General features: G+C 41.0%; 10 protein-coding genes and 1 long non-coding RNA gene across 16 annotated transcripts; 7 read left to right on the top strand and 4 right to left on the bottom strand.

Annotated features, from left to right (window-relative positions):
• Positions 1-5,490: 5,490 nt before the first annotated feature.
• Positions 5,491-9,071, bottom strand: LOC138203340 (uncharacterized). Its single transcript, XM_069158102.1, has 8 exons — positions 8,998-9,071; positions 8,067-8,098; positions 7,889-7,922; positions 7,637-7,666; positions 7,318-7,477; positions 6,401-6,519; positions 6,075-6,249; positions 5,491-5,802 (listed from the first exon to the last, which is right to left on the bottom strand). Exons 2-8 carry the CDS (start codon positions 8,076-8,078, stop codon positions 5,703-5,705), a joined length of 630 nt encoding a protein of 209 aa, XP_069014203.1. The 5' UTR covers positions 8,079-8,098; positions 8,998-9,071; the 3' UTR covers positions 5,491-5,702.
• A 39,453-nt stretch (positions 9,072-48,524) lies between these two features.
• On the top strand, positions 48,525-58,497 carry LOC138203693 (single-minded homolog 1-like). The gene is made up of 11 exons (XM_069158709.1): positions 48,525-48,764; positions 50,628-50,710; positions 50,804-50,893; positions 51,066-51,174; positions 51,609-51,694; positions 52,076-52,275; positions 52,532-52,638; positions 52,813-52,960; positions 55,436-55,592; positions 55,713-56,100; positions 56,471-58,497. Exons 1-11 carry the CDS (start codon positions 48,590-48,592, stop codon positions 57,211-57,213), a joined length of 2,286 nt encoding a protein of 761 aa, XP_069014810.1. The 5' UTR covers positions 48,525-48,589; the 3' UTR covers positions 57,214-58,497.
• A 22,732-nt stretch (positions 58,498-81,229) lies between these two features.
• Positions 81,230-81,897, bottom strand: LOC138203319 (protein ripply2-like). The gene is given in 5 exon segments (XM_069158068.1): positions 81,230-81,395; positions 81,512-81,576; positions 81,654-81,778; positions 81,781-81,855; positions 81,858-81,897. Coding segments are annotated over 5 exon segments (471 nt in total).
• Positions 81,898-91,257: 9,360 nt separating this feature from the next.
• Positions 91,258-93,670, top strand: LOC138203692 (tudor domain-containing protein 1-like). The gene is made up of 6 exons (XM_069158708.1): positions 91,258-91,352; positions 92,160-92,226; positions 92,336-92,416; positions 92,519-92,698; positions 92,804-92,947; positions 93,027-93,670. The coding sequence occupies exons 4-6, from the start codon at positions 92,642-92,644 to the stop codon at positions 93,360-93,362; spliced, it is 537 nt and encodes a 178-aa protein (XP_069014809.1). The 5' UTR covers positions 91,258-91,352; positions 92,160-92,226; positions 92,336-92,416; positions 92,519-92,641; the 3' UTR covers positions 93,363-93,670.
• A 1,067-nt stretch (positions 93,671-94,737) lies between these two features.
• Positions 94,738-101,356, top strand: LOC138203691 (melanocortin-2 receptor accessory protein 2A-like). The gene is made up of 6 exons (XM_069158706.1): positions 94,738-94,790; positions 94,917-94,979; positions 98,455-98,741; positions 98,825-98,962; positions 99,367-99,466; positions 100,116-101,356. The coding sequence occupies exons 4-6, from the start codon at positions 98,845-98,847 to the stop codon at positions 100,591-100,593; spliced, it is 696 nt and encodes a 231-aa protein (XP_069014807.1). The 5' UTR covers positions 94,738-94,790; positions 94,917-94,979; positions 98,455-98,741; positions 98,825-98,844; the 3' UTR covers positions 100,594-101,356.
• Positions 101,357-107,413: 6,057 nt separating this feature from the next.
• Positions 107,414-134,114, top strand: LOC138203338 (beta/gamma crystallin domain-containing protein 1-like). 2 transcript variants are annotated; one of them, XM_069158100.1, is made up of 22 exons: positions 107,414-107,482; positions 110,358-111,775; positions 112,284-115,764; positions 116,038-116,217; positions 117,182-117,220; positions 118,070-118,188; positions 120,029-120,167; positions 120,393-120,532; positions 122,188-122,314; positions 123,258-123,293; positions 124,101-124,261; positions 124,452-124,572; positions 125,458-125,603; positions 126,835-126,961; positions 127,695-127,724; positions 127,862-127,974; positions 128,521-128,653; positions 130,211-130,350; positions 131,785-131,908; positions 132,152-132,310; positions 132,658-132,820; positions 133,972-134,114. In XM_069158100.1, the coding sequence occupies exons 1-22, from the start codon at positions 107,480-107,482 to the stop codon at positions 134,058-134,060; spliced, it is 7,188 nt and encodes a 2,395-aa protein (XP_069014201.1). In that variant the 5' UTR covers positions 107,414-107,479; the 3' UTR covers positions 134,061-134,114. The 2 variants fall into 2 exon arrangements, with proteins under 2 accessions (XP_069014201.1, XP_069014200.1); XM_069158099.1 differs by lacking the exon at positions 107,414-107,482 and adding an exon at positions 110,018-110,065.
• Positions 134,115-134,447: 333 nt separating this feature from the next.
• On the bottom strand, positions 134,448-145,214 carry LOC138203339 (reticulon-4-interacting protein 1 homolog, mitochondrial-like). The gene is made up of 9 exons (XM_069158101.1): positions 144,032-145,214; positions 143,772-143,923; positions 140,523-140,591; positions 139,921-140,045; positions 139,349-139,397; positions 139,103-139,239; positions 138,363-138,546; positions 136,536-136,631; positions 134,448-135,394 (listed from the first exon to the last, which is right to left on the bottom strand). Exons 1-9 carry the CDS (start codon positions 144,981-144,983, stop codon positions 135,191-135,193), a joined length of 1,968 nt encoding a protein of 655 aa, XP_069014202.1. The 5' UTR covers positions 144,984-145,214; the 3' UTR covers positions 134,448-135,190.
• A 15,323-nt stretch (positions 145,215-160,537) lies between these two features.
• LOC138203337 (uncharacterized) lies at positions 160,538-162,427 on the bottom strand. Its single transcript, XR_011178710.1, has 2 exons — positions 162,303-162,427; positions 160,538-161,585 (listed from the first exon to the last, which is right to left on the bottom strand). It is a non-coding gene; the product is annotated as an uncharacterized lncRNA (long non-coding RNA).
• A 6,997-nt stretch (positions 162,428-169,424) lies between these two features.
• On the top strand, positions 169,425-182,186 carry LOC138203336 (sine oculis-binding protein homolog). 2 transcript variants are annotated; one of them, XM_069158098.1, is made up of 7 exons: positions 169,425-169,786; positions 172,439-172,568; positions 172,825-173,019; positions 173,875-174,026; positions 175,314-175,409; positions 175,617-177,554; positions 179,748-182,186. In XM_069158098.1, exons 1-6 carry the CDS (start codon positions 169,694-169,696, stop codon positions 177,543-177,545), a joined length of 2,595 nt encoding a protein of 864 aa, XP_069014199.1. In that variant the 5' UTR covers positions 169,425-169,693; the 3' UTR covers positions 177,546-177,554; positions 179,748-182,186. The 2 variants fall into 2 exon arrangements, with proteins under 2 accessions (XP_069014199.1, XP_069014197.1); XM_069158096.1 differs by having other exon boundaries at positions 175,596-177,554.
• A 1,271-nt stretch (positions 182,187-183,457) lies between these two features.
• Positions 183,458-216,307, top strand: LOC138203334 (rho-associated protein kinase 2-like). Of its 4 annotated transcripts, none has more exons than XR_011178709.1 (34): positions 183,458-183,887; positions 189,470-189,551; positions 189,950-190,050; positions 190,750-190,887; positions 191,547-191,807; positions 192,598-192,742; positions 193,015-193,153; positions 195,027-195,118; positions 197,904-198,063; positions 199,306-199,402; positions 199,516-199,595; positions 200,214-200,262; positions 200,365-200,500; positions 200,866-200,957; positions 201,149-201,395; positions 202,444-202,550; positions 202,632-202,791; positions 203,272-203,432; positions 203,711-203,895; positions 204,128-204,197; positions 204,452-204,555; positions 206,828-207,014; positions 208,063-208,156; positions 208,454-208,548; positions 208,835-209,023; positions 209,430-209,598; positions 209,797-210,021; positions 210,655-210,722; positions 210,822-210,910; positions 211,492-211,570; positions 211,704-211,971; positions 213,057-213,342; positions 214,220-214,304; positions 215,805-216,307. XR_011178709.1 is itself a non-coding variant. In XM_069158093.1 (34 exons), the coding sequence occupies exons 1-33, from the start codon at positions 183,792-183,794 to the stop codon at positions 214,616-214,618; spliced, it is 4,551 nt and encodes a 1,516-aa protein (XP_069014194.1). In that variant the 5' UTR covers positions 183,458-183,791; the 3' UTR covers positions 214,619-214,644; positions 215,805-216,307. The 4 variants fall into 4 exon arrangements, 3 of the variants coding, with proteins under 3 accessions (XP_069014194.1, XP_069014196.1, XP_069014195.1); XM_069158093.1 differs by lacking the exon at positions 214,220-214,304 and adding an exon at positions 214,519-214,644; XM_069158095.1 differs by lacking the exons at positions 209,797-210,021; positions 214,220-214,304 and adding an exon at positions 214,519-214,644.
• A 2,486-nt stretch (positions 216,308-218,793) lies between these two features.
• On the top strand, positions 218,794-222,145 carry LOC138203751 (carboxypeptidase N subunit 2-like). The gene is made up of 3 exons (XM_069158761.1): positions 218,794-218,897; positions 219,051-220,048; positions 221,040-222,145. The coding sequence occupies exons 1-3, from the start codon at positions 218,873-218,875 to the stop codon at positions 222,054-222,056; spliced, it is 2,040 nt and encodes a 679-aa protein (XP_069014862.1). The 5' UTR covers positions 218,794-218,872; the 3' UTR covers positions 222,057-222,145.
• Positions 222,146-230,842: the final 8,697 nt, after the last annotated feature.

The raw sequence follows: 230,842 nt of genomic DNA, 5'->3' as shown, positions 1-230,842 counted from the left end.
GATCAGTTCATTTGTACAGGTAAAAAGGCATCACAACAAGCAACAACAAGTAAACAAACATTTACCAGGGAAGCAGATCATTTAAGCTGTTTCTGCAAAACTGTAACATTGGTAAACAAAAGTTTCCTGCACTTTGGAGATAATCATTCCACATGGCTATTTGTATTGGCACAATGTTGATTTAGGTTTTAAAAGTAGTGCAGCAAATGCAAGACAACGTTTTTAGCACAATTCTGTCATCGATGTAAATATGGTGACGTCGTCAATCCATGCTGAAGTAAAACAAACGATCCAACCGGAAAGTCGTCACCGTTGTTGAGCGAGCGTTTACTTACCGACGGCATAGTACACGAGCAGGAAACACGAGCAGGAAACACGAGCAGGAAACACGAGCGTCTGATTTCCGCAGAAAAGTTTGAATGAACTAAACCGGAAGTAGCCTGTCCAATCAGGTTAGTCGGAGGCGGGCCCGTTTTACACAACGTGAAGGGTGACGTCAGCGCCATCTCACCGGTGCGTGGATAACAGGGAGGTGTTGCTGTGTTTTTTAAAGGATGAAAAAGGCCAAGTATGTTTCTCTATTGAAATTGAAACACGATAATCTAATACCAGTGATTCCCGTTACTTTAGCCTTGTTTTGTAAAGATGCCAATGGGCCCTGTTCACAGCAGGTGTTTTGACATGTCACAGAAGGAATGCAGGTGTAATCAGCATCATATGTTAAGATCAGCAGTTCAATGGTCCTGCTATTGTGTATGCTGACTGACTGCCATGGCCTGCAAAACACATAATAGAAATGAATCATCATTATATATGTTTTGGTTCCATCTGTGGTTTTAAGACAAGTCAAAGATTTTGGACATATTTAAAAAGCTGGTGCACAGCCACTATCTTTACAACAGTTTTACTTAGTTTTAGTCAGAAAGCATTGTAGCTGAGAACAAGAATGGGCAAGGCTACCAATACAGCATCGGGAGTCATCGTGCTGGAGGATCCATATCTATTGGAACAAACATTCAAAATAAAAGCCAACAACAGAGTCTGTATCCGATGTACAGTTGTCCCTTAGTGTTATCATTTTATCTGTAAAGTGCTGTAAACCTCACTGCAAAGAAATACCACATCCAATATCTAAATTTAGTACATTAAAGACAGGTTTGACCTGCAGGTCTAAAAAGTTTGGAGTAGTTGTAGTCAGCTCAGATTCACAACAGTTGACCCAGTTTTCAAGTCTAAAAAAGTTAAACTGTCCATAGAAACTTCTCAAACTTCTCCTGGAGCATAATCCACCTCTGTCCATCTGTGAGCTCCTTTTATATATATATTTAGTCATGGTTCTCAGCATAGTTATTTTAACATCAACAGAATTATTTATTGTAGAATCATAAGATGCAGAGATTTTCTAATAATATGCCCTAATATATCTGGACACAAACAAATAAATAATTATGTTCTTTTTCAAATTTGTTGTGCATGAGCTGTTTATGTCTTTGTTTTTGTCAGGAAAATAAATGCTCTCTGTGCTTTGTGGTTTCAGATCTTAGGAAAAAAAAAAAAATCATACACACATACGCATACATACACAGCAGAGAGCCGGCTGATTGGATGGTGGACTGCTGGAGTTGTTATTACAGAGCATCCAGCAGAGTCTGGTTTGCAGGATAAGGACGTCCTTACAGGGCATTTCTCAGTGTGAACGATGAGGAAACAGCCCCCCGCGTGTGTGTGTGTGTGTGTGTGTGTGTGTGTGTGTGTGTGTGTGTGTGTGTGTGTGTGTGTGTGTGTGTGTGTGTGTGTGTGTGTGTGTGTGTGTGTGTGTGAAAGAGATAGTGAGAGTCAGAGAGAAAGTTTGAAAGAGAGAAATAGACAAAATGTGGACAGATGCATCTGTCTAGCCACACATTCTGGCTTTCAAATAGTAATCTTGGCAATGCTTGCAAAAAGTGCCTTTCCCCATTGGAGCGGTTGGTGCCAAGGGTTTGCCTGCAGAGTAAAATAATGGAGAAGAAGAGAGGAGCTCACAAGGTTTTACATTCTGTTACAGGAAAGCCTCCAGTAAACTTGTCTTTCAGCAAGGACATCTCCATCTTTGGTGTCCATGAATAGGAGTAAGAGGAGGGTTTTTCATAGACATGGAGGTGTTTACTAAGAATGGACACACATGGGTGGTTTGTGTACAGCTGGGGCTTCGTTAATGGGCTCTCTTGGTGCTTGCTAGGAACTCACTTTGCAAACCATTGACAAAAGGGACATGGAAACCAGATGTAAATGTGAATGCCGTGAACAAATGCCATGCCACCATGGAACAAAAAACTACACCTGCGTCAACACATAGGATGTGATGCAGGAAAACACACGGTGTCTAATGAGGCATTCCAAACCTCAACAAAGACTGTTCGGTTCACAGTCGCAAAGATAATATATTTGGAAAGATTTCTTCATTATAAATCTGATTTGGATACAATTATGCTCCTGAAAATGTTCTTTTCGGTGAAGGGTTATGGCAGGCAAACACCCCTGACATGTTGAGGCTTCAATCTCTGTAATGCAATCCACTGTTTCCACAAAGATCCGGGGATCAACAGTTGCAGCTGGGGATGAGAAGGCCCAGCAGTCGCCTCAGACACCCAGGATCAGAGACACCAAATAGGGCTAACACCCTCTCAGCATTCAATGTTTTCAATCAAGGGATCAGCTACTGTGACTGGAAACAAAATGTCCCAGACAGCTATCACGCAGGAGTTTCCGACAGGCAAAAGCTGGCACGACTAATATGGCTTGTCAGAGTGAAAATAGCCTGGTATTGTTCGCACCTTCCGCAAAGGTGCAGGCATAACACTTTTGTCTTGTTCATCTCTCAGGAGTCATGCTCTAATAGCTTTTCAGGCTCATATTGCCTTGGTGAGAGGGATTTAAAGTTGGTGTTTCACTACCCAAAGAGCCTAGTGATGGAAGCACAGCTATTCATTTGCACATAATTCAGCATGAATCAAATTTATACCATCATAAATGTGATAAATTTGTGTCTTTAGACTAAATGGTATTTGACGCATGGATTTTAGAATTATCAAATTGCCTGGTTGGGGATTTATTAAAAATAACTCAAGGTACATGGGCTGTGCCTGCTATGTCTGAAGGGTTTTCATGGGCTGCCAAGACTGCAGCTGTACCTAAAATATATTGGACAGATAAACAGAAATCTTAAATAGTGAAACAAATCCCTGGTTGTAAAAGAACTGTGAGAGATTTAAGGACATATGAGATGTCTTCTGTTGTAGTAAATTTAGCTATTTCCAATCCTAAAATCTTGCAGGTACTGAAAGAAAGACACATTTCTGTTGGGCTCAAATGTAATCTCTTTTTCTCATTGAAATTTTCATTTCTATTACATAAGAGATGAATAGCTGCACTTTTTACAGTTAATTTCAAGCCTCCTACTCCATAGTTTGCACTTTTCTTCATTTTCTAACTGACAAAACAGTCATTTCAACATATTCACATCTCAAGCCGAGTGTTTTTCCGTCCTTGTATAAATCCTTGGAGTGATTTTAATAGACAAATACTTGCCATCTAAAGCCTCTGTAAAACCCAGGGAAAAATCTGGATGTGGACCAGCAGATAAAGTGTCAGGGTGGAAACATAAAGAAGGGTTTGATCTCATTTATGCCCTCGGTGTTCTGGAAGTGATGAAATGAGGCCGGTCTTGAGCTGGGCGAGGTCATTCCTCTCCTCTCCTCTCCTCTCCTCTCCTCTCCTCTCCTCTCCTCTCCTCTCCTCTCCTCTCCTCCCTTCTCCTCTCCTCTCCTCTCCTCTCCTCTCCTCTCCTCTCCTCTCCTCTCCTCTCCTCTCCTCTCCTCTCCTCTCCTCTCCTCCCTTCTCCTCTCCTCTCCTCTCCCCTCCTCTCCTCTCCTCTCCTCTCCTCCATTAATCATGTCTGTACACATGAAAATGAGCTTAACCCATCATCCTGTGCAGTGCTCTACTTCCACTCAAGGACACCTTGCAAGCAGTTATAAGTAGGATCCCTCTGTGCATATTCCCCTCCTATATTTCAACTCATTGACACCTTTCAGTCTTGATTCAGCTTGACTTAGGGTTGAAAGAGATGCTGCATGGGGCTTCGTCCTCCCTTGGTAAGGCTGTCACTCTTTGCTGTGTAGCCTCATAACAATTAACACTTCTATAAATCCCTTTGTTGAACACTTAATGGAAGAAAATCGAATTCATGGACTTATCCCTGCCCCTTGAGGATAACATAGTTTCAGTGATAACTAAACTGTGAAGGAAGGTTGGGTATATAATGTAATATATATGCTTATGAAAAAGAGGAGGATGGAGAGTAAGAGTGAGTAGAGAGTGAGAGAGAAAGGGAAATAGAAAGAGAAGGATAGGTAGGGAATAAGTAAGAAGGAAGCAAAATGAAAATGAGCTTGGTTCCCTTTGTGGCACAGTGCTTCACCACTTAATCATCCCCTGGTCTATAAATAGGCCTTCACAGCCATGGAATATTCGGAGATTAATGGAAGAGAATGGAACGCCATAATGCTCCAAAGCTTCAACACTTCTGTTGCACTTCAGCAGTGCAGATTTCATTTTATTTCACCACCAATGGCAGAATTTTCCCTTTTCCGTTTTATCATAAAAAGTAGAGAGAAGAAATTTTGCTGATTGCACCCATCCCTCCACCCTCCTCTCTATCTCTTCATATTTTGCCTACTTCAACACAGTGTTTTGGAAGACAGGCAGACATACTCAAAGCTAAATGGCAGCAAAACATGCAGAACTGTTGATTCATTGCAAGCATGCCATCATTAGCAAAACACCCAAAGAACACATGCTTTTATAAGAGCAGATGGTGGAAAAGTTCTCTCTCCTCGTTTTAAATTCTGCACGATGCGCTGCATTTTCTTTTCAGCACCTATCACAAGTACTCATCTCCTGAGGAAATGTTGACGGTGTTGAGGTAGCAGGAATCACCTTGTATCTCCCTGCTCTCCTCACTGTGTGTATGTACCGCATGTACCAGCATGCTTATGTGTGTACAGGCTGGCTTTGCAGGCGCTTGTGTGGGTGTAAGCTCACTTCAGGAGCATTTGATTTTGAGGGAAACGTGGCAGAGGTGTTAGTGTATTTCAGGTCAGAGAGAAGGAAGTGAGGTTGGAGGGACACTAAACCTGCGCTGAAAACACAAATGATTTTTGCTATAAATAGAAAGAAAGTTGGTTGAGACAGAGGAGAAAACCCAAAACTAATTGTACCTGTTATACTTCTTTGTGTTGTTGAGATAGCATTCAGATTTACTGATATATGTTTTTCCTCATCCCCACATTCCTGTCAAACAGCATTGTTGCGCAGCACTTCCTCCTTTCATATCAGTTCCCACCATCTGTTGAAAACACACGTGCCGACATTCCTCACAACAAATTGTAACTTTATGTAAACCTACGAGCTCATGAATGCAGCCTTAATGAGTTGATTAGAAACTTGGGGTTTGTTGTTCATCAGCAGTTTTATTATTGTTGATTGTTTACTTGTCCTCCACAGTAGTCAAACAAGATAATGATTTCATAATCAATTTAAAGAAAAGATAGTCAGAAGAAGCACTTTATTCACCTTCTGTTACAAAAGCACTCTTTGATTAAAGTGATATATTGAAGAACTTCTTTCCTCCCCCGTCATTCTCAGTGTTGTCGAGTCATTGCTCAATTTTCACACGGGCAGCCAAACCGAACTTTGTAGTCCCTGCAGTAGCCAGACTTCTGGTCCTTTTTGCGGCAAGCAAATCCATAACTTGGATTGTAGCTGAAATATTATTCCAAGCGGATTGTAAATTAGTTTGCTATTTCAAAGTAATTTAAAACAACAACTTCTGTTTAAGGGGGTGCATTGCTAAAACCATAAATCAATGTTTAAAAATGATTAAAAAAAATATGACATAGTTTACAACTTTAATGAAAATGAAGTTTCTATTCACTGGCAGTACATCTCAACCATGTGGAAACTTTGGGATTGAGACGTTCATGTTGAGAAGGACTGCATAACTGTTTAAATTATTTTCTTGTAAAGCAACTTACGCATGGAAGATCTCCCCTGTGCTGATGGCTGGGGTGAGCGTGTCATTGGTAACAGCCTCGATATACAGGGCGTCGTCACAGATGTCTCCAGGGTTTTCTGCCCTCAGGTGTTCCAAAACCTCCCAGTCCCCTGTTCCAGTGGGACGGTCTCGATTGAACCACTTGGTCCAGCACACTGCAGTAAGCAAAGAGAAAGATATAGGAGGGAAACTGCAGAGCCAGAGCACCATTCTGAATGAGTACTTATGCACACAAACAATGAAAGAGGAGGGGAAATCCACTTTGCATTAGCAGCTAAACATTGCACATGTAGAATTATATAGTACCTCCTCCACCACAGAAAGGGGGATGGCAACTGAAGCGAACACGATAATCATTGCACGTCTTCTTCGTCTTGTTCACTTGGTCCTGGTTTCTGCAGATGAATCCTGATTCTGCGTCCTTTCTGAAAAAAGAAACCAACAAGAAACACTTACAAAACGCAGCCTGATGAATGCAGCCACTATGTTTTTGGCATGGCTCAGGTGATAGCAAGGCCGTCTGCCTGTCTGTCGGTCAGTCCACACTGTGATCCAAGCTGAAATAGCTCCAAAAACACTGACCAGGCTGGCATCAAAGTTTGTACAGACTTCATGGAGCATAGAGAATAAATGCTCCTGACTTTGATAATAAAAAAAAAAAAAAAACGGATTCTTCCTCTAATACCACCAGCACACTCATATTTTGTACTTTTAGTGAAATGTCTTGACAACTATTTGATGGATTGTCATTAAATTTGGTACTGACATTCATGTCACACTTTGATGATCCCCCCAATTTGTAATCTAGTGCCATCTCTGTGCCTAAGTACAAAGAATACCTCAAACAACCCAATAATCATATCAAAACATATGTAGTTTCATGCACACGCTATCGTAACTTCCAGATGACTGGACACACATAGACAAAAAATATGTCCAGAATATGTCAAGTTAACATGCTAACACAACACCTAACTTCACATAAATAAATTGTTTCACTTTTCTTGATGCTCATTGGTTACCAACAACAGTATGACCGATAGATGGAGAAGAATAGAATGTGAGAAGTTTAAATGGGTAAAATTGTTTGGTCAGACCTGACAAACAAGCACATTCAGTAACATCAATGCAAAACAGTAAAAAAAATACAATATAAATCACTGCATAAAACATAAATTAAAATTAATTAAAACATAAAATTACTCATGCCGTACAGTACTTACTGATGAATCACATCCTTTTCAACCCCAGGTTGAGTTCTGGCCTGAATGTCCACTGGTTTGAGGCAGATCTTTCCAGGGTTCTCTATGATAATACGTGGGAGACTTTCATAGTCTCCAGCTCCAGAGGGGTCATCACTGTTAAACCAGTCTGTCCAGCATCCTGGAACAAGAAATTTAAATTAGTATCAGTTAGCAACAGGGCAGTGGAAATCTTTCCATAACTCTGCATGTTATTGTGATTTGACCTAGATAATATGCTTTGCAAATATGGTTTAAATTCAAACCAGGCAAATTCAAAAAGAAAGGGTGATCTACTCACGAATGTGGGTGGGATAGGTGCAGTTCTCTCCTGATTAAAGAAAAAAATAGATGCAGTCAGACTTTATACAACACAAAGTGAACCACTAAATGGTATAGTGTGTATTTTAAATATTAAAATTGCCACTGAAATAAATCTCTAACTTTGGCTTTTTGAAAAAGCTGGATGAAAGAGCAATAATATATACAGTGATGATGGAACTTGAAGTTTTCAAAATGAAAGTCATTGCTGAATTTTCAGAAATGAACCTACCAAAAACCAATCCGCAAAGAATGGCAAAACTGAGCTATAAGAAACAAATTAAAAAAAAATTAAAAGGTTCCAACAAGTAAATATGCCATACTGAATATATATTGCATCATGGGTAATGTTAACATTCACATATTTATGCTGAAAAACTGAAAATATATTATCAAAAGTCATACATTACCAATTTGATCATGATTGCAGATCAAGAGGAACCTTTAGAATAAACCAAAATAAAGTTTATGATGAAATCATGGAGATGAGGTGAAGAAGGCAGAGGAGACCGTTCTGGGTGTCAACGCAGTGATGTTTATTGGCAGCAGCTCGATCGAGGAGAAAGGCCACAACGTGTGGCCGTGCCCGGTTGCTAAACCTCTCTGCCTGTACTCTCATAAGGGCTCAACTATAGGTAACACATTGGTTCTGAGAGTCAGACATGTTGTGTCCTGTGTGACCACAATCAACACTTATCATGAACAGTTAGTTCCTGAGGTCAGGGTGTCCTTCATGGGACCTTGACCCCACATTCAGGGAATCAGAGGAGTCTTCAAGTATGTCAGGCCTAAACAATAGAGTTTCCTCGACAAAGTTCAAATTAAATTAAATGAAAATAAACAAGTACAATATTTCAACTTTTTTGTGTTTTTTTTCATATTTAACACATCCTTAAGATAATTTTTGATTAAAGTCATAAAATTCGGTTTCATAAACTGCCAATTCATTTATATATAAATCCCCAAAGTATGTTGGACTCCTGAAAGGGTTTTTTCAGTTTTTCTCAATCTCCTTTCTCAGATCAGAATTTAAATAGTCGGAATTGTACAACCTCCATTTCATTGAGTAAACTGTGCACACCATAGAAGACGTTTCTTATCTTCTTAAAGAAATGTTTTGGCACATGAATGCAAATAATGTCCAATTGTGTGCCGTTTCCTACATTATTTGTTGTTCATGTCATGTTGGTCAAAATGTTATATTGTCCCACCGAACATCTCGGCATTAGTTCATTGCATACGACTTCACATTCAAAACTGTCTTCTATGATTATTTAAACAAGAAGAAGCAACAAATAACAAAATATTAAAAATAAAGTGGCAAAACAAAAAGAGACTCACCTACAGGACCTCTTCGTATACGATGTGGCTGTGTGAACCTCCACCTGTCTCTCCACCTAAATACAGTCATCTGTCACAAATTGGACCACATTTATTTCCTGGCGAGCAAACAGTCACACCCACTGGAAACATGTGTTATCCAACACAACCAAAGAAAACAATAACACGTTTAAAAAAAAAAAAAAGCAATTTGAGAATGACCATTCCTCAACAGACAGAGGTCAGTAGTCACTGTTCAATTCTAGTGGGTTGAATGAGATAAGAATGACCATCAGACCCATTTACAGATGAAGCTCTAAGAAAACAGTTTTTAGGTGGCGTCTCAAGCATGCACAAACATCTACACTTGTTTGTTTTTACCTTGTGAGACATTTCCCCCTCACAAAGACTATGTTCATTTTATGTCATCTAAGACACATATATAGATTACTTAATGTCCACCACTATAAACTCTGAGGTATCATACTACATTAATCTATGATGCTACGTACCAATTAATTCAGGGAGTAGTGTGATGATATGACACACTGATCAGTAAATATGTTTGAGGATGGATCATGGATGAGTGTATAGTTGTTGACACTGATTTGTACAATAAGTAAGTAAGATTTCATTTTATTTTACTACCAATTGCAGGATATTTTTCTTCTTCTTGTTCCTCTTATCATAAAAAGTGGTGAGGAAAAGTGTAGCTGTTTGCATCCATCCCTCCCCCTTTTTATCTCTTTGTCTCTTCCTTACTTCAACACAGATTTACTGGAAGACAGGCGGACATACTTAAAGCTAAATGGCACAAAAATGAGGAACTTTTGTTCCGTTGCAAGCAAGCCATCATTAGTAAAACGCCCAAAGAACACAAGCAGACCGTTCTTCCTCATCTTACGTTCTGTACGATGCGTATTCTTAGGTGTTAATGTATTCGGGTCAGAGAGAAGGGAGTGAAGTTGTAAAGGACACGAAACCTGCACTGAAAAAGAAAGTTGCGTGAGACAGAAGAGAAAACCCAAAAGTAATGATACCTGTTATACTTCTTGTGTTATTAAAAATAGCATTCAGATTTACTGACATGTGTTTTTCCTCATCCCCACATTCCTGTCAAACAGCATTGTTGCGCAGCACTTCCTCCTTTCATATCAGTTCCCACCATCTGTTGAAAACACACGTGCCGACATTCCTCACAACAAATTGTAACTTTATGTAAACCTACGAGCTCATGAATGCAGCCTTAATGAGCTGAATAGAAACTTAAAGACAGAAAGGGCTTTGCTGTTCATCAGTAGTTTTATTACTCGTGATTGTTGACTTGTTTTCCACAGTAGACAAACAAGATAGTTAAAGAAAAGGTAGTCAGAATAAGCACTTAATACACGTTTTTTTCACAGAGTACATTTTGTTTGTAAGGCATCGGTGTAAATAATAACATTTTTGAAAATGGCTTGATTCAATTTAGTTGCTTTAGAATCACGGGCATCCAAACTGAACTTTATAGTCCCTGCAGGAGCCAAATTTCTGGTCCGTTTCGCGGCAAACTAATTCCTCAGTTGGACTGTAGCTGAAAAACGATTCCAAGCAGATTGTGAATTAGTTTGCCATTTCCAAATAATTTCAAACAAAAACTTCTGTTTAAAGGGGTGCATTGCTAAAACCATAAATCAATGTTTAAAAATGATTAAAAAAAATATGATATATTGATATATAATATTACCTATTTTTTTACCATGTTAATCATCTGATATCACATGAAACTAAGAGGAAATAATCAGGAAAAAATTTCAGAGCACAGGCTTAATTCTTTCAGTCAATTCTGGTATCACCCGAATGAATTTCACACGTACAATTTACGCAGTTTGCGCATGGAACATTATTTACCTACTTTAATGTAAATTAAGTTTCCATTCACTGTTTAAGCAGTAGCTCCAGGCAGTACATCTTGACAACGTAAAATCACCATGTAAACCCTTAACAAGTCGTATTTGATTGAATTCTTCTTAATATTATATTTTTTCTTTTACTTTGTAATAAACTAACATTGAGACAGACAGACAGACAGACAGACAGACACATTAACTAAAACTCTGACGATAATGAACATTTTCATTTACCCTCTTGTGCAGAACAGTGGGTGGCAGCTGCACAGCTGCACCGAATCCTGTAATCCAGACAGAAATTTGGCCCACTCTTGCAGTTAAAGGCAGCTGTCATGCTATCTCTGCAATTATAAAAGGATGATTCAGGTGCAAGTGGCTGATAGGAATTGATGCACAGCACCTGTACTCAAAGTTAGAGCCAGGAATAGTGTTATTTTAGAAACTGTTTAGGTGTTGTGGTTATATAAGGTGGATAATTTGTCTCTGGAAGCCTGTGTTGGTACATCGAGTCTTTTTCTGTTTGTGAGGTTAAACTAAATCAGTTTTGTAAAGGTCTTCCAGGGCTCTACTTTCAAACCTTGGCAATGACCTTGTCCCAGATTCAGCTCTTTGAGAAAGGACACTGAACAAATCATCCCGGTGAGAAGGAAAGAAGGAAGTTATCTTGATTTTTTTTTTTTTTAAACGTGCATTAATAACATGTTGTCAGAGACCAAACTGATGATCAGCCGTGGCATGACAATGCTAAGTTATGGATATAAAACCAAAACAATGAATTACAAGATGCTAAAAGGCTCCATACAGCTGAGGGGCAGCTTGCACACATTACAATATGATTCTGTTGTTTAGACAAAATGTTGAATGTTTAACTCTCTCAAACATAAAAACATTAACAAATGATTCACAAATTAGGATCTATAGCAAAAGTTATAAACTTGTAATAATAATATAAACATTTTTTTTTAATAAAAAAGTAAAAGAAAAAAAATGAAGGTGGAGTAAAATGTAGCTCTCTAGATATTAGAAACAAACATTTCCTCAAGAAATCTGTGCATCATTTAAACTGTTCTAACAGCTCGGAGACAGGAAATGTCAGAAATCGCCATATTTAGACACCCTCTAAATTAAACAGTGTCAGAAATATATGATGCATCATCCATAAGTGTTTTCAAATACACCGAGACTCTTTGGGATCCCACCTCCTCGTGTTTTTTCTAATCATCTACCATCACTGATCACTACATTGACCTGTCTGCATTTTGCTGTTGCACGTTCACGACCAGAGTATGACTGGCCTTTTTCAGTGTCCACCACTACAGTGGTTGTGTGTACACTAATTAATTGCCCTTTGAGAAGAATACCTACCTCCCACTGTTCAATAGCAGCTGAGGATGCTCTCTGTCTATTCATACATCAGCATTAAACTTTGTCATCTCAAGGGGCCGGTGTAATATTTTACACTAAATTGTGCTTTGGACTGGATGCCAAAGTACAAATGACAGCATGGTGTACACTCATTTATCATCCCCCCCAACATACACACACCTCCCTCTATCCCCCCCCCCCCCCACACACACACACCTCGAGTCTCTTTCCTTTTCCCTTGTCTCCATGGAAATCAGTGGTGTCTCCACACTCCTTTGCTAAAGGAGCTGACTGCAGACTTTCTGTTGACCATCCACCCCGTTTACAGATGGTGCTCTGAGAAAACAGTTTTTAGGTGTCATCTCAAATATGCACACACGTCTTTTCATCTATTTGAGACATTTCCCCTCATTTTATAACATCGAAAATAAAAAATAAAAAAAAAAAAAAAAAGGCTGTTTAATGCCCACCATGACTATGTAACTCTAAAGCATGATACTATGTTAGTCTGTGATGCTATGTACTAACAAATGCAGGAAGGAATGTGATTGCTGGGAAATTATCGAAAAATCTCACTTTGCTAACTTTATTGATACTGAAGCAGCCAGGCAGTGTCATCAAGCAGCAGCTGAAACATCACCTGTCACGATAAGTTAAATGTTTTAAAAAGGAAAATACGTTTACAAGACCTAAATTATACACCCTGCATAGTCCCCACAGAAAGCACTGTGACTCCAGTAAAATGTCACAAAGGGGTGGTTGGATTAACCAAAGTAAAGGAGTAATGAGTAGTTGGCTGTTGAATTCAATATCTAATGATTTAAATCTGTCAGTCTTTATGTTTTTTGACATCCCCATTTAGGCTGGTGGTAAACTGATGAATGGACATTAAACATTCACTCTTCACTAACTCCTGAGGGAAATATCCGGCTCTTTAGTCACTAAACGCTCCACTTTGCTCACTATTGCTGCTGCAGCAAATGACCCTGATGAGAGAAGTAAGAGTGAAACCAAACAGAAAAGTTGCGGTCCGTAAAACCAAAACAATGAGCTGAAAGGAACTGCAGCGTGAGACGATGACTCTGGGAGAACGACAAGAAGCCACCGGCGAAAGCTCGCTTGGAGGCCATGAGGGGAGCGTCGGCCAAGGCGGGACCCCTCTTGACGCAGAGCAGGAGGCGTGGTGTCGACCCAGCAGGAGGCAGGGGCAGGAGGCAGGGGCAGGAGGCAGGAGGCAGGGGCAGGAGGCAGGGGCAGGAGGCAGGAGGCAGGGGCAGGAGGCAGGAGGCAGGAGGCAGGAGGCAGGGGCAGGAGGCAGGAGGCAGGAGGCAGGGGCAGGGGCAGGAGGCAGGAGGCAGGGGCAGGAGGCAGGAGGCAGGAGGCAGGAGGCAGGGGCAGGAGGCAGGAGGCAGGAGGCAGGAGGCAGGGGCAGGAGGCAGGAGGCAGGAGGCAGGGGCAGGAGGCAGGAGGCAGGAGGCAGGAGGCAGGGGCAGGAGGCAGGAGGCAGGAGGCAGGAGGCAGGAGGCAGGGGCAGGAGGCAGGAGGCAGGAGGCAGGAGGCAGGGGCAGGAGGCAGGGGCAGGAGGCAGGAGGCAGGGGCAGGAGGCAGGGGCAGGAGGCAGGAGGCAGGGGCAGGAGGCAGGGGCAGGAGGCAGGAGGCAGGAGGCAGGAGGCAGGGGCAGGAGGCAGGAGGCAGGGGCAGGAGGCAGGAGGCAGGGGCAGGAGGCGTTGCGTCGACCCAGCAGGAAACTGGTAGCCCGGCGTCGGCAGCCCGCCCGGAGACAGGATCGGGAGGAGACTCTGTTGCGGCTGTAGCTGACAATATGTGGAGTATGGAGGGTATCATACAGTAAAATCAAATAGGTTATGACCAATATTCAGCTTGATCCTTTTTTATGTAATCTGCCTGTTCTTTATTGTCATGTAAATCTTTGACCTGACTTGTAACCCTGTACCAGGTGCTCAGAAAAGTACAAACCCTGACCACACAAATTCATTCAATGCAGAGATCTGAATCTCAAGCAGGTTCCTATTAGAATAAATGTGGAAGGACACACAGAACAGACTCACACCTTTATATATGTTTACTACTGATCATCTCAACTCCTTCAGTGCTAAGGGAAGCAGGAAGGTCTTTTGTAGTCTCTCACAGCCGAGAGGTTGTTCACACACTCACTATGCTTAAAGTAACTGCTGTATGAAACACTGCTATGACCTTCCAATGCTCCGTGCTCACCTCTAATGAAACAGGCTGTTAAAGGGGACATAAACTTAACCGTAACATTAAGCGAGCTACTCATGCGGTCGACAGACGCTATTACCGCTCCCAGTCACTCACTGATCTTACAAATGGTATATGGGGACAATAATGGCTGTTGATTTGAACGGTTTTGCTTGACAATTAGTGCTTTTGTTTGTAATGTTCAGAGACAGTGTTCCTGGATGCTAGCCAGAGTCATCATGACCTAATAACAGCTAATTGCTCATTTTAAACACAGAGAACAGCATGTTGTATTCACATTATGTTCGCTTGAAAGCTTAAATGCTGCTGTAAAAATTTGTGGAGGACTGGAGAGTTTTTATTTTGTACTATGTTACATTTCTATACCATTATATTTCAGAAAGTACACCTTTAATAAACATATATCTGAGAAAGTTACTAGTTACTTTACAAAGTAAAATTTTACATACAAAACATATGATGAGCTCAAAAACCCAATACAGTTTTATACATAACTATCCAACATATTTTTACAATTATGTATGACTGCTTTTACTTCATTTAAGAATCAACATACTTCCTCTTCACTCTACACACGTGCCGACATTCCTCACAACAAATTGTAACTTTATGTAAACCTACGAGCTCATGAATGCAGCCTTAATGAGCTGAATAGAAACTTAAAGACAGAAAGGGCTTTGCTGTTCATCAGTAGTTTTATTACTCGTGATTGTTGACTTGTTTTCCACAGTAGACAAACAAGATAGTTAAAGAAAAGGTAGTCAGAATAAGCACTTAATACACGTTTTTTTCACAGAGTACATTTTGTTTGTAAGGCATCGGTGTAAATAATAACATTTTTGAAAATGGCTTGATTCAATTTAGTTGCTTTAGAATATTTGCACGGGCATCCAAACTGAACTTTATAGTCCCTGCAGGAGCCAAATTTCTGGTCCGTTTCGCGGCAAACTAATTCCTCAGTTGGACTGTAGCTGAAAAACGATTCCAAGCAGATTGTGAATTAGTTTGCCATTTCCAAATAATTTCAAACAAAAACTTCTGTTTAAAGGGGTGCATTGCTAAAACCATAAATCAATGTTTAAAAATGATTAAAAAAAATATGATATATTGATATATAATATTACCTATTTTTTACCATGTTAATCATCTGATATCACATGAAACTAAGAGAAAATAATCAGGAAAAAATTTCAGAGCACAGGCTTAATTCTTTCAGTCAATTCTGGTATCACCCGAATGAATTTCACACGTACAATTTACGCAGTTTGCGCATGGAACATTATTTACCTACTTTAATGTAAATTAAGTTTCCATTCACTGTTTAAGCAGTAGCTCCAGGCAGTACATCTTGACAACGTAAAATCACCATGTAAACCCTTAACAAGTCGTATTTGATTGAATTCTTCTTAATATTATATTTTTTCTTTTACTTTGTAATAAACTGTAACATTGAGACAGACAGACAGACAGACACATTAACTAAAACTCTGACGATAATGAACATTTTCATTTACCCTCTTGTGCAGAACAGTGGGTGGCAGCTGCACAGCTGCACCGAATCCTGTAATCCAGACAGAAATTTGGCCCACTCTTGCAGTTAAAGGCAGCTGTCATGCTATCTCTGCAATTATAAAAGGATGATTCAGGTGCAAATGGCTGATAGGAATTGATGCACAGCACCTGTACTCAAAGTTAGTGTTATTAATAGTGTTATTTTAGAAACTGTTTAGGTGTTGTGGTTATATAAGTTGGTAACTGGTTCTGACCAACTAAATAAATTGAAAGCACCATAATGAATGACAACGAACACATATAGTCAGATGTTCCAGTGATGATAGCCATGAACTGAAAACTCTATTTTCTCTATGTTCACATTATATCTTTTGAGAGTATCTTTTTATTCGGTATCCAGCTGTTACAAATCTCTTGTAAGAGAAAGTGGCCAAAGGATAATTATGTAAACTAGATGTAAGAAGATGAAAATGTGCTAAAGGTTTAATTATCATTTGAAATGAACTTCATAAAAAAACTTCATCGCATAAAGGTAAGGAGGACACAGCACTTATGAGACACAGAGTTTGATAATGTTCCTTTTAAAATGCCTCGCCCAGCGTCTGCCAGCTCACACAAAATGTTCATCTACGGATACGTCCTTGCTTATTTATTGGTATTGCTTATTAGTGTGTACAAGAAAAGAAGTTGGCATGAAACGAGAGAATGACTCAGAATGTTCTCAGAAATTACAGCAATCTATTTCCAGTGGGGAAGAATGGTGTTTTGTGAACCTTTGCACAATTTTGTTTGAAGGTATTACTGCGTCTGTTGCACATGGAAACTGTGACTGCAGTAAATATCGAATACATGTACATACTGTGGTGGGCTATTTTACTGATGCATACATTAATTTCTTGAGCATTCGTCCCATAAAATATGCATGTGTGTATTTAGAGGATGAGCAGCGGGTGAGAGAGAGAGAGAGAGAGAGAGGACTCATGGATATGTTTCTCAGGCCAGCAAAAATCCTTCTAGACGCCCCGGTGACCCGCTCTTTAATACACGCCACATACACGCACACACACACGCAGACCTTCATCGCTCTTAACTGTGCCTCGTGTGAAGTGTGTCTGTCAGCGGGGCTCCTATACGTCATCGTTCGTCTTGCATCCTGACAACCATTTAATCAAAACACTGGCCTCCGGGATTGAGCCGGAACGCTTCTCCACAGGGACGGCTGTTACCATGGTAACTGTGGAGGTGTGCGACCCACCAACAAGCCGGAGAATGCAGTATTGTGTTGTTGTTGTTTTTTTCCTTTCCCTGAGAAAACACCAACTTTGTGTGAGTTATCTGTCTCTCCCTGTTTTCTTCCTCTACTCGTTTTTTCGCGCCCCGTGTGAAGGCCAGCGTGCTCCTCTCGCACTCACTTACAATTCTCGGCCTTGCGGGTAATTGCGATGTGCCACAGGTGTGTCTCTCCTGTCAGTTGTCAGCCTGTATAAAATTTCACACCAGTTTTTCAGCACAGGCAAGACACACGGGTGCAGCATCAGATCCACATGCAGCTATGCAACATGGTGATGACATTTGATTGCTGTTAAATTAATGCCCCTCAAAAAAATACCGTAGCAGAACTGTAACTAAAGAAAAATGAGAAAAAAGGAAAGTGCTTTTGAAAAATGTCATTTGAAGGTAGATTAAGGCTGAAGCCATGGCTGAGTTTATAGCTGATTTAAAAGAAAATAGTCTGCAGTCATGCTGCTGGCTTTGACAGGCTGTACCAGTTTCTGTATCTTCTATTCATCTAGTAGTCGAGTATTTCAATCATTACGACTCATCCTCTGAGGACAAAGATTGTCTGAACTAGATTCAGTTCATCAGCAGTCGATCTGCACTGACTGACCGGCATTTCTATCACCAGAAATTAGAATACATGAATTTAAATAACATTAAGAACATATCATATATCAAATCTGCAATTTAGAAAACACTTCCTGTTTTTTATGCTGCTATTATAATCATTTTTTCAGTGGTATTTAGCTCTTTGTGATGGATTGCATGTCTGAAGCATTCTTCCCAAAGCTGTAGTCAGAATCTCTGCTGCCCCACAGCAGAAATCATCCGGCTTGTCTGACATGCATGGAGCCTACTTGCTATTTTCACTTGACGTCCTCTTTTCTCTGCGAGTAATTAAAGAGAGGGGTTTGGGTACCAGCAGTGACAGGAGGTCCGCTGAGATAGCCAGTGGTCTAATTAGAACCACATATCTCCATTCTCCTCTACAAAAACACTAGTCACCTCTGCTTTTGCACCAGCTGTGATTTGAGCATCCTGCTGCAGAACGGGCATTTAATGAAGTCCTTCTGGCTGCATAAGTTTTACAGGCGCAAACAACATAGCACTCGGGAGAATTAAGGTGTTTTTTTTCACTTTAATGTTATGTCTGAAATTATGATTAATCACCTTGGAAGAGGGAACTTGTATAACACAAGTTGTGCCTCCCACTGAACTCACAAACGATGAACAACAAATCTGGAGCAGCATATGGTCACTGCTCGGATGGATGCTGGTTCATCACATTGTGGTGTTTCATGTAAATTCAGGGTGGGTGTAACTGATAAAATATTAACCAGGGAGAATATTTATGCATGTTTTTTCCTTTATACCCGACAGGCTTCTGTTGTCAAGGAAGTGCTACGAACTGATTCATGCTGGAGGATCATGTTTACTCAGCTTGGCTCTGTATTATTTCTCATTCGCGGCCCCTGTGGTGTCTATGCTTGTTCATGTTGAACACTGTTACAGTCAACTGCCAATCTGTACTCTGTTGTGTGGGGCTTGCCTGCTAACAAATGGCCTGGAGGAGAGGTCCAAGGAGAGGCCTGTCAGAGCCAGTCAGCACTGTGCTGCAGCATCAGTCTGAGGAGAGGTGGGAGGGGGTTAAGGAGGGGGGTGGAGGGGGGTGGAGGGGGCCACCGGAGGGCACTGTTACAACAAAACGTTACTATGGTTTGCAGTAAACAGCTTGCACAAACAACCTGTCGGGTAATTTTTCTCTCGTGGGACCACAGCCTCCTGACCCTTCAGGTGTGTCCCAGGTGGATCTGCCTATAAAAGTATGATCCATCACCTGATCAAATATTGAAATAGTGGATGCAGCAGCCATGCACCAAGATACCATGTGTGCAGGGACACTGACATCTCCTGATGTTCAATACTCCAACTTCAGTGTAATCTATCTGTAAGGTAAATGGATCTGCGTGGGGGGTTATACCAGAGTGCAATTGAAAATCCATCCACACAGACTTGATTTACAGTTTTACTGGCTAATTATTCAAATCAAAACTGCTGAGTCGGGTTGTGATCCAAAGTGAGAGAGGGAGAGAAAGCAAAGGCTGAAATGGAGACTTGATGCTTGACATGAGGCACCTGAAGTCTCTAATAAACCCATAACATGAATGTGAGCTGTATTATTCGATGGTTGGTTTCAATCTGGGGAGCATTACAAGAAGAGCAAATAGGATGTGAGGTTGGGTTCAGATGCAGCAAGATCTACTGCGAAGATGAAGCACAGCTTTCAGAGGCAACTGCTGTTGTTGTGACCACCAATCAGTGCTTAATTTATTGACCTGTTAGACCGAAGTCAAATGATAGCTCCTTTCATACACAAAATGCAACTTGCAGTGCTATGGAAAATAAAAGAAATAAGAGAGCAGGCTGTTAAAAGGTCAGTGCCTATTTCAAAATACCTATATTTTTCTCAGGAGTTGGTAGAGACCAAAAACAAAGCCAAATAAGGGTCAGTATTGGACTTATAGGTGGCCAGAAACACACAGTTATTTCTCTCCATAATTGTTGGATGTGTTAATAAGCAACTGAAGAGCTGTAAATATATTTATGTAAACCTCAGGGAGAGTACGGTATTCCTACAATGCAGCAGCTAATGGGAAAAGTAAACTGTTTTCTACCGTGTTTGCCGCATCAACGTAAAGGTTCCCCCCAAGTGGCCAACAAAAAGGAACAAAAACAATTATTGTGGAGGTAATTAACTGACATACACTTTACAATCGGTGTAATGTTTGGATTATTATCTTCCACTGAGTAATAGGGTGACACACCAAAACAGTTGCTCATCTGGTTCAAGTTTCTGCTGCTGACGTGTCCTTGAGCAACACACAGAATCCCTGTGAGGCGGAGGCAGAAAGTCACACACGTGTCCTCTGGACATCAAGAGGCTGTCCGTGAGAAAAACAAATTTACAAATTCATTTTGGGGACATTTCTGCGTCATCACATGCAGCTCGGTAAAGAGAAGGGGGGGACGGAGGGTGGAGACGTCCTACAGCAAGGACTCACATTTAAATCCATGATGTGCTGAGTGCAGTCTTTTCACCTTAATATTGCTGCTCCACCCTGATATTGCGCATCATGAATCACTTTAGTATAAACATACTGGAGTAGTGCTTCAAATTCCACATTTGGTTCAACAGCCCGAAGTGGCTCGTGTGTTGAAAGCGCTGCCTTTGTGCGGAATACAACTGAAGCTATTCTGATGGGAAAAAGCATTTACACTTCCAGCAATATCACAGTCCGTGTTTTATAATTGGAACAAGGCGGAAGGTGGTACTACATCCATAACCCTCCCTCCTCTCCTTCAAATAAAATTACACAGGGACACACGCACATGAACACACACACACACACATGCATGCACACACACACACACACACACACACGCACGCACGCACGCACACACACGCACGCACACACACACACACACGCACACACACAAACACAAACACGATTGAGTATCCCTCTTGGCTTGCGTTGCAACTCGGTGATAGAAAGATGTCTCACTCCAGGGGTGCAGTATTGCATTGTCAGAGGTGTGTGACAGATATTAATGTCATGGAGGAACATGATGGATGGAATTCCTTTATGATGTTGCTTTCTATCTCCGGCTCTGTCTCCCAGAGCCTGGCATGCCTCAGACAGCCCTTTAATGAGCCCCGGAAGCATCCATATCCGCTGCCAGCCCTTCCTTAGCAGCCTCTTTGCCTAAAAAACGGTCAGATGGACACTGACTCCCAAAAATATGGAGGAGGTCTACGACAGAACACCCAGACATCTTGTACTCAACAACGGGAAATAAGAAAATAAGGGAGATTTTCCTTTAATTATGAATGAAAATGTGGCTTGGACCGTTTAGCATATGATAAACTGTAAGTAGGAGTTGAATAAGTATTCACATTTTTCTTACTTTACTTAAGCTAAAGTATTAATACCGCACTATAAAAATACTCCATTACAAGTCAAGTACAAGTCCTGCATTCAAAAGTATGAGTTTTATTAGCAGACTGTACTTAAAGCATGAGAGGAAATGTCCTAATTGTGGAGTAAAAATGGTCCCCGTCACTGTTTTACTATTGTATATGGTGTTTTCAGAATACTATTGCTGCATTAATGTGCATTTTACTGCTGTAGATTAACAAAGTTGAGATCATTTTTACTGCTTTATATACTCTTGGGTACATTAATCTACAGTAATGCATCATGTTCTTAAAGATCATCATGAGTTCGTAGTGCCGCTGTCCTTTGAGAGCCACACATCTCTATAAAATCAGCTCTTCATGAGCTCAGAAAAACAGCCTGTGTTCAGTTTTGCAAAGATGCTTTTTCCAGTTAATCCATTTTATTTGCCTTAAAAAGTAGGAGCATTTTATCTGCACATAAAGGAGCATTTAATCCATAATAAACTATCAAAAATCAGCATATTTGGAGGTACATGATTTTCAATGGAACAGAAAGAATTTTTTTTTTTATTCCAAAAGTAACTAGAAACTAAAGTCAGAAAAATGTTATGGAGTACAAAGTCAAATATTTGCCTCTGAGATATTATAATATAATGTCGCATTGAATACAAATATTCAAGAAAAGTAAAAGTAAAAAGCTTTTACTCACAGTACATGATAAAATGTATTTATTTACTTTCAACTGATAGGGTAGCAAAACAAAAGTATGCTGTTTGTTTTATGAATAAATCATAAACCAGAAAAAGAATGCACTTAAACTACATGTAATTTCTCACTCAGGAACATATAACAGAGTTGTATAAGGAAACCACATGTCCATATATTACAGCATACAAAATGAGAGGAGGATAATCATGTTTTTCCTAATTTCAATCATTCTATCCTGCGCTTGTCATCCTCCCATAATATTGATTGTGCAAAATGTTTACAACAGTATTTGTCCCTATTGTTCATGTGAGAGAGTGAGAAACGGCTGGTTGATACACATTGTTAATCAGTTGTTGTCAATCAAGTGTTGCCTGCACTAATAACTTCTCTGTCAAATAAAAAATGGTTACTGATTAGAAGAAACACACTTTTTTTTTTAGCTATTGTTTGCTACAAAGTTTAAGCCACATCACCGCATTCACGGTTAAAATGATTAAATATAATTCTGTTTCTGGGTTTTTCCTTCAGAGAAAAATGTTAATAGACTGTACATGGCTTTTGTGTTGGTGCCATTCAAGCTGATTATGACACTGGCTTTAATCAAAAATAGTCACATTAGTGAAGAAATGTATAATTTTAAAAGCTCTTTATAAAGGTAACATATTGCGCAGTCATGTTTCATAGAAATAAACGCTTTTAGATGACATAACATGTAACTGGAGACAAAGAGGAGCAAAGAGTTATTGATTAAAAAGGACAAAAAAGGTGAGAATTCATAATAAGTGAATGAGTGTTATTGTATCTAAAGAACCAACTTATGCCAGTACATTATTACACTGCAGCATCTTTCCTCTGTCTGTGTGCAGTGAAGCAGTGGTTTTAGTGACTATTGTTTGTGCCTCTGCAGTTTTACAGTAAAACTGAGCTGACACCTAGTGGTGGAAGCAGCTCCCAGCTACTGTACACTGTCATCTTCTTTAACTCACGCTACTTTATTGATCCCAGTAGGGCAGTTCTCCTCTTGTTTGCCATCCTCCAGGGTGATCAGTGGATTAATTACAGAGCAGCATCCCTGCAGCTAATGAGATTCAGCGTCTTGTTGAAGGACAAATCAGCAGGGTTGATGACGTAAAGATTGAGACAGTGAAACTCTGGCTCGGTAGTTCAAGGATGAAAACCCCAACCTGCATCCAATGCTCGATGGTGCTCTATAAATACTTAAAATAATAAGACTTACAATGGCCAATTCTGAAAATGTATATGAATGATCATTTAAATTGGATGATTTTTTTTTTTCATTAAAAAGTGGAATTAACTGGTAAGAAATTCTTAAAATCACACCTTCATCTCAGTAGAAAACTCCAGTATCCCTAAATATGCAAATATATTTAATTTCATTTAACTCCTGGAAAAAAGCAGTTTCTTACAATAGAGGACTACAAGTTGTACCCACTGCTACTAACGTTTTGTAATTTCTTTTAACAATTGTTTCTATTAAATTTCTGCTTCATTAGAACATTTAATTGATATAATGGTAAACAGCAGCCAGTTTTACGAACCTTGAAATCAGAAATTATCAATGTTCTTGATTAGACTATCCATGCAAAGAACAGTTTCCACAGCATCTCCATCAGCTTTATCGATGTAGCACATTTCCAAAGCTACAGAGTGTATTACAAAGACATTAAACTAAGAAATACCAGATCAAAGTCAACTAAAAATACTATTAAAAGTAATGTAACAAACGAGATGAAAACACAATTAGACTAAACACACACACACACACACACACACACACACACACACACACACACACACACACACATATACAAACAAACAATTAAAGAGAAAGCAGAGCTGGCTTGCATTATCTCCTGTGGCAGGCCTTTAATGGAAGTTTTTATTGGACTTTAATAGTCACAACCCACAGAAGGAAATCCACAAATGTTTAGCATGACCCACAAATATTTTCACTATCCACAGGAGGGAAGTCACTAATGTCCTGTTACCCATAAACTGACAGGGAACTATATCAAAACGTGCTCATCTTCTTTCATGTACAAACGGATCCATGAAGGCATTAATGTCTGCAGAGTAAGTTAAGTGTGTTTGCAGATCACTGCATCTTCACTTCCAGCTGGCAACCTTTGTATGTCAGCCGTCTTTCTTCTTGTGTTTCCTGTCTCAGTGCTGACATCCAATCAAAGAAAGGCATAACTAAAAGAAAAGGATCTTTAAAGCAATAGTTTGATATTTGGGGAAATACAAAACTGTACTTCTTTGTTGAGAAGTACATCATAAGCTTGATACCACTATTTTCTGTGTTTACCGTAAATAGAAAGAAAGCTAAGCCTGTTAGCTTAGCTTAGCATTATGACTGGAAACAGTCTCGGTGCACGGGAACAACCGGCAGCTCCTTTAAAAAGTAATAAAACCTGCCTACCAACACATTTCAAGTTTACTAATGAACTATTGTTTTGTTTTTTGTTTGTGAAACAACATGTTGCTTTAAGAAGAGATTGACTATTTGTTTGGGCTATCCACAGGAGGGAAGTCACTAATGTCCTGTTACCCATAAACTGACAGGGAACTATCAAAACGTGCTCATCTTCTTTCATGTACAAATGGATCCATGAAGGCATTAATGTCTGCAGAGTAAGTTAAGTGTGTTTGCAGATCACTGTGTTTTTGTGAATATAACTTTACACAACACAAATGAAAAAAACACATGTTTGTGGATGAAGGTACACATCTGTGTGTTGTGTTCTGTGGGTTACTGCTGTTTAAGTCCGTATCTGTACCAAACAATCTGACTGCAAAGACCCAGTCTGCTGTGGTTTTCAGCCTTTACCTGGAAACAAACAGATCCAGCTGCAGTCAGGCACATATGGGTTAGGATGTCTGAGGTCGTCAGGACGAACCAAGGGATGTGTCTTAAAAAGTTTGAAGGATTTTTTTTTTTTTTTTTTTACCATTTTCTATTTAAATAAAAGATGAGCATTAAAATTTGGAGAGACAGTGATAGCAGGAATTAAGACAGCAGTGTTTCAATTCTGGCTTTCTAACCTCAAACCACCGAGTCATGAGGTCTCCACAGCATGTTGGCACGCTGTCTCCACATTTGTTTGGATGAACTGGAAACAATAGATTGCCTCTGGACGTCATGTGACAGTGGACGGGTCCCGAAGCTTGCTGGGACAGGCTTGAGCTACCGATGACCTGCAAAGAAAGAAGCATATGAATAGATAGAAATACTGAATAAAACACATGCTATGATCTTTTATTATCAGCTCTTACAATAACAACATCTTGGTCCAAGCTTTGTTGTGCAGTGAAATGTAGAATTGCTTCAAACAGCAGGTTCTTGCTTTACGAAGACTTGTCAGTGAAAATCATACAAAAGTCACGAGGCCAAGCCTCGTCTGACAGTCCGAATCCTTCGAACCCTCAGTGGTGGTGGAAGTAACTTCCTACATTAACTTAAGCTCTATACTTACAATTTTGAGGCACTTTTTAGTTTACTTGAGTATTTCTATTAGATGCCGCTTTATACTTTCGATCCACCACATTTCAGAGTGAGATATTGTACTCTCTACTACATTACATGCATTCAACAGCTTAAGCTTTTCTTTATGTAGACAATCTAATAATGTCATAATAATATAACACTCAGAGGGTCCTAACCAATTTGTTTAGTTTGACTTTAATATACTTTACCTTTTATACTTTAACTATATTTTGCTGCTAGTACCTACTGAAGTAGGATTTTTACATTGCAGTACTTGTCCTTTTACAACAGTAAAGAATCTGAATACTTCGACTGCTGCCGCAAAATATCTGTCTGTGTTCTTATAGGCTGTTTACTAGGTTTCCTTCAGGGGCTGAAAACAAAGATGAGTCACGTCAAACACAAGAGGGCACTATAGTCCTACTGGTGATCTTGAGGCTCTCCATGTTGTTGAACAGGAACAAAGGAGTGTTTCAGCACATTTACTGTTTGAGGAATTCTGTAAATCATTTTTCACATTTATATTTTTGTCTGGTCTCACCATGTAGTTGGATTGAAGGAGACATTAAGAATTCTGTGGCCAGTCTGAAGACAGTCCCCATGCTCAGTGGAGGTCAGTAAAGCGTACAACTATTTCATCTCTGCAGGATATTAACACCTGCATATCTGTCCAACATGGGCTTCTCTCCTCAACAAGTGAAATCAGCCACTTCCTGTAAGCACCCTCACCTTTCCCGTTTTATTGTTCATCTCTGATGTGTGACGGCGTGCATCAGAGAATGTCTCTGCTGACGCATGATTGGTAGAGGACCCCCTCCCCTGCTGTGCTGTCTTCTGCAGGAAGTAGGCATTTCTGCCCAGTTCTCGTCCGCTCCCCTGACCCCACAGTCAAACATGTACATATTTACAGGCAGGAGAGTGACGAGAGAGACGCTTTTAAATTCAGATAGAGGCTGAGCTTAATGGCTACATTGGAGGGACAGTGATATCTGTTGATTTGTGTTTGATCGTAGCAGGAAGGCACAGAGAGAGTGGAGATTAAATGAGAATAAGAGCATGGCAGGACTAACAAAGAGGGTAGACCCTGATCAAAAGTAATTCTTCCCTTTTTTTCTGTCTTTCAGAACCTAACGATTTAAAGATTCGTGTATGTAATAGCTTGTCTGCATGGTTGTACAGTTATTATATGTTGAGTTGAGCATTAACTGTCAATTATTAATCCAGAAGACCAATGACAGCCCATAAATTAAGAGTCAAGTCTCTCTTTGTCTCCTGACCACATCTCTTTTTTTCTTCAGAACCAAAAGTGGGTCCATCCTCTTGTTTGTCAGTCGAGGAAGAGAGGAAAGGGCCCAGGCGCTGGCGGTAGGAGGGTAAATATTTGTTTTGTGGTCTCTCCGTTCAGCTCCAGACCTCTGTGTGCCTCTTAAGAAAACTTTCATCCGCACGGGAGCAACCAAAGCAAACAATCCCACATCCACGCCGTCTGGCTCGCCATGGACCCTCGTGTGTTTGTTTGTTCAGACATTTGCCATGACAGACGGAGGAACACTGGGAAGGAAGAAAACCGAAGAAGGCCAGAGCGAAAAGGAAAACGACAGTAGGAGGAGGAGGTCAGGCTGTTTCATGAAATGCAGGACTGATGGAGGTCTACATCACAGATGGTGAGCTTGTCCTATTCCCCAAAGCTTTTTCTCACTGTGGGTCAAACAGTCTTTAAAAATAATTCTTAGCATATGTTGTAACCTGCCTGCTGTCTGTAAAAGATGAAATGAAGCACACAACACAACAGGAAAGTGTTGGAGAGACCGTTAGGGACACTTCACTATCACTGACAACTTTATAACAGTATTTTAACGGTCCTTATTAAGGGGCCCTCACCCTCATTATGCTTGAAGTGGGCTTAAACAAAATATTCTTTTAGAAAGTAACATCTTGCATCTTGTCTGCACTAAATTTCATAGATTTTGTGCCTTTAATTAATTGACATAAAACATTCTGAAGTGTTTTAAGTGAATATGTTGGTTAAAAATGAACTTAAGGCAACTACCCATCTGTTTCTAGGTATGTGTTTGAATTTTACAAAATGTGTGTGTGTGTGCGCCTCCCCTCCTCCCCTCCTCCCCTCAGCTCAAGCCCATTTTGTTGTGTGCATATGTGCGTGTGCGTGTGTGTGTGTGTGTGTGTGTGTGTGTGTGTGTGTGTGTGTGTGTGTGTGTGTGTGTGTGTGTGTGTGTGTGTGTGTGTAGCGGGAGCAGAGGGGTTTGAAGGAGCAGATCAGAGCTGTAGAGGCTCACTGAGCACTGGGGTGAGATTAGCTCTCTCACAGAGGAATCAAACTGACCTGGGAGGCATGCCATCAGAAGGACAGATGGATAAGAACTATTGACCTGCTGACCTGCATCAGATTCTCACTAACTCATGCTAATTCGCATGCAAATGGGTACAAATTCCCACTCTAACATTTTCGCTCAGTCTCTGTGTGAATTTCTTTCCCCCTCTTTTCTCTTTTTACTACTTAACTACACTCGTACTCCACAGCTCATATGACGCATGCACGCAGACAAACGTACAAGCAGTAACACATAACACACACACACACACACACACACACACACACACACACACACACACACACACACCAACAAACACTCTCCCTTGTGGCGTGCCCTCATGGTGGTCGGTTGCACTTCTAAAGGCTTAATCTGTTGGTCCCACCTCCCTGGTTAAGAGAACAAAGGCCCTTCTCCCCTGACACAAAGGGAGCTCACACACCCCTACACATACGTCCGATTTCAGCCCCAGACGGACCACCCATCCTTGAAGACCATTGCCTCACATAGAGAGGGGACACAGCGGCAGAGGTCGTGTAGCAATGACAAGAGTGTCGAGCGACTCTACTCACGTCGTTCCAGACATTAAAGTCTCTTTCCCATTTTTCCCAGAGTGGGTAGTTCACTCACTCTTTGTTGGGATTTTGTTTTTGTGGTGGAAAAGGCGATCAAGGAACAGCATGTTGAGGAGTCCCTGGCAGGCTTTGATCTGAAAGTTTGCTGGGATACGTGGTCTCAGAGATTAGAGTGTCTCACCACTGAACCGAATTATTGCCATTCTTAAAAAGAAAAGGATCAGATAACCAGTTCTTCTTTAAAGAGCAAGTACTTACAACAGCCACTTTAAAGGTCAATAGATTCTGTATTGGAAGGTGTCAGTCATGCTTAAAATGACAGTTTGAATTAAGCAGCACATCAAGGCCTGTGATATCCTTTAAAAAAATAAAAATAAAGTTGTGTTTTTAATGTACTTTTTTGTGCAGGCTGATGTCATAGGGAATTTATAATCCATGTTCCAGACTTTGCTAAACAGCCAGCTATGACCTGTTCATAATAAGCGCCAAAAAACACTGCTGTGACACGAAAACACTTCACCGACATGTTTAGAAAAACCTTATTCGAACACAATTCTTCCAGTGTCCCGCAAAGTTAATTCACCACAAAGTTTCATTTTCCATATTCAGTTGCTAAAATAGCAAAGTGGGGGTGACGTTGCATCTTCACTTCCAGCTGGCAACCTTTGTATGTCAGCCGTCTTTCTTCTTGTGTTTCCTGTCTCAGTGCTGACATCCAATCAAATAAAGGCACAGCTAAAAGAAAAAGATCTTTAAAGCAATAGTTTGATATTTGGGGAAATACAAAACTGTACTTATTTGTTGAGAAGTACATCATAAGCTTGATACCACTATTTTCTGTGTTTACCGTAAATATAAAGAAAGCTACCACCAGCAGCCTGTTAGCTTAGCTTAGCATTATGACTGGAAACAGTCTCGGTGCACGGGAACAACCGGCAGCTCCTTTAAAAAGTAATAAAACCTGCCTACCAACACATTTCAAGTTTACTAATGAACTATTGTTTTGTTTTTTGTTTGTGAAACAACATGTTGCTTTAAGAAGAGATTGATTATTGGTTGCGAAGCAGCAGGTCGAGAAATAGTTAGACTGCGGTTCACATGGAACCGCTCTCCCCTTCGGCCTTCAAAGTTCTTCATATTTTAATATTTGCTTCAACCACCAAGATCTCTGGTCAACGGAGTCATTGAACACAGATCCAGAAAGCCAGGCTTGCAGTGCCTACATGTACTAAGACACATTGTAAACCAGCTTTGATGCCGAACCCCTGAATTCTTCCAAAACCTGGTTCCCTTTGCCAAGTCTCTCCCCTTGTAGAACTCACTCAACAAAAAACATTAGGCAGCCAGATGATATTGTTAGCAGAGAGCAAAAGACCGGAGAGAAGATAATATCATCATGAAGCCAGTAGGAGGCTACTGAGACACATACAGTTAGCAGGGATTGTTGATGTCCTGTTACTGTCGGTAGCATGTTGGGTAAAACATAACGGTAAATGACAAAACGTATACTTACTCAACCGTCATCTTCCTTCTCAGTCCTGATAGTTTTGGTTGTCTCTTCCTTTTTATCGTCAGTATCCTGAAGAAGGTCTCCAGCATCTCTCTGTCAAAGTGAGAAGAAAACTTGAATGTATAGAAAAGAATACGAGGCTCTCCTGATGGGTGTCAGTGAGTTGGACCTGCCCACCTGAAACTCACTTACTCAAACTGCCTTTCGTTGACAACAGAAGGGCAGTTTAAGTGAAAACATCAACAGTCACTCATTGCTTTCAGCAGTTCTTTTTCTGAATGGTTCCCACCGGCCATATCTTCCTGCACAGCTGATGCAGCTGCAGCTGCAGCCCCCCTCTGCTGCATTTCTTCGGCCTTATATTTTCAAATGAAATACAGCTGAATATGTGAGTCAGCCAAAACACTAATGTATCATCATCCATAACATCCACTGCAATCACATGTTGGGATGCCATTTTTCCTCCTGGAAATGTAACTACGTGCAGAACAAGTGAAGAGAACAAGGTTTTGTTTGTTATTGAGTGGGATCTAGAGCGCCCCCTGGCTGCCGAGACGGCTGAGTTATCCTGTAATTCTTCAGGCCAACGACTACATCACGTCAAAAGACATAACTGGCCCTGTAAGAACAACAGACTTTGCAGCTGCTTCCAAGAAAGCATGGACAACTGCTGTTGTTTTTCACAGTATGTGGTTAAAAATCAGAATATTGTTCATTTAAGATTCTAAAATCACACGAGTCAGACACATGACTAATCTACACTGTGTGCTAAACATATCAAAGAGGGGGAACTTCAGGGACTCATTTCCCACAAATATCTGTTGTTTACTTGTTCATTCTAGATAAAAGTGAAATGTTTACACATCAACTACATTTCATCACACCACAACCCTCCAACATCAATCTTTACGGTCAGTATTAATAAAAAAAACAACAACAACGCACAACAGGTATAATGTATGTGCTTTTACCATGTTTTAAGATTGTTTTTTTATTTCTAAAGGTCCAAGCAGAATCGTGTTATTTCGAGATGTTCTTGTGTGTTTTCATGATTGATCCAACCTTCCCAGCAGAGATCCTCCTGGGCCCACAGGCTGGATATTCCCTTGCGGATCATGCTCGACTGGCTGAGTAACTGCATTTGTTTGAGCTGAGCTTTCATCCCGTTTACTCACAGCCTCTGCCGAGTTGCCAGCCAGATCTCCATAATCCGCAAACAATTATCATATTTGCCTCAGCAGACGACTCAGGTTTTTGTTTACTGATTCAAAATTAACAATTTACACAGCTGGGTTTGTAGCGAACACCTTTCTTGTCTGGCAGTGCTCCATCTGCAATCAGAACAGGAGGGCTGATGTTTGAGGAGGTACAAAAATGAAGTAGACATACACCATAAATCGTTGACAAAATGAAATAAAATTGTGATTTTTCATTATCACAAAAATTACAATAAGAATTTTATGGATGGAATAGAAAACTGAATTCAACAATTTTACTTTAGCGACCAAGTATAGCCAAATCTACCAGTAACATCAAAATTTATGAGCAATAAAACAGTAGGCTGTGTGAATTATTTCTGAAATCTGAGCATAAATGTCTTTAAGAAGAATCAAATTACACACGTTCATCTCAAAATACTAAAATGACCCTTAAACAATAAAACATTGAAACATTCCCCAAAAACACAAAGGTATGTTTGGAGCGGTTGGAAAAGTTTTGCAACTGGGCTGAGTTTTACCTTATTTATATTCATGGGCTGACCTTTTCTGTGTCAGCTAGTGAGCAATAATCACTTCCTTGTGTAAACGACGTTAAATGAGCCATGGTCCAAAAGGCCATAAACTGCCAAGGCACAGAGAGAAAGAACAAAATGACTTCTTAAGCTCACGCAACAACGAACCTGTTTTTTAATTCAATCTCGCAGAAATGGAATAGGAAATACAGATTTAAGTTGTTAGTTGCGTATTACCTTCCACAATGACTACACATTTATCATTTATAAGTTGTCCAATTTACATCAGCGGATCTGAGCTACCGACTTGAACTTGATCATAACTGCGCCAATGCTGAGATTGTACACTGCACTTTAAACATTGCATCCATGGAAGATTTTTGGAACATTTTAACTTTTACTTCACACTTTACTCCAAAGGTGATTGTACTTTTACTTACTTCCTTTTATGTTATTTTTGTCATTCGGTGGAGCTCTCAATACTCTCTGCTATATGCAACCTAGAGGCCAAAGCAAACTGTAAACATATTTGCCAATGTTGTTTGGCCAACTGTGAAAGGGAAAAGGAAGGATTTGGATGCTGGATGCGTTGGGCAACAGGTACTGGATTGCAGTGGTGACTGTGCCAAGTTACAAATCTGGGTGGAACGGTTTGGCATGCAGCTCTCCGTATCAACCAGTAGATCTGTTGCTTAGACTCAGAGATTATGTAAAAACATGCACTCACTCTGGTCGCCTGAGCTGCCTCTATCTGAAGTTTGGGAAAAAAGAGAGAAAGAAAAAGGAGCGAAGAGCAGGGGTGACAACACAGACACAAAAAACGAGCTTGAGAGCGTATGAGAAAAACACGCAGTGGAGTTCGAACCGTCTTCTTCCTCACCCATCTATTGCTTTTATGAAAATGAAACACACTCACTTTTTTTTTTTTTTTTTTACACATGAGCACTTGTGTTTCTCTCATGTTGCCCATTACCACACCAGAAAATCTAATCTGTGGTGAGTCACACCGAGATCTGCTTGCCGATTGCACCAGAGAACCTATTCACCCTCAAGTGTCCATGACTGGTCATTTTAAATGACCACTAGCTCCTCTGATTCTCTTGTTCCCTCCATCCTTTAATCCCTCTTTTTCTCTCAGGTCCCTGCTTGTTGTCAGTGAAGAGCTGGGTTTCTGAGTGAATTTGGACGATGCTGTATTTCTTGCTGTAGATGTACAGCTTTTGCTTCTTTCACCTGTGTAAAAGGGGCTTTGCCCACTGAAGCACCCTCTAAAAAGGACCAAATGTGCAGACCAACTGCAACATCTCTTAAAAGCCATTAAAGAAGAATAAAGTAACCGATGAAGACTCATTTCATCCATTTCTATTGTCTCGTAAGTATGACCCGCAGCTTTCAGGGGGTTGACATTGTAGGTAAAGAAAGGCAGGCTTCTCCACATACTTGCTCTTCCACCGAGTGTGCCATGTTGCACCGCTAGGTTTCTACAGAAGCTCAGAAGGGACAAACTATACACTGGCTCTCGAGAGGGCCTTTCACATTTTTCCATCCACCGTATTTTCTCTTACATGCATGGAAGGGTAGAGTGATAGGAGGAGTGTTTAGTTGGTTGCAATTAGCAACCTCACCACTAGATGCCACTAAATCCTTCACACTGCTCCTTTAAGTTGTCTCCAGAATAAATCTTCTTGGAAGTATTATTATTATCCTCTTTGCAGGTTGGTAATTTTCTTCGGATGGAATTTGTATTCTTCTGCTTGCAATCTAGCTCAGGGCAACACGCATCCCAACTTTACCTCTGTGGACACTGAGATGAAATGGAAATATTGCCTTATAACTATGAGTGAGAAGGCAAACATATTTCCCTACTGCCAGCATGTGCATTACATTTATGTTTAGTATGACACTGCAGGAAAAGATTCGCAGTTCTGTGGATAAACAAAGATGTTAAATAGACAGCTGGCAAAGAGTCATGCTGTTTCCCAAGACTTCCATCCCACACACTGAGCCTTCGCTGAGTTTGCACCCGGAGAGATCGCAAGATTGATTATGCCGGCCTGTGTGGGTGTCTCATGTAAATACATGCTTGTCCTCGTCCTCATCACAGCCATTTTAAAATCCAAACCAATGATCCGCTCCGGGAGCGCAGTCTATTATTTTCTGGCCCAATTGCAGGGTTTTCATGCTTTTCCTTGTTGCATTCCAGGATAAAACGAGGTGACACTGACATCCCAATGTCTTCTAAGTCCGTCTATGAAATGGGGCATGTGAACTTGGAACCACACAGCTCTGGTTCCCACCAAGAAAGACTTGTCAAGTATTTTTGAGTTGAAGTGACTTAGTTATATACTTTATAACTGTGATACTGTGTGATACACCTTCTAAACACGCTGAACCTGCAAAACACATTTAAACAGATGATAGAATAGGCATATCAAATGTACGTTTTCTCTGGAAATGATCACAAACACTGCAGAGGGTCAACCACAACTTAAACTCTATAGACAAACAGGAGCATTGTGTCTGTGGTATCACTCATTGGTTTCTGAAGGATTGCTTTGATTTGGCTCACCGCCATGATAGCATCATGATGGGAGTATTTACTAAAAAAAAACACCTTCCTGAAAATTCAGGTACATTTGAATTAGCTCTGACCCTGCCTATACAATAACTCTGGTGGACGTATGTGACGTTTGCAGGACAGTTCATTTTTTATGGGCTGGAACAAAGCTGTTTCACAGGTTAATGATCAAAATAAAATGCTCTTCGCGTCCTTTGACAAAACACATAAATATTGTGTTTGCCACCATTTTTACGATCACAAAGAGACGATTTCTTATCACGATACACACCCTCAAATGCTCAAGGAATTTTATACTGATGACCGATATCATCTACCTCTGCAACAATGCAGTCCTAAACTATACTGTGAAATCTTTAATTATCTCAACAATTTAAAGTTTAATCATCAATGTGAGGTTTTGTGAAATGGTGCTCGTGGTTAAACCAGCATCATGATGTTTGCTGTGGAAATTTAAAAGAAAGACAATTAGTGTACAAATTTGTTCTGGGTTTAACATCCTCATTTTTTTCATTGAAAATGATCTACTCTCTTTTTCTTATTTAAGGTGATCAATCACCACATTTTATATGCTTTTCTGTTTGTTCACCGTTATGTTAAAACCAGTGAAATAAACGGCGCTACTTGGACTGACGGAATAACGCTGACACTATTGCCGTACAAACAAAGTATAGGAGCGACTATAGAGGCCAGTGTTAGCTTTGTCAGGAAAACTGTAAGCTGGACTGTGTGTGTTCCAGTGATTTATTCAGCTCCCCTGCTGAATGCCATGTAGTGGCTGAACACCCTGCTGACTGCAATGACAGGCTCCATAGCAATCTGCCAGACACACAGCAGGACAAGACAAGCTCCCAGCTTCTGTTCTGTCTCTGGAGCTGCACATCCATCCTACTGCTTTTCTTTCAAACATCATCATCATCTTTCTCCCTTTCTTTCTCTCTCTATGACACACCATTTGCATCTTTTTAGCTGACAGTAAGTGAACTGCAGTGTTTTGACTTTTTGGCACTTTTGAAGCCTGACTAAAAGTCATGAAGGCGTTGACTATCCTGTTTATCATCATTTTCAGCCATTTGAAATGTAATGAATCTAAAACACACAACAAGATCGACAGCGTAGTTTATATTCTGCATTTTCAGGTCATATTTGAAGATAATTCAGCTGTTTTTATATAACCCTATCTATCTCGTGTATTAATTACTTTCACTTTTATGTGTAATGGCTACACATACCTTGCAAAATGCATGTTTGGTATTAGCTTTCTTTCGGTCTCACATAAAGTTATGAATCTTTTGGGAGAAAAAACCCATCATAATACTATGAGAAATGCTAATGCACAATGAAACCTTGACAGCATTTCAAGGGAGTGGAACATAAAAAAGGATAAACTAAAATATGGGGGGGGGGAATCTGAATTGAAGGCCAACCATGTTGGTCTTTCTTTCTCTCTTCACACAACACACGCACACACGCATAGGCAATCAATTTTGAAACAGTCTGGCCATTGACACATTCATCCTTTCGACAGTATGAGTTTAGCCATGGAAAACATTACTGCAGCACTTTGCCGCTGCTCTGTGCATATCCCTTCCCCATTCCCTCCGCTCAGCCTGCCATCACTCTCTAACGACAGATCAATCACTGCAACCATATGTGGTGATGTCATCCTCTTTGAGAGTGAAAGGGAAGGGCTTGTCGTGTCCATCTGCTCTGGTTTGTGAAACATTCCTGCGCTTTAACATTTGCATGCCTGTCAGATGGACAATAAAACCAAATTTCTCTCTGCTGAATAGACAATTAAAAGCTTGGTGTTAGATAAATGTATGCTCTTAACAAATCTATTCTCTTAAATTTAGGACATGGACAACATGTCTTGATCTTCTGGTTCTTTTAGCAAATTTGCCAATAACCATAAAGAATTTTGCTCTTTAGCAATGAGCTATGAGGTTAGAGGTTCATTATGGAATATGAAGATAATTTAAGGGTCTCAAGTGCAGATGGTCTTTCAAAACTATCAAAAACCCACTGCTTACGTAACCTACAAATCAAACTTAATGAAAACAGTACTTAACACACTGTAGATCACACTTATCGCCATCCAACACAAATGTAAGGCAGTAAAATAAATCATCATTGGTGGAGAGAAACACACACTTTGATATAAGTGCAAAGTGTTGACACTGAAAATTATGTTATTGCCTCAAATCAGAGCACGGTGCTTTTTTTTTTTAAACTTTGAATCTATGAAATGTACTACACACACACACACACACACACACACACACACACACACACACACACACACACACACACACGTATCCCCTGGGATGCATCACCGCAGGAGTGGGACAGCCCCAAGCAACACACAAGTCTTACACCTCCTCTCCTTCTACACGTGCCGTGGAGCAGTTACCACCATTAAACTACTCGCCACCTGTTAACGGCCATGTAAATATTCATCTGCAGCGGGGAGAGCATTTCAGCCAACCGGGCCTGCTTGGAACTGACTGGTCCAGTAAATCAGCCGAGTGACAAGTCAATGCTCGGGGATGAACAAAAGGTTAGTGAGCTTATGAAATGTAAATGCTCTGTCGCCACAGAAAAATAAAGCACGAAGGGGGTGTTACGCCAAAGATTTGCATTGACTATAGAAGAGGCTGTATGAGTTGTTGTTGTTTCTATTGCTGCGTTAGGTGCTTATAAATAAAGACGGGAAAATACCATATTTGCATGTACATATGCTGTACAAGTCTTTGAACAAATAGTAATAGCAAAATAGCAAATAATGAACAGCATTACTTTCCTCCAAGAGTAAAGTCTCATGTGGAAGCATTTACCAAAAGGTGAATTAAAATGTAAATGGGAGCCATATTTGCTGTAGCACAGGCTGTGTTTGATCTGCCTGGTGAGAGGTATAAAGCACAGGGAAAGGGTAGTTTTGGGGATTTTTTTTTTTTATAATTTGACTCAAGATTAATATTTTTTTTCTTATGTTGCAGATAAGTTTTAATTAACTATGAAAACACTATTGGAATTGTTATTCCCAAGGCTGTAGCCTGGAATATTTAGGCCCTTCGAAACAGCCTATCCACACTCCCAAACACACTTTTTTGGACGTATTTACTCTATTTCGTCAGTTGACTTATGAGCTACACATATTTTCTGTCCTTTTTATTTCCATACATAAAAGTGTAATTGCTGATTCAAATTTAAACTCTGTTGGAGAAATGCTGAATCATGACCTAAAAGAAACCTTATACTACTGAAACCATCCAAATACAAAGCACATTAAAAAGTAATTAAATAAATAAACATGAATATGCTAATTATTATAAAAAGCTGCTCAAACCCCATAAAATACTTTGTAATTTATTCATTATTTGTAATGATTGGGATCTAATTAAATACTACAACATTGTTTAAATTACTGCATTTAAAAATAGAGTGAGACACTTTTACAAATAAATGAACGTTACATTCAAGCCATCCCCCAATGACTCCACACAATGCTAATTAAACCTATCACCACATGACGAATCTCTCTGTATGTCACAGAGTTTTTAAATCTGGTGTCTGGTGAGACATTCCAGTGCCGGCCAGATGAATGCACACTGGGCTCAAAGTACAGAGCGTTTTAAAGTGAAAAAAATCTCCAGTGGTCGTATAGGAACTGACAATCACATCATCAAATGAGCTTTGACCTCACGTATAATGCCCACAACCTCTTAGCATCGCGTTATGTGATGGTGGCCTGTGACGTGTTAAAATTACATATCGATACCAAACAACGCCAGTGGAAAGACCATAAGGATCATTTGTCACGGTAGCCACACAAATCAAGAGAAGTGAAGCAGTTCAGATGACGTCTATGTAATGTGAGTTTTTCCTTGTATGGAGGAGGCGGGTAAGGTGGATGGTTAAATAATTCACCGGGCAATCGGGACAGTTTTTTAAAACTGTGTTTACTGTTAACGCACAATGCATTTCAAGTGATCATTTTAACCCAAACCTTTATCTTTCCCAAACCAAGTTGTTTTTTGTGCCAAACATAACCAAGTGCGCTCATGTAAGAAACACTCCTGTGAGGTGTGTTTGAAGAACAAATGACACATATGGTCATACAGGTTGGAACACTTTTTGGTAAACATAATCAAAACTAAAAGACAGAATACCAGTTCTCATATCTCAGTAGTGCTGTTTCTCACAACATTGTGTTTAATTCTGACATTAACACCACCAAAACATGAACTGACTGAAACAAGTTAATTATTGTAATTCCTCACTGCTGGATTCCCGGTTGTCACAACACAGACTATAATTTTGCCTAATTGTTGCCTAATTGTGCTAATCGATATGATCGTGTAAAAGTGCCTGGATGGCAATATATTTAGTTTTTCATTGAAAATCAGTAACTATCTCTTTTTATTGTTGAAGGTGATTAACAATCACAGAAGCAATATTTACAGCTAATCCGATGCTCTTCCCACTGCCTGTGATTCTATTCAAATGTGAAGTAAGAATGATACTGTTGAAATGAAATGAAATATCACTTTAATTATAATTTTGTGTGGTTTTACATTTTAACAGTTTGACTGTAAGGTTAACACCTCTTCTACACAAATTACTCCGAGGCTATTTTTGCTTTACTTCACTGCTTTAAATGTCTGTATAATGTCTTTCTTTAGCCTCCAGTCCATGCTCTCATGGTGTAACCGTCTAGACACGAGGACACCTAAAACCTGTGCATGTGACTCTAAAAACGTCCAGTGTCTCATATCCGCTGGCTCTACTTCAGCACCCAGCTCAATTCGTTAGGGGTTGGAAGTAATGACCCATGACTGGGAGGTGTTTTAACTTGTGGTTTGTAAATCAATATAACATTAAAAGGAACTGCTTTTTATGTCTCTCACAACTCTCCAGCTCATGTTTTATAGTCTTTGCGGTGTTTAGAGCTACAGCTAACCTCTTCGGTAAAGCTTTAAGCTGCACAGATGAAAAAGATTGGTTGAACTTTTCGCAGATTTGATTTCACTTTGTGCAACTGATATTATCAGCCAGCATCAAAGAGAGAAAAAAAGGATTCTGTATGTTTGTTTTTGAGTAAACGTGCCACTTACATGCTTTCTCTCTTTTTCCCGTACAACATGCTGGAAGTATGGTATCTTGAGAAATGCCCTGCTCTGCCCTGATCCTGAGGTCTTGCCCCAATACTTTTTTATCCACCGCCTTTCAGGGATGAGACCACATCTGTCTCCGGTCACTATTTACACGCTCTTTCACCATAAAGTACTCTGAGTCACACATGTACCCCCAGATAAACACACACACATCCTCCTTCTATCTCATGCCTAATTCAAACCTGCCTTATGAGTCCCCTGACAGATCCACACAAAGTCAGCTCAACACATGCACACAGACATTCAATCACTGAAAAGCAGCGCAGGCCACATATAAATCCATCTAGTAAAGCATCTTCCAGACCGTTCGCAATGCGAATGAGATGTCCCAAAGCCTTATGGTGTTATCTGGCCTCTGCAAAGGCAAGAATGTGATCTATGCCCCCTAATTGTTGCAGGGGGAGGTTTAATAAGCACATTGTGGATAAGCTAAAAGGACAAATAAATCCTACAGCTTGTAGTTTGCTTATAAATCCTGACATTCTGTCTTGTTTCCTGGATTGCAATTGTGGTGTCTTCTGGCTGCAGGATAATGGCAAATACACTTTGAAAATTATTCTTACCAGCTTCTTTACTGTGCAACAAAACCTGCATTTATATCATATGAATGAATGCTCAATGACCATCAAGTCGCATGTTTTACAAAATACAATCAAAACCTTAAAAATAAAATAATTGTGCTACTCGGCCTCTGGCTGAATGGCTGCCGGTCTCTCTCTTTCCTTCTTCCTTAATGTCAGTATAGAATATGTAGCTCACTACCAGGTCTGACCAGTCTTGGCAGGTCTGGTGTCCGTGCCTGCTCTCTACAATAGCTGGTTAGCCGTGTCTGACATCTGTGGCTCCCCACAGTCAGGGTGAATGCCAGGCTGAATAATGCACCCAGGCGACTGTGTTGCAGGAGGCACCCGCCACTCTGCTCTGCCTCTTCTGGTTTCTCGGCCTGTGACGTGCTGCGAACAATTCATGAAAACACCTGAAGATTTGCTCAAAGCTCAGTTATGAACACAACTGGGTTTGGCTGCTTGAAGCTGCAATAATCATTATATAATATTAACAATGAAGCAGTTGCATTTACAGTAATGAACTACGAGAGAATTATGACCAAAATCTGTCATTTCCCTCATTTATTTGAAGCATTTTAGCATCTTTTAGCTCATTATTTTGGTATTACGATGACAGCTTTACTGGTTTGGTTCGTTATTCTAATGTCAGCATTATTTTTGAGTGCTTTAAGTGGATGTTTTGAGAAAAAAACACTCAGAAAAGCTGAATGTAAACCATCACCTGACAGCAAACAAACAGAGTTAGTGACTGAACTTAAAATATTTGGCAGCTAAAGAGCTAAAAAAAAAAAAAAAAAAAAAAGAATTCAGGAGTTAGTGAAAGTCAACTTAAAAGGAAATTATAAATAAGTGTTGGAAGTTTATAGGATTTCAGTTTGTGTTTCCTAAAATACCTAAAATACCTAAATTTCCCCTCGGGGATTAATAAAGTATATACCTACCTACCTACCTACCTAGTCACCAAATTCCAATTATTTGATTGTTAATTTATTTGACAATTTTTTGTTCTGACCTAAAACAGTCTGTATAGTAGCACTAATCCCTCAGTCAGAATCTACATGACACCAGAGGTGTGAGCCCCTTAAATTGTAAAGCACATGATGCCATGTTGGCTCACTGTCAGTGTGGAAGAATAATTTCCATCCTTCCTTCCACCACAGGCTTCTGACCCCGGGCTGACCTCTGAGCCAGCGGCTGGGGTGTTAATGTTCACCCTCACCAGGGTCGCACCCAGCATGTTTATTTTATGGCACAGGAGAAGGGACCTCAGAAGGGAGTGTGGCCTCAACACATTGACCCCCAAACCCATTAGAAAGGAGGCTACTGAGCTGTAAAGACCCTTTTTTTGTGTCCAAGTCATGTAGTTTAACTGGTCTGAGCTGAAACTGCAGAGGGCTGCTGCCCACCACAGTAGCAAAGAAATATAAGTGCCAACTATATTTTACTGGCCTTGATTCAGTCTTAGTAGTAATAATAATCGTTAAGGAATTTAAAGATTGCTGTTCAAAAATTCCTACTTACTGACCATTGTTAAATATTTTCCACAGATTTCACAGAATTAAAGTCAGTCACCTACAATTTATGTGGTAGATTCAGCTCAGTCAATTTTATTCCAATTCAAATCTTTATTTTTCCAATCAAGGGTATTTGGTTTTCTAGCAAGGTTTTAAAAAAAAAAACAACACAATAAACCACCACATTTTGTACTATGCAAACATGCATCAAAGACCGCACAGGCCGCTGTGGTATGTTCCAGTGCTGTTTTGCATTTGTCGTTATACTGTGTGAAGAAATCAAAAGAAAAGACAGACGAGACATTTCATTATTGATGTTTAAAGTTGACTGTATACTTTTCTTTTATGCAAGCGTCAACATCAGAGTTCCAGCTGTGGTAAAATGTTTGCGTAAATGCACATTTGCATTTGTTTGAACAGGACTGTAAGGGTGCGTGTCTGCATGTGCGCCAGCACTGTGCACGCATCACTCTGGAGAGAATCCGTTGGCCATATTTCCAATTCCGCTCAATTTCAGCAAGAATCTCAATAATCCCACTGAAGAGCCGCAGTTCTCCCACAGTGACATCCCATAATGGCACTAACACCAGAGTGGTGGGCACCCAGTTACGACTCCCAGGCTCCATTCGGTGCACGTTCCCAATCCCCCAACCTGTCTGTATGCAAACAGAGCCCCCTCAGAGGAGAACACTGATCTGGCAGCCTTTCACTGAGCCCAGTGTAGACATATTTAATGCCTCAATAACCACTGCTTAAGACAGAGTGATGAACGCCAGGGGCTTTCATTACCATGAGGGGTTTTTCTGTGTGGGACTGTGTGAATGTGTGAGACAGAGAGAGAGAGAGAGAGACTACATTTGTACCTAAATAAGCATTCTGCTGTCATTCACTGATTACGAATGTCAAGCTATTGTTGTTTTAGAAAAAATACAAATGTCACTGCCTCCGTTGCACCGGGAGGCTTGCTGGTTTTATCTCATGAATTAGCACAGCTAACCTGTTAAGACGCACTAATCTGTATTTCAGCATTAAAAAAATTACTTTGTGCTTCACATTTTACAGCTCGTAGACGGCAAAGACATGAGCATGTATAAAACTTTAAGTGATTGAGAACATGAATTCAACATAATCAGGACTTCTACGAATCAAAAGTGTTCTGAGAAAAAATAAATGCTATTATTTTGATTGGGATCTTTTTTAGCCTCTCAAGGCCTCGTTTCCATGGGCCATCAGGATGTGCAGAGGCAGCAGGGTAAATACAGTCACAACTGTGTCACAGCATCGCTTCTGAAGCTTATTGGTTCCCTCACACTGTGAGACAATGCAGAAACAGACCCGTAGGTACAGTACATGCACAAAAACAAATATGGATTGATATGCATGTAAACTATTGAAAGGTAGAGGGAAAACATAATGGGAAATCATATCTCTTAAGGGATCAAATTGAATGCTTTGTTTATTTATCTTGTAAAGAAAGCTGTTAGCATTTAGACACATATCTCACTCAAACACCATTAGCTTCAACTGCGGGATGTTTCTGTTTTTCTTCCACTTTGGCAACGTGGACAAGAACACCCAAGAGGAAAGTCTCTCTTTCTCCAGACACTCATCACCCAGAAAGAGGGAGAGAGAGAGAGAGAGAGCCCGTGGAAGGATCAATGTGTCTGCACAGAAACTGTGTAATGTTAATCACAACTTTAATTTGGGCTGAATTAGCATTTTGATGAACTTGTGGGGCTGACTCATGTACTCTAAGCACCTTCGAACGCAGCTCGCACAGAGGAAATGGCAGTGTGGTTAATTAACACTCGCACACAGCAGATGGGCTCAGTGAAGGGCCTGGCAGAAAGAGACACAGAGAGCGAGAAATGATGGGAAAAGTCATTGTTAATGGGAGAACTAGAAGACAATACAAAATTCGCAAACATTTCTCGCCGCATAAAATGGCTGGTTCAAAACCAACAGCTAAAGAAGGCGGGAAGTACTAAATAACATTTCAGTCTCTTAAGGAAAACAGAACACAAAGAGTCAGTAATAGCTTACAGAAAACACAACCGGCAAGTCTTGGTCAAACATGCAGCCTGTTTACATATGCCCAGCCGTTCCAATCTCTGAGCACAGTGAACTCTACATGGTGCCTGAGTCTCAATGCCTTTCACTCATTCTCTGAAATCTTTGACTAACACATTTAGAATCGACTTTATTTTTTCCATCTCTCCTTCTTTTTAACATCTTGTTACCATCATTTCTTTTTAACATCTAGTTATCCTACTTCCATTTTCTTTTCCTTCTGAGTTTTCCATAGATTTTCTATGTCTGTTCCACAAATAGATACTATACCTCAATCCCAATATATAATGTACAATTAGATTACATCTAATCAGGTTATCTATATCTGTGGTGTGATGTGTCGGTCCATGATGAAGATGAGATTTGAGAAAGAGGAGGCGGAGGACAGGTTATGAACCTATAAACCTAAAGACAGGTGGATCTCTGTGTCAGTGTGGGTCCACACGCCATTTAAACTACTGCACATAGTAGATATGGGTAAGTAGTGTTGGTGGTAAGCACAACGCTCTGAAGATACATATTCAAATCAAACTAAATTGTTCTGGTTTTGAATGTCTAATGACTTTACATTATTGCAGATTATTTTTTAAAGCTTATGTTTTGGATTTGTTTAAAGTTTTTAGATGTTTTCAATGTATATACATACATACCAGCAATTTACAAAGACTTGAAGCTCTGCGATCGATGTATGGCGATGCAGTTTGGAGCAGCGACTGAAACTACAGCTTTTAAAACTTTACTGTCAGCAGTAATTTGACCAAATTTAAATATCAGTGTTCTTGTTTACTCATTGTGTATTTTATTTGGATTGTTATTTTTCAAAGGTTAGATCTGAAAATCCATTGGGAAGCAGTTCCAATGCAAAAGTCTATTATCCTGAGTAGCTAAATGTTTTTCGAGAAAGATATGTTGGTGTTTAATTTTGAAATTCTAAAAGGAGGAAGCCAAAGTCTTGTTAACCGGGAAAACAAGTTGCATAAAACCATTTGTGGCTCCAGAGGGTGCAAAGCTAAGTCTGATAAGTTGCCTCCAATGATGCCACTTGAGTCAGAATTGGTTTTATGAAAGCAAATAAAACACAGCTACACAGAAAGTACAATTATTGAATAAAATATAAAATGCACTTGCTTTGCTACAACTATATCAAGAGGTAAGTGAGAAAATATGTTTAATTTGAAGGCTTTTAAGGACCTCGCTCAAGGTCACCTTGACAATAGTTAGCGCTAACCTGCTTAATCAATGACCCACATCTTGAAGCCCAAACTCTTCCTCTGTGGTTATAAGAGCTGATTTGAGGAAATTAAGCATCATGTTCCTCACTGAGCACAACTAACTTTCGTCCTCTCACCTCCTTCCCACCTTTTCCTCCAATCCTTTCCCTAAATAACCTTCACCAACCTGCTACCTCCCTTTGCTTTTTTTTTCATCCTGGGGAGAGTTTCAGGCCTGTCTTCCAACAGAGAAGCATGATTCGTAATGACGATAAAAATGGAAAGATGGGTGAGACTTGGGTAGCGGCGGAGGAGGGGGTTGGAAGGACGGCCAGGCAAGCTCCCCTGTTGTGACAGCCTGTGGTGGGGCATTAACGGGATGTCCAGGCAGGGTAAATCTTCTACCAGCCGCTCCGAGCTCATACCCTCAGAGAACTTCTCAGACGCTGCAGAAGGAAGCAGCCTTGTGCTTGAGGAATCTTTTTTACACATCACTTTTATTGGTATGTTTGTATATGTGGGAAAAAAAATGTTGAACCCAAAATGTTGAGACAATGAATTGTTTGTAAAGGAAAATAATCAAATTTAAATATTTTGCATGGAGAAGGATCTTTAAAGTAAACATGCCTGACCTGTGGGTGAGAAAAATAGGAAAGAACTAAGAGCCCGTGAAGATTTGATTCCTCATTTAGAAACATCAGATGTGAAGGATGCAGTAAGGCTTTGTTTGGTTTAAAGGAGAACCTGACACCAGTCAGCATCTGGGGCTGTCCTCTAATTGCCAATTTGTTGTTTTTATCTGTCATAAATGAGAAAGTAATAGAAAGGTATGGCCTTGTAGGGCTGGTTACGAGTCTGGTAGAGGCCGTTTAGATGGACACACACACTATCTCTGTCACAACCCCCCCCCCCCCCCCCCACCCCCCCAATCCTCCTCCACACACACACACACACACACACACACACACACACACACACACACACACACACACACACACACACACAAAAGGAAGGAGACAGAGATTTATCTGTTCCCAGGCAGCAGCAGAGTCTCTAATTATGGCAGGATGCAGCATCAATTTAAGAGCTAATTATGTGCGTAATGAGCTCACCGTAATGCGTCCGCGCCCCCGACACCGGGCCCGCAGCTCTAACCACCAACACCACCACCATCCCACCCCCCATCCTCCACGCACCTCTCCCCTCCACCCCTCCATCTCAACGCCCGGTAACTAATTAAAAAACTACATGCGCCGCGGCGCTTTCATCTGATTCACACCATGGAAATTAATCCTCAGATAAACGTGTTTGACGGACACCAAGCCATCGCATGAGCTCTGAAAAGCGTCGCACTGCTCTCTCAGCCGAGGGAAAACTGTTTTGCATTTGCATTAAAAATAAAAAAAAATAAAAAAAATCCAGCTCCAAAATAACTCCGGACAGAACGGGTTAACTTTGTGGGTCTAAATCTGATGAGAGGACTTGAAACATCATCTATTCCACTGGTTTCCATGTGCAAGAAAATCATGCAAATTCAACCTCAGGATTTCAATTTCAAATTTAAAGAACAAGAATAAAATACAAAACCTACACTTAGAAGCATGTGGACCTACTGTTATAAAGACGGGAGAAATTCAGCATCCTCTGCTTGTCTCAGTGTCAATCAAACCTCTAAATACTGAATGAAAACGTTCTGGATCCAGAGGGAGACAAAGGCAGAGGACAGGTGACTAATTTAGTGGAACCACTAAAACAGGGGAGCAGGTCCATGTTTGAGTCCGGTGTGTGCGTTTAGACCACGATGCATCGTTGTGATCCTAAAAAGTCGAGGGCGAAGATTTAAGGCCTCTTTATTAGACATCTAACAGGAGCAGCATGAGGAACAGCACCAGCTGATTTCCCCAAACAGTGGCAGCCTTTTATATATTTATGTTTCTGTTGTTTTTATTGCTATTTTGTTTTTTGAATAGGTTATATGCTCTCCTGTTATTAGTCCACTAGCTTTTTTCTTTTTTTTTTCTTTTTTACAAATACTCTTATCTGTATGATACATTTCTGGATTTATTCATTATTCTTTAGGAAATACGAGCCCTCAGTTCCGCCCAGTAACCCAACACTCACTACTTTTCTTTTTTCTAAAATGATTTAAGATAGAAAATCAAGATTTTCCAAGACACTACACCTAGCTGTAAAAAATAGCTCATGATTGTCTAATCTAATTGTGAAAATAAACGCATGCTCTCTACTGTGATTTTTTTCCTCGATGTTTTCCACATAACAATCACAATAACAAGCGGAGCTCTTTAAATTTAGCCTCTCACCTGCCGAACATTCCCCTGCTATGCTATTTTATGCGGATTCATTTATTTATTTCAGCTTGATCCATGATCTGCACGCTAATGACAAAAACACAACAAGATCACATTTAAGCTCACTTCGGGCACGGCCAAGTGCTTCGCATACCTTGCTCTACCAAATCGACGCCCACGGCAAGTGACCAATAGCGTAATGACTTTCAAAGCTTTCAACCAATCAGAGCGCGGTAGGCACCCTGTGGGTGGGTCCCGAGCTGCTCCGGAGAGGGACACTGAGATAGTTGACGAGAGGAGGTTTGTTGGGCACGAATGCCACTCGTTGCGCGTCCTTATAATTTGGAGAGGTGTATGCAGTGCACGGCCCGTTCGCCTTTCCAGGTGGAAATCCAGGAGGAGCTGAGACCAATTTTAACTGGGACGACTGGTGAACCCGGTTCAGGACAGGTGAAAATCCCAGCAGGCTGCCTTTAAGGCCACAGGATCGATTCAGCTGTAGGGAAATCCAGCGTTTCTCCGCTCGGGTAGGAATGCCACAAATATATCTGTCTAAATGACCGAATCAGTCAACTAGAGCTGGATGTTGATGTTGTGGATTTACTTTAAAAAGCGAGGTGAGATTATGTCACAGTTGTGCCTCCAAACGCAGTTGCACACGGTTCAGGAATAGTGATGGGTCAAATGTCATTTCCTCGATACTACTGCAGTGAGCAGCAACATCATGATTTCTTGTATCATTCCTAAAATAACAGAACATGCAGTGTTCAGACCTATTTCATCTCACTGGCTGATGTTTTCTCTCGTCTGAGAATAAATATTCAGGCTGGTTTGGTGGATAAAATGGTTTGAGATGGAGCCTTTTATATTTTTTAAAGGGTGTAAAATCATCATAGATCCATGCATGTTTAATACAGATGTACCAATCGGGCACTAATCGATGCCTTTATATTGCCAGATAAAAAAAAAACCGACATATATTGCATGCAGGGAATTGTAAGGGCCATTGCTTCGGATTGCATTTTTGTTGCTGCTTCTTACCTTGATTATGTTGTATTTATTCTGTTATTATTTTTATTTTTTTTAATGTTTTTGCTATTGTTTGTGATGCTTTTAAAAGTCGGGGTTATCCTGGATGTATAGCTCAATCTCTTTTAATAAATCAGACTTATTTTGACTGATGATTGACGTGTAAATGCAGCTGTGCAGGCCTGCATTAGACATCCATTAAAATAGCACACGGGACAGTAGGTCCAAATCATGTTAGGTAGAACTAAATGATCATTCTCCTTCTGCATACCACAACATTTGTTTTCTTTCCTGTTGTGCAGCACATGGATGAAGGCCAGCGGCTGCACCGCGGAGTTCTGACTACAGCCGGCTGAACCATCACTGATCCAAGTCCGCCAGGAGGTCCACGGATCTTCCCACATTTTTGGATGCAGCTGTTTCTATTAAAACTCCAGCTTTTTATTTGATCAAAATAAGCACAATGAACGCGGAGATGAGTCAGTGCGCCTGCTGATTTGAATGACCACCGCCTCAGACAAGTGGAAGGATACCGTGAACAGGCACCGAGATGAAGGAGAAATCCAAAACGGCCGCAAGGACTAGACGGGAAAAGGAGAACAGTGAATTTTATGAACTGGCCAAAATGTTGCCTTTACCGTCGGCCATCACCTCACAGCTCGACAAAGCCTCCATCATAAGACTGACAACAAGTTACCTAAAGATGAGAATAGTTTTCCCTCAGGGTGAGCGGTTATGTCGCGACACAACGTTGTCATCCTGCAATGTCTTTTTTTTTCTGCAGCTAAGAAATTACTTCCAAAATGATTATGGCCGCATTTGATCAACGTATTTGCAGAAGCCTGTACGTCAAGAAGAAACAAGTCATATTATAGTCGAATATATTTTTTAACTATAGTAAATAAACCTGAAATTATTTTTTGAACTAGCATAGGCTATTCAAGAGGTAAAGGTTATATTAATGTATTAACTAAAACACGACTTAATAAAACTGAATAATAAAAAGTAGTAGGCTACTATGTCAAAAAAAAGAGAGAGAAGTTAGGGTCTTGTCACACTGTTGATTAAACTATAGCCTTCAAATAAGAACACGAATAATACCCCAAATCCCTTTAGTCCTGAACAATATTGTTTTAGTCCTGAACAATATTGTTTTAGTCCTGAACAATATTGTTTTAGTCCTGAACAATATTGTTTTAGTCCTGAACAATATTGTTTTAGTCCTGAACAATATTGTATTGACGTTGTCCGAGATGAGAAAATCAAATCAAATCAAATTGAAGTAGCTAGTAGCCTATCATTAGGACTCAAAACGCTGTCTTTAAGCTATACAGAAACATTACAGGAATATTAGCGATTTTTCATTTATCTACAGGGAGTCTTTACAAATGGATTATGGTTATTTTTAATTCAGTGTGTCCAAACGAGACGGTCTGCCACCATCTTTTCTCCAGGTCTCTACAGGCTGCTTTGACTGCGTGACTGAGAACAAGACTCACCAATTAGAAAAAGGCCCTGCAAGGTTTCTAATCACCTGAAGCCATGGAAGCAGGAGGCGCCAATCTTCCACTGCCTCTCTTTGGAAAAGAAAAATGCTGCAAATGATCTGCCATGAAATCCAACCTTAAACCCACGTTTTTTGTTTCAATGTACCAGACGGGTCTGTTCAGATTTGTGGTGTCCATTGAACAGTAAGAAAGGGTAACAAAAAAAATATATATATATATATTTATATATATATATATATATATATATATATATATATATATATATATATATATATATATATATTTGTGGTAGCCATTTTAAATATTTTGCATCCTTCAGTCTCAAAACAGAGGAAGATTTTTTTGTTGTTGTCGGTTCGACTTTAATAGGCTACAACCTCTCGATCTTGTGGGGTGATGTTAGTCTACATGTCCCACCGACAGCGGAGACCTATTTTCATTTCCAGCAGGGGAGACGGACACTCAATTTCCCGATGATACCCGAGCTGCAGGAGATTTCTGATGAAGCTGAATGAATTTTAATGAGCAGCACAGGCTTTGTTCCACTCAGCGCTGGGATTTATTGGACCAAGAATCTAAGGACGGACACACATTTTAACAATAGCCTATATAATAACAACGATAGCAGTCCAGATTGCAGTGGTTTTAAGAAGCACATTGTCTTTCCACTGGCGGTGCATGCCTCCACTAAGACCGAACAACATGTGGGACAAATACAGGAAGAGACAATTGTATGATGAAGGGAGAAAATAAGTGCTTTAACTGTAACCAGCTTTTTAAACAGTAGCTTCTGGCCTTTGGATTTGAGTGGGTGTGCGTACATGTGTGTGTGTGTGTGTGTGTGTGTGTGTGTGTGTGTGTGTGTGTGTGTGTGTGTGTGTGTCTGTGTCCTGGATTTTTCAGCAGGCTAAGTCTAATAATAATAGACTAATAATAATAATAATAATAACAAAAAAAAATGTATATACCATGTAATCAATGACAAAATATGGTTAAATTATTACTATTAAATATGTGATATTTCCTGTTTCATTATAAAGTCACGCAGCAGCTAAACAGCATTATTTCCCTTCTCTGCAGGTCTCGGTGAAGCTTGGGGTCACCCAAGTCGAACAAGATCTTTGGACAAAATTGGACGGGAGCTGGGATCTCATTTACTGCAGGTATATTACTACTATCTATATGCAACCTGAAGAACGTGGTCGATGCGGTGGTGTCAAATAACCTGGAGACATAACGTGTCATTTATTTTGCAGACGTTGGACGGCTTCATCTTTGTTGTGGCTCCAGATGGGAAGATAATGTACATTTCAGAGACAGCGTCTGTCCATTTAGGACTGTCTCAGGTCCGTTTATGTGATTATTAAAAAAAAAAAAAAAATCAGAATGTGTTTTTGTTTTTATAATGTAGGCCTATTTTATTTTGCGCAACACGCCTATAACGTGTTGCCAGTATAAAATAGGCCTACATCCCTCAGACAGTCGTTACCCGTTAATTACCTGAGTTATTCTCAACAGGTAGAGTTGACTGGGAACAGCATTTATGAATATGTCCATCCGGCCGACCACGATGAGATGACAGCTGTCCTCACGCCACATCAGCCCTATCACTCACATTTCGTACAAGGTACAGCAGTGTTTCCTCTCTAAAGCTCCCCGCGCGCATACATTATGTCGCCGATTTGCAATTTAATTACGCTGCACTGTCTAGAAGGAGCATATGCTGAAATAAATGCAGCTCGCGTGTGTCAATATTACACAGATGGGCTACTTTGGCACAATAGTCTGTGCCCACGTGCCCGTTACGCAATAGTTCGTTCCTACAGCACGCACTTTCAAACTGTAAAATCACTTTAAATAATCGGAGTATTTTTTTGTGTGACACAAATGATGCATTTATTTTGTTATCACTGCATATTATTCAAATAAATTCCTAGAAATGAGCCTGTGCGTAATGGCGGGCCGTGAATGTGGAGCCATCGTCTGTATTTTTCTCCTGAGAGCTGCTGATTAAACTATTTATAGGCTATTCGCTCGTTAAAAGTCTGTGTCCTCTTTCAGAATATGAAATGGAGCGCTCTTTCTTTTTGCGAATGAAATGTGTGCTGGCAAAAAGAAACGCAGGACTTACCAGTGGTGGATACAAGGTAAGAGTTTTGTCAGCATAACAGTATTTACTTCTTTTTTTTTTTTTAATTAATTAACAAAATAATGCCATGCAATAAATCGATTGATTTAATATTTTACCGAGGAAAAATGGACACTGATATTTAAATGGATACGCTATCCATGCTTTATATCTATCCTGTAACATGTAATTGTGGAAGAGTAATACATTTAATATCCTTTGCAATTCATAATAATGTACTTTAATAACTATTTTTTTGAAATAGCATTTTGAGTAATGCAATGTGCTTCTGAAATGGAGCATGCAAATCCTAATTACACTCCTCCATAAAGTTACATTTTTGGAATTTACTTAATTTAATTTTCATTTGAGTTATTGTTGTTTACCTGCTTCACACCAGGTGATTCACTGCAGTGGCTACCTGAAGATCCGTCAGTACAGTTTGGACATGTCGCCCTTTGAGGGCTGCTACCAGAATGTGGGATTGGTGGCTGTGGGTCACTCTCTGCCGCCCAGTGCTGTGACCGAGATCAAACTGCACAGTAACATGTTTATGTTCAGAGCCAGTTTGGACATGAAGCTCATCTTCCTGGACTCCAGGTACAGACAAGACTCTGTGTCAGGTGTTATTATTATTATTATTTTTTTCCCCTTCAGGGCATTTTGTTTCTCTCCAATTCATTGTTGTTGTCTAAATGCTTTATGTAAAGTAAATACACTTTATAATTGGTACAGTGAAACAAGTTCTCCAAGAAGCTACTGGGGTTAAAATTGTTGCCTGTACAAACAGAAGCAGTCAAAAGCGAGATATCCCTCAACCCCTCTGCATATTCTTAACTCCTTAATTCCTCTCCAGGGTAGCTGAGCTGACAGGTTATGAGCCCCAGGACCTCATAGAGAAAACGCTGTACCATCACGTCCACGGCTGTGACATCTTCCACCTCCGCTGTGCACACCACCTCTGTGAGTTACAAGTCTGCTCTTTCGACAGGCTGCCTGACCGTCTCTTGTCAGACAGTAACTGCTCAGGCAAAACGCTGCAGCCACCATGTACAGACAATCTCACACACCAAAAACATGCGTGTCGTTAAATATGTTAATCTCTGCTGTCTGTGTGTTTCTTTTATCTCCTTCAAGTGCTGGTAAAAGGCCAAGTCACCACTAAGTATTATCGTTTCCTAGCGAAGCACGGCGGCTGGGTCTGGGTGCAGAGTTATGCCACGATTGTCCACAACAGTCGTTCCTCAAGACCTCACTGTATTGTCAGTGTCAACTACGTCCTTACGTGAGTCTCAGTAAAATTTTTCTCATAAAGACAGAAACTTTTCTTATGAGCCCTACTCTTAAGAACGTGATTTATTTCCAGTTTAAAAAATACTTTGTGAGACATTTGTTCAAGGAAAATTAATGCAGACCAATTAGCTGTTCAATTGGTTCTTTCATTTGTAATTTTAAATCCTACGGTTCAGGTATTACTATTAAATTATCAGTGTAACATGAGGTAATGGGGCTATACTGGTCTAAAAAAAAATGCATTTTAATGGTATTTGCTGGGGTAGAGCACTGAATATTTAATGCCACTAAGTAAAGTCATATCATACACTCTTATGATCCTTGCTTGAAGCTCGATCAGTGATATGATGGGACTTTGTCTCTTGGAGAAATCCTTTTCTTTATCCCTGTGTAGCCTCTGTGCAAATCCACCAAATACTGCAGCTGCAGGGCTGAGGCAGTTATGTGTTATGAGAGCACAAAGCACACTAAGGCCCTTTGAGACAGCAAGACAAACATCAGGGTTCAACCCCATCAAAAAACCTCTACTGTCACCATCGATCTGCAGTCTAAGGAAAGCAAAATCGATCAAACGGTGAACTAGGAATCAATAGCTATCTCATAGCTGTAGCACATGTTGGATTTTCCTCCTCAGGTTTAGTTGATCCACATGTCGCTTTTCTGTGTGTGTGTGTGTGTGTGTGTGTGTGCGTGTGTGTGTGTGTGTGTGTGTGTGTGTGTGTGTGTGTGTGTGTGTGTGTGTGTGTGTGTGTGTGTGTGTGTGTGTGTGTGTGTGTGTGTGTGTGTGTGCGTGCGTGTGTGTGTGTGTGTACGTGCATGTGATAGAGGGTTTGTGTGAGTCTGTGTGTGCATGCATATGTCTGCACTCCAAGTATTGACTTATTCAATGCAGTAAGGAGAAAACAAAGTAACTACATTAAAATGACAGTGAATTTACAAGCGCATAATTAGGTAATACAGACGGATCGGAGAGATCACACGCTGCAAAAGTGCAAAAAAACAGCTACACTAAAAAAGAAATAAACAGCAGTTCAATCACCCTGCCATGACAGCGTTTTAACCCAACAAGGATCCATTAATAAATCATGTTTGGAGGTTGGCCGGTGGCGTATTTCAGACATGAGGTGCTCTGACATTGACCCTGAGGTGGAATTCAGCTAACACAGCTGAGTTTGCACAAAGGCCCGACATTATTGGCTCAGACATAAGTCAGCCAGGGCACAGATAGGATGCAGAACCAGCCACTGCAACTATACCTGCAAGAGCAAATAACACTCATACTGTGCACTGGCTCTCCAAACATAGCCTTTCCCCTACGGTGTTGTACATAAAGAATGGGTCATATTTAGAGTCATATTAAAGAGGCTTGCTGTACAGGGTCAGGGATGGGCCACAAGGTTTAAAATGCCAGGCAGCTGCTATTACATACTGTTGATGTGATAAGTTAAGAATAGTCTCATGTTTGCTGAACACTTGACACAGGAGCCTTTTCGCTCCCTCGACAGTGACACTTGGATTGAGTTCAGCTGCAGGACAGTGGGTTAAAATGTCAAAGAAGGTGCTCAAGCTGACTTGCACACATACAAGCAAAAAGGAGTCTGCAATGTGCAACAACTATTTTTTTTTTGTAAGATGGTTAGAGAAGGAATTCACTGCAGACGGTGGACATGCCCACGTGTGTGTCTGTGTGTGCAGACGCTGAGTTCCAGCAGTAATCTGGTAATGGTTGCTTCACAGAAAAGAATGATTGACTTTCTTCAGGGTATCTGTTATTCTTCTCAGAAGCTGGAGGGCTCAATCTCTTGAATTTATCTTAAATGTTTTCACCTCCCATTGTCCTCATCCATATCTTAAAAATTGGGGCAGCAAAATATGTCTGTCCAGCTATCTGTGTTTAATATTAGCCAAGACGTGCCGCAGACTACTGATTATGTCACTTGGAGCAACACTACCAACAGGATATACGACATACAGGAGGTGCTCAGTTTATTTGAGAAAATACTGTCCTACAGGTTTGAGAAGTTGTGAATTAACTGGGAGAACTAAAGTGACAGGTCATGCTCAACAGCATTCAGTGTCCTTACTTGTGACTTGCCGCAGACAGCGCACAACAGAATTCAGACCGAAGCAAAGTCACAATGACAATGCTAACGTGCTCGTGGAACTTTCGCAGGTATAATGTTTATTGTTTTAATTAACAGTAAAAAGTATGACTACACTTGAGGCTGATGGAGATGTCAGATAATACCTAATATTTTATGAAGGAGAAAAGTTATCACAACTTATACTTTGGTGACCATGTTAGTCTGGACAAAATTTCATAGCAATTCATTGTTATTCATACTTTAGTCTGAACCTCAGTAACAAATCAACCGACTAACCAACACTGCTATCTCTGAAAAATTGCACAGCCTAAGTTTAAACTTGTATTTATTTGATCTCTGATATTTATTTTATGTTTCAACAGGGACACTGAGTATAAGGGAATGCAGCTGTCCTTGGACCAAATGAGTCCCACCAAGCCAGCCTTCCCCTACGCTGACAGTCACAGTGAAGACAGGAAGAGCACCAAGTCACGTCTAACCCAGTCGAAGGCCAAAGCCCGGGTGTCACCCTATCCACAGGTAATAGACCGTCTGTTTTGTATGGCTAAGTCAAGAGAGCAGACTTGGTGCAGGTTTAATTGGTAGAAAAAGGTTCAAATCACAAACTCTAAGAACTGTGATTTTCTTGTTTCTGTCCAGCAATTTTCAGCTTTCAATCCGGAGCGTTCAGAGTCTGACCAAGACAGCCAATGGGGAGGGAGCCCACTGACAGACTCTGCCTCTCCTCAGCTGTTGGATCCCAGTGAGGCAGCGGAGGCATCTTGTGCCTACCGACTGTATCCAGACTCGGGCTCCCTGTGCTACGGCCTGGGCCTATCGGAAGATGATCTTGCCCATGCCCAAACACATCCTCACACCACCACCTGTGACCGTGTTCGATGCCAGAGTGGCCGCTACTTCCTGGGAACCCCCCAATCTGGTAGAGAGATGTGGTGGGACACCACACGCTCTGTGCTGTCACTGCCAAAATTCTCGGTCGAGAACAGCGAGGGCTACGAAATCACATCCTACCATGGCGCCATTCACGGTGAGGTGTTAGGGTTGAGACCACAACCATCTGTCTCTGAAAATAGCTCTGGCCTAGTTTCTCCTGGTAGCTGTTTTCCAAATGTTATTATGGGACATGCTAAGTTGTTTACGCCGTCTCTTGCCAGTGTGCCGATTGCTACCATCTGTTCAAAAATTGCCTACAATTGAAAGCCAAGTTATTTTACATTTCACATCCTCAAACAGTGTAATAACCCCCACTGTGCCTCTGCCAAGGCATCCAGTCAGACCATGATTCTATTTGCATCTATAAGCCCAGTTTTTAACAGTAACCACATGAGCACTTTCTAACAGGGTACAATTCATTTATTTCAATGTCATGAAATGTGGTCCTCGATTGCTCTTTACAGGACGGGGACACTGGGACGAAGACAGCGTGGTCAGTTCACCTGATGGAGGCGGGTCCACCAGTGACTCAGGTGAGCGTTACCACGGTGACCAATTCCAAGCAAGCCCTCGAGAGCCCAGCAAGATGGAGACCCTGATCCGCGCCACGCAGCAAATGATCAAAGAGGAAGAGAGCCGTCTGCAGCAACACAAAGTGCCGCTGGACGTCTCGGGCGTCACTAAAACCCACAGTCCGTGCTTCACCTCCTCCCTATCCCACCACGCTCAACTCACCATGCCCAGCGTGGTGTGCCGCGGCCCTGGAGCCCCCGGCATCGACCTCTCCTCTGAACGCCTCCATCACCGCGACGCTGTCAAAGTGCTCGGCCCCCATGACAACGACGAAAACACAACCAGTCCTGCTTCATTGTCTCGTCTCAGCAGCCCGAGTTCTGATGGAATCTCCAGGTCTGGCCTTTCCCTCACCAAAGACTACATCCAGACAGATCTGTCCCCCCATCCTACACAACCCCAGGGGAGTCCGCTGCTCTATCCAGCCCAGGAGAGGCAGCCACTGGACAGGCAAGCGGCCTATGCCTTGACTGGGTACTCCCTGGAGCACCTGTATGACCCTGAGAACTTGCGGAGTTACTCGGGCCTGGCCTGTGGAGGAGTCCAATACGATGTAGCATCTCATGTGAGAATGCAAACCGAGCAGCTACAGGGACACAAGGCCACCTCAGTCATCATAACCAATGGCAGCTGACGATATCTGGTGCAGATGGGTCCTGTTATCTAAATGAGGATGTTACCATTGGTGGTGATGTGTGCATGTGCAACACTGACCAGGTGCTTGATAGGAAGGCAAGACAATGACTAAAGGATACACGGCGCCTGTGTTGGGTTGACGTGCCCTTGGTGGTTTGTTCAGCACAATTTGTGTTTGTCAGGCCTTTGTATTGTACCACTCTCGTTTGTTTATCAGTGGAGGATTTTCCAAGACTAAGGAACTCGTGTTCAGGAACTGACATTTGATATGCCACCTAACACAGAGAGGAGGAGGTTTGCTCCATTAAATAGGAATAAAGTGTTATTTTAATGGTGATGAACTGAATTCCCCTCCCTCCAAAGGCTAGTTAAACATCAAGCCAGTGTTTCTATCCCAAACCTCTCACGCACCATTGGCCATGTGAGTTAATCTGTCCAGGACAGGATTTCCAAAGGCAGTAAGAAAATGTGTTGTTCCATTGCCCTTTCACCTGAAAACTCCATTGCACAGACCATAATGTTTGACACAAAAAGTGCAACATGGGAAAGGCAAGTATTTCACTATTGTAAGATGTCAATGTTTCCTGGTATTTATTTGTCAATGGGCTGTTTTCTGTATGTGTCCTTATTTTTCTGGTGGCATTAAATTAGTTTTGGTGTTTGGATCACACCATTATTACAATATTAGATGAAAATTTTTTAAATCAAGTAGAAAAACAGAAAGAAAAAAAATGTCTCTGGTATGTAAAGTGTAAAATATGCAGGTCAACTTGGAACTGTTTTCATGCATATGTGAAATGCCTTAATTTAGAGTGCAAAGAGATGTCACCAAACAGACTCATTTGTAATCTCCCCATTCCCTCTAAATACAGGCATTGTATATATCAAGTTACGGTTGTAGCTAAATTGATATTGTTTACATATCAGAGTATAATTTTTCCTGTTTATAACTCACTTAACCCGTATCCAGTTTACTAGCATATGTAGAGTATGCGGTAAAATCCTTCAATTCTGTTCCACATTCAATTGTTGTCAATTAAAACCATTTGTTTTTGTTTTGTTTTGTCATGGCAGCCTAAGGGATTAAAATGGTTGACACGAACATATCTAAAATAAGTTGAATGTATTTAGTTTCTTATTTAATTTATGATGTAAATATCATCACATAATGAATTGTTTGAACAAGAAGTGACAAGATTATTTATTAATTGGTTGAAAAAGTCTCTTAAATCTGAATACAGTTGCAAACAAATTACTTTTGTCTGTGTTGATTTTTGTCATAACTGTCAAAGCTGCTCTGAATGAACACACACACACACACACACACACACACACACACACACACACACACACACACACACACACACACACACACACACACACACACACAATGCTGCTGCCTCAGAAAAACTGATATTTACATGTGAGAAATTTAGATGTATAATAGCCTCCTAAAACGTTAATAGCTGTGTATTTTTGTCTGTTTTATCTTTAATTTCCTATTAAAATATTTTGTGAAACACAGTAGAACAAAAGTGATTATAGCTTGAAAAGTCTGTTGATATTGTGATTTGTTTCTTGTAAACAACAAACCCGATGGGACAAAAAAAACAAAACAAAGTGAAGCTGTAAATCTGGTCACAAACATATAGTTTATTTTGTTTTTTAAGTGATTTTCTCAACCATAGTTTTTAGCTAACTTTACAAAGTATTTATAGTAGTAGGTAGTAACTTCACAGAATCCATATTCTTCGTAATAATGGAACATGTCACCCAGTGCAAAGATATGGCTCACTGGTATGTGTTTTTTTAATTTTTTAATTTTATTTGATAAACAAACAATTTATTTTTGGTTTTACTTTTTTCATGGGATTTATAAAAAATATAGAATATCAAAAGCCTTAGACTGTGAATTAAAACTTCTAGTACAAAAATCTAGAGCCAGCCAATCTATATTATGGAGTAAAACAATTCTGGTAAACATATCAGCTGATATTCTTTATATAAGTGCAGTATTCACTGTATATATTAACAAATATTGGTTTTGTCAATTGTGACAAACATATGTAACTGGGGCAGGATATTTTCCAGTTTATTGTGACACTGACATCAGTGCACCGAAACAATAAACTTTATCTGAAATTCAATAATTACAAATAACTAGCCACATTTTTTTTTTTAATACATCCATCTTTTTCTGCACTATGTTCTGCCAAAAAAGGTTTTCAAATCAGCACATATCCACCAACATATCCACTGATACCGATATATCTGTCACACCATTATCGCCTGATAAAATCATGCAGCTCATATATCAGTCAGGTTCTACAAAACTCCTAAACAAATCATTACAACGAGAAAACACTACCGTGCCTACCGAGCTGTCACATTTAAAAGCACTTGCACCGACACGTTCCTGCTGTTTGAAGTAGTTGAACTTGCACATTTAGCAACTCTGACCTCTGCTCAGAGGCAATTTCTCTGCATGTATTTTAATGTATGTAGGTTATTCACATGTAGCTGGAGAGCTCGCCTGCCTGTCTGCAGAACTCCCATCAGCCACCACCGACACGACTATTTGATGGTCTGCCAGATATCACTGCTGCTGTCATTCCAGGAGACAAAACTACTACTACTACTGCTGCTCTGATATCATCGAGCTTTACGAACGGTGCGTGTGTGAATGTGTGTTGGTGATTGTGTGTTTATTGCTGAGGCGCTACAATAATCAGAGAGCTTTTTGTTTTTTTTCTTTTTAACACTGGGGATTTCGCCTGTTGTGCCCTGAAGGCTTTCACATGTAGTCTTTGTTACTAATGTGGCCAAACACTGGGCCTTTTGCCCAGACTTCGCACACTTGCATACACCTCCCCAACTACCTCATCCCTCCTCACCCACCGCAGTCTACAGGAAGAAACAGGCAATTATAAAGTCAAAGAGTAGGAGGAAAGCTGTGCCAGTAATGAGAAAGGTAAACAGTTTTATAAATTAAACCAGTGGTTTCCAACTTTTTGGTCTTCTGACGTCTTACAATAATCAGTGTGTAGTCGGGATCAAATTTAAGACATTTATGAGTTGTTAATAGCTCTCTTTAAACTTCTCACCTAGTTTCATTTCAATAAATATTCAAATGAGCCAATATCTCACCAAAAATCAAAGATTAGAGAATAAGTCCAAAAACTGAAAACAGATTTGTGAATCAGAACTTTGTTTTTTCTTCTCTCCTCTCCCAGTAATCATCTGACGACCCCTCGCATTGATCTGCTGCCTCTGTACATGAAACTGGTCATAAAGTAGTTAAAGCCAGCTCCACCTGCAGCAGCCACAACAGTAACATGCTGCTTACAAACTCATATTTCACCATTAATAATAAACTAATGATGTCATTTATAATAATATATCTGTCAGAGGGACCAAACCAGTACTTTTACTTTGGTGGTGTTTTACTTAAGTAGTCTTTTGACAGTGCTGTATTGGTACTTTTATTTAAGTAAAGGATCTGAATTATTCTTCTTCCACCAATGTATTAAAGGGCTCCATTACATAAGTATATGTATAGACAGTATTGTATACTCAGTGTTATACGTAAAAGTACTCATTGTGCAGAAAGGTCCCTTTTCAAAGCAGTTGCGTTATTGTATGCATTACATTATTACATTACTATTGAGGAAATAAGGTACAAGTAGATGTCTAATGCGTTATCTGAATTTATAGCATTAGGCTCTATGACAAATCATCATTTACAAGTTAATAATATATTTTGAGGATAATTAGCATAATTCTTTAACAAGTTAATAAAGGCTTTTCTCCATCGTAATTAATTGTTTTATTAACAATTAAGTATTATTTACTAATTGCTCTATGACTTTTAGTTTGCCACGTTGTGACTAATCTCAATTAAGGCTGCTTTGTTTGAAAGCCGTACTGAAAATAATGTTTTGTTACTTTCCACCAGCAGCAAATAGGAAAAACAAGGAGTCTGGGGAGTTACCACATTAACAGAGGAGACCTTTCTTAAACTACAACACAGGAATCTCTGCAGATTTCAGGAGTGATCCAAGGAGATATCGGAGGGTAGTAGATGTTATGCCTCAAATAAAATCAATCAGGAATAAAACAAAAGATTGCATGACGTCATTACGAGAACAGATGTGTTGTGTTAATCACTTCCTTACTCTCAGGAACGCCTCCCAATGAACCACAGCGCTGCAAAATTAAAGCATTTACGGTGAATTTAACTACAAATAAAAAGCATCAGTGAATGAGCTCTGTTTACACCATGAGGCATTACTGGTTAGAGGAGATAAAGACGCTGCCTGTGTCATGTGGTTGACTCTGTGTGGAGGTAAACTATAGAACCACAGGAGCAGGATAACAGGGTTTCACAACTGCAGTGAAGGAGAAATGGATCCAAACTTCACAAACAACCACAGCATACGAGGGTGCAGGTGGCGAGGCTCAGAATAGCCACCGACTGTACTTGATTGATTTCAGGCCCGGGATTGGAGCACAATTGCATATTCATACATCAATTAAACTGTTCCTCCGCTAGTGCCTCCATAATTCAAACAGGCGCTTAGTGAATAGTCGCTCTTACGAAGCAGCTTCAGACCAGCATGAAGGAAAATGTTTCAACATGTTTTCTGTTCGTGTGTACTTTATGACCCCTTTGAGTGTGAACTGACATCTCAGAAATCAGGTTGGAAATTTTACATATCTTGTCTCAAAACACAGCTGCACCACTTGCAAACATTCTACAGTGCATAAAAACACTTTCCATGTCGCAAAAAAAAAGAAAGAAAGAAAATCACACACTTCTGGTAGTGAGTCACCTGCAAATGAGTCAACTAAGGGCAGAATAGCACAGGACCTGGGAAAGTCATTCAACCAGCACCCTTAGTGACACCTCTACCGCGGCCCTCATTGCACCAGAAGACATTTAGATGTTCTGATCGGGTGGACCAGGATATTGAGGTCATCTGGTCGATCTGATTGGCTGAGCCAGGATACCGGGGTCACTCTGCTAAGTGGAGAGGAAATAAGGTTTCTTTTTGGGTTAAGAAAGCTGCTTGGAAAATATTCTGCTAATTACAGTGTACAAATAATGTACTTTGAAACATTAGTGTAATCTTTATTGTTTAGTATTTCAAGAACATTATTTCAAATGTCACCAATCTGAATCAATGTTTTATTTAAAATTTTGAAATGAAATGACGAGACGACAATAATCTGTGCTCGTGTCAAAGTTCAAGAAGTCTAATGAAAAGACAAAACCAGGTAATAAGTCATACCTAGATCTATCCATTCATACAGAAATGTAAAAAACAAATGTAAGGCTTTATTGTAAACAGATGTTCCACTACTGCTGGGCTCTTTAGCTAAAGCTACTCAAACAGGAGTGAAGGATGCATTTGTGGGGACTATTTTCAGTTGCAAATTTGGTGCACAAGTAATTATTTGCAGAGGCTGGAGGGTGTACGTGAAATTCAATCAAAATAAACCACAAGCATTTTTGGACAACAGCGGAGCTCCATGGCACAGGGGAATAAAGAATATCAGGCTTTACCGACAGAAACTATTCTAATTAGGTGGGGAAGTTGTTAATTTTGGTCTTTTCATGAGATTTGTTGACGGTAAGAAAAATATTTGAATGGTGTATAATCAATTGATCATTTAAAAGTCACTGACTATGACAGAGTAAGAAAAAAATAAATGAAAGGAACATATTTTTTTATTTTGCATTTGAACAATAAAGTGGAAACGTAGAGAATAAACTTGAATGTCGTGAAGGAAGTTGAAATGTTGAATGCCTGGAACTAATACTGAATACTAAAAAAAAAAAAAAAAAAAAAAATACTAAAACTTCCACCTCAGTTTTTTCCCTTAATGTGGACCAAATACTCCATCATACACTGACATAGTATCAAGTTACTGGTTTTAATATTATAATTACTGTAATTTACTGTAAATTTACCTTTTTTCACAATAATACAGCTAAACAGAGGGTGAGTCTACATCTGGATCTCTTAACAAATAACGAATGGTTAGCTGTCATGTATGATAATTGACTACTTAATGTTCATGATTAACACAAAAGGGCTGAACCTAATGTTTGGGCAGCATTCAGGGTTCCCAAAATTTGATTGTCCACAATATCATATCATGTAAAAGTGCCTTCACCGTTTTAAAACAACAAAAACACATTTCGGACACAAATTTAGGAACGGAGTTTGTTGTGAGTTACTTTGATTGAATGTTGTGCTTGAAATCAAAATCATAAAAAAAAGCATGATCACTTATACAAAACTGAAACAAGACTCCCCTAATTTCAAACTCACTAATCTCTCAGCAATAAGGCTATTTAAAAGACTACAAGTACAATATCTTGAGCCCCTATGACACATACACACACACACACGCACACACACACACACACACACACACACACACACACACACACACACACACACACACCACCAAGGCTCAGACAGTGTGAATCTAATGCCCTCCAATCCTGTGAATCCCTTTGTTCCCGATTTCACGCTTGATTTGTCCACAGCTTGAGTCTGGCTGGTATCAGCTCTTCTCACTGCTTTCACTCCTGCCAAATCCACAGAGCCACACAGGATCCATGTCTCCTCTCTCCCTGCTCTCTCTCTCTGCCATCGTCCGTTCCAGCATCTCTGCAAAATGCTCAACACATGCCAAGAAGTTGTGTTTGTTTGTTTGCATCCCAGTTCTACTTACTGTAAACACCTTATTAATCTGCCAAAATCAGATCAAAGTAAATTCTGATACTGCCAAATCATTTCACATAATCTACACTGTTATTTGTCCCCTGAACATCCTGTATGTCTTTATTAAATGATTTCCTTTAGTGTTGAAAGGACAAATCCCCAGGTGCTTCGACAACCATACGTGCATGATTCAAATCCTAAGATTGATTCAACACCTCTCACAAGAGGCCTTTCATCCATTCTGTTTAGAAATCTGCTGTTTCTAAAGCAGCACATCAGCCCGGCTCTTCTTCTACGATTTCTCGAACACTCGTATTGAGCAGATATTGTGACAGCTGCGTGAGGAGGTGGGGCGGGGCGGGGGCAAGAGGGAGAAAGCGCAGGAGACAGACAAGGAGAAAGAAGGAGAGAGGAAAGAGCGAGGAGAGAGTCTCTAGAGAGAGGGTGCCGGTGCTCCACAGCTCCAAGTCACCGCCTGCATGCCAATGAGGAGATTCCCCTGCAGCAGCAGCAGCAGCAGCAGCAGCAGCAGCAGCAGCAGCAGCGGTGGAGCAGAGCAGCAGGAGGGGCCGCTGCTTACACTGTACCACTATAGTCCTTGATAGTCACATTACACACTCAACACAAAAAAGCCCAACACCAGATGGGGTTTTTAAGCAAAACACTGAGAGATAATGAAATCAAATTTACTGTTAACATGTTGGTGACACTTATCTGTGTAACAATAGTCAAAATGATCTCATTATTTTAGTATGACTATCACTTTATGATGAAAGCATAAATCGTCTTGTGCTTTTATACGCAGTATTAATAACGAATACATTGGAATATTCAAGGAGAAATGTTGTGTTTATTATGCAGTTTGCTCACGTTTCTGCTTTACTTTGTAATTTCTTCATTTTCTATAATGCCTCTTGATGAGCGCTTTAGCTTCTGAAAATGATGTCAGCAAGAGGAGAAATGGCACACCTATCTATTCCATAATGCTATTTATTTATTTTTTCATTTTCCAGATGTTTCTGCTCCCCTTTCTGCAATCCAATCACACAAAAACATAAGGTCGATGTTCAGTAAAAAAAGAAAAGGCCAGAGTGAGCTGCCCTTAACAGGAATGTTGCTATATTACACTGTGGTAAAGACGTTGGTTATCCATGTCTCCTCAGTGTGTTTTATCTTTAACTGTAAACAACTGACACAAAAACCTGCTGTTCACTGCTGGATTGTTCAGGAATAACCAACAGGTCCCTAATTTGTCTGTCTTGTTTCACTATTATCATATTTGTCGGAAAATGTTATGAATTCGTAGCTGGACTGGAAATATCACACTTTCATGTAACATTGTTGAAGTTTAGCCATTTATCTGCATCAATAAAAGCAATATAAAAAATAAGAAAGTTGACTAATGGCCCCTTTTCATGTTTTAAACAAAATTAGGAAGAGTTGAGAGTATGTTTTTTTTTTTTTATTCTCTATCAGTTCTCTGTAACAGAAGAACATCAGTTCCATCTATAATCCTGGTGCTAACAGCAGCAGTGTGAGTAAGAGCATTAACTGTGTGTAACCACCTCTTTTCCCCCCTTGAGGAGAATTAATAACTAATTATGTCAGGTCACTCGTCCAGATGGTCCTATCAGATGGGCCCAGTGTCTGAACCTCACCTCCAACGAGCACCTCTGACCCAGACGACCACATCACCCCTGGCAACATGGAGTCTGAGGCCTGCGCTGCTGCAGGATGGAATCAGGGGGTGCATGAGCGTTTGAGGTGCATATAAAAAGGCGGTGAGGGGGGTACGAGTTGGGCGTGTCTGATCAGTGTTGGATGGCTGCCTTTAAAGCTCCATGAATACAAGGCACCCTGCCGGGACCCTGATCTCCACGGTCATGATTCTGTTATTACACGCTATGTTCCTGTGATGGGCAGATGGCTCAGAGCACTGGCACATGCATTCACACGCATTCAACACACGCCGAGCCCGTCGCATCAATGGACACAACCTGATACTCCCCTTTCTTGTCTCATTAGGAGGCTATAGAAACATAAGAACATAATAGGGGGGAATTAAGTGCCCGTGTGGATGTCAAAGGGGGATGTGGCGGAAGATTGGGGACGAGGGCTAACAGGCGCATGGTGCGCTCCCTCAGCTTTGTGTGGTGATTAGTGCTTTCGACAGGGCTGACAGGTAAAAGACAAGCCCTCTGGGACAGAGCAGCTTTTAAACGGACACTTAAACAGCCAGGAAAGTGACAGCAGTGAGAAACAGGCATGAGAGCTCCTGGCTGATAGGAAAACATGTAGTGTGCACATCACTGGAAGGAAGAAAAGGGTTTAGCATCTAGATACAGACAACTTATACATGTAGGATATCTCACAGAGCAAGACATTTGTCAGTGTTACAGTGCATCAAAACTCGGCCTACATATGGTGATTTGAGATATTCAAAATAAAAAGATTTTCATATTTACATATAAATAAATAAATAACTGAGTGAGAAAAATAATTCAGCCAATTTTGTAATCATTTTGTAGTTTTACTTCTCTTAAATTATACTTTAACCTCCATCCACTGTTTTTTTTCCTCCCTTCGTTTAAAAGATTTTGCATCTCATTATGTCCATTTGTCACATAAAAGCCTCCTAAACTCTTGAGCAAACAGGAACTTTACCAAAGCCTCTGCAGTGCAAGTCTGCAGGACCAGATCTCTGTCTTGTATTTGAGCAAGAGGCACGCGACAAAGCAGCTAAGAAGAAATCAAACAAAGACACCTTAAATAGGATTTAAGGTGTTTAACCACATCTCATTCATTCTGCCACTTTCTCTTCTGCCCTTAGGTACAAAAAAAATGGTTAGAGAAGTGGGACAAAAGCAGTGCTCCTTACACCATCAGTGAGCGGCAGTGATTCTGTGTGGCTCTCACTGCTGATATCATTGTGGCTTGAGCTTTTAAACGCTTGGCAAATCAAAGAATTTATGAACGGCAGTGACGAGATCGGTGACCATCACTCTCTCAATTACATGAAATGGCCTGACACGTGTTGATAAACACAGATAATTACTTGAGAAAAGGTTCATCATTATCATAACATCATTACTTTCTGCCATTCTGGTGCTAAGTGTCTAACAAGATTAGCCTGCCAGTCACGTTTCTCCTCTCAGCTGAGCAGACAATGGACAACTTGACCAGCTGGCTTCTTTCTGATGTCGGTCCTTTATGAACTATCAAATTTGGCAGAATATTTTGGGATAAGAAAAAAAAAATTGAAATCATTGCCGTCCAATGAAATCCTTGTATCTCCTGAATGGGCGAATGACTTTTTTTTTTTTAAATCCAGAAAACAAAAACCCCTGTTGTTTTATGGAAAATTGTCCTACACTGTTTACCAGTTTATTAGGTACACCTAGCTATAACTAATGCAGTCTAATGCAACAGTCCTGTGATAAATCTTGCCTTCACGAAGGTTATGAGCTTCAGTTTTTGCTGAAACTGTTTCATGTACAAAGGTATGATAATTTTGGAGGCAGCAGTTTATGATGCTATTGAACTGTATTGTGTTATGGAGATGTCATACTGACAGATGTTTCTATTATTTTGTCCACTACATTTATGGCAATGAGGGTAGGCTACATAACAGAAATGCCACTTTGTATATAATCTAATGCGGTTAAATGTATCAGCGACACAAATCGCATCACAGTTGAATCAAGTCTTCTCTACAGTTTTTATCTTAATAAAATTCATAAGAGCCAGAGTGATTGTATTATTCTGTAATTCGTTTTTGCGAGGACTATCTTCTAAAAGTATTTCTTGAGCTCACTGAACCATTAAAAACCCTCTGGATTGGTTGAAAAAAGTGGAAAACATGGATGACTTTGATTTATAAAGGTACTGAAAATGCTGAGGATACAAGGTTTTCACAGGAAAGCAGCAAAATTACGAGAAGTATTTTCTTGTAATTTCTATATCTGCCATTTTGAACATGTGAAATGACTAATGCGGATGTTTTTAATGTGGCTTTTGTTATACGTTTCCTTGCTGTGTGCTATTTTGTGATTGTAAAGTGTTTCGAGGGCATCCTGCACAGTTACTTTATACTCAAATTGAAATGTTATTGAATGAAAAAAATAGCAGAAAATGTGGTCAGTTACGTCTATTTCCCACTTTCTTAGAAATTTAGAGGATGATCATGAACACTGTTATCTGACATTGTCTGAACTGTTGTTGTAAAACATCTGCTGACAATTTGTCTCTACAGATATTGAGAGGAAAGAAAGTTTCGACATTTTTCTCCGACAAAAAAACTGAAAAAAGCTGCATTTTACCCATTTATAATTTGATTTATTTTGACAATGTGACCAAAAACACAAAATCGATTAAGAAATAAGAAGGTTGTGTGAAGCATGTTTTTCGAAGGTTGTGTGAAGCATGTTTTTTACAGCTATCATTATTCTCTCAGTTTCCACATATGTTGCTGCATTGAACCCAGGAGCCCTGTCACTGTGTTACAGCAGGAATCTGATGGTGGCCTCTTCTAAGCAGCTATCACACACCATCTGGTAGTACTATTCTTCAGCTGTTTGAAGATTCAAGAAAATCAACCCATCATCTACCCCCACACAACCCCCTGCACTCATGCACACAGACTCACAGTCACATGTACACTAGTGACATGCACCTGCACACATACACACACACACACACACACACACACACACACACACACACACACACGTGCATAATTTCATCCGTACACACTTCATTTAAGACACACACTTTTCTCCTGACCGCCAGCGGGAGTGTGATGTCATTACAGCTCTCTAAGGCCTCCTATTAGCCAGTGCTCCATAATCACTCTGGTTATATATTAGTACAATGCATTGATTACCCCATAATCCAATCACTCGCCTGGTATTGATCTTTTATAGAGCACCCCCCAGACAATAAAGCTGCAGCCACAGACCGTGGGTCAATAGGCACACAGGGAGAGGAGTCTCCTTGCAGCTAATTGGCTTATGAAATAATACAAACATTTTGCTTTCCCTACACCAGCAGAAATCAATGCAGAGCCAAGCTGGCACATTCAAATCCATTTTTTTTTCCAGTCAGGACTTGATGTCTCCTTCACATGTTGCAAGCTTCATCACTGTCAGCTCTGTGTAGTTTAATCATTTTTCTTTCGCTCTGCTTTTCTATTGTACTGACTTACTCTCATTCTTTTTTTCCTCTCTGCAATCTGTTTTGCCAGTCCATCTTTCTCCCACTTGGTCTTCTCTCCTCTTTACCCCTACTCCCTCTCTGTCCAGCCTTCGACTGATGTTGGGTTGCCAGATAAGTTTCTGCTTACAGAGAGACCACATCTGACACCCAGCTGTGTGGGTCATGGGCTGCAAGAGCAGCTGCTGGTCATAAATCACCCGAGCTAGAGGAGCTCTGGCACTCCTTCTGTCAGCCGTGAAACAAAGACATAGAGGTAGCGGGGGGTCAGAGGTATCCAACCTGGGTAACAACAGGAGACCCGGAACCACCTCTGCAAGGCTGCGCTGAACAGTTCTCCATTATGAAACCGTACTGTACGACTGGGTGAAGCCACTGAGGATTACATGCAACCAGGGTGCTAGAGGACATAAATGCAAAGTCAAGAAGTATGCTGTAATATGGTATGCAAGCAATTATGATTAAAAAGGCAATGCAGCTTGTGAGCTGTGAGGTCAGAGAACAGACAACCCCTTTAACTGTAGCAAAGGAAATGCAAATAAATTCTGTCAACAGCGAGGAAAAGCCTTTGTTGCCAGAAGTGTCTCGATAGAAACAGTTTGGTTTCCATAAAAACCTGCAATAAGTTATTTTAGAAGTAATACATTATTTTACACTAAATGAAGCAGAAAGCAGTAATTCATTGCAAAATTAATTTTAAGGAGTCATTTCATTTAGAAAATAGTCTGAAAAATAGTTCATCTGAAATAAAATGGAAAAAAAATAAATCGTAAAATATACTTTTATATATATATATTATATTTAAATATATTTTTTGACTATATTCTGACAATGCTAGATGCAATGGATGTTTGCCTGTACTTACATGTTTAGCCATAATCTCTTGATAATATTTTTCAAAAGTTAGGAGAGTATAAATACTGCATGGAAACACATTGAGGCATTCTCAAAATACCTTCACATTGCCCATGTCAAGGAGTTCAGTCCAAAAAAAACAACCTGTTTGACTTTGTTAATACACTGAAATAAAAATTATCAGAATACTGTTACCCCATCGAGAGTTATCTATTCAGGTGTTTCCTCACTTGTTTACAAAGAAAACTTAAAGACATCTCTGAAAATATCTTTTGCCTGCCTGAACTCCACAAACAATGACCTCCAAAACTCTGCTGGGGCCAAACACATTACATATGCGTCTGTGTGCATGCAAGCAACCCTGATGTCTGACGCAATCCCTGCACACTGGCATGTAGTAGTGTTGTGTTGTAACTCAAGACCTGCCTTTCCCTCAAAGTGTTTATACTTCAGCCCACACGAGGCTGCATACTTTTACAGAGATCTGTATAATAAATTTGGTGTTACTTTACAAGACACCAAATCTCCTGCAAGATAAAGGAAAATGAAAGAAAGAAGCATGAAGATCTGGAGATACATTGCTACACACAAACTCAGAGCGCAAAACATAACATAAGCTAAAAACACCACAAAAACCAAAGCAGAAAGTGTCAATTTCCAGTGTCTCATCTCCTTTGGGCAGACACATAATTGCCTGAGAGGAAATAGCAGTATGTCGGATGTCGGTGGAGAAGAAAGGGCACAGGGAGAGAGAGCAGATTATAAAAAGGTATAAGAGGGGAAAAGGATGACAAAAGAGAGAAAGAGAGGAGAGGACTTCTTTGCCCTTTGGTGTGCGGCAAGGGCCGATCGATAGCAGTGTAATGAGCGTGGTATTAGCCGGGGTGCAGAGGGACTGAAGCAGGGCAGAGGGAGGGCGGAGAGGGAAGGGGGGAAACCAGGATCTGATTCCCAACAGCAAACAACGCCAGTGCTGTAGACATCAGAACCAACACCTGAGAACACCTATTAAAGCCAGATGACCCTCTGCTCGGCTAATGATGAATCCACCCTCATACAAACTCCTCACAGATACACACAACCACACGCACACACGCTTCTACTCAACCTGCCGGCTGGTTTCGTACCCGTCACAGAGTTGTTCTGTCTCTGCCAAGCTGCTACTAAAGCCAAACACATCACACGAAGAGGGCTAACAGGGAAGACCAGGCCTAATCCTGACTAAGAAAAGGATCGCACTCAACATCACCTCTCCGTTTCGATACAGATTACCCAACAATAGCTTCTGCCACTCTCTTAAATCCACTACACGGAGGCAATTTGTATGAGAAAGATGGAGACACAGGGATTGTCTTCGGTTGGTTGAAAGAGAGGAGAAGGGGGACCAGCGGAGAGAAGTGGGGGATAACCATCAGGTACACTCAAAGCCAATCTGTTGCTTCGTCAATAGGCTCCTTCTGCTGGAGTGCCATGTGCAGGGCGCCCCAGCTCCGCCCGGCCCCAACCTCGCCGTCACACCAGCCATCCAGGCAGGCACAAGCCGGGAGGGAGGGGGGGTGCAAAGAGAGGGCCGTGGCTGGGTCCTCTCAATAGGAGGATCAAAGCAGGGATAGAGGGATGGGCCCCCTTTCTTTGTGCTCGCCTGGTTCCCAAAACAAACGCATCCTCCTGTTTGTTGGAAGCCTCATGGAGCAGGCTGGCCGCTGGAACAGATGGTGCAGCGGACTACCACTGAGAGACACCTTTACTCTGCAAGTGTTGCGTTCAACACATCCGCGTGCCTGGTTTACAGATCACAAGCATTTGCGCTTACTTTTAATACAATATATAATAGAACATAATGATACAGAGTATGCAGCGCAGCGATGGGCTGAAAATGCTGCGGCTTTATTTCAGCTTTTAAATGCAATCGCTCATCTCAGTTATATGTCAAAATAAAATCACTTCATCAAAAGATCAAACCCAGTGATGAGTTGATCGTAAAACATGATATAACGTATTCCTCTGCCACAGACAGACTTGCATTTCTGTCCAAAAACTATTAAAAAGAAGACCAGTGAGTCAGTCCCTCACACAGCACTGTCGTAAGTAGCTCACCAAAGCCATGACTCAAAACAGTCCCCAGCAAATGCAGTAACATTTGTTAAAAATAAACACAGGCTATGTAGCTCGTTAAATACTCATCATGCAGCCATAAATATTCACTAGAGCACCAAATGTGCACTGATCCGCAAGTGAAAAGAGGCCATTACAAATGCATAACTCTTGCTTGAGCAAGACTTGCTAAAAAAAAAAAAAAAAAAAAAAAAAAAAAAAAAAAAACCTACAGTGTCCTGTTGTTGTGGGAAACTACCTGTCTTATTTCAAAAATCTAAATATGTATTTATGACTGATCTTTAAATCTTTATGCCTTCAGAAGGAAGGAATAGGCTCTGGGCTGAGGAGGTAAGTCAGAAAGTATGAAGACACTCTAACAGACTGTTGGTTCTGGTGTCTGTTGGATCTATTTAAAACAAACAAATAAATACATACAAAATAGTGCCAGCTTCATGGTTTAAAGGGTCAAAAAAATTGCATCAACTTTCATTTTGTCTTGCCATGCTGAAAGTTGGGGTTTTATGTGATGAAGATTTCTGAGAATTTTTTAGTGGAACTACTTTCTATGAAATAAGTTAGTTTCCAAAGATTCCAGTTGCTTCCATTGTACGGCTCTAGAGACAGATACATCAAAACAATCATCTTGTTTTTGTTGTTGTTGTTTAAATATAAACTAACTCTTTAATATTGACTATTTCTTTGGTATCCCAGTTGTTTTCCTCATCCAAACTTTCTGAACCCCCTGCTGTATGACAAAAAGGATTTTAGTTGTTATACTCTTTCAAAAACAGTGTTAAAATTACCTCGCTAGTATTTAGATATTTTTGTTTAGAGTAAAACAATAAAAAATTGCCAATTTTGTATGATTAGCATTATTTCCTCATGCCGTGAAGAGTCACAGTCTCATTCCCTGCCAGTGAGTAGAGAGATTTTCACGAGCCCATCAGAAGCAGGGCTTCCAGTAGATATAACCCATGCTATGGTAATCACATGCTAATCACAGTTAACACCAGAGCAGGGTCCTATACTCTAGATTAATGCATCCGTGGCATATTCACGTTCCCATTAGCATAAATCAGGTTCACCCTGCCTTTGTAATTAGTGTTTTCATGTGAATGATAATAAGATATGGTGATTAGGTCAAGGTACTAGAATGGAAATGACTTGTCAGCTAAGTCGGCCCCACACAGTTCCGCACATGATGGACTATCAATATGTGCTTCCTCAAGAAGCAATTAATGATGTTGAAAGATAATTGAAGTTTGATAGTAGGACATGGAAAGCAAAAGTAGACTATTAATCCAATTTCTGCAGGACACTGTTTTAGCAAGACTCTTATTGCAGAGACATGTGTGTAAAATATTTTGTATCCTTTGTATATGTTATGGTGACAATGAATTCTTTAACAGTATGTTATTTATGCTGCATTATCCTTTGTTGATGTTTTGCTGCTTTTTTGTGTTTATTTTCTAATCTGCTCAGGGACTGCAGATAAAATTCACTGTAAGATTTGATTACTAATTTTGGGTATGAAGACAGTAAAGTATATCTGTAAAAAGGGAATGCAGTGCAAGCTGCTTAATGAGTAAAAGATAGCCATAACAACACTGAAATGCTGTGTTGGGAAAGTTACTTTTGAAATGTAATAAGTTACCAGACACCCTGTTAAAAATGTAATAAGTAATGTAAAATGTTCATCGCTTTATCAAAGTATGTAATGTAACTTATTACATTTGATAACTTTTCTCACCAATGTTTTAAACTGCCCAATAATTGCAAAGTCCTAAAAATAAATGCAAACTATAGGCCATGTAAACCTCACAGCAGAACTCAACACTGATTACGGTCCGACTTTAGTTAAAAATTCTTCACGATAACGTCACAGCTGACTGCAGTGAAGGAAAAGTGTTCCCCGAACCTCAAAGCAAATCTACATGCAGGTCAACTCCATGCTGAGTGATGATCGAACTACCAGCTGGGCTGGATACTGTTAATACCTTTTTGACACTGGCTCCTGAATTACTCTTCTGAAACATCTCTGTGTTTTCAGACAACATGGCCAGCCGCCCTGGTGAGGTTCCTGAGAGCAACGCACACTAATGTGATCGGCCGACGAGAGGCAGTGCAAATTTAAACAAGAGAACCACTCGAAAACAAGACTCACAATTTGAGCACATTCTTGCAAATGAAAGGAGCTTAGATGTAATCAGAAGACATTCCTGCACGTTAAAAACATACAGAGCTGCAAAATAAATATTACATTCTTCATATTAACGTTTTACAGAAAAGAATATATTTGTAATTGCCAACATTTTGAATAGTAACTAATTGAATTATTTCTTCTCAGTAACTGTAACTGATTACAGTTACATTTATTTTGTAATTTATTTACATATAACTAGTTACTTCACAACACTGCTGGAATGTGATCTTTTTTTTTCAGGAAAGTTTTCTAAATGTCAACAGAATCGTTAGCTTTTTTGTTTTAAGCATTTTCCTACTTCATTTCACTTTTCGGACACCTGTCGTTATATATAGGCTAACCTCAATGTATACCTTTGGACATTGTTTTCCAGGCTGTGAGAGACTTTCTTTTAACAAACAATTGAAATGTCTTGCGGACCCCCATTCTTCTCCCCACTTAAGAGCATGAAAACATGCATGAGCATACAATATACAAGTGCTTGGTAATGTGTGCACTCAAACACAAGATCAGAGTGCTGTGCACGCACGGGAATATAAGAGCAAGATGGAAATGTGTGTATACAAAGGTGCAGTGCACACTTGTGTACTTCAATGAAACACACAACATAAGCAGGACATGCAGCAAGGACTGGCCAGAGGTGGGGTTCACCCTTTGTGGGTTTTGTGTCTCTTGGGACACCCCTTCCTCTCCTGACATCCCTGACATGGAGCATTCCTCTCAGACTGGTGACCCCACATGACGGACGGGAACCTCCATGCCTATAACCGACTGATAAGACCCGCCAGAGCACCAAGAGACGGAAAGGCAGAGGTTGTGATCAGGAATGCGAAAAAAGAAATCAGAAAAAAACAACTTAAAGAAAATTATGGGTACAAATATAATAAAACACTTTTTTTTTCTTTTTTTTTTTAAAAAAAGGGGAAAATTCCACAGATTTGTCTTGATCTTCCAGAATAATTTCACATTCAATCTGACACCCCTGTTTCCATAGTAATTTATGAGGCTTGGCCTGTGAAGCTGAACACCCAGGTCACGTCTTCTTTATAGGTATCATAACCCCTCTTTGAACTCTTTGGTAGCAATCCCAGCTTTCTCAAAGTCCAAAATGTGAAAACTGATAGTCATGACGAAACTTTTGGTTTCCCTCTCTTTTTTTCTGGCGAGGGTTAAGGTTAGGAGAAAGGTAAAGGTCGGGTTGATTTTAAGCTTTTTGTGGAGAAGTTGTAGTTTGGCCGTAAAGCTACAGCCACAATATAAAAACAAAAACAAAACAAAAAATGATCTCTATCGAAATGTAAACTTGAATTTATATGGAGGACTCTGCATCATATTGTAGCTCTTGTCAAGGCAGAATAGCTGAATGAGAGATTCTCAAACAGGGGCAGTAATTTGCAGAGTGTGTTTCTAAGTTATTCCAGCTCCCGACAGCTCAGCAGTGGCTGACCCCGCTCCCCTTCTGTCTGCTAAGAGGCCTACGGGGAGGAATCAGCCCAAATTACCTTTATTGATCCAGAGAGACAGGTGAATACCAAGCAGGTCTCTTTTCCCTTCACTCGCCTTATCTCTCATCGAGCCTTTTCATCTCTCCATCCCCATCTGCCTGCAAGAAGAGAGAATATAAAAAAAGAAACGGGGGGCTTTTACGTGAAAGGGACTATTGTAACCACATGTTACTGTATCAGCCACCGCAGTGATTTAGTGTTTGCATTCAGGTTGCTGTGATTAAACCTGCCTTCTCGTTGCTCATCTTTCACCAGCGGCTGAGTGAACAGGAATGGCGAGCGGCTGTTTTTCTGCCTCCAATCTGCCGTTGTCCTTTCGCCCCAGCATACAAATCACTGTGGCGATGGAAAAGATACTCCATTAGGTCCAACTCTGAGTTAAATCAATGCGTGACTTATCAAATGAAATAGGGGATTATGAGGTAATCACCTGACAAACGTTGCTGAAATTGTAATTATCTCCACTGCACGCATCTCAGAGAGAGACCAAACTAACTATTTAAGTGGAGGGCGAGATAACAGGGTGTAGAAAAGCACAACAGCTATATCTCTTAAGACGGCACGCTGTGAGCCAGAATGTTTATGCAACTTCTCTCACTCGACACAGCAATACGTATGAAGGGGTTCACTCCACTGACAGATCTACTGCTCAGTCAGTCTCTTTCGACTGCTTAATTACACCTGCGGGTGTTTATGTGTCAGCTTCTTGGGAGAATTGCATAAATGACAGGTGCTTAACATACACAGTGTCATGACAGGATTTGTACACCTTATGCAGTTACAAGGTTGTTTTTAGTTTTTTTCTGGAGCAAAACTAAATCATAACTTTTTCCTAAAATAAGCAATACAATCTTTAAAATAAATCACAGAAAAGTACTAATATCAAATTTAAAACACATTTGTAATATAATAATATATAGTATTAAATAATAACAATATAAATATAAAGTAGTCAAGTGACTAAAATATATTTACAAGTAATACATTTTTAATAAACATTACACATTTTAATTTGATTTTTTTTTCTTTCAAAGAAAACATTAAATAAATCCATATTAAAATTATCCTTTTTTTTGTTTTTATTTTGCTGTATTTCAATTCAAGATATCGTTGACTATAAAGTGATCTAAATTTATATTTAATGTCCACTGAGTTGAAATTGAATATTTACTGAAACCACATATTTCATCTGAACAACATAAAATAAATGTGTAAATCTGAATTAGGCAACAATGAAATTCACCAAAAATGACAATATTAGCCACAGACCATATAATTATTTTCACTTCCAAGCACAATGTACCTATTATTAATAGGTTTAAAATCAAAACATAAATACATTGGGTATTTTTATATTTATTCATGTGTTAATTTACCTATTTTTTTGTTTTGTTTTAAATCACAAGAAGAATCTTCTGAGAAGGTCTTTTAAACATGTGGTGGGGTTTGAATATTCTACATCCTTTGACTGAAAGTATTACTGCTGGAGGACAACACAGCCCCCAGGTGGAAGTAGGGCAGAGTTACACAGCAGCCCCCACAAACGTGAAACACTCACTTTTGGCTATCTCACCCCATCTGTTGGTCAAACAGCCACATTGTACAATGCAGCGTTTAATAAATGTCCATAACTCAAAGGCAAACAGCAAAAGGGAACGTGAGCGCTGTCTGCCATCTCCGGTTCTTATAATGAGAGGAAGAACACATGGTGCACTTTCTTTTCTCAGTGACCAACAAGCATTAGTCCTGTGGATCTTCCTGTGTGTCACTGTGACTTAGACAGTCACTGACATGTCAGTTCCTTCAAATAATATCAATTCCTGTGCACTCACACAGAGTACAAAAAAAAAAAACCTTCCATAGCAAACATGATTAAAGTTAAACATGGAGAGAAGCAGCACTTGTTGTTCCATATCAGTCTATGAAAAATAGCTTTTGGGAGATCGTATTTTCTCAGAGATGCACGGCAGTAAAATACAGCATCAACACCAAACCTGACAAGGAAAGAATAGAAATGGCGTTCTTGTCACATGGTTCCACTCCACACAGCAGCACTTCCAGTCGTCATATCTCTTGAACACAAACTAATTCAGAAGCTGCAGCAGAAGCACAGTACCTCCTTCTGGCTCACAGCGCAATTACCTTTAAACTACAAACAAATTATCCACAAATCAAACTATATGTTTGGTGCAACTCAGGCAGAAAGGCCTCTGTTCCCACTGACAAGCATTGGTGTGACTGTGAGAAGCTGGCTGATGAGCTTCAGGCTCGGTCACACTTCGTCACCTCATTGGGTGTCTGTGATCACACCATGAGCAGAGTCAAAGTTCACTGGGGCATGGGAGCGGTCACACTCTCCAAATGAACTAATACATACAACAATACAATACAAGAATACAAAACTAATGCAGCATTACAAATCACAAAAAGTAACATCTTCAGTGACATGAGTTGCATAATTATGAATACTCAAGTTTGAACAGCACCAAATGTTCATTTAAGACGTGTCTGTGTGGCACAAACAGAGTAACTGGGGTGTAAATTCAGTTTACACTACCATGGTAAAATATCCATCATTTCATATTTATATATAAAACTGGCTATAACTTGTTATTCCTGGCTTGTGCCACCTTTCTGAGAAAAGGTACAGATGCAATGCGTGTGTCCCCTCAGGTCAAACCCGGGGCTGAATCCTGTCCACTCCTTTAGGTGTGCGTTCATCACACCCTCATTCACACCAGTCCCTGGGAAAGAGCAGCATGTGTCTGAAAAGTTAAATCTCTGCAAAGTTCACCAGAGTTCACAAAGTCATGTTGGGACTGGGCAGAGTGCATTGGTCAAAACCTAAATGTATCATAATTTACATTGTATTATCTACATGTTTGAAATATTTGCCTGAAAATACACAGTCACACACATTCACAGCCAGAAACTTCACCTAACTCTGACCACTTTGTGACATGTGACTAATATTCGTTGGCTTTACTTTCCTTTTCAGGTTAAGATTTAAACCAAGATGTCTTTCAGTTACAAGCCTGTATCTGTAACTCACACCACCACACATTAAACAAAATAGTCTGGCAATTTTAACAAATGTAAACCCAGTAAGAGATATCTGCTTCATCTGGCCTACAGCTCAGTGAAGGTTATAAGTTCATCAGAGAGGGCATCAGTCCCTGGTTATATATTTAACTCTGGAGGTGAACAAATTTCACACAGAAGTAAGTGACACTCCTGCAGCTTTGATACCCAGGCTTGGGTATGTCCAGAAAAACCCACGGTTACAGAGGTTATGAGCACTTCAGCACTTTATCAGAACTCCGAGTCTCGGGTAGAATTTGAGGATTTAATTTAATTTTGATGCTCGGGAATCAGACTTGAGATCCCTCGTTCTGAAAAACATTTTGTTTTTGTTGTTTTACGCCTTTACAGTGGTGGCGTGGCCAGATTTGCCCTCTTTATCCCTGTCAGGCCTTTTTATTAATCTGTGTGAGTAATTTATTAAAGTGTGAGACATACAATGTGAGCGGATGTCTGTCAATTTATTCAAACAGTCTTAAAGAGCAATCTGTCTAGTGGAGGTCACTAGTTCAGTGGTTGTGCATTGCCCCCCACCACCACCACCCGGACACAATCAGAGGCCACAGTGTCTCCCATCATGAAGGTGTGCAAACTTTGCACTCAGCAAAACACCTAAAGGTGATCCAAAAAGTTCCCGCAGAAGGGCTCGAGAACCCGGCAGCGGGGTGAGTTCAAGAGTCGAATGGATACACGTTTGAAAGTTTAAGCAATTGTGCACTAAACTACACAGATTGTGACATCGTATTCAAACAACAGGCTTCCTTAACAGTTAACATGAATTTTAGGATGAGGTCATTATGATCTCCTATGATGTGAAAAGTGTCAGTCTAGTCAAAGCTACTTTTTCAAACATATCACAAACACTTTTTTGTGGACTGAAATCCAACCATATGTCAGTACTACACTTACCAGCAAAAAAAACCCCACTCAAATAAAACTATAAAACCACATTTGTTGCCAGTAGAACTTCATATTATGATCTGAATCGAAGTATCTTTTTTTTTTTTTTTTTCCCCAAATGTTGAAATCTGGGAATAATGGGCCCTTGGATCTGGGGCCTCACTTCACAGGCTCTGCAAAGGGGCTTTCTGGGCAATACTGTCATTGGCTTGTACTTTGATATTACATTGCAGTGTTTTTTTAATTATTTTCTATCACCAATAATAATTAGAAAAACATACAATAGGGTTGGTTTACTGGATAAAGTAAATACTGTATTTTGCCATTTAGCCACTTGAGTTGTAATTTGGGGTGATCGTGTTCAAAGAAAAGCGAGCAGGAGGAATAAAGGACCATCCACCTACTGCCAGTTAATCCAGACCAAATCAAATCCTGCTGTCTTGTTTTGTCTGTTTGGACTTGTTTTTGTTCCAAGATGGTAAATTTGGAATCCCAAAAAGTTCAATAAGAATTGTTGTTATTGAACTATTGAACATTTCAAGTTCCATCCTGGATTGGAGGAAATAATAGTTTAAATCCTGTGACTGCAAAATCCGTATCAAACTGATGTATGTAGCCTACCAAAGCGAATAAAGACATTGATTCTTTGAAGTTAAAATCACATGAACAAATGATTTTATATGATAACAAGCACCCTTTTGTCAGAAACACATTTAGTCTAAACCGTTTTTCCTTTGTGTATCTCAGCCTCCATCTTTATGTGCTCTCCTGGCAGGGTTTACACCTTCCACCTGTCACGCAGTTTCCGCACTTCAGGCGCCACTGCGCAGGAAATGGGGCGTTTACCACCTTGGTCTTATCCAGAGGAAAAAGAGCTTTCAGCCGCGAGCAGGCGGATGTTAAAGAAGCAGAGGACAAACGTTACACTGCTGCAACTTACACTTCATCTACCAACTCCCAGTGGGGGTTAGCGTCAAGAAATAAGAAGGAGAAAAAGTAAATTCGTATTATGTGAAATTTACTTTTAGATGTAGCACGTCAGATACAGGTTAACTACACGAGAGAGCCCCAGAGACACGTTGTGCGCTCTTAAAAAAAAAAAAATAATAAAAAAAAACCTCGACTGACTGTTATTTGATCTCGACTGTATCAGTTTGACCAGCGACCGAAAAAAAATAATCTTATTAGGCTTTGGAAACAAATAAACCCCAGACAGCGACATTCAGTTAATACATTTTATTTCAATGCTCAACAAAATACAAAAGAGGTAGAGATGTTAAAGCAATAATTTAAGCATTTACATTCTTGTTTTGTAGAAATCAAGAATATCTATTTACATATATTTACAGAAATAAGTTAAAAGAAGTATGTATATATTATGAAATTATGCAACAATTTGTCTTCAAAAGTTTCAACGGCTGACTTTTAGTTCAGCTCATTTTCCATCTCCTCCTCTTCCTCATCATCGCTGTCTTCGTCGCTGCTGGAGTCTTCATAGGGGCAGATGGTCGCTTGGACCGGATAGTTCCGGAGGAGCATTTCTGCATCCTGGTAAAGATAATCGAAAAATCTGGATTTCGGCCAGTACAACCTTCAAAAAGAAAAGGAAATTGCATGCATATAATGTATTATTTTTTTTTTTTTTATAGAAGAAAAGAGACCAACATAAAAAAAGAAGGATTACTTAGTTGATAAGACCGCACTTACTTCACTGGATGGATGACTTGCTGAGTTTTGGGGTGCTTTGCATCAGAAGGGTCTCCATTGTGAGTCTGAAAGTTTAGTCTATTAAGCAATGCACATTGGAATTCAAAAACTACCAAACAAACTTTATGCCGTCAAAACTCACCTTGTGTGCAGCAGCTCTGCCTTCATTTGCAGTCCATGGTCTCCACAAATTGGACTGCTGGGTCGAATTGTCTCCCGTAAAAACAGAATTTAATCCACTGTTGGCCGTGTAAGTCTGCATGTTTCCTGGTGCTGATCAGTCCTGCGTAAAGTCCGCTGAGGAAGTGAGACTAAAGGCAGGAAACTCGTATTTATCAGGCAGCTCGTGCCAAATTGCGCTTTGACGCGTCTCCAAGTGTTTCCATGCGCCACGGTGTTAAGGTGTGAAGTCACACTTCAGCAAACTAGAACCATATGGCCACTTTCTTTCTTGATATTGAATGTAAAAAACAATTCTTCTGACAGAGTTTGGATCTGTTCAAAACATGACAACACTTTACAATTCAACGCTCAAAATCATGATATTTTCCAGAAATTGCGTCTCTGATTAAATCGAAAACTGTCATCGAGCGAACCTGCAGTCAGCACCTACAGTGTAACCCATATCCGGGGTTTGGGTAATGAAAACGGTATTTTTTTTTTTTAAAGGCCTTAGAAGGACATTTTAAGTTTAAGTTTAAATTTAACAGTTGTTTTAATCTCCTTAAGTTTTATTGAAAAAAAAAAAAAAAGAACTCTTGATCCCATTTACTTTTCTTTATCTGACTCTGAAGCCATTTGGGTGTGAGGTGTGAAGAAACACGTGCCCTATTGCCTAAACCTAGTGGAAGATGCAAACGGTATCGGGTGCGGTGTGCTTTGAAGGGAGTTGACACGCGTTGGTCTCTTGTGTATACGACAGCAGGATGGGGGCGAATAGTTACACGTTATCAGATGCAGAACTTGAACGCATCACACTCCCAGATGTAAAACCTAATGTGCAGCTTTTACAGGAGCTCCACTCATGTGATCTTTATTATAAATCTGCAACACACTGATTTAATCAGTCCCCCCCTCCCCCCCTCGCCGTTTTCTGAATTAAGTGTTTTCCCCACAAAGCACCAGCAGGGGGGAGTGTGGAGCTGCTCTGCTGGCATCATAAAGGGAACACTGTAATATCTGACACATATCTGCACAAAAATGCAGTGCAAGTAGCTGACTGAGAAGCACAGAGGACTGCATACAGGCACAGGTGTGCATTCAGAGATAAAGGATGCCACATATTACTTGTTAAAACGTGGCCAGCTGAAATGGTTTTTGTACTTAAAAGTGAACCACACATGACCAGCATTAACTGTCTTTGACCAAGAGCTCTGTCGACATCACAACACCCCTCTCCAGGGAACGAGCAGTCAGAGTCTGGCACTAATAAGGTCCACACAGACCTCCTCTCTCTCTCTCTTTTCCAGCCCCGAGCTAATTGGACACACTACGCTCTGCTGCTGGCTGCTTTTATATTTTGCTTTCGTTCACTCTTTTGCCATGCTTTGAATGTAAAAGAAAAACTATAGGGATGCATTACATGCTCTTTGCATATGTGTTTGTATAGCAAAACATGGCCTTTGAAATCATGCTCACAAAATGCACCTTAATGCAGTTCTTACAAATAACACAGCAAAAGTAGGTCAGTATATTGCGCCTGTTCAATGGTTTAATGTTTTTTTTAATATATATATCTTTAGTGCTGGTCATCAAAAAGATACCGCTTGTTTGTTGTCGATGTTTTAGTGACAGAGCTTCAGAGCACATGCGGTGCTTTTTGACAGAACAGTGCAAAGCATGTCAAAGGAGTGAAAAACAGAAGAATACAAAAGAAGCTGGAACTGTGAGTTCTCTGCCAGCTCTGAATGAAGCAAAACAGAAATTCACTGCTGAGATCACAGAGAAACACATCCCACCACTATATATACACACACACACACACACACACACACACACACGCACACACACACACACGCACACGCACACGCACACGCACACACGCACACGGACATGGACACGGACATGGACATGGACATGGACAAAATATGAAACACAGTCATCATGGAGAGCGCTGATAATACCAGATAAAGACATTATCCCTTATTGGCTCAACCCATTAAGCGCAAAGCATGACAAAGGCTGAGATGGAGATAATGAGAAGCATAGAGAAAAAGCTGCAACTCAATATGAGGAAAATGTCTGCAATGTTTTTTAGACACTCAGCATTTTCTGTTGCTTAAAGGTTTTCCTCAAATAACCTCATCTATCGTTCCACTTGTATCTCATGCTCACGTTTCCCTCTCCCTGGCTTATTATTCATAGGTAGCCTGTTTTTTTGCCCCAGTTATTTACACTTCTGTCACACAAAGACTCTACAGTGGATAGTCCTCTCCAGAAATGATTGTAAAAAAAAGTAATAATAATTCTCCATGGCAACAGTGAAAATGAAAAAATGTCCAGGAACCCATTCAGGATTATTTTGTCATTCTTGCTCATCATCATCACTGTAAATTAAATGTTTAAATGTCTTCACAAATCAATGTGCTCAGCCTTTAGCCATCAACTGAAGCCAAGCTTTGGTTTCCAGCCTATAGCTGTGAATCATGTAATAATGATATGTCTTCAAGCTTCCCGTGGTTCTGCTACCTGTCTGATTGTGTTGTTTATTGGGCTACTTTTAGTTAAGAAGCAGTCAGTGTTGTACTCTGTAACACTGAAAGGAAAACATGCTTTTTTGTCATAAACCAACAGCAACAGTGCTGTCAAGATTATCCTAAATTCTTTTCATTTTCTTGGAAATGAGAGATAAACAAAGATGACTCTCAAAGAAAACCTTTCAGTTAAGCCTTTAAAGCAGCAATAATCAATAACAATAACAGACATCCCAGTATGTTGTTTGGCACTTATTTGAAGGAACTCAAAGGATGTAGTTTGAGAAGTTGTGCAAATCTGAAAAGAAGCAAGAACTTTTAAAGCTTTAAGAAAATTGAAATATAAGTGTTTTCTCTGCTGTTCTCCAAACTGATGGCGACAGGGCTGTGTAGACCCACTATCCCAAGTGCCTTGAACTTTTAAAGCCGCTGGTGGGTTTTCATTGCAAATGAGCTTGGAGGACACATTTTGTGGTATGCGGCTTTGATTCAAGCCATGCTCTTCTTTCAATACAATTAAAACATTGAATTAAAAAAACATTACGATTTCTATAAGGCTGCAGTTATTTTTAAGTCTGACTTTAAGCTTGAACATTTTAGATCTACATTAGATAGACTTCTTAAAAGTAAGCCCTAATATGTGCCCTACATATAATACAGTGAACAAGAGTTGTTAAATGTATTCAAGGATGAAATGGCAAAGACCTTTTGCTCACTTTACTGTTGTGAGAATGTTTTTCTTGTTAATCTGAGTTTAACAAGGACAACATTCCTCCATGTGACAACAGAAGGGAGTAGAGGTGACTCCTGATTCATTTACTAAACGAGATGCTCACTGACGCCATCATCCTGATTCCAGGTTGCTTTCGGAGCACGTTTTTTATTTTCTTTCTCATGGAACAAGCATCTATTGGTTCAAATTGTGTTTAAGAGGTGCATGTAATCAATGAAAAGGTGGTTGTGTCAAGAGTACCTGCTTCTTATTTGAAAATGCATTTTTCTGATACATTTGCCAAAATGAAAAATCTTAGAGAAGATTTCATGTATTATTCTTACAAAATATGAAATTATCAATTACCATGAAGGCATAGAGCTCAGCGGTGATAAATAGCAGCCAAGTGGGAAAAGAATAATGCATCATTTACCCATCAGGTGTCCAAAGGCAGTCTAATGAAACCTATTTGGTATTCAAATCCTCAACTTCCTGGAGCTGCAATTCAATTATCTGAGTGAACATAATCATTTAAGATTTTCGCTTGATGTCATGATGAACTCAATGAGTGAAGCAGCACATGTTTTCGTGTCTTTATGAGGGCTTCTATGAGCTCGGAGTTATGTTCTGAGAAGAGCTATGCAGAAGGTCAGATTGATCTAGATCTTGGTTTAATTGAAGTCCAGTGTTTCCTTGGAAACCATCTAATGGGGTTAAAAATGTATTGGAGGTAGAACCAGACATGGTTCAAAGAAAAATACGACAATTGCGAGGGGAAAAAAAAAAAAATCCATGAAGTCAATCATAAAAAAATACATCAGTACATTCGACACTAAGAGGATGAAGCATGGTAATAATCAGGGAGGCTATTTCTGTATAGCTATTCTTATGCGACTTTGTTATAGGAACATGGATCTATAGCCCTTACAGCATAATCCAAGTTGTACATGCAATGATAATATCTGTTTATTCACAGCAGTTAAATTAATGACTTTAGAATTATCTTAATTTCTCCTGGTCTCCACTTTCCCTCAATAATTCACATGAACTCTGTTTTGATCACTCAGTACATTTTGTTGGGTCACTCCATTGTTATTTCAGTCACAGACCCACTACCATGGAGAGGAAAGGCAGAAATCACTGAACAAGGGTCAAGATGACAGCGGGCTGCCGCTTCCTCCTGCTCTGCACTGGGATTAACTTGTGCGACTGCTCAATATGTAGAATGGTTTTGGATTTATGCAGCCAAACACAGATTTGGAAGGCTCATCCATCAGATCTGATGGACTGAAAAATACCACTTGTGGGAGTCAATTTGGATGACAAAGAAGGAGGAGACTATCTTCAAGGTTTAGCTTGCAATTGGAAAGAAGGCTGAAATAAATTATGTTTGAAAATGTGGGCTTGAGTGCATGTGTGCCCAGCAAGCCTCAGTATCCCAAGCATAGTAAATTCAACTTGTTTTGCAGAGAATGAAATGCAGAATTAACAGAGTACTAGAGACATGTGGGGAAAACAGTATGATGCAATACATCAGCAAGTAAATGTTTTCCAGTGGCCACGTCTGCCTTTGAGCAGTCAGGACAAGACTTCTCTGCTGGGGAATGAAAGCTGTGAATTTATCTTCGGCAACATCAGCAGAATTATGGGCTGCACGTAGCAGCAATGCCGATGCAGAATCTATGAATATTTTACAATATCTATTTAAGAGTCCTCAATTTTTACATCCTCAATTCACAACTGGACACCTTCAGATCAGTCAGAGTCGAGGGAGTACTACCTTTAAATCTATAGAGCGGATTTGTGATCTGAATGTTATCAGGCAAAATGGGGAATTTTTTCATAAATAAGAAATGGCATTGGGAAATGTGTTGGCTCACAGCCCATTTATATACACTCCATGCTCACATCAGCACTGGACACACGCAGTGTATTAATGAAGGAGTGGATTGTAGTGTTTATAGAAAACAAAAACAAGTCTACATCTTCTCTACAAATTGGAAAATGCACGGTCACTCTTTGTTCCTTGTGTTTTCATGAGTTTACTGTGGTGAATAATTTTTAGGGTTTGACAGTTGTGTTTAATGGTGGTGAATCACAATCAAAAACATGCCTCCTACCTAATGCACCTGCAGTGGTGAGTCAGCGCAGCAGCCAGTGGTCAGGGCCATTTACGTGCATCAGAGGACTGCAGGTTCTTCAGAGAAGGTTTGAGTCTCACCTCACTTCAATTTGGACTCTGTGCTTCAAGAAAGGTCAGAGATAATCAAGGTGAACATCATATGGTTATAATGGCAAGGTTATTACAATTAGTTTCAACAAGTGTTAAAATCATTGACGTAATACTGGCATTGTGAAAGAAAGATCCCTGCAATTGAGAATGTCATTTAAATTATCTCCATGTCTGCAGCAGGCTATTTTAAATTTAATGAATACAGTTACAGAATTTCAAGAATTTTAATGAGATAAACTTGCCCTGGGCTGCAAACAAATAAAGAGAGCTAAAGCTCACTGATTACACACAAAAAAATGAATAGAGCCTAATATGCAGCCAGTTACCAGTAAAAAACAAAAAACAAAAGCAGGACATACTGAAAGTGAAAAGCAATTTGTACATGGCATAAATATTACTGTTAATGCTTAGCTAGAAACATTAATGTCCATAATGTGGGAAGAATTTTTTTAACATTTGTAAACAGGACCGCTCAGTCAAAGCAACGTAAACATAGCATGACAGCAGCAGTACTTTCAGCACAATATTTCACAACAACAAACAATCAAATGAGCCTTTGAAAATGACGTGGGAGGAATTGCTTGTAGTGATGAACCGACAGAGAAGTACCACATGGCTTAATCTGCATGTCCTATTCTGGTATTCTGGTACACTATGCAAGAACATTCATTCACACATTCAAGGTACTTGTGTTTGACTTGAGTATTTCCATTTTATGCCCACTTCATACTTCAACCCAACTAAATTTCTGGGGGAAATATTGCACTTTTTTTCCCTGACAGCTGTAGTTATAAGCTACTTTTGAGGTTACAGTTTTTCATACTCTTTCCATCCAGTGAAAACCATGTATCCGCAAATTTGGTTGATTTTGAATTTGAACTTTTCTGATAAATTGAAGGATTGGATGTTCCTTTATGGGGTGAGAAGATGCTCTTACTTTTTAATTCAAACTAAAAAAAATTTAAATCCACTCAGATTTGCAGGAAAAAGCATTGTTTTGCTGAGCTTCTTGACATTTAAGAGATATATAGTTGTCACAGAACAGAAACGATACAAAAATATGACGATCCTAATATAATGCATGAGTGTAGATTAAATTAACCTACAGTACATAAAGTAGGTAAAATAAGCACAACCTTCTATAACTGCATTAATTCAAAAGTTATATTAATCCAAAAACATAATATATTTTAGGAAAACACTGACAGGGAGCATTTATTTCATCGGGTGAACTTTTACTTTCGATCATACTTAACCTTAAGTCAAGTTTTAAATGCAGGACTTTTAACTTGTAGTGGAGTATTTTCAAAGTGTGCTATTAATACTTCAGTATGGAGGATCTGAGTACTTGTGGCACTGCTGCTCGACTCTTTACTACCTGGACAGAAACCAGGAGGAGGCAGGCACAAAGCTGTTGAACATCCTGGAGCTGTTCCCAGTTAAAAGACCCAAATACACGATTTGATGGAAATCTAAAAGGAAGTGAATGTTGGACTGCAACACGAGTGGGAATGAAATGTGATGAGAAACCGAGTTCACACAACGAAGGCGGACTCGATGTTACGTAACAGGAAGCGTAACTACGTAACAGGAAGCACAAACAAAACGCCAGCTGCACTCACCGGAGGCTCGCGAGCCCCGGGCAGGAGAGTAGCGCATGCGCGACCGGAGAACAAATCACCTGGAAACTGACGAGGAAGAGAGCTGGTCTGTGTGCACAGCATGGAGCGAGGGACAGGTGAGGACACAATTTGGCGGGGAAGTATGGGGACACGCACACCTGCAGCCACGAGAGGATCGCATGAATGAAACTTACTCCAATTATCAGCATCTATCCCATAACTTCTTTTTCGTCTTCTGTGAGTTTTAATAGCGGTTGGCGAACGAGCTTCAAGGTGCATTACCGCCCCCTACTGGACTGGAGTGTGGAGCAGCGGATTGGCATAAAGGAACAACACCTCGAGTCTCCATTATTCCTGTCGCTCTTGAATAATTCACCAGGAGAATGTGCACCTTTCCAAGTGCATTCACAAACGTTACATTGGGTTTTTTTTACCCTTCAGTATCACTGATATTAAGTCCTTTCTTTGTTCATCATACTTGTTGCAATCTATCTGTTCATGCTGACAATCTTTCGTTCATTACAGTGTACGCATTGTCCAGTTCGTGCTTTCCTATTCTATGAAATGTTTGATTTAATCCTGCATGTCCTTTTCTCAGATGGGTAATAACCATCTCTTCTTTTTGACTCCCCTGACATATTCCACCAACACCTACATGCTTTTGAATACTGCAGAGATCTCTGTGTCACTTAAGTCACAAAATGTTTTAATAGTTTTAACCCCTGCTTTGCTTAACTGCACTTGTACATCAATTATCTGCTGTTTAAATGAATGTTCAACCAATATGTTCTCATTTCCTTCGACCCTTACATGAGCTGGACCCCAAAGTAAGGGGATATCCAATCTCTTATAATGCAATCTGAGAAGTACATTAAACATTTCATACACACTAGCCTGCATGGTGACTTTCCAGGCTTAATGCTTTAAACCGCTGATAAGCTACCAGATGCAATTAATGGGTTGGTTATTTCCTCCCACCCAATTTAATGAACAATATTATACTCAGTAATTCAGCTGTTACAGCTCTTCTGATACTCTTTTTCACTGCTACCTCGCGATGAGGGATGTAGAAGGCAGCACCTGTGTGTCCAGTCTCTGCTTCCTTTGAGCCACCTATAAATATGAATATATTGTGTTGGTGTTGGTCAATTAAGTTCTGTATGATCGCCCATTGTAGTGCCTTTTTAGGCCTCTCTTCTTATTCTTGCTGCAGACTTGTATCTATGTATGGCATAACGAATCTCCACAGAGATCAAGCAGATGATGGAACCATAAGAATTACCTTTCGGTTACATATGTCTACATTTAAAGCATCCCTGTCAACCAAAAGTTATAAAACCTGGAGTAAGTGTGTCCCCAGCTCTCCTGTAAAATGTCTTGGTAGGATATGATCCACTGCGTGTTTGCAGATTAACCCAACCCAACCCATTAATTAGATATGAGGCCTCAAACGTCAGTAGGCCTATGATTGGGGGCTGTCTGATTTGATTGATGGAGCCTACCTGGTCTGGCGTGATTGACAGGCCAGCAGTCTGGACAAGGCTAGGACAGGTGTGATACTGATTGCAATTTTATTAACAGCATATAGAAAATATGTATTTATTTATTTTTGCTCAGATGTCGCCCTTAGTATCCGCTTTATAATGTTTAATTAGCGAGCAAACAAGCGTTTGTACTGTTGATTAGACCGCTAAAGTGTGCAGAAAGAGTTCCAACACAAATGCTGCGCACTCGTACTGTCACGTCACGTCTTCAGAAACGATCTGACTGCACGTGTCTTTTCTTTTAAAGGTGACAGCCACCGACATGAACCGTTCATTTTCGCCGGATCGTTTTGGACCAAACCTGTCTTTGAGGAAACGTTTATCGGGCCCTGCGGCTCCTTCCACCACATTGCCTCCACCAGGACAGCCCACCATGCCCGGCGCTCCACCTGTGCCCCCGGCGCTCCACCTGTGCGCCCGGCGCTCCGCTCCACCTGTGCGCCCGGCGCTCCACCTGTGCGCCCGGCGCTCCGCTCCGCCTGTGCGCCCGGCGCTCCACCTGTGCGCCCGGTGCTCCACCTGTGCCCCCGGCGCTCCGCTCCGCCTGTGCGCCCGGCGCTCCGCCTGTGCGCCCGGTGCTCCACCTGTGCGCCCGGCGCTCCGCTCCGCCTGTGCGCCCGGCGTCACTGGAGATGGTAAAACAGACACGCTTGACTGGTGTCCATTACCGGACACGTAACTGCGTGGCATACCTGTTGTTTTTCTAATGTGGTCAATTGTACACTGCGAACGGGAACTAAACGGCAATGCAAACTCGAGCATGGTCATAAGATACAAAATGTTATCTAACCATATTTCAGTATGCCTTACTATCTTTGTTTCTTTCTTTTTTTGTCAGGTCGTCTAATTTCACCAGTCAGCAGGGGTACATCTGGAGTATGGAACAAACGTGCAGTTTTTCTCATTGGCTAAATCAGAGTGTTGTATTGACATGGAAATGCCTCTCACCCTGTGCCAGGTTTTCCTGCCTTCACAGTTGTTAGGATCTTCATCACCAGTAGTGACTGTATACTTCTGCAACTACTGTGGTCAGCCAGGTAATATTACAGTGGAAAGGAGTATTACATTACATTACCTTACATTACCTTACATTTCATTTATCTGACTCTTTTATCCAAAGCGACTTACAATAAGTTCATTTCAACCATGAGGGTTCAAAACCAGAACAACAGGAATCAAGAAAATACAATTTCTTCCAGAAAGCCAAACTACAAAGTTCTATCAGTAAGTTCCATGTTAAGATACTAAAGTTCTACTGTTCAAGGTGAAGTCTGAAGAGGTGTGTTTTTAGTTTGTGGTGGACGATGTTCAGAGTTTCTGCTGTTGTTGGGGAGCTCATTCTACCATTTAGGAGTCAGGACAGCAAACAGTCGTGTGTATGTTCTCCTGCAGCTGTTTGTTCATTTTAGCCAAAGGCTCGTGAGCAGGTGACTTCAACCATCAATAGACAGGTTTCTCGGCTCAATGTTGTCTTCGCTTTGCATGTTAAGTGCTGGTGTCGCTGAGGATGTATGAATATGGTGGTATGCAACTATCTTCAGTTCTGTAGTTTTAAGTGAAGTCTGATTTACTGGTGTTCACTGACGGGGAGTTTTCGGTGCCAAAGCTGTAAGACATGTTACTGCTCTGTGAAGTGTCAGACAGAAGACTGGAAGGCGCAGAAAGGTGTACGAATACTTGTGCAAGTCCGTTGATCCAGAGCCCACAAAGTAAGCTGGGTCAACTCTGAGTGCCACTCACTGTCAGCTGTTACCAATGTTTTAATTCCAACAAAACTCAACCAATTTGTAATTGAGCTGGATTAGGATATAATGTCTCGCCCTTCTTTCTTTTAAATTCTGTAGAGAGAAACCAAAGGAAACTTCAGCTTCTCTAGTTACTGAAGACGAAGCCAGCCTCTTGGAGTTTGAGGTAACTGCAAATGATCTTTTAATGCAAGTAAAGGTTTCAAGTTCTACATATGCATAATTTGAAATAACACTTTTAAGAGAATAGTGATTTTTACCTCTTTTTATTGAAGCATGGTTATTTATCCAGTCCCCAGAGGATCTTTCTGAAGGACTTGCATATTTCTAAAGTCATTAAGGGAACAGATATCCAGGTATAACATACCCAGTTAACCTCAACTGTACACACTGATTTAGTCGGTGTTATTAAATTCCAAAAGGCAGTCTTTGTTTGTTGCTCTTTTATGTGTTTTCAGGCATCTGTTGTGGAGTTGTGCAGCCCTGGCAGGTTTTTCCTCCATCCTCAAAGCCCTGAGCTGCTGGACGCTCTGCTGAGCATCAGCACAGGGCTTCAGAAAACGTACAGCTGCCCCTCCGTGATGATGTATGTACCCTGTGTTGGGGAGGTTTGCGTGATTCAGTTTTCCTGTGATCTGGTGAGCAGAGGCCCATTTAGTCAGTTTCTCAAAAGACACAAGTTTTAGTGTGCACATTAGCTCAGTTCTTGGCTCTTTCACTTGTTTGTCTATTATTTTGGACAGAACTGGTACCGAGGTCTTGTGCAAACGTTGGATGCTGACCACAAGATGCCTAAAGTCCTTAACATTGATTTTGGCAATGAAGAGAGTGTCCCGGTGGACAGGATCAGACCCATGACAACTAATATCCAGCCATTTTGCTCATGTGTGAGTGTATTTTCACACCCGTAGTTTTCCAATGTAAAAGTGATGAATGTTAAGATGTGTTTTTTTTGTCTACCTTTAGGCAATGGAGTGCCGAATCGTTGGGGTGGTGCCAGTGGTTGGCAAATGGTCAGGAGAGTGCTGTATTACAGTGAGACAGCTGCTGGTTGGCAAGACTGTGACTGTTAGGTTGTTGGAAACACTGGAGAACGGCCGCTGGGGTGACTCACAAGACATCCCCCGCTATGCTGCGGAGCAATTCTCAAACATCTGTTTTGGGGCTCCTCTCCAGGGGTGCAGCCTGTGGGGGAGAGGTGGTCTGACGGCTGCCTTTTGGCCCTGCGCCAAAGGGTATCGAACAGAATACTTCACATTCAGATCCAGGGAGTGCATGAAGGCAAGGCCTTGGTGGCCATGATTGATGAGGCCAGTGATCCTCAGGCCAACGTAGCCGAGCTGCTGATCTTTGTCGGTTATGCCGTTATTACCAGCAGTGACCAGCAGGCTGCTGAGACAACTGATGCTGCAGAACCACAAAAGGGATCTGACATTTTTGTTGTTTGAACGGAGATGCATCGCATCTCAGATTCAGTCCCAGTTTTAGCTTCTGCAATTGCAACATACTTGTAATATATGTACAGCCATGTTTTAAAGTTGGAAAAGAAAACATTTTGAGAACATTTGAAAATAATTATCAGTTTGAATCAATGATTGTTCCTTTTTTGAGATAATAATGACAAAGATTTTTTTTCTACCTGTTCAGGTAGTTTGTTGAAATGTCACTTGAGTTTTTGTGGCTGTCATTTAATAAATGAACCATAATCACAGTTTACTTGTCGATGTGAATTTTTATGCATCTGTCTCAGCCACTGCTTTCAGCTGAGAACTTTATAACTTCGCTTTCAAGCACAAAATCTGATTGGCCAGAGAAGTATACCTCTATGTGACAGCCAGATAGTGGCACTATTAGCCAGTGTGTAGGAGAACCCTGAAGAGCTTTTTACATCAAAAATCCTACAGGTATTGTTTCTTCTGCCAGGATGGCCACCATTATATAATAGCAAATAGCTCCAGCTGTCTGTATTTTAGCTGTGTGTTGTGGGTCTTTATCCTGTCAGAAGACCCGTGACCTGTGACTTGAGAGAGCTTTCTAACACTCGGCAGCATGTTTCGCTGCAGAATGCTTTGATAGTCTTGAGATTTCATTCATGTGTCCTGCACAGATTCTAGGCACCCCGCGCCAGATGCAGCAAAGCAGCCATAAAATGAAACCAAGCTTCCTTCATGTTTCCCAGCACGTATGGTGTCATTTTCTTGAAAAGCTTCCTCATTGCTGATGCCAAAAAAGCTCCAGTCTTGTCTCATCTGTCCAGAGGACATTCTCCCTGTAGCATTGTGGCTTGCTACTTTAAGAGAGAATTTTCTGTCTGTGTGTTTGTCAGCCCATCAGCGGTCCATCAGTGGGGGAGCCCTGATGTGCCACGTTCCCTGGAGAGACCATGCACTGCAGCTCATCCTGCAGAATGTTTATGTTCATGAGTCCGAGTTAGATATTCATTGGTCGTGATTGATCATTTTATGAGAAGCCAGATTACTACATTTGTGAATCTTATCAGTGAGCTGAATACACTTTGATTTATACATCCTTGATCTGAGGTCTGATACCACTCACAATAATTATTTTTCCTTTGATTGCACATAATTAGCTGTTTGCTCCCCAGGGTATGGAGAATGGTATCGGGTTGTGAAGACATGGTAACAGTGAACTCATGGTTACAGCAAGAGAGACAACTTCTATAGGTGGGATTGCTGCTGGCCCTCAGTCTGAAGCCAAGAACCTCATTAGGTGAGTGAGTCTAAAATACAACAACAGAAACAGAAGCATGACAATCATTGACACAATGCAAAATGAGTCTCAGGATGTCAATCTGATTAGTTTGTTTGTGAACTCTAGTCATTTTCATTTTATCAGGAAAATCCAGGCAGCAGGAGCACCACAGAGGGCACACAGGCCGGTGGAACTGCAGGCTCTGGGGTGAGTTTAGATGCTATAGTAAAATGGTATTATTAATTTAGATGGTTTGAGCTTTTGGTCTTGCTGTTGCTCTGTTAAAAATGCACTATTGAGCAGCATGAAACTAAATTGTACTGATGAATTATGTCGACAGAGCTGAACTTAACCCTTGAGCTACTGCTTAAATCGGTAATGATCTCCTTCAGGGGATTTACTTTGTTTACAGCATACACCAACTCATTGTTGTCTTATCTGCATGAAACATAATGAAATGGTTCAGGAGAGCAGAGGGAGGAAGACCTGTCGGAGCCAGAGGTCCTCAGTTGATGGCTAACAGTGGCTTATTGACTAGATTTATTACTCCGCCTGGAGATATAATATATGGGTGTGATGATGCTACACGTTTTGGAATCAATATTATACAGTGTTCTACCGTTGCAGAGGTTGTATTATAAAGAGCCAAAGTGCTCTGATTGGATGCTCATGAAACATTTTGTTCTACCTCATTGTGTGTTCACCTGCCACTCAGACACGTCTCCCAATCAGATGCAGATTTTAAAGACCCCATTAGGTTGGAAACTGGAGCGTCGACCAGTCGGGGGGATTAAACGATGGGGACCGAAATGGTTTCACACGGCAACTGTATCGACACTGTAAAATCTGCGTGTGTTCACGAGGAGTTGTGACTGAATAACTCGGCCTTGCATTTCCGTTCAGTCACATCATGCACAAAGTCTAGCTGCAAAACAAGAACATGTCACAAACTGTCTTCAGGTTTTCATATTTCCTGTCATATATCAAAACATTGGGATTAACCTGATTATTTGAATTCCCCTAAAATGTCCTGCTTATCTAGTTTCTGTCAAAAAGAATATACTGTATATGTGAACGTACAAATATTTAACTAATAAGGAATCTAATCCATTTTAGATTGGATTGGCGCACTTTTTTTTTTTTTTTAAGTATGTGATACAAGTCCTGTTTGGTAAATTTCATCATACTGCTACTGTATGTAGATCAGTCAATGATAAATACAAATCCACACACTTACATACAAGTGTTCATACAACAAAGTTTGGCGTTGAATCAAGATTACTTGCTTCTATATCTGAGGCTGCCTTTCTGTCTGCACTTTAGATGGTAAATACAGGGGGACATAGAATTTATTATTATTTTTTTAAACAGTCCAAATACATTCAGGTTTTGACAGTTGTGTCAGTGATACAGAGAGTTCTCACTCCTCACTGACAAGTACTTAAACCATTTCACTGCCAGCAACCGACAGACACATTTCTTTTGATCAAAGCCCTGCTAATATTCTCTGTGAAAACAGCACGGCCCAGCATCTTATCATGGCCACTGTGGCTGAAGAAGAACAAAGCAGCAGACCAGTACAAACCCTGACAGCTGGCAGCTGAAGTGGCCAGACATTGTGAAATGGTGTGCATTGAGAAAACAGGCCGTTTTATTGAAATAATGCATTATTGATCTGCAGATAAGACAAAATACTGTAGACAGCAAGCTTTGATGTAGATTTTTCACCCATTGCAGCATTAAAAAGAATCAAATGCAGGAGAAAGAGTAAAAAGAGACGATGGTACTATGTGGAGACAAAATTTAAGACTATGAAAACACATTTTGATTTTACTGTTGTGTACATCTGCATCTGATTAATAGCTGGAAATAAAGCATTCAAAGCAATTCATTTGGATGTGATTACTCAACTGATATTGTCAGAGAACACAGATCGCCAAAAGTGTCAGATGAAATCCTGATTTCAAGTTTCAAAAGCCGTAAATGAACTAGCTTCCTGTATTTATTTGTTGGGCACACCTTAGATTATCATCTTTCAACTTATTCTGATGGCATATATTTGCACTTGTGGAGACAATTCTGTCAAAATTAGTGCAGTGTATGAGTTACGATCAGTTTATTTTATGATGTATTCATGGGTTAGAGCTGATGCTTTTTAGAATTGTCCAGTATAAATCTTTGGTTTCCCATTGTGTCATGACTGATACTACCACCTGATGGCGCTAGAGTGAAGACCTTTCAAGTCATGAAGTAGCTTTAATTCAAAACAACCTGGAAAGAAGACTGTGCTTAGAACTATGTTGGACCGGCTGAGTCTGAATTAATCAGCTTTCTGTGCTGAAAACAAAAACACAGCCAATTTAGACAAAAGGGAGGCACAGTGCAGATGGAGTGAACAAACACAACTCCACATGTTTCAATTTCTCCTCAGTGCCAGCTCTATTAAAATCATTAGGCATGGTTGCTTTCAGCAACCCCCCCAACCCCCCCCCCCCCCCCTCCCATTCCACTGAAATGGAAAAAGGCTAGGCCATTTAAATATGCACTTTCTCAAAGGACTTAGTGGGAGGTAAATTACTAAACTTCTCTTTTCACAAAACTTTACACTAATGGAGTAGCTTGAATAGATTTGGGTTGTCCCTGACCAGCATTTCCATAGCCTGTTACATGGAAGATACACTGGCTGGTTAAATTACCCATCTTAATAGCTTGCCCCAATAAAAACCTTTCCTCATAGTTGATGTGATAGAACTGAAACAACTGGGCTGAGATAGTAAAATGGCTTCATTTTTTTGAGTGTGGCGTTGATAAACACTATTTTCTTTGAGTTATTTTACTGCTATATTTTGTCAAAAGTAGTAGGCTAGATGGCCACACCCACTTTGTCTAGAAATATGATCACTCCATAGTATAATCCACATTCTTGGATGCTGATAATCTTATGGGATTCACATGCACTTAAGCAGTCATTATGGAGCACTCAGGGTACAGGGGTTACAAAGGGGAGAGCTGGAACTGGCACAACTCCAGGGATGTTAGGCTTGAGCTAGGCACAACCTCATTTTCATTCTAATAGTTTTGTAAATACATGCAGACATATTTAGGGTTTGCAGCTGCAGATTTGTGGATTATTGGCCTTGATAGAATTCTGCGCTCTCCGAGTGCCCTTTTTATTAAGCTTTAATTGTGTGGGTGGGTTTCAGAAAAGCTTTTCTTCCGCTTCATGTCTTATTTCTTGCAATGTCGAAATTACTCCTAATGAAAGGCAGTAATGATGCTTCAGTTTCCATGGTCTGTCTTGGTTCAAGAAGTTTATGATGTTTGAGAACACTTGAAACAAGTGAAAGGGATTTTTTTTTTTTTTTTTGCGTCTCTTGTCCACTTTATGTTGAAACATTTCGACCAAATTGTGTATTTTTCTAAAAAAAAAAAAAATGTGACAGTCTTGAGAGTAAATATGGAAAAACAATTCAAATGCACTTACAACATATTAATATTGGGTGATATCACATAGCCAAACCACTTCCTACAAATTTATGTCTCAAATCCTTTACAGCTGAAAACCTGTAGAAATAAAGTTTTAAACGTGGTTTTAATGAAAATACCCTTCAAGACAAATCACTTGCATCGGAAACACCTTCTCATGAAAGCCTTATCTCTGTAATGATGTGCATTTTTGCAGTGTAATCCGAGAGTGAGTGGGCCACCAGTGAGAGGCTGTTGGATAAGGGTGATGCGCACTGAGAAGCTCACCAGAAGACCAGAAGCTGCTTCGCTCACTGGACTTACAGCGCATGAGGATGGAGAGAGTTTTTCCGTAATAGTCGAGCGATGGACTTCGCTGCTTTTTCCTCACATTGTGCGCTTGGTTTTTAAATTATAGACGGAAGAGGTTGTTCGCGCAATCCCCAAATTTACTGGCTATAAAAACAAATTCCAGAAACAATTGACAGCTTCAACGAGATTGAGGTTTGCAAACTTTGTGGACGCAGTAATGTTATTTTTGTATGTCGTTCATGCAGGATTGATTTCATTTGGTTTCTGTTGTTAAGATACGTAAAATCCGCTTGAAATGTCCGACTTCCACAACCGTAGCCAAACCAGCGCACGTCGCAGTGACTACGTGTGGCAGTATGAATATTATGACGACGAGGAGCCCGTGTCTTTTGAGGGGCTCAAGGCGCACAGATGTAAGTGAATCCATTACTGAGACCATTTCCCATCATTTCCACTGTGCTCCTACTTTGTGCAGTGTGTGCATGCCTTCCACTGCACTTTTAATTAATAATGAGTCTTTATGCTTTAGCTCACGGGTGACATGCATGCTTATCAATAACATTATAGCAGTAATAATCAATGTACTGTCGTATCAAACTCTCAATTGTAATGGTCAAGTCACTTAAAGAGATGAATTGCCATAGCAAACAAGTCGACTGCTGTAACCCATTTATTTTAAACACTGAATGCTTGAACTGAGGAAATGAGGATTGTGCCCTCAGTGCGAGAGATCCTGAGAGAAATTAAACTCGTAGAAGAGGGACAGCCAGATGAGTTTCGTCGTTACAACATTAATCTTCCTTCTCTGACCTTTCAGACTCCATCGTCATCGGTTTCTGGGTCGGACTCGCTGTGTTCGTCATTTTCATGTTCTTTGTTCTCACGCTGCTCACCAAAACAGGAGCGCCTCATCAAGAGTGAGTATTATGATTCGCTCCTGTTTCACTATCACGTTCACATCTGGCCCTACAGAGGGATCGTTTCAGCACCACAGAGAGCTCCAGCAATTCAGCTCGCACAGTCTCATCTCAGAGGTGAACTCTGTGCAAATGTGCAGAGACATGCAGAGACAGAGCTGTAGGAAATTCTAGGGAGGATTTTTTATTTTTTTATTTATTCTGACAGTAGACTAAATTGAAGACATTGCAATTTGTGCAAACCATGGCTGGATGCCATTGTGTGACCTTTTTTTGGCCTATATTTGAGTTGGGGATGAGATACATATGGGCAAAGGCACATTACCACAGTGAAAACTAGCTTTCGATATTGGTGTGAAATCACCTCTATGAAATAAGACGGAGGCTGGCCTCGAGGTTAATCTGAGATGGAATGGGACGTTTATTGGCTGGCTTTATGTCACTGCTCCTCCACCCTCTTCTACTTTTAAAAAGGCTTCTGTGGTTATTTTGAGAATCATTCCCCAAATGCACACCAAATAGTAAAAAAATAAAAATAAATAAATCCTCAGACATTTCAAGAGCACAGAAATTACGATAATAGCCTCTCATATTTTCAAAGCCTTTTTCCCACTGCAGTCTCACTGGATGTTTCTTTGATTATTAACAGAAACGCAGACTCTGCTGAAAAGCGTCATCGACCAGGGAGCTGTCTGGTAGATATCGACGGCCACCAAGATGAAAACGACAAGGCCTTCTCTCGTCCGCTGCTTGCAGGGTCCCGTTCATATTTTAATTTCTACATCAACGAGGAGGATCAGGGTCAGGGGAAGCAAAAAACAGACGACAATACAGCTGGAAAGCACACCAGGCCCCGAGCCCAGCAGAGGACCTGCAACATCAGCTCATCTAGAATGGATGATATGGAGGAGGACATTGATGAAGCTGGAGCACACCTACCTCTCAATGGATTAATAGAGGAGAAGAAGACGGACAGAGAGTGTCCCTTCCTGTCTCACTTCAACATCCCTAACTTTGTGAACTTGGATCAGAGTTCCACACTCGGAGAGGATGATTTGCTGTATGAGCCGTCGGTCATCCTGGAGAGTCAGTCTCAAGCTCTCGATGCTCACTGTGACATCCACTAAGGCTGTTTCTAAAAGGCTTGGCTATAGTGGTGTTGTGATATGATTTGCTTTCCATGCAGAGGGCCATTTATTAACTGACAGAGGGAAATATACTCACCTGCTACACACCTAACTTTTTTCTTTGAAGCTTCTGTGCCTGCATTATTTTTGTATCTTTTCAACAAGCATACATTCGGATCAACAAGTAAGAGAGCACAAAGCTTAGCCCGCAAGTCCTTAATTTTAAGTGCAACTTAAAGTCAGAAGATGACATCTCTTCTTGAAGACACAATTGTAATGTTAAGAAATGGTACCTGTTACTTTGAGTATTAAAGTCCTGACTTGGATGCAGCTGTGCTGTATCTGGACCAGAAGACTCGCCACACAGGAACGAAGGAAAATGATGGAGCAGTGGGGTCACCAGGGAGAGAGGCTTTATTGAATTAATTCAGCTGTTATTGCTGTTTTCTTGTTGAAATCCAGACATTCTGCCTTTTTCTCTCCAGCAGGACATAAATGCCAGTTGGTCCACTGACAAGATTAAAAGTTCTGAATTACATTGTTTTTACTTTGAAATGAAATGCTCTCTTTTAGAAAAGGTGAATTGTACATTAACTGTGTAATTAGTAGCACAAAATCAAACATATCATTGTTTCTTAACAGAGGAAGTCACCTGAGACGACAATATCATAAAACACTTTAGTAGTCAGAGTTCTGTTACACTTACAAATGCTGGATGTTAAACGCCCAAATAAAGCCTGAATGTTTTTTGAAATCAGCTCAAGATTGGTGTGATGTAGCATTTCTTCACATGCGTTTTTCTTTAATTCTATCAAATAAGATCACAATCAGACATAGTTTCTTCAAACCCACAAAGATGTATTTTCTGATTCTGGAGTACCCCACAACTGAATAGGTTTTTACTAACCTTTAGGTCTTTTTATTCGGCAGCTTTGGCTTAGATGGTAGAGCAGTTTTCCCACTAATAAGATCCCTAGGTCCTAATGTCTATATGCTGAGACCTTTGGGAAGACACTGAACCTTATGTTGCTCTTGATGGCAGGTGAGCACCTTGCATGGCAGCTCTGCCACTATTGATGTGTGAATGTGAGTGGGCGAATGAAAGAAGGCAAACTGTAAAGCTATATAAATGCAGACCATTTATTTCTTTTTTTTAATTTGATGTTTTGGTCAGTCTCACCACATCCACAAACCCACTGCAAAACTCCCACACCTTTTGCTCCTGAAAAGACTAAGTTTCTTCAGGAGATGGTGGAGACCAAATCAGAGATTAAAGTGAAAGTTAAACTTGCATAAAACTCTAAAGAATATGTTGCATTTAGAAATGCCCCATCTACAAGTGACAAACTGTTACATGGGCGATAGGAAAATGGACCCAAAAGCACAACACAGGATGGAGGTCAGCCAGATTTATTGTTGAAACAGGTTGTAATGTGGAAATTGTCCAAAAGTTGAGGGGAACAGAATGTCCAGTCAATCCTGGGCCTGGCCTGAGCTACTCGGTAGCATCTGAGCGAGTAGGTGCTGCTGAACAACAAAGAGTCAATGGCTTGCTTGGCAGGTGGAGATCCAGCAGGGAGTGGAGAACTCGGGGGAGCCACCGGAGGTAACTGCTGAGCAGCAACGGACTAGGCAGACAGGCACATACAGGGACCAGAGGTTCGCTGGTGAGGATCTGGAGGATCTGGAGTCCAGAGAGGTGAGTGCAGTAGCTCCAAGGCAGGAGTGGCAGGTTGCAGATAGGTGGAGAATTACCAGCCAGTGGACAAGAGAGGAGCCGAGGTGAGCGGATCGGGCAGAGGGCTATTCTTCTGGTAGAGTATTGTGGAAGACAGATAGAGACAGGGCAGGCTTGCAGGAAATCCTCCAAAAAACACAGGCAGGTTTGAGCAGGATGGCAGCCAGAACTGACGCTGTAGCAGACATAACGATCTGACAAAGTGGAGCAGAAGACTGGAAATAGATATACTGCTGAGGTGATTAGTGGGATGAGGATCAGCTGCGTCAGGAGCCAGAGTTGATGGGCAGCAGGTGGAACCTAACAAGCTGCAATAACCACCAGACACACCCACCAACACAGTGAAAACACAGGGAAGGACAGGGATCCTGACACAAACAAACAAAAAAAAAAAATCAATGAATAGTGGAGGAAGTTTGTTGTTTCCTCATATTTGCTTCCACTGTGAAAAGAAAAACGATATCCTAATCGTCTTTGGTGGTTTCTTTCATGTTTGGGGAGATTTCACAGAAAAGCTGAGTCACAAAAAACAAATGCTGCATTCCTGCCTGTCTTTATTCTTGTAGAAAAATCATTTCCAGACAAAACAAATAAAAATTGTTTTGAGCAATATCAGATAATGATTATGAGAAGGAACATTGCTGGTCATGATGGTCACTTATCAGGAAATGCATGCGCTACATATATTTGTCTGATGGGAGGATGTGCTGACAATCCCCTGGAGTCTATCAGCATCAACGTGACACCAACACCTCCAAATAAGTCTTTTAGATTTTGACAAACGGCCCATTCATTTATTTCGGCATTGCCAGGGAAAATAATTTCTCACACACGGGAGGCTGTGGCTCAGACAGTAGAGTGGGTTGCACACTAATCAGAAGGTTGGTGGTTCAATCCCCAGCTCCTCTTGTCCACATGCCCAAGTGTCCTTGAGCAAGACACTGAACCCTAAGTTGTTCCCGATGGTGTACCGTCGGTGTGTGAATGTACTCCTGATGGCAGCACCCTGCATGGTGATCCGTCTCATGAGTGGGTGAATGGGAAAACCATGTTAAAGAGCTTTGAGACCGAAAGGTGATAAAACACTATAAGTACAGAAGCAGTAATTCATTCTTCTCTGACCAATGAAATGCCATGGAAACTTTCAGAGCTGAGTGCAAGTCATTTTTTTTTTAGAAAACTCACATGGTATCAAAGAAACTCTGACAAATGTTCTGTCTTTCTGACTTTTTTCCTTCTCTATGTACAGCATAAATATCCCTGCATTCCTCGGGGATTAATAAAGTAACTACCTAACCTAATCTAATCATTCAAGCCCGTCACTGAGCTGACAGAAGTGGATTCAAAGGTTGTTAATGACTAAACTGTCACTTCAGCAGAACAGAGTTATTCTCAGAAGTGCGGTTCAGTACGACCTTTGACAACAGTCAAGGATAAAGAAAAACTCCTTGAGAGAGTTCAGAGATTGACCTTAACGACCCTCCCTGACTGCAAGCTCATGCAGGAAGAGGCCAGTTGAGCCTCAGCTGGTAGAAAGGGAGGGGTCGTAACACTTCTGACCGAGGGGGTGTTCAGTCAAACTGTGTCCACTGTGCAGTCCTTAACTCAAGAAAGCTGGCAGGCATTTGCATTAAGAACAAGTGGAGAAAACTATGTATGCGTCTCCATTTGTTCTTGTTCAATTTGCATATACCTCCATGTCTGTAAGAACATGTCAGCTCTAGCTTCTACTATTTAATGTGGCTTCATATAGTTGTATTCTCGCTCAACTCCTGCGACTTTAACATATCACTTGTAGGATGTCTCAGCAGTTTATTTCTGAAGAGCCTTTTTTCTACGAGGGAGGCTGGCCTTCATGGGTGTAGTGAACATCTGCAACCAGTTGGTGGAGCAATGGAATTAAATCAATTGCACACATTGGCTCCTGCTACCAAATACCCCAGGGCGGCCTCTCAAGGAATTGTGGTTGACAGTTGGTGAGTTGCAGTGACTGTGCAGCAGCAATGGAGGAGGGACTGGGAGGGACAGGCAAGGCAGAGGACGACCAAACTTTTTGTTTACACAGAAAATTCTCTAGCATTTGGTGGGTTTTAGAAAAGAAACACTAGTTAAATGGTACTTTTATATTTGGTTGCAAGTAAACAAGACACACAACAGATTCCATGGCATCCACATCAATGATGCCATAATATGAGCAAGGGCAGTGTTATACAATAGCTGCAAGGCACTTTCAAGGATAGGTAGAAGAAATGCACTGCAAATAAATGTTTTCCTCAACAGCCTCCGGTCTAACTCATTTAAGTTTATATGAGCTCTGATCTCGAATTAGCTATTTATTTTGAACTCAAATGCAAAGTATGACTCGGCAAAAAGAAGTCCAGAAACTGTTTTGGAGTCCAGAAACTTGTTTTGGAGTCCAGAAACTTGTTTTGGAGTCCAGAAATTGTTTTGGAGACCAGAAATTGTTTTGGAGTCCAGAAACTGTTTTGGAGACCAGAAACTTGTTTTGGAGACCAGAAACTTGTTTTGGAGTCCAGAAACTGTTTTGGAGACCAGAAACTGTTTTGGAGTCCAGAAACTTGTTTTGGAGACCAGAAATTGTTTTGGAGTCCAGAAATTGTTTTGGAGACCAGAAACTGTTTTAGAATCCAGAAACTTGTTTTGGAGTCCAGAAACTGTTTTGGAGACCAGAAACTTGTTTTGGAGTCCAGAAACTGTTTTGGAATCCAGAAACTGTTTTGGAGTCCAGAAACTTGTTTTGGAGTCCAGAAACTGTTTTGGAGACCAGAAACTGTTTTGGAGTCCAGAAATTGTTTTGGAGTCCAGAAACTGTTTTGGAGTCCATGGGTGAGGAACTCAATCCTGATGAATGCTGTTTGTGTTGTCTGACATTAAGATATCTTCTTGTCGTCTGCGGTGGTAAAAGGTCTGACTCATCAGATGTGCAGTGGTAATACACTCTGATCACCACTGTCAGTGACTCATTGCATTTACCCATGTGCCCAAGGACCACAGTCTCTTTATCTCTCTCTCTCTTCAGCATATAGAACAGGGATTCAGACCATATTTAAGATTAAAAAAAATAAAAGTAAAGAAAAAAAACATCAGATTTGTTCATTAGTTATTTTCAGCTTCCTTTTATTTATCCAGAAACCACATATGTTTCTGATGTGTGTATTTACATGTTGTTCAAGTATTTCTTCAACTTGCCTATAAAGTTACAAAATATATGTAGTTCGGTTCACAAGTCTTTGGTAAATATACAGAGTATGTGATGCATCTATGTCTCATGTTTATCCAGTCACACGTCATGGTGTCACAGCCTTTTTTGCTGCACTTATACTAAAACTTATCCACCCTAAACAATTTGAACATTTGAGGTTGGGCAGCTATAAAGAGCAAACTCGTACATCACAGTTACAATAATCATATAAAATGATCAGAAACTGCAGATAAAAGCCTTCTGCAAAGTTACAGTAAAACATCAAATTGAATGACTCTCTATCAGAATATTGTCAGTCTTCCCCCAGAAACCTAACAATTAAAATATTCTTCTAAGCAAGGGGAATCTGGGTGGGAACAGAGACTGAGTAACTCCTTCTCTCCAGTCAGCAGCAGCAAAGCAGCTGTTTACACACCCTCCGTGAAGCTGCTCACCAACAGAACAAGGCCCCCCCGACTGAGCAGCATGTCTGTAACTGTGTGAATTCACACAGCAGGGCAGCAATCCTTGACACAGTCACTTTATAAAACTGTTCTGTGGATGCACCAATACCTAAAAAAAACCCTCTATCACTTCCTTTTACACTTATTATTTCTGACTAAATTGCTTGAATGCATGAGTCATTCACGAAGCATCAGTATTGTCTATAACAAGCTCTTGAGCTAATCCTGACAACCCAGGCCAATTATCGGAGCCAGCAAAAGTGAAGAGACACTGAATGCTTCTTTTTCTTTCTAAGTGCTTTTTAAAAGCTTGCTAGTTTTGTTTTTATGTGCTATTTTGTTAATTAGCTCCAAACCAGCAAAACTGGTCTTCCACTCCCTGAGGTATGAATTGTGATAAGTGTCATCATTTTCTTATTTCTGCCCTGAAACACCAGCACAGCTGAGCAGGCCAATAAAGTTCAGCCACTGAATGAGATGAACCAAATCTAAAAAATCTCAATCTTAAAGCGAAAGACATGCCTGAACAAACTGACATACAGATATAACCTTGCCAAATTGTTACGTTAGGTTCCAGTTTTATTTTGTTATTAGACAAAGAGCTGTCAAATACAAGGTGTAAATCTTTCATAGGGAGGAGTGAGACAGGTTTCAGCTTCTGTTCCTCATTAATAAGTCAGAGGAGAGAGGCAAACCGAGAGGAGGAATTTGTTTGTGAATGTGTTACATGCCATTGGTGAGTTTAGGCTGAACGCTGTTTGCTGTGTATACATAAACAGGTTTGAGTTGTTTAAAAAATAGAAGAAAAACAGCCCTTTACATTGTTTTTAAATGTAGGGTCTGCAGTCAGACAAAAGTCATGAGATGAATAAGAGCACGAAATCCTCTGACCCAAAAACACCACTTGGTTGAGTATTGTGTTGGAGGTTAGGTTAGGTTGGGTTAGGTTAGGTTAGGTTGGGTTGGGTTAGGTTAGATTAGGTTAGGTTAGGTTGGGTTAGGTTAGGTTAGGTTAGGTTGGGTTAGGTTAGGTTAGGTTAGGAGGGGAGTCTGTGGACTATTCGGCCTCTTATTCAAGCTCCAAACCACAGTGTGTGCCAGTTCTGTGACTGTTCCCTGACATACCTGTGATGTTGCGCAACAAACCGCCATAGCTGAGTGTTGTGTCAGTGCTCCAGACCTCGGGGTGTGTTACCTGGCCCGGGCAGATTCCACCTGGATCTCTGAGAAAAAAAACACTTCCAATGCATTATTCACAATGACATACAGGCTAAGTGGCATGTGATATTTTCCTCATTTTAGACCGCACTAAATATTAATCAGGCAGCGAGGTGCCCTGTCCTGCCTGGGGGGTGGGGGGTGGGGGGCAGGTTACCTCAGAGAGGCGACGGCGCACTGAAAGGCTTCATTCACAGGAGGGCTTTCTGCAGCTGGCTGCATTTGACCGGTTTATTCCCTTGACAGCCAAAGAAAGCTGTAATCATGGTAAGATCTCGCTCTCTGTCTGCGTTGACGTGCATGTAAAGAAATGAAGTCGAGCTTTTCGGTCGAAGGGCTGTTTGAGGACGAGGGATGTCTGAGCAACACTGAAGCTTCAGGACTGTTTGTTGAAGTTTTATGGAGAGACAGTCCGTGCAAAAACTACAGCTTCACCCGGACTGAGAGGATCGATTCAAGAATATCATGAATATAATGCAATGTTATTATTGTCACTGTTTTATTTGAGGCTGTATGTAAACGCTTTGGGCTATATTCCCGAACACCGTGGGAAAAAGCTTAAGCGTTATGAAAATGACCAGTTATGAACAAAAAAAAAAAAGATTAACAAGGTCGTTAGCTGTAATTAGGTAGGTAATTTAAAAAAAACCACAATATATGAAAGTCTATTATCATTTTCAAATCAATGATTATCAGGGCCACTCCCACATCTACAGGTAGGGAGGATTGTGTGCTATCAAATTAAAGTGACAAATATTGGCTTTAAATAGGCTAAATCATACCACGCCATATCATTTGATATGATTTGATTTTAGATACCTAATTTCAAATTTAAAAATCGAAACGATGACAATTTACCCAGACAGAAGGAGTTTAAGGGTTAAAAAGTTCCTCGACTAAGCACCATGGAAAGCCTGACTGGAGTTGCCCGCCAGATGAAACAACGGCACGCACATTTCTAACTCCAAAAACTGAATTCAACGAGCTCTGAAAGCCACAAAGTCGCTGCGTCACATCCCCTGGAAAACTTTGTTTGGGCACAGCCGCTTGCTGCATTCAATTGCTAAAGAAAAAGTCGGAATTTTGAGGTGTACACACATCATTAGATCAGAAGGTGTTGCAGCAAATATCGAGGGGAGTAGCAGCCCCTCTATATTTTACTAAAGCAGAGTTCATGCATATAATTTCAAACTGACAATGTTGACACGTGTTTAATCGATCTCTGTGTGTTACACAATTGGTCTGTTTTAGTACTTCACTTTACTACTTTATTTTAGTGCTTTTAGTAGTTTACTTTTGAGAGTTTAGGAGGAACCTGAACTCTGCTTTGTTCATTACTGCACCCCACCCTCCTCCACCCACCCACACACAAACAACAACAAATAAAAACAAAAACAAAACTCTGAAACCTACCTGTGATTAAAATTACACAAACAAACTTGCCCTCCAGCGGTCTACAACGTCTCTCATATTTGGCAATCTAGTGACACTGAAAGTCCCCACTCTGATAGAACACATTATCCAAATTACAAGGGTTCACAGATAATTGGACACATGGCAGCTGTGTATGTCGTTTTGTTCATTCATGTACAAAAGAACTCTGAGAGCTGACTTCGAGTTAAGATTTGACAATTAGATTAAGAAGGGTTATGAGGGCTTTATCTCCCAAAACATCTTTCTGTACTGATGGAAATCTACTCAAATCAAAACTGAGACTTTTCACTTTTTCTGTTATTTTATTTCAAACTGAATTTGCTGAAGAAAAAAAAGATGTAGCTGTTCAAATAATTACAGTGTAGACTGTGATAATGTTTAGTAAATTATAAGCAATTCCACTACATGTTAGCTAAATTGTCCTTCAAACAAGACTTACTCATGTGAGCAGCTGCAGTGACTCACTTTCAGAATTTGGAAAATGGCATTATCTTTTGTGATAAATACCTTCTTTTAATTACAGTAACATTCCAAAAAGGTGTAATGCAAGCTATAATATGGTCGTGTTCAAATCACAAATACGATGGCACTCAACAGAAAACACGGCAGCCATTCATCCCCAATTTAAATGTTTAACGGTTTAACACTGAGAACAGGTAATAAATCATATGATTTTCCGTTGAGTGAAAAATTTGTAACAAGCTTAATGGATTGATTTGATTTGTGTGACTGGCTGGGAGTTATTGAGCCTGAGGGTTATTGAAATAGGTGCAGTATAAAGTTTTAAAATGCTGACAGCAGCCAAACTAAACCTTACATCCTTGGCCAACGAACATGTGTCGCCAAAATGAAACTGCTGTTGGGCCGCATGTGAGAAAATCAATTGTCGACTGGCCAAGCTTCCAAGTTTCACTCACTTGAGAAGTTTACGAGCAGCACGTGAAGGCATCCCTCCAGCACTGGGCTGTGCACGCTCCTCTGTCGGGGCAGAACTTTAATACCGCGCACATCTCCAACAGTCTGCCGCTCTCCTGCAGTTGTGGATGCTTAACTGGAGGCAAGGAGGACTAAACACACCATGTCCATCAGGTAGAGATGCATCTTAGTGAAGATCTTAAGCTGCACAAACTGATAAGTTTACGTTTTGGAGAAGAGAAAAGTTTTGTGTGATTAAGGGTGAGTTGATCTTGAAATCATTCTTAACGGTGTCTGTTCCTCTAAGTGAAGAGAGTTGTGTTTCTGCCACTTTGCTCATGCAGAGTATCTTCTTTATGATATTTTGCTGCTCTCACTGCTATTGTTTATCCTGGTGGAATGATTTTGTTTTTGTTTTATGCTCTTTAGGAGTTTTTGTTCTAAACCAAAATCATGTTCACATCCTACATAAAGAGTCTGAATGATATGGTATTTACTACGGTAAGCGTACAGGATATATAGCCCCTCTGCATGTCGTTGCTATGCTGAGAGATGCATGGCTGTAGCCTACTAAATGTCTATGAACAAACAATCCTTGCTTATATTTTCTTTGGATCCCAAGCCTGCACCCCCTTGCTTTGTTCATAGATAATTTATATTATTTGCACTACCAAGTGTAACTATTGTAATTTGATCTAAAGTTTGCGCATATTCATTTGAAATATGCATGATTATTAATTGCAACTGCATGTGCTAGCAAATATTTATGAGTCATGTATCTGCTTTGGTTTAGGCTGATAGCCCCGAAGAGCAGCCGAGTACTGGAGTCTTGGGCCGTATTGGCAGTTGGTTCTCTCCGTGGACGGGAAAGGCTCCAAAGACTCCTACTGAAAGTGCCTCCCCAACTAGTGATCACTCATTTAAGTCAGCGGGAGAAGAGGAGAGTGAGGAGCTTGTGAGACACCAGGGAGAAGGACAAAAGTGGGAGGAGGAGAGTCCCAATCCACCGGGTCTCTTCAGAGACATTTTCCCTTGTGAAGAGGAGGACGCCACGCAGTCTGCCCACAGAGACATCTCTGTTGTGAGCAGCACTGAGACAGGAGGAGGAGATCCAAAGGAGGAGGAGCTTGTGGAGGGCAGGAACCAGAGGGCAGGGCAGGGCAAGGAGAGGGAGGAGAGCAGCAACAGTGCTTCAGCGAGTGGGAATCCTGAGAAGAATGCCAGTCATCTGACACATCTGTCTCCCTCTTTGAAACAAGGAGTGGTATGGCACTCTGACCAGGCCCACGCCCAGCCTCAGGCCCAGAGACAAACACAGGCCCAGACAGGCAAGAAGCTCCATGTGTACCTGGAGGAGACCAGTGTGATTCATCGTGGCCAAGACACTTGTGCTGAACAGGAAGTTGTCCGTACCAAATTCACAGAAAGCCTAGAGGTCCTCCCGAAGTCAAAATCATCACCACGTTTTGATTTACCCCATAGCTCAAGTCCAACCAGTGGAGAGAACAAAAGGACAAATGTGAGGCCTTTGGTTGGGGCACAGGATTATTACAGTGCTCTCGTGGAAGTGTCACTGAAATCACACCAAGAATTAAGGTTAGAGCCTGAACCTGATAAAGAGCAAACAGAGGCAGACAGTATGGGGCGTAAAAACCCATCCCGTAGGAAACTCAGGAAGACCCCTCAAGGAGATGGAGGAAACAGCCCCCTGGAAAAAATACCTCCAAATACCCAACCTGTGTCGCAGGGTTTCCCTCCATCAGAAACTTCGGTGAGCAGACCCCAGGGCAAAAGTCCAGAGACTCACATGAGAGAGGCATCTGCAGACTCCTCCTCCAAACACAACTTCCCCTCACCGGCCTCACCTGAAGGAGGGGAAAGGAAGACTTCCTGCCCTGACACGGTCAAACAGTTGGACAACTTCCAGGGCTCAAAGTCAGTGATTGCAGCAAGTCAGGCACGTGTGGTGGATGTGGGTGCAGACATGGACGACGATGACAGCCTTTACAAAGTAGAAAGGAAAACAGAGACACCGGAGTCCAAACGCAGGAGTGTTAAGCTTTCTTGGAGTGAGGTGAAGTTTTTCCCCAAAAATGTGCCTTTAAAACCTGAGCAAAACACACCTCAGGTTTTAAACCAGGATTGTACCGCAGCATTAGAGAACACCAAGGATGAAGAAAAGGAGAAGCCCCAAACGGAGACGGATTCAAGGTAAGTTAAAGCTCCAGAGAGAAAGTGTTTGATATGTGAATGAGTAAAACAGTGATTCATCATATTTCCCTAAATTGTAGCATTTATAGCAGTCTACCAGTCCACATAGAAAGCCTTATTTGTTGGAGAGTTAGACTTAAATATTTAATTGAACTTGTGTACCTCCATGAGCATACATTTAACCTACCTGCAGCTTTTGTGTAACATGACATTGCTGTCAAAATGGAATGTGTGTTCACCGTTACAGCTCGAGTAAACACAGGTGTATCTAAATTGAAACAATGGCCTGAGTCATGACACAAAGTTCAGCCCTGTGTGCCATGAATGGTCCTGTAAAGTAAGTCAGGTCAAAATCTGGGGTATAGTTAAGACTTATCTTTGGGTCATAAATAAATTATCCAAAGATTAATCTGACATTTGTTCGTGGCAGACGTGCTGGTTAATACATTTATCACTGTTGACTTTAAAGTTGTTTTTATTTCACATGTTTACCTCTTGTTGTACACAGAGCACACGACCCAAAGAAAGCCGACGAGGAGCCTAATCCAGTTTTCGGCCAGATCGCAGACAGAATCAGCCTCTTTGAGCGGAAGCAGCCGATCTGGGCCCACAAGCAGCCCTTCCAAACACCGAGGAGTGCTGATGCCTCCCCGAGCCGGAAACCCACCGGGAGGTTGAAAGCAGACGTTCTTTTGTCAGATCAGAGGTCAAGATCAGCCGAACGTTATGACATGGCCAGGTCCAGCTCTGCCTCACCTGTCAGGGAGAAGCTGACGACGATCAAGGAGCGAGCAAGGAAGTTTACAGAGGCATCTCTGTCAGAGGTTCAACCAGCACTACCTCAAACGCTAGCCGTGACAGGAATGTCCCAGAAATCCACCTCGTCTGTGGCAGTGGATGCATCGAAGTCACTAGAACTGGACAGTCAGGGTAAACTGGATACTAAAGAGCAGATACAGACAAGAGCGATGTCAGAGATAACATTAAAACCTGACGGACAAGATACCTCTACTGAAGGGGTTCAGAATTCCAATCCTAAGGTACAACCAGCAGACTCCAAAACAAAGGAAATAGTCGTCTCCAAAGCAGAAGATCAAGGTCGGAAACCTGACAGCTTTGAAACAGATCCTCCCGCTGAGGGGCCAGCTGATTCTACAGAACAGACCAATAACGTTAGCCCACAACCCAAAGGCCTCAGCAGAACATGCTCCCGCTCTAAAAGAAGGAAAGGCAGAGAACCAACAAGTCCCGTCAGCCCAAATAATCCAAACAAACCAGAGTGCTCTACAAGTAAGCCGAAGGTCAACGCTCTAAAACAAGAGCAGGTGGAGCCGGAGGAGGCTGTTTCTGCCTCCAAACAACTTCCAGAGAAAGACCAAGGAAATAGATCGGATAAACAGCCACTGAGTAATACCAAACAGAAAACATTTAAAAAGGAGTTGGAGCTATCACATACACAGAAGACACAGTTAGATGCGTCAATTAAAAAGAAGAATACTGACAAACTGGCAAACAGACAGGAGGAATTACCAAAACCATCTGTCAGCAAAGATGAACCTGATACTGCTGCTTGTAGCAGCGGAACAAAGAAGCCTATTGACAAGGATCCCGTTATTTTACCCCAAACGGAGGAAAAAGCGGAGAGAGACAGCCTTGTATTCAAACCAGAGAGAAGAAATGTCTCAGAGGACAGCAGAGAAACTTCAACCTCCTCCCCCTCACCTTCGGTTGTACGACCTGTCGAGAGGCCTCCTGCAGCGGAGCAGGGGTCACCTGCTGAACATCCCAAATTAAATAAAGAACAACTCCAATCAAAAAGCAAAGGGAAAGGAAGGAAGCCCGGAAAAAATGAAACACCGCAACCCCAAAACAAGGTGGCAGAACAAATAAATCAGGTTGAAACTAAAGATGTGGAGAAATTTGAAAAGCTGGGGAGTGAAAAAACAAATGAGATAGAGGGGAAAGAGAAAGAAAAGATACAGCAGCTCCTGCCTTCGGATAAAACTACTACAAAGGAAAAGGGTTCACAGAGCGCACAAGGTGTCTCAGGGAAAGAAGGAAGTGTTACAAGGGACAAGAAAAGAGAAAAAGCTGAAAGACATAAGGAGACACAGCCGGTTAAAGACAAGACAAGACGACCAAATGCCGACCAACCAGAACCAGCCTCTCACTCGTCAGAAAAGACGAGTGGATCACCAAACCTTCCCGTTCAAGCACAACATGTCGGTCAGACGGTGACCACACGTCCAGAAAAGGTTGTTGTTAGTACCGTCACCCAGACTAATAAGACTGGGAGTGATAAAGACGCATGTAAGGTTGAAACTGCTACAAATGTGCCTCCACAGTCTACAGAAACTCCTAGAACAGAAACAGAGCCAATGGTGATTGCAGAGGAACCACAGGCTAACTCTGTATCTGTGGAAAAAACTGAGAATTCACTTGATGACTCATGTGCACATGGAGCTAATGATGCTGAGCTCTCCAGCTCAAAACCTATGACCACAACAGCTACAGCAGTTAAGGAACTGGCTGGAAAAGTCACGAATAATACTCCAGTTCAGGAAACTGTACAAACTGACGTGACAAACAAGGCCAAAGAAGAGCCATCTGATAAAGAGACTTCTCCTGTTTCTGTCTGTAAATCAGCAAGCACAGAGGGAGTGAGGCGGGATGACGGGGAAAAGAGTTCAACTGTCAAGTCAGAGTCACCAGAAGGGAAAATCGCAGGAGATGTAATGAAACAAGTTCCTAACCACCCACAGTCTGAGGAATCAAAAAATACAGAGTGTACCAGCAATAGCACCTCATTTAAGGATGCAGCCAAAATAACACAGAGCCCCTCCGATAGCGCTGCTTCTTGTTCTACAGTTAATGTGACAGAGAAGAAGTCACCCGAGAGAACATCCAATCTGCCAGTCAGTCAACTTTCCCCTGTTGCTTATGGTGATGTCGCCTCGAATTCGCGACTGAGCACGATCAAAAAGGAGCCAATCAACGACAAGCCAAGTCAAACTCCGAAAGCACCCACTTCCCCAGAGGCTAATAAGCAGATCTCAGACTCAGCGCAGCGTTCATCCATGAGGAGGCTCCATTTGCCACAGGGACTAAGCAAACAGCAGGACGCCCCCTCTAGCTGGCTGGATGTGGACTTCCCCAAACAGAAGTTTAAAGTCCATGAGACAAAATTGACTTCTTCTGGAAGTGAAAGCAATCTTCTGGACACTTCCGGTGAGCTGGATGATGTGGATTTTGTTGAGAAAATCAAGAAACTTTGTGCCCCATTCTCCCTCCCTCCACGTAAACACAACCACCTGCGGCCACCTCAGCCCCTCTTTGCGATGCCGGCCATCAGAGAGGACCGCTTCGAGAAGACCTTCGATCCCGAGGAGTTTACGTTTGGCTTGAGGAAGAAGACTAATTTCACCTTAGACACCGTCTCAAGCCTGTTATCCAAGAAGCAAAACACAGAAGCCAAACCTGGCCTGAAGCCTGCCAGGGCTAGTTTGACAGACAGGAGCATGCTGCTCAGTACCCTGGACACTCACTCTCGCATCAGGGACAAGACCCCTGTCGATGATGAGGAGGATGTCAAGGAGGAGAAAGATGATCAAATGAAGGTGAAGTCTCGCTTGGAGGGGAGCTGTGTCCTCAGCAGTCTCACCTCCTCCATCTTCAGAGGGAAGAGGAATGAAGTTCAAACACAGGTGGAGAACAGCAGCTCGGGGAATGTGTCTCCTAGTGAAGCCCCCCAGCTCAGGCCTCCACCTTTATCCCAGCCACCCCCGCCCAGCCCGACTGCCACAGCTCCAATCAAAGACACACTGGCCAGGCAGAGTGAGGAAGAAGCCCAGGCCGTGGTCAGTGACTCACATCCTCCACTTCCTTCTTTTAACGACATCAAGCTGCCGGACTATTTAGAGAAGTACCTCCCACGAGACCAAGCAAAACCAGAGCAGAGCTTACAAGGACAAGAGCAAGTCAAACCAGAGGTTAGTTTTCCTGCATGTACCTTAAAATGATGTGAATGTCAGTGTAATTGTCCGAACACAGCGATTCCAGAGACAAAATACATCTGGCAAGTTCAAGCAAAGCAAAGCTACTGATTAGCAACACAAAGAATATGAGTGTACCAACTGTCCACAGAAAATACAGAGCTCTGTTTTAACATGTAGCTTAACTTTGACATTTTAAAGAAGATTTAAATCATCAAAGTACATTTGATCAACCTTTTTTACACTGATCGTTTTCTATTTATGCATCAGTTTACTGGAAAAATGGCAACTGTGGTCGCTGGAAGTGAAGCCGACGTGGCTGTGAAACTGGCTCCAGTGCTTCCTGATGCTGTGGCTCCATGTTTTCCAGAGATCCCTCCAACCACACACCCTCCACTCCCTCAGTTTAAACAACCTCCGCCTCTGCCACAGGGGACACATAGAAATAATGTAAGTGTGCTGTATACATTATGCACATACTATCAAGGCATGCATAATTCTTTAGTATCACAAATTAAAGCTGTACATCGCTTAGAAGTACATGAGTATCAGCAAACATGGCTGCTCCCTGTTCAGGCAATTAAGCTGGAGAGTAGTTATAACCTTAATCTGCCATAGAGCTACACCACATACATTTCAATGGGACATTTTGAATTTTTGGTTACAATCAGTAGGCAAGCGTCCCTGTCCACACTAACTGTGCTTTTGTCTCAGTCGTATAATTTAAGATGCGAAATGTCTGCTCTCCTTACATCTGAACATGCAAACATGTGAGCTTTGTTTGCGGTCAAACATACAGTTCAGTATGTTTGACCGCAAACAAAGCTCACATGTTTGCATGTTCAGTTACAAATGCAAGCTGGTACAACAATTTAACTGCAATTTTACTGTCTAAATGTCACACAATAACCTGACATATTTACACTGATAATTTTGTTCAACCAACAGTTCAAAACCTAAACTTACTCTGCTTACTATCAAAGAAGACTAATGCAATTCATATTAACATTCGTGAAACTAGAGAAAGTGAAAAAGTTTAGCATTTTAAGCACTAAAATATATACTTAAATCACAAATCAATGATCAAAGTGTTACTGACTTGATGTTTCTAGTTGCTGTAGTTGACATTTTTCAGTTTCCTTTCACTGCTATTTGAAGATGCCAAACTTGCAAGTCCCCTCCGAGGGTTAAGAAACCCTGCCTGGGTTGCCTCTCAGTGTGGTGTTTGAAATCAGAATAGAGTATTCTCCACAGACCCGCTGTGTCCCTGGGAGCAAACTTGAAGGTCGGGATATTCGACAGGCACAGAGCTGCTGCACAAACAAATGCAGATCAGCCTCTTTTGCATTTTATTTGTGTTTTCTCTGGTCTACAGTGTTTGTCGAAATCTTAATTATGTGTTTTTACTTTCCAGATAAGAGCCGTTAAAGGATTTCACAAACGCCCTGGAAAGGTACAGTAGGCACATCTTTGCCCACACAGAATAAAAACAAGATGGAGAAAGGAATCTGGACAGATAACTCTGTTCTATGAAAACATCTGCTTTTCATATGGTGTTCTTGGGGGTAAACAAAGTATAAAAAAAAAAACAGTTGAGTGCAAATGCGCAGCTGGATGCGATTACAATCGTGGAATTCAGTGCTGCCAACAAAGTGCAAAACTCGTATTTCTTCATTATTGTAGAACTTCATTAGTGGTTGTTGCAGCAAAGTCAGATACTCCCCTGGCACTCTGCATTTTCAGTCTCTTGCCCACACACCAGTTTTTCATTAATTCATTCTACCTCCTGCTTTATCTGTGCTTTGGATCCACTGTCACGACTGGCAATAACCCCTCAAAAAGATGCATAACAAGATTTTTTAATTTGTGAGATTTTACAGTTTCTCATGAGGGCTTTTACAATAAAAAAAATAAATAAAAAGTTGTATTGACTTCATAGTCACCAGAGCAGCCCCTTTTTGCAGTGCTTTACTTCATTATTCTTAAATGCTGATATTCTGTTGAACTAAAAACTGAAAATGTAACTTTTCTATTAAAGTGCTGCATTACATCAACAGTACGCCCTGGTAGTTCAAGTAATTGTATGCCTCTTGTGCTTTTTGGTGGCAATAAACATCAATATTCTCTGACTGTAGCATGAAAGGCAGACAAAGTACAGCGTCATGCTATTAGGCTCTTCTCAGCAGTCATTGAATCCTGATTTAAAGTTATAGATTCAGCCAGTAATGTATTTTGCCATTATTTCTCTTCATTGTTAATGTGTAAACGTATTTTTTTACTCTGCCCTCATGTCTTTACACAGATGGTGTTGTTTGAAAAAGCTCAGTTCAGTGGCCAGGCATACGAGGTTTACAGGGATGTAGCAGATGCAACGTCTCTGCAGCTCTCACCTCTCATATCTGTGATGGTCGTTAGAGGATGGTAAGTAGCAGCATTCAACCAGAACTTTCAGATGATGGACAGAAAGTGTGTTGTGAAGAGTAGTTCTTCTAATTAGTGTATAGCTTGACCGTTAAGGCTCCTCACAGGACTAATTTAATGAAACGGTAGCCCAGAGAGCCCCTTGCTTTTTTTCACAGTTTTTCTTATGAAAGGTTTTGTGAAACAAGCAAAGTTTCTGTTTTACCTTCAGCGTTACCAAAACAAACTGTGTGTATCCTTGTTGCCTGGCAAAAGCTCAAACTAAACTGGGATCCACTTATAATAATAATAATAATAATAACTCTGTAGTGCTACCAAACCAGTGGTCAAAAACGACTTTCAACATTCAAGCTAGATCTCTTCCATCTTGCTCTCCCAAAAATAGCACAAGGCATAGTTACCTCATTTCTATATTTGAATAATCTTTAACCTTTGCAGCTACACAGAAGAAGTAAATAACTGTAATCAATGACATTGTCTTCAGTTAAATAAAGATGACAGAAATTATGGTTTGGGAAAGAAAGAAAGTTATTGGACAGCTCGATTCCACTGCTATAAAGATGAAAACCTTAATTAAAAACTGATTCAGATCTGACCTTCAGCAGCCACATTAAGGCAGACTAAATTAGAAGTTTATCATCACGAATAGCGAGAGTTAAAGGTCCCATGACCAAATAAGATTTACAGGACCTCATTCATGCCCTCATTTCCAGCCGGTTGGACTATTGTAACAGTCTTTTGTCTTGCCTTCCCCAAAAAATACCTTTAAATTACTTCATCTCATTCACAGCACGGCTGTCCGACTTCTAAGAGGAGCCAGAAAAGAATAGAGCACATCAACTGAAATCTGTACTCTGGCTTCCAATTACCTAACAGATTTTAAAGTGCTGGTTTAGAAATTACTCATTAATCTTGGGCCAAAATACATTTTCGGATATCTTTGAAGAATATAAACCCAGGGATCTTAGATCATAGAAAATAGTTAACTGACAGCACATCGAGTCAGATTAAAACAGGGTGAAGCTGCATGTTGCTTCGAAGTCACACAGATGGAACCAACCTCCTAATTATGTGATGTGCCCCCGACTTAGTCACCTTCAAATCTAAATGAACTAGAGCTCCCGCCTCCGCCAGCCAGGCAAGAGAAAGTTTACATCCACGTCTGTCCACACTCACTTAATAAATGTAGCAAAGACTGTGAAGGAATGTTTGTATGTGTTCACATGCTTGGAAAATAAAGCTGAATCTAAGAACACAAAGTTGATGTCTTGACAGTAGACAATACTGCAATCAGTTAGTATCAGCAAATCAGTATCTGACCAGTGGTGACTTCAGCCCTTTTCTCATATGAACTCCGGACAGTAGACACATAGGTTGTATTATCTGATTGAATATTGGTAGTAGCGTAGATTCAGCAAGCACTAGACATTTCCAGAGGATAAACAGCACTGTTGTTATTAACAATGAATAACCTTGTTTATTCTCTGCTATTAATTGTGTTTGGGGCACGTGGGCAGCTGACAACACATTGTGTGCTCAAGGATGCTATGTGTTGTGTTTACACTTCTGCTTTGCGACAGATTAATCAGATTAGAAATAATGTGTTATTCAGTGAGTTCTAAAGGTGGTTTTAGAGCCAACCGAGCCGGCTGTTGTCTTAGAGGACAGATACAGAAGTGATATTGATCTTCTCGTTCAGAATGAAACCACAAAAGTGGATTTTCCAAAATGTCAAAGTATTTATATGAAACCATTTTTTTTATCGCATACATTTACCTGATTCTTCATCTACTCATGGATTTCTGCCATCTGATCATACATGATTCTGTTTACGCTGCAGCTGGGTGCTCTACGAGAAGCCTGACTTTCAGGGACGCACCATCGCCGTGGAGGAGGGGAGCATTGAATTGGCAAATATGTGGGCAGAGCCACACAACAACACACCAATGCTCATCGGCTCTATTCGACTTGCTGTCTGGGTGAGTGCTCGGGGTCATTTTAATAGCTACATCATCTTTATCTCACTTTGGATGTGAAATGTGGTTAATAGGCTACATTGCTTTATTGATATTCACTCCGGGTTCCAGAACAGAAAAGAATAAGACTCAGCCAGTTAAGTTTCTCAGTTACATTGGGAGAAAATATTGAAGGACTGGTGTGGGCCACTGCTGATGAATGCTGTGTGTGTTTCCCCCTGTCTGTAGGATTACAGCATCCCTCATATTGATCTGTTTACTGAACCGGAGGGCCTCGGGAGAGTAACACCTCACCATGATGATACAATAGAGACGGGCTCATTCGGCATCCCACAGAGTACTGCTTCCATCCAAGTGCACTCCGGGGTGTAAGTATGCTTTTTTGGGGAAAACGTGTTTTTTTTTTGTTTTTTAAACATACATTTAGGCACTAAAGAGTGAAGAACTTGTATCGTTGAGTTAATGACACAATCCCAGTTCTTAATTATTATGATTATTATTTTTTTTTATGCTCCTGATTGGCAGAGTCATTAGAGATGTAGTAAAAAAATGGAAATCTTGCCTGCTGTGATGAAAAAAATCTCTGAAATGTGAACTTTCTGGTTGTAAGATGCCAAGGAAAAAAACCTTAAAGGTAGCTGTGGGGAAGAAAGTCTGATGTCATTCATTTCCTTCGGTCAGGGCACAAAATGTACTAAATGCGCCCTGTGCAGAGGTGGCCATTATGGGATGTTCGCTATGTTTAGCTTTGACAAATTGCTGAGAGATAATAATCGTTAAGAAGTTCCTCTGTGTTTAGCTTTATCTTTCATTTGACTCTCACTCATTTGCCACCTCAGGAATGTCCGTCCTGCTGTTGCATGTTTAGAAAAGAGGGAGAGAGGGAAGGAGGGAAGGAGGGAGGAAGGGAGGGAGGGTGGGAGGAAGGGTGGGAGGGTGTGGGGACACTTGGAAAGCCAAGCAGAGAGGTGGAGACTAGACAGCGAGAGAGAAACAGACAGAGGTGTGGAGAGAATTTGGCAAAGAGGAGAATGTTTTTCCACGTGAGAGCTGTGGGCATTGAGGACATTTTGTGCCCTGACCGAAGGAAATGAATGACATCAGACTTTCTTCTCCACGGCTATCTTTACAGTTTTTTCCCTTGGCATTGTACAACCAGAAAGCTCACATTTCAGAGATTTTTTTCATCATCTCTCAACATCAACAACAAAACTATTTGCTGTCAGATACCAGCTCATCTCTGCTCAGCAGATAATTACAACTAATTCTGCCTCAGCAGCTCCTGCTACGCTGTTTGCAAGTAGAGACAACTGTTCAGCTGATGCAGTGAAACACATTTATTGTAACATGCTCCTGGTCCTGTCCTGTGAACAGACTCGCTGGCTCCTGTTATTTTACAGCTTTTAACACGATAAGTTTGGCATCACTTCTTGGTATCGCTGTCTCTGCGGTGACCGATTGAGCTGGGGTTATTTTTCCTGCCAGAGGCTCACACATGGGGATTGGTATGAGGTGTTGTGTCGCGCTACATAATGGCTCAAAGTGCCAGCGTTAGTGGCATTATTCCAACGAAAGGCTGCCCACGCTAAATATGAATTGTGGTGAAAAATTCTTTGAACCAAAGCATTCATTCCAAAGATATTTTACTCTGAAACAAATAGCTTTTGTTCTCAGCTGTAATTGGATGATTCATGTCTGAGGTAGATATGGAATTAAAAATACAAATATTTGTGTAATTCCTTGATCTAGTAATACCTAATGTACTGTGAAAGAGGTTTTATTCTTGTCTACACTAAAAGAGACCGTGGCTGATTATTTCTATGCAGGAAGTCATTTTCAGTGAACGTGTTCTTTCTTTTTATAACTGCTGTTCAACCCCTGTTTTAAAGAGATAACAAACTGTTCATAGTTGTGACTCACAGTGATTGTAAAACCACCAAGAGGCATAGTTAGATATATGTGGAAGGACCTCTTGACATAATGATTAATTAACATGCAATGTGGGTGTTCCTCCTTCCTTCAGGTGGCTGGTGTTCAGTGACCCAGGGTTCCAAGGCATGATAGCTGTGCTGGAAACAGGAGAGTACCCTTTTCCTGAGGCCTGGGGCTTTCCGTCACCCTTCGTGGGCTCTCTGAGACCTCTTAAAATGGTGTGTGTTTCTGCGCAACATTAAATGTACACTGCTGTTCGTGTGATGAGTTCATTTGCTATTCTTAGCCGCTCTGCCAGTGTCGTTAGGTCATTCAAGCAATTACGTCCAGACACAAATATCTGTCAACTATTTGATGGACCACCATAAACTTTTGGACCAAAGCGCATGATATCTGGAGAATGAAGCTTCGTGGCTTTGGTGATTCTCTGACTTTTCTGCTATCATGACGTTTACATTTTTCTTTTTTCAAAAATGTTCTTTACACTTATGGGGCAGATTGCCATGAAACTTGGTACAGATAGTCAAGGACTCCAGTAAATATAATTCCAGTGACTTTGAAGATCCTCTGACTCTTTATATAGTGCAACTCAGCATTTTCTGGATGGACTAATTCAGTAAGGGTCATTCCTGGTTCCCATAAGGATGACTCATCGTGACTTTGGTGGTCCACCGCCTATTCCTCTCTTGTCACCATGATATTGGCATTTATGGTTTGTATGAAACGTGCAGACAGCCATTGGGTGGATTGGCATGATATTTGGTACACCCCTTCATAGTTTGGTTTATTACAGAAATCCAGCAAAAATGATGACATCCTCATCAGCCACAGCTGCACATTGTGTTTACTGCATGCCAACAAACTAAACTAATGTGGTTATCAGAATGAACATTTCTGGTTAAACATCAGCATTGGATTGTTGTCATTTTGAGGTGAGCAGGTTAGCATGCTACAGTTAGCGCTCTGTACAAAAGAGAGTCAATGTGAGAATCAAAAGTTATTAGATATCCATGGGAACAGAACTTCTTTTTTTTTTACTCCACTAACTGATAATTTCTGAGAAAATAAAACTATTTGTGTAATTGCTGACAGTGTGGCTTTTTACAGTATATATTTGATTTGAGTAGAAAATGGTTATTGATGATGATGTCTCTGTTCCAGGGTGGTTTCAAAGTGGAGAATCCCCATGAAGTCAAGGTATGCAGTTCTGTACACTCACAAGTTTTCAGTTTTATTTTTGCTCACTTGTGTATTATTAAGTTCAATTAATGAGAAAAATAAGCAATGTAATGTCAAATCTGTAAAGCGTTAAGTAATCCAATGATGAACTGTGATAACTTAGCCATGTATGTAGGAAAAATATGTTTTATAAAAGGCCTATTGGCATTGTGACTTGCATTCTTTGGCCTATGTTTTTTTGAGCCAAAGAATGTCTAATGTCACCACCGTGTATTTGCAAGTGGAAAGCTCTGAATGTGAGTTTAAAAATGCCCCTTTTTATATTCATCATGTCATGTTCAACCAACACATGGTGAAAATCCCTGAAGTGGACACGTTCTTTATTCAGATAGTGCAGTCTGGACAGGCAGGAGATGTGGGGAAAGAGAACAGGGGACAGTGACGGTCCAGCCAGCTGGGAATTGACCTGCAGACTCACTGCTGAAGACATTTACGCCCGTGTGTTTTGCCAAAAGAAGAGCACACGTTACTAAGTTCATGCTCACAAATGGAGGTGTTTCATTTCATCATTTAAAGTTGAAGGGGAACACTGTGATATTATTAAAAAAATTGCAACATTTCTTTAACTGACCTTACATACCCATTCATTATTAAAAAGAAAGACTTAATACATACTGTTAAACAACTATCTCGGTTCAGTTGTTAACAAAGAAGAAAGACAAAAGTAGCACAAGTGTCAGAGCTGATTTTAATATCAGTTTATCAACTGAGCCAATGTAAAAGATGACTTCAGGTATTCAAATCCCTGTCCTTCCTCTGTTACAGGCTGTGATATATGAGAAGCCTGGCTTTGACGGCTCCTGTTTGGAAATCGACAGTGATGTTTTCAGCTTTTCTGAAGGTGAAGGAGACGTCACTACAGACGGAGAAAACCCTGACACAAAGAAACTGAAGTCTGTGGGTTCTTTAAAGATCACTGGAGGATTGTGAGTGTGCTTCTTTTGTGTAGTTCTTTTCCTTTGCTTGCACAGGATCAACTTCAGCGGTAATCTTGGCTCAGAGCAAAGTTTATTCAGGACTAACTTCGCTGCCAGATAGTAATTGTGAGGCTATGTAATCCAGTCCTACAAGTGCAGCTGTAACGGGCAAAATCGCTGCACTTTTTTCTTCTTCCAGCTGGGTCGGCTACAGCCAGCCTGGGTTTGAAGGTCAGCAGCACATCCTGGAGGAAGGAGAGTACCTGGACTGCAGTGAGTGGGGAGGCACAGAGCTTTTGTCTCTGCGACCAATACTTTCTGTGAGTACCACACACTTTGTATGATCAAAGCAGCATAGAGCATGCGCATCTGTGCTGCATAGTAACTGTAGACTGATGTTTAAATTATAGCCAGACCGCCACGGGTTTGTGAAGGCTGGAATTTGTAGATTTTGTCCAAACAGGTTCTTTCTTGTCAAAGTGGAAAATCCATGTGAACTCACTCTTACCATGGGAGACCAGAAGTTTCCACATAAACACAAACTATGCGCAGTGTGTCGGTTTAGCGAGCAGGGAGACCCAACCTATATATCACTCTGAGTGTTTATCGGAGAATTAGTTGAACAAACAAAGAAGTAAAAACTAGGTTTTCTTTTATGAAGCTGTGGTAAAGGAATACAATTTCCCAACATCAGCGTGTGGCTTTGCTGACTTTTTGATTCACAAAACAAACTAAAAAGTCTGCACACTGTTACTTATGCAATAAATTAGTTCTTATTGCACAGATGTATCTGGCAGAGCTCTTCCTCTGTGTGCTTTTTAGACATCAACCACATTCTGACGGCATCAGTACAGAGATTTGGCATAACCACCCATAAGTTCACAATAGTAAAACAAAGACATAAACAATCATTTAACAATCATAGTTCCCATGTGAATTTTGGGTGTTCAATATTTTAACTCAATATCAGCATTAAATATATTGAGTAAAATGACTTATTAATCAAACCTCAAAGAAATGGATGCTCAAGGGTTCACTTGTGGTACTTGTGACATTTTGTGTCTTTGGAAATCTTTTTTTTTTTTTTTTTTTTTTTTTTTTTTGCAGAGCACAACACCGTAACGAGTAAGCACTTCACGCTTGGATGGTCATTTGTGACATGACTTAGTGTATCGCTCATCAGATGATTTTTATTCCTGCCACAGGATTTCATGTCTCCACACCTCAAAATGTTCAGCGACAGAGATTTTGGCAAGCTGGGGGTGAACATGGACCTCACAGTGCCTGTTATTAACATGGACAACACAGGCTATGGCATGAAGACGCAGTCTATTGATGTCATCGGTGGTGTGTAAGTGACATTTATTACACTTATCCCTTTTACCTTTACTGTTTTGAGAGCAGCGCTGGAATAGAACAGGTAGGGGCCATTTACAGCACAAGTTTTCTTCTGCTATTAGAAATGATCAGCTTTCATCGCTCTATAATACTTTAGCTATGTTTCTAATGAAGTCGGCTTGATTGCCTAGCGTTTCATTAGAACTTACGATAAGGTGTTCCAAGAAAAGTATTTACCCTTCAGCCTGATAATTACTGCTCCTGTAAAGTATTGTGCGGTTCACTGATGTTCTTTGCTGCTCAGGTGCGTAACGATAAGGCCGACACACCCGTGCACACAGGTCGAGACAGATTATCTAGTTCTGTACTGTTTAGTCTGACACGCCTCACTTCCTGTCAGTGTAAATTTAACAGAGAGCCTGCTGCGTTGCACTTTTTTGCAGTGTATGAATAAATGTGACATTCATGTAGACCTAGACGCCTGAACATTATAATATCGGATGATATTTTGTCTCCTCATCTGTATTATTACATGCTGTAGGAAAAGTGGAACACAGCAGTGCCTCTGTTACTTTGCAGTGTCTATTTATGGGTTTGCTGTGGTTGGATGAAAAAATGCAGTAGTAAACAAATCAGAAGCAAACAAGAATAATGAAAAGCAGAACATGTACTTCTAATCACTGCTACCTCAGGGAGTGACTAACAAAACGGTTAATAATGTGGAATGGAACATTACGTCCTTCCTTTTGAGGCAGGACTCACAATATTGAGAGGTTATTCTTGCTTTGCTGCTAGCCTGTCATTAGACTGCACAGCCTCACCCGTGCTGAGCTGCCGCCCCTCCGAGCCTCTGATTGGCTCAGGGTTTCGATTTTGTATTGCTGAGAAAGACTTGTTAATTGTCTTACACGTTAAGACACACACACACAAATGTCCACAAAAGTAACACACTCTTCAGCCACTCAAGACTTGCCACATTCTCCAAGTGAGTTTAACTGCTGAGACGCTGTCATGTGGGAGGCTATTATCCACTTGGATTCTGACCAAGAACTGTTGACATACGTGATAAATGAATACTGCTTTGTCTGAATTCTTGTGGTTTTCTTTGTATGCAAGTGCAGCTACATCACAAACTGTTTTTCTACCAATTAAAATGAAATGAAAAGGGGGAAAATGTAATTCTGAAAAGTCCTTGCAGAAATGAAAGGGTGATTATTCTCCTCCTCCTCTGTTTTTCCTTTCAGCTGGGCTGTTTTTGAAGAGCCGGGCTTCTGCGGTGAGTCTTACATCCTGGAGAAAGGCCTGTATGGAAGCCCAGAGGACTGGGGAGCACTGCAGCACAGAGTTGGCTCTACAATGCCCGTCATGCTGGTAAGAGCAGTGACTCATAGAAAGTAAAAAAAAAACAACAAAAAAAAACATGCTGTTTTGTTTTGGGTGGGAAAGTTACATGGCTATTAGACAGATGGTTTACATTCAATCACCACAACAGCCATTGTGTTGTCTTCGGTGATTTATCATTGTGCAATTTCAAACGTTTGCTGGATTTTCACTTCCCCTGGCAGTCCGAGTTTGGCACACCACGTGGTTTAATTGCATGTGACCAGTCACAACTTTCACACTTGTGACAAAATCAAAAGTCAAGATGGAGTCAGTGAATCTCTGGGGTGAGAGGCAAACCTCTAAACAGCAGATTATCTTTGGGAACATGAGGCACAGTACAGGCAAAGCAAGAATAAATTGATCTGCCTGGTTGAAGAGCGGAAAATACTTGTCAAAATATAAAGCAAAAACATCTTAGATCACAAAGGTGACTCATCGCCAGATGGTGACAAACAGACATGTATTTCATGGAAAGTCTACTGTATTTTTGTTGCTGCACTCACAGCTTTTACCACTGAAGCCACAATGAAATGCAGAAATTAACTGAGACTAATCATTACAGTTAATAATATGGCTTCAGTTAGAAAGCAGAGATTGTTCCTCCTATGCACACTGCTGTGTAGATTGCATATAAAATATATGAATAACATATTTTTAAATGACTGTCATTTGTGGTTTCATGCATGAAAATCAGTCTTATTAATCTTTTGTATGATTTCAGGATAATCTTGAGAACACAGCCAAGTTTAAGGTAGGCATTTCGAAAGGATGAAAAACAAAACCACCTCACGCATCTAATCTTCTGTGATATTGTCCGTCTCATCTGATGAAGTGTGAGGAGCTGAGAGCGGAGGACTCGGTCTCATTGTCTTGCTGTGTGTGCCTCAGGTGCAGCTTTTCTCTGATCCAGGTTTTCAGGGCTCTGTCCTCCTTCTGGAGGACAGCACTGCCTCCCTACAGGACGGCTTCTCTGTGACTTCCTGCAAAGTTCTGGCTGGCAGGTGAGTAACACGGCACGCTACGGAGAAAATATCATGCTGTGGGTTTTTGTCAGTCCTGATACAAGTTAAATCATCGATATTCAAAACACTTTGCAACTCCTTTCCAAACGCAGATTTTAGGAGCAGACTTCCCAAGTTGATCTGCCACAATAGTAGCTGCATATTGTTCATAGTATAAAAATATCTGTGACTCAGAGTCTGCTACAGGCTGTCACTGCTCCACTTTCCAAAAAACGTCCCATATGGCAGCAGCTTGTGATATACTACATGGCTTACATTTTTTATAATGCAGCATCCACATTGATTTAATACAGCCCTGTTCATAGGTGAGAACTCAGCAAGCAGATCATTCTCAAGCATGAATAAACTATCAGATACACACATATTATAACACGCTGAGCTAGCATGTAATTTGATGTACATAGTCAAATTAGAAACCTACATCATGCAGAAAGCTTTCAATGATGATTATATCTCTCATCAGTTTATAACAGGGGTCTGATTCTATGCTCTTTGTGTTTGTGTGTTTATGCAAATAACTTCCAGTTGGCTGGCATTTGAAGGCCAGGACTTCACTGACAAGATGTATGCGTTAGAAGTGGGGAGCTACCCAGATCTGAGAGCAATGGGCTGCGTCAGCACAAGCTCCTCCATCCTGTCGCTACAGACTGTCGGCTTTGTAAGTCCATTTCTTAATCCTTCTAACACCTTAACACCCATTCCCATTGTTAGCCCTATTAATTTGGAAATTCAGATTTGAAGGGTTTAATTCATTGTTAATGGACTGTTAAAGAGGTCGGGACACAATGCATTTAAATGCTCCACGACAATCCCTACTTTTATAGAACAGTGGATAAAATGACTGTGTAATGTGAGAGCTCATTTTGAAGAAGCCCCACAGACTTATCCCCAGTCTCTGCAGCTCTCCTCAGCTCTGCAGGGCTAATTTTAGCGTCTTTTGCCAGGTGAAACATGGAGTGGATTTTTGTGGAACTTCTCAAAGGTCTCTCTCCGGTCTATTGTGTCTCATTTCTACATCACTTTTGGACAAAAGCTTCTGCCAAAGGAATTAATGTAACAAATATAAATTTAGCTGCTCAAGGGCCAAATATTTTCCTTAGGACTAAGTAGATACCAAAAAATAAAGAGCAAAAAGGAGACTGACTATCAGACTTAGAAATTGGCTCTAAGTGCTCTGTAAATAGTAAACTGTTTGTTATATCGGCTTTAAAAGTGCTAATTATCTTTGTCATATACCAGCGTTCCTCTGCCCCCTATAACATGGTAACAACAACTGACAAGACCAAAACACTCATCAGTAAAAATCAAGGTCTTTTACTGAAAAACAAAATGTACTGGCGATGTCTCAGGGATACCAAAAGGGCAAGCCGGGATCAAACAACCAGGAAACAGACAAGAGCCAGAACACCAGGAATAAAGAGCACTAAGTACAACAAACTAGCACAGAAGGGAGGAAACACACAAACACACACAAGGGCGGGAAGACAGTTGGACACAGGTACACAGAATCTGGGTGTGGCAGGAAAAACACGAGGGCAGGAAATCAAGACTTCTGAAACCAGAGGGAGAGTTGAGTAACCAAAATAAAACTAAATCAAATTAAGTACTGAAAAGGAGAAAAAAACTAGAACCCAACAACAGGAGGGGGTTGACACCCCAAGTAAAAAAATCAGTTGTTGTTGTTGTGGACAGTTTTTCTTTTAATAAATCTCAATTTAATTTATTGATTCATTTTTTTCTCATTAATGGAACTTTTCAAAGTACTAGAGGTCCGTAAAAGTTCTGCACGATGCCAGCAACCTTCGACGTTATCCAACCAAGTAGCTGCACTGATTTTAGACGAGGGAAATTAAATTAAGCAGTATCAAGACGGTTTGAATGATTTTTTTAAAATTCAGTTTAGATTGTAAGAGTAATTTCATACATATATTTCTACATCCATTGGTAATGAGAAGTCCTGTACATGTCCTCTTTATAAATACTAAAACCCAGTACTAAATGAGTCGCCGCAGCTGGCCCACAACGTGAGTGTCAATTTAGAGAACAACCCATCTTTTTCAGTTCATAGAAAGCAAAAATGCCGGGGGGGCATAAAGGTGCGAGTGGTCTGTTTCAAGGGTAACTTCAAAATAACCTCAATTTTAATTGCATGACCTGCAGCTTTCAGAATTTGCTAATGCACTTGTCCTTTCTCTCTCTCTCTCTCTCTTGGCAGGAGTTCTCATTGCCATCCATCACTCTTTTCGAGCGACACGGTCTGCGTGGGAAGAGGGTTGTTCTAACAGATGGATCGGTCAACCTTCAGCTGGCTGGAGGCTGCGGCCGCGTCCAGTCGGTGCTGGTGGAAGGAGGCATGTGAGTACATTACAGCTGCTGTGTGCTAACTCACTTTACAGGAATGTAAAGCAGCTATCCAGCCGTCACCGAGTTCTCCAAGCGGTATGTGTTCGACAGGTCTGAGCGTAGCAGACTCTGGGAGTGCTTCTACCCACTGTGCTGTTAAAACAACCGGGGAACACCTTGAACGGAATAATATTCTTTATTATTTCACACACTTTGTTCTTCAGTGGCCTGTTGTTTCCCAGAAGCTCCACGTCTAAACCCCTGCTGGTTTGAACCTCTTTTGGATCCCTTCCAAACTCAAGTCATCGTCTGCCAAGTTGACATGTTGAATATTTTCTGAAGCTTTCGGGGAACAACTCCATACTCCTTTGTGTGTGAAGCCACACCTGCGTAGTGCACTGCTACTGTCACAGTAACTCCCAGACTGTTATTATAAAACAGTAAATTCTCAGCAGACAAAGCAAGTTGCTTCAAATTAAAGATGAAGGATATTGAGATATTAGAAAAAGCGGGCATCAAGATTATCTTTCTCTTGAAGTGGAAGTCTTCCTGTACTTTTGAACTATCGGTGCTTATCTCGACATTTACAAAAGAAAGCAGTATTCTATCAAGGTCTGGTAGTGACAAGGATACGAAGAAGGATTCCTGGAGGTATTTTGATGCATTACTGTGTTGGTGAAGCAGGTTGAGCCAGTGTGCTCTGGCATGATGCTTCATAGTTTCAGAAATATTGGATGCAAGGTCTTTATAATGCAGCGTGGCAGCGCTGACAGATAGATAGATGAATGATGGAAACCTGCTGCTGATGTGCCAGATTCAGACTGTAAGTGTGAGCCTAAGCCGAGGAAATAAAGGGCTCACAGAGAGGCAGAGCTGTCTCCTGAGTGGCAAATTCCTGCTGCAGGAGAGACAGGCCATTCAGAGCAACATCTGGTGTCAAAGCAAAATTGGACAGTCAGTGAGCTCAGCACATTTTAGATGATTACAGGTGTTGCTTTTAAGACAGGACTCAAAAAAACAGCATCAGAGGCTCGGCACGTTGAGTTCATAACAGAGCAATTCAAATTTAGATTTCCAAAATTGTATTTGTTAATTTATTTCGGCTGTCTTCGTTATTTTGTAATCTACAATCCAAATGTTACTTCCTTATCCACGCAAGAAAAAAGGGTGACGAAAGACAGAAGAATATCGGTTTGTTTTCTGTCAAACTTCTTGTCTAACTCTTAATTTCATGTCCATGAAGAAATAATACAAAAGATAAAGAGGAAACCCCCAAAAAGTGACAGCTTCTATGTAGGAAACACAAATGCATCCAGTATTTATCTTGGGACTGACAGTTTTGACCTCGGCTCAGGCAAAGAAGCTGACGAGGAAGTGTTGTTGGTTTTATTGTAACTGTTGAACGTGTGAGACCTGATTGTGTTTTTGTCTTTTCTTTTCTGTCAGGTGGGTGCTATACGAGGGAATCAACTATCGGGGATCTCAGATTTTGCTGAAACCCGGCGAGGTGCCGGACTGGCGCAAGCTCAGCAGCTGGCAGAGAATAGGATCTCTCCGCCCTCTTCTACAGGTAGGCTAAAAACTGCTGCTCCACAGCGAGTACAACATGTTTTCATGAAGTCTGTAAAGGAGCAAATATTTACACTTCTAAATACTACATACCAGACCTATCTTTATCTATTCTAACAGTTAACAGCTGTCAGGTTGATTTCACTGAAATGACAAACCAAAAAGAAAACAAAGAGGAATAATTTCCCTCACTGAAGTCGTGATGCTTGTTTTTTTTTACTCTGCGGTTTTGTTTCCCGAGCAGAAGCAAGTGCACTTCCGTTTAAGGAACAGACAGACGAGGCTAATGATGTCAGTGACCGGTGACTTGGATGATGTCAAACTGCTGCGGATACAAGAAACTGAGGAGACAGATGGTTTGGAGCAGATTTGGTTCTACCAGAGTGGACATCTGCACTGCAAGGTACCACTCATTATAGTACGAGTCAATGTCAAAGGTCAGAGAGAGTTTGATCCTTAAACATTGTGATAAATAAGACAGGCCTTATTTAAAGCAGGAGTGTAGGAGGAGATCAACGGCTTTAGTTTGCCCACTCTGCTTTCTCTACTTCTCACTTTAAACAGAGGTAAATTCCATTCTATTTTTGAAGGACTTTATTAGTATAGACTCTAAAATCATAGGAAATATCACTATCCAATAGTAGACAAACTGTTTGAGTATGAAACACTGATCAATCTACCGTGGACATTTTGTTCATGAAGAAAACTGATATTTATGAACCTCTCTCGGACCCCTCTTCCTGCTTTCAGATGTTGGAGGAGTGCTGCTTGAGTCCCAGTGGCAGTGTCACAATGCCAGGAAGCCGCGTGGGTCTCACCCCGGAGCCAGACAACCAAATGCCCCTCTGGAGTATCACCCCCGGGGGCTTCATCCGCTATACCCTCACCTCTGATCTGGTCTTGGAAATCAAAGGTCAGCATCCGTATCCGTCACCTCATGTAACTTACATAGTATTGATGAATCGTACACTGATCAGCCACAACACTAAAACCAATAACAGGTGAAGCACATGGTATAATACAACAGCCCCGCATTAGATCCTCCATTTATAATAATTGTAATGTACAGTCATTCATTCTGATTGACAGAGGTGTTGATTTAGATCCATTTTGGAGGCCGCTGAGCTTTACTGGGTTATTCTGAGAGGTGTTCCTAATAGTTTGTGAACCCAATTCATTTAAATAGGAAGGACAAATGATTAGGAACACCTCTCACCATAAATCACAGCCTGCAGAATTAATTTAAATAAATCAACACCTCTTTTAATCAGAGTGAACATGGAGGGAGGGTTTGTTATATTCAACTTTATGCTTCACCTGTATGTGTTTCTAATGTTGTGACTGATCCGTGTAAAGCCTTCAGTTAGGAATACTAGCCTCATCTGGGATGAGTTTTCCACAGAGGATTCAAATGTCAGTTATATAATACTCCAGTGCAAGTCAAATTTCCATGCATGTTCAGGTTTTACAGTTAAATCTTATCGCAGCAAGCACAAAGGCCTCGGGTCAAATGCTCGAATTATTATGAAATATTCTATGTTCCCATGCTCATTTCAGAGGCATCAATTGTTCTGCACAAAACCACAGTATTCTACTTAGAATTCAGCTTGTGTGCATGATTACTTTTGGTCAAACCCAGCCAGTGTTACCAGCAGAACAACAGTGTTGAAGAGTGTGTTGAGAGGGAGAAAAAGGAAAAACTGGGCATTCATAAAAAGAGACTTTGTATGCATCACTGTCAATTAGTGACACCTTGTGGACTGAATAATGAAAGTGTACCAAACATCAAGAATCATTCACTGCATGACTGACTACTACTGCAGAGTATTCTGGATATTAGTTTATCATTATATTGTAAATTAAATTTATGTAGACCTTAAAATAAGGAACATGAAAAGGGTTTTAAATACAAGTGATCATATATGGCTGTGATGTTTCTTTTATAAAGTAAATCGTATTTTGGAGCATGAACTCATCCCAGGTTCTGTAAACAAGACAACCACTTAAAAAAAACAGTAGTTCATTAACCACAATAACGATACATTAAACTTTGGTGTCTTTCAGGTGGCCATCACTACGACAAGAACCAAGTGATTCTGAACACACTCGATCCAAACAAATTACAACAAAGGTGGGACGTGGAGATTTTATGAAAATACAAGCTGCTGAACTGCATCACTAATATTATCGGAGGCGCAGTTCTATTAAAGACTCACTGACAAGGATGTGCTCAAGGATGCAGGTGCATCACTGGTGCTCAACCTTCTGCCGCAGGGGAACTATGTAATGTCCGATGAAGAGGTCAACTCGGAGAGAGATAAATAATTCCGTAAGAATGTATTACAACCCACCGAACATACGAACAATGGGTTCTATTTTGTCTTTTCATTGAACCTTCATCAAACTGGTTTCTGCCTTATTTTAATTAACTTAATTCAGTGTTAGCACTTTTCCATCCCTTTTTATGTAATGTCATGTTATACAGGACATATCGCCTTACTTTCCAGCTGCATGCAATGAGGAAACCAAAAAAAAAAAGTACATCTTGTGTCTTTTATTTTTGTTTAACCAAAACTATACAACAGAACTTGTTTGTTTTCATAATTATTTTTGTCAATAAATTTCTTAAATACATTGTACATTAGACTGAGCTGCGCTTGGTGTACAACAATTTAGAAACAAAACTAAATGTTTCAGATAAGAAGTTTCTGTAGTTGTTGTTTCCCAAAGGCTGAACCCACTTTTCTGTTTCGAATACTCAGCTGTATGGCATCTACGTAATGATGGGTAAATGACATCAGAGTGCTCGTAGCAGTTGTGAAACGACTCAACATGGAGACGATGCAAATGTAAAAGAAGGAACAAAAAAAAGTTACCTGTCTAGTTGAACTTGTTTCTGGAGGGTAAACATGTCGAAAGCCAAACATTTCCTGGTAGTTATGTTTGTAATAAACTAGCTTCATTGTGCGACTCCATGTTGAATCATTTGCGGCAATCGGCAGCTCACCAAAAGCCTGGTTACCATTACCTGCTGGGTGCTGACCCGAGTGGTATTTATTAGTCAGCAGTTTGTAATTATAGTAACTCCAGCAAAACATGAACGCAACAGAACTCGGGTACCTTGTGAATACTTCAAGACGGTACCCGAGGGTGTAAGATTTAACAACAACCCTCGGCACGCTCAGACCAGGACCTTTCTCTTTGGATAATCCAGTTTGCTGCAGTCAAGCGTGGCCTTGTAAAGGTGAGAAGGATCACAGGAGCAATTCTCTTGGCACTTGCATTAGTGTTGCCTGGCTGTTTCTTGCACTTCCTGCTCTGACTCTGCAGTCTCTGTGCAGCTGCTCTGCACCAACTCCTCGGCCTGCCCGTTATCCTCCTCAGCCACCCTGACGACGGTCTTCCCTCTGGCGTGGCCCTGCTCCAGCCTCTGAAAAGCCTGAGGCACCTGGGTAAAGGGAAACTGGGCCTCCACCACTGGCAGGATCTGTGATGAAGCAGCAGAAAAAATATCAGGAACGTGAGCTGAAAATCAAGAAGTGTGTCCGGAAACCATTTAAAGATCAGATTTAAACGCTAAGTTTAATCGGCAAGGGGTGAAATCGTTTTTGAAAATGAGTTTTGGTCTTTGTTTTAATGTCTGACATGGATGGGTGGAACTCGTTGTATTTGACAGGAGAATTAGTACTGACAGTTTGACATTTAACTCAATAAGATATATTTATGTGACAAATTATGGTGTCTAAATTATGCTGATGAGGTAAACACTCTTAACACATTAAGTGCTCCAAACCAGACAAAATAAACGACTGTTCTTTTTTCAACAGCACAGGACCCAGATCTGGAGGTTTCTTTCGCCACAGCGCGGCATTTCAAAAATATAGTGATTCATTGATTTAACCAATTCAAACTAGCAAATAGCGACGAGCTCCTAATGCTACATCATCTCTGCTTTCATCTGTGAGAACGTGAGGGAGGGTTTCAGAATGTGATGAGGCTGGACAATCCTGCGCTAGTCCCACAACACAAGCAGCTTGTTCTTCTGGTCAGCATCTCTTGTCGTTAACAATGAATGGGGAGCGCGGTGGCGTCACTGGAAACCATCCACACTTCTGATGGGACATGCAGGGAGAGCGTGTGTGTGTGTGTGTGTGTGTGTGTGTGTGTGTGTGTGTGTGTGTGTGTTTTGTGACAGGCGGGGGGGCCGTGTGTGCTCGTAGCTTCCCGCCACGGGTCTGAATGTGCCGCTCGCCGTAAGCCCCAGGACAAAAGGACAGAAGTCCCACACGCTTTTGCAAATGGCTGCTCAGCACTGTTTCAAAACCCATTCACCGTCTCTTGGCGCCTGACTCAATCGCCCAGCAGCAAACCGTGCACCCCAGCAACCAACCAACCAGCAGAGTGGGAATGCGACGCTCACTTCTGAACAAAGCCACAGGGGAGCCTTGAATACAGGCATGTATGAAATCCCTGCTATGTTCATATTCACTGCACTGTATGATCTCCATCCCTGCATGAATTTTACCCTTTGATGTGCAAATGAGAGAACTTCAATCTCCCCTATTCTGTCAGTATAAATGGCTCTGAAGGGGCATGTGTATGATGTGAATTATAAGTCAACACAGTACCTTCCCTGCATCCACCAGCTTGCTGACCTCATCCAGAGCGGGCCCATCTGGAGCATAAAATCCCCACCTGTAGAAGACTCCTCCTGATATTATATTCTGAGAGGCAAACAGAGTGAAGGCAGTAATTAGAGGTCAGGCAGGTCTGCACCTCCCGGCGCAAATACAACACACACAATGGTAATCTGGTGTACAATGATAAGCAAGTCAGCATACAAAGGTCTCCGGGGGTCTTTACATTTTCATAAATGTCAACAGTTTTAATAGAAAAACTGAAAACATAATGAGTCATGGGAAAAATCCAAATATGAAAAACACATTCAAAATGTTGCAATTGATCTGTTGTCACATTAACTAGTGAAGTTTACTATGTCTTCCAAACAACCAAATCTGACTTCTATCAAATATTATGATACGGTAATTTTCTTGATCAGCTGTTAGAAACATTTGTTACCATCGACAGACTAAATTAAAAAAGAAAGATAAAGCTGCTGTTAGTCACGAATGATCTTTGAAGGCAACTACTGTTGCTAAATATGTCATATATCTAATGAAAATGTATATTTTGTTTTGCCCATTTTATTGTGTCACAAGCAAAACCTCCTAATGGACCTTTTTCATGGCAGACATTTTAACATGTCATACCAGGATCAGCAAAACTGTGATCAATAACACCAATCCTGGCTGTACTCCATTTGGGGTTATAAGATTCGGGTTCCTCCGAGTCTAAACAGAGAAACCACTAATGGTAGTTGCACCTGTGCTTTTCCTGCCAAGTCAAAATGAGTACAAATCTATCACACAACTAGAAAAGAAGAAAGGAACGGTCATGTACTAATCTGGAAATACAGCACTCATTGATATTTAATAATAATCTTCCATTTTTAATGCGCTATCACTTTGCCACACCTCTTAAACTCTGGGAAAGCTACACCAACTTAAAAAAACAAAAAAAACAACCAGACTGTTCCCCACCAAGAAGTTGAACACTAGAGGGCTCAGTTGCACCGTGATCCCTCAGATGGAAAAGACATGCTGGACAGAGCTGGACACTGAGGGTGTGACTGCTGCAGCTGAACCCCACCAAACTGACCGGCTGGCTGCCCCTCTGGACAAAAGGGCTCGGAGGCACAAACCGGTAGGGGTGGGGGGGAGGGGATAGTCGGCCACAATCTGAACAAACACCAAATACTGCTGGTTCAGCAGCAAGCCCACACTCGCACACACACTGTCTCATCCACACGCCCAGTTTCAACACAGCTGGCAGTTGTGCTGTCACCCCCCAGCACAACTTAAACCACCCATCCTGCCCTCGTCTGTTCATCCACCAACCTCCTGACATGCACCCCCCTGACAGAGCACCTGGAGGGGCACGACGTACACACAATAACATGAGGCTTACACACATGCAGGGACTCTTAATGCTCAGATTCCCTCCCCACATGCACCCAGTCAGATTTATTACACCCTACTCAAGATCAAACATGAAAGGGGAAAACATGCTGTGAAGCCAAGTCAAGTTATTACATGATTTATTTCCTCCCTGTTTCACCTGAACATCGATTCATCTGAGTGGAAATAAAAGGTATCAGAAGTTTCTAGTGGCTGGAACAGTCAAGTATGGCATTCCAGTTTGGGAGCACCTGTAGCCCACACCCAGGCCAATGAGAAATACAGGGCTCAGTGCCTTTTGTGAAAGTAAACAACATGGGACAAAGGGTTGCACTTGTGTGGTTTGTTTATGTTGGAACATAAACAGCATTATAATCTTTCAGATTAGCTTTGTTAGATTCCATACTGAAATAGAAAGTTTGTTTTACTCGTGTTTACCTGAATGGCCTTGTTGTGCAGGGTGAAGCCAGAATGAACCGTCCCATCCAACAGGCCCATGGAGTCGGTGTTGGAGAGTAAAGGTGTGACCAGTGTGACGTACTTTGCCCCAGACCAGGGCTTCAGCAGGCCCATCGCCCACTGCTCTGTATCCCCACCAACACCGTCCAAAACAACATCAAACCTGGTGGTGCAAAGACACAGTGTCAAACTTAAAGAATTCCTGCTGGACACAGGATTAAAAAAAATAAATAAATCAAATGATCTTATGTCAGTATGGTTTGTGTTGGTAGAGCCTTATTTGAAAGCTATAATAAGTGTCTTTAATTGTTATGCCTTCAAGTTTAAGATGAGGTTTACCAATTTGGTTCTGGTGGCAGAAAAACAAGTGAACCAGCATTCACTCAGACCTTAAGCCCTGGTTTCCATGGAAACTAGAAAGTGAGTCAGTGAGCAGGTGTGCCATGCTGACAGGAAGATGTTGACTGAATTTGGGGTGTTAAAGGGGGGAAAGCACACAGAATATTTAGCAGTCCTAGATGATTCCATTTCATTAGCACCTTCATTGGACTGGCACTGACTTTAATGATACTTCATTAGACTCTGGGGTTGCGGCTACAAAGAACATTTTGCTCCAATCTCTTTCTTTAAAAAAAAAGAAATAGTACAATGAAATCACTTCAGACATGATGTACCGCACAATTTCTGAGTCTGGTTATCTGTGAATTTACAACTCTTACTTCTCCATCATTTGCAGTTGTTCAGCCGCATCTCCTGCTGTGTAGTCCACCACCTCGTCTGCCCCCAGCCCTCTAACAAGGCCTTCGGCGTTCTGAGAGCAGGTAACAGTAACGTGGGCACCCCAAGCCTTCAATAGCTGGCAGAACACAGAGGAAGAAAACAGGAATACACAAACAGCAAGAGGCCTTACATTCGTGAAGGGATTTGAAAGAGTCAAACACACACGACGGCAGGAATACGCTCACCTGAATGGAGAATGTTCCGACACCTCCTGATCCTCCAGTGATCAAAACTCTAGGAGGAGAAACCCCAGCAACCACAGGGTCATTCAATTACTGCGTGACTCATTTAAGTGAAGCTATAAAAAGAAGTGGAAGCCTTGGGGTGGGGGGGTAAAGGGGATTTGCAGGATTGGAGGCTATTACGTTAGCGGAGGAGTGGAAGTTCCAATAGGTTACACATCAGGTTACGTTTTTTTACAGTCTGCGGGTTAAAAGCATGATTTTAAAACCCTTCTGATGCCAATTAGAATGAAATAGGGAACCAGTTTGACTACTGAAATGAATGAATTAAAAAAGGTCTCATGAATGTAAAGGTCTGCATGACTGGACTGATTTCTCAACAGGAAAAGAGCCCATTAAAAATCCAACACCCAAAGAATCAATTCAAGGATTACACTTTATAATAGTATTCAGGGCCTTACACCTCTCACTCTTTCCCCGATACTCTGATTCCCATCTCTCATGTTGTGCGCATAAATGGCAAGGGGGTGAAAGACGTTCAATACAAGGTTATCCAGGATCGGCCTGATGCTTGCCTTTTATTTGAAGAGCTGTCTCTGCAGAGACCACCTGCATTGACAAGTGCAGACAGAGCCGTGCTGGCCACGTAGGGGATGGACGCTGCCTCTATGTGACTCAATAATTTGGGTTTATGGGAGACCTGCAAAAACACACAGACAATGCAACCAGTTAGGAGTATACTAACACGTAAACAATATTTGAAAACTGAGAATTTAAAAGCTGAGTCTAATCACCTTGGCTGCTGCGAAGGCAGCTAAATCTAGAGCTGCTGAGTAAATGAAGTACAAGGCAGCCAGAACACAGGGCAATTTGTGTGTCCTTGTAATTGCTGCCACAGTGGGAACTGCTACCGAACAAACTTAATCCTAATTACTTCTTACACCGCAGCATTACATAACAGGGGGCCCCTCTCCCAAACTTTTGTTCAATATGTAATTTTTCGTTAAAATAAGAGTTCTCGGTCAACTTTTAAAAAAAATTTGAAAACACACTGACAGTAAAAGTCAAATGACTTTAAAGGCAGTCATAGTGTAGACAATCATTTAATTATACACAGTGAAATTCCTATTTAAAAACAATTCTTCGATCGTACTACCGTACAGACTCTACAGCTCACCTCATATTCTGTTAGAGTCACAAATTGTGCCAGACTGCCTTGTTTCCACGGAGGAACAGCGGCCCACACCTGGAAGACAAATATGACATTTAACACGCTGAGCGCAGCACAAATTAACCGGCTACTCGTAGTCTCTGACTCTGGTTAATCTGCTATTAAGGTCTGAGACATTTGAAGATATTTGCTGGAACATCATTACAAGAATAGTGCATGTGGGTTGTTTTTGTTTTTTTCTACTGGTGTATTGTTCTATTATTTAATCACATTCATTTCAAGGTGAATTTTTCATAATTACATTTCTGTCTGCAGGAAGACAGTAATGTGGATATGTGGGAGACAACACAGAGGTCTCAGAATACATTTGAGTCACACACATTTGATGATTAAGCAGAAATAACTTTCTTCAAAGAAAATGTTTTGACTGTGGAGGTGTGTGTATTTGGGGTAATAAACAATGTGCCAATAAGAATTACATTTATGTAAAACCAGCAATTCTGTCATCAGAAGTATCAGCTTGGGGGAGTTGGGAACCCTTGTGTCAGATCATTGTGGGTAGTGTTGCAAATTTTGGCAATATTGGAGTTTTATGAGTTTTACATCAATATTTCCATGTTCTCAATTGATTTTATGGATGATCCATATCTCATCTGTATATTACAAGATCCATTCAATGGTCACTTTGTTAGGTACGCCTATACAATTTAATGCAATCCACTGTACCAGAAGTACCACAAATATTCTTTCCCCCTCATGTTCCTGTGGTGCTAAAACATTAAAACGTGTCAATAAAAGGCATACCAGTTCAACACCACTGTAAAGAAATACAAGATTTAGAATTTAGACACATTATGAATTGTTATCAGCTGAAGCCTCAAAGACATATTTAAATGCAATGATTTTTTTTTCTTTTCTACATTATGAATGTAAATAACGGTGTTGGTCTCAGGGAAGCAAGACTGTCATCAAATATTTTAGATCACTTCACAAACAAGCCCTGAAGTCCTGGACAGGAAATCATGTCAATATTGTCATTGTGAAATATTTTTGAAATATAAAATGTAAAGCTTCGGCAAATTAATTTGGAATTCAGATGTTTGTTAAATGCCCAAGATAATAAATAATGCTGCTCCTCCACTGTTGAGGAGCTTTATTCAGCTCGGCTCTGTGCAAATGAGTAGAGCTTCAAGGTCTGCTTCATGAGGAGATTGTAGTTTCCCCAAATAAGGCAGCACCACTGCACAATCGGCGTTTTCTTCTGAAGCTGTTAAAGAATCAAATAAACTCCCATCAATCTAAAAACCTGCACAAATGTCCACATTTTCTCCCTTTTGGTTAAAAAAAATATTTTAAATAGCCAGACTACATTTGACAACTTGTTTTAGAACTTTGGATATATATATATATATATATATATATATATATATATATATATATATATATATATATATATATATATATATATATATATATATATATATATATATATAACATTTTATATATGTATTCTGCTTTATGTTTATTCCTATGGAGTGTGTGTGAGAGTGAGAGTGAGTGTGAGAGTGAGTGAGTGGGTGAGAGAGAGAGAGAGAGAGAGTGTGTGTGTGTGTGTGTGTGTGTGTGTGTGTGTGTGTGTGTGTGTGTGTGTGTGTGTGTGTGTGTGTCTGCTGCATACGCCTGCATGTGTATCAATAAGCTTTTGGTCCATCTGGATCAGAACTACTCGGTTCTGCTGTTTTATTGTCTCACTTTCTCAGGAACTGAAGATGGAATTCGTCGAGCAGCTGAATCTGGTACAAACAAAATATCTTCTGTCTTTTTGAGATTAGTGTATTTTGTACATGGTCACTGATATAAATAGATTTAATAAACAAAATACAACCTCTGTAAGAAATATAGTTAATTAATACATATCTTAGTTATTTTTAAATAATGAATATCTCTCTGACAGTGTTAGACCGAACTAAACATTTCCATCCTTATGAAAGTAGAATATGAATCTGAGCTGCTGTGTTAGATCTCATTTTACAGCCACTGTCCAACATCATGTCCAGAGATTATACTTTACAGCCACTGTCCAACATCATGTCCAGAGATTATACTTTACAGCCACTGTCCAACATCATGTCCAGAGATTATACTTTACAGCCACTGTCCAACATCATGTCCAGAGATTATACTTTACAGCCACTGTCCAACATCATGTCCAGAGATTATACTTTACAGCCACTGTCCAACATCATGTCCAGAGATTATACTTGACAGCCACTGTCCAACATCATGTCCAGAGATTATACTTTACAGCCACTGTCCAACATCATGTCCAGAGATTATACTTTACAGACACTGTCCAACATCATGTCCAGAGATTATACTTTACAGCCACTGTCCAACATCATGTCCAGAGATTATACTTTACAGCCACTGTCCAACATCATGTCCAGAGATTATACTTTACAGCCACTGTCCAACATCATGTCCAGAGATTATACTTTACAGCCACTGTCCAACATCATGTCCAGAGATTATACTTTACAGCCACTGTCCAACATCATGTCCAGAGATTATACTTTACAGCCACTGTCCAACATCATGTCCAGAGATTATACTTTACAGCCACTGTCCAACATCATGTCCAGAGATTATACTTTACAGCCACTGTCCAACATCATCTCCAGAGATTATACTTTACAGCCACTGTCCAACATCATGTCCAGAGAGTATATATTACAGCCACTGTCCAACATCATGTCCAGAGATTATACTTTACAGCCACTGTCCAACATCATGTCCAGAGATTATACTTGACAGCCACTGTCCAACATCATGTCCAGAGATTATACTTGACAGCCACTGTCCAACATCATGTCCAGAGATTATACTTGACAGCCACTGTCCAACATCATGTCCAGAGATTATACTTTACAGCCACTGTCCAACATCATGTCCAGAGATTATACTTGACAGCCACTGTCCAACATCATGTCCAGAGATTATACTTGACAGCCACTGTCCAACATCATCTCCAGAGATTATACTTTACAGCCACTGTCCAACATCATGTCCAGAGATTATACTTTACAGCCACTGTCCAACATCATGTCCAGAGATTATACTTGACAGCCACTGTCCAACATCATGTCCAGAGATTATACTTGACAGCCACTGTCCAACATCATGTCCAGAGATTATACTTGACAGCCACTGTCCAACATCATGTCCAGATGATGTCCAACATCGGTGTGAACCCACCTCGTCTCCTGGAGAGAAGTGGGTGACCTCAGGTCCACAGTCCACCACCACACCAGACACATCACGGCCCAGGATGACAGGAAACTCTGCGTCGCCGCCCATCAGAGACACTGGATCCCGTTTAAACTTCAGTAATCCAGCTCCATAACCACCTGGAATTAAAAACTCAACTGTAAATCACTGACGATCTTTGCGTGCTTCACTTATGGTGAATATTTGTTCCTGTAGGAGTTAATAAAGTGAAGTGAGTTCAGACTGACCTCTCATCGACACGTCCAGAGGGTTCAGACCCGCCGCCGTGACTTTAATCAGCAGCTCACTGGCTGAACTCAGAGACACGGAGACGTCTTCAGTGAACCTCAGAGCTTCATGAGTTCCGTAGCGATGAAGAACCCAGGCGGACATGCGGTTCTGCAGCCGTGGAGGAGAACCACAGGAACTCAGGAGTCTGGTTGATGTTTGGGTCCAACCCAGGAGTCTGGTTTGGGTCGAACCCAGGAGTCTGGTTTGGGTCGAACCCAGGAGTCTGGATGATGTTTGGGTCGAACCCAGGAGTCTGGTTGATGTTTGGGTCGAACCCAGGAGTCTGGACGATGTTTGGGTCGAACCCAGGAGTCTGGACGATGTTTGGGTCGAACCCAGGAGTCTGGACGATGTTTGGGTCGAACCCAGGAGTCTGGTTGATGTTTGGGTCGAACCCAGGAGTCTGGTTGATGTTTGGGTCGAACCCAGGAGTCTGGTTGATGTTTGGGTCGAACCCAGGAGTCTGGTTGATGTTTGGGTCGAACCCAGGAGTCTGGTTGATGTTTGGGTCGAACCCAGGAGTCTGGATGATGTTTGGGTCGAACCCAGGAGTCTGGTTGATGTTTGGGTCGAACCCAGGAGTCTGGATAGTGTTTGGGTCGAACCCAGGAGTCTGGTTGATGTTTGGGTCGAACCCAGGAGTCTGGACGATGTTTGGGTCCAACCCAGGAGTCTGGTTGATGTTTGGGTCGAACCCAGGAGTCTGGTTGATGTTTGGGTCGAACCCAGGAGTCTGGATAGTGTTTGGGTCGAACCCAGGAGTCTGGTTGATGTTTGGGTCGAACCCAGGAGTCTGGACGATGTTTGGGTCCAACCCAGGAGTCTGGTTGATGTTTGGGTCGAACCCAGGAGTCTGGATAGTGTTTGGGTCCAACCCAGGAGTCTGGTTGAAGCACCGACGGAGCTCATTCCGATCAGCTGGCTGTGAAGCTAGGAGGCTACACAGCTAACACTAGCATGCCCAGGTTGTCACCGCTCAAAACACAAGAACAAACGTTGCTGACAGATTAAATAAAGACGCGAGAACTCGTCCGTGCGCTGTTGTTTTGTTCCGTTAGTCTGAAAGAGGAAGCAGTTACAGAAACGATCAGATAACACACATCTCTCCAGCTAGCTACACAACATACACGGTACCAAACCAGCTGACCTTTCAACTCACCGCGCTAGCCAATCAGAACGCAGTAGGTAAATATTCTGTCCAATAGAGGAAGAGAATATCCTCTGACGTAATACTTGTAGTATCCATTAACTTTGACGTCAGATTTATTAAATCTCTTTCTTAATCATCGATTATGATCCTTTTTCTTTTATTCACGTTACAAGCTTTAATTTTTATATTTTATTTATATTTCTTGCATTACTTCATTCATTTTTACGAACCGGTGCGTTTGTCAATCACTTGTATAGAATTACATTCAAAACCATTTGAACAACTGTTTGATAATAATCTTTATAATTATGATAAAATTCTTCATTCACAAGTAAAATAATCTATGAAGCTGTACTTTCAACAGACCTTTCATCTAAATTACAACCTATAGCATAACTTTTTTAAATATTTCATTAATATTTTTAAACCCTATACATTCTGTTTGTACGTAATAAATAATGGATTTCATTGTATTGTAACTCATTTAATTATTATGGGATAGACCCTGTTGTGGTTTTTATTTGCTAGTTGATAAATGAACGTCCTAATAATAAATTGTGATATTTGTGTACGTGTGATGTAATATTATAGTGTAATATGAAAAAAACACAATACTTTTTCATTATGGATTACTTTACAGTCACAAATTAAAAACATTAATAACATAAACCCTAACAGAGGAGAAAGCTGAATTACTGTGGCTCCACGGAGGCTTAAACATGAAAACCCATTATGTAGCAATAATAGTCTATTATCATAAAAATGCAAGTGTACATGAAAAAATTATAAACCAATGTGCTTGAGTGGTCCACTCAACACTAAAACGACTGCTGAGTGCTCCATCAGCTGGAGACAAACAAGAGGAATATATGCCACTATAAAGTAAGGGCTAATGGACAGAGCACATATCAGTGAAGAAAATAAAACGCAAATGCAAAAATGACCTTATTTGTTTCCACTTGATCAATTCACATGAGGTTATAATCGGGTTTGTTTTAATGTTTACGGGACGCCTAGTAATAGCCTCTCACTACATGTCTTCAAGATTCATTTGAGGAATGCGGTCACAAACAAGAAGCCCTGTTGATGTATGAACTGCAGCTTATCAGTGTTGGCCTTTTAATTTGACTCCACTTTAACTTGGTTACCATTTAAATGGCAAGTTGGCTGAAAGCAAACCAGCACCCTTGCTGTTTACGGTCACGCATCGCTGTCTCTGCTGCTGCAAGAGGCATGAAAAAATAAGACGACGACGGATCGTAGTCACCTCATGTTGTCCTTATTATAGGCGGGTGAAAGAAAGAAATAAAATTAATCACACTTATCTCATGCAAGTGACATAAACTGCAGGAAGAATTGATGTTCTCATTTTTCCAGATACCGAAGGGAGAGAGGAGAGGTGAGAAAAGAAAGAACGAGGGTCTGTGGCTGTGCAATCATGATTCAGCATGAAACAAGGCAACAAACAGCACTGTCATTATGATCACAGCTCCCAGGGGAAACAGGACACGGTGGAAATTGGACCCTTTGTCTATGCTGGCTCATTATATTGGGTCTCTAATGAATTATACTCCTGGCTACTGCTCAAAAAAGCGTCAATTCTATGTTCCTGAGAGAAAGCGGTGTCATCTTCCTGGCAGCGCCCTGACAAAAATAACCACTATTGAAACATATTGACAAGTGACCACTGGCTCAGACTTTGAGAGAAGCATCTGCCTTGAATTGATATTTTCATGAGGGTCATTCCTTAACAGAAACCGTGTAGCTTTTCTAGGCCTCCTTTCTATCTTGGGACCTGTGGCCCAAATCATATGGTTGCTCTAAAAATCATCGCTTTGATCTAATTTCATTTAGTGATCTTGTAGAAAGGGCCACCGGTTGTTGACTAAAAAGACTTTAACCATGCCTCAGGTCAACTATCCAGTCCGAAACAAGGAGTGGCTGTGTAAAATATTGTACATGTGTGCATTTGTTCGGATTCCTTTACTTACACCCGTCATGCTTCTCCTTTTAAGCTCTTCCCAGTCAAACAAACCAACTAGCACATAAATCTCCAGTCGCTTGGCACACCATGGCTAAACAGTGAGCATGCGGTGAGGCTGGGCATGAATGGTAACTCACTGCTTGGATCATGATCACACAGGAGTTGTTTATGATGTGACAGACCACTTCCTTCTGAGCCACAGCAGAGAGAAAGAAAGAGGACTGTGCACCACAACCCGTCCACCAGCCGGGGTCTGAGATTATATTTTTAGAATGAACGACTGGTTTCTCTCCCTGGTCACTGCCCCATTTTAGGTCACACATTGTGGTTGTTAACTGTGTTTTAGAGGAAGCTAAAGGTAACCCAGAGATCTGATTAAGCTTCTTTATCATACTTCTTAACTGGATTTTCATTTTCTGCCTGGAATAAATTCATTTTTGTTGTAAGTTTGCAGAAGAGTATATGCTTAATTAGCTTGACCATAAGGTCACACAGCAGATACAGATATTTTAGGGTTATATAGTGGCTAAATGATGTGCAGTAAGACTTTGTTTTCTTGTTTGTCTATCCCTCAGAGGCACATCAGTGAACCATGAATTCACAGCAGGGGTCCGAGGCCAAAGCACCTGAAGCTTACTAGCTTGTTATCACTGTTTTCAGGTAATGGAGGAATATGCTGTTGGGAGTCTACATCTATCTATGATGTCTTAAGGTTCGATTAGAAGGTGTTTACTATTTCAAGTCACTTTTGTCGTGATTTGGCACATTTAGCCTATATCAATTTAATTTAATTGAAATTTTATAAATATAAGTGTACATAATTTGTCATATGAGTTTGTAGGCCTATAGAATATCAACATTAATACATCATTTTCAAAATGCACTCTCTAATACTAGTTGTCAAATGTTCGTTTTTTTACTGTACCAGCACGTGTAGTAAAGGCTCCATTCTGTCTGACAGGGTTTGAAGGGAGCCTACTACAAGGGAGGCATTATTCAAACACAAAAAAGAGTTTCCACACTAAGATTTGAACCCTCTACCTCATGACATTTTAATAGAATGATAAAAGAGAAAGAAGGAATAAAGAAATGTTGATATGTTTAACGTACCGTAGATCCTACCATGACATAATAGCTACAATACAAGATGCATGTCAACATGAACAGAATCTAGTGGTGATTGGGAAAATTTCAGATTTTAGAAAAAATAATAGGGTTTCAAAAAGGGGGCACTTTAAAATAAACATTATTAAAAAGTTAAGCTTTAAACACTTTGAAGCTCCATTTGTCATAAAGTCATATACTTTCCAATGGAAAACATGATACAACATACTGAATAACAAAATTATTATATTGGTGTCCACACATGTACACACACACACACACACACACACACACACACACACACACACACACACACACACACACACACACACACACACACACCATGCCCAGTCCAAAGCAATGACACAGGAAACACAACGTGCTCTGTTGTTCATCTCATAGATAGCATCTTATCTGCAGGCTTCCTCCACACTGCAAGGACAGCACTGGAAATATAATGCACTATCTAGTCTGTTTATTTGGGGGATTAGGATGAACTATACTGGATATGCTGATGTCAGAGTTATTGCTGTCAGTTTAAAAATCTGGTTGATACACCCACACACACACATCCACATCCAAAGCCAATTGATTTTTTTTTTGTCTAAACTGAAAAATAAGTGATTGATAGGAAAAACACAGAAAATACTTTTTGTTTGTATTACAAACCATCTGGTTTACACACGTGCACAAGAGCACATGACTTTACTACAGCAGGCAGTCTGAGACATCGAGACCCTCTAAGCCTGAACTTTGATTTTAACCACTACATGAAACACCACCATTGACTTTATCTTAATAAAACCTGATTATTATTTTGACGTTTGAATGAAGTTTAAACTGTTTTACTTCATTTTAAGAAAAAAAGGCCAACTAAAAATAAAACTTCTGCCACTCTGAAACTCAAAATGGTCCATGGTAAAGATGTAGAAGAATACACACACAGACTCTCGGAGATTTATTTATGTAAATGTTGTATATGTACATAATTAATAACCACCTGAACATAAACAATGACTTATACAAAACTCTGCTGTAAACTGTTTGATTTATTATGTTTCTTCTCTTGTTCCCTGTGAGGATACAAAATGCAGCGTGTCCAGTACATTTCACAAATGCCAATAACTGAATTGAAAAAATTTCCCCTCGGGGATTAATAAAGTAACTACCTAACCTAACCTAACCTAACCTAACCTAACCTAACCTATCCTAACCTAACCTAACCTAACCTAACCTAACCTAACCTAACCTAACCTAACCTAACCTAACCTAACCTAACCTAACCTAACCTAACCTAACCTAACTGCTCCTTGGCAGCATCTGAGCTTTTCTCATTACATCCCTGCCACCCCTAATTTAAAGACATTACCCAGAACTACTAAAGGTAAACACAGGAAGTATGTGTTCATTCACAAACACAGAGAACATGTCTTTGGCTTATATTTCATAACCTTAGCAAGGAATGCTTCCTTCAGATAATAGTCTTGTGCTCTGCAGTTTTCTGTTGTCATTAGTAGAAACAACAATTGTTTTAGTTGCAACACTTAAAGCAACAAAATAGTGTCACATTAGGGGAACTAAATATTCAGTTATACAACCAGCCGCCAGGGAGCTTAGTTGAACTCAAACACTGAAAAAAGATGGAAAAGATAGTCTGAAGGTATCAAACTCCACCTACCGGGCCTAAAACAATAATACGTGTATTTACCAAACTGTTGAGCTGCACCTTATGAGATTAATTTAAATGTTCATGCCTCACTGCAGTGATAGCTGCAGCTGAACGGTTTAAGATTCCAGGTTGTCAGTCTGTACGTGTACCCGTCCGTCACCCATTCTGATGAACGCAAGATGCTACAAAAGAATTTCTTTAAATTTGGCACAAATATTCACTTGGACAATTTTGGGGGTCACAGGTCAAAGGTCACTGTGCTCACTGTGACCTCTCATAACACGTTTGTGGCCATAACTCAAGAATTCTTACTGTGATCATGAAAGAAAATCACACAAATGTCTAAATGGATAAATGGATGAAGTGATGACATTTTATTTCCAAAAGGTCAAAGGTCACAGTCACTGTGACATCATAGTATTCTGCAAAACCACTTTAGTAGCCAATATTACTGAGGTGATTCAGGGACGGAGGGGGAGATTGTGACCATAATTCACATTAGATTGAATAGTGAATTGGTGACATTAATGTTGAGTGTCCACCTTGAAACTGTGGTGATTGTTTAGCTCTTCTGTGCTGTCAGTTTGATCAAATGTGTGAAGCATCAATGTTTTTGAATTTGTATCAGCTGCTGGCTCCATGTGGGCTGCACTTGTGATGTGAAAATAGGTAGGTAGGTAGGTAGGTATATACTTTATTAATCCCCGAGGGGAAATTTTTTAACGCTCTGCTTTTACTCTGCGCAGTTCAATTATGGAATTTAAAGACTTATCAATATTCCTTATTCCTGCAGAGATAAAATGTAATTAACACGGGTCTTTTGCAAGAGAACATTAAATTTATACAAATACCACTAAACTTTTTCCACAGCTCACAGTGTCCCACACCTAATTGGGCAGCCATCTGAAAATGAACCACATTCATTATACAAATGTCAGTGCCTGCTGGTGGAGTGAAGGAAGAAAAGAGGGGTGGGAGGAGGAGCGGAGGGGAGTGAGTCAAGCTGACAGTCTGCTAATGAGATATCATCAAGGAGAAAGGCTCCTCAGTCCATTTAATAACCACAATTTAACATAGTAGTTCGGTGAATGATGTAATGAGACACACGGTGGATTTAAGGTGTGTTGTCTTGTAGGTTTCTGTAACCGTAAACCTTTTCCGTCCCCACGCATGTCCTCACCAGGTTTCCATATTGCGTAGGTTCAGCCTCAGTCCTTTGTTCAAAGAAAAGTCCACACAAACACTGAAAAAGGTTGAAATGTTTTTCCATTCTTGTCTTACATCCCTTTTGCCATTCAAATTCACTCATCGCGCTCGCTGTTTACAAGGCAGTGGTGGGTGTGATCAGGTGTAGTTGTGAGCAGAAAGTGACCCCGTAGCTGATTTTCATTTCAGGTTAAAAAAGTTGGTGATTGTAAAAAGAGCATGCATCTCTTGGGCCAAATGTTTACTGCATGACAGTATTTACTTTTGACGAGAAAGCACACAGCAGAGAATGTCTTTATGTAAATATGAAGTATAACTCAATAGAGACATCTAAACTGAGCAGAAAGACATTTGCAAAAAACCACAGCACGTTAAAAAACAGACGTAACAGGCAACAGTAGGTGGTAGACTCCAAGCTCACACACACTGTACTGTACTCTTTGCCTCTTAGACAGTGTTAAGGGTCTTGGTTCAGACCGCTTGGGTAGATTTAGTTACATTTGGACATAGCCAGGCTCGCTGTTTCCCCATTTCGAACTTTTATTCTATGTTAAGCTAACCAACTGCCGGGTCAGCTTCATATTTGCTATACAGGTATGTGAGTTGTAATAATATTCTCATCTAAGTCAAAGCAAGAAAGTGAATAAGCATTTTCCTAATTCTAACTGTTCTAACAATTTAAATTTGTAAAGCTGTGTCAGGATGTCAAATATAGAAATTAACATACTTCCTTGCAGGGCACTAATCTCAATGGGATTTAAGTGCTAAAGAGTTTAAAACAAGCTGTGACAGCAAAATATTGAGCTTTATGCTAAAAAAAATTACCCATTGAACTACATGTACATGGGAGTCTTCATACACTTCTGAGGTTGGATCCATGGTAAACCTTGAAAAACCCTGTAACAATTGTAAAAAAACAAAAAAGAAAAGAAATGTTCACATATCAGTCCGTGGGAAGTTAACATCAACACTTCATCCAATAGCACCAAAGTCAGCATCCCTTTTGACACAATTTCCAGTTGGCCTCTGCTTTGGAAGTTGTGGTTGTGGAATTGATTTATTTTGCTTCCTGTCCGAGGGATGTGACTCACTCCAGATAACACACCGTGCTGCATCAGAGCAATGAAGTTAAAGAAAGATCGATAAGATGATGAATTGCATTAGTGACCATTTCTGTCTCTGTGACACATACTAAGCTGCGTCCGAGTCTGGAAGCAGTTTAACGTGGAAATGATCAGAAAAATAACAACATCTGTCAGATATGAGTTTTAGTGGTCTTGGAAAGTGTAGAAAATGTTAACACAAAGCCTCCTCCAAATTATCAGATTAATACAAAACACACATGGTTTCTCTGCTGAAAAATAAAGAGCAAAATAACAAACAAAAAAAACCCTTGATTTTCTATTGATTTTAATGAAATGTCTTCAGGGATTATTGGCATGAAAACCAATTTTAAGTGTGAAAAATTTCTGAGCGCAGCATTTAATTTGTCAGATGTTTCTGACAAGTGAGTGCAGTTTGAAGAAAAAGCACCAACTCTCTGTTGCCTCGCAGACCAGATGGTACTGAGACACAGTCTCTCTCACAAGCATCAGTGTATTCAACAGTCTTTCTGTTTGGGATTAGTTCATGTACATTGTAGGTTTCTGGCTGGAGCTTCTCGTATAGCCTCCTTTCATTGCACAGTGGGTGGAAGCTATTCCCAGCAAACAGGTGCCATCATGTGGCATCAGGTGTCCTTCTAAAAGGTTAAACAGAGAGGAGAGGGTGGTTCGTCCTAGATATGCAGTTAGTTAGATCAGAGATGCTCTCGACGGACACTCTGAGTTGGGTAGCCACTGACAGCAGGGACAGCGGTGCTTTAAATCTGGGATACAACCTGATTTGTATGAAATCAGGTTAGCTCTGTGGGCTCTCACTCCTGTCATGTTAAACAGGTCATGGAAGGCTCACAAATGGATGAGACTTTGCATGACAGCATCAGCAAACATACATTTATGTTATCTTGTTGCATGTTAATTGTACTCAATCACAGCCTGATAACTCAAGAGGTTGAGTGTGTATAGCATTGATAAAGCAAAGAAAATTAGACATGAATATTAATCACGTGCATCTGAGTTAGCAGAGGCACATTTACCTTACAGGATAGGTGTCACAAATCTTTCCATTGTTCATCTGGACAGGAATCACAGAAACTACTCACAGGAACCGAGGATCTATTTATGTACCTAAATGATGAGGTACATGTGCTTAGTGAAAATGAGAGAAACCACAAAGCTTAATAGAGGTCTGCCTCTATATGCTAATTGATGCACTTTGGCTGTCTGTTAATAGAGCAAAGCCTCATTGTGTCTAAAAAGAAACAAGCTTTCTAAGAGTGGTAGGGCAGAAAAATAAATAGAGCTGACCACCTGGCAGGAAGCACCTTTCAGCTGATTTACAGCCTTTTGTCTGGCTTTTCCTTTTTCCTTCCTCCATTTCAAACCATGACAGACAGTGTTACAGAAATGATATCACAGAAAATTGTGATCAGGGATGTTTTGTACAGTTCAGATTTTGATGTTGTGTGCACATTGTGGTCACAGCTGAATTTCCATCTTTCTAATAAACAATGACAAGAGTCATCATTCAGTCAACACCGATTATTGCTGGCATGGTGTTCTTTCACTGAGGTGTTGAAGAAGGAAACAGAAGTCTGAGCTCTCCCTGCTCACACCCAATAGGATGAGTCTGACCAGTGTCCCCTCGGTGCTGTAACAGATGCAGTAAAATCAAGAGTAAAAGATCCAGGGACTCATTTATGCCCCAACATGATCTGTGTATTTGGACTAATGAGAGGAAATGCTCTTTCTTGAGCTATTAAACCCTCATCTGGTCCATCAACTAAAGCTGGTCCATCTGTATGATAAATATGGTAATATGTTGTTTTAGAATGAAGTCATTGTGCTTTGTTGTGTAATTTATTAAAGAGGTTTGTTGCTTTGTGTGTTTTATGTTGGACATTGATCCATCTCTGCCTAAATATATATTTATTTCTCTATTTATTGTTTTAATGGTCAAACATATAAACAATTCAACGAGATGATGTCACAAAATGTGATTCATTAAATTATTGCTTGGTTGCTTCTAGTCAGTATTACGAACAAGAACGACTCTCCAATAGCTTGCAAACTGCAACCAGGACAAGCAAGAAAGCAATTTGTGCTTTTATTTTATTGCTGAGGACAAATAATTAGATTAAGTAATGTCTGTGATCTCACTCGCTGTAAATAGCTCTTTCTGACTGAAGCTCTCTGTAAACACCTCGGCAGATGAGGAAAATGTACCGGCAGACAAGAGTGACAACGGCTTGTTCCGGTCATGAAAGTCAAATGCTGACAGCAACACGATTTGCATAAACAAGACAGATAAACTGATAAAGGATCAGGACAATCTAATCATTGCATAATATATTATCGTTACAGTCCTGAAAGCTGAAAGCCACGGAGCGTTTATATTACAACTGAAATGCAACAGGTGGACCTAAATGATGTGTGACCTGATATACTCTCTGCTTTCACTGAATGCTATTAGCATGAAATACATGTAACTTTGGAACCATTATCATAATCATTAGAATACATTAACACTGAAAAAATGACCATCGAATTATGAGTAAATTGTTAATTTGACAGTGAAAGGAAACTTTAACAATAATAATATTTGTTCATAGCTAATATTGTGAAAATGGAAACCTTGCAAATCCAAGAGAGAGGGTTTGTAAAAATGTAAATTTGTGCAAATTTTCCAGTTCCTCAAGTAAACTCAGAAGATGCTCTTTTGTTTATGACAAGACTCAACTAACGTGTTTGGATGTCAGCAGGATTCACTGATTTGAATGACTATTTTGTTTTTTTAAAGCACACCTGTTGAGGCTTTAAAGACATGCCCCCTCCTTGACTTAGTCTTGTTGTGTGAAGGTTTTCATCTTGTAATATTCTTCAACGTTGTTCAGTACCTCTGCATTCCCAAATCATTTATACAAAGTCAAAAAGACCAGCATCACTTTGGTTCTCACTTGACCAACATTCATCCTGACCTGATGATTTTAGAAATCATTTTTATTGTGATATCACTTGAGGTTGAAATGTATGAATTCAACATGTTCTCATCCCTGGGCGTGAAATACTGACGTTTCGTAACGCGTCCGGTGTCTCAGACACACACGAGGTGTCCTGTGGCGTCTGACAGGGTGCCTTTAGGTTTAAGGACCAAAAACCATGTGGTTAGATTCAGGGAAAAACTGTGGTCTGAGTTAAATGTGACACGGTCACAGTTCGGTCAGGTGTCGGTACACAAATAGGAAAAGATCGCAGTTTTGGGTTAAAATAAAAACTTTTACGTAACATTGTGTATATGTCACGTAAGTTTACGTATATCCAGTAAGTTCAATATTTTAAGTAAGTTTACTTACTTTCGTTTCTTAAAATAAATTCATGTTGACTTTTGCTTTCTGACGGAGTCAAACACTTGTTTCCTGCGTGAAAGTACTTTTGATTTTTGCTTTTGCACAGACTTGAGCACGAGCCTCCTGTGTTTGTTCATCCAACCAACCAACAGACGTTGTTAGTCTTTCTACCCTATTACATGACTTCCTTTATTGACTTTAGCGTTTATGGTGCCGACATCAAAGTGCACCAAGCGTGTATCTCTGTGACAACGAAATGTAAGTATTTGCCATTAAAGCAGAAGCCTTTTATAGAAACTGCTAATTTTACAGCCAAGAAACTGCAACATACACGAATACTTGTTACATCATTTTTTTAACCCTTTATTATATTATTTACCCTTTTTTAGGAGACACAAAATAATTTATAATAATGGCTAATAAATGCTCATTAAAACAATTACTAAATGGCTTATTAGCTAAAACCGTTAGGTGTAATGTTTAAACCCATTTAAAGATGGGTTCACAACAGCATTCAACACTTTTCTTGTATTTGTTCCATAATTTATTTTTAAGCTTACTGCGGTATTGTTTTGCTTTCTGCATTGAGCCAACTAAAGGTTAGTTCTAGAGACACTGTACTGAGAACATCGTGTCAGCAGTTTCTGTCACTAAATTGACCTTAACCATACTAACTCATGTCATGCGAGCACTTCATAAGCTCGAATGCTAATCAAATTTAAGATTTTTATAATTAAAAATGAGGGCTTAGTATACAAAAACTGGACACAATTGTATTAATTCATGAGCACATGTACTACATATCCTATACATAGCAGCCTGCACGAGAACTACCATATTACGTTTTTGCTGATAATGAGCCACAGAGGTGTTGCAACTGCAGTGTATGATGTTGTACTGGATTGTATTACACATTGTGAGAGGTTTTATTTTGACCTCTCCTCATTTACAAGAACCTAATGGACGTATGTCCAACAGGATGCAGTTTAATAACAGTCCACTTATTATGATTTAAAAAACCACAGTGGCGTTCAATCAACACTGACACAATCTTAACAATCATCTCAATGAACATCGTATCCGAGGGAACAAAAGGTTGATGCGAGGTATGGTGGTCCTATACGTAGTCTGAACTACAGGTTGTGTCCTGCACAGACTCTATAGATGCATAAACACACTATACACAGCAGCACTACATATTTTCACTTGATATATTCCATAAAAAAGCTTTTTTGAAACTCAGTGCAGATGCTACCTGTTTTTATTTTCTGTTCCAAGCTGACTAAAGGCTGGATCAAAGGAAAACCAGACATTGTACTGTGTGACAGTGTGTGAGCAGTTTCTGTCATTGATTTGACCTAAACCGTTTTAACTCGGTCAATCCCCCCCCCCCCCCCTCCCCCAACTATGAATGAGTTTTGAGAGTGTTTTGGGAACTAGGCAACAAGCGCTATAGTGCTCGACAGGTGTGACACCGAGCTGCGCTTTTGTCTGAGGTGTGAACTGGATTATTCATGAGTTCAAAACAAACTCCAGGACAGACTGGAATCTAAATTACATACTGTTTACAAAAAACTACATTTTAAATTGATAAAAATGTTTGTGAGACCAAACGGGGTTAGATGTCTGTAAAACATACAGAATCATTAAAAAGCTTCTCTTTTGCTCACTTTGTTGTGAGTCCGTTCTTACAGCTCTGAAACTTGAACCAAGCCAGGGAGGCTTAGCCCATAATGATAGAAGCGTGACTACATCTAATATCAGTTATTACCATACAAACACACAACATATGTACAATTTTACTTGTTTGTACAGGGCATTAGTACATATTTACGTGTCCCCCGTTTCACAGCATAGTTTATGAACATGTGATCTCACCACTTGCTTTTACACAACAAAGACATGTATGAAAGGCACCCAAGACCATGTGGTCTGAGAGTGGAGCATTATACAGAATGTGTGTGACATTGTCCCTGCAACAGTGGCGGATGTCTGAATAATTAATCAAGCCAAATCAATGATTAAAGGTCTGCTGGGTGTCACACCTCTCACCTCAAGACAGGTGACTGCATTGTATGTTACATGGAATAAACGGGCAGATATAGTTTTGAAGATTTGCTCCATATTTTGACTTTTTGTTTTAGTTCTTTATTGCCGTATTGATGTAATTTAATAGCATTTTCATCAAACCCGCACGATGCTGGTGTGTGGTAATAGCCTGTGTCTAATGAGTTTTTCCAGGAACAAAAGAAATCTGGGACACAGGAAGTGATGCTTCTGATGTTACTGGAAGCCGCATCTCGGGTTTGTTCAGAATAATCAGAAGGGAATAGACTGATAAACAGAGAAATACAAGTTTCACAACACTAATAAACAAGTAATAAAAGAATAAAAGTAATACAAGAATCTTGTGGGCCACCATTTTAAACTGATGTCTCTTTTTAAAAAGTAATTTCTGTTGTGTCATTTTAGCTCAGAGAGGAAAATGCGGCCAGTAGAGGAGAACTAAATATATCTTGAGACCCTACTTACTATACCACAGAGACATGACTCATCCAAACCATTGATACTGGACTGAAATAAGATGAGAGGGGAAAATAGGGGGATGGAAACCAGTTTACTGAGTCAAATGTTTGTGAATCAGTAGACTGATACGGTACATTATGATCATAATTAATGTGCCAAAGTGCTACCTTAGTAAAGTTTAGTAAGAAAGTGGTATTGAAATTAAAAACCTTTCCACTCTTACAGAATATGAGCACTGTTTATTGATACATAAATGGTCAAAGATATGTATTTTCCACTCACCTGTATGGATTTAGAGCTGAAGACAGTACTCTGTCTTTGTTAGACCACTGGGTGGCAAACAGCTTCAAAGCCGATACTTTTGCAGTAATAAATTTGTATTAATTCAATGGTGATTTTTATGCACTTAGTTATATGGTGGTGCTGAGTCATAATCAATTAATGCCCTTTAACAGTCAAAACAACATCATAAGTCTGAACATAAAGTGTCCGGTGTCATTCTTGGGTGCCCACAGAAAAATTAGCAATGATTGACTAATGGTACAACACTTTCTGTTGCTGTTTCTGTTGTAATGAGTGAGTTGAATTTAAGTAAATGATTAATTCAGGTGATACGGCTCCTGATTATTTTTATTTTTAGAATGTAGTTCTACAAAAGAATGTGGGACCTCTCTCAGGACTGGCTGGTGCTCCAGATTCTTCAGGTTAGCAGTGATGCAGGAAATACTGCTATAGATTTTCTGCTCTCAATTTAATGGGATCATAACCTGAGGCGCTGTCCTGTAGCTGCAGTGGGGAAATTCATGCATCTGAAAAGAACCAGATTCCACTGTTATGTGTTGAGATTACCACTGAAAAACATTTAAACTAAGACATTAATGAAAATTTACTTACATTTTTAATTCCATTGAATGTTTGTCCTCTGTCCTTGTGTTTTTCTCAATGCCTGTCAACTCAGCAGTTTAAGTCTAAGAATGGTCCTGATCCTTTTAGTATTGAAAGTTATATTAACTCATCTATTCATAAACTGTTCTCTCACAGAAGTGAAATACTCCAATACTATTATAATAGCTGAGGGTTTTCACTGAAACAAGGTCTTTACACTTCTCACATCTAAAATCTTTTTAGTAGCATTAAAAAAACATTTTGGAAAACACTCATTTACAGACCAGACTTTTGGAGGACCTTAAATGGATGGATCCAGAAAAGGGATGTTAAGAGGGAGGGGAGATGGAGTGTGAGGAGAGGTTAATAGTGCAGAGAGGATTGAGAGACAATAGGCTGGGCTAATGAGTCATGAGGCCGGCTTTACTGGTGCTGAGGCAAGCTGCACGCTACTCGCTCTGCCATCACGGGCCTCACTCATCCAGCAATGTGTCTGATGCTTCTGCCCTCGCTAATCACTTTCTCTGAACTTTTACTCATCTGCTTGCCAAACTAACAGAGAATAACACAAAGAAAGCTTTGAAAGTAGCCACAAAAGGACACAGAATAGGAATATTATGATATAAGTTTTATTCCAAAATGCTGCAAACTTTATCAAATAAACAGCACAAACCAAAATGCATTTTTATACAAGTGAAAGAATAGATATGCTAATACTATAGCTTTTTCAATTACACAAATAAATTGAATTATACTAACTGTAAGTATGCTGTTTTTTTCCCAGTAGTACATCTTTCATCTTTAGATAAACTTTTCCTCTGTTAAGTACTTCAGAAAGATATCTCACTGGAAGATTAACTGTATTTGTGTCCGTACGGATATGTTTTCATGCTGTGCAGCTGTTGGAGAATTAAGCACCGGCGCATTGAAGGGACTAGACAGGCGCGAGCAATAGCCAAAAGTCAAACTTGTTTAACTAATCAAATATGACATTGTGTTCCCTTGAGGGCTCTTTGGGCTCATCTTTATTCTTCCAGGAATTGAAATTACGGTATTCAAACTTTGGAGTGAAATAACAGGTTTTGGCATACTATTACCTTTGGCACAGCCTCTCCTTCTCGTACATTCAAAATCAAGAATCATCCTCCAACTATCTACATGTTGTCCATCACAAGAACACCAGAGAAGGTGATATTGTTTTATGTCCAGTTAGTGTTCTGGCACTGATCCAGAGGAGATCTGTGAGGGAATGCTGAGTCCATCTCTGGCCTGCAGCCCACCAGCTGCCTGTCTAGACCGACTGGCAGTTTAGTAATGATGAATACAACATCACCACACCCTTTAAATCTATAGGGATCATTTTATGGACAGCCATACAAATTTGGAGGGGAGAAGAAGTCTATCAAGGATTGGGTTTAAGTTCCACCGGAAAGATAAACATTTAAAATACAGTTAGATAAAACTGGAATCAAAGAAACAATTACAGTTGTCATTTTTCATAATTTATTGTACATATCTTCCATTATTTTGTACGCAAACTAATAAACAGTACAACATTTCCATTTATACAAAATATAAACTATAAGGGGGAAATATAAATCTAACATCAACCCTTCCCATATGGTTGTACATACAGTCATTTCCTGGGTCTGACCCCGGGATGAAGGGAGGAAAGGTGTCAATCAAACCCTCATTGTAAAAGACCACAACTCTTGAAAAATCACAAGGCAAAACTGACACGAGTTCTGTGGCAACTCATTTGCTACATACATCTCAATGACGGTTCTAATAGAAAGACAGAAGAGCCAAATGTTTTTGAAAAAACCCAACTAAAAATATCATCTGGCTCACACTTTTCTTAAACCTCCTACTGTGCCAACCTTCACTTTAACAGACAAAAACCCATTCGGATATTCATTGCCAGGTGGACTTGAAGCCACAAAAAGAATCTCTGTACACTCAAGTGGTCCGCATTTCAATCAAGACATGTGACATGACAATCGCAGCCCTGAGCATCTCCAAAGTGTGATGGCGTGACTATGGAAACGCAAGCCAAAAGAGAAGCCGCGTGCACCACCATTCCTTTTGATTCCATGCAGGCTGAAAGGGGGGGGGGGGGGGGGGGGGGGGCAGGGCTTGGTGATGATCTCCTGCTGAAAAGAAATGTCTTGAATTACATATTTTTAGCATTACTGAAGGAGGACGAAGAAGGTTGTGGAGTCCATCCATGTTAGTCTTGTGGTCTCTGAGAGAGAAGAGAAGCTGGACTGGGTGGGATGGGAGGCGAGGAGGAGTGTTGAGGCAGAGAAGAGGGGGGCGGTGGGGTCCAGGCTTCAGCAGTAGCGATGCAGGAAAGAGGCTGCCATGACGACCGGGATTAGGAAAGAGAAGGTGCCTGCGTGCAGCGAGACGCCCGCTCCGGTTGGGGAGGTGGAGTTGGCCGAACTGCTGTAGGTGTCTGTGGCCATGGTGGTGGTGGCGTTGGTGGAGGAGGTGGAGTTTCCCCCTGCTGGGGTGTCTGTGCTGTTCTGGGAGGCCGCCTGTTGGAAGAAGAAGAGGAGGAGGAGGAGGAGGAGGAGGAGGAGGAGGAGGATGGAGGGATTCAAATTAAACTGTAATAAAATTTCTGCTTAGTTTTTGATCAACTTTGAAGTCGTATGAAAAAATACCAGATGCTTTAAGATTACATATTGACCGGTCAGGCTTCAAAGCAAGGGATTCAATTTAATTAAGAATAATGAGATTATGGCTAAATTATTCTCACTGGGAACATAGAGTTAATTAAAATGTCAGGCAGCGTTTTCCAAGTTTTAAACCATTACCACACTGTTATTTCTGACTACTCATCGAGTCAATGCTGTACACTTTCTGACAACATGGGACGATTGGCTCGAAAAAAAAGAGAGACCTCAATTTCAGTGCGTGCGTGTCAGGTTTCTTTTGGCACACTGCACCAAAAAGAAACTTTAGATTCTTCCTCCGCCTTTGCAAAGGTAGACAATACACAGCACCTAAATCATTAATTCACTGCAGTGTAAACTAATCGAGAGGTAAAAATAAATGTGGAAAAAATAGGAGTGTTTAATTAAAGACAAATTTTAAAACTAACTGACTACAATTCAGGATCATGTTAATTTCCCAGGAGAGCTTCATGTCTCGCCTGCTGTAATCCAGCCCATCACACCCATTCTAACACAGAAACATCATTAAAGTCCAACGACTACACAGTTAAGGCGCATCCATCAGAAATATCTTACCTGTGTTGATAAACATATGGCGAACATAACCATTCCCAGTTGAAAGATCGTCATTTTGGACATTTTGTGTTGCTGTAATTTGGCCAGATGGAGGACGCTGCACAGACGCTGCTTCTCTCTAATGTGGTCGCTGCATCAGGCGGAGCTTTTTATACGAGCTGCAGGTCTGTGACGCAGCCTATAGGGTCCTAACGGAGTCCCGGACATGAACATAATGTTACACACAAGTGAAATATAATAATGTAATGTGGTTTGAGGAACTTTAATTGCGGAAACAATGACACACTTTAGATTAATTGTATACCGACTGTTAAAAAACATTTGGCCAGCCAGCTAAATTTACTTACTTTCAACAAGTGTCCAAAGGCCTTGCTCAACGGCATTGGTGGAAATAATTTCCCTTCACCACCATAGAGATCAAGTAAACCGAACTACCTGAATACACCTGAACACTACTTCTACCGTTATGTTGCATGAGTAGACCATGGTTCAGGCACTAATTGAGTTCATAATAATTAAAATGTCTGTAGTCAGTTATTTCAGCTGATAAACTCAGAGTCTGTTGCTTCATTTAGACTTTTATTTGAAGGGCAAGGACATAAATCCAAACAGAAGGTAGAAAAATGTCAAACTGAGTTATTGAGAGAACCTGTTGAACACGCGCTGCACTTTAGGTTAAACAAATAGAACAACAGCGACGCCTAGCGTTCAGACCGGTCAGTTGAAAATGAAAAAAAGTATTGTTTTTGTTGTTTGATGTAATGCAATGTCAGGGCTTTCTGAAACACTTGTATTTTAGCACAACAGCTATTTGTTACAAAACGTATGAAATAAGCTGTTAACACCCTTTTTAATATCCTTATCCTAAAAACAAAAGCAAAAAAATCAAATGCCTGTATGAAAACAGCCACAACAAGTATACACATACTGTATGCACACTGATGAAATGTAATACATTTAACAAAGATTTGGCTTTGAAAGTTTTGAAAGGAGACCTAAACTGCGTTGCATTGAGCTTTACAGATCCTGAACATGCCTGCAGTATATTATCATCTTGTTTCACTTCATCAATATTAAGATGAAATTTCCTTTAATGTTTTTAATGATTAATTTTGGTTGTACTTAATTTAGTTTTGAGAATATTTGGATTTAACTGTTAGTTTTCTGTTACTGTAACTATAATTATTTTAAAATGAATCGAACTGTTTTAAAAAAAATTGTTCATCAATGAAAACTACAATCCAAATCTTTTTTTATGCTTCACGTCAGTTCATTTAGTCAGCAGGCCTGATGCCCTTATCATGATGGCTATATTTGCATGTAATTTGATGCAGGGAAAACACCGGGCTATATTCACTGGCACAATCACTCAACTCTATTGGATAGACATTGCCCTCTATCGGTGACAGCACACCACTATAGACCACAAGGGGATCACAGTGTATCTTTCCATTAACACTGAACACAGACACCAACATTTTCATCCCCTAAACTGCGGGGTATGTTCACTGTAATCATGTGCCGTGTACAATAATGCACGTATTCGTACACAAAGTGGCCAATTTTTACAATTCGGTCCAGATGTTTGAGGATTGTAACTTTGGCCTTAAAGACGGTCTCTTGCCCTCTGTCATTGTGTAAGTGGGTTTCTGAGGGAACAGTGAGACGGCCTTAATCGTGCCTTCACCCCCAGAGGAACCTACAGGGACAGTGCTCCCTGCAGAGGCACCAGATGTGCGCTGCTATGGTGAGCAGGAGAGAGGGGCCTTTTGTGAGGCATCAGATAAGCCCTGTTCCCAAAGCCGGGCCGGATCAGGTATCATCAGCGGGCCTATGAGGGGGCGAAACCCAAGCACTGCACAGTGGATCGGGTTTCTGTTTACACGAGCGTGGTCCCTGGATTCCTCCAACCAGAGCAAACTGAGGTGGATTGGAGACAGGGAGCAAAGAGGCTCTGCAACAGCCCTCCTGTCCTGCCTGTCTGTCTACCTGTCTGTCTCTGCATGGGTTTGGCGACCTACAGTAAGTCCTGCAAGAGATATTTGAGGATGTGGTCGAACAATCGAAACCCAAATTGCTTAGATTTTCTGGTATTAACATAACCCACTTTATTACTTAAAGTCATTACGATAAATGGGAGTGTTAACCCGAAGCTGGTCAAAATAGTCCCCTTCAGAATCAGAACAAAGTGGACACATTCCAGAGAGACCAACATGTTTCATTTGCCAAATTGCAATATGTTGCAATAATATGAATGTATTGTGTTTATGTTTGGTTAATTCTTGTTGGTTTTAAGTAGTGTAGGAATTTAAGGGCACCCAGGGGTCAAAAATCACCAACGAAATCTCAGAAGGCCCCAAAAAACTGTGACAGAGTGTGAAAACTGAATGAATTACAAATTGCTAGTATCCTAATGCTAGATTAGACCATCCTTTTTTTTCTTCATTTCATTTTGATTTCTATCTCTCACATACATTCACACATACAACGCTGTTGTTCACGCTATGTGGGTCTATTTCTATATCCCAATCCTGCACCCGCACTGATGAAGTTTTCAATGCATCCATTACCTTTTGTATTTTAGGTATAGAAAGGCTACTGAGAGCTAAATAAAAGCATAAATAGTTAGTATTGTGTGCTGCTTGCTTTTAGACATAGAGATGGTCTTCAATTCACAAGGATGATTGTACTTTTTTCTTTGTAACAGCATTGGTATACTTTCTATTAACTCCTGTTGGCTCAGGCTGGAGATTACTGTGTGCATTTTAAGTTACTTGAGAACAGTGGATGCTGTGCTGCTCAAGTAGGCTGTAGCAACAGTGAACTAGTACTCAGATGTACTCAAAGGCTACCAAGTCAAAAAACAACCTGTAAGGCAGAACACTTCTTCCCTTCAACAGTCTCCATCTCTGCTGCAGAGGTCGAGGGACCACCGACCGGTTTGAAACACTGCTCTGTAGATATACAAGTTGGACATGTCCACATGATATTCTCTTCTTTACTGGGTAACCTACCACTAAACGTTTGCGGAATTTAAGCCATCGGTGTTTTCAATGTGTGAGTAAAACAGGGGCATGAAAACATCTATTTTTAAGGAAAGTAACCGGGCAAAGCCAGATGTTGTTGTCGTCATTTCCGGTAGATGTACTAACGGAAGTAAGAGAATTGAGACTCGTCAATCTGGACTGGAAGAAACGCTGGAGCACTTTTAATTTGAAGAAATTTACAGGAAGACAGCATTCGGCCGAGCACGAAGGTAACTTTATTGTCTTCGGGGGATCACTGGTTAGTGACGTAATGGGCATGGACCCACCGATTGGCTGATTGGACTGATTTGAATACAGGTGCGGTGATTTCGAGCGCGCGCGCGGGAAATAAGCTCCGTGGTTTGCTGGATTTCACGTTTGGGTTTGAAGCTTCTTGACACTGTGGCACTCTCTTGGAAGTCATGTCGTTTTCACTGAATCAGGAGTGTCAGCGATGACGAGCAGATATCTGCTGCATCCTGCAGATAGTCAGGACTTGGCTTCAAGCTCAGACCCATATTCAGGTGAGTTAAGTTTACACTTTTAAAATACGGTTTTATATATGTGTGCAGATGTTTAGGTCGGTCTGTGTACTTCGTTAAAGCACACTGTAAACTCTCAGCACTGCATGGGCTGCTGCCCTGTTAGACACACCCAGGAAGTTGTACAACCCCACCCTTTTTGGCCTGCAAAACCTTTTCCCCTCCAAACCATTGTACTTGTAGAACACAGAGAACCACTGAAAGTTAAAGAATGGACTTTACAATCTTTTGTTATTTAAGTTGATTTATATTTGATTGCTTTGAAGCCTTGAGTCTGGTATTTCTGCTGTCGCCATCTTGCTTATATGAAGCCAGAAGTGACCATATTTGGACGAGCTGGGGAAGAGCAACAGGTGGATCTGGATGAAAATTGGAAACCTTACTTCATCCCATGCATGTCAATCAATCCAGGCACATCCCCAACACGCACTCTGTCCGAGGACTAGTGTCTAATTATTGAACTTTTCTCAGAAGTACCACAAGAACACTGACCATAAAGCAGCGAATTTAGCTGCCACCATTATGACTTATGAAAGAAATGTGTATTTAATGACACGTTGAATGGGAGTCGATTGGAGCCAGCACCTACAGTGGTGTTGCACCTACAGTGGTGTTGCACCTACAGTGGTGTTGCACCCTTCAGAGCCAGGTACTTTGGCCATTTCTATATACAGTCTCCAACCGGGATGGAATTTGAAAAAAACAGACTTGTCCTTGTCAAAGGAGCCTTAACTCACCCAAAAAGGTCAATAATTTGACTGTTGCGCTACTGCAAAAAAATAGGGCCTATTAAGCTGGAAACATTAGAAGGTTTACACTTGACTCACATTTTTTTTCTCTCTCCTCAGGCAGCAGACAGATCTACAAACAGTAAGTGTAATTTGTATTTGTTAATGTTATAGCTGTTGCTTGGCCGCTTTGCCATTGCTGTGCCTCGTCTTGGCCACCGTACTCTTCTGTCTCCTTCAGTCTCTCTCTCCTTTTTAAACATGGCCGCCATACCAAGATCATTTACTTCTGCTAAGTTAACTTGGATCGAGTTGGTTACACTAACTTTTTGTTTCCAGGTAGATCAACAAATGGTAAGGACCATTTTTATTTTTCTGTGTTGTGTTTTTGCATAACTGCTGTGACATGGCTACGCCTCGAGTCGGCCGCCGCGCCTCTCTGTCCCTGTCACTGTCCAATATGGTTGACTTTATTTATTTTATGAAAAATGAATAAATAGTTTGCATTCATTTGCACCTTTGAAAATCGGGATGAGCATACGATTAGTGTGTATGCTCACAAACTTTATATCAAGTGAAACTGTTAATTCTATTAGTTGGTGTTTTTTCCTGGTTGAAATTAAATGAGTTGGTCGGTCATGCTGACATCAGCTTTCATTCACTAGAGTCACTTCCTTATTTGACATGACAAACTTGCAGCTGTTGGAGACACTTTGTACCAGTCAGGGTAAAGACACCATGACCTATCTGTAGGTAGGGACTGAATGTGACACGAGCTTTCATTATGGTTCAAATAGTTTTTGTTATGAATAGAAACAACTGTGACCTAATTTAAAATGTATTAAAGACAGGCATTAAGTTTCCCTTATCAATATTTTCTTTAAATACATGAAAGGGTGATCTCAGGAAAGTTTGCACTCTGAACAAAACTGATACTGGGATGTCTAATAATAATCTGATGTTTCTTTCTAATGAGTTGAGAGCTCTCGGCAGTCTGTTTATTTAACTCCTATCAAAAACACTTAAAGTCCGAAGAACCCGATGTTTCCAGGACTGAAAATTTTACATGTTGGGCAAAGATTAGTTGTTTCCACTAAATTTCTGCATGATTAGGAGTACTTAACAACACAAATGAAAAAAGGAAAAAAAGTCTTTCTAAAGGATGAACTGAAAACTCTTACAGCGAAATATATGATGTAATTTTTACACCTAATTTCAGAAAGTACCCTGTAGTGGAATTCTCACATTATATCTACTGTTCTTGTGACGGCCCACTGTCAGATGCAGACATAAGATGCAATGTTTTTCAAAATGTACACAATCTGTGTCAACTTTGGTTATGTGAAATGTGCTCTATTTATTTCTACATAACATTTTCTTCATAACATGCATCCTCCTTGAAAAAGGCTCGGATGATTCTGTCTCTGAGACAATCACCACCGCCAGGGTAAATTTAACCTTTTTCATTTAATCAAGCGTGAAGCGTTTACACATAATTGAAGTGTCATTTTATCTGCCTGTCTTGGCAGAAATACTCATGGTGGTAAAAACAATAAAATGAAATGTGTCCTACAAGTCTGGAATAACATTGTTTATGTACTGCTGGAATTGAATCACCAGCAGAGGAACATGATACGGTAATAAATCCTCTGGCCTTTACCATCAAGAATAACCATGAGACAAATGTTTATGTTCAAAGCCCTTGTTTGTGCAGGGAGACAAGAACACACGCCTCCTTCGATGTAAATCCTGCCCTCAGGCATGTGGTACTTTTCCTCTGGCCAGAGTGGCTTCGGGCCAACTGTGGACATTTCAGGTGTTTTTAATGCAGTGTACACACACACACACACACACACACACACACACACACACACACACACACACACACACACACACACACACACGGGCACTGATCAAACAGATGTCATCTGAGAAAGCTCCAAACATTGTGCTATGGTATCATTTAACTGGCAGCGCTCTTTTCATCTCTTTATTTTAAGACAAGAGTATGGACACAGTGTTTGTACTGTGTCCCCTCAGATAAAACACAGTCTTTGCATTCCTTATGAAATGTATCTGTTGAGATTTGGGAGGGGTGGGCGCCAGGTGTTGGGTTACATCAACTCAGAGGGCCCTCCCTTCACAGAGAGTGCACGAATTAGACCGGTGGCGGGTGATTTACCTTTCATAATAAAAGCAAATCAATCTGTTGAGTGTCATATGCTATTGAAATCCTTTCAATTGGCACAAATGATGTAGCGTGACATATAAACATGTATTTCTGACCTATGTACCACTTTCTTATGTAACTTAATACTAATATTTCTTATGTAATACTTTTCAGTGCAGCATTGTCTCCAGAACAAATAAATGGTGCAATAATGGCTGTTTTTAGCAGAACTAATGAGTTCTTGCTTCTGGTAATTCCTGAAATATGTTGTGTTTAAATTTAAAAATCGTATTATAAATGCTGCAACATTAAGATGTTAAGAGGCTAAAATAAGTAAGTCTATTTAAGTTTTCATCAGAAACTTTTTTGCTTTTAGTTTTAATCTGGTTTGTCTGAAGACGGTAGTTAACATTATATTGGGATTCAACTAGTATTACGCCTCCTTGGCCTACTTTCTTAAGTTTTGATTTAAAATCTAAATTGTACTATACTACATGTTACTAGATTCAAATCATAATGATTTTCACGTTTTTAATTTATACATCAACTTCAAAGTTTCCTAAATAAATTGGTGATTAATCTTTTGTTTAATTTACATTCTCTACAACAACTAAAAACGCTCACCGTCGTTGATAGTTGCCTAAACTTTGAAAGTCCCAACCGGAAGACGTATCTTGCGTGTCAGTGCGAACTTGGCGGCAGTGGAGAAGAGAGAGTGAGGATTGTTCCGCGCGGAGCTTCACCCCGGAGTGCACGCATGTTCAGTGGACTCGGATGGTGTGAAGCCCCAAATGAGGGACTCAGACGTCCGGGAATGACAGCCGCTGTCACCGGGAGTGACAGCTTTCACTCTGAGCTACTCCGCTAAAACGACATCAGCTGACACCCAACCCTGATCCGGATCGGATCCAGCCAGACCAGGACTATGCCAGAGATGGAGAAAGGGAGACCTCCGGAAAACAAACGCAGCAGGAAACCCGCGCACCCCGTAAAGAGGGAGATAAACCAGGAGATGAAGGTGAGAATGAGTTTGTGTGCCTCTGATAAATTCATTTTTATCCAGTGAGAAGTGTTATTGATCGAGTTATAACTTCTTTCCGCGCACGTCTTCCGATACGCAGGACAGCGAGAGTCAACTGCGCCCGAACCAGTGCTGGGAATAATCAGACACGTACTGCGCTTGTTTGCTCTAAATGCTCTCTTTGTTTCTTTTCTGTAACCAATCATACTTTGTGAGGTTTTATTGCAGATTTAGAAAAAAAAAACCAAGTTCTGGGCCCCTCGGAAGTTTTCACCCTTTGTGACACGACAAACAAATCCTAAACATTTTTATAAACGTAAACAGAAAACGTCACACAGGACGTTTTCATTATAGATGTTTGTAAAAAAAAAAAAAAAAAAAAAAAGAAAGAAGAAGAAAAGATTGACCTTTGCCTTGTCGTGACGCCATGTAAGGCCAGCTGTGGCCGAACGCGCACGCTGTAATGTCCAGCGGAGATCCAGATGTGCGTCACTTCTTCCCCGCTCCTGCGGCGCGCTCACTTGCTGCACCACAGAGGCTTGTCCTCATGAAAAAGAGAGGGAGCATTTATATTCTTTAAATAGCCTGCTTCAGCCTCACACTGGGGAAATTCTCAAGCGCTATCACCTAATTTTCAAGAATGCAAACATTACATTCAATGAAAATCTCTGCTGAAACATAATGAGCAGTGACATGTCCTTTAGGAATCTCTTCTCTGTTGCTTGTGTTAAAGGACAGTCTCTGCTCAGGCAGTAATAAGTTAAATCGCAGCAACAGACATGATTCCCACCCACCATTATGAGCCTATTACTGCATGGAAACTAATCCACGGATTGTCTGCTTTGTTTGGGTTTGGACACTGGCTATTTGAGACTGTTGACTGTGCTGGTAAGGGATATCCGAGGCTCCTTCAAGCTGAAGCTGAGAAATCTAAAAAGACAAGCCGTTTTCTTGGGGGAGATTCTGGCATTTTGTGAGAGAGGAAATGTGTTCTTTTTGTGTAAGTGGTTTGGATTGTAGCGTTTGATATCCAGGGGAGGTGTAGTGTTACATCTTAACTAATTTTAATCAAAACATGTGAAACGTTATCCCCGCTTGATGTAAGCCTGCCTGGGCTGAATCTCAGGGTCGGCCCCAGTTTGTTGCCTTTGGCTGCAACCCTCTCTGCGGTTTGGGATATGGCTTGTCACTCTCACAAAGCAGATGTTTGTCTAAACTGCCAAAAAGAAACAAAAACAACATTGTGGGAAGTGGAGGGGTGGGTGAGGAAAAAAAAACTTGCCCATCTTTCGTTAACAAGAAAAAAGAAAGACCAGTGGCACTGGGTTATATAGGAGCGCTGCCATCAGTGTAATCCTTGTGGAGGACACCACAATACCAAAATTCGGCATGATGGGAAATGTATAAGACTTAAATTCCCTGAGATGTGCACCTTTTAAAAAATGTCAAATGATGAAAAGACGGGAACAGTAAAAGAAAGAGAGGCAAGAAAGCAGGCAAACTGATTTCCAGCTCAGCTGAGGTCCGTCCCAGTGTTGTCTCTGTAATACATCTGTTTCAACACCACATTCGGACCTACTCCCTCCACGTCAGACCTGAGCGCAGCACCAGACACCGGATACTTAACTTTAATCATCGTTAGGCATATTTAGCTGGATATGATACCACTGCTTGCACTCACCCACACACTCTCCCAGACACACACACACAGCAGAAAGTGAGCAAGCAAGGGAGAGATCCATTTCTTTGAGGCCCTAGTGCAGAGCAGAGGTCGGAGTGAGGAAAGCAGGGGAAAGAATGTGCAGTCAGTACTACAGCACTACAACACCACCACAGCAGACTGGCTGTGCTGGAAAAGGGTGAAACCTGAGAGGCAGTGCTGTGTCGGGTGTCAGGGCTGGAAGGTGCTGGGATGGAGGGGAGGATGGTTAAGATGAGAGGTGAGGGGGGGCAGAGGAGAGAAAAAGAGGCTCGGGGAGGGACAGGCGAGAGCTGGAGAAAGAGAGAGAGAGAGTGGTGGACATTGGAGAGAGGAGAAGAGAGGAGCGGGGCATTTCCGAGAACCGTGGGACCTCGCTGTGGTGTAGGGTGTCCCGCTCTGATTTCTGCTCGTTCCGGATCAGGTTTCTCCTCCAATCCGGTCCTTGCAAAGCCACAGAGGGAGGTGGGTGGATAAAGAGAGAGACCTTTGTATTTTTTTTTTTTTTTTTTCATCTGGTCGTAATAAAAAAAATAAGAGAGACCACACATCCCATCTGTGGAGAACAGTTTTCTTTTCTCCCTCTTTTTTCCAATTAACAGAGATAAACAAAGGATGATTCATAGATTTCACACTGGTGTTAGGTTTTAAACCTTTCCGTCTCAGATTTAGCAAGCGTAAACAACTTGAATACATCATGGAAAAAGCGTGATGCTGTACTCCACTGTGCCCCTATTCATTTCTACAACAGGGCTGGGGCTGAGAAAGAATCCCTCACATTGATTCAGAGTAGGAAGGTCTGATTATGTTTAACATAGGATAAAAAGTTCCACTAATAAGCCTAAAATGTGTACTCACAATTTCCCATTTGTAGGCAGGCTATGGCTCAGTTTCACTATCCCTTTACGTGGAATGTTAACCAGGGATGTTTTCCTCTTTTTCTCGTGCAGACATTTGCAGAAAGCACCATGAACGAGCTCCTGGGATGGTATGGGTACGACAAGGTGGAGCTCAGAGACTCGGAGGCCAACGAGATCAGAAACTACAGAGAGAGGCGTCAGCATGTGTCCGTGCTAAAAGGTGAGGGCAGGTGTTCACCGTTGGCACACACTCCTTGAATTTACACTAACTAACAGGTTCTGCAGGTTTTGGTGCAGACATCGAGTCACTAGACACAATCTCCTGTAGTTGCAGCTTCCCAAATTTCATTCATTCAGGCACATCTGTTGTTTGTGCAAACGTTATTATAGTATCATGTGAGCCATGGTGTGGATGTGTGCTATCGTATTACACAACAAATTCAAGTTAGCGTTACCTTTTGATTGTCTCTTTTCAGAAAACTCCTTGCCAAAACCCAAAAGCATGGACACCAAAGTCAGTCACTCAGTCCTGGCCATGAAGAGCGGAGAGAGAGAGTCCTTCAGTGTCCCCTCCTCTTCACCCTCCTCTTCCTCAACAAGTTCATCTCTGACCACCCCCAAGGAGCACAAGAGTGCCCCTGTCATTGTGCCCCTCATAAAGCCATCAGCAGGTAGTGGGTGAAAGATCCTTGTAAATTCTGTATATGAAAGTATGACTTTGGTTTATACCGCTGCTTCACACAAGCGCACGTAACCCATGATTGGTTTTATGTTTATGTGCTAAGAGGTCAGAGTGTAGGGTGAGCTGCAGGCGATGGAGCACGTATTAGTTTCAGCTTTTCGTCATGGGCTCCTGAGCAGTAATAGTAGCTCTGTAAAAAGTAAAGAGGCGTTGCAATTACATGACGTGTCCCCTGCTCCTCCAATTACTTGGTGCCATCATTTCAGTTTAGTTTAGTGTCCTTTTGGAAGTTGATGTTACATATATCGTTACCGTACTAAATAATGCCAAAATGCTCAATGCCACAGTGCTGGGATACTAAATCATGACAAAATATGCCACTATATTTACTGGGCTGCAAGTACATAAAGCTGAAAATAAAGTATAACGGGGATGCAGCAGGATCTGTGGGTTCCCTAAAAGAAAATAACCATGAGACTGCTTCAGTTAATTAATTGTAGGGTACATCACACAGAAAGTTTGGAGCACGTCCAGCTGTGGGCCAAGGACGTATGCTTCTCTAGCATACTCATGTTTCTCAGACATATACTATACTTGACCATATGATTAGCTAAAGGATAAGTTCCTGCTCAAACAGAGACACAGCTGACTCATGGAGATCTGGTGATATTAAATAGTTTTAGTTAGCCCACTGAAAAGTCCTCAGCTTTAGCTGTTCAGCACCAGGCTCATTTTTATGAGATCTTCCAACCCCAAACGCTTCTCTATCACTGTGCTGTGTATTAATACCTCTACAAATAACATGCACTGATTGCCCTCCTCTCTTCTGATTGTGTCTCTGCAGTGGAAGATGTACAGAATGTGCAGATAGTATGTGTTTGGTGCCAGAAGGAAGGCGTCAAACGTTACTCTCTATGTATGGGCTCAGAGCTCAAGAGCTTCTGCAGTGAGAAGTGCTTTGCCGCTTGCAGACGGGCCTACTTCAAACGCAATAAGGTGAGTGCTGGATGAAAAATGTATACAGTAGACTGCACATCAACATCACTGTGGGTATTCACAAACATTTAGTTGTTGCTTGTCCCTGTTTGGTGAGCTGTTGGAAATCTTGAATCTTCATGCTGACGAGCTTTGAATTTCTTTTTGTTTTTTAAATGTGTTGAGCTCAGCTGGATTATCACACACAAGCATTCACATGCGCAGACATACACAGAAACTGTACATACAGTTTGCACCACATGTGTCACTCTGCATACACAGGAGACCAGGCACCAAGTGATTTCTGCAGGTACACAGACCTTGAAAAACAGACACTCCTGATCTTGTGAGGTCATACATGATGATTCATTTACAGGAATTTAAAAAAGGGATCTCTAAGAACACAATTCCTAGTTAGTGTGGAGGAGCTAGTTTAAGAGTGGTGGACGGGAGGTCAAAGTTTGTAGAGGACACATAGTATCAGTTTCGTGTTAATGGAGAAGGGGCCGGCCATTAAGTGGCTTTGGTCTGGAGGACAAGAAAGCTGCTACGACGGAGAGCCGCCCTGATGCACATTGCCGTGATTTTTCACCCTCCATTACGACATGGATATACCTTCTTTAGAGGTGCAGGGTGACAAGGAGCTGTATCGACTTCACCCTCACTGTTGTTTATACTGTGTTAGGTTTATTCACACAACAACAGAGACACAAAGGAGGGCTGGACAGACTGTGCGCAACAAGCCCTCTAGTTTTTCAGAGGCGGGGAGGAAAGCAATTCTGTTGGCTTGTTGCTGCTTGTCTGAGAGGAAGGCCAGGAGGCCTGGGGCGAGGTGTCCACTTTCAGTGCATACCTTACCTTCAGCTGCCTCATGTTTCGAAACTCAACACGACTCGATGGGTCACAGAGATGGGGGAGCACTCGGATCAACAGCAGATCTGCTTACATGAATCAAGAGGAATTTCCTATATTAATACTGGCAGGGCCGTTAATAATATGACAATACATCACCTGTATTATCTCCCTGCATGGTTGTAGAATTGTATCTATTTCACAACACCGATTTCACCCTTTGTCGTACTGCCCTTTGGGGTTTGTTGGTCAGCCTGAAGTTCAAACCACTTCTACCCTTCATTACAAGCCAATTTATTTGAAACTATTTTTTATACCTGTTATGTAAGAAGCTCAAATTTGGTTTAATGACTGTAGGATGATTGCTGTATGGCATTTGAGAATTAACTCCAGGCTGACAAACTGTCTCTCAGACGTTTGTGTCATGTTTGTCATACTGTGGTTTTCCCCTGTCAGGCCAGAGATGAAGACCTCCATGGTGAGAGATCTCCTCAGCACCCGCATATAGAGGACTCGCCCAGACTGGTGTTGAAGATAAACACTAATGTCAGAGTAAGAGGACACTATCAATGTATCTTTTGTTTTCCATTGTGAGGTGTTAATATAAGTATGCCATGAAATTACAAGGTTTATTACGCGGGGGTATTGGGAAAAATCTGCCTTTGCCCTGTTTCTGTATGTTTGTAAAAGGTCTTAAAGTTTTCTACTAGAATCTGCCACTTCATTGACCCCCCACAGTCTCTCTCCCCTGTGCCCCAGGTATGTGATTGGTGCAAGCATGTTCGTCACACTAAAGAATACCTGGACTTCGGATCTGGTGAGGAAAGACTCCAGTTCTGCAGCACCAAGTGTCTGAACCAGTACAAGATGGATGTTTTCTACCGAGAAGCCCGTGCAGCTCTCACCAGCACCAACTCCAGCCCAAACAGAACCAGTCAGGAGGGGAGGGTAGACGGCAGCGGGGCCGGGATAAAGCTTCTCACTCCGGAGTCTTGGAACAGCAACAACAGTGCAGGGGAAGCCCGTAATAGAAACCTCTCCCCAAAAAGGGCTGCACTAATCCATGGATCTGCAGAATTCACCTCCGTCTCCCCCTCAGAAGCTTCTTCTTCTTCTTCTTCTTCCAAAGTCCCTGTTTCTGGGCTGAGGACCTTGGAGAGATCCATTCAGCATCCTCCACCTCCCAATTCTGTGGAAGTGTCAGCCCACCCTGCTCCCCTTCCTCATCCATCTTCTCTTCGTCCCAATCTGGAACAAAAGCCTATACCTCAAATTCCCATACCCTTCATTAGGCCTCCTCTTCATGCTCAGGGTCTGAAAAGCCCCCATGCCAATCCTTACAGACATCCAGCCCCTCCTTCCAGTCCCATCCACAGACCTCCACACTCGCCCCACCTGCAGCCCCCTACCTCTTCTTCCATGAATCCCCCTGGACTCATGCATCCCTTCCCAGGAGCCTATTTCCCTGGTTTGCACTCCCCCCCTCTGAATATGATGCCACGGGGTCCTGTCCCAATGCCCCACCTAATGAACTTTGGTATTCCTTCTTTTAGCCCCCTTCTGCCTCAACCCACCATCCTGGTGCCTTATCCCATTATTGTTCCCTTACCTGTCCCCATACCTATTCCTATCCCCATTCCAGTCCCTCCTAAAGCAACTGTAGAAACTCCAAGTCACAGTGGAGTTATTCAGCCTGTGCCAGAGGGGGTAGACCGGGGTAGATCCTGGGTTACCAGACCACCATCTCCAGGGATCTCTGAAGGGGACAGCAGATTGGTAGCCAACAACCTGGGTGGAACCTTGCTTCAAGGTCTCTCCTCACTGAGTGACCCCGGCACAAGAGACACAGATTGGGTTAAATCAGAGAGGCCTTTTCTGTCCCCAGTATCCACACCCCAAAGTGGGGGATCCTCCCCCAGAGCACAGTACAATCAATCCCCCTGCCCAGCCCCCGGGCCGGAGGGGCTCACAGACTATAAGCAGCAGCAGACGGAGCGACATGTCATCCAAAGGGTTCTTCAAAGGACCCAAGTGAAGCTGGAGCCCAGTGCCAACGGAGTGGTGGACCTGTCAGGGCTGGGGGAGTCAGGAACTGGGCAGGTCAACAGGTCAGGGCTCCATGATATCATCCGACCCACCCCTTCTCTACCACAGTCACCTTCACATGACACTAGCTACCAGCACCTGGACTTTCACACTCCACCCTCTCGCACCCCACCCAGCCCCATGGGGAGCAGCCATCCGCACGATGCCACGTCCTCTGCCCTAAAATCTCAGGACCTTGGTCAAAATGGGATGTCCTCCTCATCCACACCTGCCAGTCCAGACTCCTCCCTACCCCACAGATTACCAGCACCACCCCTTGATCCTGCACTTGGTGAGCTGGAAGCTATCAAAGAGAACAAGTGCTCTGTTGTTAGCCCAGTGCGGGTTGAGGTCCTCGTCAGCCAGTCAGAAGAGCCCTTAACAGTTGTTGGGGACGCAGGAGAGGACTCTCATGTTCCTGATGAGGACCATGCCTATGCCCTGCCCACAGCGCCAAAGACAGGTGGGACCACCACCCCACTGCTCTTGCCCAAACTCAGGGACAAGGGTAGCCTGCGGAGCCCTGCTAATGTGCCCAGCACAGGAGACATGGAGCCAGCTCTGAAGAGGCGATGCCTACGAATCCGAGATCAGAATAAGTAGAGGATGGAGGTGAGACTTTCTGTTACGGTGTGAGGGAAGATACGGATAGCATAGCTTACAGTGGATTCTATTATATCTAGTATTACTGAGTGTCCCATTGTAAGAGGGACCAGAACTCTTATATCTCCTTATCTTACTCACACATCTGCGGATATTGTCACGTAAATGTCATAGTGTACTTAGTTCACTGCAGCTGTATTTGCATAAACTTTCTGTGGTATTCTACATTGGATAAATTAAAAGCCAGCAATTATTTTTAAATGCCATTTAACCAGGGATTGGAAAATGTGTGCACACACACATTCACACATATGTGGGGCAGGCTTAATCACAGGTCTCACAGTATGCGCATGGTCACTAAACAGCATGGCGCCAAAGAGAGAGAATCCCAGTAACCTGGCACTCTTCAGTGCTCTAAGGTTACAACAGGGGAAGGAGGTGGAGGACACAGGCAGTGAGAGTCACTTTGAAAGGCGATCACTTCACCACAACCTGACAGTCACAATACTTTGTTTGCATGGCAGCCTGTTTTGTAGGCTCAAATTTACCAAGATACGTCAGTGTACGTCTGTTTAAGAGGGAGGGAGAGAATTCTACATTTTAACCCGTTAGCCCATCTGAGATGAGATCAGATGGCTCCTGTGGAATCATTACTGACCTTGAGGTTATGGGATTGTTTGTACAAAATTACATTCAGACAAAGAGACACATCAAGTCTCTGTGTGACCCCAAAATCCAGCTCTTGCATTTTGCAGTATGAACTGAGGCAGTGCAGATGTCTTTCTGAGGTTGCTGTAGAAACAGAGGTGATTGTCAGGCAGACTACAAGGCTCTGTGAGTATAAGAGCCAGCTCTCAGCTGTGACGGAGCTCTGGGGCTTCATTTGAAAACACAGGGCCAGAACCAGGGCGATCCGATTACATATGTCATAATGACACCCTGTTCTGGCTTTGGCTCGTCTCACTCCCATGTACAAGTTTTGCACTCTCCTCTCCCTTTTCAATCCTTTTCCTTTTCTTCACTCACCACGGCTGTCCGCTGCCAACCAGATGTTGTTGTTAGAATGCAGCAGGAAAGCCTCTCTGGGCCAATCAAAGGCCTTCTTGATTTCACTTGCCCGATTGTTCGTCCAAATGGCTGTAACACCAGTCGTCATCCTCACCCTCTGGTGTCTCACCATAACAAGATCATGTTACCATTTTACTGTGTGTCCTAAGATTAATTTCCTGATACTACAGAGACGGTTTAGATTTCAACTGGCCTGTTTTTCTCTCTATATTTCACTCCAAGCCTCCAAAGGCCAGGGGTCACCTTAATAATTGTGTTTAAAAATGATTGCGGCTGATAGAGAAAGAACAACATAAACCTTTGTCTTATACCCCAGATGGTTTAGGCCTAAGCACAACAAGATTTCCTTTCACTAAATGAGTTCCCACTTTACTCTTTGTCATTTGTTGTGGTTTAATGCATCGCCTTAGTAACCAATACATATGAAATCACAGAGTGCTGCTTGTGTCGTGCAGACGGATTTATGGCCGTGCGTTGTGTGTAATGGGAGCTGGCTGCCGTATGTGAATGACTTTAACTTGCCACCTCGGTGCTCTGAACTGAACGTTGCTGTCCTGTTCTATTGTCTCGACTGCTAAAAGTCTCCAAAAAAAAATCTCCCACACTGACAGAGTCAGCAGCCAACTGGAGGATTTCACCTCAGGAAACAGCCCGTTTTTTCGTCTCAGTTTTCCTTGCCTTTATTTGGGATATTTTATAGCCCCGTGTAATCCGATCCCACCACATGGGTATTCGCTGAGCGTTTGAAACTAAAACGCAATGGGACAGAGGGAGTACAGAACCCTGGTTTGGCCCTTACGTGTGTGTGTGTGTGTGTGTGTGTCTGTTTGCGTTTAATATGTGTGTTTCAATGAGAGTCTGTGTAAGTGTGAGAGAGAAAAGAGACCAGATGTTCTTAGTTTGATTGTGCCCTGTGCAACAGTTATCTGAGTGTTGACATGACTAAAAGCCTCATTCTCAGTGTTTATGTAGAATGGGCGGATTAAGGAATGAGTGTCCAGAGCAGGAGGTTGATATAAGATATGGTACAAATGGAAGTTACACAGAATCAGCCTACACTCTATAACATCTCACCACTCTCTCTCTCCTTTTTTCTGTTTTTTTGCACTCCCACCCTCTCCACCTAATGAACAGACTCACTGTTTAACACTGTATGGCAGTGCCAGATTCAGTGCCACGCCCTCTTGTGGACAACACCAGTGCTAACACCCTCCAGCCTGTCCTCCAGCCTGTCAGCCCACCAGAGTGTTGCTCTGCCTGTCGACCAGCAGGGTGCCAACCCAGGAAGCAGTCCAGATGGCCGAATTATCACAAGCCACCATGGGAGAAGAACACAACACACTCACACATTTAGTATTGGACCAAAGAGCATCGCTGGCTCGTGTGTCGCATTGTGTTCGGTGAGCGCTTGAAGTGGAGCATCTCAGATCTTCTTCCTCTCTGATATTGCCCCAAAGTGTGTATTGGTGTACGAGTTAGTGTGGCTGCCCAGATGCGCTCTTCCTCCTCCTCCTCCTCTTCCTCCTCCTATCCTTGCTCCATACAGCAGACAGGGCTCTGATCAGCCTTGTGTGGTCTGGAGATGGAGTCTGAACATGATCTCTTTCCAGGGGAAACGGTTTGTTTTCTCTGCCCGGCTTGCACAAAGAGCCACATTGTTCCTCTCCCCATATCCCACGCTGACTCCCCACTCCAGGTTTTGGGTTACCTGGCCGACGGGGGCTCAGACTTCAGGAGCTTTTTATTTTTTATTTTTTTGACCGACAGCCAGGAATATAGTATACCCTTCTCTCTTCCACCTATCCGCCCAATCTAAATACGGCACGAACTACACACACTAGTTCCGAGGTTTCATCCCTCACAACTGATTGCCTGCGATTCCCTACGCTGCTCACGTCCTTTGAGGGAGGAGAGAAATTCTGCTGAGATCGAGACTTTATCCTTGGGCAGTTTACTCATCGAGTAGAGAGAGTCAGGCTGGGCTGTTAAGACGACCGAGCGGTGTAACAGTCCCTGAGGAGAATTCCCTCTTCCTCCTCTAAAACAATGTAAAACTACCCAGAATAAATGAGGGTACACCTACTGAAACGCAGCAGCTGAGATGGTCTGTGGACACGTTAGTCGTCTTGATGACGCTGGTACACAAATGTGTGATTTACAGACCCACTCTCACTATTCACCTGATCTACCAAATCTTGGATAGCACATCAGAATTTGAATCATTTATAGCACTGAGTGCCATGGATGTTTACGTCAAATCCTTTAAACATTCATGGGACGTGACAGTTAAACTGATCCTGATTCAGATTTCTTTTCAATGAGCTATTGGCTTATCAGATGATTCTGAGAAAAACAGTCTTGTAATTTTACCAAATGTGGTATTATACTCAAAAGCATCAAATGCTGTAGTATGCAGCGATCAGTATTACAGTTCCCGCTGTTGGGGATACCTATTGAGATTTGATCCAGCTAGATCACTTAGAGGCTTGTCAACGCTTGTCCCATTGTAAGATTTCAGTTTTGTAGTTGAACTCTACACAGATACTATTTGATGTTATATTAACTTATGGATGATGCATCTGTAGATCTTCACAACAAAATTGCTTTATTTCTTGATGTTTTTTTTCCTTTGATGATTGTATTTTGGGAGTGCCGAAGCTCTTACATGCCATCCGTCTCATGTTTATATGCTGTATCCCCACTAGAGAGCAGTGTTTGCCTTTGTAACTTTGCACCTGCCCCTCTCTGACAAGAAAGCACCAGGAAACAATCTCTGTGCACTTGACACTGCACTCAGTGCCATCTGACTGATATCCAATGCCAAGTAGACAGCTTTTTGATCGCATCTCGCCATTTTTTTTTAATATCTAAATATTGCCTACCATTACAGCAGTGTCATATACCCAGGATGCAGTCAGCAGCCCTTCAAAGCCTCTTCTTAATGAAGAGTTCAACAGTCCCCTGGATAAGTGGTCCTACTGGCCCTACTCCTAAAATACTTACCAATGTGACCCACCCCTGTCATCATTCCAAAATCAGATGTGTGTGTGTGTGTGTGTGTGTGTGTGTGTGTGTGTGTGTGTGTGTGTGTGTGTGTCAACCCATTTCACCATCTCCCCACTCATTCCAGCCTGCATCCTCACCACAGGTCACGCCATGATGTCAGTGTCATCCTCGGCTGGCGAAGGGGACTTTGTCAATATCTTGTGTGAGTCAGTGATGACATCACTCCATACAGATAGCTGCAGTGTCAACAAGTGATCCTTCACTCTGACAGCAGAGGCCCCAAAAATACATTAAGACTGCCATTATTCGTTTATATATATATTTTTTAACATTGCCATTACTCACCTGATACAATATATGTGTTAAAGCGAAGTTTTGACCGTTGTCAGAAGTTTTGTTGCTGTTGTTGCCTGAAATGCAAATGTACTTTCTGACCACCCCTGTCAAACATTTAGCCCACTATACGAATTGAATCTGTCACATTGTTTGTATTTGAGTAAAGATTAAGTAACCAAGAGCTTTGGTGGAAACCTCTTTGTAAAGTAAAATAAATAAAAGTTATTCTAAGAGCAAGAACATTTCTAATGTATTTTATTCAGATTATTTTATATTTTTTCTACTCCATCTTTTTTTTACTCAAGAAGTTAGAATATGTATTTTTTCTTTTATCTGAGATTTATTTTGTTGTTCTGTATCACCATAAATCTTAATTTTGGCCTTGTGATGACCAATCATTCAGATTTTGAGCTGTAGATAAGGACTGCTAACACACTGTGAACCCTGTAAATGTCTATTCTTAGAGCCTGCGTGTCTGAAAGGCAGCGTACCAGCATTCCTAAAATACTGAAAGTTGGTCGAGCCTCCATGCAGCGACGGTAAAACAGAGAAATGAGGTAAGAGAGCAGGAATTCCGGCTCGGTGAGAGATTGCTGGGAGCAGTGATTGGACGTTTTTAGGAGGGCAGTGGTATCCCGGGCTGGGGCAAATTACAAGGCCAAGTCAGAAACCAAAACTGCTAGACAGAATTTTCAAGGAGCAACATAAAGGGAACACTATGGGATGTATTCTCGTTAAAGCAGCTCTAAATAGGCAGTACAAAACCGGATGTGGGACAATCCCTCAAAATAAAAGCATAAACCAACCAGAATATGGTAAAGCATGTGGTAGAACATTTTTGTCATTATTGTATCGTAATTTATTTAAAACTTATTTAAAAACAGATTTAAAGTAAGAGTCCTATTTTAAAAAGTTCGAGCAGGATACAACTCGTATAAGACAAAAATGTGTTTCACAAAAGAGGCAAAAATATACATCGCAAAAAGATGGCTTAGATGCCAAATCGAGAATCTTTAAATATGTTTTAAAACAGAAAAAAGATTCTCTAAGATGAATAAAACTAACATGAAATACTTTCTGCATTTATTTTCATTAAAGTTCCTCTTTGACAGTGGGGAATGTAGTTTAATCCCCCCAAAAAACACACTCAATGTACATTTGCTCCCTAGCTATTTAAAAGGTGTTTTTGTTTGATATTAATTCATCACTGAAGATTTTTGTTGCTCAGTTTTTTTTCCTTTCGTAAACTATTTTTGCAGATCTGGAAAAGCAGGTAAATTATTGATTTCTTCTCAGATTTTTTTCTTATCAAATCTCTTAATTTATTTAAAAACTTCTGACTCCATTTTCCAATCATTTTCTGAACCTGTCGCCACGGTGTTGTTCATTTTGAGGGTGACCCAAGCAGACCTCGACTTTTAGGTTGACATTTGTAACCGGAAGTCTTCATGTTATGTCCTGTCTGACTTGACAGCGGTTTTGTCCTACAGGTTGGACACGTTGTGGTCGGATCGGAGTGTGTTTTACCTACCTGTCCCGGAGCAGCCGCGGCGGCACCTGAGAGACGGGTGCTCGTCGTCCGGCCCGACACGGCCGCTCGGTTTTCACTTTCTTGTGAGATATTAATGAAAAAGCAACGAGACGGCTTTACTTTGGCAGCGGATGAAGAATGAACCTGACAACTCAAACCGCAGTTCACTGAGGAGCTGACATGAGGAGCTGAATCCAGCGGAGTGCGCCTCCACCGCACCGGGACCGAAAACACAACACAGGTCTGCAGGTGTTTGGACTTTTTCTTCTTCTACCATTTGGACTGGATTCACTTTTTCTGTAATCATGCTCGGAGCAGAGAGCAGACTGGAAAGCCGGCTGAAGAAGCTGGAGTCCCTAATGGGGAATCCACAGTCGGCACTAAACTTGGAAACCCTGCTGGTGAGTTTGCATTTTCCCCAAAGGTCTTCTGGCGTCAGGAGTCACACATATTTATGAGTAACTATTCTGTCATGATTATGGAATACCTGAAAAGACAAGTCCATACAAACAGCACTAATAATCCAAAGAAGAAAAGCAGTTTACTGAATGTTTTTAATGCATGACTGAATAATAACACGTGAGATAAGTAAACCTTTCAGCTGCTATCACCCAAGTTTATCATCACTTTGGCCTTTAATCACAGAGGCAGCAGAGGGAAACTCCACCTAAACTTCCTGTATGGAAAAGACCTACAAATAGATTCTCTTTACATTCACAGTAGAATTATATAATGGAAAATGTAGTGTAATGATAATAAAATGTGATATCTTAAAAAAAAAAAAAAAAAAAAGGGGCCTTAAACTCAAAAACTGAACGTCATTCAAATGAACCAATCAATGCTCTCCCTAAAATCTACTATCAGGAGCTAATAATCATTCGTCTTTTCTCCACTCCATCAGTGTCTGTTTGTGATTGCCTGTTGAATCTCTTGGAGCGTCTCTAAATGACATGTCCTCCCTCTGACCTGCACTCACAATGTATTCGGCCATCTCCTGCCACACCTCTAAGCTCCTCTTCTCCAACGTCTCACAACAAATGGGGTAGCTTTGTCAACTGCCTTGACGGGGTCTTGTACCAGGGCACGGGGTGAAGCTGAGATGTTTTCTTTCAACGCCATGCTTATGGTAAAAGTGATTTCTTCATCCAGAGATGGCTTTGGGAAAATGTATAGACTGCATTACGAATCAGACAGTCATGGTTCGCTCAGGAAATGATGGGAAAATGTTCAGAAAAGTAAATTGACTGTACAAGTTATTTAGTTGCTTCATACAAGTTTGATATTAACAGAACTGTCCGCTTGTTATGGTGATAATATGAGCAAAGACAACCAGGACAGTCACACTTGGAGATCATTATTGAGGTCAATAAGTCAACTGGATGAATACTTCAGACAGTTAAAGGAGATTTGAGGTTATCCATGGTGTCCACACCGGTCTGTCTGCAGTATTTCCTGCTGGAGGGGCCAATGTCTATTCTCACTGCTGATGACTCACTAGTGAAGTCCAGTGTAAAGCCAGTGCTCTATGAGCAACCCCACTTTGTGTCACACCGTTACAGACAACAAAGTGATCCGAATCCATTTGAGCCCGTATCATCTCAGCAGTCATCGTCTTTGAGTTTATCTTGACAGTCAGCTGTGGCTGTTTGTTAAGCAGCTCTGCAGTGGATGTAACAATGGCCATCCTGCTGCTTAATGCAGGGAGCTACCACACAGGAAGCTGAAGTCACTTCCTGGAATTGAGATAGAGATAACCCGCCATGACCTCACTCACTATTTCCTGTTTGTCCACAATTATTTTTGTTGTATAGGCACAAAAGAGAATTTTTTTTTTTTTTTTTTTTTTTTTTTTAAATCATCATCCCGAATCGGAAATTGTGTCTTTTGGAAAATATAGTGTTGATATTTTTCATTACTTACTGATTAATGTAGTGGTAGCTCTAATTTTAATCACTTTAACTCGTGTGATTCTACCGAGTGTTAAAGACTGAACACTTGCTAAAGAGACGTGTTTGCTAAGTTGAAAGTGATTACCGTGAAGGGTGATGCTCCTCTGTCACTAAATTCATGTTTAATTTGAGCTTTTTTTTTAAGTGTGTTGTGCTGTAATGATTATCTGAAAAAAAAAAAGTGTTCAGTCCAGCTTCTAAAATATAATGCTATACTGACCAGACAAATGAAGCTCTGGTCTCATGAGAAATTCCCCAAATTTCTGACATCCTATACTCAAAAATAAGGAGTCATTAAGTAAATGACTAAATCAAACTAATTATTACTATTAATTCCAGCCATACATCCTTACATTGGTTTCAGAAAACACTTGCTCATCACTGCTGGCACTTGAACAAACACAGAAATATTCTCACTGATAAAAATTAATGAACCTATTGAGAGAAATGCAATTAGAAAATAAGTACTAATATTACTAAGCAGATGCAGAATTATCCGTTATGTTTTAAAAATACTGAAAATAGTGTTTTAAATAAAAATATGATGTTTCATTGGTCGATTTATGACATAATTACATAATTGTGAAAGTACTATAGAAGACCATGTAGATGTATGATTATTCCCCAATCAGCATACCAATTTCAATTCAATATCATTTTTATTTATATGGTGCCAAATCACAACAAAAGTTATTTCAAGCCACTTGACATAGTAAAGTCCTTACAACAGAACCATAAAACATTATTACACATATTTAGAGACAACCCGGGACAAATGCACTGAATGTGACGGTCAATATTTTCCTAATAGCCATGTATATGAGAGTATATAAGAGAATAAATTCAGGAGACACGTACTGTTTATTTCAAACGGATAAAGATTCTTAGAGTTTGTCGGCATACAATCGGAGGTATGTGACAACTCCCTTGTAAAGAATTGAAAACATGTACCGATCAGACGCTCTACGGGAAAGTAACTTCAAACAGGAATCCGAGGAACAATGCAAGGCAGGCCGTGTTGCTGTCCGCCGGCGCAGCCGAGCACCTGGAACAAGCCCTGATTGCTGAATGTGGTCCTTCACAGTATCAGCTTACAGTGGAGTGGGTGGGAGGTGGTGTCTGAGGAAGCGAGGACACACAAATAAGTCTGAAGTACCGGACTGTGTTTAGATTTGTCCAGATTCCAGCAAAATCAAACAAGTTGGATCTAATTGTCTTCGTCTCAGTCAGGAGCCAAGAGACGTAAATCTTAAACCCTTCACATCACAAGATAACACAGACTGACGTACCATAATGAGGGCGCTTATAGGATAAATCACAAACTATCTTAATAGACCATAGATAATTGGGTCTGAATAATTATGATAGAAAAATAAAGGACAAAGACTAAAGGCCACTGTTATTATCAGTGTGATCCAGTTCATGTTGGTTTGAACCCCTGAATGACAGAAGGCAGACGTGGAAATGATCAAATTGAAGATGCTCTTTCATTTAGCTGCTTCAGTGTGGCCCATGCGTACAGGGACTATTGAATAGATTGGTGGACAGGATGTGAGCACTAGTCCACATTTTGCTGTAAAATATGTCAATACACTGAACGGAGAAGTTGTATTATACAAATCCATGAAGTATGAGGAGTTTTGAAACAATCAGTAGATCTTTATAGAAGCCCTGGATGGCTTTAAAATATGGAATCAACCTTTTTCACCTGAATGTTACAGAAGTTGAACACCTTATTTATTATGAAGGCGTGATGTTTTAGGTTTCCATTTTCTTTTTTTCTTTTTTTAAATCATAACTGAACAAATCTATTCAGCAAAATGCAACCCAGAAAAGATTCAGGCATATACCGTAAATAAATGGGATATTTATATGACAAAATGCATTGGTTTTCTTAGATATGAAGTTACTGCATATTTATAAGTTTTGTCACTTCCACCCTGGAGGTCTCTGAGCAGCACCAAGCTGCATCTAATATATAATATCTACCGTTACCATTTTTCAGAGGTTGCCACGTGTTGTGTTTAAATGGTTGCAGCCTTGTCATACTTCATTTTTGTTGCAGCTGCAGTTGAGAATTTATAGAACGGGTTCAATAACATCAGTGTCGACTGACTATTATGAGACTATTTATAGTTCATAATTTTAGTCCAGTGGAAGTAAAAAATGTCCCCCTTTGCTTACATTTTTTAAATCTAATTCTGGCCTGGTGATAAACACAAACAGATTATATTGTATTAGTTATTGTATTTCTAAATTCTCCAAAGTGTCTCTTACCCATAAAACCCAATGCTGTTCATTTTAGCCTCACAGTTTTGTAGATGTTACTTACTAAATTTGAGGACCCCTAACTTTAACCCTAAACTTTGATGGGTTCGAATTGATGAAACGTTTTAGCTCTAAAGGACAGCGCCGTGCACACACGACACACGTCGGTAACAAACCAGGAAATGTACCGCATGTAAGTAACTCAAGCAACGTGCAGCTTTATATTTCCAGCACCTTTAATGTACTGTACATGGACGGATCGAAAAGATATTTTAGAAATCTAGAAACAAGGCTGCAGCAGTCTGAACAAATTTATGGTTTTAGTCACACATCCCCACAGTCTGCAGATCTACTCCCGATGCTTCATTTCAATCTGCTAAAATTAGATTGTATTTACATATGATTCAAATATTACAAAGTTCACCATCACCCACTCTTGGAAACAGAGTTCCCTCTCTACTGCACTAAACACGGCTGTTACAAGACACACACACACACACACACACACACACACACACACACACACACACACACACACACACACACACACACACACACACACACACACACACACACACACACAGTGTAAAATGATCACAGATCCTCGAGCGCTCCGGAGCCATAAGCTGTTTGTCCCACAATAGCTTCTGAGCCTTTAGGTCTATTTCCACCCGTCGGCGGTGGGGGGGGACATCTCTCCTCACCGCTGCTATTTAAAGGTGCAGAATTGTTCCACATGCCCCCGTCCACCCTCTCACATGTCCCCGAACAAACACACCAGGAGATACTGTCAGGTCTCAATTCCCCTATACGCAAACACACACACACACACACACACACACACACACACACACACACACACACACACACACACACACACACACTGGATGACTCCACTTGACCCCTGTTTTTGAGAAACAGAGGGTCATACTACACCCTAACACCCCTAATAAACCCCCACCCACCCACCCACCTGCCAATTTACCCTACCAGCGTCATGCGTTTGGATCACCGAGACATTTTGGTTCGACATGAAACCCAACACCGCTGATTTAAGGTCTGATGACACTACTGATGCTTCGGCTTTTAGTCTGATGCTGCCACTGCCCCTCTGTGTTGAGCCACAGGGAGGGATTTGTGCGTGTTTGACTCGGGTGGGTGTCGGTGGGCCGGGTGGATGGTCTGTGTATTTGGGCAGGCAGCCGTAACAACATCACGTGACTCCTTTTTGTTCTTACATGACTTGTTATGTCTGTATTATCCCGCCTCCATTGTCCTTTTGTGTTTGTTTTGCTTTGTTCCACATTAGCAGCCTAATTTTCTCTCCCACTTATGTCGGGTTTTGGAGAACTCAGTTTACAAAAGTGCCACTTTTTGCTTCCTTCGTTGCTTCTTTCATTCATTTTGTTTTCTTCGCTTCTATCAGCCAACAGAAGGTCAGGGTTGCCCAGCTGGTGAGATTTGTATTGACAGATTAATGATCATGAATCATAAAATCATGAATATAAAAGAAGTCAGCTTTAAAGCATGAATGTATTTTCATGTTTCTCAATTTGTCAATGAAAAATCCAGCCAGACCCAAAGAGTATTTCTGGCGTTTGATGATATTTATGAGGCAGAATTGCTTTTAAATACGGCTTTTTAATACACTAAAGTTAAACCTGGAAGTTCTGTATTTTTAGGAACAAATATCAGTATTTTGCTTGTTTTCTTTTTTTTTCTTCTCCCCAAGGACAGACTAATTCTTTTCTTTTTGTGTCTTTCAGGATTCCATGAACGCATTGGCTCATGATTTAAACTATCCTGCCCTGCGGAAAAACAAAAACATCGAGGCATTTCTGAGCAGATGTAAGAGCTCCAGTGTGTGTATTGTTTTTGTGTATGGGGAGCAGATCAAATGCTTTTGCTGAGCTTGTAATACCTATATACATATATACTGTATTTGCACACCGACTGTTTAAGATGTTTTTATGTCTTTGTGATTACAAGCACGACTTTTCAGACCTTGGGATCAAATTTGTATGTACCTTATAAAAAACTACCGAGGGTACCTCTATTCTGCCTTCTTCAAATCTACCATGGGGACAGTACATTTCATTTGACTCTAGACAAACTTGCCACTGTGGCCGTTTGATGAGTTTCTTGACCCACACAAATGTTACTGACCTTCCCGAGGAGCATTTGAACCCTAGTGGCTGTGGCTTGACCTTTGTGTTGCTATGGTAACGTGTATGTCCGTCCCGCAGATGAAAAGGCGGTGAGTCAGCTGCGAGAGCTCCAGGTGAAGCTCGAAGACTTTGAAAGAGTGAAGCTGATCGGGAGAGGAGCCTACGGAGAAGTGCAGCTGGTGAGATGTTTCTCTGTGGAGGGATAATAAATCGGTGTGCGATTGTTCCGTTACACTTTTCATTTTTTTAAATTACCATCATGCAGCAGTGGGATTTAGCTACTTAAAGGTGGAAGTTCTTCTCCTGTTCCTGAATTCAGTAGTTTGCAGCAAAGCATCAGACATATTTAAGCCACTAGAGGGAGCAGCAATCTACAAAAATGCACATATCGCATGTACAACTTGTTGTTGGCATGTCAGACACAACTGCAACTTTTGTTTTTACATCATGACCAACTTAATTGCCTCTAAATTTAAAGCAGGCAGTGATTCCTAACCCTAACTCCCAGTTTTTCCAGATGTCTGCCTCTTGAGCTGGTTGAATCTGGTATCTGAGGCATCAGATCTTGTGGTTGTTGCAAGTCTGAACAGGCTCAATGTGTGGGAGATGAGTGCGAAGTCTGGTGTGGGGGTGTGTGGGGGGGACTCCGTGTGTTTGTGCTTGGATTCTTGTGTAAGCATGTCTTTCTATGGGTGTGTACCACAACTATGGCTTCCCATCTCAGCATCCGCGTCTCTCACGTTATCTCGGTCATTGTGAGATTCTTACAATCTGGTTCTTATTGTCTTTGCAGAGATGTCACTGTTTACATTCCAGCATCTCCTCTTTTTGCCTCGCCCCCTCCTCCCCCCCCCCCCCCCCCCCCTCCTCTGATGCAGGTCCGGCACAAGGCCTCTCAGAAAGTTTACGCCATGAAGCAGCTCAACAAGTTTGAGATGATCAAGCGCTCAGACTCGGCCTTCTTCTGGGAGGAGAGACACATCATGGCCTTTTCCCACAGCCCCTGGGTCGTCCAGGTGTGAACGTTTACTTGTTTCCTTTTCTAAACATTCAGGATTGAACATGGGAATTAGCAATGGCAATGACAAACTGTTATTTCTATTTGTATGAACATGACATTTTTTGAATATGGGGATCATTATTAATCCTTTAGATTAGATTGCATTAAATGTTATTGGTACTACACCAGTAAGGGCTCCACCAGAACAATAACATTGATTTAACAGATTTAATTTGAACAATTATGAAATAATGGGAATAAACTGAGCTATGTTCAGTATGGACAGAACCAATAAATAGTGAAATATGTCTTGTTATGTTACATGAAGTGTTAACAGAGAACATGTCTGTAAAGTCTGTCAAAGTCATTTAGGAAATACTTTGAAAATAATTAGTAATGCGAGTATGAAGACTAAAGGACAATGCTGCTTTAAAGAGCTGGAAATACAACAAATTTAACAAATTATAGGGAATAAATCATATATTTTGTGAATTTGCATGTTTGTTTCATACACTAGCTCTACTACTCAGATTATAATCCGGCCTCATAATTTTGGCATTAAGTTTTACAGTTGTTAAATCAATACAGATTATTCAGAGGAAACACACTCACACCTTTTCCCATCAAATCTTTTATTGTAATGACAGTATAGTGACTCAGGTGACTGTCTCCTAGCTCTGCTGTGCTTTCCAAGACGATCGCCACCTCTATATGGTGATGGAGTTCATGCCTGGAGGAGACCTGGTCACGCTCACCATGAACTACGACATCCCCGAGAAGTGGGCTCGCTTCTACACGGCCGAAGTGGTGCTGGCGCTGAACACCATCCACTCCATGGGCTTCATCCACCGCGACGTTAAACCTGACAACATGCTGTTGGACCAACAGGGACACCTAAAACTGGCCGACTTCGGCACGTGCATGAAGATGGACTCGGTAGGTGGAATCTATAGTTGTGTCTCTTGTTTCCCGATCTGTTTGAATCCCTTTGAATTTTAGTCCTTTAATTTGGAAGAGAATACACCTCCTGAATCAGCTGAAATGAGACTGAATTGACAAGTTTTTTCAAGGCCTTAGTGCACCACCAGGTGTTCAGATAGTGAAGTGAAGCTCAGCGCCGCACTCTTACATCAGGCTGTTTTTCAAAAAGCCTCAGAGGTTATTGTTCTAAACAACCAATGTAGAGTCCGGCAGCAGTCCCGCCTCTGCTCTGGGCCAGGCAGTGTTTTTCGACCTTTTTTGTTTTCACCACAACAATTTCAGAATAGCTGGTTTCACACATTTGAGCTCTCTGGAAATCTACTATTAGACAGAGCGTGTCATGTAATTTCTTCTCTCGTAAGCAGGCCAAGCAATCTGGTAGAGTAAGAACTACAAAGAGGAAGCTCTAAATAGACTTCATGTGCAATGATCTCTATTCCTACCCGCTGTCTTAAAATGGAATATTGAAAAATGTGTTACTTCGAGAAAATTTTAAGGACAGTCAAGAAAGTTTGCAAAGAAGTTGTAATGAAAGAATGTACAATCATGCATTTCTAAACTCGTTTTATACATTCATTGCTGTTCAATGCGATTTATAAGAGGTTTGATCGTGTAAAGGTGGAGTTAAGGCCTCTTTGTTAATTTCTGATTTACATACAATATCTGCCAACCCTATTACTGTCACTTCTCTATTATTCCATTATCCTTTTCTTACATATTGTGTTGTGTATTTGTCTGTCTGCAGATGGGTATGGTGCACTGCGACACAGCTGTAGGCACACCAGACTACATCTCCCCCGAGGTGCTCCAGTCTCAAGGTGGTGACGGTTACTATGGCCGGGAGTGTGACTGGTGGTCTGTAGGAGTATTTATCTTTGAGTTGTTTGTTGGTAAGTTACCTACTTTTCACTCAGTCATTTTTTTTTTTTTATCAAGCAACAATATAATTTAGTGCCTGTTGTGTTGTAGGATGTTGGAGTGAAGCTATAATCACTGAATCAATGGTCTAATCATCAGTAATGGATGCATTAGTTTCATTTTTGTTGCTTTATGGCAGTTCAAACTTAACACAAGTCCACTGAAATGAATCATTGTTAAAGACAACCTTTTTGCTGTTCTTGGTTCAGTGTTTTGAAAGTTTGCCCTCTTCCCCTTCTCACAGGGGAAACTCCTTTCTATGCTGAATCTCTGGTTGGAACTTATGGGAAGATCATGAACCACAAGAATTCCCTTGTCTTCCCAGACGATGTAGCGATTTCTCAGGATGCCAAAGATCTCATCTGTGCTTTTCTCACCGACAGGTTTGCACATGGAACTATAAATTACATGACATTGCATGTGCAGACAGTTGGACACACACCCAGCCTTTTCTTTTCTACTCTACTATTCTCTTGATTGTTGACTGTGTACCAATGAAATGAGAAAGTTTGGATCACAGGAGGATGGAAAGCATTCACCTAACAGCTCAATTTAGACTTTTCTGTCAAAATAACAACAGAGTTTACATAGTTAAAGAACTTTTGTTCAGTGCAGCCGGAGTAAAACCACCAACTCCATCTAGGGGCCCTTTGAGTTTCACATACTTCAATACAAAAAATGTAACGACAAAAACATTTCTAAACACTTTTCTTAAAATTGGGCACTGTAGTTATTAGAAAAATCTATTTTCAAACAGAAGCAAAAAGTACATTTGAAAAGACCATTTTCACTGGCAGAACATTTGGTGTACTAATGAGTATGTATAGTATGTGGGATCAACTCCACATAAACCACTGCACCTACAGTATGTTCATTATAATGAGGAATAACTTATATCAGGCTTTACCTACACAAATAATACTTCAGTTGGTTCAATTTATCATCAGTTGTGGATTTATCGTATAGTGTAGCATACTGCAGGTCACAGCTACCATTTAAGTACCATTTTTCTATTGGTTGTTCTATTCGTATTAAAACTAAAAGAAGTATGAATGCGTGTATCGGTCATGTTCCTGGTTAGTGGCCCATCACCCTGGAAGAAACCACTTCCTGTTTACATTAGTAGCCCCTCCCCAACGGGGCTCAAACACAGGCCCTTTCTGCTTCATACAGAGCAGCCTTTCATTTTTCGTCACTCAGTTTATTTACCTTCTCACTCACTATTCTCTCACCACAGACAGATTCTCACATGTGTGTACGGCTGCCAAGCGACGCACACACACACACACCCACCCACCCACACACACACACACACACACACACACACACACACACCCACCCACCCACCCACACACACACACACACATCCACCCACACTCACTCACTCACTCACAAATCTTGGACACTCCAACCAATGACTGCATTCACCATTTAACCCACATGCTCTGTCACTCTCTCCCTATCTTGCTGAATCATTTCTGTAACCACTACCACCCTCTCTTGTTTTTAATCTTTCCTTCTTCATATGTTTTTCATCACTCTGTATTTATAAATCCTTTCCTCCAGCTTTTCTTGGTGCCACTTTCCATTTCTCCATGCTCCCTTTTCAGCTGTAACTTTCTCCTCTGCAGCCCGACAGTTTTCTTGGCACTGAGACACAGCTTGTAAGCCTGACTTGGTTGCATGTCACTTCTTTTTTTTATGCAGGGGTTCAAAAACTCTCCTTTTCGCTCTTTCTTCCTCCCCACCCCTGCCCTCTCTTCCTCTTGGCTGGATCTGGAATGTCCCACACGTGGCAAGCCCAAACTGCCGCACCCCTCCAGCCCAGTACCCAGAGGTGAAGGAGGGAGAAAAGGGGGACGAGGCGAAAAGAGAGAAACAGAGCGTGTGTGGAGGTTCACAGAGCGAGAGAGGAGAGAAGGAGGGAAGGTTTAGCAGTTGCGTTGAGTCAGTCGGGGTTGTTGATGTTGCCTTCTGCTCTCTGATCCTGCTGTCTTCACTCACTGGGACTGTATTCTCCCGGGTCTGGCTGGGTAGAGGAGGTTCTCAGGCGTGTCCAGGTTCCACCAGTGATCATGCGGCTCTCCATGCCGGTCAGTGTGGTTAGTGCAGAGTGGTCACTCGGCTAGGCTCCGTGTGTCTGGTGTGACATGTTGGTGATGGTGGAGGGAGGGAGGAGGAGCGGGGGGTGTTTTGTGTTCACACTGGGGCGACTCTGCTCACAGTCTGACTGCTTGCTCCTGTCACTGTGTGCAGGAAGGTTCGTTTGGGCCGCACCGGAGTGGATGAGATCAAATGTCACCCCTTCTTCAAGAACGACCAGTGGACCTTTGACAACATCCGTGACAGTAAGTGTGTGCACATGCATGTTTTTCTCTTCTGTTCTATTTTTGAATCCCCACAATGCAGGTGCAGATTTCCATCTCTTGTAATACGCAACTTGTTGTCTCTCCTTCTCGTTGCCATTGCTCTTATTTTGCTTCTCTTATCATCTCCAGCTCATTCCTCTGCAGCTCTGTTTCGCTTCAGCCCGAGTTCGAAGTTTATTTCCAGCTCCTCAGTCATTAAGCCTACATATATGGTACACATGCTCTCCATATGCTCCACACTCATATCTTACATTATATTACAAGATGCTGTGCAGAGCAAGAGATCACATATCGTAGAAAAACCTGCAGGATAACCAACTACATATGGCTACAACCTACAAGCTTAATTCAGAGAGAATTGAGAATATGAAAGTGTGAATGAATGTGTTCAATATAAGAAAATGTCGTTGCCCTGCATCCTTCAACAGATTAAACATCTTATTCCTGCAGCAAACGTAATAGAATGACACACACTGATGAAACTGAAGGACGATTGATTCAAAGTTGGAATATGTTGTGGCAGGGGGACGGACAGCATAACCATGTCTAAATTATATAAATCCAAGACTCAGTTTATCCATTAAGATGAGTCCCAAGTGCAATAACAACTGCTAGTTTTATATAGTCAATAGATTATTGTAATAGCTTGTCCTTGTGATGATATGGTATATTATTTTTGGCTGATTACTTATTAAAACAACAACATATTACAGATAACATACAAGAATGTGATGCTGTTACATTTAAAATGATTTTGTATGATTAAAATATTCAATTTTATTTCAGGTTTCATTTGCATTTACAAGTTAATTCAGCAGAGAAAGAGAAGAAAACATCAGTAATCAATGCTAAATCAATAATCATACAGCCATACACTTGGGATATGGATTTTAAAATGCTGTTATAGAGTTTATTTTACACACAGGTGTATGAAAAAAGATAATCAAACAAAAATAAAAAGCGAGAATGAAAGAATACAGATTGCACTCATGACCTTTTCTGGGTCACATAAAATAAAAATAAAAAACATTACAGAAAGAGATTCTAAGTTTTTTTTTGTACAGATTGGAAGTTGTTATTATATATATCAGATACAACATTATCAAGTGTTTACTGTAACATTTCAAATTTACCATTTGATCACTGACATAAACCCTCTGCACCATATCATCAACTATGAAGGAAGGAAATAAGAAATAAGAAGGAAAATACGGGGAGAGGATAAATCAGGAATATGAACAGGACCTCTGTGTCTGTGTATAATTAGATTCAGACTCTTTTTCTTTGGCTCTCGCTCGTGCTGCTTCACCTGGCTCTGATTAAGACAACAGACAGAACTCCTGATCAGAGCCTGGCAGTCTGGAACAAGAAACCACTGCTGTGCCACCGCTGTGCTGCTCAGCTCCCCTTATGTTTGCACATGCATGTCCTGTCTCACGCAGACATGCACACACACGCACACACACACACACACACACACACACACACACACACACACACACACACACACACACACACACACATTAAAAACATGACCCTGCTCCTGTTCTGGCATCCCGCAGAGCTGCTTGTACCTCCCGACCCTCTGTGTCTGTTTACTCTCTGCTTTGTGCCCCTGACTCCGGTGTGTTTTGGGCTCTTATCCTCTCCTAGTTGTCTTAATGTTTAATAAGCCTCGGGATGGTTGAGGGGAGCACCGTGGATGGTTGAGGGGAGCACCGTGGATGGTTGAGGGGAGCACCGTGGATGGTTGAGGGGAGCACCGTGGATGGTTGAGGGGAGCACCGTGGATGGTTGAGGGGTGATGGATGGATGCGACGGGAGGCAGCGTCCCGCTCAGCGGCAGGCGGGGCAGGCTGTGCGGCCTGCGTGGAGCGGCCTAATGAGAGGGGCGCCCCAGTTTGGAGGGTTGCTCCCGCTCTCTGACTCTCACTGTGGCCACGGCTGCCTGTCATTAGTCGCCCGCTATCAGAGAGCATTCTGGGAAGTCGTGCCACAAGGGCCTCCACGGAGCGGCCTGTGTCTCTCTCTGTCTCACCACATTCTAGCTTTTTTTTCTGCCTCTTCTTTTTTATTTCCCCATCATTTGTTTCATTCCTCTGCTTGATCTTTGCCTGTATTTTCTCCACCATCTTTGAGTCACATTTGTCACGCCGGAGGTTGTGTCTTGACCTAACAGTAATGAGATCTTTGCTTAGAGCCAGAATTGCCTTGGTCTGAAGGACTCGATTTACAATGGCTGCTTTTTTTTTTCTTTTTTTTTTTTTTTTTCTAAATTAGGGACTATTTATAAGCTAAAGTACTCGCTTAGTTTTATCTGATTGGCCCTATGACACATTTTTGTCTGCGTGTTGCGCAGACTTTTAAAGTGCGCCTGGCTGTGAGAAGGAAGTAGAAGGAGCGTTCTCTCCTGGCGTGGTTAGGCTTCGTTTGTGAAAGGCGCTGTGTGTGGGGCACAAAGCGAGTACTGTACGGGAAAAGGAGTGGTGTCAGGCTCACGCCAACCTGCAGAAAGCTTACTCCTGCCATAAGCAGTGCCAAAGTTGGCACAGAGTTTCCTCAAAATGCTGAAACAAATATGCAATGCTGAAAGATTTCTGAAAATGTATTTAAAATTTAAATACCTGCAGTGTGAGATTTCAACCTTTGACTATTTCATTTTATGTAAAACAGCATCTTTCTCTTTCGTCGAGCTCTCCTGGTTCGCACCTCCTCCTCTTTCCCCTTTTCGCTCCATGACTCTCTTTCTGTTTCTGTCTTCCAGCTGTGGCCCCAGTTGTGCCGGAGCTGAACAGTGACATAGACACCAGTAACTTTGATGACATAGAGGAGGATAAAGGAGATGCTGAGACCTTTCCTCCACCCAAAGCCTTTGTGGGCAACCAGCTACCATTTATTGGCTTCACGTACTTCAAGGAGGATCAGTAAGTCTTTTTTTCTAATACTTTCTTTACTTGTCTCTGCTGTTGTGCTCAGGAGTTTTATCTATATTCATACTTGGTGAGCTTTTATTTTTGTTAATGTGCTTTAAATATTGATATAAGGATTTTATGTAGACAAATGCCAATTCAATGCTTGTGAATATGTGAGATTCCTACACTAAGGAAGCAGGCTTCAGGACAGCAGCGTGCCTGAAACACGAGAGAAAAGACAGCTTCATACCTTTAATCCAGTCTTACACCGGTCAGACACTGGAGGCCTGTTTCACTTTCACACTACTGCCTTGTACTGACATTCCCTTTAGCTGCCCACTTTACTTATGATGAATCCTAGTTTCTAAACCAGGGTTTTGTTCAGTGAAAACTGAAAAAAATATACATTTATGTGTTGGATTTATGATCCTATATTGATTTGTTCAGCAATGTTGTCTAACTAAAGTTATTATTCAACTTTTTAGGCTTGTATTAATGAAAATGAATGTTCAGCTATTTGTGTCTTCCACATTAATCTGAAAAAACAGAATCAAGGTCAAAACAATGCAATTTAAACCATTCAGTAAATGATTGAACAGCTTACGTGGCAATCAAGTGCTCAATTTTCTTATTTAACATGAATATTGACTGATAATAACTCACACTGAAGTCTAACAGATCATTTTAAGACACATCCTTTTCAGCTGTAAGCCTTTTTATTTTTAAGAAATTATGAACACCATGCAAGAACTGTTTCCCTAAAGGGCAAAACTGGTCTCACAAAAAGACTTTCAGATTCTTTGGTCATTATGCAGCAATGTGGCAGATTTATTTAATGATTCCCAGAGATTGCCCACCATTACAAGTCCACCAACATGGTTAACAGTTGGAAACAGACTGAGTGGGTTGAAAGATTTCTCCAAAGGTAAACCGATTCAGATATAAGAATAAGACTGTGTTTTTTTTCACAGTGTGTGGTTCCAGGTTATGTGCTCCATGCGTGAGCTTTGGGTTATTCAGTATAAACGCTGTCTACATGGTAACGAGAAAATCATGCAACATGTATCTGGATGAACATCCCGCTTCCTCTGACAAACCGATTGGCATTATGGATCTGGTGAAGTCGAAATATGTGACTTGGTTGTCTAAATTTGGACCTGCGGGACGTGTGGGATGTTGTCAGGGTTGGAAAAGCACCTCGGGTAAACTCGGCTCCAAACATTCATGGCTCTCTCCTTCTTCTCTCTCGCTCAGGCTGCTGAAGGGAAATAACAGTGACTCTGTGGGGGATTCAGAAAAGTGTGAGGAAAACTTGGAGGATAAGGAGAATTGTTCAGACAGTAAGAAAGAGGTGGGTGTTTTTCTGCGTGAGGTCAGAGGTGAAATAAAAAACAGATCCTAAAGTATGGTAATAGATTAGATAATATCAATATTTTCTGGTCATCTGTCTGTCTTTCTGAGCAGCTGCTGAAAAAGCTTCAACAGCTGGAGGAGCAGCTCAACCATGACATGCAGGCCAAAGACGAGCTGGACCACAAGTGCAAGTACGACGAAACACACACAAACACACAAACTGAGCACCACCATGATATATGATACTAGTTACTGTACAAACTGAAAACATGAAGCTACTTTTCACTCATAATAAAGCATCTCATTCAAACAATCTAACTAACAACTAAACTTTTACTTTAAAGTGTTATTTAAATGGATCTTTACCATGAAAAGGAAATGAATACATAATTATCCAATTTATATTTAATATTTTTACAGTGGTACATGTAACATGCTTATATTGATCCCTTCAATTTTAGACACTGGTGTAACTGGTGTCTGTAAAACTGACAATCAGTTAAAAGATTGTCCCATTCTTTCAGGCACGGAAGAGATTTTCATTTTGTCAGGAAGTATGCAGGTTTGTTTAGAAAACAGGACGTGACATCACATCCCCCAAAGCTGAAGTTTTTAGAGACTCTTAAGAAGGCAAATTAAAAGAAAAACCTTTCAACAAAAGCACAGACAGAGCAAAGTTGTTTTTGTCTCGCACATAGTCTATATTGTGTTTTAGAATATTTTTTAACAATTGCAGTAAACAATGTGCATATAAATAAAGAGAAACTTTGTCTAATAATCTAATTCATTAAACTGTTTTTACTCCCCAGAAATGCTACCAATCGTTTAGACAAGCTGGTCAAAGACTTGGATAAGGAGGTAAGATTGAATGGATGCATTTAAACTATATACCTGATATGCTACAGTAGGTAGTCGGAGTTTGTTTTCACTTACAGTGTGTGTGAATCCTTCTCTCGTTAGATGAATAGCAGGCAGAGAGTTGAGGCCTCACTGAGGCAGCTGGAGAGAGAGCGAGCTCTGCTGCAGCACCAGAGTGCCGAGAGTCTGCGCAAGGTGGAGATTGAAACTGACAGAAAACGCAGCCTGGAGAATGAATGTGAGCAGCCAAGAAGAAATCCTATGAAAATATTTGGCTTACAACTCCTGAATATGTTTCCATGTGCATTTTCCGATTCCTTTATTGTAATGATTTTATAAAATTGGATACCTGTATATTTATACAGTGCAGGTCATTGATTGTTCTAATTTACAAAAATTGTACCTATGAATCTGATCATTTCCCTTTGAAAGTTAAAAGTATTCAAATGTAACTGAAACTCAAGGACATCCAGGACGCCTCGTTTTCCACTGTGAATAAATACAAGCTCTAATTGAATGGATTGCGGTATTTCCGGGGTCCACTGAATGTGTTATATCAAATACTACATTAACGCTCTACATGACTATGTGTTTATTAATCAGTGAATAACCTGAGGGACCAGCTGGAGGATCTGAGGAAGAGGAACCAGAATTCACAGATCTCAAATGAGAAAAACATCCAGCTGCAAAAACAAGTGAGTAGAGGGCTTTTTAACATCACCCACCATATCTTTACAATTCATAATTTTTCACAATGCTTCACTGTTTCATGAGTAATTGTACTTGTGCAAATCAGACATGTAAATTCAGTAAGCCTTATCCCAGCAAGCAACAGTGACCGCTGTTTTGATCTTTTTTTCACATCACAAAATATTTGTATCTGTAGCTCGAGGAGGCCAACATTGTGCTTCAGGCTGAGCAGGAGGCAGTAGCGCGGCTGAAGAAGAGTCAAGCGGAGGCGCAGAAACAAGCCCAGAGCCTCGAGGTCAACCTCAGGGAGATGCAGGAAAAGTGCAGCCAACTGGAAAACGGCAAGATGGAGCTGGAGAAGCAGCTGAGGGGACTGCAGGCCGAGCTGGAGGAGGAGAGAAGAGACCGCAACCTTGGAACCGAAACTATTACTGACCTGCAGGGTGAGACAATGGAGTCTCTCTATTACACTTTGAGCGTAGCAGCTGTTAAAATGCACCCAGTAAATAGTCTCAAGTAGATTTAAAGCAAGGCAAATTAAAGGTTTAGTTTCCCAACACACTACTTGATGCGGTGCAATCAGTAGTTGTTAGTGGCTAATGTTAGCAAAATGTAGGTAAACTCTCACAGGACTGTCACTTTAATTCATATACGTAGCCAAAACAAAGATGTCAAAAACTAGCAATAAGCTGAGGAAAGATGTTGTTAAGGTGTGGCTGTTAAATTTGATTTCAATAACTATCTGTTTGACTAACTTTAATGTGTCTATTAAAATAGTAAAGGGTTAGAAAATTTTAAATTTACCAGTCGAAGACGGTAATTCAATGCCACAACTGCAGGTAATCAGATTGATCTTCATCGACTTGTTGAAAGCTACTGCAGTAAACATCTCCTCAGCAACAGGAAAAAGTGATTACAGGAGTTGGAGCTGGAGACCAAACAGGGTATTTAGATGTGAATCGTTTTTTGGACCCGGCTTTGGGAAATGTTTGATCATAGGTGGAAACATCTGCTCAAAAGGCTGAGAGAGAAGCAAAGCGGCAATAAAAGCCAAAACAAGACCTGAGCCAGAACCTCTTGTGAGTTGCTGTTTGGAAACTTCAACATGCTCAGTCCATGCAAAGAGGCCCGTCGCTGAGGTCAGAGGAGGATGTATTCAAACACAAGTGTTACCTATTTACTGTGATGCTTCATGATTTCCCCCCTTGTGGGTGGAGTTAGGGAAAAGGAAATAAATCATGAAGTGCAGCGTTTTTTTGAATATTTAAGGCCGAACATGGGCTGGGTCATTATGTAATGTCTGAAACAGAACACCTCCGGTGCATTTATTTAATTTACTGCACGTTTGTCTGAAGACTGTCACATCATATACAACCTAATTCTGGCAGCAATCCTGAAAAATCGTACAAGTCGTCCTAAATTCTTTCTATAATAAATTTGTTATTATGTCCTCCCCCCCCCCCCCCCCCCATTCCCATTCCCCCACCTTAGGACGTATATCTGGCCTAGAAGAAGAGCTGAAAGAGGTGAAATCATCTCTCTCCAAGGTCCAGACTGAGAAGAAGGACCTACAAGAGAAGCTCAATGACCTCGAGAAGGTTGGTTGTCATTTCTACCTTCTAATTTCCAGCATTAACTGAGAAATATTCATCCTAAAAACCTTCATTTCCACTCTGTAGGAAAAGAACAATCAAGAGATCGACTTAACGTTCAAGCTGAAGTCGCTCCAGCAGAATCTGGAGCAGGAGGAAGCAGAACACAAGGCCACCAAAGCCAAGCTTGCTGATAAAAACAATATCTACCAGTCCATCGAGGAGGCTAAATCTGAGGCCTTAAAAGGTGAGCAAGCGGGAGAACAATAAAATGAAAGTTGATCCAAGAATACTGAATACTATAATATACTGTAGATGAATAACGTAGATATGAAAGCAGTGCTTTAAACTATATTTTACTCACATAACTTAACACAAACATTGCATTAAATAACACAAAGAATCAAAAGAAATACCAATCTCGAAAGTCCAAAAGTGTCTGCAACTTTTTAGGAAAGCTGGAGAAGGCGTGAATGAAAGTGGAGGCTTGATTTATGGAGAAGACATATAACAGACAGCATTTGCAAATAACTACAGGGCTGCGACATAAAACTATAATAAACTGGCCTTCAGACACTTTGCTGATTGTCCCTCTCACACTCAACCATTTATCTGCTGCTCCGAGCAAGTTCATTGAAAGGCAAGAATGGTTTTGTCGATACTGCACTATTGAGCGCGGTGTCGATTACCCTCCTGATGGTTTTCTTTGCCATTTCCTTTGCTCCAGAGATGGAGTGCACCCTGCAGGAGGAGCGCAGCTTGAAGCTGCAGGTGGAGGGGAAGCTGCTGCAGCTGGAGAAGGACCACTCCATGCTGGACTGCGACTACAAGCAGGCGCAGCACAAGATGGACGAGCTGCAGGCTCAGAAGGAGAAACTTTCTGAAGAGGTACGACCCAATCACGGTGTCCAACAGCATCATGTAACCATAACGGTTGTAAAGACATATCCTAGAGCCTCTATATAATTCACAGAGTGCATACTTTCATTTTGTGGAGCTGAAACAAAACAGACAAAATGGTCAAAAACCTTGCGATGTCTTATTTTCTGGCAATTTATGGACTATAAAGCTTTTCAAATTCTTAAAATAATAAACAGTAAATTGCAGCTCCGTATATGTGTAGCTAACTACCATTTTGAGGAACCACATTATGTTTGTGTCTACAGGTGGTGCACCTGAGGCTTCGTCTGGAGCAGGAGATGCACAAGCGCAGTTTGAGCCAGAGTGATCTGAAGATCCAGAACCAGCAGGTGTCTGTGCTGCACTCCTCAGAAAAACAGCTCAAACAGGAGCTCAACCACCTGCTGGACATGAAGCAGATTCTGGAGAAACAGAACCAGGAGCTACGCAGGTCAGACAGACACACACACACACACACACACACACACACACACACACACACACACACACACAATCAATGTCCCAATGAACATAATGTACATGCACACACAGAGAAGCTGCATTTGTGACTGTTGTAACGTTGCTGGCACATCTCGGTTTTTATGTGATTTGAGGACGCTGCTTTGGCTCTGGTGTTCAGCTGGCCTGCAGCAGTGATTGACAGATTTTTGGTGGTGTTTCAGGGAAAAGCAGGAGGCTGACGGCCAGTTGAAGGAACTGAAGGACCAACTGGAGGCAGAGCAGTATTTCACAGTAACTCTTTCTTTGCTTTTTTTGTGCCTCCTGCCTGCGAACAGCAGTGACAGCCAAACATTTGAAAGTCAGCACAGCTAACATATATTGTCAGCCTAGCTATAAATATCATATATCTACAATATGTGGCTTGAACATGAAGAGAGAGTACATTTCTCAAAATTGACTCCCTAAGTGTATATATTGTCTTGGTGCAATCGTCTTTTAACGTGTGATATGAAACTAACTGAACGTACATGTTGTCTTCATCTAAGACCCTTTACAAGACGCAGATCCGCGAGCTGAAGGATGAATGTGATGAGAGGAACAAGCTGTACAAAGAGGCGCAGCAGCGACTGGCAGAATACCAGGAGGAAAGGTAACTGTCACTGCTGTCTGTGCTTGGACCTCCAGTGGACTCCTTATCTGGTCGAGAAACGCTTCAGCAAGAAACAGTATAGCAATGAACTTGCAACATACACATAACACACTCGTCCAGATATTAACAAGAAGAACCGAAAGCAAAAAAGGGACATGGACATGTCAAGACAAAAAATTATAAATAATAAAACATGCTACACGACAAGGTGCAAACTCGGGTACAGTATACAGTGGATACGGAAAGTGTTCAGACCCCTTTAAATTTTTCACTCTTTGTTTCATTGCAGCCATTTGCTAAAATCAAAAAAGTTCATTTTATTTCTCATTAATGTACACTCAGCACCCCATGTTGACAGAAAAAAACAGAAATGTAGAAATTTGTGCAAATTTATTAAAAAAGAAAAACTGAAATATCACATGGTCATAAGTATTCAGACCCTTTGCTCAGTATTGAGTAGAAGCACCCTTTTGAGCTCGTACAGCCATGAGTCTTCTTGGGAATGATGCAACAAGCTTTTCACACCTGGATTTGGGGATCCTCTGCCATTCTTCCTTGCAGATCCTCTCCAGTTCCGTCAGGTTGGACGGTGAACGTTGGTGGACAGCCATTTTCAGGTCTCTCCAGAGATGCTCAATTGGGTTTAGGTCAGGGCTCTGGCTGGGCCAGTCAAGAATGGTCACAGAGTTGTTCCGAAGCCACTCCTTTGTTATTTTAGCTGTGTGCTTAGGGTCATTGTCTTGTTGGAAGGTGAACCTCCGGCCCAGTCTGAGGTCCAGAGCACTCTGGAAGAGGTTTTCTTCCAGGATATCTCTGTACTTGGCCGCATTCATCTTTCCTTCAATTGCAACCGGTCGTCCTGTCCCTGCAGCTGAAAAACACCCCCATAGCATGATGCTGCCACCACCATGTTTCACTGTTGGGATTGTATTGGGCAGGTGATGAGCAGTGCCTGGTTTTCTCCACACATACCGCTTAGAATTAACGCCAAAAAGTTCAATCTTGGTCTCATCAGACCAGAGAATCTTATTTCTCATAGTCTGGGAGTCCTTCATGTGTTTTTTGTCAAACTCTATGCGGGCTTTCATATGTCTTGCACTGAGGAGAGGCTTCCGTCGGGCCACTCTGCCATAAAGCCCCGACTGGTGGAGGGCTGCAGTGATAGTTGACTTTGTGGAACTTTCTCCCATCTCCCTACTGCATCTCTGGAGCTCAGCCACAGTGATCTTTGGGTTCTTCTTTACCTCTCTCACCAAGGCTCTTCTCCCACGATTGCTCAGTTTGGCTGGACGGCCAGGTCTAGGAAGAGTTCTGGTCGTCCCAAACTTCTTCCATTTAAGGATTATGGAGGCCACTGTGCTCTTAGGAACCTTGAGTGCTGCAGAAATTATTTTGTAACCTCGGCCAGATCTGTGCCTTGCCACAATTCTGTCTCTGAGCTCCTTGGACAGTTCCTTCGACCTCATGATTCTCATTTGCTCTGACATGCACTGTGAGCTGTAAGGTCTTATATAGACAGGTGTGTGCCTTTCCTAATCAAGTCCAATCAGTTTAATTAAACACAGCTGGACTCCAATGAAGGAGTAGAACCATCTCAAGGAGGATCAGAAGAAATGGACAGCATGTGAGTTAAATATGAGTGTCACAGCAAAGGGTCTGAATACTTATGACCATGTGATATTTCAGTTTTTCTTTTTTAATAAATTTGCACACATTTCTACATTTCTGTTTTTTATCTGTCAACATGGGGTGCTGAGTGTACATTAATGAGAAATAAAATGAACTTTTTTGATTTTAGCAAATGGCTGCAATGAAACAAAGAGTGAAAAATTTAAAGGGGTCTGAATACTTTCCGTACCCACTGTATTTTTACATTTAAATGACAGTGGCACTTAAACACTATAAACTTCATATTATCTGTAATTTAAAGAATGTAACAGACTTCCTAGATTAGCGTTATTTGCCCTCTGTGAATTCATCTCAGCCAAATTGCAGGATTTGAATAAAGTTGAACCAGATTAGTGGCTTTCCCAGATGCACAGAAGCCACAGATTACATGTAGTTAAACCAGTTCACATAGTGTCACGTCGAAAATGCTGTAAAGGTCTGCAATGACAAAAAGGGCACTGCGATAATAATGTACGGTTACACTGCAGGTAGTCGATTTCTGACTGGCATATTAACAGCAGGGATTTTTTTGTAGCTCAAATATTTATCCAGCTCTAGCTGTGTCACAAGGTAATAACAATTCATGCTCTGTCTCCCTCCACAGGGATTCGATGACAGCCCAGCTGGAAACCAGTTTGACCAAAGCGGACTCTGAGCAGCTGGCTCGCTCCATCGCGGAGGAGCAGTACTCCGACCTGGAGAAGGAGAAGATCATGAAGGAGCTGGAGATCAAAGACATGATGGCGAGACACAAACAGGAGCTCAGCGACAAGGAGGCCACCATCAGCTCGGTGAGATCAGATCAGATGTCAGTTGATTCGATCCAGAAAGTTTATTTTAAGATTAAGTTTGAGATTTCTTTGTTTTGTTTTCAAATTCAGGTGTGAATTTGAATTGATATTACTTCAGCAGATGTGCAGACTTCATCTAAAACAGCCTTCCTTTTCATTTCTGCTTTTCTGTTCTGCTAGCTAAAAGTATCCTCTTGACTTTTGTAAACAATTTCTGTTTACAATGAGTATTACTCACCAAAAGGTATTATGTGTCATTTAGCTCTAACAAATCTGTTCAGTTTTTGGCCTTCCTCATGAGTTGTAACCATCACTAGCTTGTGTCTCCGTGTCTAAATAAAATGAAAGCCATTGCAGAAGTGCCTTAAAGTTCAATACCACTGAGGGCCACTAGGGGTTGGATCCACAAAACACCTGGTTCCATAGACATTCATCCATAGACAACTTCAAGTAAAAAAAAATTCACAAGTCATGATGTCATTTATTCCCTCCTTCTGATCAGGGTCCTGGTGGTGCTTCTGAAATTAGTTCCATAAATAATTAGGTATGACATGTATGTTTGGGGCATGCCTGGTTTGATTGACAGGCCTTTGGTGCAGTCAGGTTTCAGCTGTAGGTGGGCGGGCATAGTGTCCTTGGGTTGTCAGTCAGATTCACCTCAATGGAATCACCTAAACCTGGTAGCAAGACTATAAAAAGATAGAAACAAGTTGGGAACCTCCACACAAAAAGGTGACTCTTTAGCACTCCTGGTGGTCATAATCTACACACGTTGCTTTTAATGAGTTGATTATCAATGAGTTGCTTGTCTTTGCAGGTGGTTCAGATATAAAATTCTCCTGTAACTAGACAGTTTGATGAAAACATTTGTAGTAAAAGGGTCATAAATTATACAAACTTTTAGATCCATTGACATATTATTCGACTTCTTCCTCCTGTAAAGCACACCGTCACTTCTGTTCCGAAACGAACATAAAAATGACCTCTTCTTGCCAGCATTGTATGTATTAATGACACCAGCTCGCCTCCATTCTCTCACCCATCACAGCTGGAGGAGTCCAATCGCACTCTGACGGTGGACGTAGCCAATCTGGCCAGTGAGAAAGAAGAGCTCAACAACCAGCTGAAAGACATGCAGCAACGTGAGTGTCATTTTGACTTAATGAGCACCAGAGAGAACAGATTTCCACCAAAATGACATTTTTCCTGAGTCCAGGAAAATGTGTTTACAAGCTGTCTTACATGTCCACATGGTTTATGGAGAGAAAGCTGTAAAAATGTCATGAAATGTAATGATTGATGTCCTCATGTGAGTAAGGTGCCTGCAGTACAGCAGAATATTGTTTTTTTGCTGGCCATGTGCATTACTGCTATGAAATTTATGCCACATAAAAATGTATATTATTCCTGATTAATATTTATCACTGCTATTTTTACAGAGCTCCAGAAAGCCAGGGAGGAGGAGAAGCAGATCAACTCTCTCAAACTGTCCTTTGAAAAGCAGCTGCAGAATGAAAGGACACTAAAAATTCAGGTGTGTGTCTGGGCACCTACACAGGTCTCAAAAGCCTGGAATACCTTCTATACTCAATCTATTTTCACAGACAAGTCTTATCTCACATCATTTGTTGTTAAGAATAATTTTGTCCCACAGGCTTGTGTTGAACTCTGGGCAAAATCACTGGTATTTGAAGCAAGCATAAAAAAAATGGTTCTTGCAGCAGCATTGATATTCCTGCAGGCTTCCCTGCGTATTTACTGAGTTCATCTTTATCATAAATAGATCTTTGTAAAGCTACATCGTGCTGTGTTGCTCGCAGGCTGTGAACAAGCTGGCTGAGGTGATGAACAGAAGGGAGACGTTGCGGGGAGGCCACCGAACCATCGACACCGAGGTGCACAGGAAGGAGAAGGAAAACAGGAAGCTGCAGCTGGAGCTGAGAACAGAGAAGGAGAAACTCAACAGCACTATCATCAAATACCAGAAAGAGCTGACAGATATGCAGGCGGTCAGTACACCCACACTGTCTGAAGATGCACAGAAATATATACATAAAGCAAAAAACATCTGTATTTCTGAGTCAGTGGAGAAAGTGGGGGGCTGAGTTTCTATGACGAATTTCAATTCTTACTGTGCAGCAAGATGTGGATGGAGATACTGACTTCTGCATTTGCTTGGAATTAATAGGTTTGTTCTTTGGTAGTAGGATCGGAGGAAATTCCTCCAGGTTGACAGCAAAAGTGAAAAAATGGGCATCTTTTGTCGTTGGAATTACGTGTGTAAAGATTGTTCCTCCGAATTATTGCAGAGGCTCTTTTTTGTGCACCATGCTTCCGGTTAATAACCTGCTCAGATAAATAATGTAGCACAAAGAACTGTGTGCATCTAAAAATCTGTTTGTGTTTGTTGTTCAGCTGATAGCAGAAGAGAACCAGGTCCGTCTGGAGCTTCAGATGGCGTTGGACAGTAAAGACAGTGACATCGAACAGCTTCGCTGCCAGATCACCTCCCTCAGCGTTCACTCTCTGGACTCCACCAGCATCAGCAGTGGCAACGACTTGGACATGGGAGAGGGATATCCAGGTCGAGACTTATTCTCTAGCTCTTTGTTTATCTGGCACCAACATGTATATCTAAATGCTCAAAGACACTTGTGTATACAAATACATCTCTGCATGCATTCCCTTTCTTTTTCCCTTGTTTTCACTTCTTCCTCATTATTCCTCTTCCTTTTTTCGCCCCTTTATTTCACTTCAACTTCTCTCTTGTGGTCCGGTGCAGTGCGCATTACTCACTCTCACACCTCAGAATCAATGTCCTTCACCTACCAGCGCACACACAAATCTGTCTGCATCGACACGCGGCCCAACCTTCGCTCGGCCCGCACTCTCTTTGACTCTGAGGAGGAAGAGGAGGAGGAGGAGGAAGAATATGACGGGCAGGAGGAGCAGGGCCAACGTCCCCTGGCTCTCACCTATGAACCGTCCTCTGGGCCTGAACCTGGAGGTGACCCTGCATGGCACTTCAAACCTGGGAAACTATAAACTGCAATTGACCATAAACACTGTTTTATAACATTTATCTATTAATACTTCCAGTGTTCTCCTCTTTTCTTTTCTTTTCTAAACTCACTCACTTTGGAAAGTAACAACTCCTACCTTGTTCAACCCTGCGAATTTGCAGCTAATCCCTGCAGTCTGTTGACTCTGTGTCTGCTGTGCTTTAATCCTTTTTAATGTTCATTAGACACGTGAATACTCACAGCTTGAAACTGCCCAGCTTTGTGGAAAGTTTACTCCGCGACAGAAGATGTGGGGAGAGTGAAGTTTGTGTGTGAAGCTTTTTTTGTTAACTAATAATTAAAGGTTACAATTGTAATATATTTTTCTTTACAAACACCTCTTGTATTCTGTGCAGGTGATTCCTTGTCGTTCCTGCTGAATACTCTGTTGCTGTTTGTTAAAGCAAGGAGCTTGCCCTTTGCTTTTAGCGAGGAATCGTTTCCTCTCTGAGTGTCTGCTTGACGGAAATGCCACCAAAGCTTAAAAATGTCGTGGTGTTCTTTTAAAGCGATTCAGATGATTAAAGGCTGTTCTCCATTTTATGGTAACTTTTTCCTGTTTTCTCTACACTCCCTAGATGCCAGGCTGGAGGGCTGGATTTCACTTCCTACCAAGAACACAAAGCGGTTTGGCTGGGACAAAAAGGTAACGTATCCAACGTTATATGTACAAATCTGTTTTCTTAGAAATCACCTTTACCAATGAGTCACTTGCCACTCTTAACTGTTTCCATTTCCTTCACAGTATGTAGTGGTGAGCAGCAAGAAGATCCTGTTCTATAACAGTGAGCTGGACCGAGAACAAGCCAACCCGTTCATGACCCTGGACATCGAGTGAGTCACTGAAAGCAACATTGAAGCATGTAACTTATTAAACATGAAGCAGAGACAGATGGGAATGGCAGCAGATGTTTAATCATACAGCAGAGTATTGGAAAAATGACAATTTTACATTTGGGCTTTAGATACAAAGCTAAGGAATTTAAGTCATCTTGAAGGAACATGCATATTTTTACCAGGTTTAATGACTATCCATTTAGTATTTGTCTCGAGATTTAACTAAGAATGTTTCATTTTGTTGGGATTTATTATCTGGAAACTGCAAATATCTGCAACACAGTTCATGGCAGTAGACCCGTCAGTCTGCTCTTTGATTGGATAGTGTCAGGGGTGCTCAGGAGCTGTGCAGCTGTCATGGCAGACAATGACTGAGTATAAATGAGTAGAATAATGTGAGTAGAATCAGCTAAACCCAGCACAACAAAAGTATGAGTTGCTGCTATAACTGATGTATCTTTTTACATCATTTTCTTTACTTACAATGAGTTAAATCAATCTACACCCAGAGTAGTAAATACATTAATTATTTTGGCTGAGCTCTACACTTAACTTTTCTATCTCTCTTCCTCCTTCAGTAAGCTGTTTCATGTCAGACCTGTCACTCAAACTGATGTGTACCGAGCAGATGCCAGAGAAATTCCAAAGATATTCCAGGTGATGAGCAAGGACCCTCTTCGTTTCCTTCTCTTTCTGTCCCCGTTCCCTTCTTTCACTTGCCGTTGGTATGGATCAGGTATGCTTTTCTTACCTCATGAAACCTTTAATTTTCAATCTTTTCTCTCTCCAGATCCTGTATGCCAATGAAGGCGAGAGCAAACGCGAGCAGGAAGTCGTGGTGGAATCCACGGCGTACAGTGAGCGACCCTCCTACATCAGCCACAAGGGCCACGAGTTCATCCTCACTCTCTACCACTTCCCCTCCAGCTGTGAGGCCTGCACTCGGCCCCTGTGGCACGTCTTCAAGCCCCCGCCGGCCCTCGAGTGCCGCCGCTGCCACACCAAGTGCCACAAAGACCACCTGGACAGAAAGGAGGAGGTTATTGTACCCTGCAGGGGTCAGTATGCTCATTCAAGAGGTCATGTAGAGCTTTTACCGTGGAACCAAAAGTTTTCTCATCATTATGGAGTACATATATTTTGGTGCACATGTCTAGCTAGCTCACAGCCCCAATGCCTGCAGCTTAGCGAGGTTGTTGGAATATTACAGGGAGTAAAATTAGAAGATGAGAATCCCACCATCGTTGTGCTTGTTTGCTTTAGATGTCTGACTATAAAAACATGTTGAATTAGATTTATATTCTGCTGTCTTGACTCCTAAACGGTAGAATGAGCTCCAACGACATAAGGAAGCAGAAACTCTGAACATCTTCCACCACAAACTAAAAACACACCTCCTCCTCCTTCACCTTGAACAGTCGAACTTTAGTATCTTAAAATGGAACTTTCTGACAGAACTTTGTAGTTTGGCTTTCTGGAAGAAATTGTATTTTCCTGATTCCTGTTGTTCTGGTTTTGAACCCTCATGGTTGAAATTAATTTATTGTAAGTCTCTTTGGATAAAAGAGTCAGATAAATGTAATGTAATATTCAGGGTTGCAATGAGCCAACATTTTCATTGTCAATTAACTATTAATTCATTTTCAAATTGCTCTTTTGAACTCAGAAAATTGCAAAAATGTCCTTCACAGTTTACGAGAGCCCAACACAATCTTCAAATAGCTTCCTGTTCTTTGTATTGCCAACAATTAAATGTCAGTAAATGTTTATTTTTGCTAGAAAAATTAAATAATTATTAGATTATGCACTGAATGATGGAAAACACTATCCCAAATGTATGGATGTTGGTTCTGTAGAAACTATTAGTTCCACAAAGATACAATACATTCAATATTTTAGTTGTATGATTTTTTTTTTTTTTTTTTTACTTTACAACAAAATAAAGTATTCACAGGATAAACTGCACATGTTAAGTAAAAGCTAAATATCTGAGGGGCTTTTGAATTACACTGTTTTAGTGATGATGATTTGTTGATATTTTGAAGCCTTGGATTTGATTATGATGGAAAAATGCCTGTTCACGCCAGGAGGAGAGGAAATCTCTCATCTTCACTCTGTTTCTGATCTATTTTTAATCCTTTAGTGAACTATGACATGTCCACTGCCAAAGACCTGCTGCTGCTGACCGGCTCTCAGGAGGATCAGCAGCGCTGGGTCAGTCACCTCCTCAAACGCATCCCGAGGAAACACCCGACGATGAGTCCTCCCTCTGCGGCACCAAGCATTCCCCTGGAAGCAACATCACGTTCCCCTCCACGGATCTCCCCTCGACCTTCACCCAGGGGTTCTCCCCACCTGTCGGCCCACCGCGGAGCCATCAAGATCCAGCCCAGCAGACAGCAGCAGCAGCAGCAGTCGGGAAAACCGAGGTGAGCAACCCTAGAAAAAGCAGTTTGGAAATGTTTAAGTACTCAGATATAATGACTATTGATCCACTGTGTGACCATCTCATTCACAGTCATCTGTAAGACGATGTTAAAACCATAAAACGGTGTATGGACATGTACAGTCCGCTGCGAGAAAAGGCAATAGATGCTTCGAAACAAACTACTTAATGAGCACAGCTACCGTGTTTTGACTAAATCAATTAAGGATATACGGTCAAAATGTCATGGCCCTGTAAAAGCGTCTGTTCCTTATTCAGCTGCCGTCTTTCAGGATACAGTTTTGTATCCTCAAAGTTTTGGGTTGAATTTCGATTTTGAAAATACCCTTTTCCAAAAGCAGTTATAATTATTATAACTAATATTTAACTTGGATGATCTGGTGCTTATCAGCAGCTCATTTGTGTTTCCTTTTTTTCCATTTACCTCAACCTTTTTCATCACAAGACAACTTAATCTACTGTAAACTGTGGTGCTAAGTGTCCTCGGGACCCAAAGTGAGGATAGAAATCTTGAAATCTTACAAAGAAAACCCATTCATTTTTCAGTAAGACTTGGTTTGAAATTTAATCTATATTAAAAAAAAAAATGTTTAACCATTTTGTTGTGTCTGTTGATGAAGGGGGCCCAAAGCTTCTGTCTGGCTTTAAACAGGCTTCCTGAAACATTCACATATCGCTGTATGCAGCATTAATGCTCCAACATGGCACCTCGCTCGGCATTAATATCGACCTAACTGAGTAGGAAATGGCATCAAACCATTACGGAGCTAACTAACTGTATCTGTCTTGTTTTCTGTGACAGTTAAAACACTCAGTAGTTTGTACTTTCAGCCACACCCTAACTGGCTTTCATCCTTCAGCACTGGCCCCATGCTCCGCATCATCCTCCACTGACCTCTTCACCTCTGACCCCAACCATTCTAACGTCTCTCATGCTGGGAGACTGTAAGTAGCAGCGCTCTGTGAGCCTCTCCGCCAGCTGTATCTCTGTGCTGCTGTGCATAATAACCCTCTCATCATAACAAGCGCTTTTAGTCACCCGTGGACTACTATCAGCTCTGCACCGCCCCCTGCTGAACGTGGCATGTAACGCCCCAACAGATTTGTGAATCACTGAAGGCTTTTGACCCCTCCTTGAACCTCACACTTACTGTTTCAGACTGCTTGACTTTGACCTGAAAGACTGGAGTTGGGCATTGGATGATGTCGGTAATGATGATGATGATGATGATGATGATGATGATGATATGTTCTTCTGAAGGAAGTGAAGGAGGAGGGACAGAGGGTAACTGGACCTCTGCATGAGACGTGTGTGTTTGCAGTTTGTAGGAGGCCTTCATGTAACCAGAAGCATGTTTTTGAGTGATTTCAACATTTACACTTGAGTGCAAATTATAAACTCATTGTTTGAACTTCATCAGTGTTGCAAGTTAAGTTGCTGCCTGTTAATTAGTGACCATTAAAGGTACAGGTAGGCAGATTTAGTAAGCTAGCTATTTTTCCTTGTCTGGTCTCCATGCTAAGCTTAGCCTACTAAATAGAAAATAAGCATCTTCCCCAACATGTCAACCTGTGTTTTTAATATTTTACTTCTTGTAAATATTCACATCGCTGGTGCTAGGTCGGATCAGGGAGAGGGACGATCGGCCTGTGATTGGTTGTTACTTTGTGGGCAGGTTAGGGTTGCCAGTAGTGATAGGGTACAGTGAAGGACCATTTGAACGACAGTAAAACAACCAGTCACAGCAGCACACAGTTCAGACAGGCCAGTATCACGGCAACCTGCCCGTCCACCAGAGGATAACGTGTCGGTGTGATGGTTGACCTCGCTCGGCATAAACGGTAGATGCACGTCACTTGACATGTGACATGAGTCTTGTGACGGAGGACATCTGATGAAATACAAAATCTGCTTAAGTTAATGCAGGTTGGAGTGGTTGGATGGGTACAACAGCAAACGTTCACCCAGGAGATCAGGGTTCAAGTCTGTGGTAAATCAATGTGGATTTCTTTAAAGAAACCATTTTCTAAGTAGTTTTTGTGCCGAACAAAAAGTCCTGTAAGGTAACTCGCCACCAGTTGTAGCTTTATACACATCATAACCGCGTGTTTCTCCTGCTAAGGCGAAGCGAAACAGTGATACTGACAGGCTGTCTTCTGGTGAATCGTTGTGTGTATTACACGCCTTGGCGTGATACCAGTTTGGCTGAGAAGATCCTCTTTGCTCCGACTCATCCAATCTAGCATCAACCTAGACATGCAGACCAAGATTATTCCTTTGTCTTTCTGCTTTTCATGCATTTTACTCGCATTGTGTGGACACCATGTAGCTTCCTTGTTTAGTATCTGTGGATTTAGTGTGGGCGTGTCTTTGAAGTCCTGCCATTCAGATGAGCACGTGCCAGGTTTTCACATCATTTTGTTTATTTCCCTCTCTCTTCACAGTTAACCCTGGCTAATCAGAGACCTGTATTTTCATCCGTGTGGATTAATGATGGTGGTCTGGACGCGGTGCCTACGTGTGTTATTTGTTCAGAGAAGTAGACTGACACTAATCATGGACAGACACATGCACAGAGGCCGGCTGTCGTCATGAGAACTGGGATTGCCTTTCTCATTTTAACAAGAGGAAAATCAGTCTTCGTATTACAGCGGGTCTTCATCCAAAGAAAAAGAACAACCATAGCTATTTTTAATAATCATCGTGACAAAAACATGGACATTTTTGTATGTCAGACTCACTTTGATTTGTGTTTGTGAAATGTTAGGCATGTGTGTGAACATTTGTATATAGGATTAAGAGATCTGTCTGTGTATTGTAGCACAGAAAGTGTAGCGGATAGTATGATTGTTTTATTTTATGAATATAACTCAGCAGCACATTATACAGTTTATGCTTGTCCTGTAAATGTATGAATACAATTGTTTTTCCTGATTGGAAGATCAAATACCTTTTTGAGCCTTTATTTCTTGGACTTCTTTCATTACACAAAGTATATCCATCATGAAATATGACAGAATAATGTGATTTGAACAGGAACAGTGTTTTTTTCTTGCCATTCAAGACAATTATTGACTTCTCAGTTATGTTTAAAAACCCAAATGGTAGATTTTGGCCTGATTCATAAATGTATTTTTTTTTTTTTTTAAAAAGACAGATTTACAGCTTTTGAATCAGTGACTCTAAAGAGGAATTTTGTGCGTTGATTTCCTATTTGAAAGCTTTTATCAGACTCCCCTTTGAAGATAATGTAGAGAATGAATCATAAGCAATAGTGAAGTAATGTAAGAACTATTAAAAATAGAGTTTAAACTCCTTTATAATGAGTTTTACTTGGTTTTTGCGGAGAAAATTGGGTGGAAACTAGAGTAGAGTGCAAAGTATATGTAAAAGTCTACGTATAAGCTGTTTAATGATACTAAACATTGCCAAAAAGGACAATGAGATCAATAACCAATCATTGTTTGGTATTACAGACACATTATTAATAGAGAAATGTTCCAGTCATACCGTTGTGATCCTTCCTGTCGCAGTATTACATCTGACTGCAGTGTATTTCAGGAGACCATTTGAACTATACCAGAATAGGTCTGTTTCTATCTCACAAGTGCATGTGGAGTGAGTGGGCTTGACTGAAATAAATCTTTCAGAACAGCCTAAAGCCAACTGGCACTCATCATACATAATGTAATGGTTCATCATGTTGCCCATCTGCTAAAATCATATTTCATACTGCAGGTCTAATCCATTCTCTCAATCAGCTGTGTGGCTCTGTGATCTGGTTAATTGACCCATGAATGACACCTGCTGTACAGATGAGTGTGGTCTCTCTCTTCCCCCTCATGAATGTACGTTCATTCTTGTATCTCTGCTCTTTTCATTTGCATTATAAACAGGTGTAGCTTTTTTCCAGTGGTCATAAGTTTAGTACACATTTAACCAAAGTATTTCTCCTTTATATTTGTACTCCTCTATATTTCGGAGGGAAATTTGCCGTATTTAAGAATTGTAGTTACTTGTTACTTCAGAGATCAAGATTTCACTGAACACACAAACCTTGTTATTTCCACTATAATTGAAATCTTTTAGTTTTTCATGCCTCCGTGCTGATGACAGCTGTGGTCAGAGGCATTATGTTTTCAGGTTTTCTGTCCAGACATATGAACGTCCACTCCTCCATTCTTCCATCCCATGCCGCCTTCCAACTGTGCTGTCGGGTTGACGATGTGTGTGAAGCATCCACGTTTGAGAATGTGTAGCTTCTTTGCAGCAATATCCATATTTGAAGCATTTTCTACTGTCATGGCTACAACTCTGTGGTCAATCAGAATCGGTTTATTTGCCAAATTCCTTCAAAGTCTTGACTACATATATTATATGAGGCTGGACATACATAGATCTATGCAGAGCATAAACTTTGTAATGGCCAACCCACTGGTAGGCCACTGCTTCTAGAAGTTTCAACTTTGTCCTGGCTTTGCTCTTTACCGCCTCGGTTCTGTCTCATAGTTACAGTTTATTAAACTGTAACTGGCATGGATTATTTTCCACTCTTTAGAAGATATTATATAGGCGTCAACATTATTTCAAGATATAACACCTGAAGTGTGATAAACTGTAGAATATACAGTAAACTATGATAATTGTTCCACCCACCAGTCTAATATAGTTCAAATGAGCCCCAACATGACCAGCTGCAGTGGTACAATGCCGCACATTAAGGCATCAGTAATACAGTTATAATCCAATGATACACCATATAATTTTGCAATATTAAAAGATATATCTATAACACAAATGACATTTTCTGCAAGAGTACTATTTGTACCTGAAGCTGCTAATACTCGTGAATTTTTACTTGGATTTATAAAAATGAATGCAGGACTGTTTTTACATTTTTTTGTGGCCACTGTTGCCAAAGTAAAAGATTTTACTTGTGGTGTCAGTATAGTTCTGTTTGCAATCCATACAGTGGAGACAGAAAATAAATGGAAACCGACTGTTCTAAACTTTTAGAAAAATAGAAACTGTAAATGTATACTGTTTGCTTCTGAATACTTTTTTTTGCTCCTGCTAAGTAGACATTCTTATGAACTCGGATATTCTGATGATGAATGAATTTCCAGCAAGATAAATCAAATCCACCTAATTTTAAAATGATGATGATGCATTTTTACCTCTCTCCCTCCCTCTCTCCTCCTCCTTTCCAATATTTATCAAATCCACAGTATTTACATGTATAGCTTGCAGTTCTGAATGAATTCAACATCATGTTTCACAATCAGCAGTAGTCGTAGAAATGCAGTATTTTAATTCAACAAATCATCAAAATCAGAGCTGCTAGGTTTTGTACTTTCCCTGCAGATCAGAGTCACTCAGTCTGTTGCAACTGTCCGTCCTTGACTGTGCAGTGACGGGTTCTTGTTGACACAATAAGTAATGATTAGATTGGCTGATTCTTTTTCCCAAATGACTCCCACTACTGACTCTGATGTAAGAAGCCGTCTGGCTGATGCTCATTCAACAGGAAAACATCAGTAAGTTTATTTTGTTACTCATGTTACTGAACATCATGTGCATGACTGGAAAAGATGTGTCTCTTGTACCGGTTTTATTTGCGGTCTGACGTTTTGCAGTGTTGCAATACTTCCCTCGTATATTTAACTGTCTGTGTTCTCCTTGTCTTCTAGTCATGAAGTGCCGGTGTGTTCTCGTTTTTCTCTGGTTGGCATTTTTCTGCCATGGGGCTCTTTCCTGCCCAGCTTTCTGCAAATGCTACACCAGAAGAACCGAGGTGGTCTGCAATCAGGTTCCCCTTACAGAGTACCCCACCGAGGGACTCCCAAAGAACACCACCATGCTGACAATCCAGTTCACAAACATCACCTCCCTGTCCGAACTGGATCTGAACGCCACGCCCTTGCTGCAAGAGCTCCACCTGTACAGCAACCACCTGCAGAGTCTCTCCTCTCACCTTCTCAGGGGCGTTCCTTACCTCACCACTTTGGATCTCACAGGAAACAAACTAATGGATCTGCCGGTGGATGTCTTCAGCCACGCCCCTCTCCGTAGCTTGGTGCTGAAGGATAATCAGATTAAAAAAGCTGATGCTGAGTGGCTTCCTGCCAACAGCAGCCTGACCTGGTTGGATTTGTCTGGAAACCATTTAACAAACATTCCCACAGATTTGCTTGAGAAGCTGCCCCACCTGGAGATGCTTGACCTTTCCAGCAACAATCTGGAGAAGTTATCTGCAAATTCTCTGGAACCGCTGACCAAACTTGTGAGGTTAAACCTGCAGAACAACAAGCTGGACACTCTGGATGCTTCCATATTTCAGAGCACGCGTAACCTCACCAATCTGTTCCTCACTCGAAATAAGCTCAACAAACTCCCCCAAAACCTTTTTCAGGAGCTCACGCAGCTCAGACACCTGAGTCTGGATGACAACCAGCTAAACCACATCCCTACAGGTTTGCTGGACCAGCTGAAGTCCCTCGATGAGCAGGGTCTGGACCTGACAGTCAACCCCTGGCTTTGCGATGGGAAGGTGGGGTACCTGTGGAGATGGCTTCAGAAGAACAAGGAGAAGGTTTTCCTGCCAGACACCATCACATGTGCCAGACCTGAGTCTCTAGCAGGGCGCTCAGTAATGTCACTGACTGAAAGTGAACTAAATCTTCAGTCTTAACATTCTTCATATTTGTTATGATCTGATATGGAAATGTATTCAATTCAGCCTGTCACAACTGTCTTTACATTTTAATCACTTAAATGTTCCCTTTTGTGAATGAGTGTATGATTAAATATTATATAAATCAAACATTTAGTCTTTTCTGTCTTTACTTGAATGCATTTAAAAGCTCGTGTGTTGCTTTCTTGATGGGATTTAGATGAGAAGATCAATACCACTCGCACATGGTGACATTTAGCTCAGCATAAATGGGGACACCTGGCCCAGCTCTGTTCATAATTAAATAACAAACCACCTATCAGAACCCCTAGACTCTTGTAAAAGTTAAACATTTGGTAAATTTTAAGGAATAGATGACAGATGGATTTTTGAACAGAGCCAAGCTAACCGTTTCCCTTTATTTCCAGCCTTTGTGTTAATCAGTCGTTAGTTTTGTACTGAATGGACAAACATGATGTGCTCATCTGATTCACAGCAAAAAAGTGAATAAGGATATTTTCCAAAATACTTAACTTTAACAAACTGTATGTTCTCTAACAAAAAGAAATCCATCTTATGTGAATATTAAAATGTATTAAAGAGCTACATTAAACTGCTCCTTTTTGAATTTGTTTTGCACAGAGCAATTATTTACATCACATATAATATATAGGGTTGCATCACTTATTTTTGCAGTAGTGAAAAGAGAAAGTATTGATCCTTGTGTGGTAACATCTTTACTTTTAGAAAGTACAGAAACAAGTAAAGTCACCAGCTGATTAACTGGTTTGTTTGCTTGGTTTTGTTTGCCTCTTTCAACATTTCGTCCTGACTCACTGCTGTGAACAAATATGCTCAACATTGCATAAAACCAAATCCGTGATCAAAAACAGAGGATCAAATCTGCTGTCCGTTTCAGGTAGGAATGCATTTATTATCATCAATTTTCACAATTTAGTTGTTACCGGTAAATCATTCGTGCTTAAAATGTATATTTTGTTCCCAGAACAGGGCTCCAAAGATGAACTTGTGGCTGCTCCTGACTTTCACCACACTGGTTGAATGTGGTTCCCAAAGAAGAGGCGCCTACTCGTGCCCAGATCTCTGCTCCTGCTCTTTTCCACTCTCAGGTGCAGAGGTGGAGTGCAGCCAAAGCTCGCTCACACATTTCCCTGTAGACAGTTTACCTCCCAACACCACACGATTGTCCATCCAGTCCACTAACCTCAGCAGTATTACAGCTGTTGACTTGAGCATTGTGCCCCTTTTAAACAACCTCCAGCTGTATCACAACAACCTCACAGGCCTTCCTTCAGACCTATTGGGTGTCGTTCCACACCTCAACACGTTGGATCTCACTGGTAATCAATTGGTTCATCTGCCTCCAAAAGTCTTCAGCCACGCCTCTCTCCGTAATCTGGTGATGAAGAACAACCTGTTTGAAAAGGCAGATCCAGAGTGGTTTCCTGGCGACAGCGGCCTCACCTGGCTGGATTTGTCTGGGAACCGTTTAACCAGCATCCCAGCGGCTCTGCTTCAGAGGCTGCCCCAGCTGGAGAATCTAGATTTGAGTCATAACAACCTGCAAGAGCTACAACCTGACGCCCTGCAGGACCTGCATCACCTGGAGACACTAAACCTCGCCGGAAACAAATTCATCTCCCTGAAACCGGCAACCTTTGCTCACAACCTTAAGCTCTCCCATCTGTTTCTGCAGGAGAATCAGCTCCAGGTGCTGCCAGCGACCCTCCTCCAGGGTCTGCAACACCTTGAACTTCTGCTGCTCAATCAGAATCAGCTGCGGCATCTCCCCTCAGGCCTGCTGGATGACAGAAAACCCTCGTTTCGGATGATTATCACAGGTAACCCCTGGGAGTGTGATGGGAAGATGGAATATCTGTGGAGGTGGCTTACTGTCCATCCTCAAAATGTTTTCTTTCTGGAGGAGGTGACCTGTGATGGACCCGAAGCTCTGAAAAACCAACAAGTAGTATCTTTAACTGACGACCAGCTTGGTTTTTAAAAGAAATCACAAGCACAGCAAAAGAGAAGTGAATATTTTGCACTTCCTCCCTGCATCCTTCTGTCAAATAAATAAAATATTCACAAATATCCCACTGTGTCACGGCTCTCTTAAGATCTGTCCTTAATTTCTCTATTATTTGGATTCTGTCCAGCCCACCGGGTGGCGTAACTTACTCAATAAATGTTCAAACCAGTGAGCTGAACAGACAGTGCAGCTCCCTTAAGAACTAATTGACTCAGTACATCCCTGCCAAAAATGTTTTAAAGCAAATGCTGTGGCTCATAAATTCTGATTTTAAAACTAACTTTCTGTTCGGCTCATGATCTAATTGTAAGTGAGTATAATTATACGTATAAAATGTTCAATTTTGTAGGTGATTGATAATATTTTCATAAATGTGTAATGGATAGTTCAAGAGGCTGTGATTAAGAGGAGACATGGACATCCGTGGTGGCAGAAGATTTGCAGGGAAACGAGCTCTTTTGCGATCCTTGTGATGCATCCTTACCCCAACAGATCTGTCTCAATTGTTGTTGGTTGCATCACAGATTGCAGCATTGTTTTAGTCGTGCCCTTTTGTTTTTAATGATGTTGAGCATGTGGGAGTGTGTGGGCAGCGCAATGGTTCAGTCTTGAAGCTGACCTCTCCTGCATGTGTTTAAATATCTCTCTCTTTCTTTAGATCTCTCTCTCATACTGTACGTGAATATATATCATCCTTATGCCCACAAACCCCCATCCTCAAGCTTTGATCACACTGAGTGCACCAGACTGTAATTTATTACTCTTATAAAATATAAAGCATTGCCGCCTCTTGTTTGTAAATGTTCCCCAAAGAGCTGAAGGAGAACTTCAGAGGTTTGATGTATGTCTTTCATTCCACCTCTCTGAATTGTATCCTGAAGGTTAAAGGTTGAGGAAGTGGGCTTGCCTGTTCAAATCCTAATTCCCTTTTATAAGAATCCCCTATGGATGTGAACATCTGTTTTGGAGGAAAGCGCACTCTCCTCTACCTTATCAACCACTGCTGTTCTTCGGGCAGGACATTCAATCTCCATCTGCTCCTGTGAACCCCCCGACTGTGAGTATATCGTGTTGGACATTACTTTCCTTGGATAAATGAGGATGAAGCTTCTTGCCCTGATCAGTATGGCGGAATAGAGCCTGCTCTCTGGCGTGCTGCCTTGCAGTCTGCTAATGATGACTGACTGACACTGAAATCTAAAAGGTCACAAGCAAGGCTTTCATGTACTTGAGAATTACTGTGTCCTTTCTGACTTAGTGGTGTAATAATTGAGACATGATCTTCTTTGATGGCAGCTCATTAGCACATAATAGAGTGCTTCTAACTTGACATTAAACTAAGGCAAGTCTTTCCTTTCTCTTTCTATTTTACTTTGTTTTACTTGAGGTGTTGTCAATGCTGTGAATTCTATTTTTTATTCTGTCTGCAACGATACGAATTTTGAAAATATTTTTTTCAGTGCTCAACGATAGATTGAAACACCTTGTTCACAACAATCCAAAACGAGCACTCGTGGAAAACAACAATAGTACCACACAATTTTAAACAAAAATGTACCTTTTGGTGAGTTATCTCTATCTATATAAAAATGGATCTGGTCTCCAGCTCAAAACTGAAGGTAATACAGAGGTGCCTTAAAGTGCAATACCGCTGTGGGCCACAGGTTGGCTCCAAAAAAACCTCAGGCTCCATAGACTCCCATTTAAATAGCATCAACTTCTCTCATGAAATACAAAGTCAATAAAAAAAAATTCCACACATTATTATGATGTCATTTTCTACATTTACTTCTTCTGGTCAGTATTCTGGTAGTCCTACTGAAAATAATTCCATAATTGATTAGATATTGGGATGCAAAGAGAGGTATGCTTAAAAGTGTGCCTGTTTTGATTGACATACCAAGTGCAGTCAGGTTTGCGGTATAGGTGGGCAGACGTAGTGTCCTCAGGTTCTCAGTCAGATCCAGCCCCTGCTCCTCCAAATATGATCACTTCTGAAAAACAAAATGGAAATGGCCAACATGCCAGACTTGACCTTAACCATACTAATTACATCTTAATGCATCAGTGCTAATGATTCTACAATGTAATTTACAAATGTATTCAAAATAACATCCTGATAGGAGCCATTCTGCATATATACCTTTGATATTTAAATAATTTTGTTCTGCTAAAACCTCATCAGACAGATTTTAAATGCAAGCAGTTGTAATCATGTCAATTTGAAAAACAGATGTTTGGCCACTTCAATGATCATTATGATCATTTAGGGTTAAAATATTTCTATGTTGGTTTGCATCATAACTTTCAGGATGTGAATACGTGATCCACGTAGTCTTTAAATATTATACAATTCATTCTTTATACATCCAAAACTGCATCATGTTTGTTTTTACCAAGTTCAAACCAAATATTGTGGGCTGCAATACAATTAATCACAAATACAAAGAAAATCCCCAAACTCCCTTTCCACTCTATCGAGACACTAATCCACCAGCAGAAAAATCTTTTGTCTGTCTGCACTGCAGCAGTGTACCTCTGTTCTTCAACCTTGATATTTCACAGGTCACATTCACCCTTTCTGTTATGCGTGTTTGAGCCCAGGCTGAAATAAGAAAAGAGGTTGTTAGACTCATTAAAAGCTTACCTCCAGGTGGGTGAGAGAAGTCACACTGTGGCTGCCGTCAGGAGCTTCAGGCCATTACCGTGCAAGCACTTAACAGTAAAACACTCCCACTGAGCCCTTTATCAACCCTCCCACGCTTTTTACTCTGGATTGACAGCGTTTTGTTTATCCCTCAAACCTGTGCATGTTCGGGACCAGCATGCATTGCAGCACGCATTCCTTCAGCACATTTAATAAATGTCACCATTAGCAGTTGAGGGTGGTGAGTGTTGAAATATAGAACAAGGCCGTGCATTAATCTGCATCTTCATTTATCATAATAATACATGGATTTTATTCATGTCATTCCCCTGCTCATAAATCATCGCACCACTTGACAACATAAACATGGGGAAAGAAATGTGGTGTTGCCTGTGAGCATTATCTCATTATTGGCAAAAAGGACTGAGGTCGCTTCGTCTACTGTATGATTGCTTGTTGTAAATGGCCTCCTATGCTCTCCAGGGAAATGGGCTATTAGGCAGTTCTTCCTAGATGGATGCCATGTTTAACACTGCCACAAATCGAGGCTGTTTTATTGCAGGAGTAAAGGTTTGGTTGGAGGCTGTCTCAGTATACCGACACATAGAAATGCTGAGAAATAAAACACCTGTTTATCCTAAAAATGCAACCAAAATGTCAGGATGACAACAACTTAACGGCAACACAATTTATGAAGGACATAAAGCAGCAATGAGAGATGGAGTATCAGTTTAAGGAAGCTGTTTAAAAAAAAAAAAAAAAAAAATCTAGATACAGCTTGTTTGGTTTTATTTTAATTTAAGAATGACCTTGACAAAGTGGAAATTGTAAGAGAGAGTAACCATCTGCCCAGGGGTTGTTTCTATCTCTGTCATTTGTACCTAAAAAAAAGGAAATAAATCACATTTTGAAAAATCCTTAGCAAATTGTCTTTCCAAAACAAAAGCTGATGCTTAAAACAAACGAGTCGACCACTTGTGAAGGAAAATATGTTGAAGCTATCGTACACACTGGTAAGATACAAAATTGTTCAAGTAGAAATAATAGAGCATTTTTGGACACATCAACAGAAACACTGTCCTTCTTTTGAAGAAATAGTCTAAAACCTCTGAAATTGCTGCTGAATATTTAAAATTGAATTTTTCAGTGTTGTGAGTTTAGAGTGGACACAAAAACAGAAATAGGCTACCTGAACTTGTTCAAACCAAACCAAAACTATCTGCCATCAAAGTAAGAAAGAAAATTGCAGTTAACTAAATTTAGCAAAAGTGTATTTAACTATTTGAGTGAAGTAACCCTTTAAGACAATGTTGATGAACAAGTGGTCAATTTTGCTAAAAGACCAACTTCCAAGGTGGCCTCAAGTGAAACAAGAAAAGTCATAAAGTTGCCAAACTAATATAATTAACATCAGCTAATATTAGCCACTATAAACCACTGATCATACCAGACCAGCAAACAACAGAGTATTGATTTGGTACGTTTAATTGCTTATTGAACTTTTCATTTTCAAGAGAAGGCCTGACTGACCTCTTTCAAAGTTCATTTTCATGCCAACACTCGGTTGTAAAGAGACAAATAAAATTAAACAGAACTCCCATCAATATTTTTTCAGTAGCCCACCCTCAGAAAACATTCACTGTTGGCTCTGATCTCTGAGCTAATTGCCTCCTTTAAAAAAAATATTCTAACAGATCTTTTACTCTTCGCCTAACTTCTGCCGCTCCCCTCAGACTGCACAGATCCTCTCTGTAATGACTGTATAAATATCCCACTGCAGTGACACACTGTTTATCGCCCCTGCAGCTTTGATCTGAGGCTGCTGCGGGAGGGGAGGGGGGGGGGGGGATAGTAGTAGATAGTCGTGTCACTGTCATATTCATTTCTTGTCTCACTCTGTCATTTTCCTTACCAGGGATGACAGAGTGAATTCCACATTGCTGTGTGTCTGTAATCACCAACAGTGATCCACGCAGGGGACAAACGGGCCAACGGACTTTCATTATTTCCCGGCACAAAGACAAGGACACAACATTTCATCACAGTTTGACGTCTTAATCTCCTCGATGAGTCCCCACATCCTCTCTTGGTCATACATTTTCATGGCGGCTCACTGATGTTCTTTCACAGCTTATTTGGATTATAATATGGCTCCATTTGTCGTGGGGGGCTTTTTGCAGTGCCTATAACAGACCTTTCACCTGTTGCTGCAGTGGTTGGAGAGGAGTCAGAGGCACCTGCAGCCACTGAAACTTGTTCACAGCCTTTAGAAAGGAGGTCAAGGCTACAGAGGAATATCATGTTTCATTAATGTGCAGAGGAAGGAGGTCAGGCCAACTGTTCCTGGGGGCAGATTAAGATGGAGTAGCTAAAAAAAACAGTGATTGTCATGAGCTGAGGCATTCGTTTACAATTTATTGATTAAAGGATTTGACAAGCTTCTGAGAAGATCTCACTCTGGGTAATAAGTTATTCAGGAATGGCTGTGCATAAGTATTAAGTAGAAGCCAGGAGCTGAACCCTTTACGCTAACGCTGGCCTTCTCCTGGCTCGACCTCAAACTTAAAGGAATAGTTTGTGGGAAGTATGCTCATTCATTTTCTGGCAGAGTTACATGAGAGGATTAATACCACGGTTGTGCATTCTCTGAAGCTCACTTATTAGACCTCGATCTTGTTTGATAATCTTTATAAAAATAAAAAACAAAAGTCTATGAATTGTGATCTGTCATGTTAAGGAGACTTATGTAACTTCTTGGAGTCTCCACTGGTTGACAGAGTTACATTTGGACAATTGGAAATATTCCACCAATTTCCCTTTTTTTCCAGTCTTTGTGTTGAACTAGCCTGCTACTGACTGTAGCTATAGTTAATGAACAGATATGAGTGGGATCAATCTTCTAATCTGACTCAGCAAAAAGGCAAATAATTGTGTTTCCCTAAATGTCAAACTAATTCATACAGATAGAGAGCATGAGACTGCTCTTCTATTTTTTTCTCTCACAAGAAGGCAAAAATTTAATTTCCTTAAAATGTGAATTTTCTGCAAATATCTGTTTTAGTCATTTTTTCCAATTCATTGTGTTATTCATGTTTTTCATATTTACCAATGGCTTCATTTCAAAATTCTGTATGACATTTTTATTTCACATAATCATCCCTCTCATTTGCAGTCTTATTGTGCGTTCATGCAGCTGGGCGTTGGGTAAACTCCCATTTGGGAACGTCCTCAGTTGAGTGTGTTCACATGAGGACAACAAACAGGCAACATGGCCTCCCCCAGAAAATCTGTTCTATTCCTGCTGTCCTGATGCAGAAAAGTGACAAACAATCTCGTCATCCTCCATATAAACCAACAAAATAGAGCTCAGGAGGTCAGTATTATTTATGCACGACATTTCTGCCTATTTTCACGCAACTGATGTTTTCAGCATTTAACACTGCTCGGTGCCTTGGTAAACTAAATCTGGCTATTTCACCATATTTTTGGAGCAAACACGTCTTCCTTTCACCACAAATGCTCCCATGTGAAGTGACGTCAAACCTACATCTCGAAGCGCTTAAAAAAAAAATCAAATCTTCGACAGAAATGTTCCACTTCCCAGTTGTTGAACGCACCCTCAGGCAATACTCAAAAGTAAGTTTCACTTTTATGACAGAAAGCAGTCTTTTAGTTTTGTCTGTTACATTTTTCATGAGACTGATAGCAAACTTTGTTTTACTCTATTTCTTCACGAGTCTGCATGGGAAGAAGCCAAAGGCTGTATATTACAATAATACAAAGCTGTCACACTTCGGCTCATGGAAAATACATGTTGAGTTGCTTTGTGACAGAGATAAATCTCTCACCCCATGGGAGGTATGTCTTATAATACCATCTCTAAATATTGTTTTTATGACCTGCCACCTTAAATTAGTTGTTATCATTGTAGTGATCCAGCACAGGACAAGGATGTTCCACTCAATAAAGCCTAATTGTGTCTGGATGAGATAATCAGCAGGGGCAAGTGCATCAGTGTGCAGGTCAGATATCTCACTACATCTTTGGTCTCTCAAGGCCAATTTCCTTAATTAGATGTTCATACATTTATTAGCAGAAGTGACACAGGGCCACTGCAACATGGCTGATTCATCGAAATGTTCCCCTTGTAAGCCACATTTAAAGTGGGGAACGCCTGGCAAGGGCATGAACGAAGTGGTTGAGACCAAAGAAAGAACAACTTGTGGCAGACAGAGAGCAGACCCAGTTGTAGCTCTTTATAATGCGGATGTGGTACACAGGAGAGCCGATACTTTTCTTTTATGTGTTGCTGTTTAAACTTTCTAATTAAATTCATTAAAATCTCCTCCGGAGGATGGATTGATTTTGAAATAAACTGAGGCGGCTTTAACAAGCTTTGGCTTTGAAAAAGTTATTTGAAGCCGTCTGTGGACACAGCTTCCAAAGTTCCATCCGCTTTTCTGTGTTTGGCCGAAATGTGAAGGCTGTTATTTCACATGAGGCCTGATCAAAGCAGTCGGCACAACAGCAATGTTTAAAGCGGTAACACAAAAAAATAGTGCACTGCTGCAACACGACAATTCAAACAACACAATACAATACATAACAAGTGTGTAACATGAATACATACAACGACATCTTGACTTTTAATTTACATATTTATATTTGTCGAATGTTTGTTCACTCAAAGCTGCAGGAGTATGCAGAGTCCAACAGTGGAATGTAAAGTAGGGATTACACATCATTTTCCCGCCCTTACTGAGGTTGGCTTTAACAAAGCCTTCACGAGCTGCATTTGTATGTTTTCTTAATAATGTTTTGAATTTCACTTTCAAAGGAATACCTCCACTGTTGGCTGAGAGTTCAAATAAAAATAGAAAACATGGGAGGTCTTTAAAAGTTCAGCGAGTAAGATTTAGGGGATCTATTGACAGAAATGGAATATAAAAAACACTTTTATCTTTTCATTACTGTATAAGTACCTGCAACCAAAAGTCGCTGTGTTTTCTTTGACCTTAGAATGACCTCTTCATATCTGCATAGGGAGCTGGTCCTCCTCCACAGAGCGTGTTGCACCGCCACGTTTCTACTGGCCCAGAATAGACTGAGTGCGAGAAATAGACAAACATCAACGGAGACGGGTAACGTGACGTTCTTATAAAGAGGCTGGAGGGGTAGCAGAAGGTGACCGCCATGCAGGAGGCCAGGATGTGAGTCCGGAGTAGACACTATAGATGTGTGTTTGTTGTGTTTCTGTTTTGTGTATTTGTTTTTTCCCTGAGCCTAACCATCAGTTTAGTGTAACATAAAGGGTGGAACCAGGTAGCCTATCTCTAAGTTACCTTCAAGAGCAGCAGATTTGTTTTTTAATTGACTGTTTGTAAAATTGTGACTTCATTATTCAATGCCTCTGGCCGTACTTATATACAATCCTGGCCGGTCTGGGAAAACCTAAACCACACTTTTTCTTAAAAGTTTACAACCAACTTTGAACTTTTCCACTTGCTGATGGACTGTAGCTTTCAACTTGATTTCATTTGGTAAACTATAAGCTACGGTCTCATTTAGCAGTCTTCTCTTTGAAGGAGCTGCTCTTTGAGTTAAATATTGATGAGGCAGCCAGATTCCTGCTAAAAAACCCAAAACCATGCACTTTTCTCCCCCTTTAAAATATTGTTGGTTTTTTTTGTGAATCAAAGTAAATTTAATCTGATCATTTTGACTGATCAACAGAAAATGTGTAGGGAACATATTTTTACTAAATTATTTGAATTGAATACAATATAAAATACAATATTCTTTCCATAACTATTCACCCTTTTAATATGAACGACTGGTTAATGGACGACATAGAAAGCCCTCATCTGACATTAAAACAGTGTCGGGGGGAGGTCGTTTCTGATGCTATCAGACCATCCAACATGCAGTTCAGACAGACCATAAATCCCACTTATGTCGTCACTGCAGCAAAAAAAAAAGGCTTTACATATAATTAGTTGAAGTGAGATCCATTGTGAGTTGCTAAAACGTTTCAGTGAGTAGTATAAATACACGTATCATATATTATGGCAAAACTTTCATCCTAAGTACCATTCACTTTCACTTCGGCATT

The sequence above is a fragment of the Embiotoca jacksoni genome, unplaced genomic scaffold, assembly GCF_022577435.1.
Source record: "Embiotoca jacksoni isolate LCO1_2020_lvr unplaced genomic scaffold, fEmbJac1.0.p SCAF_23, whole genome shotgun sequence".
NCBI lineage: Eukaryota > Metazoa > Chordata > Actinopteri > Embiotocidae > Embiotoca > Embiotoca jacksoni.
This window is presented reverse-complemented; position numbering and strand designations above follow the sequence as displayed.

Coding starts and splice junctions, on each gene's coding strand:
- LOC138203751 (XM_069158761.1), top strand. CDS start 218,873: ATGCTCATTCAACAGGAAAACATCA. Junction 218,898..219,050: donor CATTCAACAGGAAAACATCA/GTAAGTTTATTT, acceptor CTTGTCTTCTAG/TCATGAAGTGCCGGTGTGTT. Junction 220,049..221,039: donor GTGAACTAAATCTTCAGTCT/TAACATTCTTCA, acceptor TTTTGTTCCCAG/AACAGGGCTCCAAAGATGAA.
- LOC138203334 (XM_069158093.1), top strand. CDS start 183,792: ATGCTCGGAGCAGAGAGCAGACTGGAAAGCCGGCTGAAGAAGCTGGAG. Junction 202,551..202,631: donor AGCTCAATGACCTCGAGAAG/GTTGGTTGTCAT, acceptor TCCACTCTGTAG/GAAAAGAACAATCAAGAGAT. Junction 209,599..209,796: donor CATGGGAGAGGGATATCCAG/GTCGAGACTTAT, acceptor GGTCCGGTGCAG/TGCGCATTACTCACTCTCAC.
- LOC138203693 (XM_069158709.1), top strand. CDS start 48,590: ATGAAGGAGAAATCCAAAACGGCCGCAAGGACTAGACGGGAAAAGGAG. Junction 52,639..52,812: donor CCGCTGTGCACACCACCTCT/GTGAGTTACAAG, acceptor ATCTCCTTCAAG/TGCTGGTAAAAGGCCAAGTC. Junction 55,593..55,712: donor GGGTGTCACCCTATCCACAG/GTAATAGACCGT, acceptor GTTTCTGTCCAG/CAATTTTCAGCTTTCAATCC.
- LOC138203338 (XM_069158099.1), top strand. CDS start 110,018: ATGTTCACATCCTACATAAAGAGTCTGAATGATATGGTATTTACTACG. Junction 122,315..123,257: donor CTCTGAGACCTCTTAAAATG/GTGTGTGTTTCT, acceptor TCTCTGTTCCAG/GGTGGTTTCAAAGTGGAGAA. Junction 130,351..131,784: donor GTGCTGGTGGAAGGAGGCAT/GTGAGTACATTA, acceptor CTTTTCTGTCAG/GTGGGTGCTATACGAGGGAA.
- LOC138203340 (XM_069158102.1), bottom strand. Junction 7,478..7,636: donor CACCTATCCCACCCACATTC/GTGAGTAGATCA, acceptor TTCTTGTTCCAG/GATGCTGGACAGACTGGTTT. Junction 6,520..7,317: donor GAAAAGGATGTGATTCATCA/GTAAGTACTGTA, acceptor TTCTTTTTTCAG/AAAGGACGCAGAATCAGGAT.
- LOC138203691 (XM_069158706.1), top strand. CDS start 98,845: ATGTCCGACTTCCACAACCGTAGCCAAACCAGCGCACGTCGCAGTGAC. Junction 98,963..99,366: donor GGGGCTCAAGGCGCACAGAT/GTAAGTGAATCC, acceptor CTGACCTTTCAG/ACTCCATCGTCATCGGTTTC. Junction 99,467..100,115: donor ACAGGAGCGCCTCATCAAGA/GTGAGTATTATG, acceptor GATTATTAACAG/AAACGCAGACTCTGCTGAAA.
- LOC138203692 (XM_069158708.1), top strand. CDS start 92,642: ATGATGTATGTACCCTGTGTTGGGGAGGTTTGCGTGATTCAGTTTTCC. Junction 92,699..92,803: donor TTCAGTTTTCCTGTGATCTG/GTGAGCAGAGGC, acceptor TATTTTGGACAG/AACTGGTACCGAGGTCTTGT. Junction 92,948..93,026: donor TCCAGCCATTTTGCTCATGT/GTGAGTGTATTT, acceptor GTCTACCTTTAG/GCAATGGAGTGCCGAATCGT.
- LOC138203339 (XM_069158101.1), bottom strand. CDS start 144,983: ATGAGCTCCGTCGGTGCTTCAACCAGACTCCTGGGTTGGACCCAAACA. Junction 143,924..144,031: donor TCTGGACGTGTCGATGAGAG/GTCAGTCTGAAC, acceptor TTTTAATTCCAG/GTGGTTATGGAGCTGGATTA. Junction 139,240..139,348: donor TCGGAACATTCTCCATTCAG/GTGAGCGTATTC, acceptor GTGTTCTGCCAG/CTATTGAAGGCTTGGGGTGC.
- LOC138203336 (XM_069158096.1), top strand. CDS start 169,694: ATGCCAGAGATGGAGAAAGGGAGACCTCCGGAAAACAAACGCAGCAGG. Junction 169,787..172,438: donor AGATAAACCAGGAGATGAAG/GTGAGAATGAGT, acceptor TTTCTCGTGCAG/ACATTTGCAGAAAGCACCAT. Junction 175,410..175,595: donor AGATAAACACTAATGTCAGA/GTAAGAGGACAC, acceptor GACCCCCCACAG/TCTCTCTCCCCTGTGCCCCA.